Below are 285810 nucleotides of genomic sequence, written 5' to 3'. Positions count from 1 at the left end.
GTCTTGAGGTTGCTCCGCTGGTTGAAGCTACGCGCGCATACGGGGCATTTGTGGGGCGATTCCTCCATGTGGAGAATTTTGTGAACGGCCAACGTCCGACTCTGGCAGAAGCCCTTGCCGCACTCCGCGCACTTGAACGGTTTTTCTTTGCTGTGGATGTACCTGAGGATGTGAGAAGAAAAACAGCGAAGCGTCAGTGAAGAAATTCTTTCGGTGTCTGTTCGCGCGGTCCTCAAGCCGGCGTTCAAGTAACACGTCTCCGAGTTATCGAAGTTAGGAATAGGCGGGAATTCTTACCTGTGATCTCGGAGGTGATCCTGCCTCCTGAACGCCTTCCCGCAAATATCACAGCTGTAGGGACGTTCGTCGGTGTGAGTCCTCTCGTGTATCAATAGGTTGTAGCTCTTGGTGAACTGTCTGTTGCAGAACTTGCAGATGAACTGTTTCTTAGGTCTCGAGGCTCTGCAGGGCCGGGCTAGGACGGCCTCGACGGAGGTGGAGGTCGCCGTCGTCGATGGGAGCAGAGAGGCGGCCTGGAGCAGGTTAGCGTCGGGAGTTATCGCCGGGGCCGGTGTTTCGTCAGCGGCTATTCTCTGGAGGAGAGCGTCGTGGTTGTGGGTCGAGGAACCTCCCGACGAGTTGTTGTCCCGCATGAGGACTTCCTCCTCCTCGAGCAGGGCGAGGTCCTCCTCGGGATCGGTGACGAAGTCCAGATGCGAGACGTCGTCCTCGTCGAGGGTGGTAGAGCCGGGCAAAACATCGCCGAGTTGACGATGATCAGTCTTTGTTGCGGTTGAGGAGGCGGGGGAGGTGCAGTTGCTCTGGAGGAACGAGGAACTCCTCGCGGAGGTATTGTTGTTGTTGTTGTTGTTGTTGTTGTTGATGCTGTTGTTGTTGTTGTTGCTGCTGGCGGAGGAGGAGGTGGAGGTGGAGGTGGAGACGGAGGTCGTCGTCGAGGAGACGTTCGCCGAGGCGTTGCTGCTCGCGTGGAGACGATGCAGAGTCAGGTACGTCTCGAGGGCCTGGAGATTGAGAGCTGCGGCCGCCGCGTGTCCCGGCGGCAGGAGAGCCGCGCGTTGAAGAGCGGCGAGCAGGGCGCCCTGGAGGCCAAGGGCGACGCTCTGGAGGGTGAGATTGGTGATCCCGTTGGAGGACATCTCGTCGTCAACGACATCCGGAAGGGGAGTGAGTTCCTGCACTTCCGCCGAGGATATATTCTCGGGATCGGAATGTTGCTGTTGTTGCTGCTGCTGCTGCATCCTGCCGGTGAAAAAAATCGGCCCGCGACGCCGCGTGTGCGGTCGGATTAGAGGAAGGCGAGGCGAGGCGAGGAGAGGCGGGCGATCACATAAATATCGAGGTCTCGCGGAACGGTGAAAACGGAGCCCCGCGTTATCTCTCTCCGGCGGGTTTATCGTTATCACTAGCCGGGTGACACACACTGTCAACACATTTGAAAAGGCGCGGGTTTACGAAAGTCCTCGGAATACAAACAAACGGAGATGCTCGCCGGGCAGCGGCGCTCGGGCGACTGCTCGGGCATCGCTCGCATGGGCGGTGCTGGTGGAGCCACCTGGTGGCAGGTATCTTACCTCGTCTTGGGCCGCATGGGCCCATTGCCGCCGCCGATGCGCTCCGGGACCTAACCGGGATGCTGGATGGCTGGATGCCCGCGGTCGGGGCCCCCTGCGACCCGACAGCTGCTGCGGAGCGCGATCCGGGCCCTCTCCCGTTTCACGGCCTGGCAACACGCGCCCGCCTGCTTCTCCGCTTCTCTCGTGGTGGCGGCGGCGGCGGTGGTGTATCCTAAGGATGCGCAGGGCGCACCGCATCGAGGCAGGCCGCATGTACCTACGCACCGCGCGGGGGAGACCCAACCGGCGTATTCATAAGCGGTCGCTGTCACGCGAGCCTCGATGCACGCGCGTGCAGTCTTCGCCGGTGCACAGGCACGGGGTCTTCCTTCCTCGTCGCGTCCGATCTCCGCCACAGCAGTAAGGCCCCACGAATATATCGATGGACCGCCGTTCGTTATTCGCGCATACACTTGCGGGTATCGTCCGGGTGCCGTCTGATTTACGGGGCACTGTAATTGAAGCTTCTCGCTCTGTCTGATGCACCCACTACTATACCTTGTACCTACGACCCGAAAGCGAAACGTTTTCCGCCCCGCGGGCGAATCGGAGAAACCGCAAACTACACGACGTTCCGTCCCCCTTTCACCCCGATCCTTGAAGTAACAAGAACTTGGAGAATGAAACGAGAACGGTCAGGATTTACCCCGAAGCCTCGAGTCGCGGATGAAGACTCGCTTCGCTCGGTCGCGTCCGCGCGTTCTCCAGTCCTCGCGGTTTTAAACTTAAACTCCTTCGCAAAGCCGCAACAATTTACGACGGCAATTAATGCGCTAGAGTACACCGGGTAGGTACCTACGTTCTGTACGGTAAGGTTTCGTCTCGTCCCGGCTTCTCCGACGAGGGAGAAAGAGAGAGCGCGGAGAATGAGGGTGCAACGCGATGCGCAGGTACGGGAGAGAGGCCCCTCTCTCTCTCTCTCTCTCTCTCTCTCTCTCTCTCTCTTTCCTCTCGACTCCTCTCCTCTTCGGCAACGCTGCCCGGCCAGGCCTCGGTCAGACTAAATAATATTATAGTTGGTGTTCTCACGGTCCAAGACGCCCGCGGGCCAAAGCGCGTCCCTCCCGCGACTCGCCCACGCCGCCTGAACGGCGCACGGCGCACGGCGCTCACCGTCGCTGAGTGCGACGCGCTTTGAGATAGCCGCGGGTGCGAGCGAGACCGCCGAGGGTCAAGGGTCACGCTTGCGCTCGCTGACCGTCACCGGGGACGGTTCCTTCTCGTTCCTCTTCTGCGCGCTTAATCACCCACTGACTGGGGCCGGTTGCCGGGGCCCCGCGAGTGTGGGGGAACGATTTATGCCGGGACAGGCGGCCGGCTTCGAACCTACGTCCGTCTATCCGACCCTCCGTCCTTCGGAACCCGGAGTACGTACGCGGATATGTTGCGGGTACTTACGTACGTACCTACGTAACCGCAGCCACCTTTGTGCCGGCAGCTGGGCCTCCTCGCTGCACGCTCAGCTGTCGCAATCCGAATGTGTTTACCGTAAACATGTCCACCGGATACGCGCTTCTACTCGGTTACAGGTATGCGTACCATCGACATTGTACATCGGGAGACGGGCTCCAGCCTAATCTCTGCATCGATATTGTGATATCGGTAAAACACCGTCAGACAGACGGACGCGCGACGCGCCGACCAACTTTCACTATTTCAAGGGATTCTCTTGTTACGCGCCTACAAATTTATGGATACAAGTATACTCGAGTAGTCCGTGGTATAAGGTATCAAGTCTGTACCCGTTCCCTACTTCTTCTCAATCTTGTGCTACATAATAATGTGTACGTGGTACTATTCCTTTTTCATCTCCTCAAGTCGTTTTCAATCTACATTGACACGACGCACGTCTCACGAAGACAGGCTTAATCTCGACGAAATTACAATTTCATTCCTATGTATATATGTTTTCTTTTTTTACTCTTCAGAGAAATCTTTCACAGATAAATCGTTGTCGTGGAAGTCTTACTGAAGAGTAATCTTGGGCTATCGAAAATAATCTCCCACATTTCTGAAATTTAAATGCCTCTGAAAGGTTACTGAATTGGTGAACGACTCAATTGGTTAATACTTGAATCTTTTCATTCACACGTCGTGTAGGAATACAGTTCGTGAAACATCTGTCGGAAATTTTAGCCACACGGAAACAGAATCTGTCGGACTTACGTGCGTGACGGTTCTTATAATTTGATTGGGGTATTTGACAAGTTCAAAGAACATCGACATACGAATAGGTAATTTGCATTGCAATCTTTTCAAGTTCTATTACAATAATTATGTCCGCGTATAATATTTATACCGTCGCGCATGTAAATCCGACAGTTTTTATTCTTTTTTGCAGAATGCAATTTTTATTAGGTTCGATCGTAACGCAGACTTTAAACGGTGAAATTTGTAAATAAAAAATGTCAAGAAAAACAAAGTGACAAGTGGTCAATTTTCCAAATGAAATCTCCAATGTGATCATCGGTAAAAATTTATCAATTTTTCTACCCATTTCTAGAGTAGGTACAATGTATTCAATCAGCTCTCCGCATTTCGGGTAATCTTTTGCACCGATTTTTCTTATCTCAGCTGCAAGCATGTTGGTTATACGTACCTGCGGTTATCGCTCTGTTCCAAAAAGCCGTACACCTGTCAACTGTGTGTGCAGGACAGATAAGGATAAGACGATAAAATAAGTCTATAACTGAAACGGGGTGAAGTCAAGAAGTCAATATATTTGTGAGGATAAATTTATTCCGGCGGGATGTACGCCAATGCATATGAAGCGCCGGAGAAGACGCTGATCATCGCGACCCAGACGACGTTTGGACTGGCGTTTAGCGTGGACGTTGGCAATCGTGTCAGGATTTTGCGGTGTTAATCCCGTCTGAGGGAAGGCGTGCGGCTTATTTGATATTCGGTTTAAAGTCTTTATTATCGACAGATAAATCGGTGAATTTGGCCCGTGGTCAAGGCGCGGACGAAGGAAATTACCGATCTGGAACTGAGAAAGCTAAATTTATACCTACGGAATAAACAGGTATATAGATTACGTATAATACGCGCGTGTGCGAAAGATTTTCACTCTCTACGAGAAGCTGCAAAACTCGTTTCATCCTTACACTCGCGCGGTAATTACACTCGGCGATTCGTAGACCGATCATCGGTGTAAAAGGCTGACCTTATCTTTGCGAATTCACGTTTTTTCGACACGTACCTGATGCCCTTGAACCTTACTCCCGTTAACACAGCCGGCGTGAGCGTGGTGAGGGAAATAATTCAATCCTACTGTTTACTGCCTCATTCGAGCGAAAAAAATCTGTACAATCTCTCGTCTCTCCTCTGCGCTGGTTATCGGGACTGGATTGTTTCGGCTACTGCATGCATGACTGGAGAACATTTCCGACGTTAATGAAGTGACAAAGTAATTACGGTATCAAAAATTATCACAATAAGAAAATTTTTTAAATTATGTAAAGCTTAAGCTAACTTTACGCGGTTACCTTATATCCAAAAAATTTTGATAAACCGCGATATTCACAAACAGCATTGGAAGTTGGACGGGAAAAATTGCGATTGCTTGGATGAGGATGAGGCGTGGGTTTCGGAGAGTGGTAGATTACCGCTATAGACAATAAGAACCCCTGCACGGGGACGTCACGCCGCGTAGATAATTAGGTCGCTACTAACATCCGCCTAGAAGCGTCCTCGCCTCTGAATCGAGCGCAAGGGCGGTCGGCCGCGCATCTACGAGGCATCTACGAGGCATCTACGAGACACGCGGTGAACGGTTTTTTATACCTACGAACTTACGTGTGGGTGATAAATACAACCAGAGAAGAATGATCAGACCCGCCGAATACTGGGACCCCCGGGGTCAGCGATAGCGAGATTGATTCGTCCAATTACACTAAGCAATCTCAGAGGTAATTCAATCGTCGCTTCTACTATCATCTCGAGCCTTCCTCCAGGTATGAGCCTACATGTACTTATGCATGTGTCAAAATTTACGCGCTCCCCCGATTTCACCTGCGTTATACTCGTATGTTTGAAAACCGAACAACGACAGTTGTATAATACCTAACAACCCTCGGCGTTTTTTAAATACAAACACTATTCTCATTTCCTAAAACGACGCAAATTACACGTTGATGATAAAAAGCAGGGAATTACAAAACGGCGACCTCGGCAACAGAACTCAGGCAACGTTCGTCACCGTCGTCTAGCTGATATATTGAAAAATGATAAAATCCCCCCCCCCCCCCCCCCCCTAAAATCATGAAATACAGGGCAAAGCGTGGTACCATGGCTGGTGTAGGTATTCGCACTTCGTTTCACCGTGTATACGTACAACGTATATTATGGTACACGACTGCCGACCGCTGAGTGTTCAGTGACGTGTTAGATTACAACGAGCCCGATAACAAATGACGCGCGCCCGGTTAATCCCATTACAACGCGTTATACGAACGAAGGCTAGGTGTGTACGAGATCCAGGCTTGCCTGACGCCGGAGCCGCAAAGGGCGAGCGATCGCCCCCCGCGGGTTCTCACATTGCCTCCTCTTCGCCCCCTCCCTTCCCCCCGGCTGCTGCCGCTGCTGTTGCTGCTTCATCTGAGGGAGAGAGAAAGAGAGAGAGAGAGAGAGAGAGCGAGAGGAAGAAGGACGGAGGGACGGCGGGTCAGAGAGGGAGAGAGAGAGAGGGAGAAAAGCGTTTATTCAGAAATTTTCTGGAGCAATGTGCTCCCTAAGGACAGCAAAAATGTGCTGACCGTGTGCAGTTCTCGATGAAAAGAGAAGATAAAAAAAAAAAAAACATAAAAATATATATAATATTTAAATTAAATCTATGCTTATTAAAGTATAAGTTAAGAATAGACAGTGCTGCTGGCCAAATATTTCCTAAGTCTTCGCTTAAAGATATTTAAGGAAGATAATTCCAGAATTGAGGTAGGCAGAGTTCCAGAGGATACAAGCAGATACAAGAAATGATCTCTGGATCGGTGTAGAGGAATAAATAGACCCTTTGGGTCACCTCTAGTGACTCGGTGACGTATTGCCGACAAGTCATTTGCCAACTCATCAGAGAGATAGCTGGGTGATCCGAAACACAAAGTATTGTACAGAAAAGTTCCCAACATGTATTTGTGCCTATCAGCCAAAGCAAGCCATCCAAGCATACGGTAGTGTGGGATGATGTGCTCGGATTTATGCACATCTAATATGAATCTCACGCAAGAATCGAGGCCACGCTTTAGCTTGAGCTCCAGACCAACTGTTAGATCGCGGTAAACTAATGCATAATAGTCGAAAAGATGTAAAATTAGCGAGTTTACCAACAAGGAGCGCAAGCGAGTTGGTAGAAGTTCTTTATTAGATTTTAACTGCCAAAGTGTATTATGCACTCTCCGCGAGATACTCAGCACCTGTTAAGACCAAGTCAAAGTATTATTGGTTATAACACTCAGAAACAAGGGGAGAGAGAGACAGAGAGAGTGAGAGGGAAAGGGAGGGACGAAGAAGTCGGAGGGACGACGGGACGGTGGGACGAAAGGACAGAGAGAGAATGTGAGAGAGAGAGAGAGCGACGGAGGGAGTGAGGGACATACGTCCCGTCGAGCCCCATAAAGTCCCGTGAATTCTTTTTTCTCCATTTCTTTTCCATGTCCCGTCAAGTCCCGTGAATTCTTTTTCGCCATATTTTTCTCCATTTTTGCACCATGTCCCGCGAAGCCCCGTGAAATCCCGTAAAGTCCCGTGAATGCTTGTTCTTCCATTTTTTCATTATCTGTTTCAACCCCGATTCCCGATTCCTCCGACCATTTATAACCCCCGATCATCCGGCACGAATCGATCCTCATAGATTTGAAATCAATAGCGTACCTCCTTCTCTTTCCGTCCACTTCATTGATATGCTGCACCTGCGGTAATATTGGACGTCGGAAATTTTTACAAAGTCTGTGCAGTGTAATTTTCAATCGATAAAAACCGCCTCGCGCGTAACTCTTCCCATATACCCAATTCCTAAATGTTCTCGGAAATCTCAATCTTACACTATTTCCAGATTGAAATTGTCGAAGCAGGAAGTCAGAATTTCTCTACTAAACCTGTAATGCCTGTTACAAGTATTTCGAAAATGTTTTATCAACAGTTGCCGTCGTTTGAAAGACAATAATAATTCCACTTCTCTTCTGAAAAATCAGCACTATTTTAACACCGCTGTGCCTAACCCCTGACAAAATAACTCACGACGCCTTTTCCTTTCAGCTTCCATCGCCTGCGCTTAGTTTCTCTCCTTATGTTACCGACCGGAAAAAGTGTTTCAAAAGACAAAGAGAGCCGGTGAATTTGGGTGGACGAACCCCCGGGCCCGCTGCCTGCACGATGAACCCTTGTATACTTTTATTCTTCGATAAAATATGGGCCCTTTTTTTTCAGCCGACACTATTCCCACTGTTTTTAGGGCGACCTTTCCGATCGTCATAGTCTAACGGCTAACTCGTGCAGGCACAATATAAATGTGATACTTTCAGCACTGCTGCTTGGAGCTCCGTGAAACTCTGGGACGGAACGGGGGTCTTTATATTAATAATGCATGACCCTCCTCTTGCGAGTCCTCCGGGATGATGACGGTCCTGTTGTGGACCAGCCCTGATATCCTCGGCTGGGTGTTCATCCTTTCGGTAAAAATCTGCTTCCACCGGGAGGCGACGCGTCATTCCATTAGTCAATTACTCACGATTCCCGCGTCATCGCTACAAAACCGGGGTGAAAATTCGCTTACATTTGGTCCAGTACCGCAAAAAGCTGCTTAATTATTAACACCGCAACCAAATTTTGTATTGCACAAACGACGTCTATGACTGTTCCTGATTCTTGTCAAATTCAATCCCACGGCAGGAATCCTTTCAACATACCTATAGAGCAATTGATATTATTTTCAGTTACACGGGGTAATTTGTTTCCGTATTCGTTGCAAGCTTTCACATTATTTTCTGCTAATGCAGTATAATTGCGGAGCTTCGCCGACTCGGTAGATTTGCTGAGAAAAAATTTTGATGTCTTACTTGGAGCGCAGAGCTGTTTTGCCTGGCTCAACTGCAGGCATAACGGCAACTCGGGGAATACAACTAACCTGAGGTCATGTTCCGGTTGAATTTTTTGTTCTGATATATATAGTATGCAGTATATGTATAGACTTGTACATAGCGATATCCAACTTGTAGGTATAAGCGTAAAACGATGTGCCAGAATACGCAAAAACCAGTAAGGATAATCAACACCGAAATGATGACCGATAATTTCTGAGATCCGGTCGTAAGGTGTCTACTAGGATCGAGTGATAAATTCAGCGAATTGTTTATCGGGAAAATTGACTATCGAGTGCCTGTAACAAATGGCAGAGAACCCGGCTGCGGCGTTACAACTGCGCGAGGAAAGAGGCAATTGATCATTTACTTTACGGGTAATTAATTACAGTTTCAGAATTAATTACGCTCGGACAAAATCTGCTGCAAGGCTGTATGATAATGGTGCGCGTGGAAACCGTGTCAAAAATAATATATACCGAATCCTCGCCTTGGGCCTCGCCTTCAGGAAGCAAACAGATTAATCTAAATCTTTTGTATTCCCACAAAAAATCAATATCACTTCAAGGTTCGCATACCGTCTTGATGGGCGAATGTAAAAAAATAAAATAAAATGAAAAATTACAACAATGAAACACACCTAACGTATCGTCTTTTAGTTTATTCCCGAGGCGTTTTAGACAGCCAAAACCAGCGTACGTAGGAGAACATTGGTCTATGCTGTAACATTGCAAATAATTCTTGGAAGAATCCAGAGAGCCATTCTGACTTCTGGACATTGATAAATGGCGCGTGAGTCCCTGCTATTAACCTGCCGCCTTGTAACTGATTAGTCACGATCTGTTCTAATGACGATAAAAAATTCCGTTTTTAGAGGCAATATCAATTCGTTGCACAAATCACGGTATTCTTGGTCGTATAACTTTATTTCTGATCAGCAGGCATATTAGCAACTGCAGTGCTTTGACATGTTTGTTTAACAACATGAAAGAAATTGTCAAATTATGCCGTAGGTTTGTTGGAAACAAGTACGTAATTTGGCTGATCTTAACGAGACCAGCCTACGAACATCCCGTTCGGATGCGTTTCGAGCCCATAAAACATTAACGAATTAAGTTTAATTTTTTTTGTTATTTAAACAAGTCGATAAATATACAACCGATGAAATACACAATTTAGTCAGGTAAAAGGGAGTGTTCTGGTCCAGAGGTCTGGATTTCGGGCGTTATTCACGCTTGATAGAAAAAAAAATGAAAGCATTTTCATCATTCCTTTTCTTCACACAATTTTTATTGTCGTTTAAAGAACTTTCAGTGAAATTTTTCTGAAATGTAAATGGAAATTGAAAAAGTTACGTGCCTCTAAATACGACTATGGCAAAAAAAAAACCGGTTGAGGTGCTTGACACGATTCCATTGCTCCCGTTCATCCGTAACAGAAAAACAACGAACTTCCTTTATTATTAAGAATGTCACTATAGCCTGTACCAAGTAGAGAAAAAAAAGAAAATACGAAAAAATAGCAACTTTTTTAAGGAAAAATTAATTCTTTTTTCTTTTTTTTTTTACGATGTTTTTCAATTTTTTTAAATTGTCGCAATAATAATTTCACAATCCCCGTGTTAGGGGCTATAGAGGGATGTATACTGAAGATTCGTACCAAATTTCAAGTCAATCGGTTGGTTAGAACGCGAGATGTTATGTCAACCATGTTGAAAAATGTGGTGTCGAGATAAAGGCATTTAGAGATAATGCGATTCAAGTTTCGACCTTGGTTTTCACGCTTATTTCTGTATCATCTGGAATGGGAAGCTTTCTAAACGTTGATCGGCGATTTGCAGCATTTGCAGCTTCCTTACAGGCTGATCTTTCTAGCTTTGAAGCCAATAAATCTATCAAGGCGCACACCCAGAGGTCGTACATTGTTTCACTCGAGTGCTCGTAACTTTCTCAATTTTTGTAAATTTCAAATCGGCTCTGGTTCGTCGGTTAAAAAATTCGTTACAGGCACAGACATTTTTTCGAAAAAAAAAGAGCAAGAAATTAAAAATACCTTTATCGAGTCTGCGATTGATTGCAAAAATTTTCCAATCAGCTGTTTCGCCGAAAAAACAACGCTCTCGGCGACTGGGGTGGTAAAAATTTCAAGCGACGTCGACGGTGGTATAAATAAATCCTCTCGAACGAATTTGGCCAACCGCAGTAAATAAAGGTGGCGCGGTACTTAACGACGGGCGTCGGGGAAAGCGACGTTATCGAGAAGATCAGGGTGGCGAGGTGCGCCGCAGTGGCGGTTTCCGTGTTTACGGTCGTAAATCGCTGGAAGGCGATCGGAAACGGATGACGGCCAAGGTGTCACCGCAGCAATCGCGGGTGGGGGAAAGGGGGGGGGAGGGAATGGAAGCCGTGAATATAACACAAGCGGGCGAACCGAGAGGACGGGGCAAAAAGAAGTATAAACCGATCTTTAAGAGGCAGAAGCCTGGCGGGGGGTCCCACCGGGTTCTCCTTCCTCTTTTTAAAGTAAGGACGCCTGTCACCGATAGTGATTTGTGGAGTATATTTGCATTTTAGATTTCGGCTGCCGCGGCCCCGTCTCAAGGCGTCTTCGGGCGTCCGGGGCGTCTCCTCCTCTCGCGCTCCTTCAATTTCTCGTTTTCCGAGGGGACGGGGACGGGGACGGGGGTGGACGGGCCGAGGAATGACATTATTCATATCGCATTCCCAGCTCGCTGATGCCGGTTCACCGTTCCGGTATCCCCGCGGCTCGCCGCGGTGCCAACGGTGATGACGGTGATGGTGCCGGCGGCTCCACAACCACCGTCGGTTCTGGTTCTCCCGGTGATGCCGGCGGTGGGCCGGAGCCTTGTTTATGCGCGTTTAAAGAATGATTAGGCGGCAGCGTCGCGACGGGGGGTGTTTTTCTCCCCCCCCTCGCTCCCTCGCTTTCTCTCTCTCTCTCTCTCTCTCTCTCTCCCTCCCACCCTCCTTCGCAGCTCCTCTTTCGCCCGACTCCCGACTCCCGGCTCTTCGGCCCTTCGTTCGACCGTCAGCAACGTGGCGCGGTACCCGATGACGCCGTGGCCCCGGGTGGCTCCAGTTAGCAACACCGCTTACCACCGTTCTATACGTCTACTCTTCGAGACCCGCTTCTATGCCTCGTCGTTGTCGTCATTATCATCATTACCAGTATCATTAATGTCATTGTCATTGTTGTTATCATTATTATTACTATTAATTTCAGCCGTGCTTTTGTTTTTATATTACCATCCCGGTCGGTAGTTATTCCCAGATTTTACTGCTGTGAGAAAGCTGGAAGCGACCCGGGAGAGCGAAATGCTGCAGAAATACTCCGCACTTTGCTCCGGTATGTACAAGGCGTTTATGCATGCAGCGGATAACGTTTTTCGCCCCGGGCACCGAGCTGCTTGTATACGCGCGTACGTACGTATCGTACGCCTGTGTATAGAAGGCGAATTGCCTCGACGATGACTTCTTCCGCTTCTTCTTCATCGTCAGAAAACAATTGCCGGTCGTACCGCAACTCCTCGAGTCGCACCTTTTGCCGTCACGGATTTCACGGGGCACAAGAGTTTGTACGTATCGGTGTATACTATACGTGTACTACGCGCACACACACACATATATATATATACGTACATTTTATACGTATACGTTATAGATATGCAGATACGCATAGCTGCACGGTTGTCTCGTCGATGGACGCTTCGATCCCGGTTTAATGCCGCGAGTGAATGAACAGCCGATAAGGTGATGGAGAAAGTGAGATTCGTTGCGATCTATCGTCTATCGTTTATCGTTGATACCACCCGGCCTTTCGACGTGTAATAACGCTGTTGCGCGTACCATCGCCGCGCTAACGAGACAAACCTGACCTGTGTGAGGTACCGCCTGCGTGCACTTGCATACCTGTTACAGGTACACGTGACGCCCGGCGTATGTGTTGTACGTTACACGGGTATATCGGGTGCAACCTACAGACCCACGTGTCGTGCGCTGTAAGAGCGCCGGTGGTGAATGTGCCTTGTCATTGGCCGCGGTCGCATGGTTGCTGCTTTGGACTCCGATCAGCTTGCGCCAACTCGAGGGACCGCCGGCTGCTCACGAAGCGACTGTTGACCGTCAAATCTCAATTTGAATATCTTCGGCATTTTTCGGTTGTTCCTGTTCTTTTTTCTTCATTTCCGTTTTTTGCTCGTTTTATTAAAACAGAACAACGGACGCCGTAGGGTGGGTGCTAATTCCGAACGGGAAAACATCTCGGTCGTATATCACACTCGAGGGGCCGTTCGTTTTGAAGAAACGCGGGTATCCTATAATAGTTTAACCGCCGTAAAATCTCGTCTGTGGAAATGGCAGTGGGAAATTGGAGCAACTTTTCGTACTGCAAAACCGAGTCCGTGATCCTTGGACGAAGACGAAATTACACGTACCTAGGTATGCGCACGAGGAACGGAGGAGAGTGAGGATAAGATTGTGCAGGTAGGACTGCAGGAGGCAGACCCGAGGAAGACGAAGGAGGAGAAGACGAAGGAGTTCGATTCGTCGTGCATTCCTGGAGCGAGCCCGTTGAATGACAGATCGATAATTGATCATTATTATCGTATGACTGGGCCCATTGTCGTGGAGCTAGGCCCCCGCCTCTCCCCCTGCAAACCCCCCGGTGGAAACGGAGCGCCTTCGTAAACGCGGTACAGGGCCGCACCCTGTCGCGGGAGGACCCGGGGTCGGAGGTCAACCGTGCAGCGCGGACACCCGCTGCGGTGTCGCAGGGTTCCCATCTCTCCGATGGCGCGGAGCGCGACTGCACTGTTCTCCTTACTCCGTATAAAGCCTGTCTCGAGCGGTCATTTAACGGGATCAAATCATCGGGTCAAACAGCGTCTCTCGCTTCCACTCCTTCGTACCTACATCCTCTTTAATCCCGTCCGGTGTAGATAAACCGACGACGAAATATCAGCTCGCGTGGGAGGATCACAGATCGAGGGAGAGATATTACGGCCGGTCATCGCACGGGTCGTATGTATATGTATAGTCGGCTGGCTGGCTGGTCGGTTGGTTGGTTAGTTTTCTTAATTAGTGCGCACGTTCCCTACGCATCTATCGAAATGGCAATATTAGTCACAGGAATATGGCTCCGTCGATACGTCCGGCAAGTTCTGGTTAAGTGGCCCCCGTCACGGTATGCGCGAGCTGCCGTTACCTCCTCCAGAGTTATACTTCGAGGCGCCCGCTGCCGAGAAGACGCACGGTTTTACCTCGCGCTCGATAATTAGGCCCCGGATTACCGGGCTCGGGGATACCTGTGTACGTGATATGGAGGCTCGTTCGGGACGACGGCGACGTAGGATATTTACCGTGGGTGCAGGAAGCGGGGTGTAACTCGTGCGGAGCCGTATAAGACGGTCTTAAGCGGCTGGACAGGTCGACGAGGTCTCGGACCCCTTGGATCCTCCTTCTGCCGTGGTGTAAGTATGCACGGGTATGTATGACGGTCTCGGTCCGGAGAACCGTTTGAACATTGAGGCACGGGACGTATTGCTCTGTCACCCACCGCTCGCCGATCTATTAGTTATGAATATGTTGGAATACCTTGGAAATATGTTTGGGTATAACTTCCTCGCGGCGGTACACGCCCGGTCTTGCCCAAAAAGGTTAATAATATTTATACACAACGCGATGTTTGGATGCTTCGCGTGACCACTTCCACATGCCCGACAAGACACATTGTCGGAATATCGGATCGCGTTTGACTCCGGCCAACGAATATCTCGACACGGTCACCTGCGGATTGCTGACCCATCGTTACCAGTCCGACTATTACCTTAATCACGATCGCTTGTACCGCGAGGATACCGAGGCTTTCGCCAACACCGATGATGCTCGAGATGAATTGTTTCAAATCCCAGTCCGTCAATTAGCTGACCTCGTACTCGAGTCGGTCGTAAGAGAGTAAAGAGTCGAGTATCCATACTGTCGCAAATCGAGCCGTATTACGCCGCAGTGCTTGATTTAACCTGCAAAACTTCCGCGTGTGATACAGTATCGACTTCCTTGTTGAAGGTTTGAAAAATTACACTACGGTGAACGAATCCAGCGATATTGAGCTTGAATGCCCGTTATAGGTGGGAAGTAGTTCCGTGTAAACTGCTGGGGGCAAGAATCTCTCGCGGAAGAAACGCGTATTCGATCATTCCAACGTGACAAATTCCTCGCCGCTTTATACCGAATGTCTATCGTTTAAAAGTCCGTTTGTGTCTTGTTAATTCTTTGTAAATTCAACTCCACGGACAGGCTTACATTAAATTTAATGTGGATAAGTTCCCGCAGTTTATCACCGGCCCGATATTGGGTTACGTGTATTGGTAGACGTATTAGAGCCGCGATCTCGCGGTGGGCCGAAGGAGGACTCCTCCGTATAACCACCTCGGCATATATATATATATATACTTCAGCTTGCCTGACAGACGGCCCCGGGAGGAAATTGAAGAATGGGCAATCAGCGGTTGACACACGGTGGGAAACGATCGAGCTCCTTACGCTCCCGCCTCCGGGATATTGGCTACTAATTCGCCAGTTCGTGAGCCGTGATAACCGGCGTTCCGCGACTCGTTCGCCGCACTCGTACCTCTGCAGAAATTTCTCATTAAAACGGCACGGATTTTCTGAAATCAACGCAACGTCACGCAACGGGGGATCGGAGACGATCTTACAGCCTGTGTCGCCGATCCAGTCGCGAAATGACCGTTGCAACGGATCGCGATCTGCTACCGAGGTCAACGCGTCGGGCTTATCGGAGTTCAGAGGTTTTCGGAGGGCTTCGGGGGCTCGAAGGGTTCGTAGAGGGCTCTCGGCGTCGGCGTCGGCGGAGAGGAGCGACGGGTACGGGTTGCCATTAAGCAGACCCCCTGCTGTGTCGCCTGCGGCAGCTCTTCACAAAAAACTGTAATTGGAAATACTTTTCCTCCTTTTTTCCTGAAATAATTTATGAATCTCCGGTACCGTGCTGCAGCGGCGGCCCCCGAGCGCCACTCCTCGTACGAAAAGCCTCCGCGGCTCTTTTTTCTCTCGGTATTTTTTGTTTACGTTTTTTTGTTTTTTTATTTATTTTTTTTTTGCTTCTTATTATAGTTGTGATTTTTAACCATCCTTTTTTCCTCCTCCACCCTCGACTCGGCGCGACCCCCGCTGGGCCGAGGGTGGAGGTGAACCCCTTCCAGGACCCTGATTCGGGTCCACCGTGACCCTCCGAGGATCCTCGGCTCCGCGCAGCAGCACGCTTCGACGCCGTTATCAATTTGCCTGATTCTCATGATTTATAATGAAGACGCCATGAGTGGCTACTCGTCAGAAGTCCGCGACGCTCCGGCCAATCATCGGCTCCAGGCTTGTAGTAATTATAACCCCGCCACCCAGGATGCCGCCGATGAAGAAGCGATTCCGGCGATGCGCGCCCTTCCCTTTAATCCCCCCCCTTGTTTCGTCTTCCGTCTTTTTCCACACCACCATCGACGAAGGTGGGTACGTATCAATTGACAGGCCCCGCGCGTTCCGGCGTTCCTTCGCTCCCTCCGAGCTTCGCGCTCCTGATTCGTTCGGACGATAATCACCTTCGACCAGCACGGCCACCGTCCGATTATCCCGTTACCACTCGCCCGATACCTCATCTCGGCTACGAGATATTTTGCGTGTCATGTAATCGATCGCGAGTCGATCCTGCAACCACTTTTCCAACAATTTTCTTACCTACCAAGCTCGCGGCAGGCACGCGGCGGACTCGCGACTGACCCAGATCGAAGAGTTTGAACTCGGTCGTTGATTCGTTGACGGAGCGGCGTCGCGGTCAAGGGTTAAGACCTTAAAATACGAACCGACCGCAAAGCGCTGTTCGCCGTCGAGAACGGTAGTCTACACCGGTCGCACCATCTCGGAGTCTCAACAAAAGTATCCGCCGGACGAAACGGTCAGCGGCTAACCCCGGGTTCACGCGCGGTTCCCTTTCGGCCGGCTCTTGACAAAGCTTACACACCTTGCGCCTCCGACGAGCACCCATGCCGGGCGCAACATATGCCTTTTCAAGTTGTCACTTATTAATTCCCCAAGCTCTCGGTCGGCCCGCGTTATGCCCGACCGAAATACCGAAATGAATAGCAACTCGGGGGCTGAACCGCGGGCCCCGGTATTTTCGGCCCCAGGAATTTTCGGTGAGACAGTAGGGCGGACAGGCGGATCACGGTCGAACCGAGAGCGAGAGAGAGAAAGGGGGAGAAAACCGAGCCGAGGTCAAAGGATCGCGCGCTACCTGAGGAGGAGCGCCGCTCCGCAGCCTCCGACGCTCGTCGTCCTCGGAGGAGACGATTAATAATTTGTAGGGTAGCGCGCCGAGTACCCCGGTAGAAAACCACAAATTTCCTAGTCCCGGTATTCGACCAAGGTATACGGTCGTCAAATTCGATACAGAATGTGGTTCGGCGGTCCCTCCGGGCTGCCCGTATCGGGACCCCCCGCCGACGGGCCCGAAGGATTCCGAGGGGCGGAGCACCCGAAACTGGAGACAAGACAAGACGCTCCTCGTTTAACCGCGGCTCCTTGCTCCAGGAACCGACGCGATCGAACCGAACGCCGCTCTCCCGAATCGCGAAAAATGTCGCAACGTCGATGTCTCGGCTATTACAAGTATACACCTACCGTAATATACGTACGACGACGACAAGGATCAGGGTGCGGCTCGGCTGCTCAGCTATCGGCCGAACAAAAGACAGAGGGGCGGAGGGGGCGGCGTGAAATAAGCACCGGGCTTGTGTATTTAATTATTATTTTTGTCAAGGCAAAAAAATGAGGGGGTCCCGCGACATGATTGCAGTGGCTGGACCTAACCTGACCCGAGCTGACCCAAACTGGGCCCAGCCTAGATAAATGATGGTTCCCCTAGTATAATCACTGCACGCGGACCCGGACTCTCGGCCGGCGTTACGGGCAAACTTCTTCTGTGTGCTGGCCGTGCGCGTGTGCTGAAGTATAAAAGCGTTTGCGGTTGGCGGAGGCAAAAGACAATTTTACGCAGCGGGATGTCCACGGTGGCTCAGGCAAGTTTTTTGTCCATCCTTTTCTCCCCGTCTACTTCGTGATTTTTTTACATCCAAATCCCCCCGATCCCCCCTCGTCATCTTCTTCGTTCTTTGTTTCTTTTATTTTTAAATTGACAGCCCGGGCATCCGTCAGACGCGCGTCGTCCGAGAAGATCCATTAACGGACTGATTGTGAGCCGGGTAACGGGGGCCGCTATGTAAATCAGGGACGTAATTGGCACCAAACGAAAAAGCTAATTACTGAATTCTGGAGCCGAGACGAGCCCCTCTTATTCGGGCTCGGCCTAGCCTAGATGAGGCCATCAACGCACAGCGGGGAATCGCGACAGCCTCGTCTCCTACCACGGCCCGAGCCCCAAGGACCCATATTACTCACCTACTTTTGACTCTCTCGGCGCTGCTCGGCCAGGTATCGGTGCGGGCCCACCTTCCTATATTACCATCCTAATTCATAAGCCGTCATGCGTTTTATGGCGCTGGTATTAAATTCAGATTCCTTCGGGACCCGCGACGCTGACGCTTTGTGTTAATTATTGCCGTGACAGTACTCTTAAGTTTCGGTATATGCCCAACCACCCACCTCTTACACCGCTAGGATATTATATTATATGTATACCGTTTATAACAGCCGCCTGTTCAATTCTACCGCGTATAAAATCAGGATTATTTTTCAGTTGGTAAGCATTACGTGTATTCTTCGAGAATGTTTTTTCACCAAGCGTACATCGGATCACCTTTCACGTTTATGCTGTTGAAAAACACGTTCGATTCGGGGACTGGATTCGTCTTCTTGGTCTTGCAATAAGAACGCACTGTTACATCGTACCGTTTGCTTATCTCTTTCCCAGTATTTTTGGTTGGAGATTGTTGGAAAATGCTAATCTAACGATTTGATTGGAATTTGACGATCCCAGTCAAAACGGCAGAATGGTTTCCGCGTATAAAATCTTGATTACTCGCAATCGTCGATTATTCGCAGTGTTACCTCGTGCAAGAGAAAAGAAAAAATGAACCGTTCAATGACTTTCGCAACAAAGTCATCTTCGATGCAAGTCCATCGGTGAGAATGTAATTACGGTAATTTGAAACGACTCGTAATCCGATGATCAACGACAAAAGAACACCTTCGTCCGTCAGTGCAAATTCGAAACTATGTATAACCCAGGTCTACGACTAGATAAATTCACCTCTCACAAAGAAGCACGTTGGGATGCAAAGGCCTGCAGACCGACCTATTAATTTCTTCTCTATTTTTCCTCCACGGACAGAAGTTTTTTTCCCTCAAAGTCCTCGACTTCCAGAAGCAATTCCGGGAACGATGCCAGGCTCGGGGCCATTTTCTGAGTTATTATATTGAGCACTCGGATCGGGGCAGTTAAATCGTTAAAGTTCATCTTTCGAGTGGGATGGGAGGGTGAGCAAAGTGCCTCTGTTTAGGAGCGGGCAGCAGCCTCGTCGCGGAGGCAGTAAACCGTAAAAAGGGATTTCCAAAATTTGCGGCACAAGGCGATTCGGAAGGTATAACATAAAATTTTGTCCGAGTTGCTCCGAGTCGGTTATTATCTCCGGCCGGTACACCACGCTGGGAGTGCAGGTGTGCACGTCCGTGCTTGTGCCGCTCCTCCGGATCGGTGCCTTGGACTTGTTCGTGTAAGTTTGGGCCAGCCAAGTAATTCCCGAGGCCCCCGCGAGCCGTTCGTGATTTGTTCTAGCTGGCGGCTGGCTCTTGGGACATGAAAGCCGGGCCCAGAGACAATGTGGAGACAAAACGGACCACTTATAGAACTTTTATGAGGATTCTCCACGCTCTCGCCTTGTCATTATTGTTATTATATTTCGGCGGACGCCGTTCCGCGTCCACGGTTTGGCTCGAAGCTCGTTTCGGGGGAGGCGAGTCAATCCTCCTCAAAGCGTCTCACTACTTATTCCCAGAAACAATCCGTTATACCATTCCCCGGGCCAGCTCGACGCTTTCACGTGAATGGCGAACGTAAAAATGGTTTTCGGTTCCCACGTGGCGGAGTCAATGGGAGGATTCGGGACCCGGGCTACGATGAGGCCGGAGGAATGGGGGCGCGCGATTCCACGTCGCCAGTTTGGCTCCGAAAGAGAAGAGAATAAGAAGAGGAAGGATTCGTCGCGCAGTGCGGTTTTCAACGGAGCCAATTATTAGACGCGACCTGGACGAGGTCCTCATGGAGTCCCCCTCGTGACCCGCGGGGCCTCCGGGTATGCCGAAATACAAAGGACGCAGCAAATGCAAAATAGAACTGCAAGGGACCATTACGAAACGCCATTATTCTTTCTAAACGCCACGCTCTCGAGAGTCGGACTGCATCGCGCCACGCATCGCGTCCCGTACAGGCATCAAACTTCGCTCTTTAATACAATTCCCGAGTAATGACTCTTATTTTACGAGAGTCCGTGATCACGAATGTCCGAACAACCGTGATGCGTAGGACAGTCCTTTTCTTCCTTCTCCATCCAACCTTTTCAGGGTATTTTTACCATTTCAACTCTTTTTATACCCACGGGTTTATTTCGGGCGACGAGAGACGGAGAAATTTTACGAGCAGACGTTAAATATACGACGACCCTGTCTGACGGACTGTTAAAAGTCTCGCCGATCATTAGACAATCAAATTAGAGCGGCACGAGTTAGGAGAGTCGTCGTCTTACTTTTGGTAACAGCATGATCGCAGTGCGGACAATTCGAGGAGCGAACGGAGTTTCGGCTAAACTCGTACGGGTTCAACGTTTGTGGACGACTGAAAAACGGTCAGCTTGCAAACGGCGCGTAGACCGAAAGCTGACGGCCTCTTTGCGCAATCGAATTTTACTGTTCGTTACGCCGACCGAAGTGAACAATTGACCGACGGAACGTTCTAAGTCGATTCATGGTGCGGCAGCAGCACCGGTCTTGCATCTTTCCTGTCAGTCGGCCGGAGATGACAGCTTGATCGTAATATTTTGCCACTGAAAGGAACGGCTGTGGAGAATAAAAGCCGTTTCACTGACGTTCTGTCATTCAAAGCCTCCATCGAGACGCGTCAGTCCGTAATCCTGACGCAACTTTCGGCCTGGAAGGCTCATCAAAGCTCGCAACGATTCATCCGTCAGCTGCATACCTGAAAAAATATTTTCCGTCGGTCCCGTCCGTCATTTCTCCCGAAAAGTCCAGCCCTTGTCTCGAATCGATGCTTTCACGGGAAAAAGATGTTCACTCGCTTCGAACCGTTTAGCAAAAATTGTCGGGTATATACCGTCACGTCGTCGTGAAAGGCGCACGCGCGTCTGCGGCGAAAATTTAAGGCCCGCGGTGTGGCAGTAAGACAGAGAGAAGGACAGCGACGATCACGACGCGGGATATGCATAAGAGAGGATCGTGGCGTTGCCGGTTTGCCCTGTTGTAAGGACATTGTCGATGCATTGTCCAGCGCGTATAAGCGGTGATTCCACGTTGTCTTTGAGGCACCGTTCGAACCGTGATGAGGCCCCAAAGTTAACGATATGCATTCCACCCCGCCCCCCATGGTTCGTCGGATGGGCCCACACCAATAGATTCGAGCAGCCGCAGCCTTCTTTACGCTTTATGCACGCCACTATACAGAGACACTGCAGGGACACTCTCTTGTGCCGGCTGACAATGGGCCATTGGGTCCATTGGGCCCATTGGTCCGCCATTGTGTCCGCGGCACATTAATTGTCTCTTTGAAGCCCGATGACCTCCGCGGCACAACACAACGCTAACCTCTTCTGGTCCCCTTCTCTCCCTCCCTCCCTCCTCCTCCTCCTCCTCTCTTCCCTTCTCTCTCTCTCTCTGTCGCCGTCTTTCGCTTCCCCCCCGCGCGTTATGAGTCCTGGAACCCCGACTCACCCTCTGCGCTCGGCGTCGTTCCTCCTGACCGAACGAACGGAAAATGAATAACAGGCACAACTCCAAAGATGGACAATAAACCTGTGTGTAAATACATCCGCCGCACGCGTCTTATCTCTCCTTTTTCATATCACAAACCGCGGCGTGCACAAGATCGGATTCTTAATATAAATCTCGCCGGTTCAACGCGTATTCGCTAAGAAATTACATCGTCGGTCAATTATTTTGAAACTTGCGACTTTAGGACTGCCCGTCTCTCCTCGCAGTCTGCGTTATATGTACTCTTTTTAAACCTTCCGAATTTATTACATTACCGGCGAAATTCCGTAGGTGGAAAGCTATCGACGGTGATCGACTTTTAAATCACGCACAAGGTTACCGATATTACAGCGGGTTAACGTTCTACGATCAGACCCACATCGATCAACGACAATACTTGCCTCCCGTTTCACCTTGCTTTGGGTGAGAGCGAAATACCTACAACTCAAGTATTTTCACCTCGAATCGGTATTTTCCGGTAGTCTACGATTGTTCTAAACGGATCCTTCGTTCGATCAAAAAAAGCGTTCTTCGACATTGCGCGGGACGTTTCGTTTCAACTTGTTGCAAATCCCAATCCATGTTCGAGGAACCTAACATAACGATGACGATGCGGACGCAGGTTAACCGTACGAATATACGTGGACTGGGGATTTTGCTAACCGATCCGTGCGACACTGGACGAGGAATATATCACGGTCGACGACAATAATGATTGATCGAGCAATTAAACCCCGTTGTCGTGGCCGGGGCAGAGGGAGGATGACGGGTTTGTTGGTCGTGCGGGTGGTTCTGGCGTTCCGGTCCCGGCGGGAGGGCGCCAGCCACAATTGCTGATAATGAGCCTCCTCCTGCCTCTCGGTGTCCTCCGCGTCCTGCCGACAGACGCGGAGCCCCCGCCCTTTGCCCTTGAATTTGCACCCCAGGATACGAACCGACGCAGTGTTTTCACTCTATACGACAGTATTAAATTTCTCTTACGCGTCTTTCACCTTTCCCTTTCTTTCTTTCTTTCTTTCTTTCTTCTATCCTTTCATTCTTTGTTGGCTTGGGTGCGACTGCGTGACGGGAAACTCGGCGAGTCGTCGTAAATAAACCGCGGATAAAGTCAAAATATTGTCCTCGGTGGAAGGGAGGCGACATTGGAACAATTTCGGTAATCGAATGCCGTCGCGCGCGGCTCCGACCCGTCGAATCGACGCATTTTTCGACTCGGGCATGAACGTTATCCATCAATTACGGTGACGGAGCCGTCGGAAAACAGTCTCACACACCGACGACGTGGCGGCCACTCGCGTCTCGATCCCCGACCCTTGACCTCGTCTATCGAGAAACCCGCTACTTGCCCGCTACCGGCTTCCGATATAATCAACGCGGCACGCGGTGAACGTGATTCGGGGGATAAGAGTACGCCGGGCAGCGTCGCGACGCCGGCGGGGAATTCTCTCGTTCGAGAAAATATTTTCGTGACGTTTTATAAGCCGGCAACGCAATGTCTAGCTCAGCACGACATTTTATTCTTGTATATTGGATCTCGCAGCGTGCGCGCGGCGAATAATATATCGATAAGATTAATCGAGCCAAAAGCCGCGTGGATACAAAGTGCGCCGCCCGCCGCGACAGCGGCTATACGGACCGGCCGAACGTTGTCCATGTTCTCTAGCGTGGCCTGTCTCCGGCGTTCCACACCCACGCCCCGCCGACCCGCTCGCTCGCCACGCAAACGATTGCTTTATCGGACCCCTCCAACTCGGGGTCCACCCATAAGAAACCCCCCGACGGGGACTTCGATCAAACCAAATTTGAAAAATGGGGAAAAGAGGAGGAAACAAGCAGCGTCGTAAATCAGGAAGAGATATGCGCGAATATCCGTAACTATACTTTTTTATATCGCTGTTAAAAATCATTCCCAATTTACTACGTACTTGCTTTACAAGAGAGTTGTCAATTTACGAAATCAGGTTGTTGGTTCACGAATTCGGTACAGCGACGTAAATTATTACGTATTTGTCTTGAATTCGATATGACAATTTTTGATTTTACTAAAATTTATAGGAAAAACACAAAAAAGTCATCTGAAGTTACTAAATTGTGTAGTAAATTTGTTGTATTTGTAAATCGAACATACAGTAAATGTGGTGAATTCACTGTTCCGTATCCGAATAAAACATCCATAGAGAAATTTTTAACAGAGTACGATGCGACGTTGCGGTGCACGGGGAAGTGTGAAGGATTCGATTTTTCCAATCGACGATGTCTGTCCCTGAGTCGAGTGAAAAAGTGGGAGTAATAGATCTTTTCGCGTACCTACATGCCAGATTATTCTATGATTAGCGATATACCTTAATTGGTTAGGTGGAAAATTTAATCAACCATGGCGGATGAACAAAGTCTTTTATCCAACGAGCTTTACTGGTTGAGATTCTTACAGGCATTGAAATCTCCCATTTTTAAATCTAACGTATTGCAATGCGTCGGATCGCTTGAGTCTCAAATGTTTAGATAAAAATGATCAAACGCTGAACTTGAATACAGAATTTTTGTACCGACAAAACCGGAATTCTTACTTCAACTACGATATCGCAGGAAATTCTTTTGCCGTAAAATTAGTTACGGAAAATAATACCCAAAGTGCACCGTTTCACTGTTTTGCGTTACCAAACGTAAAAATTTGGTTTTGAGAAACGAGTTAAATGTACAAGAAAATTATTCTCATTCATTTTATCTAAAATTCTAAAATGTTTGCGGACGACATTTTTGCATTACAAAAATGTAATTTGTCCGCGACGTAATTTTTTTTCTTCGTGACAATTGACATGTACAATCAGTTTTAAACAACCCGGAAACATAAGTCAAATAATAATTTTATTTTAATAATGTTTTTCTCTTCTTACAGAATTGCATTCCTTGGATGAGAAAAAATGCACGGAAGGAGAAGAAAGGAAGAAGAAACGATGGTTCCAGGGTGAGTTATATATAACACAAGATATAGAATAAGCAATTCAGCGAAAAATTTATGCAACCCATTATTGTAAGTGCAGATTTAAATTGTACGGAAAAAATTGTTCGAGAATTAACCGTACCATCGTGACAATCGGCATTGTTGCGATGTGTCATGCGATTTTTTCTAGTTTTAAAAAGCGGTACAAACATAGGGAAACGCGAATTCTGGAATTCCGATTCGGGCATCAACCAAAGTAATTGATTAAGCGTCGGACAAAAAATCGGCCCATCGTCGACAATATTTTCTCACCGGCAGAAGCGTGAAGACCTTATAAGTTATCCTCAGCCGAAGCTGAGGCACATGCGCGTTTAATACCCGGGGCGGCCTGCAGCTTGTAAAATTCACGTGCCGTCCGCGGCTGCGGAGCGCGCGGTTGAGCTCCACAAATCTTTGCGGCTTTTTCGCCCGTGCATTAATGCCCACCTCTTACGGTAATCTAATATCGGTTGATATATTGGTCAAGGCGATGGGGAGTCAATGGGGAGCCGATGGCGCGAAAGGTCGTAACACCAGGGGTCGCCGAAGATATTTACAATTTTAATCATCGTCTCTGCGTGGGACTTCGCCTCTCGGATACGGCCGACCTCCGCAGTCCTTCCCGTAACGTCCTCCGCTCCTCCAGGATCTTTATCGCGGCGCGATCAGCCGCGATCAGCCCTCTCCGATGCCCGATGAGCCGAAGAATATTTAAGTCGCCTCCTCCCCTTCTTCATCCGTTTCTTATTCTTCGTTCGCCGACCCTGCAACGAGCTGGAGTTGATGGAACGAAACCGCTCCTCGAAGCGACACTTGCGGAGGTTCCACAATTTGAGGGAAAAAAATTATCGTTGATCTATTGCCTTTTTCGTTATTCTATAACTTGACATGGAAACAACGCATGGGCATTAATAGGTTTTAATCAAGCAAATCCGAGAAAATACACGTATACCGCGCTGCGGGAGATAACATATTTTCTCTTTTATTTTAACAGCAGGGAAAATAAATAAAATAAAATTAGAAAAGTTTAGAGATAGTTGCTAAAAGACTAGAAACATTCGCGTTCTTTTTGCTTTCGCCGTTAATTCACATTATCCTTGTACAGTATACGGTTTATTGTTGAAAAGACAGAATTTTGTCGGTTACCTCAATTACATACTGTATCAACCAATGACAGGGTGCAGTACAAATGGTAGTAAGGACGGTGCTTTGATCAACGTTAAACACTGTAAATTTTCTAACAATAATAAATGCACAAGCCAAGTATTAAAATCTGTTGTCCAAATATAATTGCTAAAAATCTGGTCATCGAACAATCGAGACCCTAGTTGAGGATTAAAAACATCAAATTACGCAATAATTACAGAATGTTCCGAAGGTGGCTGCACAAATAGTTATATACGGTGTCCACAAGCTGTGCTCGCTGATCAGCTAATAAAAATAATTGGGAATCAGCTTTTTCAGTACCTACAGGTGTATAATAAATTCAAAGCTAATGCCTCAAGATAAAATGCACGACAAGAAATTTCCGCAGTGTTGTGTAATTTAAAAATTCGGTGCACCCGACTGTTACTAATTTCGATGCGGTACACCCTCCTAGGTATCGGCAGTCCCAGCTCTTTCCGTCCCCCGATGAGCGTCGTCTTCCTTCTCCTCTCCCTCGTTCGGCGACATCGAACATCGCATTGCCTGCGGCGTGCGTGTTGAAGTGCGTATTCATACAGTTCTTTTCATCCTTCAGGCATGGCCGCGATGCGTCGGCGACGACGCCCTTCGTTATACGGTGACAATGGATCCTCGCTGCGCGGTAGCTTTGACCACCTGTTGCTTGCTGCCCGTCGTCCCATGGGATGGGTGTGACTTCGTGACGTCCCGAACAGAAGTGGGCCATTGTTCCCGCTCCTTAGCCGGCTCCGGGAATAATATTCCAGCTTTTCGCAAACCGGTGACAGCCGCTTGATGTTCTCCATTGTTGCTGCCTTCTCGCGCCTCGATCCTCCGGCGCTTATTTTCTTTAATGCAGATTCGCAGCTCGCATCTTTTTCCGAAAAATTTACAAACCCGTTGCTGACACACGGTGAACGAAGGGTTGGCGTAAAAATGCACTGTGCACACGTGACTCTGCATGCGTCCGCAACGCGATTGACGAAGCGCCGCGAGCACTGAGGAAAATTTCATGTTGCAGTCGACTCGGAGTCTGTATCATTTCCGTTTTTTACCGTAATCAACATTTATACTTCTGGGTAAGAAATGAACATCGGATTTGTAGCTGTAACTGTTGAAAATCTAGTACGTGTTGCTGTATTCTTTTTCATTATGGCTACTCGTCTTATATGTTCTTCTATAATTTAATGCTGATGCTAATATAAATTGACGACAAAGCCTTATTTAACTGAAAAATTCCAGATAACTAAACGAGCAGATCTAATCTTGCAATAACCAGAAATTTCAGTAGTATCGACAACTATAATTACACACTCGTACCCTATTTTCTTACTATTCCAACAATATTTATACCGTTACTGTAACGATACCCATTTTTTATTACAACTTTGCAGTAACTGTATGAAATGAAATTCTTCTGATCGTCGGTGAAATTGCGCGTGTCACAAACGCCGCTATTACCCATCCTGGGCTGATGGGCAGACTCATACGCCGTATTTATTGATACTTGTTACCACCTTGTAAATTGTCGGCGCCCTCCAACCTCATCCGGTAGTTTTCCTATGGATTAAATAATTTACGATACGTGGCGCCTGCTGTACACGTGCGTCGTAAATTATTCTCGAAAAAATGAATAAAGTGCTGTTAAACATCGCGCACGCGTTGTTCGGATAGTTGAAACGCACGGAATGACTAAAAACAGACGCAAACGATCCGTCTTATGTCCCATTCGATCCGTTTAAATGTACATAGATCCGGCGAAAGAGAAAACTACGCATATTTTTGAAGCAGAGCTTCATTTCAAATGCTAAAATGATCTGCATAACGTTTATTTTTTGGAATTCCTTGAGGAATCGTAAACGACTTTAATTAGTGATTTCAAGCCGTTAATAATTCTTAACTTTTTTTTTATGCAATACATTTTATTTGATTTCAAGTGTTTTTTTTTTTATTTATTTATCGTCTCCAGGCTGAGATTAACTTGGTCAATTGTCAATTTTAAGCGATTTCAGATATTTCTGAACACGTTTACGAAAGATATTACGATTCTATAATTAGTTTCACCGATCCCGCGTCATTTCAAGTGCAATTTGCGTAGCGTAAAGAAATAATTGTTCCAAATTTTGATTCCGAAACGTTAGATCATTCCAGCGCTTTCGAAAGCGGATAGCTTCGGGCCTTTAGCTTGGAATTTCCCACCCATCGAATCGGGCCATGCCCGTTCATTACAGGCATTTACGTGCCGCTGTACGAATCCGCGCGTTGAAAGCGCGACTTCTGTTTTTGCTCGTTAAACATCGCGTCCTGCATTAGGTAGACCGTGGAATCGGCCGCGGGTCGGCGGAAATCGCGGGCAACCTTGCTAACGAATTATCTTCTCCTTTTTCTCCTCTCGGCTTCTCGGTTTTTTGTTTTTTTTTTTTTTTTTCCGTTGTCTTTGTTTTACCACGACGAGGAGCAAAATTGTTTCTCGAAAACCGGTGCAGGGACGAGTATTGACGTCAACGATCGACCGGCGGTCGTTAAGCTATTTTTGTAACCGTCGTTGACCCGCTGCAGCACTTCCATTATATTACAGCTCGGCTGCGTCGATGTTTCACGGAGCTGGGCAGTGATTAGTCGTAATTAAGAAATACTACGGCATTATCCTATTTAGTCGCTGGCTTACGAGCCATTCCGCGTTTCTCGAAGGAGGCCCCGTAATGCCCTCGTCAAAGCGCGAAACCGAGGGCTCTTAACTCCGCGGGTCGTAAGTAAACTAGTAGCTCCGCCATAGCTGTCTCAATACGCTCGGACGGATGGCGGCATAAATAAGGCGAACCCCCCGCCATTCCGGGGCAGTTTGCCCGCTCGTACTTGTCGCGTTATCCCGGCAGCGCCTTAGTATTTTCATTTTATAATTATTGACTCCCGCCATGCACTCGCGTCCGCGGTGCCGACACTGCTGACATTCTCTTTCTGTTTCTACGGGACAACGCGCTGGGAATCGGAAAAGTTACGACGTTATGCGGCGTGGTTTCGCGCATCCCACCCATTCGCTGAATCGCACGAAGAGCACCCTCGGAGATAATTATCCCGAAGGTATAAACGTTTATTCCTTTACGGTCCCTGATATATGATTCACTTCTCAACTCTCATACACAGTGCCGCATTTATTCGACGTAAATTTAATTCAGCTGCCCGTGATGCGCGATGATTAAACTGGTCTGCAACAAAAAATATAATCAACTTTCTTTTTCTCCATCTTATTGTTATGTGTAATTATAATAGATTTGATCCTCTTGAATCGAAATCTAGTAATCAAAAATATGTACCGCGTATAGTTTTCATGTATTGTTTGTTTAAGGGGCTGGGGGTACAGCTTGGACGGTCTAAAACATTACGTGATACCAAAAAATGGAAAGCAGATACCGATTCGGCACATTAAAACCTTCGTATCTATAATATTTTTTTTGAAGGAAGGTTTAGATGCATACATGTGTTATCGCATGTACATTATCGTTATTCGTTTTTACCCCCGCTGTTATTTACTAATTGCTGGGGATGTGGGTTATAATTGTTATTGTTATTATTATTGTTATTGTTATTATTATTTTCAATGTTATTATTGCGAGCTCTGTAAATTATGATTCGCGGGTCATTTCGCTTACGGTATATGTGTGTAAAAAATGTTTAAAAATGAGAACGCGACGATAGCGGTGTATGTACAAAGAATATGTGAAAAACGATTCGGTATCGATGTTCATTAATGCAAATTTGTGTATATTGGGCGAGGCAATTATATGGCGACGCAGCGCGTATATAACTAACAGCGATTGTGGATTGAATTTCCGTTCACGTTTCTCGCGTTCATGTTTAATAACAGGCGTATAGAATTCAGAAAACGTTTAACGAAAATTTATTAAACCTGTTTGACCAAATTGAATTGTAGCTACATTATATGTATGTGTGAAGAAGATCGGTGAACGCTTCTTTCATACGGCACACGAATGATTCTCATTTACTTATGTACGAATGACAGTATCCGATTCACATTACTCGACCCCCGCGTAGCTTAGTGTTTGAAGTTAATTAATTTCGAAACTTTATAACGCTGGGATAACAGAATAACCTTTTCTTTTATACAATTCGCTTTTATCGAGTGAATAAATAAACTGCTATTCAGCAGAAATAAGCAATTAATTGAAACCTTGTTTCTCGTCTTTTCAATCTAAATTCACATCAATATCTTAATTACTTTGATTTTTATTTTTCGGTTATAGGCCGAATCATCGTCGCGCTACACGACTGTTTCGGAATTTATAAATTTATAATACGCGTTATATGGGTACGTGGATGGTGTTATAATAAAAAAAATCCCACGATCATTCCTGGGGAAACAAGCGCGCGCAACGGCTGTTGGTTCCGTACCGATACCTCGGTAAAATCACGTTTTTAGTCGACGAGGAAGCCGGGGCGGAGGTTGCGGCGCCTGGGGGCCCTCCCATGAGAAGGAGTGACCTTATAGTTTACTCTTGGCTTTACTCTTGGGAATCGGTGCCCTTGCTCGATCTTCCTGGCACGCGGGTGCCGGTGGGGCCAGTTTTAGCCCGAGGCCCCAACAGCAGGTTCAAAAGGAGGGAGAAGTAACCGTCGGTGATACGTACCGAATTTTACTGTCAGCCTCCTGGAGAAGCTTTGGCTCGAGACTTCCGAATGCTACCCTGGGAACACAAGCTCACAACTCCGAGCCTCTGCGATGTCTGGGGCGTCAATCAGCCGACCGAAACCCTTGGCGTATACCACCGCTGGTTAGCGGATAATTCCGGGCACGTAAAAAATTTCCTCTTTTATCTTTACGAGAGAGTGGGGCGTGTTGCCCGGGCGCGGATACCGCTGCAATCGCGATTCCGCAAGGATTTATGGATTCGGAAAAATGCCTGGTCAAAGGGTGTTGCGTTCGTACGGTAGGCTGCTAATTTTGGAAATGCAAATCAGAGATTAGTAGATGCATGAAACATTTTATCCACACGATCAATCTTTATACACCGTTGACTACGATCGAACGCGTCAATCTGTTGAGTAAGGAAACATTTGGACAATCGTGTTCACGGGAAAAAATCAACAAACTCACTGGTCGAAATGAAGATAAGATAATTATCAAGACTCGGTGACACATCTGCCAAGATTTGGTGTTAAAATGTCGACTATGCATTGCCGGTAGTCCTTACCTAATATCCGTGATAAAATTAAGGGGTGCTTTGCACCGTGACCCGTTTCCCATTCAAATAACGCGTCTAATAGTAAACTCGTTCCAGTTTCTTTGCAGACTCTTGCACGATAATCGTGTAGCCCGGTTTGACAGTTGGACCAGCTTCGTTTTAATGTAATAATAACGTATTTGTTTCCGTTAACTTTGGAACAACAAAAAGTAGATAAAGTTTTGACGTTGCAGGTATCTGGTTTCTCGTTCCTCTTAAGTGAAAAAAGGGATCATCATTTTTTTAAATAACTTAACTATTCGTACGATTACTTCCGTGCATTACGTTCACAGTAAGACCGTGCTCGCCATTATTTTGGAATGAACGTTATTCAACTAGGAAAATGTCAGGCACATAACGTGAGAAGCATTTACGTATATTAATACTTGATCCAAAAGTCGAAGGTACCTACACTTCGGGAGGATTTTTCGATACGGGCGGAGCAAATGTTTCGCGTAGAAAAAAGAAGCAGGCATTACCCTAATTAAGTACGACAGCGTTTCCGCAGGATAATCGCGGCACGCGGAACGGCTAATTGGCCGTCGGCGTTTCCCCCCCTTCGGGTCGCACGCCGTCCGCGAAGGGACCCGGGGTTGAGGATGTTCCGGTCGCGCGGTTCCCGCGTTTTAACCCCCGTCAACTCGCGCCCCTCCTTCCCTCGATCGGAGGAGGAACGGAAACCGTAGGAGGGCACCGGGAGGCGAGCGCGAAAGGGAAGGAGGGCCGGCTTCGATCGAACCTGGTGCGGAGGACCCCGATACCCTCGGGGCTCGAGGTCCGCCTGCGCCCACCTGTAGGTACGTACCTACCTATATCCCTGCCGTGCAGAGATGCATACCTGGGCTGGTATACCCGCCGGAGTCAGCGTCAGTCGAGTCCCGGTACCGGGTAATGGGGGGTCAAGGGTCACCGCGCCGCCAACGCTAGAGACGAACCAATACCCATACCCGCCTCCGCCTCTGCCTCTGCCTCTGCCTCTGCCTCTGCCTCTGCCTCTGACTTCGATTCTGCCTCACGGGTCCGTCTCCGCGTGTGCACGGCTCTGCGCGTGCATGTGCGATATACCTGAATACATACACGTGTGTCGCGTCCCGACGTACCTACGCGTGCAAACGCGTGCATACTTGCGCATGTATCGGTATTGCGCTCGGCGCGGGCCTGAGGGGAAAGGGGTGCGGTGGGGAGGGGTGAGGGGCAGGGGGGGGGGGAAGGGGCTATAGAAATAAGGCAGTGCGATACTCGTTGAAACCGTGGGAACGCGCGGCGAGAGGAACATGCACGCGCCCGACGGTACGGACCCCGTTCCGTTCCGTCGAGGAGGACCTGCAGGAGGGGCTCGGTCGAGTCGAGGAGAAGATGAAGAAGAAGAAGAAGAAGAAGACGAAGCAGAGGTTGAAGAGGAAGAGGAAGAGGGACCCCCGCGCTGCCTCCAGCCTCCAGCCTCCAGTTCGCGCGAGCGCGCCAGCCTCCAACTTGCTTCCAAGGCTTTTATCAGGCCCCGCATGGGCCCAACCCTCGCGGCAGCGTTAACGCGAGCGCTAACGTATTAATACGATTATGTCTCGCTTATGCGAGACAGGGATTACGCCCGGCTTTCTCTCCCTATGAACTCCGGCAACCATTTCACTACAGGGATCGGGATAACTCCCGCTTAAATAATACGGTCTCGAGGAAGTATGTGCGGATTTTAACTCACTTTTTCTACCGACACTTTCCCGCCGCTGCTAACCTCACAACACACTTAGCACGTTTTAACACCGCGTTTGTGGAATTTTTTCCCGCGTTATGTGAAGCCTCGAGTCTTCGAAATCGTTTGACGAAATTGTCTGAGAATTGTGTTGTTGTTGTTAAAAATTTTTATTTTTGCGACCGAGTATGAAAGAATTGAAAGTACTTCGTTGGTATTTTCACTACGTTTGAATTGTAGTCATTTTCTTCCCTGGTCCAGGAATTGAAGAAGAGCTGTGCAAGTAATCGATTGATCGTAGATTTCGATTTATTCGAAGGGTTGATTAATCGATTACATTAAAAAATTATTAATGGAGAGGGTGATTAATTGAGTAATAGGAAAACCGATCGATTGAAATTTCGATCATGTAATCGATTAATTGCAAGCACGGTTAAGCGAAGTCCATGATTAATCGATTAAATAGACAGATCTAGTAAAATTAGTAGCCAGCTGAAGATTTTACCACGTGGCTAGACTTTTGGTTCACAGCGGTTTTTAGAAATTCTCCAAATTACCGCATGGCTAATTTTACAAACTTCTAAAAGGAGGGTTGTGCGTAAAATATTTTCGAGCGCCGTTTCACTTCATCGTTCGGACATGTTCCGGCGATATGTTCTAAAACTATGGCAGAGTCAGCGATGTCGAACACCTGTAATATCGTATATAAGACACGAGTAAAACGGTGCAAGTATACCTGCAGTGAGCGATGGAAAAAGAAAATTCATATTGACAAGTATCGCAAGTCATCATTTATTTCGATTTACGTAGAATATAGGTATAAGCTGTCGGATACCTGAATTGCGTCCTAGTCACGTTTTGTATAGGATCGTTAAGCTCGTAGCTGCGGTTAATGTCAGCGTCTCGAGCGACTTTTAAGAATCGTTGCATTATCACCAAGATCGACAGACCGTCGATTTCTCTTCACCTGCAGCAGGTGAACTTCTCGAATATCGTTACACGCGACAATCTATTCCACGCAGTCCACTGCACCTGTATAATGAAAGACGTCCGTGATATGCCGCGGCTTTAAGAAAGGATAAACGATGGTGATTGCAAATTTGTCGTGACTCGGGGGAAGGAGATTGTACAGAGCAATTATCGTGAAAAACTGCGAAAATCCCTGCTGTAAGCTACGTTTCTCAAATATATTTTTACAAAGGGTGGAATTTTCTAATGATCTAGCAGTCATCCTAGAAAATAGATAAAATGAATGAGGCTGCTGCGTGAGTAAATGTTATTCTAAAAACAGTTCTGTTTCAGACCTTGAACTGTAAACACGCATTGCTATCAGAGCAGTTTTTCTTATCTTTCAATTTTGCTGCCCGAGTCTCTTCACCTCGTAAGCTCACGAACGTGTTCTTTTTATTCCGCAACGCCTAGTTCGTTACGACAAACACTGCGGGCTCGCAATTCGAACGCGCATGAAAATGCAAACCCACATGCTTGCACAGGAAGGAAACGCCTCGCTCTCGTGCATCGCCCCATGTGTTTTAGGTGTATACGTATTACATACACACGTATAATGGTATCTCCGAGGCGAGATGCAGCGTACCAACAAAAAGAGGTGCGCGCCTCGGTTGAAAATGAGTAGAACCCCCGTGGTCAGCGAGCGCGTGCCTTGGGGCATCGGATCCCCGCCGTTGGAGAAGGGGAAGGTGAAAAAAGGCGAGGTTCAAAGGGCTGCAGAAGTCTCTTACATTGTTAGGACGCGCTCACGCGAGATCCGCCAATTTCTCTCTTCGTCCTCCGCTTCTTGTCACTCATCCTCGTCCTCTTCGACCCCCTCGACGAATATTCGTTTTACGACTCACGAAACATTCGCCGATAGAATTGCGGTGCATCCGTTTTCGTCCGTTGTTTGAAACTGTCGGTTTTTTCACCGATCTTCCGCATCTTACAAGCGTTCCTCGTTTATTCTTCCGTACTCGACATCGTTTCACACTTTTCTGCATCCACGTGCGAAGAATCCATTGAAGCTACCGGAACTTAGCCGTTCTCAAATGAGACTTTTTGATTTTTTATCGTTGACAAAATCAATTTGTCGATGCATTTTCAAGGAAATTTTTTCGAAGGGCTAGACTCTAGGCGTAGTTTCTTTTTTTACGACTTTTCGGGCCAAAAAACTTTTCTTCTCATAATCGATTTACAGCCACCTTTTCCGTCTAATTGGCTCCTCAGAAATTTAAAAAATATAACCAGGAAATCGTAAAATCAACCGCTAAGAAAATCTGACGAGATGTCTTCGTTTTTCGTCTGTATCTTTTAAACCATTCATCGCAACGATTCGAAATTATTCTAAACGAGCCCAGCATTAACAATGGCGGAATCCTCGTAAATCGTAAATTACAAGGCAACCATTTTTTTCTGTTTTATTTTTCAATCGCAACAATTGGAACGTCATTTTGCAATCTTCACTGAATCATTTTACCGCATGCAGTCCTGACTTCGCGATCGGGACGGAATCTTCCGGATTTCCTGTCAAACTTTACGTAAGAAGGAACTAAAGTTCTTTTGATTTACCTGTAAAACAATCGGAATAATTTTTTTGATCGTGCTGACACAAGTTTTGGCGGGTGATATAATATTGATTCTGAAATTTACTCCCCTCGACGCAATTTTGGTTCTCAATGCCACAAATTTTTTTCAGTGCGATTGCAAATACCGCTTCGTGCCCTGCAGGGTTGACTCGTGGGTCTGTATATGTATATATGTATACATACCGGTTGTATAAAACGTTTTGAAAATTGATCATATAACCGTAACCGATCTCTTTAACGATTCATTTTACCAATTGGCAAGTGGTCGGGCGTATAGATAACGACAGACAACTGACAATCACTGTCTTCGTCCGGTTGAATTATGGTCCCGTAATCTTCGGACTCTGGGTGGGTTCTGCAGCGTGGCTGCTAATACGAAAGAATCTCCGGTCCTACGTGTGGGTGCATTCGAGAATTTATCGTGCCGCCGTGCAGTTGTAAAAACGAAAATATCCAGATTATACCTGGCCCATGGAATCGGTTATTATTTCGGAAGGATCAGCCTTGCCGTGTCACACCTCGAAACCACGAAAGAGTCTTTCTGCGAATCGAGTGAATTGATTTGTTGCATTCTTGTCACAGGAAGTTATTAAAGAAGTAAACTTTTTACAATGTTGTTAATATCTGATGTGTGGATTTTCAGTAGAAGCGCCTCGTCAAGTTACTTATGCCAATATTGCACTACACCGCGGAACGTGTTTCATCGGTCTAATAATCATTAGCATAAACGATGTGGTACTTGAATGGGATTAAAATGTTCACTTCTATCGCACAAGCCTATTAACATTTGTATCTCGTCGGTACGATCGTCTCATTATAATACCTACAAACAACTCAACAGACAGACGGTGTGTGCACAGTCTCTAGAATAATTGATAACTTCATCATACGGACAGAAGTATTATAATATGAATACATCGCTACGTCTTCTTCGTCGTCACTCGATTCTAGCATCGATATTTGACAGGAAAAAATCAAGCATCACTTTTGCCCGAGGCAAAATCTCACCATCACAATTGTACATATCGAAGTTCGGAACTCCGCAGGACGGTAAATACGAAAGTGGTTTTTACGAGGGAACATTTCACTCAAATAATGAGTTGAAAATCAGTCTAACAATCTCAGTCGCGCTGAAAAATATTCCGAGATCTATGAGGTTTTGGTACCGTGAACCGTAACGAAACAATGGTTTGTTTTACTATATAATTTGTTTATTTGTCGCAACGAGAGAATATTGTATCGTGTATACAGTAGACCGTATTTTATTTTTATTCTTTGTTCAAGCCACGTTTAAACATTTAAAATGATACGCGAGTGATTTCGAAGCGAATAAACCTCGCGTGGGGAAATTCATCTCGAGGGGGAAAATCGAGGATGGCGCATTTCCATTGTGAGGTTCGGAGGGAGGAGAAATCGAAATCGTTCCAAGTCCCGCCTTGTTGTGATATGCTAATTGTAATACGGGGAGGTTCGATGATACGTCGGCAGAGGGCAGCAGGTGGCAGAAGAGAGAGGAACCGGGGTTGCCTAGGCGAGCGTTTCACGGTGACACAGCGAGGAGCGAGAGGCGACATCGGCGAAGCGGTCGAGCGGCGCACCGTCCGTGGGAAAGCGTCCCGTGGAGCCGGTTGGCTGCTCGGTCGGTATTGCCGGACGCGAAACTCCCCCGCAATAGCGGAGCGATAACTAATCAAGAGCGAAGGCACTAATTTAACGCCGAAAAAGGGGAATTACCGCCCGGGGCCCACGGGGCCCCCGGGGGTGGCCTCCTGGCGCCGCTCGCTCCCGGGTTAACCACGAATTATCGGTGTTTAAAACCCACGACGAACGAAGGAACGAACGAACTCGCGTCTCGGTTTCCATCTCGACTCTGCTCCGCGGTCCCTCCGAGTTTAAACTATACTACTAACTAATAGCAGGTCTAGAATGTGTCTACAATGTGAACTGAGCCAGCAGACGTTTACCTAATTGCTGACCACAAAAAACCGCGCGCCGCCTTAACCACAGGCCATGAGCCGCGGGCCCGCAATCGCTTCGGGGCCCTACACTCCCGGGGCCTCGTGTGCCCCTCAACCCGCCCGACTCGGCTCTCTTGCAGACGTGTTGGAACGTTTCTCCTGTCGTTATGCACGCCCAATTGTACCTACGTACGCAAACGTGGGTTCGATTTTAACGAATCGCGGATTATCCTAATTCGACGATGCGATTTATCGCGTCCATCCGGATATGCCGATCGATTTACGCGCTTCTGGTGCATGTAGGTATAATAATAAAGCCTCGACGCGTCGCGCTCGTACATAAGACGGAATCTCGTTTTGTCCCACGGGCGATGCGATGTGCGCCGAGATTTGAGATTTTAACCCTGAGCTGCAATGATACCCGCTATTATCATTAGGGAGCGGAGAGCTAGTCTTTGGCAATTGGCCCCATGGGAGTTAACCGCAACCGCGAGCCAACCGAAGAATGTGAACCCATTATACAATAATCCCGGCGTAACATCAATCTGCAATATAATTGGTTATCCGTTCGTTCGTACCTGAGCGAGAGTTACCACTTCAAAATATCGCCAACATTTGTAACCGGATAATTAGGGTCCTTTCTCACACACGTTAATCGCCCCCGGCTTCTTTATCGGAAACCACGTAATATGTATAATATTGTGTGTATGCATGTATGCAGGAGATACTTCGCTAAACCCGTAGACGCCAATTATACGGTGCTCGTACCTAATACACCTACATGTATATACCTATAATATCGTTGTTCAATGCATACGCAGGCCTAAAAGTGATAGTATTTTATTTTGGCGCACGTTATTGGTGTACGAGCAGCTTGCTTTATAGGTAAAGCTGTGGGAACAGACCGCGGAATAGTTTCCAACGACTGATAATATCAACTAGCTCTTATTTTGTGATTAAAATTCGCAGCACACCCTGAGTAATTAACAATCTCATTAGTCGTCGGTAGTTCCTTGATGTGGTTTCGATACCTCTTAAAACAGTCACATTCTCACTATGTTTCTACAAGTTGTCAGATATAATTCGCTTGAAATGGCTGATTCAGAAAGGGAGGGTACGAAATTGCCAATTACATAGTAAGCAAGAAAATTTGACAAACACATCACGTTTTTCCCAAGGTACGGATAGTTGCATTCCGTATTCCTGACGAGAGGATATAAATCGCCTGTCTAACTATCGTCGGGGTAATGCGCTCGTTGCAAATGAAAAATAAATAACCTCGAGTGCAAGTTCGGCGGCTGCGGTAGTAAAAAATGCAAGCTTTCACGAGACGGAGACGGTTGATTAAATAATTAATTAGCGTGATGTCGGGGGTGACTCCCGGCGGCCGGTATCCCCGGGTAATCGCTCGACTTTCCCCGGGGGAACGATCGAGCTACGGGAGAGGAAGTCATGTCAAGTCGGGTGCGCTCGATGCGGCATTGAGCCTGGGAGGAATAGAGGCTCCGGGCTCCTACGGGGGTGGAGGAGGGGGGGGAGCGGTGGGTTTGTTTTAGGGGCGGACAGAAATCTGACGTGGATTGGCGCCGCCACTTCGTTTCCCGAGGATTCGGGGGGTTCCTCTCGAGCGCATGCTTCTGCGGGCTGATGGCCACGAACTCCTGGAATTCGACCTCCTCGTCGGCGTTGGACGCGGAGTCGAGGTCGCCGCGGCCCGGTGACCCTTAGATAAAACGCACGCCCTAATAAGAGGGTAGGACCGCATAGAGCATCGATGCCGGGACGCTTTCACCCCGCTCCCCGAAACCTCCTCGATGCGCCTTTCCTGTGCACTCTCCTCTGTGGTTAACGCTCGGGGATAAGGTTGAGGTGGGCCGAGGATCGACCAAGGGCCACGCCGAAAGGGTTCACGACATTCCACAAACGGCGAACCACAATCGCATCGGTGAAAGGGGCGGGAGAACCGAGTTGCTGGTATCGATGCGGCTCGACAATAATCGGTTACACTGTTTATTTACTTTCCCAGGTGGCACACTTGTCGAAATTTTGACTAATGGTTGACCAATGGAAGCCGACGTTGTGTCGGCAGATGATCAGTTTCGCTTAGAGTTGGCAGAAAGTCGGCAAGACGGTGACAATACGCCTGAGATGTGGTAGGTAAAGACTGAAGTCAATAAGTCAAAAGTCGAAGCTGGGTTAACCGAACGTCTTTAGAAATGTCGAGATCAAAACAACGCCGAAGCAATAATTGGGTATCGTATAGAATTTACCAAGCAGTGAATGTAATAGGATTAAAGTATTCACGCTGCACTTTGAATCGCTACAGAATAGTTAAAACTCTACATAGTAAATACGTTCGATTTCACTTTACAATGGCTTATTCCATTCGGAAGACTTTTATCGACAAATTTATTGAAATAGTTTTTTTATATTACGTTGGCAGCGTTAAATATTTGATTTTACAACGTATTTGAGCGATAGTGATTACAAACAACAAATGACTGTGTTGAATTGACTGCTGGAAATAATCCGTTTAGTGGATTTGTAGAAAATAGTCTTCCGAGTTAGGTGAGCTACCGTCGCGCCGAATCAAATCGAGCCAATCTACCAAATACTCTATTGATGAAAATTTTGAAGCGATTTGAAATTAAGCATTGATTTCGAATATAATAATTTAATACTCAATGCATACGGCTATTTCGTAATAAAATAAATGACAACCGACGGTCGAATTTTAGCTAATCCTAACAACAAAGCAATTTTCGATGTAGCGCTCAAGCTAAGCGAAACGAATATTGAAGATCTGTATCATAGCAGCTCAAAATTAAATTCATATTTATAGTTTGGTATTTGGCGAGACTCTCATGACTTGAATAAATTAATCTATTCATGAGTTTCTTTTCGATGAATTGTCGTTCAAAGACGTTCGATTTGCCTTTCACTACCTCGCGCAATGCGATTGTCCGACTATACACGTACTTTGTTGTACCGTAAAACTTGCAGTAGACTCGTACGGGAGAATCGCATCGCGCGGTCAGGATGAAAAAGATCCTAAAATATGTACAGCAAAGTGCTCTGTCAGCATAAATTCAGCATTCACAATTGAAACACTGTAGCAATTAGCTAACCAAAGCGCAGAATCGAACTAATTGGTTACTAAATTTCAGCTCGAATAAGTTTAACGTGCAAGCTGCGGTGCAGAACTGCATTGGGTTTTAATTTAATCGCACGTATAATACAACCCACACACAAATGATACGGTAGGTGTGACACACTGATATCCAGCGAAGATTTATAATGATTTCAGCCAACACGTCTCAAGGTTTGTACACCGATCATATAAATGCCAAGGTGGGATGCTGACGTCGTAGCCCGAGCTTCTAGCCGAGGATGACTTTAATTGATCGTTCGCTCGAGTACGCTTCCTGGCTTTCGACCGCAATTAGCCGAGAGACCGGTCATTCCGTATTTTTTTGAGCAGCATTTTTCCTTTTCTAATACCTCGCCCTTTTTTCGTCCTAAAATACGCAACCTCTTTCCGCGGCGCATTGTTCTCCATTCTTGGCTCATTAATCCATATTTCACACTCGTCAGCGGGTAGAATGCCGGCGCATTATGACCTGGTCGTTGCCCCAGGGCTGGTATGTGCCCCCGGAGAACACGCACGCGGCGACCCCGCGTCATCGTCCGAGGAACCCGACGACGATCCATCGGCTCCGTGTGAAACTGACGAATTTTTCACCTGGCGAAATGAGCGAACGCCGGCCCATGCCTGCGGATGGATTGTCATTTTGCATTCCAACGGAATTTCCACGAATATATTTTCACCCATCTTCCGTACAGAAGATTACCGAATGCGGGGGTCCACGGAGAAATATCTACCCTCACCTGCGGTCCTTTGTTTTTTTTTATATACATCGTAAAAGGCAAGGAGATAAGGAGGCGACCTCTCCTCCTTCGCACCGTAATTAATGTGCGGCCAAACCGTGCGCACTGATCTACCCTTATTACGCATACCTCCTTTATTCCTTCTCACTCGAAGAAGTAATCTCCAGCCCAGGCCTGTTTAAATTATCCCGCCGCAGCGTATGCGTGCATAAAATATGCGAATGATCCGATCCGATCCGATCCAGCGTTGATACAGCTACATTACGTACACTGTATATGTATACAGCGTGTTTTAACTTTCTCCCTCTCTCTCTCTCTCTCTCTCCCTCTCTCCTAGTTATTTAGATTTTATGTTCGCGAAATGCACTCAACCGAGTCCCTCGATTTATTCCGGGCCCACTTTCGGGGCCTCAGACTGTCCTCGCTCCCGCGCGCTGATTTAGGAAGCGATTACCTCGGCCTTCCCAATCCCGAAGGGAGTCATCAGCGGAGGGCCTATATACCAGGAACCGAGTCGTGCTGATTATTGTAATTAAACCGTTCCTCGAGGCTTCATGGAAGCGGGAACCCGAAGGAGGCGATACCGGCAGACTCGGCTACCTGGTGCCCAGCGGGGGATCTAGGCCCCCGAAATAGGTATCCTTTCCGTTTGGAAAATAAACTATACGAACGCTTCTTGCGTTCCAATTAACCCTCCGGCTGTATTGGCAAAAGTATACGGGACGGGCCTCTCGAGTCGTGGATACCGACACCCCGTCGTCAGTGTCAATAAATTCACGCAATTTACGCGAATTTCATTTAATTCTATCCAAATCGCTTGACAACCATGAATAATAATCAAGGAGCGTATTTAGCGCTAATACTTACCGCCAAGAGCGATCAGCCGACTTTCTAATAGCGGTTGGAAAACTTGAGGATGCAAGAATTGTACAAGTTAATCGAGTTGAGGTAATATCGGATTATGGATAGGTATGCAAATTTATAGATGCCGAACTCTTTGAACCATTCTGGAGCGTTCGATTTGTTTTCTTCATTTTTATTTATTTATTAATTTTTCTTTGCATTTTTCTATAACTAGTCAAACGAGAGTAGCTTACCGTTAATGTGAGATTTATTTTTTCAAATTGTAAGTTGAAAATAAATTGTTACAATATCGTTCCAATTACCGTACACATATGTCTCGAAATAATACGCAACTTTTTTCACCGACGATTGAACAGGGGACGGCCTCAAGTCGTTGTATAATGATCATTAACTGGGGCTGTTTTGAAACTTGCAGTGCCCATCGATTGAATGCCAATCCAGTTGGACGATCGTTTATCGTTCAAGTCTGTCCGATAGAATATATTGCACAAAATTCAGTAACTGTTTATAATCGTGATAAAACGTGAAGACATTTGTTCTCGGGATGAAGGATATGACGCTTGTTATAGAATAGAAAGCTAATTATTATACTGGCAGACAGTAATTGCAATTGCAAGAGAATGACGAATAATATATAGGTATGTATAAGGTGTAAGGTACAGACAATAAGGATTATACCTGGGAATAATAAATTGTTGGAGCTTCGTCATTCTCTACGTATAAATTATTTGCCGTAGTACTAGACAATTGCTGTGAAATATATCTTGCCTCAAATCGATCATAAAAGTGACACATTAATTATGAAATATTTTTCACGGGCTACGGAAATTATTTGCGAGATGAGCAGATGATTCTCGTTGATTTTTACCCATAGCCAGCGGCGAACATAAACTTCGTTAAACAACGATCACTGGTCAAATATATATCTCGATCGATATGCCGTCCGAATAAGACGCGTGATTAGCTTCCGCCTTGATTACTAATTACACGATTCACCTAATCCCTTTCTCTTTCGTTGCCTTTATTAGGTATTTACATAAGATACCTACCGTACGATAAATAATTGAAAGTAGAGGTACGTGAAATTCTCTATGCTAATGTTTCCAAAGCGGTTTTAAACCAATTGTACGATCCGTGTTTCTTACTTTCTAGTCTGCTGAACGGGGATTAACCATAAGAACGGATCGCGACCGTATTTATTTCTAGCAGGACTAGAAATTACAGGAACGGTTTCGAGAAAGCTTCGGTTTGCTCAACAATAAAAGCAGAGTGCCGCGCAGCCGATGTTTGTTCGCTTTATTCATTACGCGGGGTTCTTTTATTGTCGGAGTAAGGGTATTAATTAAAGTCAAACAGCGCAAACTGCCCTACAAACAGGTTAACTGCGGGCCATTGTGACCGGCGATACAATAGCCGAAGCTGTACATATCCTAGGAACCGTAGCGAGCCATAGACAGGCTTAGCCGGCGTTAAGAATGTCCGCTGTGTGCACGCTGCAAGTGAGATACCTATAAACGACCGAATTTCTCGGCATGCCGCACCTACGTCAAACCCATTGAACGTCCTTCCCCGCCTTCAAGATGCGCGGGGATGCATCCTGTCCGTGAATGAACACGTTTACATACGTATCCACCTTGGGCCCAGTCAGTCCGCCGCGCTGCATCTCGAGCAGCGGTTACGGGAACAAAATAATGTGGGAAGAAAGATAGCGGATAACGGTACCTGCACTACCTTTTAACGGTAATATATCGAACTTCATGCTCGAATAATTTTTTTTTTTTATTCTTTTCACTTCGTTACTTTCTTCCTTGGAGGGAAAGAACAAGAAAATACGTTCGATAGTCATTCCCCTATCTTCTATTTTCATCCCGAAAGATTAGACCACGAGAATACACGCGTTGGAATCGAATTACAATACAGGATACCGTGGTGGTGTACCTTCGGAGAGAATGGTTGAGTGGAAAACGTAAGAACTTGTGAATGAAGATTATTTAAACGAGAGTATATTATGTACAGGAAAAAGGATGAACAAAATTTTTATTGATTTAATTTCCGTCTATTTCTAGCAATAACAACAAATCTTTATTACAGTCGACTAGGGCGATGTTTTGGTATTTAAGTATATCTATAGGATGGTAACATTAAACTTGTTCTTTTTTTGTTTTTTTTAATACATAATGCCTATACAATGCAGCAAACGTATCGCACCATAGATTCGGTGACACAGGTCGAGAGCCACACAGAAAGTACAGTTGCACATACGCTTTTGTGCACGTATATATTATATATACAGATACATATATCTATACATTTAAGTACTTATAAACTTATAGTTACTATATATATCCATGTATACACGTGTGTGTGTGTGTGTATATACGTATTTGTATACATGCATAAAGGCACACGCGCATACATATATATATTGCCATATAATATAACACTGAGATAAGGGGTGGGTGAGGAAACAGGTATTAAGGACGATTTATAACTATACGCGGGATAAGGTCTATACTCCCGGGCCGCGTCCATCTTAAATTAGTATGGTAAAAGTTGGAGGGACAGATGACACGACGCAGTGGTGCACGCCAAGGTGAAACGCGCTGGGACTTATGTAGAGATCGGGCGTGCGGGTGGTCCAGGCCCCGAACGGTCCCTCGACTCACCCGCCGCAGTTTGGTACCCGAGAAGACGCGATATTCCGAGGTACATAGGTACGTGCTTCGTACAGGCGTACACGCATACACACGTACATGTATTCATGCATATACCAACCGGGACGACAAACCCGAGGCGAAGGGACACCGATGAATGTAAGTACGTTGGGCCGCGGGCAACTATTTCCAGGATATATGGTAGTGAGGCCCAACGCCGTATAAGAGAACTTGACTGACTTACCGACTGACTTATACCGGCAACAGCTTGTACGGGGTGCGACTCATTTTTCACCCCGTGAAACGATATCTCTCTTTTCTTTCTATTGCATTTCCCCCTCCCCATCGCTGTTCTCCTCGCGCGAGATTCATATGTTATATCCTTTTGCATAACGTTAAACTATGCAATGCGTGTAACGTATATTTCACACCTTCTCAAAATGGGTGTGTGTTGTTGTGTTTTTTTTTTTGTTTTTAGTTTTAGACACTTCGCCAAAGCCAAACAACGACAATACGATAAAGGTCAGTTTTCTATGTATATACAATTTGCGGAAAACCAAAGAAAGAAAAAGAAATATGAAAAAGAAAAAAAATGGGAAAATAACACACACCGAAAATGAGAAGGAATGAAAAAAAAAGTTTGCTTTTACGCATTTACTCGAGTCTCCCTCGGTCTGATTTTTATTTTTTCTTCGTAGCTTCACCGGAATCCATCGTTGTCGTTGTTTTTCTTTCGCCCTCATCTCCCTCTATTTCTATCTCACTTTGTACTACACAACAACGTGGTCCCTTGATGTACCCGGTATAACATTATGCGAGGCGGTACCACAATATTTTGCCTCATTAACGTCTACGAAAAAGGTACAAACATGGAATTACCCGGTATACTTGCTAAATGATATATACCCGAACATTGTTTACGAAATCGTTGAGTGCCAAAATTTCCTAACGATCTGTTATTAAATCGGCTATACACGAAATATGTATATTAATACGTATGAGAAAAAGGAAAAAAAGAGAAACAATAAATAAAAGAACTGGATTTGAACTCCGGAAGACGGTATAAAAAAATGTGCCAATTTGTAAACCGTTTTATGAAGCTCGTCCCTTGATTCGTTGCACAAAAACAATGCGAGTTGGAAAAAAAAAAAAATTATAAAAAATGTTGAAAAATGGAAACACGGACCTGACTGCAGCTAAAATAACACGGGTAACGCAATGTCGAAGTATATACGTATGTAATATATATATACATATATATATATATATGTGTATCCTATATCAGACTTAACAGTAAAACTAAACGTACATAATGATTAGTTAATACTGTGATAGGAAATTCGGCGTGTCCTATAAAGAACCTAGCGTCTCATGATATCCTCTATACTGAATCCTAGCTTTGGCCTAGTCTGGTTGGCCTCAAGACCGTTCGTGATCCTCTCGCGTTGAGTGGCGTGCCTGATGACCGGTGCGGTTGCATTTACAGGAAGAACTGGGACGGTTTGGGGCTCGACTCTGAGGTCCTGAGGGACGTCCGTGTGAGTGAGCAGGTGGGTCTTCAGATTGCTCCTCTGGTTAAAGCTGCGAGAGCATACGGGACACTTGTGGGGCGATTCTTCCATGTGAAGGATTTTGTGAACGGCGAGGGTCCTGCTCTGGCAGAATCCCTTTCCGCACTCGCCGCACTTGAATGGCTTTTCCTTACTGTGGATGTACCTGCGTTTAGAAAATTTTGGGAAAAAGAAGAAAAAAAAAATAAGTACACTACGAAGAATGTTCAACGATTAAAAATGATCGCGGCTTATGGGTTGGTTACACGCCGTGTCGTTAAATCGATCGGCATCGATACAACGCGCACTCTTACGTTTCGGTACGTTTCACGTGCGTTATATCGTTATTACGTGTACGTTGGAAATGAAACGAGATCGGGTGTCATAGGACTTGAACGCTGGCAGCGTGCTCGGCTGTAGTTATAAGGCTCTTTTAGGGTATCGACGATCGATTTTACGACAGTTTTGATCACGCTCTTCTAACACCGTCAACGCAGGATTATGCACGCTTATCGATTTTAATTATTGAAGCCTCGGTACTCGCGAACTGCTCTCACGTATCGTACAGATACGAACACTCGCGTACCTATAGCTACGTCAAACCTCGATCATAGACAAAAAAAAAAAAATAATCGTCGCGATCACGCCTGGCAAGCAAAAAAGGAAAAGTAACCCGCCGTTTCGTCAACGCGACTTCACGAAGATACGCGTGTGAAATGCGAAACATAAAATACCTACCGATGATCTCGGAGGTGATCCTGCCTCCTGAACGCCTTCCCGCAAATATCACAGCTGTAGGGACGTTCGTCGGTGTGAGTCCTCTCGTGTATCAGTAGGTTGTAGCTCTTCGTGAATTGTCTGTTGCAGAATTTGCAGATGAATTGTTTTTTGGGCCGCTGTCCGGGCGATCTTCGTGTCATGAAGGACACCGGGGGCGGAACCGGAAGTCCCGGATGCCTCGCGTGGCCCGACGACTGCACGTGCGGATTCGGATGCTGATGGGGATGCGGGTGAGAATGCGCGTAGGGATGGGGGTGTGGGTGCGAAACCGGCTGGGGGCAGCATCCCCTGGCCGCGAGGAGGGCGGCACCCCTGAGCCAGTGGTCGAGGAAGGCCGCGTGGTACCCGGAAGGCTGCTGCGGGTGCTGGTGGAACTGCTGAGGCGAGCGGAACCACGGCGGCGGCGAGCCCCGGTGGTAATCGGCCCCCCCCGAAGACGGGGGCGTGTGGGGTGGCGTTAGCGGCTCCATCTTGGTGTCCGTCAGCTCCATCGGCTGGCGGGACGCGGTCGCAGGAGTGAACGGATTATCCTGACTCTCGTCGCCTCACTGTTAGACACTCTTTCGATATCTCTTTTTTTTTCCCGTTCTTCTTCGAAAATATCCCGACGATCCCGCTAGAAGGGGGTCGCGAAACGTCAAAAACACACTCTGCGCAGAACCTCGGCTGTCACGCTAGATTTTATTCTATAGATCGTCGCTGAAAAATGCCAACAGGCAGTCCCGACCTTCTGTAACTACACGCGTACCACGCTCGAGACTTGGAGTGATACTGAGTCGGTGGTTCGGGGATAGCCGGGTACCTCACTGTCTCCGGTAGGCGGGCCTCCCGGTTGGGAAGTCATACTCCCGTTGGCGCACGGCTTCCACAGGGGCGGGGCTTCCAACCGACGATCGGGGGCGCTGCGACGCTACCCCTGACGGTATTAACGTCCATCCGACGCGAAAGACGTCACAGATACACGCTCGTCGTCGATACGCTCTCCCGACGGTACTCGCTGGTCGAGAGGTCGTCGGACGCGCGTCTCGACGCCTATATATACCTATCGTACGTAAAACCAACATGGCGACCCGCCGGGAACGTCCTGCGTCGCTGAATATATAATACACACGTATCATGTACATGTATATGTGTATAATAATATGTGCGGCTGACGACCACGGTATTTACTGATCTTCGCCGATTATTACCGCAGCTATTATCTACCCTGGAGTCAGTATATAATGTCAATCTTTTATGCTGCAGCCTGTGAAGACAGAGATAATCATTGTTTTTTTTTCTTTTTAAATTCTAAATCATGAATCGCTGCAGTTATCGGTGCCCGGAATACAGTCACTTGGATATTTGTTTGAAGTTAATATCGTACAACCGCGCAGCGGAATCGATTTATTTATTATTTTCTTTTGGGCCTGAGAGAGGGAAAATTCGAATTTGATTTCACGATTGTGGATTTCTACCTTTATTGACTGGCTACTGCCGACTATTATATTATATTATCTAATCGAACGGACGATGTATGCTGTATCCGTAATTCTATTTAGAGACATGTATATAAAGTAATCCGTTTATCATGTGGAAGCAGTGATAATGATCGTCGTGTGAGGATACGTTTTACACTCTACTTATAGTTAACGTTATACCCTACAGATGCAGTGGAATCACGAGAGTGCTTCACAATCGGAGCTAGGTGAAGGACGGAAGAAAAGGAAAGCGTATATTTGCTTTTTAAATCAGCTGTATAATAGAAGCTGTACCTATAATTGCACCCGCGGAACAAGAATCTACCAGAGGGATGCAGAAGGTAAGATCGGGGTAGAAAATGGATCAAAAAGCCACCGCCCGGATGGTTGGCAGGGGGGCAGATAGACAGACAGTTAGCCAGATAAGTACCTTGCAGTCGAAAAAACACCACCTCTCGCCCTGTAATTATACCAGCGGCACTTCACAGTACCTACTCTCATTACGAAGCATATACACTCGGTGGATATCCATAAACAATGATAACTACGGCGTGGCAGAAGCGCCAGTGAGTTCTGGTTTCTTGATTTACTTTTTTTCCTCCCTTTCTCCTCTATCAATTATTTCTCCACTCCTTCCCTCCCCCGCACAGTTCCACTCTTTCTCTCTCATTCTTTTAATTTTTTTTTTCTCGAAACTAAAAAGCTCGCCGCTCGCTGCTTCTCCGATAGGTAGGATTTATATATATATATATATATATATGCCGATAACGCGCATACCTACTCGAGGATGCAGAGGGGTCGGCTGGTAGCACTTCGTAATCAGAGAAACTCCCTCACGGCTCGCTTCAGACTGAATGCTGATTATAATGAGTCTGGTCTGGTTACACGTGTCCTAATGTACGTCTATATACCGTATTCATCCCGTTGTGAGTTTTTATTTTATACGCGCGATGAGCTGTAAAAGTCGAGAGCTTCGTGTAAAATAGGTATCGATCCCTAATTTTGTAAGTGAAATTGGTGAGTGTACAGGAAAAATCGATTCTACATTTATTTTCTGGAAATCGAAACTAATATAATATAAACTATACGTATATGAAACAGATAGCGCATTATCCTCGATTTGATTCGTATTTTTTCCAAAAGTACACGATTGTTTTAGAAGATGCAATCTTTTCGATAGCTCGAAAAGCAGCATACAATATCAGTCAATCCATAAAACCGTATCGATTCTAAAAACTACAATCATTTTATCGTTGATTGATCAGAGTAATAAGTTGTTGTACAGAATTTCCAACGTCACGTATCGATCTACGGAATGAAGGTGAAATTTTCAGTCGTTCGTCCTCGTTTTCCGAAGTATTTTCATCATACTTTGTCATGCGTATAATGTATAACGCAGGTATACGTATAACTATATATCTCAATTGAATAGAAAAAGAAACGAGAAATATAGGGCGCTTCGTTTAAAATTGTTGGAAAATCGAAATAATAACACAACCTTTACATATGTACATCCAATGCTCACATGCTTATTGTAATACCTACCAATGAAAAAATAAAAACACCTCAGTTTTGGAATATACACATTATAGGTATAGTACAAAAGTATAAATACGAATATCGTTCGACCGCGTGTCGCGTGGCTTATCTATAAATATTATCGCGAAGAATACTGAGAAAGTCGAATATTCCAAGGTCCTTTTTCCCCGTCTACTGTCCAGGTACTTATGTACACATTATATCACACATGGGACTTTTGTGTATAGGATGTGTATAGGTACATAAACACGGTGGATCCAGATCCAACGTTCGAGGTGTAATCTATTTACAATTAGAAGCACGGCAGTACGAGTTTTTCACAAAGCTTAAACCAGGGACGTAAATAAAATCAACCACCGATTATCCAGGCCTGCATCGGGTTTCCGCCTAGTCGAACGATACCGATCAATCGATTAACCCTTTCACTGCCAAGCCTCTTTCCCGTTGAAAAAAATCATTTGTCTCAACCGCTTTAAATTTGTCTCGATCAAAATGTTTGAAACATTACACTTTTTAAAAATAGAGTTTTTCAATTTTCATGCCTAAATATAAAGTTTTTCAAATGAAATTATTCAGTGAAAACTTACTTTAGAGTGCGTTACTATTTTTCAAATTATTTCAGGATTTTTCAAATCGAAATCGAAGAAGATATTTTGAGAAACAGCTGTTTCGTCATTGTAGCAAATATGCTAGAATTGTAGTCAAAGGGTTAATCGCGCACGGTAGCGAGGCTATACGGCGAGAGCGACTCTTCAACCGAGTAACATACAAATTAGCGTCTGCTGGACGCTTGATCGATTTATTAGTTATACATATATCTACAGATCCTAGCGAGAGATCTGTCGGGCTGGCGCGTGTAAATTGTTATTGAACAACCTACGTGCAGAGACCCGGCTCTGCGATACAGCGCCAGCTGTAAAACGATCGTAACTAATTACACAGATCAGCGACAAATTAATGAGGAAAAACACGGGGGAAAAAATCCGATTTCGATCGGTCTAATCGAAGCGTGAGATTGTATCCTTTTTCTTGGTCTCTTTTCCTCTCCTCGCTCCATATTTTTTTCTTGTTATTTTTTCCCCCTCGCTTTACCAACAAGCTTTTTAGACCCCCGCTGCACGACGTCGGGACTCTAATCTTACAATACTCCAACGACCTTGCTCAGCGTGATAGATATTATGCGTGCATCTCATTCTTCTCCTTCGCGCAACACGATCCTTTATAATTTCTCGCCACCTCCGCAACGAGAACAGTCGTCACTTCATCTCCGACCAAGAGCTACCGAAAAACAAAACAATTCGACGAGTCAGACTGTGCGGGAACAACAATAATGTTTGTCCGCGGTTCGCGCGATATTGCACCGCAAGCATAATAATGATTTATCCCTCCCCCGTCGCCCCGATCGTTTTTTAGTATATAATACCGGCGTATAAACGGCAACCGGTAAAATTACAATGTATACCTAATAGACGCCAAATTATCACGGCAGCTAATCGCGTTCGTAAGCGCTTACGGCAGTACGTTTTATGTCCAGTTATATCCAACGAAGCATGAACAGACGTACCTAATATGTAGATGGCAGTCGTGGGTTATACGCTCTGTATGAGCGGCCTGCGTGGAGTTGCACGGCGTGATTATCGCTCCGCGTATACTTTGTACGTGTATAAAACGGTAGAGTGGACCTCTTATCAATTTACGACCGAACAGACAGCACGTCACCTTCTCGGCTGTAGCATAGCAGCGTTGCGTGACGTTTAGCTTTCGAAACGTGCTCTACGAGCCGATTCGACGCTCGATGAACTTGTCGGGAAGTTTTGACAAAATGGCAAGTTGCCCGAAATGTCTCCTTGGTTTCTTCGTACTCGAATATTACGCCGTGTTTCGATAGAAAACTGTGTGCCTGTATCGCGTGGATAGGTTTATGTACCTATAAAGCAATGCTGCAAGCTCATTGCAGGTATTCTTTTCGAATTATACTTACAGTTAGTAATAACAGGTCGATTAACGTAAAGTATAGTTGTTGATAAAACTTGTTATCCAAGAAAATCAGCTGGTGCCGAATGATGAAGGATCAGATATCGGGTTCGAATCTGTACAATTGCGACGATTAGCTGACTACAATCTTTTAAAATTTGATCAGATTTCGATTGGCGAAATCGCATGCGGGTTAATTTCTTCAATAAACTCAGATGAAACTGATGAGCCTATTCAGCACGCTTCTGGATGATAGCCGGTTCAATATCGTTGAAAAATTCAAATTTATTTCAGATTATTCATATCTGATTCATCTATGTCTTTGGGAAAGAAAAAAAAACGTCGAGATGTCGCCGCTAAGCGCCCGATAAAATATCATATCGATCACCTAATCATCGCGCCTCGTACTCCGAATTGCACTTGAGTCGATCTACGGATAATCACTATATTCATGAATATCGCTGTTTTATTTATCGTTTTGTGAATGAATTTTTTTCGAGTGTTTCTCTTCCGATAATGAGTACATGCATACTTCCTTTGTAAAGTCTGCAGGAGATTCATCTGAACCGTCGCTATTCGTGCCGCCTGGGAAAGGGGGAAAAATAAAAATAATCAGCGTCGAAAAGTGTATAAATACAAAGGGTTCGTCCTCGGGTTCCCGGCCCCGGGTTAATACTTTGACGACAATATTTGGCGTTTGAAAGACGAGCGGTGATTACAGATGCTGCGATAAGACGACTCGCGCATCCGGACGAACCCGGATCGCCTCAGGCAGAGGCGGAGGCAGGATAATTCAGTTTCAAGCTCCATCAGCCCGGTACACCCCCTCGCAAAATACGCCCTTACAGATACCGCTCCGTATTTCACCCCTCAAAATCTGCCCTTCGATTTCCCAGCTAGCGGGAAATCCTCGCAAAATTGTAATATTTTAATAGCCCAACTCTAGCTCGGAAGCAAAGAACAAGACTTTGGCTCTAGTGACATAATTGTCGCTGGATAAATGTTTTTTTCTTCGCAATGAAAAAGTTCATTAAAGGCGAAAAACGGTCTGCGACTGTTCGAATGTTCGTTCCAGTGCAAAGGATAGATACGCTTACAGTGTTTAGAAAAAAAAAAACAGGCACTTTGTTTCTAAAGAGGGAAAGAGCTTCTCAGTCTCATTTTCGTAGAAGCAATACTTTCTTGAGTGTCGTGTGTCGAATATCTTGCCGTATATAGCCAGGGCTGAAAGGTATATGTATAATATATTGAAGCGTCGGTTATGTACTTGTTTGGAAATTTGTCATGACGTGAAAGTGTTCGCTAGGGTAAATATCAAGACATTTATTGGAAGCTGGTGTGAGACGCTAGCAAAACAGACTACGCACGGATACACGGACACGTATTATATACATGCATATTACAAGCGAGCTACGCAGAGCAACAGCTCAGAGGATGGTATAAACCACTCAAGAATATTCAACTCTTGAAACGTGACGGGGTGGTGTTATGCGACCATCGGCAGTTCGTCTGGCAAGTAACCATTTTGACACTAATCACCCGGGCATCGCGAGAACCTGAGAAGATCGGCATATGTTGGAGAAAACATGGTCAGCTAGACTGGTCGTCTCCGTTATCCACTTGACGAGGTTCGTAAATTACATTCCACTACCCTTCCAAGTGCTTTTCGTGTGGGCGCGAGATTCCGCTGCAGACTTTTTAAAAATCTTTCATTTTCGAAGGGTTCCTGCACACGATCAGGGTGGCCGAGTTTTCTGCGTTCTTGTACGCTTCGCTTCTTGACTCGTGCGAAAATTGGTGATGTTTTTGGAATGGTGAATCTGGGCCGTAGCTGTTGAGTTTTGCAGGCCGGATGCCGGGCGAAGGTCGGGGGTTTCCTGACTTCTAGCTGGGCGAGCGAAAGGTGACGCGATTATTTGCACGTCAAATATTGATGGTTCCAATATTATGACAGTCGTGGCCATGAACGTGCGTGCAGTAAAGTCGGCACGCGAGACCCTCGCAGGAAAGAAATACTTCCCCGGTTTCGAATTTACCTGTACCAAAGTCAAATTTGCTTTACGGGCAAACGCGGACATCCTGACGTTTTGTATCGTGGCGGTGTTTTTTTATTTTATTTTTTTCTCTCTCTCTCTCTTTCTTCTTTCTAATTACGAAAAAAGAGAAAACTGACGTCGGCCAATCGACCCGACTGCGGAAAATCAACTGGCACAAGCCTCGCGCTGGAACTTCAATGCATATTTCTTTACTGCAGTCTCCTCGGCTGCTTCTGCATGCTGATTATACCCTTCCAAAGAGAAGGTGTACGCCGTTGTTGTTCCTCAAGAGGACACAAGGCTAAAAGGGTGTATTTATGCTGTATCCATAAAACTGAAGGGATTTGCACGCGGAGGGATTTTGGAATGTTATTTTTTTTTACAACGCTCAGGTAAGCTTCTTCGAAACTCTTAACTTTTTCCTCTCGCGTTTTTCTCGTAACCGATTTTATAAATATTGGACATTATTAGACGTGGCGATCTTCGTTGAAATTGCAAAATATAGAATTGTCGTGGACACGAGCAGAGAAAGTGATTCGTTGAATCTGTCGGTGAAAAAAACCATTCGGTTTGAATATTTTCCATTGGATTCTAGCGAAGATCGTTGAAGCCGGAAAAGTACGGCCCGCGGTCGACTTTTTTTTTCATACCAAGAAAAAACTCGTTCCGTAATATTTGTCCAAGTCAAATAAATATCGGTAATTACTTCGACAAATTTCAAAATCTTCTCTCCGTTCAGCCTTGGCGAAATATCAGGCAACGTACCTCGGTAAAATTAAAGCGAAAGGAAGAAACCTTATCTCTATGACAGCTGCAGCGGAAAATGCAGAAGGAAAGTACCTACAGGGAAGTCAAATTGAGAATTCGAGTTCAGTAGGTACAACCACCTAACGTTTCGCTTCGCGCAGCTACTGCACAATCATAAAAACAATAAACATAAACGCATAAACATAAAGTTGGTACGTACTGTGTGCGGATTAAGATGTAAAAACCCATCCGTTCGACCTGGCAGCCCGTCCATTTTACCCGGTCAGGGTCTCCGGGTCGACTCTGCTTCAAATATTGCTTCAGTATGCCTAGTTATATTATTATTGGGATCCAGTACGGCTTTAAAGGAGTCGTTCACACAGTTTTCTGCCAGCCTTTTCCGCCAGGATAGTCTAGATTAGTTTAGATCGTACACGGAAAGGTGTCGATTAGATCCACTTACGCTACAAATTATCCGAAGATGTGAACATACAAGGTCGGGAAAAATATATCTTCATCCCGATCGAATCCAGTAAACAATTGTTACGGTGTTAATTTGCGGAAGGACAACCAAGCGATAATTATCACGCCACGGTGTGAGGGGACCTTTATAAGATCCACTCCTTCGTATACCTGCAGGTCAAGCGTACCACTGGCACAATTTTTCAATTTGACGAATATTCCTCCCGAAATTTGCAGTATACCTGGAAGAAAAATTGGGTTAACCGTTCGGAATTTCTCTCTGTGGGGTTATTAAGCTTTAAACCGTACGTATATAATATCCGAGAGACATTGTGTCAGGGTTTTGAACCAATTCGACACGCGGCCTATTTACTCGGATTTGCGTTAATCCTCAAATGAATATTGTGTTCGCAGCCGAAGATCGGTTGCTAGCTAAGTTTGCAACTAAGTCTTGACACAATATACCTATAACTAAACACAGGTTATCTACGATGAATCAGCAAGTTTAAGGGGTCATACCTAGTCGGGATATTGAAAAGATGTTGACACAGGCTTTATGAATACATTTTTCAGCCCCTGATCGAAGGTTTTTTCTCGCTGATGAATATTTTCCATTTTATAAACTAATTAAGGCGAAAATTTTGATGGAAAATCATATTTTTCTCCGGAAGCCGCCGTTTCGTTGAAAATTAAAATTTTGCTTATTCCCTCGATCAAAGACTAGATAATACCTTACATTAACTAAATCATTTTTGTTTTTTTCGTTTCGGATGATCCGATCCAGAGATATCTTGCTCTCCGCAAGGCCCCTTTTTTTAGAGGTGCTCCCGGAGATCGGCTGTAGCAGCTTTAAAAATCAATATTTTTACAAATAAAAAATACCAGAATAAAGTTCAATGTTACCCCAATAGGCATATAAATTTTTATTTCAACAAATTGAAATGTCTTTTTATGAAAAATTCTTGATAAATCGCTTCTTTTCGACCACCTGACTGGGTATGACCCCTTGAAAGAGGCTTGCGGTGCTCCTCGATGCTTGCGCGCAGACGTCGGTTTCTAACGTATATCTCTAGCGTGACTCGGTTGTAAACCTGATAAATTAATTACCGTGTATTTGATTGCTATTTTAAGTGGTACCGTATCATTTGCGTCACATCGGCATAACATTGGTTACACGTATACAAGCAGTGACAGAAACACCTCACTATATTCTTATCGATTATACCTACTTTTACAAATCTTTCCACGACCAATACGAACACCCGATTATACATCATTAATTACCCCTGTCACGCCAGATTAACCAGGATTATCTGTGTAATCCGTGAATCAATTGCGGCAACCGCTTTAATTGAGCCAATCCTTCATTATACGGTACGATCGGTTACTCCTACGCGTTCGCCAAAGATCCTTTCGATCCAGCGATCTTCCTTATGCAACGGTGAAAATCGCCGAGGGGACCCAAAAGGCGACACGCCACACAGATGTTCCCAATTCCTCCGCGTCGGAGACCTACAGCGGCGCAGGTTCAGGGTTTTCTAAACATTGAAAAACGGTGAAAGAAGGCACTCGAAGGCTGTCGAGTCGAGATATTGCCCGATTTAAGGAGGCTACCCGAGGGGCGAGGCCGGGTCCATCGGTCCCCGCAGCAGCGCCGCAGGACGCAAGATCTGCTTTGTCTCAACCGGGCAACAGATGCCCGCCGCTTCTGCCGCTGCAGGCCACGATGATCCGCTGGTACCGCTTCTGGTAGAGCAAAGTGCCAGCTTAGAGGGTCCGGAGCCTAGTCGCCACGCATCGGGAGCCGCACTCTCTCACAACAGATAAAGAACTACGCCTCCCTGTGAAGCCTGCAGCTCGACGCGGGGCGTTTTCACCCACGACGCGATCTCGAGATTCCGGAATCCTCGTCTCTGAGTGTCTGCGAGGCGTGTTGAAGAGTCGGCGCTGCGGAGGTTATTTAGATTATTTTAACGCTCCGCGACTCGCCTCTAGGTGACGAATGCCTCGCTCTCGTATCACGCCGTTGCGTTACAGGGCCCACTTTTATATACTCCCGAAGGTCCCTGGTGCGGGGATGCTTTGCCGAGTTTACCACCCGAGATACGCTGGAGCGCCGCATGCGTGTCGAACAATTATCGCTTCCTGCGGGGCAACCGACACTCCGATCCTTTCATCTCGACTTGCCAAAGCTAACCCGACGCGGTATCGTATACGTATAACAAATTATACGATCCCGTCTCGCTCCCCGTGAGTCACGATTTCGAAGATGTTTATATTTCTTCGGCTACTCGCTCAGCACACTCTGGACCCGTTCTAAGTATCCGTGATATTTACTATAGACTCTTTCTCTCCGTGCACACTGCGCTTCGAACACTCTGCAGCAGCGACGTTTACTAATTAGGGACCCCACCGAGGGACGAACGAGCGTAAAACGATACACAACACCGCTTCGGGCTTACATACCCTTCGTACACCCTGCGAAGAGATGCAATACCAGATTCCCAAAACAAATCGTCCGATACGATCGACTTCTGCAGTCAATCGATACTGTTGCGTAACGGTCGAGGCCTGGAGTATTATTGTACACGCGGGTTCACAGAAAGAATGATATATTTTCGCATTCTGAATAATACAAGAAAAAAGAATCAATCTGTTACTATAAATAAAAAGAGTCTTAACCGTGACATTTTCTTCTTTCTAAAATCATTCGGAAAAATTCTATGCCAAAACAATCCGTTGTGTAGATATATGTCGCGTTGTCCTTTCCGCCTCTCATTTCCGTCTTCCACGATGCAACGTTTTTACTTGGACCAAAAAGTCGTTCGTACTTTACACATTTTATACGATCCAATATCAAGCAACATTATATATCATGGAACTGGAGCACAGGATGGGACGCGTATATAAAACGGCTTACGTGGCGTGCGATAGCGGCGCTTTTGATCTCGTCTATCCCCCTCCCTTCGATCCCCCTCCGACACCCTGATGGGCACGACCGTCCGAACCGTTCTACTTCCGACGTGCCACCTTGACGTGTGTCATTCGCATCGCGGAAAGCCGCGTAGAAGTCGGAAAAGCTTGTAAAAATTCCGTCCGCACGGGACGAGTTTCCGGAATTTGAAAACGCGGGAGAATTAACGTTTGCCAATTTTCTTCACCGATCTTGGTTCGAATGCCGCATTCGCACGCTCGTGAGACAGAAAAAAACGTCAGAACAAAGATCGATATTTATGCCCCTGCGGATCCGGGGCGATTTTTCTTCGTTTATACTCAACCGGCGACCACCGGGCAGCTCGCGGCCTCAACTCGATGCATGTTGCGCGCGGTGCAGCTGCGGCGGTGTATTAATACATCCAGAGATAGATATGTAGGTACAACTCCTTTGTCCTTTCCGCGAATGCGCGGATCGTTCGTTTTGCAAACTCGCAATCGGTTACACAGCGTTGCGTTCGCCGCAACAGACGTCCGTGTATCACGGCCCGTGTACGGTGTACGTGTTTAACCTGGAGCTCAGGGCCTGGGCAGTAAACGATAGTGAGACCTTAGACTATAACACATCAGTCGGGCCGCCGCTCGGCGAGTCCGGGAAGGCAGCGGCGGGCAACCGGCCGTAGCTACAAGTTAAGCCCTATTGACAAGACGCGGAGACACACGGTGAAATACCGGTGAACATATTAGAAGTATGTACGTTAATGCCGGGACGTAGGTATAAGGCGGGAACGGGTATGCCGCGCCATACACACCCGTAACCCGAGGAATCTTATCGCTGTGCAAACCTGCATCGATGCACATATCGTTATACCCGTAACCACCTTACAGCCGTCGCTTTGAAGGCTCGCGAATACCCGGAGTATCTTGGTGTTATATATGTCCGTGCAAGTCGCGTTTCTCCGAATCAAGCCGAACGAGTCAGAGTTGACATTAGAGAGGCGTGGGGCGTCTTTCCGCGTGTGTGACGCTACGCCGATCCAGCACACCCACGAATCCGTCACGCACGTCGACAAGTGGTTATCGGAACTACGTCGGGAACCGTAATCAGCTGGCTTCCGTTTTACCATTGAGGTTAGCCGCCCTGATTACGTACTCTCCAATTTCGCAATTATATAGATTTCAGGCACGGGACGCACCTTGGGAAAATTAAATTCTCGTGCATTTTTATCGCACGTGTCAAATTAACGGTATGCAAATGTTTCTTTGAAAGGTGATCCTGCGGTCCGTTGGATATACCTTATGCCGATGTTATTACTTTCATTGCATGAAGGATTTTTTTGAAGCAATTTCATGAAGGATTCATTCGCAACGATAAGGTTCAAACGACTTTTTCTATAAATTCGAGAATACGTTTCTCTCGTCAACTTTCGACGAGACTGAAAATTAGGACAAGAAACAGCGAGTAGAAAATAGCTAACAAATGTCTGTCGGAAGAGATTTTTATTTTCTATTTTGTGAAATCTTTGCTCAGGTGGTCAGTGCACGTATTCCGAATGAATATTCACTTCTTTGATGCACTTTTTGTTCATTGTAATAATATCTCGTAGTATTTCATTATTTAATTGAAATACACCCACACACGCGACGCGGACAAGGTTTAATAACTATGCAACATACGCATATTGGAAGAATCCACGATTTTTCCCCAGTCTGTAATATTTACCCGACAGGTTATTGAGTTAGAAGAATTATGCTTGGTGAAATCTATGTTTAATTACCACCTCTAGAACACGAGCCCATTATGAAGAGGCTTACCAGCGGATATACGCTTCCACACACACGAAGGAGTAATAATTGAGTTGCTGGCGGTCGTTCGGCGGTGTTGATTCGTCGAAAAGAATGTGTGATTTATCGAATACATTAGCGGGAGCACCGAGAGAAGAATCGTCGGTATTTTTTTTCGAACGTTCCGAATCGCATAAAGTTTGTTACTGGTGGCAGGCGTGCCCATTGCCCATGCCATGCGGTTGCGGACACCGACGCATGATCGCATGTGGTCTCGCGGCCAGCCGACGATTGACACACCGCAGACCTCCTCAACCACCCACGCTTGCATCTTCCGATGTTGCCGTGAGTATACGTAGATCCAAGGACCGAAAAACGCTGCACGACATCTCGCCTAATTAACGTCGAACCACGCCAGTTTACTTCACCATCCGCTTCGTACACGCGGACATTAAAGACCCTTAATGCTAGGCCCTAGCTTTTTGAACGTGCATTTTTTCGTTCACGATTTTCTGTATTCGTCCTATGTAAGTTCGTACCGTTACATATGCCGAGGTGCATATTTCCGGAGGGAAAATCGTTTTTTGGCGTTAGTACGGAAGCTGTAAAAGGGTGCGGGGAGGCAGCGAGCTTCTTGGTCACATGATAGCAGTTGCAGTTGATACGAATAGACGCTGGAAGGAGTAACCGAGGACATCGTAGGCAAACGGCGATCCTCGGATCCTCGGGATTGAATGGAACCGGCGGCACGCTTAAACCGAAGACCTCGGAGCCACCCGCTGCTGGCAGTTTTAATTAAAATAAGTAATTTTGAAAACAGGAATTGTACCATCGTAAACGGTCGCAAAATGCGGTCGTAAATATGAAAGTTGAAGCCTATAGATCACGAGGGCCTCGACATTGAGGAATATGGCAATGGTGAATGCGCCTGCGTACCCTTGGGTATACCTGGTTCCATCCGGATTGGACGGGATAGACGAGGGTTCGCTATAACCTGAACTAAGCAACGCGTGAGTACGGAGGGACGGCATTGCGGGCCCATTACGGGGCCCATAAAACACCTCCCATTGCTGCGGACGCGTGGCCCCAAGGCCGAGGCGGCCCTCTTGGTCTTTTGCTTTGCGCTGCCGTCCCCACGCCAAGGAATTACGAGCTGATCTCTTCTTTCTTTTCAATTTCTTCTATTTCTTATTTTCCTTTCGTACGTCGTGCAGTCGAGGAAAGGAAAATTTTCGCCAGCAAAATTTTTGTTTATATAATTCGCGATCTTAAGCTCAAGTATCTCTGATGCAAGCCTTTCAATCAGGAATATCCTCCTGAAAATAGAACCGTACATAACCAAACGGAGTATAGACTATTATTCATCGGGTGGTGCGAAAAAATTCACGAACGAAGTTCCAACTAGAATTCTTCTTCTTCTTTCTCTTCTACCGTATGACTCTACCCCCGAAGAGGATGTGCCAAGACACGCTTAGTTTACTCCTGAGTTGCCTCAAGAGTTTCAAAAACTATGATGCTTCCGTGATATTTGCTATCTTCTTCTTTTTCTTTAATGGCTAATATCACCTTCAGGCGATTTGGCCAATGTACTCTTCGCATTAAATTTTAATTATTTGTTTCAATTCCACTTATTCCCCCTTCAATTGATATTAGATAAAGTATTTTGCACCTGCAATCGTCGTACACGTGGTCTCCAAGTTTTCATTTCAAGTCGCATTTGTCAAACAAAAATTCTAGTTGGCCTAATGGACGTCCCGACTATCAGGACACGTCATTATTAGATCCGCCAATACATCGGAGTTTCGACCTATACATATAGGCCGAGGATTGAACGGATCTAATAATGGCGTGTCTCGATAGTCGGGACATTCATTAGGCCAACTAGAATTCTTCTTTGACAAATGCGACTTGAAATGAAAACGTGGAGACCACGTGTACGGCGATTGCAGTCGACGTACGACTCGTATCGGTCAAATCAAAATTCTGCGTAAACGTGAAATGAGTAATCGGTTTTACATTGGCAATTGCAGGAGAACATATCTGGTAATGTTAAATTTAATTTTTTTCTCCTACCAAAACGTTTTTTCGCTACTGTCGCACCGGAGTATATGTATTTTTTTTTACTCAGAACTAGATAGATTTAGTCAGCATATGTACGTATCACGTATATGGCTCCTTATACTCATGCGTCACTCACGCGATACAAAGAATTTGAAATAACCTATTGCTCGATCTATCGATGACTGCTCATTACTTATCTTTAAGATTCGGAATAAAAAAAAAGTATCGTCCGAAATCTACGCGTCACCCACACTTCGCCCGATCTGTGAATTGTCTGTATTCTGGAAAACTCGACCAATAATCATGTTACGTGAAAAAGAGACCGGCAAGTTTATAAAATAGTATAGCTACGTTACGGAATGATTGGTGCTGGTAATCGAGCTAGGTATTTTCTCAATCTCCTTTTCTTTTCCAAAAATCCCTGCGAGGCAGAAATCCCCATGAAGCGGCTTGAATTTTTTATCTTCTAAAATTCTTTGTAAATCCCCACGGTCGTTTAGCAAAGAGACGTAATATCGTTGGAATTACGAACTCATATTACCGGGCTGAGTGATAGTACAAATAGATACGATCTACGTGTATTTACCCGCCGCGCAATGTCTACTGGGAAAAGCAATTAATAGGTGATGCTTATTTTCATGTAGGAAGAAAAAACCGTGAATCATCCGAATAACTTCTACGTACTGCTTCGTACATTATTGACACACGTCGTCGGTTATAAGTATGAAAATTAACCTGATACCGAAGCCTACTGAATATTATGTCATTCATAATGAATTTACTGAATGTCACTTTTCCGTAGCTCACGTATACGATGTACAATTAAATAATCGTGAGCCATCGACCAGATGTCAAACCAATTATCGTTTACCGAAATGGTATTAATCGCGTTGACAATTTGTAAATCGTGGTCGGTGAGTTGTAACTATTATCACTCAGAGATCGATCTCGATTGCGATATCTAATACGTGCAAAGATTCCTTCCACGTTTTCACTGATATTTCTGGATCTCAGTGGAATGAATTAAGAGAGTGCTGGGGAACCCCGATAAGAATTACGTGAGGTATTTCGATCAGAATAGATATCACCGGTGGATGCCTTGCTTCTGCTCGAATTAAAATACAAAATCTGGGAATATGGGATAGAAAATTCAACGAATTCGCGGCACGAATCATTGGGAGTAACAGAGGAGTGGAAAGTGGCAAATTCCAAGGATCGACGTGGATACACACCGATTTTCCGCGGCTCATCAATCGCGGCACGGAGCAAGTGATTGCAGGAATTGTCGAAGGTCGACCCTGAAGTGAAAACAAGGTCCACCTTCAAGTTGCTCGTAAAACTGTACGCGTGGCGCATGGAAGCCTTGGTGCCTCGTAAACTGGCTTCGAGCCAGCACCAGCAGCGAAGTCTGAAGCAGGCAAGGGGGCATAATAGACGTCCGACTACTTGCCCGGTAGTCTTGAGACCAACCGAAGGAGCCCCAGACTCTGGTCTTCGACTCGGGCGCATGAAGATCTCAAGGGAAGAGATGAATCCATCGCGAGGAGCCAAGCTGGAACAAAGATTCCTCCGCGGCAAGGACTCTGCAGGTTCTCTGAAACGCGGCCCTAAAGACATCCGTCACCGCCACGCGCCACTCCGCAGGACCATTCAAGGTCATACGGGATTCCTAAGGTCAAAAATTCTTTCAGCGACGCGTGGCGGTACAGACCTTCGGTGTCTTATAGGTATAAAGACGTTTCAAGGTGCACGCGGAGTTGTTATGGACCGGAGAAAATCGGGTGGTATACACAATGGCAGGAACGTCAAACGCTCGGTCCATCCGCCATTACGTCTCAGCTTGAAATCCTTTTTCTCGCTTTACAAAGAGAGGAGCAAATCGATGCGAGGGTCGCGTTCACGTCGGAAACTTGAAAAGACTTCTCGAAGTCATCGCATACGCTACTGCACTTCCAGTAGATCATGATTTACTTCGAATGGAAGACTTCACGTACTCAATTCGACGTCTGTTTAACCTCGCGGTTCTTAATTAAGTAATCATAATGTTACAAGATGGCGTTCGTTTGGCATTATCATGAGTATTATAACCGAACGACGACGACGACGCCGACGACGACAAAATTTGGGGGTAGAGCAAGGGAGAGAGAAGGATTTGTTATAGAGGGAAAGTGAGGTGGGATCGATCTCCGAAGGCCTGGTCGTTTCATCTCGCTCTGGGCGTCGTCGCGCTCCGTCGTTCTTCTCGCACCGCCGTCGCCGAGTCCTGTGATCTCGGGGATTTCATCACCAGCAAGGCTGGCAGGGAGGCGAAACGGGACCCGGGAAGCACGAGAGGAACACGAGAAACACCGTACGCCAACGGGGCCGGGACCGGCGGACGGATAAAAGCCAATTGAATTTAAATCATGAATACAAACGAAGCGCGGGCGAGGCGGTGCTGCGAACGCCAAAGGCAATCTGGTGGCAGCTTTGTCCCGGTAATGGCTTCATCGGGGGTGGAGTACTTCGGGAATACCAGCCTTCTGCCTCTGGCCTCCCTCGCCTTGTCGTTCTCTGAACCTCCGCGCTTCCATCTTTCGCTCATACCAGGAAGGCGCTTCCACCCTGTAACGGAGGTCGCTTGCCTGCAGTACTGCAACCAACGAACAACAACCTACCAATCAGGATCTACAAAATCCTTTGTCAATTACTTTTGCCCGGAGATTTGTGACTTTGCTGGCTGGCCCTACGCCGTCATTTCAGCGATCACATTCGTGCATTCTTCCAATACAGCAACCGAGTGTAGTGAGGATATCCCCTTCTGATGCTTTTTAATATCATAATATCACGACAGCTAACGATGGATATCCATCACCACCATTGCGCACTATTCTTCTTTACAGACCTGCCTCATGACTCGAGGCGAAAACAATCCGGATTCAGTTGAAGGTCAAACCTCGGTTCTTCATGAGGTGCCAGGGAGTCGAGCGTCGCGACGCCACCCCTCAGGACTCATACGTATCGCACGTCGGTTCTATACATATACGTCGTTACTACGGACGGGCAGAGAGGTGAAGGGGCAACATGTTCGGCAAACACTGTAAACTCGGCGCTTCTTAATCAGCCCTTATTAAGGACCGGCCCATGTTTACTCGGTGTCTACTCCAGGGGCGAAGTCGCAGGTCTTATTTGCCGGGCGACGCTTTCCGACCAGAGTAGTACTTTACATCAACAATTCATCCACATATTCCAGGTCTGTTACTTTGTTGCACAGCTTCGTATCGCGGTCATCCACACCAACACCCGTTTCCGCGTACTTTTCTACTTTCAATGCGAATGTTAGATTCACGAAGACAACAGAATCAGCGATAGTTACACGCCTAGATATAATTCGTTCAGACCGATTGTCGCCGGGTGCCAAGGAATCCTTCGTTCGTCCCTGAACCCCGACGTCCACTTACGTTGTACATATCAGCCTGCCTACCTATCCTGAAACGGAAATAGGGATGAGCTTCTCGCAATATGCGGCTCAACTTGATTACCACCAGTGATTTATTTTATGTCGCCGATAAAAATCGAACACTTTCATCCGAGCTGCTACGATTTCGAGGATGTGGATGTGGTAGTCACTCTGCAACCTCAAAAAAAAAAAAACAAAAGCTGTAATGTTGAGCACAGATGTAAAACTGAATCAGACTCTAAACACGGATATAAACCCCAAAGTAAAGTCGTTCGGATTTAACAACACGAGTAGGTGTCCGGTAGGACGGACCGATTTCAATCTATGGATAACGATTTTGTTTGCATTGCCGTATACATGCAGAGCGGAAATTACTGGTTATACCTAGATAACATCTCGTCCGGACATTCTGCTACCTAACTGTACATCGGCAGTCTTGGGGCCAATATTGAGCCCTGGTAATCTAATAAAACGTGCTTTACTGCGGGTGCACTTCGGAAGTCGAAATTCGTACTGACCCAGAATTGCAAACAAATGGTTTGCAGCAACGCCGACTGAACCGGACAATGGCCATGACGGTGGAGTCTAGCGTCCGCATGATTTAGGGGTTGTTTACCTGGAGTTAAGTACCTTGACGTGTCAGTCACGCACAATATAACCAATTCAAGGCGAATATGAGGCACCCAAGGGACCGTAGCAGAGGAGTCTTTACTAAGAATGCTCAAGTTTAACAACGATCTAAACGAAGTCGTTACACTTTTTGTAAACACTCTTACCTCCTTTTCTTGGGTCGCCGCTCCAGCACGGTGGGCTTGGGATTTCATCGTTTGGTCTAAGTGAAAGTTTCTGATTTAACTGCCTTCTCGGTAAAACGTATTCGCGATAATTTTGTCTACGTCATAAATTTCGCCTTCTTCACCTGCGCGTACGATTTGCAGCATTTGTAAATTCTTAGTCAATTTAGCGTCGTTCTTTATTGCAGGAATCAAACAATCAGTCAGACACTTCGTACCTCATCCCTTTTACTAAATTCTAAAATCTATTTGCTACAATTATTTCTTCATCTCTCCGAATTTTGAAATTGATCCAAAATCCAAGCGTAGGTGTCGTACTGTCTACTATTCATCAAACAGTTATCGGATAACTGAATATTGTGTTAACGTTACAGCCGACGGTGGAACAGAGACTCGGCTGCCCGGCAAGCAGGGCATAGCGTGGATCGTCGGCCGGTATTTGGAAGCAGTGCCAGGTCCGTGCCATCGAGGATCAACAGACTGACCATCCGTCGATAACGAGTACCAACGCGATCGTAGATCACCTGTAAGTAACACTTCCTTGTAACCAAGTAGAATTTGGATACCAAAATGTTCAACGGTAATCCAACCACTGTTGGTATCGGTAACTCATCATTTACAAAGCTCGTTTTCGAATTACCGTGAACTTGTGATTTTACATTGTCTCAGTTTCGAATGACGGTGATTTTCTATGCAAATTGGAATCAACCCGCTTCAATTTTCATTGGAATCGTACGAGGCAAATAATTTTTGGCAATACGTAAAGTACAGTTGTTGACTTTATACTTTTAAACTGAAATGACAACGTGATATCAGAGGCTTGTACCTTAAAACGACCGTTCCCACCGGCTATTTCAAGACAGATGCAGGTATCTCTCCAATAAATAAAAAATCCTCAAGTCGGTGAGATTAACGACTATGCACGGGTTCATTCTGCAAGAATGCTCAATCACGTGTGAGAGCGCAGGTATATCAAAAATACAATATTGAGAATGACCGAACGTTTCCGTCAGGCGAAGTACATTACAGCGGTTGGTGAGTAGGTGGATAGGCAAGAGTTTTGGAAATGTGATCGTTGTCACGTTGAACGTTCACCGCCGGCACCTGGGTACGTGACTGACATAAATTTTAACCAGACAGACTCCAGAGACGTGGATTTATTAGAGGTTAAAGGAAATCTTATACAGCACGGCAGCAAAGTCAGTGCCACGGTTTCGAAAGGCGCCATTGGGTCTGATAAGTCTCGTATCGTCTTACTGTTTCAAACCAAAAGCCTCGAACGACGGACGCATGCGGTGTGTGAACGTCAACGACAATCATACATCGAATCGTTAAGTTGACCGTGAAACGGCGATTCTCTTTCCGACGATCAGCTCGCGGAGAACACGCGACGCGTCTACTTTACACCGTCGCTACTCCGTTTGCCCGGTCGCATCGAGCATCAAGCGGCGTGGAATAAGGGGATAGGAGAACATCGTTGGGCTCGACTGTTTTCGAAGACATTCCAAGCGCCGAAGGGTCTTCGGTCCTCCGCCCTGCCGCTGCACCACTCTGCATCGTCAGCTCGACCTGCTCCCTAGAAACGGTGCAGTAGGCTATCGTCGACGGCGTGGACCTCTCGCAAGGCAAATACCGCGGCGTGACTGCAGCCAAAGTCGAAGAGGGGGATCGGCAACGCGGTCGAACGATCTGCCGAATCACTTTTTCTCCCTTGCCCCCTTATCTTGCGTTGTATTTTTTCATTAGCTAGGTATTTCGAGTAGTTTTATCGCAGCTGAAGAATCGTTCAACGCGGAGAAACGAGACGGCGGATTTTTCGTCTTATGCAGCGTCGGTGATGCTGCACTCGTGAAACGGGATCGGTTACCTGAATAACGCGCATCGCCGGTAATCTTTATGGGATCGCCTGGAGAAAATGTTGTAGCGATGGACCGTAACTGGTTCTATATATATAATAAAACCTGCATCGATCCTGTTCTTGAAAGATAAACGGAACGGCTGTATGGCAATCTTGGTAAATCATCTGTTTCGGACGAATAGTTATAGACCTTCGATATTGTACACCTAGTGGCATTGGTACCTTTGCCGACCTAGGAGCCCTTGGTAACCGGGAAGAATAACCGGCGGTGCCAAGCCCGTGCGATCCAATAAGATGAAACGGGTTTAAAAAAGAAAGTTCGTATATGCAGCCAGGAGGGCGTCTACGGTCGGCTGAAATTAATTACAGGGGAGAGAAAACGATTTTGTCAATATATACGACGTCGATCTGGTTTCTGTGCACAGAGCTATTGTGCAGCATGGAAAACTTGCGGACGGTCCTGGGTATATAATAGACACATTTAACGTTGTGGCGTTGCGTTACGTGAAAGAATTCGACGGTGCGTTATTTTTTTATTTTCATTTTTTATTTGATTTTTCTTTTCATTTATTCCATCTTTCTTAATATATAATTTACAAATTTTCTTAATCAATTTTATCCTTTATTTTACTTCATTTGTTTTTTTGTTTTTTTGTTTTTTTGCTTACTTTGTTTTCATAGGTTTTTATTAATTACTTTTTTGCTCTTTATAATAAATCTAAAAATATAATAATAGTTCATACTTAATCGTATAATAAACTTACACATGTCGTAAGAAATAACAGGAAATCGGGGACTCGGTGACAGAATTTTTAATTATTATAATTCTTTCTTATTTACCATGTAATGTACGCCTCGTCCCCTTGTACGTAGATATCACTATACGTATATGTACGCTTCTGTATCAAACTTTGAGGTCGAATATACGTTCACTTCTAGCTTGGTTTTTTGTCCTTCTTTGTTTCGTTACTTTTGTCTTTCTATTTGTTTTTTTTTTTTTAATTTCACTAATATAGTCTGTTGCAGTAGTTTGAAAACTTATATATCCCCCATGTAACTTTATACTTCTATTATAATCGGCGACCAGAGCAGTTCGATTTCGCGGTTCGGCGTACGTTTGTAACGCACGGTTTTTTATACAAGAAAATTCAAGTCCGCATGTCCGTAACTTTTTCACTCCCATCTATACGGAAGACATCGATTTATCGACCACGATATTATATCACACTTACCATTACAATTGTACACCCGGAGGGTGTTCGCAATAGTGCAATCATTCACCTGTGTTGTACACGTTATTTCATGGGTACAATTAACTTTCAATTTCTCTCTAGTCGGAATTTACTTTCTCCTTAGTTCGTTTGAAAACTGCAGATTTCCTTATCAGGATTTTGCATATCTATAAAATTGTAAACTTGATTATATGATATTACGATCTTATTTCATATATTGACTTTGCGTTGCTATAAATTTGTCTTTTAAAACTGGATCACTTATTTGATGATGAAATATCGAAACCTAATAATCAAACTTGAGTGGCTGACATGGTAAAATGGTATGAAAAATTTCTTCGTTTTTTCCGTAGAAATAGAAAACATAAAAAAACATGTGACATATGAAACATCTAAAATATTTTTCCTTACAAATTAGGCAACAAGCAGTTATACGCGAAAAGATGGCCGATTTACGTACCTATAGCCATGTCATGAGTCCCGGTAGCCATCGCGAGCTAAAATACGTATATGGTTGTAATTTTTGAACGTGAGGTATAGATACATGAAAGCCAGTTTCATATATGGATCTCGTCGCGCGTAGCGCTGCGAACGGACATCAATATGCGGGTGCTTCGCAGAGGCTACAAAGAACGTTAATAGCCCCCCCCCCCCTCTGCCAGCAAGTAACCTGACGTTGAAAAAAAAATTCTGCCATCGTTGAGAAGGGTCCGGCGCATATATATACATATATATACATATGTATATATTTATTTTTAGACGAAAGGAGGACTCTGCAGGATCTCTGGAGAACGGTGAGCAGGGGAGCAGGGAACGAGAGGACCATGTGGGGAGGCTGGAAGGCGGCAGGTAGGGTAACCTCGAGCCTCCGAAGCGGGGACCTGTATTGCACCTGTTGGTTGCCACCGTAACGGTGGCACAGGTATACCACGTGACCATAAAATTTGCATCAAACACAACACGGAGCCGAGACAAGTCGCTTATACATTCCCAATTCCGGTTAGAGCGTCAAGGCAACAAAGAGTCGAAGGAACTCTTAGCGCGAGCCTGCATCTACGTCATCGACCCGCTTCTTCTTATCCCGGCTTCTCTTTGACCCACAGAGTTGATACCAACTCGGCTGTGTGCATTCGTACAAGGCATAGTGTTATAATATGGTGAAAAACGAGGCTGCGGAACCGAACTGCAATGCGCGTGGTCGTCGTGTACAGCACTTCTCTTACATATATCACTTCGGAAATTAACGTTATTAATATTCTTACTCTTATTAAAATTACTATTATCTTTCTCATTATTATATTTACACGAAAATAGTATAGGCCTGCAAATTATATAGCTATAGTTTATGTTTTATCTTTATGACACAGAAATGGCTGGTTTCTGAGAGGGATGGTTGAAAGAGTTTCAGTTTCCCTCGTTTATTATTATCATAACTCGTCGAAGTTACACTTTTCTTATATATACCCGTTGGACGATTATCCATTGCAGTTGCACAACGAAAGACACGTTTAAAAACGTATATAGGTACGGATTATAATTATGATACTGCACACAAACTCTCAATATAATTTTCCTCTTCTTTTGTCGCTAACCAACTGTGTAAACTGCGAGGTTCAAAACACTATACCCACTGCGCTGACGGATTGTCGAGAACTTTTCCTAACGGGTGACGTTGTTCTGTAAATTCTATTCCTGCCAACAGAATCGCTCCAGGGCGCGCTGAGGCTGACCGTACCGTATTTTCACCACTGACACGGTGCTTTGAACGACTAAACCAAGCTACAGATAGTAGTAAAAACGGTATTCGTCAGCTGCGGTAGTTCTCTCATCGTCAACAATCGGAAGCGCGGGTATTCTTGATTATTTCATATCCGCGCGTTGATTATCCTGAGTCATACCGCTGCGTCCCGTTTCTCATTATCCTGCTGCAGAGAGTTCCGTCCTCGATGTACCTCCTACCGGACCCCATAAAGGAAAATCCTACCGGCGCATTATGTCGGCGATTGTGAATCCCTGCCTGACTGGCGCTGGTCTCGGAGGCGGCGGTTGCTGCGGGGTCGGTGCCCTGGGGGGTCGGTTCTCCTCTTCGCGTTCCCGTTCCCGTTCCCGTTCCCTCTGCCTCTCCCGTTCCCTTTCCCGTTCCCTCTCGCGCTCCCGTTCCCTCTCGAGTTCCCTCTCGATTCCGCGCTCCCGTTCCCGTTCCCGTTCCTGGAGTTCTAGGAGGACCCGCGACGGTCCCGGAGAGCCTAGCCGCCGTCGGTAAGAGGTCAGGATTAACGGCGGAGGCGGAGGAAGCGGCGGCGGTGGATTTTGCAGCGTTGAGAGGCCCCCGCCGCTCGTCATCGTCGAGGGTTTCACCTGGAGCAGGTCCCGCCGTATCTGGAGCTGCGGTCTGCCCTGCATCGGGGGCTGGGGCGATGGCGGGGGGTAGCTAGTGGCGCCGTTGCCCGTCGAAGACGCCGACGCCGAGGAGGATGAGGAGGGACCCGGCAAGGAGGAGCAGCCCGAGGACGAGGGTCCAGGCTCGGGGCCGCAATCCTCCTCGGGGCTGTCGTCGTCCCTCATCGCCTCCTCGAGGGCCTCGGGGGGAACGTCGCCGACGGCGTGGGTCAGGGCGTGTCTCCTGAGGTCGCAGTTCCGCCGGAACACCTTGCCGCAGGACGTGCACTCGTACGGCTTGTGATCCGTGTGCGTAAGTAGGTGAGTCTTGAGATTGCTCCGCTGGTTGAAACTGCGGGCGCATACGGGACACTTGTGCGGCGATTCCTCCATGTGAAGGATCTTATGGACCGCGAGGGTCCGGCTCTGGCAGAAACCCTTGCCGCACTCACCGCATTTGAATGGCTTCTCTTTGCTGTGGATGTACCTGCGAATTGGAGAAAAACATGCAAGGTTAATTCGAGTCGGTGCATAGCAACTAAACGGCCGCCAAACAGGTAAAGTAAACTTCGGTAGGCTGTAGATATCGATTTTATTTTCTTTCCCCCGCAACTCCACCGAAAGTAATTGTACACTAGGATAAAAACTAAGCCCCGATAGCCGGTTGTAAAACGACACTTGAAGTGGACCCGGTTATTACTCGCAGCAGGCTGCGCGCAACGTGCGCGTTCACGCGTACATTACGCCTAATTTCTTGCCTGCCAGCGTAAGCTCGGACTATCGAGTGATCGGCTTGCGAGCGCGCGCTAACGAGGTTGTAAGGCTTGACGGGAAAAGCACACTTTTCGTCGCATTTTAAGTCGAAGTAAGCTCTAAAACAGAATCTGATCGTCGAAATTGAACGGAGCGAACTCGCGTGCAATCTTACGATACGAAACCGTTTGTTATCAGATTAACTTGACGGTTGATTTGATCCCCGCGTTATCGAGAGAAGAATTGCGTCACAATCGAACACCCGCAGCACCGCTTGAACTCACCGATGATCCCTGAGATGGTCCTGCCGGCGAAACGCCTTGCCGCATATGTCGCAGCTGTAGGGTCTCTCGTCGGTGTGAGTTCTCTCGTGTATCAGTAGATTGTAGGACTTGGTGAACTGCCGATTGCAGAATTTGCATATGAACTGTTTCTTCGGTCTGGAGGCTCTCCCGGGCGCCCTGAGGAGCCGCCTGTCGAGATGCTGATGACCCAGGGGTCCGCCGGGAGGATAGAGAGCCGAGCTCCCCGGAAAAGGGCCCGCGAAGACGGGGTACCCGGGGGGCGGTTCGAGGAGAGGCGGGGGCGGGAGGAGGAGGGCCCTCGCCGCGAGTTCCTTCCGCTTGTCGGCCATCATGGCCATGATTTCGTAGCTCGAGGACGACTTCCTAGCGGTGTTTTCGGCACCGTCGTGCTCGCCGCTCGACGACGTCGACGATGACGGGGGTCCCGACAGGTGGGAGTGCATCTCCCCCGGGTACGGGGCCAGGTGGAGACGCGACGGAACGACCGGGACGAACGCCGAGGACTCGCGGTGGTGCGGATGACCCAGGCCGGCGACCAGGCTGTGGTGGTGATGGTGGTAGGCCGCCAGCGCACCGGAGGGGTCGAAGTTCCTCGATGACGAGGGTCCGGCCCCGGACGACGAGCCGGACGAGCCGGGGCCCGACCGGGCCGAAGGTCCCAGGATGTCGCGACCTCGGCCAGCGTCCTCCGACGCCGAGGAGACGACGAGGTCGGTCGGCATTCTGCGGGAGGTACCTGAAACCGACAAGATAAAACTGAGGGTGACATGACGGTGCGATTGGAAGCGGTAGGCGAGGGCGATCGATTTCGGATCGCGAGGATACCTGCACGCGCGGATATAACATTACAACAGGTAATATCGTGCAATTGCGGTGCTGAATTGAAATTCCAGTTAATCGTGCCGCCGATTCGCGTACCGCGGATTACGATCAAGTGTATTATAGCCCCCGTGACGAAAGATTTACGGGCAAATTTCGACGGTTTTATTGCCTTTGAAAGTAGGTGTATGTGTATATGTATCGTGGTTCTGGATACTTCTTTGTACGGAATTGCGGTCGTCTTATCATCGCGGCGCGATAATTGTCGTCTGTGAAAATAGATAAATAACAATCAACCGCGCAACGCCTGCGGCGTTAATCGTCGACGATATTATACCTACTCTTCGACCATAACAAAATTGAATCGCGATATTGGTCAGGAAGGCAAAGAATCGAAGCCGCGATCTCCGCATCGGCGTTTCGCCTTGGAAGTCTTAGACGAACAGCAGAAGCGGGTTGACCGGAAACTTCAGTATCTCGAATTTCTCGGAACGTCGGTGTAGCCGCGGTTATCTCAACAAACACACCTGCCAACATGGCTTCCGCAGACATCATGGCTGATTGCGGCAGCCATGTTGGATCGGTTGGATACGAATCCCGCATAACGCGGGGTGCGCGGACCGACCGGATGAAAGGGTTGACCGCGCGGCACTCACCTTCTGGCTATATTTCGTTTGCGAAACTTCCAGGGAGCCGCGCTCGCATTTCCAGGTCTCTGTTTGGGACTCCTCGATCCTCCTGGACGAATTGAGGGCAGGAAGCTGGGCCCGCTGGGGAGCAGGCAGTGGAACGCGGAACACGCACTACCGAAACCACTCTATCAAGATCACTCACACAAGATCGGTTCACTGGTCCAGCCTAGGAGCAATGCACCAAGAGGAGGTTCGGTCTGGCACATTCTACCCACTTCCACTTCGAGTACTCCGAATGGCCAGTCGTCCGACACTCGTTTATCACCGCGGCTTCATGTCGCCGTTTTCGGAATGAAAAATAATATCGTCAAAACAAACAAACTAGAAAAATACTTTGAGAGTCGAAAAAACTATCCCCGCGGACCGACGGTATACCGTGCGAGATAGAAGAGCTCGAACTGCGTGTCGGACGCCGTCAGGTAGGCTCATCTACGCACACCCACGCAGGTGGGTCTCACACACGTAATCACGCATGCCACACGAGCCAAGGCACGGGGAGTCGATCAGCGGCCGCTAGTAGCGCTGCTGCTGGATGCTGCGGCGTCGCTCTGGCTCTCTCGGGCCTTTCTCTCTGCCGAGAGAGCGACGAAGACGAGGTTCCTTGCCTGCCTGCCAGCCTGCCTGCCCGCCCGCCTTCGTTGTGAGCCAGAAGTACTCGGCAGGGGGAGAGTGGCCCAGGGGTGGCGCGGGGGGGAGGGTGCGGGGCTTCAGGTATAACACAGACGATGCCGCGCAGGTTGAACGCAGGAGGTATACCTTTAAGCTGGTAGGATAGGTATGGGAGCCGCAGGTGCGCACCTGAGCGTCTCCGGGCCCCGTGCACTCCCCCTGCTACTCCTCCCCCCCCCTACCCACCCTCTCCTACTCTAAATGAACTTGTACCCATTAATTCGCACTCGTCTCGGCTTGGTACAAGACGTAACGTCAATTACGCCTAATTAAAATCGTTGAATATACATAACGGTCTCGGTTCGCGAGCGAGGAATTATTCACCCGATGCACGTCGCTCGCCTTCGGCCGATCCGTTGAACCCGGCGAAGATGTAGCGTAAAGTCGAGTAATAATTCGTCGAAGCTCTAACGGCAGGCTGTTCTATGCTCCGTAACGGCGAAATTCAATTTTCCGCACGGTGGCTGCAGAGCGCAGATGCGGTGGCTTGACTAATTTTAATGCCGTTCCGCGCCGACGGACAAAGAAAAGAAGAGCCGTAACAGAGGCCCGATGCGATTTACGAAAGACGCATCACCGTGTTTGGAGGAAATTCTTCTCGCCTACAACCCGTCCACGCGGATAAAAAAAAATTACGTCGGTTACCTAAGCGAGCCGACTGGATCGGAAGGATCGGAGAAAGCCCATCCGCGACTGCCGATCAAGGGGCAATGGGCTCCTCGAAACCCCTTCGCAGTTTGCAGCCGCCCCCCGTGGCGCGGTATAAACCGCAGGAGCGGAATAGATCCGGTGGCAAAAATATACAAAGACAGGTTGTAAATGCACCTGCGGTAAGCTTGTTTTGGGCCCGGCACTGGGCCTGGAAAGACTCCGAGGAGGTGGGGGACGGTCGCTGCACCCCGCCGATGGCCACCGGCGCTGAGCGCCCGCGTCTCGACGCCGGTCGTCGACGCCCAGGCCAGACTCGCGCAGGAAAACCCGATCCACCGCGTAAGAAGCCGGTGCACGGGCTGATTCACCTCTGTACTTGCGCTGCCGTGCGGCTCCCAGTTTTTTGCGAACGGTGGGACAAAAAACGGGGAGCCGTTCGGTCGCCCATCGTCCCCGGCCCTCCGGTCCTCGGAGAAAAGCTTTCCTTCCCCCGATACGAACGGGAAATCGCAGCGATGGCGAAGCAGCAAAATTAGAGCTTTGGGTTAAGATGATAGGTACGTGAAAAGGCGGCGGTTTCGCGCCTTGCATTTCTTATCTGTATAAATTCCTTCCGCTGCACTTAGAATTGCCGGGCGTGCTCTGCCGCCGCGGTGCATGCAACCGAGTCTCTGAGGTCGTTTTGCTCACTGAACTAGTTCCCTTTCCTCCTTCCTCTCCGCTCCTCCTCCTCCTCGTCATCCTCCGACAGACGGACGGATGGACGGGCGAGAGGGCAGACGGACGTGCCTCTTATCCCCTGGGTACATACAGATACGTGTTCCTCTGTGTGCAGACTGTTACTTACGGCGTGCAGGGGGAGTAGACGGGAAGAACGAGTCCGGCACGGCACGGCGCATACCGTCCGACGCGTAATGAGAACGTACCGGCTATCTACGGCGTATCAAAGACGCGCGGTGCTCTTCGCAACTGACCGTAGGTATACGTGTACAATATACATACTTGTACCTCTGGTGCCTCGACCGTGCAGGACTTTCAGCCTCAGCCTCTGAAGCCTGAATCGAGCCACCGCGTCCCGTTCTAATGTTCCGTAATCGGTTCGTTTCGTTTCCCCTCCGCTGTTTCTTTTCCTTTCTCTTTTTCTTTTTCTTTCTTTCATCTTCTTTTTATTTCTTCTTACTTTTAGTCTTTCGTCCCACTCGCCCTCAGCGACCGGCAACTGCTCTGAACCGAATATTCCAGGTCGCGGAAATTAACGGCCAATTCCGCTGGGTCGTACTGTTGTTGTACGAATTTTCATCGGGTATCGGTTTGCACTCAGTTTGTATATCGAGTGTGGATAAAAAATTCCAACAGCACGAATCGATCGTTCGATCTTATCGAGGCGGGGACGAAAAAAAATATTGTCCGCCGACTGCGGCGATAAGAGGGCTGGAAACAATTTGTTTACACGCTGAAAACGTCGTGTACGATCCGTGTTATAGGTGCGCACAAATCCGAAGTCCGAAACTTATGCTTACCTTGTGACTCATCGCTGAGGTGTACAATCGAATTTTGCTATCTATCGCAATAATCTGTGTTTAGTGATGAACTTGTAAGAAAAATGCTCGGTGAATTTAAATGCGTGGTAACGATAGCCCTCCGAATAATGTATATGTTAATGCGAGTCGAGGGAATTAATTGCGCGACTCTATCTTCGAGGGGGGATCACTTCGAGTTACAAGGGACTCGCGGAAGATTTAATAACGCACAAAACGTTGGAATACCTCTTAAGATTCACGAACATTAGTAGTTTTCATACCCGTGTCGTGTAAACGCGACTCGACGAATCAGTCACCGATTTTTTCCCCCCTTCCAAGGTCTCTGTATTGTAATTATTATAGGCGTGTATAGTAAATGGATTGGCATTAACGAAAACTTTGGTGCATCATTTTATTCTAAACACAGAAGTTTGACGGCTGGCTTGAAGCCTCTTGTCGACGAGAAGATTCTCCTGAAAATAATCGGAGACGAGCAGACGGTCGCGAAGAGGCCGGAACCACTTGGCCGTTTGCTGTATCTCATTACTCCAGTCGGGATCAAAATTGCCTTTAGCTAATTTTATACGAATTACGATACACAGTATAGAATGATTTCTGTTCACACCGAATACAATTAATTCATAATTTCAAATATTGCCAGTTCACCGTAAAGATTCCTTCTTAAAATCTTTACATCTCCGTCCAATAAATTCAAGTGACAAAAAATTCTGATGCAAAAACCGGGGCTGTACTGGTTTAGTTTTGAAATATGTTACACACCTTCGGCGGCTTGAAATTCGACGAAGGTATTCTTTGCAGCATATAATATTCATAATACGATAAGTCCGAGCCGAGGATTGTTGTTCTCGCTCATTGCTGACGTCGAATAATTCTTGGAGCGCGAGTAAATTAATATTACAAGTTTCGTACGTACGCCGCTTTTAGCAGCGTCTAAATATATAGGGAAACGGGAATAATTTCTTCCAACACATACTTGGAAAGTTAAATTTTCAAAGCCCGTAGAGCGTGCGTCAAGTATCCCATTTTCTGAACAGTGCGGTAAAACGACGCTGGCACATGCGCTTCACTGTAATTCTCAATTTTAAGCACCAGGGCTTTCTCGGCGCATGCGCACTTTCCGATAACTTAATTTCACCCACCGCCAACAACATCTTTGGCCTGGGTTTAACCTGAAGTTTGCATTGCCTTTGATTTACTTATATTGAATTATTATATTACATTTGATTCCTTCTCGAATCAAACTTTCCTTCGCAGGTGTTGGAAAAGTCTGCGTGTGTCACACGTGCAGATAGACGATGTCTGACTTGTGTGTTTAGAGCTCTCGCCTTGGTTAATGCTGCAAACTTGACACTTGTCGGAAATCGCCGACTTTCCGCTCTTGTAACACAATATACTATTTTTCTCTGCTCTTGACGACGTCAGTATTTTTCACTTATCATTTCTCGAATACCATCTCCTCGAATAGGAATTTATGTACAATATAATATACCTTTTTTCTATCAGTCGGTGCGTTAAATACGCACAATACATCGGGCTAAAAGTAATCTTTACGGCAAGCAAACAATATATCGACGGGTCCTATGGAAACAGACGTATTTCGGCGGGTCAGATGGATCGACTACGGACGTATTTCACCGGGCAATCTAGAACGGACGTATCTCAAAAGATGCTACAAGTTGTGTATAGAGCTCTGTATATACTTGCTGCAGCATCTTTTGAGATACGTTGGTTCTAAATTGCTCGGCGAAATACGACCGTTTTATCTGGCCCGCCGAAATACGTCTGTTTCCATAGGACCCGTCGATACGAGCCTCGGAAGTTGTATTTGACAAATCTAAGAGTATGTTATAGAGGGATTCTGAGGAATGGGAACACCGTGAAGCACATCTGTGTACGTATATAATAATCCGTGCGTGTATAAGTGTAGGAATGCCGTACTGCTACGTGTATATTACGTACATTACTGTACCTCAGCCTCGAAACTAAGATGAGTAATTATACATATGCCTATAGACGTCAATATACGTGTACACATGGACGAACCTAACACATACGTACATGCATGATCGTAGATGCCTACTACAAATATGTATATATAAGGTGTACAAATTATTAAAGCTCAATATCATTACTTCGTTAAATCGTAACTGCGTTGATACAAACAGTGTGTAAACCGCGAGTAAAATCCGCGTTGTAAATTAATAGTGAATTTTGATTACACGTATGCGTATCGAATTTCGAATTTATGTTATTGTCTGCATTGGTTCTGGCTGCACCTCGATATGACATATGCCGGTCGTTGTTTGCGCTCGGTTTTTCGTCCCGAGAATCCCCCCCAGCATCCCGCGGCTAGTCTTTCTGCGGGAAGAAAATAGATTTTTAGACCCTCCATCGGTTCTCGCGCCGAAAGAATCGACGTGCCGCGGTTAGGGAAAGGGCCCAAAAAACCTCTTAGACACCGATGCAAACAGCGACCGAGGGGATTGGAGATATCCAACAACCGGAGCTCGCCGAACAAATCCGAACATTGAATGGACACGGGCGTTCGCCTAGCTGAACCGGACCCTCCTAGTCTCTCCACACGAACTGACACGAACTGCGCCCGGACAGAGTACAGAGCACAGAGCACATTAAAAACGGCTCCAGTAGCAGCATCCCGATTTTTCGAGATCCGATCTCTCGTGCCATTTGGCTTTTCGGTATAACTCTCTCTCTCTCTCTCTCTCTTTCTCTCTCTCTATCTCTCTCTCTCTCTCCCTCTGTCAAGCAGCAGCGTGTTTGAATTTGTCTTATGGGTAAACGCGCGAGAGTCCAGGACAAACGCCGATGTCGGTATGTAATGAAAAGGTGGTAATCGAATGGATGGATCGGTGTGTGTGTATGTATCTTTCTATATGCAATGTAAATGCAATGTGCAATTCGACGAAATCAATTGCACCCACATATACACACACACACGCACACACACACACGTGTTAGTTGGAGAAGTAAAAATTTTGGGGTGCGTTTCGCGTGTGAGGGTGTAAATATATTAATAGATACGTGTATAATATACCCATAGCTATAGCTAGGTATATGTATAATGTACATGTATAATGTATATGCTTAGCGATGGACGACGAGAGAGCTGCGGGAGATAAGGATAGGTGAAGTGATTTTGGCATATGCCGTTATGTAACTGGTATTAAAGTCTTTATTATTATCTGAATGTTTGAGCGAATGACTTATGTTTCTTTTGGCATTTGCGTCTGGCAAACGGGTTAAGTACCTTTATGGTATACATACACCCGAGCCGTATGGCGCATTCATTCCGTATCGGAACTCCTTGCTATCAACACGTAAATATGTTTATAACTGTTCGTGATTATAGTTTTCTCTTTTATAGGTAAAGTTTTATAAACGTTAGTTTTAAATGCGGCCCTCTGGGTTGTTTTCCTGTTTTTTTTTTTTTTGTTCCTTTGCTGAAGGGGAGGAAGGGGGCGTGCTCGTTATATATGTATTACAATTATAAATTCTTATATTCAACGTCAATAAGGAGGAAACAAAATGACAAAAAAGACGACAAAAAAGCATTCATTATTCAATTACACTCGCGCATACTTCGAACGTCCCACAAAGCATTTGCACCTCTACTTTTTCTCTCACTCTCTCTCTCTGTCGCTCTCTCGCTCTTTCTCTCTTTTTCTCTCCCTCTCTCTCTCCCTTTCATGTTCCCATATGCAACATCAACATTACACGCATTAACACATACGTCGTGAGATATTCGCTCAATGCATGCCACGTTTCAACTACTCACGCATTCTTACACCGCACACGCACGCAAGGCTCTATACAATATCGTATTTATGTTTATACGCCTTCGTAATAACAGCAATAATAATCGTAATGATAATAATAATGATAATAATAATAATAATAATAACAACGTTAACAGTAATGGCAATGATAATAATAATAATAATAATCATTGTGAGAATAATCTCGGATGATGTTGAGGATAATGATAATAATAATGACGAATAATGCATTTTTAAATAAAAAACGACGCATAAGTAAAATAACAACGTCAAGAACACGACAAGAGAACGAAGTAAAAGTGAAAAGAAAGAAAGGTAAATATTATAGTCGCATTTGACGATCGTTGATGAAGTTTTGTGCTGGGTAAATTCGTCGCTGCTGGGACAAAGATATTTCGTTACATCGGGTCGGCTCGCCGCGGTGGAACAAGCCGAGCCAGGCTAGACTAGTTGTCTCGTCAACCTATCTTTATCCACCGGTCAATCGAGTATTCGAGCGCTGCTATCCACCTGCAAGACAAAACACGTAGAAATCACTTCTGGACGCTGGAGTTAGAATTTGCACAGGTATACGTTCGAGTTGCCCACCTTTCCAACGATATTGGCAAATTGAATATCGCACCTCTTTTAACGTTACCAATGAGTTGTATATTTCTCGGATGACAGTCGGTGCTAAAGATTCTTAATTTTCGTGCAATCTCTGTCGAGAATTATTCAACTTCGTGGCTTCGGGTTAACAAATTAATACAACCGTTATAAGCATGATAGGCACACAATACGCAGGTGCGGTTAAAATTTTTCCGAACTGCAGGCGCGGTCCTTTTGAGCGAGATGAGAATTCAGAGGATTTACTTGCCGAAGGTCTGATTGTTAGTCATGACCGATTGCAGGGGCTTGGTAATTACAGTCGAGAATGAATTGAATCGGCGATTTGGGAAATAAGGTCTTCACTCATTAGTCACCGAAACCCTTTCGTTTGTTATAGAGTCCGACTCGTGCCGAGGCTATAGACTTATATGTGTACTCGGGCGACCGGAATCTAGGAACGTGATGCGACTGCTTACGGGCAGTGATATCCTTTCAATGCACCTCTAATCAACGGACCCGAATACACCGATACACTTGGTTGAATTTCCAGTGATTTCGGTATTCTCAAACATGAACGGGATGTCGTGTTGAGAGGATCGATTATGGTCTCTAATGGTATGAAAAAGGAAAAGAACACCGGAAACAAATAACTTGAAGCGATTTCTTGTCCTTATCATCTCGGAGCTCACCTCTTTTTGTCCATTTCGGATTCGGTCGCGAAAATGTGACTCTTTTGGGTAGAATCTGGCGGCTGTAGTTCGAAGGCGTGTTTCCTGCCCTCCGCGGAACCGGATGCACCCCAGTGAACGGAAAAGCCGCGAACACAGGCGATGCCGAAGGCGCGTTCGGCGTTGGCGTCGTCGTAGAAGTAGAGGACGGCGTCCTTGAGGACGCAGTATCTGCGGGACCAGCTCGAGCCGAATTCCCTGGTATGAGCGCCCTGCTGCTTACTGAGGTAGCCGAAACAGTCCGGCCTCTGAATCGTGCAGGGAGGCATCTGCTGTAGCCTCAACGATGCGTTCAACCAGGTGTCGCCCTGCCGGATAGACGTCAAACAAAACTTCATTTGACAGCGGTTCGATCCGCCGGCCTCACTCTTGCATCGTATACGGCGAGCGTGTTCTCCGCACGGTCGAGTGACCGCCGCTTCGCCACCGCTGAACGATTAATCTCACCGTAAGATCTACGCGACGCGTCTCGGCGATCAAGACGTTTCCTTACTTTCCTACTTGCACATCGGTGCGTTACAAGTTTTAATCGACTCGATCCGTCACGACGTCGCGTACCGTAGTAGCTTCGATTAAAAGTGTTTCAGTCTTACGCTACCTATTTCATTTTCATTGATCTAACGTGACGTTGAAAAAATTCTGTATCAACTTTTTCTTATATATGTATGTACATATAAAATTTAGAAAATTATTACCTTTCGGTTGACTTTAAATGGTTATACCTACACACCTCTGGGGAGACACGCGGGAGTAATATGATATTCAATCGAACGGGGATAACGTTCACAAGTCAAAGATCCTCGATCGTTTAGAAGTGTATGGACTGGATTAGCCCGAGTGAGATAAAAACGATGAAAACCCTTGAAAAAATGTTAAATCCTGGCTGATAAACAGAAGTAATAGACAAGCCAGTACGCCTCTTCGATCCGGGGCCATAATCCTGAACTGAGCCAGAGGGCCACACACTAAAAATTCGAGACCCCGGGTAGTCAGATTAGGTTAAAGTCGTCTGGACGGAGTAAAACCTATCTACGAAAGATTGATGCAAGGATATAATCTTGGAATATACGTCGAAGTGGAACCTCGTTATAAATTTGTCCTGGCCACCAGGTTTCGTATCACCTAATAGAAGTAGTAAAATCTATTCCCTAGAGGTAAATCCTTCTTCTCGATCCGCTACGCGGGATATAAATGTCAGCGAACTACCCGCGTACCGAAAAAGATATTGAAGAATAAAATTCGTCGTTCATAGTCGGTTTAAAAGCCTCTAATGAATCTTTTAAATTTTGTTTGCTATAACTTGATATCGAACCAGCATCCTCGAGTGGTCGAATGGCGTAAGAATCTGTGCGCGGGGGAAACCGTCGATAAGGCCCAGGGTAACCTGATATAAGGATCCGTATCGAGATTAGAATCACCAATTAAAGCAGAGTCCGCTCGGCCGGTCCGTCGTTCGCCCTGGAACCGTTCCTCGGAGGTACTTACCTGGTTGTTCTTTTCGACAGCTTCTTTTATGACCGTCGCCCAACGGCTGGCCGCTTCCTCGGCGTCGGCTCCTAAGTGCAACGTTGGCGCTCCGGGTTTCGTTATGACGAAGCTGTGGGGTCTGACGTCGGGGGTTGGCGTTACCGCGTACTTTAGGAGCATCACTGCTCCTACCGGCTGTGAATCCTGCGGGAAACAAGGAGCGTGTAAGGGTAATGAGTTTCATACCGTGCCGGGCTATCGGTAGGTATAATCGGTATAGCTGGTTACTGGTGAGCGCCAATTTCGTCAGAGAGACGTCATTTCTCATGTTTAGTTAAAAGCCACCAGCTCAAAGTTTGTCTCTATGTTTAGATATAGAATTCTTTTGATCGTGGACTTTTGCCAGTTCAGTTTATTTCAAGGCCACACATTGACAGTGGACGGCCACCAAAACTACCGAAATGTTTTACGTTTGCGCTAGGCTCGTTAGCGCAGAAAAATACTCGATCATTTAAACAACCTCGCCTTTTTTTCCTTTTTTATTCTCTTTTGTTGATTACGTTGGCTCACTCCAGTCACAAATGAAACTAAAAATATGTTCTGTGAATTAGAAGAACTTTTATCCTTGCACGTATAGTCCGTTACGTTACGAATAACCGTTCTTTCATCGCCGCCTGTGGTATAACGAAAGACAACGTGTAATCTTCGCGTACAGTCTTGATCAAGATATTGGCTAGTGCTGGTGGTATATCTGTGCAGCTGATAAGTCAACGATCGTTCAAATACCGTGAATTGAATCGATAACGAATAATCGGAAAATTTCTCTCTATACCCTTATTTATTTCCTTTTCGCCCGTGTACGCTGTCGTAGGTATTTTCGTCACGCACAAAACGTAAGCGGGCAACTCATCTGACATTCGGTTTCTCATTTTGTTGGGTCGTAAGAAAGGTTTATGATTATAGTCACTTTACACCCCAGTGGGTTAATAAATATTTATATCCTGCAGCACGGGCAGGAGGAGGAGTAGGACCGCGGCGAAACCTCGGCAACTATACGAATGCGAACGGTCTGTTTTTAACTCCGCGGTGCTCTCATGAATTTTTCACCAACGCCTTCGCCGCGGACCCGACAAATCGAGTGTGAAACAACTCGCAACTCTCAGGGACATCCCCTGCTGGTGCAGCAGGCTCTCCGCTCACCGCATCAGTCTTGTAGCAATAAAGGCAGTTGTCGCGGCGTAACGCGAACCATCTCCTGACCCATTTGTCCGACGTCGAAGACGTCGAAGTCGTCGACCTCCTCCACAGGTACCCGGAGCAGAGAGGCGCCTCGGCTGGCCCGTCCTTCGAACCGCTCCTCGGGACCTGGGGCGCCAGGATGTTGCAGGTTCGCACGACCTCGAGCTCCAGGATGTCGGTTCCCGAATGCGCGAGCCTTACGACTTCCGAGTGAACCGCGTCCATGACGCTTCTTCCGTTTACGGATATGATGATGTCGCCCACCTCGAGGCCGGAGCTCTCAGCCGGCATATCCGGCTCAATTACCGATACCACGACGGGCTTCGAGCCGTGAATCCGGAACCCGAACTCGCCCCCAGGCTCCCTTTTTACGATCACTCTTTTGTCGCTTTCTGAAAATATCGACACACATATTACATCAGTCATAGCTGGCGGCGTTCGACCGCGGCGAATCAATCCGAGCGATTCTTCGAACAGGACCGCGTGAATAAATTTTTGTTACACAAAAGTAAAGCCTCCCCCGCCCCCTCCCCCTTCCTCTTTCGTACACCCTGTACAACGCAGCTGCTTCCGGGGCGCATTCGCACGCCACGGCTCCTGACTGATTGATTTTCCCTCTTGTTTTCTTAACGCGGTTAACGGGGTGAACGGCTCTAACACAAAACGAGGAAACCTTCCAGCAGCTCTGACCCAAATTCAACGAGTCGATCTTATCAAGCGAATTACTTGGCCGGGCAGTCTGCCCATTCATAAGTCACGTTCACCTCTCAGATTGATCTTTAGCCTCCGGTATTCCCTCGGAAGCTTGACGCTCTTCCGGAGGACCGGCTCTCACGCGATTCGATGATGAGGGATGACACGCGACTCCGCGCCGTATTTCGGACCCTGTTTCGCCGTTTACGCGACTTTTCTCGAGCCCCGCGTAGCAGGAATTCGATCGGCGAGCCGTGAACCGTACCTACTTATGCAATCCCTCGGACGCGTACCTTACGCGCCGCCCGTATAATGCCGACGTCAGAAAAAGTTATTTAACAAAATCGTAATGGATGGTAGCGCTTTTGAAACGGCGGGCCGTTTGTTATGTCACATCGTGTATACACGTAAGGTGTACACACAGACCCCGAGCAAATAGCAAAGCTGTTACGTCACCGTCGCCTGCCAAGCCGGCAAGTGGTGGTCATCATTTACCCCCGCATCGTCTTCGCCGCTGCAGCGCGGTTACTTTGTCAGCTTATTCTTACAAATACCGGTCATTCATCTTCCATTCTGTGAAGCTTGACGATGGAACCATCTGGTAAATTCCAAAAGAATATTACACCTTAAGAACGACGCAATTTAAAGTCTACATCTTTTCCAGGTCCGTTTGAATTTCAAAAAGAATCAATCATGTATAACCCGAGAGAAATATTCTTTCAAATAGTGCTAATGTACTACAGTCTTTCAGTCAAATGAATCACCTAGAAAATCATTACTGTAATAATTATTTCCTTTCTTTAGTTTTCTCAGTCGAGATGGCCCAGTGTCGATCGATTTATCTGAGACGAGTATCAGCCAATCCTGATCGAAACGTAATGCGGTGAGTAAAAGTTATCCGCCTTCATCCGACCAAACGTCGAAGCTTATACACCGTTATTCGCGACAGCAACACCGCAATATCCATTCGGGAAGGTAAGTTTTTCGATCAGAAGGCTGAGACGTAAAAAGTAATACCGTCTTTCATGAGCGGGAAAACATGAGCTTTTCAGAGAGTCGCTTATGACTTATCTCTGGCTGTAGGTATACACGTACTTATGTTGTACTATCGCTGAACGCGACACTATATTATAATGTGTAGACGAAGAGGAAAAACGATTTCAGACTTATTTTTATTCACACGTCCGAGGCGTATTCCTCACGATTCGAGCACAAGGACACGCGTGTCGATCACGTCATTTTGAGACGATGGCGATTTTTTTGCCGGCGATCGCGTTGCGTCCGTAGATAACAATTTACCGAGGTATTTTTATAAGAATTTACGATAACGGTGGAAGCCGTTCCTCTCTTTCTCCGTCTCTTTTCACTGATGCCATATTTTCAGAACAATATTCACGGTCGCGAGTTTCGCTGACAGTTCAGAAATGTTACGAATTATTAAAACAGAATTTATCTTCGATTAATGATTTTTCAACAGCAAAATATTACTGAGGACTCGACTCCATTAATCATTTTTTTCAACGTCCCGCTCATTGCAGGAATTTTTTGCGGAATAAATCCACGGTTCCAAATCGTGAAAAATAGATATTTTCTTTTCACGCAGCGTTACGATAGTAAAAAAAAATGTTCGCAGTCGTACTACGGTTGTGTGGAGCGCTCGTTAAATTATTTTTAGATATACACATATCCACGGAGTTTTACGCTGGAACGTATATAAAACGTGTTCTGGTCTAAAATTGATAAGACCTTCTGCCTGCCGCGACGGTTTTTCGCCTCGTGGAATTTCTTATTTATTTCATCCCGTGCTATAATTTGACGCAAAGAATCAGGTCATCTTCGCGATAAAATTATACCGTGGATTGTATTTGACGGCTTCAGCTGCGTGTATCATATCCGTCTCAACATAAAGCATCCAGGAAAAATAAAAACACGATTATTCTCGTGACGAGATATTCAATATACAGGATTTTACAGCCATTGTAATGTACACATCAGAGGATTTTTGAAACTTTTCACGTGCACTGGAGATTAGCTGGAAACAGCAAAATGGAAAATACCATCGAGGGTGGGTAATAATAAAATTTTCTGTTCACACAAATTAACGAACGGGAAATCTTCAAGCAATTGAGAACTAAGAAAATTCAGCTATCGAACAGTACACGGCGGTGTAGACACATACGTGAAAGTAAGCAAATAAAATAATGTTATTAGAAAGCCAGCAATTGTAACAGAACGATAAATATCATTACGCGGACTGAATCGGGCAACGTTGTGCAGTTATCGGACGCCGTTATTTGAGGTTATATACTCGAGTCGGATTATGCAGCCAGAGGGATAATTTGTTAGTAATAATGGCGCTTTGTGCAGCGTAACGAAATATGCAAATATACCGGGTGGCGGGACGCCGAGCGTGGTCAATGCTTGGCCTTCCTTGCACCAGACCCTGAGCATACATTTCAAAAGATCTTCAAGGGCGCGCCTCAAGGAGACGTCTTCTTCTCCGATCTCGGGCGGGCACCCGGAACCCGCGGCGTCGCACACCATTTTTTGTTGTACGGGAACCGCTTTGTTCCGTTGCGAAGACACCTCCACTTGTACTTGCAATCACGCACCACTTTTTGGAGGGATCAACGACGGGAGAAGGTAGAAAGAAGAAATGCCGAATCGGTTCGAAGTGACGGAAGGAACGGCGATATCGTTGAAAATACGCGCGGCGAGTTGAAGCGGTCTTTGTCCGATGGAGATTTTAGGTAGTACCCTGGTGGAATGCGACTTGACGCCCTGACCCACTGACTGTAGCCAAAAGTTCTTCTTCTCGGATCTCCCCTACTCTCTCTTTACTCCATCTCTCTTTCTCTCGGTCTCTCCTTTTCTCTCCACTGCCGCAAGCTCATCTCGTGAAGATTTCGCTCAGCGGCAGCGCCGCGACGCCGGGGTTTATATTTAGCCACCGCAGTATTACGCGACGCTTATTTAAAGAATTGTGAAGAACCGGATGACAATCCCATCTGCACGTCATTCCGATCGTAGCCGCACAAGTCCAGCTTGATCAGTCGCCAATTGACACTAATTGTCATCGATCGGAACACACCTCGCAGGCTTCAGCGTCCCGACCATACGAGACTCGGCTGTTGCATGCGCTGCACCGACTATTCCAACCCCCCGATAAATTTCTTAAACGAAGTATTTTTCGAACCGATTATTGGTACCGCGCGTCTCGAGCCAAGACAAATAACCGGACGGCTGTCTATTTTGATCCTGTCTTAAACTGCATCGGTTAACAAATTTCCTGCCGCAGTTTATCGGCCTGCCGGAGCTGTAAACAACCCATTTGAATTTAGAAACACGGGGGACGATTTAATGCGGACGTCACCGTTGTTCTAGCCACAGCAAAGCAATACCCTGGTCAAGATGCAACGACGTACCCACGTCAGGGAAATGGTCGTGCATTAAGTTGAGTCTGGCGGGAGAAGACGTGGCGCAGTGACCATCTGGTCCGTTCCCTGGAGAGAATGCGGCATCGCGTCGCGTCGGGAGGAACGGCGTAGGACGCTGCAAGCTGCAGTGCGGAGTGCCAAGTAAAAATGGAGCATCAGCGTATGGAGTGTGTGCGTCGCAACAAAGGAGACGGGGGAGAAAAGAAAGAAGAAAATTACGGACAAACGAACGAAACCGAAGGAAAGCGACGGGGAGTGGGAGGGGAAAATGGGAGATAAAAAGAAGCCGAATGGAACGCCGGAATGTCACGTTCTTGGACCATGAGCTATACATAGATGTGCCATCGACACTTTGGTCTTTCGGAGCGACGTCTTCGCGCCCAAGTTTTTGTTATGGCAGTTGGCGCGAACGGTCCGGGGCTTGACGCGTTACGCAACTCCGACGCCTACGATCGTCAATTCAGTCTCGCGAGACGTGCGTCGAGGCGATTACCTCCGAGTGTCGTGGTCAGGACACGCGTGCCGCGGAGCGGGATCCCCAGGCGCCAGCAGATCCATCCAAGCACTAGCCACGTGCAAAAATAGCCGTTCCTAATCTGCGGCGAACGCGACAAAGAACCGAAAGAAAGCTGCGTTCTTCGTGTTCAAAAGAGTTTATTTCCCTCGAAACGTCTATTCGTGTATTATAATGAGAAGAAAATAAAACAAGCGTGCCAAGCGGAGGAGCAGATGGAGGAGACTCACTCAAGCTCTTCATGTGGATCCTTTTTTGCATCTCTCCGCTGATCTTGGCGTGAATCATCCTTCGTCTCGCCGCGTGGTACTTTCGAGCAAAACACTTCTCGCTCTCGGTTGAACCCTGCGAATCTCGACGCTCCCTTCCCGCCCCGTCGGTGCCTGCGTCGTCTTCGTCGCCGCGGCTTTCCGGCTTTCGCCAAACGTGACTGCCGCGAAAATCTTCTATGCATATCCAGTCACCGGTTGCGTACGCCTCGAGTTGTCTGGCATCATTTTCTCGACCTGAAATTCAAGAAGATTTCGTTCATTTTCAAGATCGAAAGAACGCCGAGCTGTATAACGGAGACCATACTGATGCGCGGAACAAGAAGCTTACCAGTGAGAACCTCCATGCTGGCGTCGGTACTGCGAGCCTGAAGTCTCCTTCGACTGCATTCTTCCCTGGGGCTGTTGGACCTCGCGTTTCTCTCCTCGGATTTTGCCCGGACCTCGGAACGACTCCCGTTGCTCCAGAGATGTCTACGTTCGCTTCTATCCTCGGAGCGGAATCGTTTGTCGAATTTTTTATACAATCGATGTCCGGAGTGCTTGGTAGTCGCCTTGTGGCCCTCGGGGGAATCGGCAAACCCGGCTGGCGGTTGGACGATTTCCTCCTGGACCTTAAACGAGGAATAAAAATGGTTCTAAAGAATAAATTCGGGTGGCGAATTGGACAGAACCAAATCCCGTATCGTGTATTCGAGCCCTAATAATTTTCTCACGTATCTCTTCACCAAATCTCCAAATCCCAGACGCAGTAGTGCATTAAATATACAGCTGTATACGGTTTCTTCCTTATACTTGGAAACGGCGTTCGATAAATTATTTCTCGGCATGGTAAAACCACAGACCGAATAAATTAACCTGTGAATCCTGCAAGAGAGCTAATACCTCGGATACGGAGACCGGCTACTTTTCCCGAAACTCCTCTGTACGTTTCTTTGAATAATGCAATAGCTAGTGGTATACCTTTTTATTAAAACTCTGTACAGCACAACCTCTGCCGACTCGGGCCGACTAATTGGCGCTTTCAGTTTATTATTCTAATTGTCGCTGTGTTATACTACTCTGCATATGCTTTTGCCCCGCACAGTCGGAATGAGATACGAGGTAAATACATACTCTTGAAAAAAGTACTCCTTTATTCGCAGCTTTTCTCCGTTCTAGCCATGCTTTCAAATGTAATTCGCTTCTTCCGCCGCTTTTGCACGCGCTGCTCTTACAGTGTTCTCATATCCCCATATACTAGTGATCACTGTAGGCGTACACATACAAAAACACGAAGTATACGTAACGAAAGACGATACGGGGAATATAAAAGCTAGTTCGTGTATACAGAGATGAAGAAGCTTTCATCTGGCGCGAAAAGCCGGAAGTCGATAATGGAGCTGTCGACGTATAACTTGCTCTGCTATGTATGTCTCCGTTAAAAGTTTATTTATTTCGAATATTCAGCTCAAGAGAATCGCAGACCACAAAAGTTCACGCTAAGCCGAGATAGTTTTTATAGGGATACACAATACCTACGTGGCGATATTTAATTTTTGCAGAATTACCTCACGACCACAATGGTGACAATGCGGTGCGTCCAGAGGTTCTAAACTAGCAGTAACGCAGGACGAGTGGTCCGCACCTTCGCTGTAAAAGACGCTGTCACTTCCGGGACTAACTGACCTCAGGGACTCGGCTGACAGTGCCTTTAGTCGCGCTTCTGGACTCGGCGACTTCACGATTATCGTCGCGTGTCCGTTGTGCCCAGGACTTCGTTGATAGTGTCCACCAGGACTCAGTCGACTCGAACAAATCTCCTCCACGGGCCTGGATCTTCTTCTGGGAAGACTTCCTGTCAACGCGGCGTTTTTGTCCTGAATTGAAATTGAAAATCAATTGCATGAAGGTGAGTGTTCTCGTGAAAATGATTTACCTCGTTGCTTTTTCGTCGCGACGAAATATAGCCTCCCGTTTTTCTTCTCGGACTCTCCCGCATTCTCCTGTGTCTTCCTCCTTCGATACTTTCCCTATGATGATGGTGATGATGATGATGAAGGTGGTGACGATGGCTACAGCTCGAATCATCCGACGTAGGGACGTGGGTTCCGTCTTCGAGTGGTTCTCGCCAGTCGTCTTTCTGTGGGCTTCTGATGATCTGCTGCTGCTGAGCCGAATCCCTCCTCTTATTGTTCCGGTGAGGACTTCGCGTGTTCAGCGGTTTGCCTCTCAGTCTGTGCCTGTGACTTGGAGTCGGACTCACGTCCCGATTCTCCAAATATCCGTCGACGCGTCCATTTTCCACCTCAGTGCCTGGCTGAAAGTCCAAGGTGAACGTTTTTCGGCGTCTACGTCTCTCCTCTTCCGACCACAGGTGAGTATCTGGTGGTGACTCTGCGTAACCGCCAGAACTGGATCGGTGCTCTTCCTGTACAGATAAAACCATCGTGAAAAAAGTTGGCTAGGTGTGACGACTATAAAAAAGTCAGAAAAAGTGATTTTCGATCATCACGTAGTGCTTCTCTTACATCGTGGTCTGGTTCAGTTTCAGAGGCAGCACCACTGAGAGGTGCAGTTGGGTAAGAATCTTGAAGAGGTTCCGGCATCGCGTCCTCGAGATCGTAGCTACCGGAGCTACTGCTCGACGTCGATCTAGCCGGAGATGGGGGCGGTTCGATTCCGGGAGAAGCTTCGGATTCTTCGATGATAGCCGGTGGACTGCAAGGCTCTTCGACGACGGCCTGAAACAGATATAATGATTCTCACCCGATATACTTTTATCGGAGAAAGCTTATCGAAGCGAAAAAAAGTTTTGTATATTTTTAGCACGCTCGCGGAAAGCGGAGGGTGAGAATTTTATTGGAAAAAAGTTTAGGATCGAGACAAAGTATTGATGAAGAGCCCGCCTTCTGTGTTCGTAAATAAGATTCAAGACTTTACGAGCGAAGTATCTTGCCCCTTCGCTATCTCCTATACACCCGGAATAGAAACTCCTATAAAATGTCCATAAAAGTAGAGGGCCCGCCCGATCGAACCACCCCGACACCTGATCGAATAGCTTATCAGGGTTTCTCTTACCTCACTTCGCGCTAGACTGTAAATGGAACTAGCGCTCTCGAAGGAACTCCCATCGGCCGCAGTGGCCGTAGCTGAGGCTGGTGCTGACGGTGCCGCACCGGAGTGAAGCTGAGGGTGTCGAGACCGGGAACTTGTGGTCCCAGAGTTTCCCGTCGTCGTACATGTCCCCGTAGAAGTGTTTGCCGTCACATAATCTTCAGTCGTTGACGTCTCCGAGACGTCTGTATTCGTTCGTCCCGAGTCCGTCCTGACCAGACTCAGTCCGAATTCACTGGATGACTGGGACTGCGGTTGAGACAAGGGTGGTGGTATCGGACTTCGTCTTCGAAGACCGCTTCGTGGTCTGCCGTTCCGTGTGGACGACGGGAAATTATCGATGCTAACGAACAAAAAGAACCTTGTAAGTCTCGTCACCCTTTGGCTCTTACATCTTGTTGCATTGCAGGCTGATGTCACACACCTTGGGACGGGGCTGACTGGGGTGGCTGGTTCTAAACGAATCCTGGGACTTGGTGGGCCCACTTCCATTTCATCTTCGGCGTCCAGCGCCTCGGTGTCCATGGAAGATCGTTGTTGGTGTTGGAGGATCAAAAGGTGTCTTCTTCTGGAGGAAGGCGTAAGAAGGGCCAAAGAGTCAGCCTGCAACACTGTAGCCTGAGATTCGTTCCATATACCGTCACTGTGGTCTCTGGTTACATCGTTCGCCAAAGAGTCACTCGACGCAAATGGCGAACCCATTACGCCGACTGGTAGTTTCGCATGAAGGAGGTGTCGGTTCGATGACACGCTACCGGGACTTTGCACCGCCCTCTGAGGTCCTGAAATATTGCGATAAAGCAGTTACAGTTGATTACTCGGATGATTGCACAGAAATTTCTGAGCGTTGATGGAGTATACCGAAGCAAATTGGACCCGAACAACGACTCAAAAACTGTCAGTTACAGTGTTTAGAATGTGCAAAAAGCAATCCGATCAGTTGGTTTATTTCGTAACCATAGAAACGCGTATTTTGAGAGTAATACAAAAATTATGATTTGTTTGGACCCAGATCGAAGATGACTCGGCATCAAGTTTATTTACGACCTGACATTAATCTCCAGTTGTGCTTGAAATGCTATTCATCATCATGCACGGGGAGAGGAGCGGAGTTTATTTACAATTAGTCTAATAATAAATTTTCTCGGATATTAAAGCCTGGCTGGAGCGCTTATTGCTCCACCTAAGAAGCTTATATAATATGGAGACATCACCGTGTCCCCCAAGTCTGGCCTGTCCTCAAAGACAAGCTGCGTCTAATCAGAGTCGGGTTTTCAAAGTATGAAAACGCAAGTATATTTACAGACCTGATACCAAAGTGGGTGTCGTAGGTGAAGTGGGAAGTGATCTGGGTAGTATGGGCTCACCCGTGACCGTTGGCCCTGTACCTAGATTTTGAACTCCATCCTCAAGAGACACGCTCCTCTTTCGGAAGAGCCCTCGTTTGATTAAATTCTCGTGAAATTCCTGAAACAAAAGTGTTTAACACACTGCGCAACGCTTCGCCGACTTTCTGAGCAACACAAGTACCTCATCGTGATTTTCTTCTCCAGGTGGTGTTGCCCTCAAAAGTGCAAGGTCGTCGGGGGTTGATGAAAACAGGATGGGAGTTCGAGTTGACTTGCTCCAAGGATCGTGATGATTTCTTCTACACGTGTGGGGGTAGCTTGGCTCGCTCGTCTCCCCTATCAGCTCTCGCCGTTCAACCTGGATCTCACCGTCGGAAAGGGTCTTTTGCAGCGGCACTATCCTCCTGCATGGCCGCGGCGTTTGACTGAGGCTGCTCCGGGTGCGAGGGGAAATTGGGGCCGGTTTAAAGTCGATCAAAATTTCCTCGTTGTCGGAGTCAACGAGTCTCTGATCAGCCTAAAGTCCAGAAATCGGAAGATGTTCAGTCTTAGGGTTGGTGGGTCAAAATGAAAACTATCATTCGGTTCCTCACCTGTTCCATCGCGTTGTCCGATTCTCCGTTCACCCGGTCGTCTGTCAAGGGGCGAGGGATCGGCGTCAGAGAAGTCGGTGGAGTGTTGACCAAAAACGGTGACCTCGGAGGTTCCTCCGACTGCGTCCTTTGGAGAGGTTCATGCTCGACATCTGTGTTGCCATTGATGGGAGTACCGCCGGGTGAAGTTGCTCCCAAGGGCGTTCCTAACTGACCGGCCTCCGAGTAGCTCTTTGTCAGTTTACGTCCATTCAGAATTCCGTTCGTCTGAGCACCCTGAGAGACCATCTTCACCCGATGAATCGTCCTTGGGCTAAGTGTTATGGGAGCCACTCGCCCTCGTAGACCCTGAGGAACTTCAGTCTGTGTGGCCTGAGTCTTCATTACTCCACGTTTCGGTGGTTTTTCTTTCAAGGGGCAACAAAAACGGTTAGATTAAGATCACCCCCCGAGCGACACTAACGCCCACCAAACAATGCAGAGTCGCAAAAAAAGTGACTTCTTACGCGGTTCGTGAAAGAACAGGCAAAAAAACGATGAAATTGTGCCACTTTTTTTTTTGTACTGTTTCTTGTTCCGCTTTTATCGAACTACCAACCAAAGCCATTGGTCCTTGACTTACCGAGTACCAGAACACGAGGGTCTCCAGAGTTAGCGTAGGTGTGCGTCAAGGGTAGCACGGCGGAAAGGGATCCTTGCATAGTCGGCTGAGAGTCAATGAGACGTTCGTGAGACCTCGGGGGGCTTCTGGATCGTGGTACCTCGAAAGACGTCAGAGTATGGGACCTCGCGAAGCTGACGTGCTTCGGTCGTGGTGGCTGCTGGGGTGCGGGGCGAGGGTTGATCGAAGTTGGCGCGGTAAGAGTGGGCGGTAAGACGGGTCGAGGACCCTCCAGTCGCGTCGACTCCTCGTCCTCGGGTACCCACGTGTACCTTCAATAATTGATCGCAATTCATCCCCATGGATCCGATCCGATACATGGACATTCTTAAAATTAGTCCCCGGTCACTTGACCCGCGACATTGGTATGTAGGGCACGACTCGCGGACACCGCGGGAAGTGCAGGACTCTCGACTCGCGTAATTAATAATTAAAACTAATTGTGAGCACACGCGTCCAACAGGTAGCTTCACCCTTCGTGGTGTAGCTCAGCCTTCCCAGTGTGGCATTACAGCATCTTTCGGATGTAGAGATGGAGTTACGACCCGTCCTGACCTCCCGACGCTTCGCCCTCATCCGATACTCCAATCACTCGGAGCAATAAGTCTTGGTTAAGTTTATTGGAAGCTAAGGGAGCACTGGGACGTGGTTGGTGCTAGCGTTAAATTCTAGTTAAGAGTAGACGTAGCTTAGGTATACGGTTAACCCGCGTACGTTGCTTGCCGAGAAAATACCCAGCAACCTCACTCAGCTTTTACCCAATTCCTCTTTAGACTCAGGGAATAAAAGCTCCGTGGAAGTAAACATCTTTGCTTGATTCCAAAGCACATACCCAACAGAAGCGGCTCTTCAATCCCACAGATGCTAATGCTGCCTATAATACACATCGACGTGGCGGCTGCTCGTGTGTAAAGAATCGAGCGTGGGTATAAACCTGCATACGAATGTGATTCGGCGAGACCGCATTATAACCGGGACATTCTCTTCTCTAGCATCACGGCCAAACTCGCGATGAGGTCCGTTTCCGAAACCGCTACGTGACCTCGATCTCACACCAAGACGCAAAGATATCGAGGCCTCACTTTGGACGAAATTTCATATCAAGGTCAACCGTGGACCTTTACCGCCATTCATTGTAAGACAAATTATAAACGAACACTGGGCAGGGATGTGATCGGCATGCGCGACAGCCAGCGATGCGAGTTGCCAAATAGAGCTACAAGTTGGTGTATAAAACTGGCGTTAAAGGGATGCAGGGTGAAAATGCAGAGCACTCGATAAATTTATTGCGGCTGCGAGAATCTGGGCATAAATACGAACGTCGAGTGAGTGCCAACTTTCGCTGTAATTGCAGGCTGTACCCACTCTGCCGATGCACGGCGGTGCTTTTTGAGCTGCGCTGCTGTTGCAGTCTGAATGATCTGTAGGTACGATACTGGCTATGATTTATTGCCCGTTCACAGCGCGGCGTGAGGTTCATGCAAATGTGCTATGAGTGGCCGCAGTGTCCGCCGAATTGAGAAATAATTTTCAGCAAAAACTGGAGCATTCCATTGAGGGAGAGCGTAGCCGCATGCCATCAGGAATGATAAATTCGTCCGGTTAGCAAGCGTCGCGTCTCCGTAGTTGGAAACAATTTTTCGATCGATGAATAGAAAGGGGACTCTCGGGAAAATGCGGGTTGTTTACGAAATCGAGACGCGTCGAGTCCGCAGAGTATAATGACCGTTTCAATCGCCATTTGGTAGCGACTCAACGAACGTTAACTCTTGCGCAGGGGCCTCCTAAACGACCGTATTTCGCGAGGGCGTCGGGAGTCGTTGCAACACATCGTTTTAACCATGGGACACCGGAGGCCTGCCACAGCGTGACGACGCTAAGGGAGGTTTAAACTCCTCGGGAAACGCTTCGTCGCTTACCTTTTAGGGTCAGGAGTCGTGCAAAAGGAAGTCGGTCGTCGGCGGAAGTAGGAATTGTCCGGGTAGTCCTCCTCGTCCGTATCGTACCTGCCCTGCTGGCCCCTCGCCTGCCCCGGATGGGGCTGATGGTAAAACGTCCTCGGGTACGGCGCGTCGAAGAGGTTCTCCTCGCTCGGAGCCCCCCGGACGCAAGCCGATAGAAGGGACGTCCTCGCCGAGGCGCAAGGCGACGGGCCCCGCGAAGAGAGGCACCCGAATATCCCGCCCCCGGACCTCTCGACGGCATCCAACTGCCGATTCGTTATGCAGTATTGCTCCTTGATGTCCTCACGTGAATAAAGCGGCGTCGCCCGACGCTCTCCCCAATCCCCGTGCAGCCCTCCGACGCCGTGGAGGTCGGCCTGCGTCGAGACGTCCACCTACAGGCCCACCGCCGCGATTCAAATTACTATTTTTCGTCATTCATTTGTTGACGGGGAGGGTGGATGTTACATTTACGAGGCAAGTGTCTTGACTATTCTCGCAAACGACTTGTTTGGCTGAAATTAATCTTTTAACGACGCCGTCTTATTGCGCCGGCTTGCTGGTCGTTTAAAGCCTAATCGAGGATAAGGCAGATCTCCGAACCTTGGTTTTTATGATTTCAGGCAGCTGAGATAAAAGCTGTCGTGTCAAGGGGTACTGAATGAAATATGTTGCGTGAATAGTCAGCATAGTTTTTCTCGCAGTCTCTAAATCCTAATCTGTCGTTCGTCTCACCCCAAGTAAGATTTTCCTCTTTCCAACCCTTTGTACTTTCTTTGAGTCGACGAATTACACCGCAAATTGAAAGCATTTCCAAATAACGTACTGATTAGCCCACAGTGCAATATTATATTAGAATTAACATTCTTTATAGAAAAGATTTACCATATTTACCAAAAAGAAATAAGAAATTCATGGTATTTCACTGTGCGTGGGTAAATTTGGTCTTCCTGTAAATGATTCGATAGTGTTATCGGAGAATATTTGTATCAGATTTCCAAGAGCTTCGATTTCAAAACAGAATTGGATCTCGTGAAAGTCGCCCTTAGTTACTCGTCCGATTCTTGACAAAATTCACCATTGAAAAAATACACAAATTCCTTCAGCGAAAGTGGAGAAAAAAATAATAGATCGGAGACGAATGTAAAGCTTCAAAGAAATAATGTGGTCAAATGGTTTTCCTTGACAATGTTGCTGAAATTTTTTCAACTACCGTGGTATTAAGTAAGTAGTTAACTTCGTTTGACTAGAAGAAATTGATGTCAATTATTTCCCATTACGACGCGCTTATTTATCTGCAAATTGAAGCTGAAGCTATTTAAGAGGACAAATGTGAACCACGGGTAATAAGTGGCGAGAGTTCTATTAATCGAAGCTACATTGGTTCTATTGTCACGCATATCGCGCTCCTCTGCATTCAAAGGGTGATTGTATTTGAACATATGGTAATTAAAGAAGCCTGCAGGCACACAGACTCCACGGGCCGGCGTATAATCGGTTTGAAACTTGCGCATAATACCCATTGCAGAGCGGTGATGCAGCGATCTCACGTAAAGGCATTAAAGCTCTAGGGTGAATGGCGCGGTAGGTATCGGACATGCACGCCGCGTCTGCGGATTAAAGTAATCAGTGAATGCCCGCGGCGATTCTGTCAACCGCATGATAGACGGAGATCAGAAGCTGAGTCGCAGGTAAATGGCTGAATCCAGAGACAAAAGCGCCCGTGGGCTTTGTTATTCGAGGTACGTCAAGTAAATCGTGGTTTTCGTGAAATAAGTATATATCTGCGTATACCCGGTGCATTTAATTTTGTGGTGAAAAAACAAAGAAAAAGAAATACACGATATTAATTTTCCTAAGAACCGCAAGCTCCCGCAGACGCGCGATAATTAAATCGGAGAGCAGCTACATCATACATCTTGAATTTAATTATTAAAGTTAGTACGTGTGCGAAGTGCTCAGAGTCAGATTAACCAGGCAGTAACTTAAGGCGTCGGGTCTTATTAAGCTGCACCCCTTTCGCCCCGTGTAGGTAGATATTTTCTCGCCCACTCTTTGAGAGGGTGCGAGGACACGGGGCCTTAAACTTTGGTAGGCAAATCGCCGAGATGGAAAGGCGCGAGACGTAAAGAGAGACGGATCCGCGGGGTCGAGGAGCGCCTCGGGTAATTGACCGTAATTAAAGTAGGGGGTGGCGGAGGGGGCGGCGGGGTGCCTGACCTGGGGATGAAGGGTGCCGGTGGGACTCGGCCTCGGGAGAGTGGAAGACGGCGGCAGGAGCGTCGTCGTCGTCGTCATCGTCGTCGTCGTCGTCGGCGGCGGCAGGGCGGTGGCGTTGCCGGAAACCGCGAGAGCGCGGGGGTTCATGGCGATTTCCTGGTGCCGCGTGACGGGCCCAGGGTGACCCCGCGTCCCTAAGGGCCCGGGCCTCGGGGTCCCCGACATACCGCGTGGCTGCCTCGCCCGTGGGGCGATATCGATCGAGTGTGTGTGTACGTGAAGCCGATGGCTCGAGGATCCTCGCGTCGTCGGCTCGACGCGACGGCCGTCCGTCGAGAGGCGATCACTACCTGTCCGAACCCGGTGCTATGCCCGTCATCGTCGGCACTCGCGAGCTGCACTCCTTTCCCGGGACAACGAGACGGACTGCACGCGACACGACGCGAGACAACTGCACCAGGAGGTGAGGCACGACGGGCGGCGTCCTCACCGCAGTGTCTGCCTCTCCGGAGGCACTCCGAAGCGCCACCGTCGAGCCGCGTCGCGGCGCTTGCGTCTCTGGTCCAGTGTCGACGGCCGACGGCCGACGGCGTCGTCATGGAAACCCCTCTTCCCTGCAGCCGTCGTCGCCGCTCCCGATAACTCGGCCCGATTCACGGCCCTTCCGACGACGCCGGCAAAGTAGATTCTTACACCGGGGAGGATTAGAGGGTACGTACGCCGCTCTACCCGCACCGAGCGTGGGTACCTAAGGATGGATATACAGCCTAATCGCCCGTGCCCAACAGATATCGCTATTTATCTCCCATAAATGCGGCCCGATGTACCAGCCGCATGTACCTGCTCGTCACTAATATTTCCCAATCTCGCTCCTTTCCCCCTATAGATTGTTATTTATCCGCCCTCTCTCGTGTTTACCGAGTGATCAACGAGATTGCGGACTATCCACCCCGCAGCCGACCTTCTCATTTCGCCGGCATGTACATTATTAATATTCTCCGATGAAAATCAATAAAGTTTCCAAATTATATCTATACGTGAATTGTTGTACAAATTCATACCAGTTTTTTCTTTTCTTTTTTTTTTCACCAAAACTTTAGCACCCATTCATATGTCATACCGATCGGAATCGTTTACTACGTTCAAACCGTTCTTATAGATATAAGATAAATTTAAATAAAATTTGCTAAATTTGCTATTATAGCCCCTTCATTCCAATTTAATTTTACACGCGTTTTATATCCTTACTTTAGGGGCTAGGCTGTTAATTTTCCGTTCTCTTTATCGTTATTCAGTTCATAATTTTGATACCAATATTTTCGTTTGAATCGTTAATACATTTATTATTACAAATCTTAAAATAAACTCCAGGTTTTTTTTTTTGCGGAATTTATGGTTCAGAGAAACTGTGCCGTTCAAGTTGTAATCACCCGCAACACCTCTTCTCGTTAGCACGAAAAAAGTAAGGAAGGGAAACAAACAGAGAAAAACTCGTTGGCTCACCCGCATCCTAGAAGGATCGTGAGTAAAATTTTCCTTCACAAATCACGTCCTTCGGTCCTAGGTAAGTTCTAGCTTCTTCGAAATCGTAAAGGAGCGATGACTCGTGCAAAGGACACGGTATGCCCACGAGGCTTTATAAATAGAAAAGGCAAATGGAAGAAAAATGAAATTCGAGGAAAGAAAAAAAGTTATAACGGTATTAAAATTGTTTACCCGAGTGAATCTAACGAATGCGATATGCCCAGTGTTGACCTATCGTCTAAATATTATTGCTGTACCAAATTTTCCATTCCAATGGATCTATAAAAATTGTATAACGAATTTTTTTTCAAGCTTTACTGCATAGTGAATTATAAAACGACAACCGACCTACTTTCAGGACGTTTCTTGCATTGGAAATCTTTCTATCTTGGGAAAAAAAGTCTTCGGACTATTCCAAAAGTGCTACAACCACCGCCCAGAATAGGGAAACGCTTTTAAAGTCACTCTGCAACCTAGGTAGGTACATTCTGAGCACAGCTTCCGCATAGGCGAGAAACATTTCGTCCATTCTCCGGATTCATTCGTCAACTTTACACGTTTATCTACCCCTGTAGAAGCTCCAACGCCCACCTCGAGTTGACGAACAAGTATTCTGTGCCATTGTTTCTGCAGATGGCGAACCACGTTGACAGATCTATTCAATTCAGGTACATTTTATAAATATTTGTTCAGCACTGTTTCAACGAACGTGCGCGTCCCACGCAGCATTATAACATGCGGAGATCCTGAGAAAACTCTGCAAGTCTGAGCGTGATGAGCTCTGAAGAAGTTGAAAATTGCGCAATATTGATTCGCGCAATGGCAAGCGGCCGCTGGAGCGCGAGCACTAATTCGTCAAGTGATAACGGCGTTATTCCACCTTGGGTTAAATAGAGTGCAGATTTGATTGAATCGCTGCAGCAACATTTGCACGCCTGATTTCCACCGTGGAAAGTTTAGCGAATTCTCGTCTTAGGCCGGAAACACGGGAAATCGGCTCCGGGGATGACGTAGAGATATCGCGATTGGAATGCCGAGAGACGCGATAAGGACACTTGCCGAACGAGAAAGCGAGAGATGCGCAGACCGAGCAAGAGGAGGAAAAAACTTATTAATCGTAAACCAGTGGCATGCCCACCATCTGCTTTAGCTGGCCAAATAAACATGGTCGAATTTATAGAACTGAAAGGCGGCGAGGGCGAAGCCGGGGGCGGGGGAGGATGGGGATCGACGCTCTTGCGGATCTGCCACCGTTTAGTGCGGTTTTCAAACGCAGCCCATCCAGCATGCGTTCGCAAGACGGTAAAATAACCGCACTTTAGTGATCTTCAGTCGGGTTTTGACAGTCGGTGTCTCGGCGGTGATTTAGAACGAGCTGACGGGTCGCTCGCAGCATCGACGACTACGGTTGAATTGGAGTAAAATGGGAAGGGATAGAGATAAATCTAAATCAATTTTCTAGCACCGCTTGTTCGATAGATATATCCGCTTCTTACACTGCAGCAAAGATATAATCATTCGTTGCCTCAGCGGTGCCCTTTTAGCAGCATAGATATAATAATACTCGAACGGAAACTTGAACCTGAACTTTGTACATACATAGAGATTGCGTAACTTTATAGCCGACTTCTTGTTTTGCGAAACTTCAAGTAGAAGACGAAGAGAGAAGAGGAGAAAAAAAAAATCGCCGACACCTGATCCTATTCATGCTTTCAACCCATCGCGACTAACTTTCCCTCGAGAGTAATAAAAAAAGTTACTTCAAATTTCTACTGGATTCGCGAAGCTGATATATTAACACCATATAGGATCGTATTGGGCGAGAATCGTGATCGCGTTTCTTCACTCGTTCAACACGGAATAAATTTATTAAATATTATTCCCTTTTTACTTGAAAATTATTTTCCATCCGACAAGTCTGCAGAGATTTTTCAACGGTCAAGATATAATCGTACATTGTCAGCTGGACATGAACGCTACCCGTCAACTAATTACGAAGTAAAACAAAAAAATTGTCCCGGGCAATACAGACCTTTTAACCAACCGTAAAACGTAACGAATAAAAATGTGCCACCGCGTTTTATCGGTGTGTCGGAATTGTGAGCAATTTTTTTAAATACGTTGACTGTTCGTTGAATGCTTGGTGAAAACACTTGACGCAATGGATGCGGTGAATCGCGTCGTGCTCAACGTCGGAGGGATTCGTCATGAAACTTATAAAACTACCTTGAAGAAAATCCCGGCGACCCGGCTGTCGCGGCTAACGGAAGCTCTGGCAAACTACGACCCCATCCTCAACGAATACTTCTTCGACCGACACCCAGGCGTCTTTGCTCAGGTCCTGAACTACTATCGTACAGGGAAGCTGCACTATCCTACCGATGTATGCGGTCCCCTTTTCGAGGAGGAATTAGAATTCTGGGGCCTCGACTCTAACCAGGTTCGTCTTCGTTAATCGGCTCAATTTATACCACGCAGCGTTAAATCCTCCAACGTTTATCAGATCTACTTTAATTCGAGTAATCGGAGAAAATGATGGAGAAGTAAGAAAATTGAATTCGCCAATAAACGATCAGGGTTATCTACGGTTAATGCATAGTAGCGTTACATTTTTGTTCGTCTAATTCTCAAGGCAACAAACGTTTGTTTACGGTGACTTTTTGTATATCACGGTAGTGTAAATTCAGGGTGTAATAAAACGACCGCACTATTGCGTGCGAAGAACAGAAGCAGGTTTTTTATTATTGAAATAAGATGATCGTCGAACTATATACACGGTGTACAAAATATTATTATAACGTTGTCTTCTTTTTTCATTCGTTTTACATTTACATTGAAGCTAGCTAACTTTGGCCGTACAATAGCGTGGGGACCATTAAAAACCTTGGTTCAGCTTTTAATGCCGTCATAAAAAGTTGTTGTATCGACGCAGATGTATTTTAAACTGACATAAATTCCGGTGCAGTATATAACCACTGCATGAATCCAACCTCATCCGCGAGCATGTTGCACAGGGTGCAGGCACAGTCTCTGATTACTTGCACGCTGGAGGCTCCTGGCGACTGCGAGAGATGCCTGATTAATGTCAAACAGCGTGAACAGCTTAACAACCTTCGACGGGTCTTCGTTTCATGTCCGTTTTGCCCCGTAAGCGCTAAACGATCGTGTAATAGTCGTTAATGCTACCGCGGCCCGCGCCTTTTTCTCTTCATCTTTCACCTCAGCCACGCAAAACGCAGAACCTTCAAAACCAGTTGCCTTGGCATATAACTGTCCGCTTCGCAGTAGTGGGGCACTTTAACTGGATACAGATAACTTTTCGTTCTGAGTTAAATATAGGTAATCCTCAAATACGAGAAAGCCCATTTAATCTGATCTAGTACTATTTAATCCAGTATCAAAGTTGCATAATAGGTAATGGCGATGGTTGGTAGAAACTTTTCCTCGAGTCGTGTAGAATCCTGTTTTGTTACGCAAATTACCCCGCGACTGCTTTACCCTTGGCTGTACGAACGGGAAAAGGAAAGTTGCTGCTACTTTTTCCACAACTGACTGAACTTCAGTTCGCCAAAAAAAACCCCGTTACTCGTTGTCGCGTCGTCATACGTCATTCGAACCGCGAATAGTCCCCGCAGGTTCTGCAGCTTTGGATCGTCTTGAAATGGTCTTCGTCAATCCAGAAATAGATCGATCATAATAGCCTTGAATATGAAAACAAGCGGAATCCCTAGCCACTTCCATAACCCTAGCTATAGAGCTGCCGATTCAGTGTCTTCATATTGAAAATATGCGCGCAATTGTCTGCTTAGTACGTTTGTTCATAATGCTTACGTAATTGACTTTCCGGCTTTTCATTCCACTCTCTTTCTTCTCGTCCGTAAATTGTCCATCCATTAAAATAATGGCGTTCACTTATATCTCAAGTCTCCTGTTACACCACAATATGTGGTCGATAATTGTGACTCAAATATCTTTCGACCATACTCTGTAATTTTCGCCAATTACTTCATGCGGAAATGATACCGAGTTAATAATATTTCGGTACTTGTAAGATTACTCCTTCGAGCTAACGAGGGGCTGGCATCCGTAATTATCAATCAGTGGACGGTTACTTGATTCAGCGTTGTTAAGGGTAACCATTTCCAGTCATATGGTACGTTTCTTTACTATAAATATTATGATAGTGCAACAATTATCATAGCACCAAAAACAGTGTTGTATCATTGTACCACTAGTCGTGATTTACTTACAATCAAATTCCACCTTGTTCAAGTTAATAGAACAGTAATATCTCGTGTTGTTGGGTCGATACCGATCGTCGCACAGGTAGAACCGTGCTGCTGGAGCACATACAGCATCCATAGAGACACGCAGGCGACCCTGGCCATCCTGGACAAGCTGGACATCGACACGGACCGTCCAAGCGAAGAGGAAGTAGCGCGCCTCTTCGGGTACGAGGAAGCTTACTACTCCGGGCGACTAACCAAGTGGCAATGCCTCCGTCCTCGTATCTGGGCCATCTTCGACGAGCCCTATTCCTCGCCGCTAGCCAAGGGGATCGCCTGTGCGTCGATTCTGTTCATCTGCCTTTCCATCATCACGTTTTGCTTGAAAACACACGAAAACATGAGAGTATCACGTGACACGACAAGAACCGACAACCAACGTGACCCGACAGAACCCCATTGGGCTTTCTTCTACCTGGAATTGGCCTGCAACGGCTGGTTCACGGTCGAGCTAGTGCTTCGTTGTCTGGTTCGTATAACCGCCGTCTCCTTACAAATGACCAGATGTTTCTTTTTCCGCGTCATTTTACGAAAACTAATCGAAGATCAGAGTCGCACTCTTTTCTCAAATCATGTCACATGATCGTTCGTCCGTATTGGAACAATCACAGCGGACAAGCGGCGTTAATTCTTATCTTTATTTCTCAGGTCAGTCCAAGCTTGAAACAGTTTGCTATGTCGCCGGTGAACCTTATCGACCTCGCAGCAACCCTGAGCTTCTACACGGAGTTTATGATCGATCAAGTTCAATTTTTGGAAGCCTTCTCAGTCGTACGAGTTCTTAGACTGTTCAAGCTCACTCGGCACTCCCCAGGTCTTCGCATTCTGATTCACACCTTCAAGGCGTCCGCCAGAGAACTCGTCCTCCTGGTCTTTTTTCTGCTGCTAGGCATCGTACTGTTTGCCAGCCTGGTCTACTACGCCGAACGATTTCAGGTACGTATCGCCAAATTGAGGACAAGGAAATATCAATTTAGTAGATCTAACTAAAATTACGACATAGTTGTCGAACCAAATACATAGAACAAGAATAACTCTTCCGGACATAATGTAGCTTTATGAGTGAAGGTATCCGCGAAATTTGTAAGCTCTTAAAAATTTCCGCAAGATAAACAACCGCATTTTTAGCTTGACCTCGAAGCACTTTCTCAGTGCCGCGAAATGTGAGGAATTCCTTTGTTTACCAAAAACTGTAGTCTCCGTACCGACGCTCGAAGAAATCCCCGAATTTTAAGCTGCTCCGTAACCTGCAACCAGAGTTTGTCGCATGAAACTTTTATCGTGAAATGGAGCTTTTCTTTCGCCACGTACTTCTCTGCGTATCTTCTTCTACTTTAACTGAGAGTAATTCCTCGGAGTCTACTTGTACTAGTTTCCACTTCCAGTCTACCGCGTTATTCTCTTCATTCAACTACCTCTACATTCCGCGTGTGATCCGCACGTTTTACTCGTGGAGTTGATACGCCCTGAATAGTCGGAAAGTTGCGACTCCCCTACGAGTATAGAGAACCGTTTCACCGCGTACCCCAAGCCATGCGTCTCCGACAACGGTGTTCAACAGTCCGTAAACACCGCATTGCGTCACTTCGTGCTTGAATCTGAAAGTCACAAATCTCTGCGATTCCTCCGAAATTTCGAAATGAACGCACGCGATACTCTGTGCTTTCTGAACCTGACAGCGCGTTACCCCTCAACTGTGTTTGGGTTCCCAAAACGCCTGGCGGCTGAATCGAACCCAAATTCAAACATTTCTATTGACTTCGAGATAAGCCCTTTCTCGATCTATTACCGAGTATCACCCAGATCAAAGTCGAACTCTCGTGCCTCATTTTCCAGCATAATCCAGGAAACAACTTTGAAAGCATTCCCGAGGGTCTCTGGTGGGCTTTGGTAACGATGACCACGGTTGGTTACGGTGACATGGCGCCCAAAACATTTCCTGGAAAATTTGTCGGCGCTCTTTGCGCCTTGGCTGGAGTATTAACCATTGCTTTACCAGTACCGGTAATCGTCAGCAACTTCTCGATGTTCTATTCCCACACGCAGGTGAGCTTCGGTGGCACTGCACTCTATGCCATAATCACGATATATCTAACTATCGTTTCGTATGAAATTGCATGCAGTTTGAAAGTTACTTTTATTTTTATGCCGAAAATGCTCATGCTTCCTCCTTAGGCTCGCAGCAAATTACCGAAGCAAAGACGAAGAGTTTTGCCAGCAGAAGCACCGCGCAGAAACAGACATCACAAGCCTCATCAAAATACCACCATTCAAAATCAAGACTTCGTGAACACATTGCCGAGGTTCACGGCTCCCCTAATGCCTCGACCGGCCACCATCGGGATCGATACTTTCCTGCAACTGCAGGTAAATTGTTTTTATACACATTGGTTTATCAGCTCGTTACTCTGTCGCCGTGATGCAAGATTGAAATTGGTGTCAAAATTACTCGGCCAACGTAGTAGCCGTTACGATAAGTGTGGATCGCAACATGACCGACGATGGAAGTACGATTAACGGCAGCAGACGTCTCCTGGAGTGAAATTGACTCGGTCATAAAACGGGTCACTGCGCATACAGCGATGAAATTGTTTAACGACGAATACGCACAAGGGGCGAGGGAATAAGCTATATAAAACGTTGACGACTATATAGCGATCAGCGCCGCTCGACAACGTCGCATTAATTTGCCCTTACCGCTGCCTTGAACACCCTCTAACATCTTGCGACCCTCGCTGAATTTTCGCAATAAATTTTTCATATGTGAAAAAGATTAGAACTCTAGTGCTCACACAATGAAGAGGTAACAGACGGAGGGTTAGTCTAAGAGGATAATAGAAACCTCTAGAAGAATTCGTTCATTCTCGTCTCGACACAGTTTCGATGGCTATTCCATTCGATCGTGTGCGAATAATGACTTTCGTAATTTTACAAGAGATTCTATTGCGAAATATTATAAATTATTTTTCGTGTAATTATCAAATTATGGAAAATCATTCAGTTGTGCTTTTGGAATTTTCAGCCACAGATTTTGGCGAATCTAGCAGAGATTCGGCCAAGAGCTACGACGATGCCGTCTGAGCAGAAGGAATTCACAGCGATCCAGATCACGAACAACAATTCCAAGGACTGTTCACCCGAAGAGTTGAATCTAGAAAAGGGGAAGACTGTAGAGACTGTAGAAACATCTGACATTGAACCTCAAAAATCAGCCTCCCATTCATCCGCAATTCGTTCGGATGCATGCGACCCTACTTTATCATTGTAACCAGCTAGATGACGGCGATTTTGATTCATTAGCACACAAGAGAAATGTTAGTAAGACAGATTTGCTTGTGCGAAACGTGCCGTTCGCGTTTCAGGATTCAGATGAATTTTCATCAAGGTTTAGTTTTTCTTTCAGTTATTTTCATTGAATGAGTAGACATGTATGCCTGAAGTTACGGATGACTTGTACTATAAACAGGAGAGATGAGAGCCCAGAGAAGTAACACACGTGGTTTGAAAGTCAAGGATGTACGGTGATGAAAAATTGACAAGTAATCCCAAACAGTTCGTGTTATCGTTTAATGTATAAATGAATGTCTTGATGTAATTCAACTTCCCTGACTACCGTGCCAGAGTTTGAATGGTAAAAAAAACATCGCGGACCAACTCGGTGCCACAGGATTGAACGTAAAAGCTGCAGAGACGTCAGAACTCTGGTCACGTGCGTATAATCTGCCAGTATCATTTCACCGACCATCGAGACTGGTGAAAACGTCGCGACTGAAAGCCACGTAAATGGGCTGTTTCGTCAATTGATACGCAATCATGTGGCTGTAACTCGATTCCCTTCGCTTCTGGCTGCTGTGTAGTCATAAACTCGCTACCAAAGGTAATTATTACGACGAATTTCCATCGCATACATGTTTCGCCTACCAATTTCAACTTATACACATAACTATCCCGATTCCCCGTAGCTCTATATTTACGCCTCTTGTTATGCTTCCTCTTCGTTTCTAGAACCGCGAACGACTAGGTTTCAAAAGCGTTTGTTAAACATCCGCTTTGGAGCGAGTTGACTGTTGGCGTAGTCCCACGTACCGTTCTTACGTAAAATTTAAATTCCAAAATCAGAACGGGTTTTGGGGGAAATATAAAGTTCAATGTTTTGTGTAACCTGCAGAAAAACTAATTCAGTTAATGTATTATGGTAGTGTTTTATTGTTCGGAAAAAATTCCGTCGCTCTGTAAGATCGCATTCTTTTCCGAAAGACTTCGAGCGCGAAATATTAAAAAAGAAATATTTTACTGGACTAGAAATAAACCGAAAAACCGAAGGAATTCGACTGCAGTACGTACGGTCCTAAAAACAAATGCGACTCCGGAGTACATATGCACCTTTATCAAAATATTAATTAAGCACAACAAATTCTGTTCCACTGCCGAACTCTTGAATGAAAAATGTTGCAATCCTGCCTGATGGTGTTTACCGAACTGTGCTGAGGAAACCGGTGTCGCCTATAGGTATATCAATTTTTAATACGTAGCTTGCAGCCGGTTGTCCAGGTCACTGCACCTGAATGAAGATTGTAGTTTATTAAACAGAGCCTTTTTCACTCTCGCACAGGTAGGTACACCGAGCGCGCATATTATCTCCGTGCCAGAATCAGACGGTAAATAATAACATCTTATGCGCGGGGGTGATTAATGACCTCATTACTGATTAATGCTCTGTCGCTTCTGGCGCGGCCGTGTCACTCGGCAAAGCGGTAATTACACCCACCACGTTTAAGGAAGCCGATAACATTGTCGGAAAATCAATAATAATAATAATTTCAGTCAGCGTACATCCGGTATATAAGTACTGGAATAAAGTGACGATAATTGTTAATAAGATCAAGCTATTTCGGAGTCGAAATCTCGAGGAACGAACTTGTCGTTCTGGATTAGTATGATAAAATCGAGCTTGAATAACATTTCGGTTCGGCAATAATCTACAGTGCGGTGCTCCGCGCCCACTCACGGGCGGGATCTCAGCCTATACCGACACTTTTATGTTGCAGCAGCTAGTCTACGGTATACGGTTATAGGTATAGACGGTTAAAAGCTGCGGCACATAGGCAGAGTTTCCTCGCGTGCGAAGGGCGCAAGCGTCCTATCGACCGGCGGAACATTTGCTCGAGGCAACTGTCCCCACCAGGATACCGTGAGCCACCTCACCCTCGCGTATTTTCTTTGAAATTTACCTGACGTCACCGGGGCGCGTGGCTTCTTCGTAGCTGACTTCGCGTCGGGCAAAGGGAAATCCTGAGAGGAAGTCATCGCAGAGACTCGGGGAATCCGCGTCGAGATGCGAGTTTCCTGCGAGTTCCCCGACTATTCCCTGATGGCCCGACGACGCCGCGTGCCGACACGTCGCCAGGTTGATCACGTATATTCATCGGCTTCACTCGGCGTCGACCGGCCTCAGTTTCACCCGGCAATCGGGCTCCTGCTGCCTGCTTCGTTTCTTCACCAGCTCCCTTCTCGCCGAGCTGCTTTCTTTCTTTCAGCGTAACGGAGGATGTAATTTTCGCCCCCGGTGCAGGTTACGAGCTCCGAACTAATTTTCGCCCTCGCGCAACGCTAATGTGCAGAAATTCATAAAACGCCGGAGCTATAAGCGGCGAGCTCCACATATTCATATTTTATTACCCAGTGAACAAAATCAGGTGCCGCTGTAATATTTAGCGAGGACACTCGGTAGTCGATATACCGCTGCAACCGCACATGTACGAGTCACCTATACTTATCGAGGATAAAACCATCTATACGGAAAGCTGTGACGAGTCTTGTTCCGTGTCGAAACCTGTAATGTTGGAAAAATGTCCATCGGAAGGGTTGTAAAACGTCAGATAAAACGGGTTATCCCCTACGATCCTACGGCACAAGGGTCAGAGGGTGAACGGTAAGAACAGCGAGCGAAGGGCGAGTGGCCAAGAACGAATCGAAGGAAGTAAAAACTGACCTCTGATCTTATAATTTCGTCAACTTTCCCAACCATGGACGTATAGACTCGTGAAGCACATCGTTATCTCGGCCGTTTGCCTACCCCTTACGGTTACGAGTCATTTATCTCCGCGTTGAAAGCCTGCCCACTTGATGCGTATCGGATAGGTAGGCTATCGACGTATTTTTGATCGTATGCATCGTGCCGGTTGATTGATTACATCGAGGCTAGGGCGCGGGTGACTCGGGGTACCTAATACTCGAAATGAAAATCTCCCTCAGCGAAATTTAACGTATTCCGCAGTCCCGCCAACACTGCGTGCGGCCAGCTCCCACACGTTTCTACATATTATAACTATGCGCCATGTCAGAGAAGAGCACACTCGGGCCGGCTGGCTTTGGTTACAGATATTGCTGTTTTCATAGCGTGCGGGGGTGGCGTAGGCGCGACCTATAGAGGGTACGCCATTTATGGCAGGCACACAGCCCCTCGTGTACATAAAACGCGACGCGGTGCAGGGTGTGTAACACCATGGGGCGGAAGGGTGGGAAGTCGAGGGGGCAGTGGGTCAGCGATGCGGTCGTCGACGGAAGTGGCGGTGGAGTGAGCGGCAACGGCGACGGCGACGTCGGACCACGACGTCGACGTCGAGTTTGCGCGTCGAGACGCCCTCCTTCGTCCCCCGGGACCCCGCGGCGCCGTCGCTCACCGTCGGGGTCAGTTTAGTCTGCGCTCGACCGGAGGCCGTTTGGGACTAGACCGACTATGAACCGCGCGTCGTTGTCGTTGCCGAGTAACCAGCGGTGAGCCGCGGAGTTAATATTTCGGCACACGACGAGTTGTTGAAGAGCGGAAGGCTTTGGGAATCCGCGTCCGTTCAGTGAAGTGAATCGCGGAATAAATTCGCCGACGGAATCCCTACGTTGGGGAAAAACGAGGCTAGCTGCCGTGCCGGTGCCGCACCGGTGCCGTGCCGGCGCCAGGTGCTTGTCATGAGAAGAGGACGGAGCCGCTGAGATGTCGCGGAGGATATGCTGGTCATGAAAGAGCTAAGGGTGCGTAGAGAAAGGTGCCGAGGCGAATCGCTGCGGCAACCTTCCGGATTTCACCGTGCCCTTTTCAGCCTCGTACCGGGTATATTTGCCCGCCATTTCGTCCCTGCGTAGATGGAACTCGAATCGCGCTTTCGCCCGGTAGTACCGAGTCGTGCGCTACGTGCAGGGTGATTAGGGTGACCAAGGCAGATTAGGGTTATCGGTTGGCTCGCGTGCGTGCACGCACGATATCGATTCCGCGCGCGCTGCCTCGGCACGGCGAGAGTGTGACGTCACGGGTGAAGGAGGAGGTTTCGATCGCTCGCTGTCAGGCGCGCTCGCCCTGGAACGGGGGTCACACCGCGCACCGCGGGAACGTGGTGAGCCTTCCACGAGAATTGACCGTCCGTTAAGGCGTCCGACCTGCAGACGCGACGTCGAAGGCCGCGACATCTCTCCCACCCAGCTTCCAAACTCTCTGCATGGCCGTTTTTGTCTGAGATGACACGCGCACGCAACCCTCAATTATGTTTTCAGGTGTGCCCGTTAGCGTGAAATCGTTCGGTTAAGTCTGCTGCAGGCTTAGAAACAGAATCGGGAAAAGCGATCGAAGACGGAGCAAAAAGAGGAGGAGCGTGACATCTCGGACCGAGTTTTATAATCCTTTTATCTGTATTCAGTTCGATTGACGAGTCCCGCCTCGCCGCATCCCTCGATTTAAATCAGATTTCAATCCCAATCAACGGGAGGCGCGGACTTCGCTCGGTATGAAAATTATTCAGCGGGTATTTCCGCGTGACCTGTTCGAAGAAGAGCCCGAGCCACGGTGTGGGGAACAATTTATAGACAAAGGGTGGCTAGACTCGTGTGTTATAATTAGGTATGCATGTTATACGCTCGTCAGTGTGATATATGACTGATGAAATACGTGAGTATAGAGATGCGGATTGGTTGTTGCAGGTGGGATCGGCGCTACCAGAGCCGTGATCAGTATGAACCTGATCAACATGGACGCGGAGAACCGCGTGGTTCTCAATGTGGGGGGTATCCGCCACGAGACGTACAAGGCGACCCTTAAGAAGATCCCAGCAACCCGACTCTCCCGGTTGACCGAGGCACTGGCTAACTACGACCCCATCCTGAACGAGTACTTCTTCGATCGACATCCCGGTGTCTTCGCCCAGGTCCTCAACTATTACCGGACCGGGAAGCTGCACTATCCGACCGATGTGTGCGGGCCCCTCTTCGAGGAGGAACTCGAGTTCTGGGGCCTCGATTCGAACCAGGTTGAGCCCTGCTGTTGGATGACGTACACGCAGGTATAATCTACGCGGGCCTCTTTCGGAGATCCGTCTTCCTCCTCGTTATCCTTCGTCGCAATTACACATCAAGAGGCATTTGCATGACTCGATTTGACTTCGTTGTGCAAATGAACGTCAAAAGATTGCCCACCAATTTCAACAGCGATGAATTTTTCATTAACTCTTAGCGAAGAACGGAAGAAAGATTAAAAAAAAAAAAATATATATCAAATTCCGCACGACAGAGCTTTCGAGAATCGACCGGCCCGTTATTTCGGTGTTCACTTGTTTGCTTAGGGTAGATAGGTTTGATTTTGCACTCACCGACTCAATCGTTATACTTCGAGTCGACGCTCCCTGAAACCCTAAATCCACGAACCCGTAAGGACAATTAAATGTTCCTTCTGTGATTTCGCGACCGTCTAAAACCCACACCACTCTATTCTGGGAAGCGTCGATGTCAAACTTGACCCTTGCCGCTCTTCCACGCCAGATAACTCTCGCGGAAATTTCAACACCTTCACCATTACTGCAAGCGACAGCTTTAAAGAGAACTTTTCAAAAACTTTTTACGACCCTCCAGCGTTTTCGATGCAAATTTCATTGTTTGATCATTAGTGAACCGCGTCTGCTATTGTCGATGAAAGTTTACTCATTAATTGACGTTATTATGGTTTCAACAGAGTAAGATGCTATTCGGATTAACTCGTAGACCGAAGCCATGTTTCAAATATGCTAATGTTAGACGGATTTTATACAGACGTCGATTAAGTGAGTCGAATAAAAAAAGAGTGAAGAGGTACAATCTTATGTCTGAGAATCGAAACTACATTTCTGCAATATTTATTGCTAGCAGCATAAATAGTTTCAATTACAGTCGGCGTTCTGCGAGTTTACATTCTGATACGGACTTAAGCATGCTCGATTATCTTACTATTGGTTTCGGAAACTTTCCTGGAACTTGGATCCCATAACAGCTGACGTGGCGAACCAAAACGTCAGTTAATTCTGTTTTGGTGAAAACTTTATCTTGTCTAGAGGACTTGCAGATCGTCCAGATTTTTGCATCGTACATACTTGAGCGAGACCCGTAAATTCCGCAATCATGGTCTTGTTGCGTTTCACGGCGGTATTTAACCGTTACACAGCTACTCTCTGGCGTATTTAACGGTTTTCCTCAAACTGAGCTTGATCTAACTCTCGGCTAACGTGCACAGGTGATGTACATACATACACCTGTAGTATATTTCAACGCCAGCGGCGGACTCCGCAACATTGTACCGTCCCAGGTATCGATTGACCGCGCTAGAAAGAAAATAGATCAGGGACCAGAAAGTTATTCTGTACTGCACGCAAAGCGGTTCTTATTGTTAAAAAAATTTTAGCCGCGTGAGACGGTCTATTTACAACCCATCCGACTCGGTATAACACTTTTTTCTCTCGAGACGAGAGATGTAGGGGTACGATACGATGCATAACCAGGCCATAAATCAGAACGAATGTTAGATCAGGACTATCTTTAAAGAGCATATTCGTAACAAGGGAATTGCCACCTTACTATGCCAGGAGCATAAAAACAGCGATTACATTGTTCGAGAAATTCGCAAAGACGTTAGCGCAGGTATGCTCCAAGTACTTTTCCCGATAATGCAGTGATTCATGATCTTCGGTTTACCGGTAACGTCAGCTCAAATGGAGCAAAAGAAACTGCTTTCACGCTTAGTGCGGACGATGGTGTACGTATAAAATAAAGTTTACTTTGTAGACGTAAGAAAGCCCGCGGACACCCAATCTGCATTGTATAACAGGTATAAAAATGGCAAAAGAAAGTTATTTGCATCTTTTGCCATCCCCTTGAGATTGTTTAATAGCTTTCTTTGAACAGCTCTTTCCGATTTTAGCATCGGGATACTCAGGAGACACTAGCCGTCCTGGACCGATTGGACCTTGACACAGATAAACCGAGCGACGAAGAACTCGCAAGGAAGTTTGGCTTCGAGGAAGACTACTACGAGGGAACACTTTCATGGTGGCAGAGGCTCAAACCGAAGATGTGGTCCCTCTTTGACGAGCCCTACTCCTCAAACGCTGCGAAGGTAGGTAGGTTGGGCTGAGTTGTATTGATGCGAAGATGCCGGTCTCGCTAAACGGAACTTTGTCAATATACTCTGAAAGCTCTTGAAATTAACATAGTTTGCTGGTCCAATTACACATAATGTCCCGATATTAGCTGTCGTCAACCCAGTAATTACATACAATACGTAATTACGCATTTCCCAAAGTAACCCTTTGCAGCAGCTACTTGACGGTGAAAATTTTTCGTTGTTCTTTCGTTCGTTACAATTTATACCTATCCATACAATCGATCGTTTTTGATCTCTTGGAACTATAGGCTGCATGTAAATCGCAGGTGCAATTAGCTAAGAAAGACTACTGTGAGATTAATATTTGGTGCCTTTGAACGTATTTGTCACTGACATAACGTAAAATTTTGGCAGCTACGTTCGTTTTCGTCTTCGGATGGCACGTTCGTAGCTTTCAACTCAATTCGTAAACGAATGTAAACCGTTTGAAACAGCGTTAGTGAAACATCTTGAAGATGATTGCAGACAAATGATACGAGAATTGTACGCATGGGTTGAAATTTTCGGATCCTCATCGTGGTCTGGTTTTTTAGTAAAAGGTAAAGAACTAGTAACTATTTTGCAAATTGGTGAACAGACGTGATAAAGATACGTGAAAAAAGGTGAACCAAAGAAGGATCGCAGAATTAGAAGCATCAGGTGAATTATAATCTTACATCTTAGAACTGTCGTAAGGCAATTTTCAAGTAGCTTGTGGTTAAGGGGAACGAGACTTATCAATAAAAAAGTGATACCGATGTTAGTAACTCAGTCTTTATTTATAATATTTGTCTAACCTAGTATAAAATTACAGTTTCTTTCTTCTCGCTTCTGACTTGTTTAACGTTTCTCTCTGTGTGATGTAACGAGTTTTTAACGGGCATTTCTTGCAATAATTTTTTCAATAAGCCGACGCAGCATATTGTTAAATGAATACATTGTTTGTAAATTGAGGAGTCAAACATATTCAAGTCCCGGTTCAGTGAAAATCGAGCTCTGCTCCACAAGCCTCCCATTTCCATGATATTCTCGCGTGATTTGAATAACAACCATCCGCAAATAGATATGCATTTGTCGTCTTTGAGTCGGCGGCATCTCACGGCTCACCGCCCTTGAGGGGTCGTTCATTGCGAATCAAATAACCTTGTCTCCCTAGAGAATCTAACTGGCGACAGGCGCGCACTCTCAGATGTTCAGCTTCAGCTTGGTCTCGACAATTCCGCCCGATCCACTCAAGGACAATAGCTGATGGTGTTAAAAGTTTTCACCCCATTGAGCAGAGTAGGCACTCAACTCTGAAGATACATGAGGAAATACAATTTAGTCTCCCGTGTTGCAGATCATCGGTGTGATTTCCGTATTCTTCATATGCGTGTCGATACTGTCGTTCTGCCTGAAAACTCACCCGGACATGCGGGTGCCAGTGATAGTAAACAATACGGTGTACATCGGGAACAAGACGTCCTGGGCGTTGGAAAAGACGCAAACGAATGCCCACGACGCGTTTTTCTACATCGAGTGCGTATGCAACGCGTGGTTCACCCTAGAGTTCGTGATACGCATTGTGGCGAGCCCCAACAGATGCGAGTTCATAAAAAGTTCGGTGAACCTAATCGACATGATAGCAACTCTGAGCTTCTACATAGACCTCGCCCTCCAGAAGTTCGCCGCGCATCTGGAGAACGCGGACATCCTCGAGTTTTTCAGTATTATCAGAATCATGAGACTGTTCAAATTGACGAGGCACTCCTCGGGGCTCAAGATCCTGATCCAAACCTTCCGGGCGTCCGCGAAGGAGCTGACCCTCCTGGTCTTCTTCCTTGTTCTCGGCATTGTTATATTCGCAAGCCTCGTCTACTACGCTGAGAGGATTCAGTACAACCCGAAGAACGACTTCAAAAGCATACCGCTTGGGTTGTGGTGGGCTCTGGTCACCATGACCACCGTCGGTTACGGAGACATGGTGCCGAAGACGTACGTCGGGATGTTCGTTGGCGCTCTCTGCGCCCTCGCCGGTGTGCTAACGATCGCCCTCCCGGTCCCCGTCATCGTCAGCAATTTCGCAATGTACTACAGCCACACGCAAGCCCGTGCAAAGCTCCCGAAAAAGAGACGCCGTGTGCTTCCCGTCGAGCAGCCGCGGGTCAGAGCGCCCGGCGCCCCGCCGACCGGAGGTCCGGGAGGAGGTGTTCCTGGATGTGGTCAACAGGCTGCCCTGCTTCCCCCGGGGGGCTGCGGCGGCGGGGGGCCACCCGGGGTGCAAAACAGACGGATGAACGCTATCAAGACGAATCATCCAAAGGACCCGTTCGCCACTAAAGCAGGTAAGAGCATGCTGGAGGAGTGAGTGCTCCGTGCGAATTCGCGTTACCTTTTGTCGAACTTTGCGCGAGCCAAAATTCACTTTGTGTTCTACCGGCCACAGAACTGCAGCTTCTATTTAATAGTTACACCGCACAAATGAAAGTTATTGCACGGATTCGTGGCGTTTAGTCAATAGAGCTTGTAACCCTAGAAAGTGAACTAAGTTAGACTTTTCGTCTGTAAAAACTGTTCTACTTACAATTAACGTTAAATATGCAGAGAGGGAATCACACGTGGCGTGATCACATGCGTAACGTTTGTGTTCTATAGATAATTATCTTACAGATTGAAGTCGATTTATTACACGTACGTTAGACACTCCGGGCTATATTCACTTGTATACTTTTCCTCAAACTTCACTACCTGACGGGAACGAGAAATACGAAATTACTGTTAAATAGAACTCATCACCAAATCGTTGGCCTTTACACATGAAGTCATCGGCTGAATTGCAGATATAAAATTCAAGTATAAAATCACTCAAATGATATGCAATTTGCCCATCTACTTCAATCAATTTTTGGGTTTTGTAAGCTGGGGCAAATAGACATAAGTAAGTACAATTCACCAAGTCGAATAATCTTTGTACCTCAATTAGTTCGTACTCGTGTACCTTCATTCATAAACTACACATGAATGCTTCCGTGTGTGCGGCCTGTTCGAAAATTATTATAAAAAATGTATCATCAGTGGTAAGGCATAAAGCAAAGCTGACTGCGAACGCCACGAGATATTGTGAATTTCGAATAAACTAAATTCCCACATCACTGAAAGTCCGTGGAGTATGGACATTTCAGAACCTTCCAACCAATTAGTCGCAGAGCTAAGGGGCTCGCGGTAACAGCATCATCTTCGAAAGATGGCATTTTGTTAATTGGGTTTGACGCGCTTCGTCCGCAAGTTTGCAATCAATTTATACAAAGTGATGTACGACGTTAGCCCTGTGTTCGGAGTTACTTCCAATATTCATAATCGAAGGTCAAGCAGGTAATCGGAGCCACTGCGGGATAACCGCGTTACTTATTGACATCTCCCGCGACTGGCTAATTAATATCGTACTAATAGAGCATCGCCAGGCCGCACACTACAGTGTGCATATAGGTATACCTGGGTAACACGCGGAATTATGGCATGTTGGATACTCTATCCTCATGCGGCAACGGTCAAGGTATACGTGATGTATGTGTATAGGTACAGAGTTACACGTACCGAAGCAATGTCAACAGAATCACAAGATTCCCGGGGCGTTTAAACGTAAACACTGTCGAAATATACAGGTGCAAATTGCAAAAATATACATACATGGATACGTATGATAAAAGGGTAAAGTTGGGCGTTGACGAGGGTGTTTCAAGGGTGCAAGGTGAGCGGGGAAGGTTAAAGGGCTGCTATAGATTGTTTTCTTTTCTTTTCTCTCGTGGGTTCTAGACGAAGGCCGAAGGAACTCGAATCTGCGAACCAACGGGACCAAGACATCCGGAGATTTGGGTTAACGTTGACGAGGAGTCGAGTATCTGCTGCTGAGACCTCGAACGCGAGTCCTCTTCTTGTAGAACTGGGGGCTGGACAGGGCGCAGAATTTGGTATAACAGGGATGGCAAGAGAGATTTCGAGAGTGTGTGTGTGTTTCCGTGCGGGTGAGTGTGCGTCTGTGAAGATGAGAGAAAGAGTGAGAAATGAAGATGGCCTGTATTACACGTATGCGTCTGCGTTGAGAATCGCTAGAATACGAGGGACAGGGTAAGGACGAAATTCCTTCGTCCCCATCAGCCACGACGTGTTTAAAAATAGTTACAATTGTGTATAACGAAAGATTCGATCGGTCAATGCGGAATCTATATCAATCGTCGATCGACCAGTGAATCAATCACGACCACGTAGCGTGTAGCACCCTCTGCCCCTCACCTGCCCCCGCCCCACCACCTTGACCTCGACCACTCTTCGCCCCACGCAATCGACCCTTTTTAACGCCTTTCACGCGGCTGCGTTCGAAAACTCGTCAGAGCGCCGTTTTCAAAACCTTTTGCCGGAAGGTAAACGCCGAAGGAGCGTAAATGCATAACAAGAAATTCCAAGAAAAATATACGCAACGATTTCCGCAACGCAGTCGCGGCTATATCACTTTGCGCACCCTGATGCCGCCGGGACCAATTCAAATGCCCCCCCCCCCCCAGACCACTTCTTGTATCCGCCCCTGTCCCGCTGCAATTAGCATTTTTCATTACGACTTAATATAATCCTTGAAACCTGCAACCTGCACCATGGAAGAACGGGAATTCCGTTGATTGTTTTGAGTCGAGTTATGACCGGAAGAGAGATAGGCCGTTGCTGTACATAAACACACATATTATACATATAGCTCTGCGCGACAATTAAGGCGTGCACGTAAAGCTAGAGGGAGAAAGAGAAAGAAAGAAAGAGAGAGAGAGAGAGAAAGAGAGATGGTACGTAGAAGAATGCGAAGAAAGAAGTACCTATCGTGAAATTGTTATAAGGCGAACAGTCCGATGTTTTTTTATATTTGTATTTATACTGATTAAATGTTAAATTATACATATATAATATTGCTGGTTGGCGAGTGCATTTTAAATAAAGGGAACAATGAATAAAGGGAACAATGGAATATTCGGGTAAGAAATGTAACACAGAAAAAACGTCGAAAAAAATGACAAAAAATTAAAAGAAATCAAAAAAAGACAAAAAAAAAACCAAGCAAACAGTAACATACAAAAAAAAAGCAAATAACAAACAAAATGAGAAAATGCACCGATTGGAATTTAGTCAAGTATATAACGTTAAATCTATTCTATAGTAATATACTTCCAATTTTTATCAAATTTTATCAAAATTATACCGAACCGTATAATAGAATCCGGGCTCGATTTATAACAAACATCGTACCCTACACGTGTATGCACGTGTTTATACATCCATATATACGTACATATTATGTATATGACAAAATGTCCGCGTAAATTGACGATCGCACCGCGATCATCGACGTCGTTAAATCATATAATAACCATCGTCCGACGTCACGGTCTACGCGGTCAGATCACGTAACGTGTGTAATATATGTATAAAACGCGTGGTTCGCGCGTAACGTAATGATATAAACACATGTAATGTGTAACACGGTATAATAATACATACAATATAGCACCCGATAAAATCGGCGTATGTTAAATTTGTTCATTAAAACTTGCGATCCTGCCGCCCAATTCAACATATCCTCCCCCGTTGCTCGTTTATACATATACCTATTATTATACATATACACATTATACACAGAAATCAACACGTGTAAACATGAAGATACACAAAAATCCCGGACACAGAGACACAGATATCTAGATATTCTAGTTTATAAAATATACATATAAATAAACATTCTGCATAGCACGTATGCTATAACGTAATATGATAGGTACTCGTATCCAAAAATTTATACATTGCGCACACACACCTACGTTTCTATAGGTTATACTACTGTCACACTCACGTTGTATCATAGGTATACGCGTATGTATAAATAATGTCATATGTACGTATATTTATAAATCGCATTAGAAGCGAAAAATCAACCCTTCCACGATTCCCACCTCCTACATACTCACTCACTCACTCACTCACTAACCCCCTTCGCGCCCTCCTCGAAGGGAACAATCGGTGCCAGGACCCCGTTCTTCCATAGGATTTCCTTTCCCTCCCGCATCGACGTTCGCGAGTCACGTAAGTCCTGCCGACTTCGTTTAGGTACGTCGATTCATGTATCGCCCCTTCTCCCCCACCCCCCGACCCTTCCGAAACCCTGACGCTCGCCACCGTCACGTTGCATATAATCACATTATACGCATATACAATGTGTGCACATTGTACTTACATAAATATGTATATTAACCGCACAGTTCGCAATCTCTACGAACATACCGACACATACCTATACACTACGCACAAATTGCGAGACCCATTCGCCATCAGTGACGAGTTAAAGCACGCGCGCACCAACGACAACCACTTTGCATCCTTCTGCGACCAGATTAAAAAACACTGCAGAAATAAAGCGTTGGGGGAAAAAAGCTCTGTACCCACTTTCACGGAGTTTATACTGTGTAATTATATAAGTGCTGAAGGTAAATTCAACGTCAAGTCTCGAAAACTTTGTTCAGCCGATTCAATAAAGCACTTGATTTTCCAATGCAATTTATGTCGAATACTGATTTTCAAATATCTATTCGATCACAGTCTTCGCTGAAACGTTGTACTAATTGTATAAGACTATGATTGAAATTTGTTTACATGGTGTGGTCTTTCCCTCAACGCTACAGTGCTGCTGATTCTTTGTGCGCGGGTAGATAAGTCATCAATATCTATTGCGTGAGCACATACGAACAAAAGGAGATGCAACACATAAAGCACTCTCAGAAATTCACGCAAACTCTTTTAATTCTGACTACCAGGCTATAGATTACTTTCTTACAATGACGCGCTCAGTGATTATATTATAACATCATATTGTTGTTACTGTTATTATCATTATTATAATTATTAGCGTCGATCAAAAGACTAGAGATGCGAGAATTTTTTATTATAGTATTGTTGTTATTATTTATTTACTTAATATTATGATAATGAGTATGATTATTATTATGATTATTACTATTGCCAATTTTCTAAAATAAGAGTTAAAAATAAACAATTATTATTAACGATTATTATGCGTAATAATAAATGAAATAAATTATATATTGTATCAACAGCACCGTGCTGCGTTTAGTGATAACCAGCTGGTTTGTAAATAAATAGTTTGACTCTTTGAATTCCTGGTGATCATTACAACATGCCTTGCAATCATTTTCCCTCCATAGATAGATGATATCATAGTTCAGATTTTCCAATGCAGTAGCTGACGAATGCATTGGATTAGTTGCCATTTTGACGATGTGCATTTTAGACCTCGGTAACTACGAAGTCAGGATGCAGAGATCGTAGGATCAACCGTTTCGTGAATAATCGCAGGTGAGTATTGAACACACCGTGCTCTTTAGGTAGGTAACAAATTAGTCTAATATTGAACTCATAGTCATTAATGTGAGGCGGTGAATCTGAGGGGCTTGATGCAGACCAAATTAGTGCCACAAAGAATTTATTCCAGCGCTTTTCAATATCGCAAAAATTTTCGAAAAAAAATGCAAAGGCGTTAGCCCTACTTTTTTCTCATTTTTCGACCAAAAATTTTTAGGTCTCAGATTCGATTTGTATGACCCTTTCCTGACTAATTGGACCGCCAGGAACTCAGAAAACGCAGCGAAAAGAGCGTGAGATCAACAGGAGAGAAATGGCGAGCGAAAAAGCACCTGCTGAAAAATGTCGAAAATTCGGGTCCTAGTTTTTTGGCCGTAACTACTGATGCGTTGATCGCAGCGTATTAGGACTGCGCCCAATCGATTTCTCTCGCAAAATTACGTCGGAATAGTGCCACAATTAATCAATTCCAGCGCTTTTGAAAATCGCGAAAATTTTTGCCATAAATGGAAAGGGGTTAGCCTTACTTTTTTTTTGGGCAAAAAAATTTTGGTGTCAGATTCGATTTGAATGACCCTTATCTGACCAATTGGACCCTCAAGAACTCAGAAATCGCAGCTAAAAGAGCGTAGGATCAACAGGAGAGAAATGGCGAGCGAGAAAGCACCTGCTGAAAAATGTCGAAAATTCGGGTTCTAGTTTTTTGGCCGTAACTTTTGATGCGTTGATCGCAGCGTATTGGAACTGCGCCCAATCGATTTCTCTCGCAAAATTACGTCGGAATAGTGCCACAATTAATCAATTCCAGCACTTTTGAAAATCGCGAAAATTTTTGCCAAAAATGGAAAGGGGTTAGCCTTACTTTTTTTTTGGGCAAAAAAATTTTGGTCTCAGATTCGATTTGAATGACCCTTATCTGACCAATTGCACCCTCAGAAACTCAGAAATCGCAGCGAAAAGACCGTAGGACCAACAGGAGAGAAATGGCGAGCGAAAAAGCACCTGCTGAAAAATGTCGAAAATTCGGGTTCTGGTTTTTTGGCCGTAACTTTTGATGCGTTGATCGCATCGTATCCGGACTGCGCCCAATCGATTTTTCTCCCAAAATTACGTCGGAATAGTGCCACAATTAATCAATTCCAGCACTTTTGAAAATCGCGAAAATTTTCGCTGAAAATGGAAAGGGGTTAGCCTTACTTTTTTTTTGGGAAAAAAACTCTTGGTCTCAGATTCGATTTGAATGACCCTTATCTGACCAATTAGACCCTCAAGAACTCAGAAATCGCAGCTAAAAGAGCGTAGGACCAACAGGAGAGAAATGGCGAGCGAGAAAGCACCTGCTGAAAAATGTCGAAAATTCGGGTTCTAGTTTTTTGGCCGTAACTTTTGATGCGTTGATCGCAGCGTATTGGAACTGCGCCCAATCGATTTCTCTCGCAAAATTACGTCGGAATAGTGCCACAATTAATCAATTCCAGCACTTTTGAAAATCGCGAAAATTTTTGCCAAAAATGGAAAGGGGTTAGCCTTACTTTTTTTTTGGGCAAAACAATTTTGGTCTCAGATTCGATTTGAATGACCCTTATCTGACCAATTGCACCCTCAGAAACTCAGAAATCGCAGCGAAAAGACCGTAGGACCAACAGGAGAGAAATGGCGAGCGAAAAAGCACCTGCTGAAAAATGTCGAAAATTCGGGTTCTAGTTTTTTGGCCGTAACTTTTGATGCGTTGATCGCAGCGTATTGGGACTGCACCCAATAGATTTTTCTCGCAAAATTACGTCGGAATAGTGCCACAATCAATCAATTCCAGCACTTTTGAAAATCACGAAAGTTTTCGCCAAAAATGGAAAGGGGTTAGCCTTACTTTTTTTTTGGGAAAAAAACTCTTGGTCTCAGATTCGATTTGAATGACCCTTATCTGACCAATTGGACCCTCAGGAACTCAGAAATCGCAGCGAAAAGAGCGTAGGACCAACGGGAGAGAAATGGCGAGCGAAAAAGCACCTGCTGAAAAATGTCGAAAATTCGGGTTCTAGTTTTTTGGCCGTAACTTTTGATGCGTTGATCGCAGCGTATTGGGACTGCACCCAATAGATTTTTCTCGCAAAATTACGTCGGAATAGTGCCACAATTAATCAATTCCAGCACTTTTGATAATCACGAAAGTTTTCGCCAAAAATGGAAAGGGGTTAGCCTTACTTTTTTTTTGGGCAAAAAAATTTTGGTCTCAGATTCGATTTGAATGACCCTTATCTGACCAATTGGACCGTCAGGAACTCAGAAATCGCAGCGAAAAGAGCGCAGGACCAACAGGAGAGAAATGGCGAGCGAAAAAGCACCTGCTGAAACATGTCGAAAATTCGGGTCCTGGTTTTTTGGCCGTAACTACTGATGCGTTGATCGCAGCGTATTAGGACTGCGCCCAATCGATTTCTCTCGCAAAATTACGTCGGAATAGTGCCACAATTAATCAATTCCAGCACTTTTGAAAATCACGAAAGTTTTCGCCAAAAATGGAAAGGGGTTAGCCTTACTTTTTTTTTGGGCAAAAAAATTTTGGTCTCAGATTCGATTTGAATGACCCTTATCTGACCAATTGGACCGTCAGGAACTCAGAAATCGCAGCGAAAAGAGCGCAGGACCAACAGGAGAGAAATGGCGAGCGAAAAAGCACCTGCTGAAAAATGTCGAAAATTCGGGTTCTAGTTTTTTGGCCGTAACTTTTGATGCGTTGATCGCATCGTATCCGGACTGCGCCCAATCGATTTCTCTCGCAAAATTACGTCGGAATAGTGCCACAATAAATCAATTCCAGCACTTTTGAAAATCGCGAAAATTTTTGCCATAAATGGAAAGGGGTTAGCCTTACTTTTTTTTTGGGCAAAAAAATTTTGGTGTCAGATTCGATTTGAATGACCCTTATCTGACCAATTGGACCCTCAGGAACTCAGAAATCGCAGCGAAAAGAGCGTAGGACCAACAGGAGAGAAATGGCGATCGAAAAAGCACCTGCTGATAAATGTCGAAAATTCGGGTTCTAGTTTTTTGGCCGTAACTTTTGATGCGTTGATCGCATCGTATCCGGACTGCGCCCAATCGATTTTTCTCCCAAAATTACGTCGGAATAGTGCCACAATTAATCAATTCCAGCACTTTTGAAAATCGCGCAAATTTTCGCTGAAAATGGAGAGGGGTTAGCCTTACTTTTTTTTTGGGAAAAAAACTCTTGGTCTCAGTTTCGATTTGAATGACCCTTATCTGACCAATTGGACCCTCAGGAACTCAGAAATCGCAGCGAAAAGAGCGTAGGACCAACAGGAGAGATATGGCGAGCGAAAAAGCACCTGCTGAAAAATGTTGAAAATTCGGGTTCTAGTTTTTTGGCCGTAACTTTTGATGCGTTGATCGCAGCGTATTGGGACTGCACCTAATAGATTTTTCTCGCAAAATTACGTCGGAATAGTGCCACAATTAATCAATTCCAGCACTTTTGAAAATCACGAAAGTTTTCGCCAAAAATGGAAAGGGGTTAGCCTTACTTTTTTTTTGGGCAAAAAAATTTTGGTCTCAGATCCGATTTGAATGACCCTTATCTGACCAATTGGACCCTCAGGAACTCGAAAATCGCAGCGAAAAGAGCGTGGGACCAACAGGAGAGAAATGGCGAGCGAAAAAGCACCTGCTGAAAAATGTCGAATATTCGGGTTCTAGTTTTTTGGCCGTAACTTTTGATGCGTTGATCGCATCGTATCCGGACTGCGCCCAATCGATTTTTCTCCCAAAATTACGTCGGAATAGTGCCACAATCAATCAATTCCAGCACTTTTGAAAATCGCGAAAATTTTCGCTGAAAATGGAAAGGGGTTAGCCTTACTTTTTTTTTGGGAAAAAAACTCTTGGTCTCAGATTCGATTTGAATGACCCTTATCTGACCAATTGGACCGTCAGGAACTCAGAAATCGCAGCGAAAAGAGCGCAGGACCAACAGGAGAGAAATGGCGAGCGAAAAAGCACCTGCTGAAAAATGTCGAAAATTCGGGTTCTAGTTTTTTGGCCGTAACTTTTGATGCGTTGATCGCATCGTATCCGGACTGCGCCCAATCGATTTTTCTCCCAAAATTACGTCGGAATAGTGCCACAATTAATCAATTCCAGCACTCTTGAAAATCGCGATAATTTTTGCCAAAAATGGAAAGGGGTTAGCCTTACTTTTTTTTTGGGAAAAAAACTCTTGGTCTCAGATTCGATTTGAATGACCCTCATCTGACCAATTGGACCCTCAGGAACTCAGAAATCGCAGCGAAAAGAGCGTAGGACCAACAGGAGAGAAATGGCGAGCGAAAAAGCACCTGCTGAAAAATGTCGAAAATTCGGGCTCTAGTTTTTTGGCCGTAACTTTTGATGCGTTGATCGCAGCGTATTGGAACTGCGCCCAATCGATTTCTCTCGCAAAATTACGTCGGAATAGTGCCACAATTAATCAATTCCAGCACTTTTGAAAATCGCGAAAATTTTTGCCAAAAATGGAAAGGGGTTAGCCTTACTTTTTTTTTGGGCAAAAAAATTTTGGTGTCAGATTCGATTTGAATGACCCTCATCTGACCAATTGGACCCTCAGGAACTCAGAAATCGCAGCGAAAAGAGCGCAGGACCAACAGGAGAGAAATGGCGAGCGAAAAAGCACCTGCTGAAAAATGTCGAAAATTCGGGTTCTAGTTTTTTGGCCGTAACTTTTGATGCGTTGATCGCATCGTATCCGGACTGCGCCCAATCGATTTTTCTCCCGAAATTACGTCGGAATAGTGCCACAATTAATCAATTCCAGCACTTTTGAAAATCGCGAAAATTTTCGCTGAAAATGGAAAGGGGTTAGCCTTACTTTTTTTTTGGGAAAAAAACTCTTGGTCTCAGATTCGATTTGAATGACCCTTATCTGACCAATTGGACCCTCAAGAACTCAGAAATCGCAGCTAAAAGAGCGTAGGACCAACAAGAGAGAAATGGCGAGCAAGAAAGCACCTGCTGAAAAATGTCGAAAATTCGGGTTCTAGTTTTTTGGCCGTAACTTTTGATGCGTTGATCGCAGCGTATTGGAACTGCGCCCAATCGATTTCTCTCGCAAAATTACGTCGGAATAGTGCCACAATTAATCAATTCCAGCACTTTTGTAAATCGCGAAAATTTTTGCCAAAATTGGAAAGGGGTTAGCCTTACTTTTTTTTTGGGCAAAAAAATTTTGGTGTCAGATTTGATTTGAATGACCCTTATCTGACCAATTGGACCCTCAGGAACTCTGAAATCGCAGCGAAAAGAGCGTAGGACCAACAGGAGAGATATGGCGAGCGAAAAAGCACCTGCTGAAAAATGTCGAAAATTCGGGTTCTAGTTTTTTGGCCGTAACTTTTGATGCGTTGATCGCATCGTATCCGGACTGCGCCCAATCGATTTTTCTCCCAAAATTACGTCGGAATAGTGCCACAATTAATCAATTCCAGCACTCTTGAAAATCGCGAAAATTTTCGCTGAAAATGGAAAGGGGTTAGCCTTACTTTTTTTTTGGGAAAAAAACTCTTGGTCTCAGATTCGATTTGAATGACCCTTATCTGACCAATTGGACCCTCAGGAACTCAGAAATCGCAGCTAAAAGAGCGTAGGACCAACAGGAGAGAAATGGCGAGCGAGAAAGCACCTGCTGAAAAATGTCGAAAATTCGGGTTCTAGTTTTTTGGCCGTAACTTTTGATGCGTTGATCGCAGCGTATTGGAACTGCGCCCAATCGATTTCTCTCGCAAAATTACGTCGGAATAGTGCCACAATTGATCAATTCCAGCACTTTTGAAAATCGCGAAAAGTTTTGCCAAAAATGGAAAGGGGTTAGCCTTACTTTTTTTTTGGGCAAAAAAATTTTGGTGTCAGATTCGATTTGAATGACCCTTATCTGACCAATTGCACCCTCAGAAACTCAGAAATCGCAGCGAAAAGACCGTAGGACCAACAGGAGAGAAATGGCGAGCGAAAAAGCACCTGCTGAAAAATGTCGAAAATTCGGGTTCTAGTTTTTTGGCCGTAACTTTTGATGCGTTGATCGCAGCGTATTGGGACTGCACCCAATAGCTTTTTCTCGCAAAATTACGTCGGAATAGTGCCACAATTAATCAATTCCAGCACTTTTGAAAATCACGAAAGTTTTCGCCAAAAATGGAAAGGGGTTAGCCTTACTTTTTTTTTGGGAAAAAAACCCTTGGTCTCAGATTCGATTTGAATGACCCTTATCTGACCAATTGGACCCTCAGGAACTCAGAAATCGCAGCGAAAAGAGCGTAGGACCAACAGGAGAGAAATGGCGAGCGAAAAAGCACCTGCTGAAAAATGTCGAAAATTCGGGTTCTAGTTTTTTGGCCGTAACTTTTGATGCGTTGATCGCAGCGTATTGGGACTGCACCCAATAGATTTTTCTCGCAAAATTACGTCGGAATAGTGCCACGATTAATCAATTCCAGCACTTTTGAAAATCACGAAAGTTTTCGCCAAAAATGGAAAGGGGTTAGCCTAACTTTTTTTTGGGCAAAAAAATTTTGGTCTCAGATTCGATTTGAATGACCCTTATCTGACCAATTGGACCCTCAGGAACTCAAAAATCGCAGCGAAAAGAGCGTGGGACCAACAGGAGAGAAATGGCGAGCGAAAAAGCACCTGCTGAAAAATGTCGAAAATTCGGGTTCTAGTTTTTTGGCCGTAACTTTTGATGCGTTGATCGCATCGTATCCGGACTGCGCCCAATCGATTTTTCTCCCAAAATTACGTCGGAATAGTGCCACAATTAATCAATTCCAGCACTTTTGAAAATCGCGAAAATTTTCGCTGAAAATGGAAAGGGGTTAGCCTTACTTTTTTTTTGGGAAAAAAACTCTTGGTCTCAGATTCGATTTGAATGACCCCTATCTGACCAATTGGACCCTCAAGAACTCAGAAATCGCAGCGAAAAGAGCGTAGGACCAACAGGAGAGAAATGGCGAGCGAAAAAGCACCTGCTGAAAATTGTCGAAAATTCGGGTTCTAGTTTTTTGGCCGTAACTTTTGATGCGTTGATCGCAGCGTATTGGGACTGCGCCCAATCGGTTTCTCTCGCAAAATTACGTCGGAATAGTGCCACAATTAATCAATTCCAGCACTTTTGAAAATCGCGAAAATTTTCGCTCAAAATGGAAAGGGGTTAGCCTTACTTTTTTTTTGGGCAAAAAAATTTTGGTCTCAGATTCGATTTGAATGACCCTTATCTGACCAATTGGACCCTCAGGAACTCAAAAATCGCAGCGAAAAGGGCGTGGGACCAACAGGAGAGAAATGGCGAGCGAAAAAGCACCTGCTGAAAAATGTCGAAAATTCGGGTTCTAGTTTTTTGGCCGTAACTTTTGATGCGTTGATCGCAGCGTATTGGGACTGCGCCCAATCGATTTCTCTCGCAAAATTACGTCGGAATAGTGCCACAATTGATCAATTCCAGCACTTTTGAAAATCACGAAAGTTTTCGCCAAAAATGGAAAGGGGTTAGCCTTACTTTTTTTTTGGGCAAAAAAATTTTGGTCTCAGATTCGATTTGAATGACCCTTATCTGACCAATTGGACCGTCAGGAACTCAGAAATCGCAGCGAAAAGAGCGCAGGACCAACAGGAGAGAAATGGCGAGCGAAAAAGCACCTGCTGAAAAATGTCGAAAATTCGGGTTCTGGTTTTTTGGCCGTAACTACTGATGCGTTGATCGCAGCGTATTAGGACTGCGCCCAATCGATTTCTCTCGCAAAATTACGTCGGAATAGTGCCACATTTAATCAATTCCAGCACTTTTGAAAATCGCGAAAATTTCCGCCAAAAATGGAAAGGGGTTAGCCTTACTTTTTTTTTGGGCAAAAAAGTTTTTGGTGTCAGATTTGATTTGGATGACCCTTATCTGACCAATTGGACCCTCAGGAACTCTGAAATCGCAGCGAAAAGAGCGTAGGACCAACAGGAGAGAAATGGCGAGCGAAAAAGCACCTGCTGAAAAATGTCGAAAATTCGGGTTCTAGTTTTTTGGCCGTAACTTTTGATGCGTTGATCGCATCGTATCCGGACTGCGCCCAATCGATTTTTCTCCCGAAATTACGTCGGAATAGTGCCACAATTAATCAATTCCAGCACTTTTGAAAATCGCGAAAATTTTTGCCAAAAATGGAAAGGGGTTAGCCTTACTTTTTTTTTGGGCAAAAAAATTTTGGTCTCAGATTCGATTTGAATGACCCTTATCTGACCAATTGGACCGTCAGGAACTCAGAAATCGCAGCGAAAAGAGCGCAGGACCAACAGGAGAGAAATGGCGAGCGAAAAAGCACCTGCTGAAAAATGTCGAAAATTCGGGTTCTAGTTTTTTGGCCGTAACTTTTGATGCGTTGATCGCATCGTATCCGGACTGCGCCCAATCGATTTTTCTCCCAAAATTACGTCGGAATAGTGCCACAATTAATCAATTCCAGCACTCTTGAAAATCGCGATAATTTTTGCCAAAAATGGAAAGGGGTTAGCCTTACTTTTTTTTTGGGAAAAAAACTCTTGGTCTCAGATTCGATTTGAATGACCCTTATCTGACCAATTGGACCCTCAGGAACTCAGAAATCGCAGCGAAAAGAGCGTAGGACCAACAGGAGAGAAATGGCGAGCGAAAAAGCACCTGCTGAAAAATGTCGAAAATTCGGGCTCTAGTTTTTTGGCCGTAACTTTTGATGCGTTGATCGCAGCGTATTGGAACTGCGCCCAATCGATTTCTCTCGCAAAATTACGTCGGAATAGTGCCACAATTAATCAATTCCAGCACTTTTGAAAATCGCGAAAATTTTTGCCAAAAATGGAAAGGGGTTAGCCTTACTTTTTTTTTGGGCAAAAAAATTTTGGTGTCAGATTCGATTTGAATGACCCTCATCTGACCAATTGGACCCTCAGGAACTCAGAAATCGCAGCGAAAAGAGCGCAGGACCAACAGGAGAGAAATGGCGAGCGAAAAAGCACCTGCTGAAAAATGTCGAAAATTCGGGTTCTAGTTTTTTGGCCGTAACTTTTGATGCGTTGATCGCATCGTATCCGGACTGCGCCCAATCGATTTTTCTCCCAAAATTACGTCGGAATAGTGCCACAATTAATCAATTCCAGCACTTTTGAAAATCGCGAAAATTTTCGCTGAAAATGGAAAGGGGTTAGCCTTACTTTTTTTTTGGGAAAAAAACTCTTGGTCTCAGATTCGATTTGAATGACCCTTATCTGACCAATTGGACCCTCAAGAACTCAGAAATCGCAGCTAAAAGAGCGTAGGACCAACAAGAGAGAAATGGCGAGCGAGAAAGCACCTGCTGAAAAATGTCGAAAATTCGGGTTCTAGTTTTTTGGCCGTAACTTTTGATGCGTTGATCGCAGCGTATTGGAACTGCGCCCAATCGATTTCTCTCGCAAAATTACGTCGGAATAGTGCCACAATTAATCAATTCCAGCACTTTTGAAAATCGCGAAAATTTTTGCCAAAAATGGAAAGGGGTTAGCCTTACTTTTTTTTTGGGCAAAAAAATTTTGGTCTCAGATTCGATTTGAATGACCCTCATCGGACCAATTGGACCGTCAGGAACTCAGAAATCGCAGCGAAAAGAGCGCAGGACCAACAGGAGAGAAATGGCGAGCGAAAAAGCACCTGCTGAAAAATGTCGAAAATTCGGGTTCTAGTTTTTTGGCCGTAACTTTTGATGCGTTGATCGCATCGTATCCGGACTGCGCCCAATCGATTTTTTTCCCAAAATTACGTCGGAATAGTGCCACAATTAATCAATTCCAGCACTCTTGAAAATCGCGAAAATTTTCGCTCAAAATGGAAAGGGGTTAGCCTTACTTTTTTTTTGGGAAAAAAACTCTTGGTCTCAGATTCGATCTGAATGACCCTTATCTGACCAATTGGACCGTCAGGAACTCAGAAATCGCAGCGAAAAGAGCGCAGGACCAACAGGAGAGAAATGGCGAGCGAAAAAGCACCTGCTGAAAAATGTCGAAAATTCGGGTCCTGGTTTTTTGGCCGTGACCACTGATGCGTTGATCGCAGCGTATTCGGACTGCGCCCAATCGATTTCTCTCGCAAAATTACGTCGGAATAGTGCCACAATTAATCATCTTCAGCACTTTTGGAAATCGCGAAAATTTTCGCCAAAAATGGAAAGGGGTTAGCCTTACTTTTTTTTTGGGCAAAAAAATTTTGGTCTCAGATTCGATTTGAATGACCCTTATCTGACCAATTGGACTCTCAGGAACTCAAAAATCGCAGCGCAAAGAGCGTAGGACCAACAGGAGAGAAATGGCGAGCGAAAAAGCACCTGCTGAAAAATGTTGAAAATTCGGGTTCTAGTTTTTTGGCCGTAACTTTTGATGCGTTGATCGCATCGTATCCGGACTGCGCCCAATCGATTTTTCTCCTAAAATTACGTCGGAATAGTGCCACAATTAATCAATTCCAGCACTCTTGAAAATCGCAAAAATTTTCGCTGAAAATGGAAAGGGGTTAGCCTTACTTTTTTTTTGGGAAAAAAACTCTTGGTCTCAGATTCGATTTGAATGACCCTTATCTGACCAATTGGACCCTCAGGAACTCAGAAATCGCAGCGAAAAGAGCGTAGGACCAACAGGAGAGAAATGGCGAGCGAAAAAGCACCTGCTGAAAAATGTCGAAAATTCGGGTTCTAGTTTTTTGGCCGTAACTTTTGATGCGTTGATCGCAGCGTATTGGGACTGCACCCAATAGATTTTTCTCGCAAAATTACGTCGGAATAGTGCCACAATTAATCAATTCCAGCACTTTTGAAAATCACGAAAGTTTTCGCCAAAAATGGAAAGGGGTTAGCCTTACTTTTTTTTTGGGCAAAAAAATTTTGGTCTCAGATTCGATTTGAATGACCCTTATCTGACCAATTGGACCGTCAGGAACTCAGAAATCGCAGCGAAAAGAGCGCAGGACCAACAGGAGAGAAATGGCGAGCGAAAAAGCACCTGCTGAAAAATGTCGAAAATTCGGGTCCTGGTTTTTTGGCCGTGACCACTGATGCGTTGATCGCAGCGTATTCGGACTGCGCCCAATCGATTTCTCTCGCAAAATTACGTCGGAATAGTGCCACAATTAATCATCTTCAGCACTTTTGGAAATCGCGAAAATTTTCGCCAAAAATGGAAAGGGGTTAGCCTTACTTTTTTTTTGGGCAAAAAAATTTTGGTCTCAGATTCGATTTGAATGACCCTTATCTGACCAATTGGACTCTCAGGAACTCTGAAATCGCAGCGAAAAGAGCGTAGGACCAACAGGAGAGAAATGGCGAGCGAAAAAGCACCCGCTGAAAAATGTCGAAAATTCGGGTTCTAGTTTTTTGGCCGTAACTTTTGATGCGTTGATCGCATCGTATCCGGACTGCGCCCAATCGATTTTTCTCCTAAAATTACGTCGGAATAGTGCCACAATTAATCAATTCCAGCACTCTTGAAAATCGCGAAAATTTTCGCTGAAAATGGAAAGGGGTTAGCCTTACTTTTTTTTTGGGAAAAAAACTCTTGGTCTCAGATTCGATTTGAATGACCCTTATCTGACCAATTGGACCCTCAGGAACTCAGAAATCGCAGCGAAAAGAGCGTAGGACCAACAGGAGAGAAATGGCGAGCGAAAAAGCACCTGCTGAAAAATGTCGAAAATTCGGGTTCTAGTTTTTTGGCCGTAACTTTTGATGCGTTGATCGCATCGTATCCGGACTGCGCCCAATCGATTTTTCTCCTAAAATTACGTCGGAATAGTGCCACAATTAATCAATTCCAGCACTCTTGAAAATCGCAAAAATTTTCGCTGAAAATGGAAAGGGGTTAGCCTTACTTTTTTTTTGGGAAAAAAACTCTTGGTCTCAGATTCGATTTGAATGACCCTTATCTGACCAATTGGACCCTCAGGAACTCAGAAATCGCAGCGAAAAGAGCGTAGGACCAACAGGAGAGAAATGGCGAGCGAAAAAGCACCTGCTGAAAAATGTCGAAAATTCGGGTTCTAGTTTTTTGGCCGTAACTTTTGATGCGTTGATCGCAGCGTATTGGGACTGCACCCAATAGATTTTTCCCGCAAAATTACGTCGGAATGGTGCCACAATTAATCAATTCCAGCACTTTCGAAAATCGCGAAAATTTTCGCCAAAAATAGAAAGGGGTTAGCCTTACTTTTTTTTTGGGCAGAAAAATTTTGGTCTCAGATTCGATTTGAATGACCCTTATCTGACCAATTGGACCGTCAGGAACTCAGAAATCGCAGCGAAAAGAGCGCAGGACCAACAGGAGAGAAATGGCGAGCGAAAAAGCACCTGCTGAAAAATGTCGAAAATTCGGGTCCTAGTTTTTTGGCCGTGACTACTGATGCGTTGATCGCAGCGTATTGGGACTGCGCCAAATCGATTTCTCTCGCAAAACTACGTCGGAATAGTGCCACAATTAATCAATTCCAGCACTTTTGAAAATCGCGAAAATTTTCGCCAAAAATGGAAAGGGGTTAACCTTACTTTTTTTTTTCGGGCAAAAAAATTTTGGTCTCAGATTCGATTTGAATGACCCTTATCTGACCAATTGGACCCTCAGGAACTCAGAAATCGCAGCGAAAAGACCGTAGGACCAACAGGAGAGAAATGGCGAGCGAAAAAGCACCTGCTGAAAAATGTTGAAAATTCGGGTTCTAGTTTTTTGGCCGTAACTTTTGATGCGTTGATCGCAGCGTATTGGGACTGCACCTAATAGATTTTTCTCGCAAAATTACGTCGGAATAGTGCCACAATTAATCAATTCCAGCACTTTTGAAAATCACGAAAGTTTTCGCCAAAAATGGAAAGGGGTTAGCCTTACTTTTTTTTTGGGCAAAAAAATTTTGGTCTCAGATTCGATTTGAATGACCCTTATCTGACCAATTGGACCGTCAGGAACTCAGAAATCGCAGCGAAAAGAGCGCAGGACCAACAGGAGAGAAATGGCGAGCGAAAAAGCACCTGCTGAAAAATGTCGAAAATTCGGGTCCTAGTTTTTTGGCCGTAACTACTGATGCGTTGATCGCAGCGTATTGGGACTGCACCCAATAGATTTTTCTCGCAAAATGACGTCGGAATAGTGCTACAATTAATCTATTCCAGCACTTTCGGAAATCGTGAAAATTTTCGCCAAAAATGGAAAGGGGTTAGCCTTACTTTTTTTTTGGCCGAAAAATTTTAGGTCTCAGATTCGATTTGTATGACCCTCATCTGACCAATTGGACCCTTAGGAACTCAGAAATCGCAGCGAAAAGAGCGTAGGACCAACAGAAGAGAAATGGCGAGCGAAAAAGCACCTGCTGAAAAATGTCGAAAATTCGGGTTCCAGTTTTTTGGCCGTAACTTTCGATGCGTTGATCGCAGCGTATTGGGACTGCGCCCAATTGATTTCTCTCGCAAAATTACGTCGGAATAATGCCACAATTAATCTATTCCAGCACTTTCGGAAATCGTGAAAATTTTCGCCAAAAATGGAAAGGGGTTAGCCTTACTTTTTTTTTGGCCGAAAAATTTTAGGTCTCAGATTCGATTCGTATGACCCTTTTCTGACTAATTGGACCGCCAGGAACGCAGAAAACGCAGCGAAAACAGCGTGAGATCAACAGGAGAGAAAAGGCAAGCGAAAAAGCACCTGCTGAAAAACGTCGAAAACACGGGTTTTCGTTTTTTGGCTGTAACTTTCGATCCGTTGCTCGCATCGTATCCGGACTGCGCCCAATCGATTTTTCTCCCAAAATTACGTCGGAATAGTGCGCCAATAAATCCACTCACTGCTAGAGACTCCAACGTTTCCCTCAGAAATCTGTCAATGCGATTTTGTATAGATATTGTCGTGCCTAAAATTATCGACATTTCAATACTCGTTTTCAATGCGAACGCGGTGGATGTAGCGAGAAATCAAAGTATGTATCTTCAAGAACAGTAAATTAATAAATAAATAAATATTTTTATTTATACATAGAAATTACGCAATTATCAGTCAATAGCGTCGAATTTCGATGCCCCCACACGTTGCGATGTGCATCTCTTCTGACTTCATTCGGTTAATCAAGGGCCACATGGCAGCTGCTCGTAACTTAGACACATGCCCACGTTGTTTTCGGATGAGAGACCGTTGTCCTCGCCGGGACCAAAAGCTACTCGAATGTGAAATGGTGTCGCTGATGTTTCCACTCGACAGTTTCCCTCGTCGTCCAACTCGCTCTGGTTGCACAACGAATTTCCACAGTGTTCCAGATCACAAATACCGGCACCGTCGTTACCAGGCTGAAAAATGAAACAAGCTGAACGTACAAACGTAGAAGTCATCTTCAGCTTCTACCGAAAAGAGTAGAAGACAAGATATGTTCCTCCTTAGGAGGTGATAAGTGTAAGGTAATTGTCGCAGCCATAATATCGAATTCACTAATTCAATTCAGAAAGTTCAATTCAGATCTTGACTAAAAGATGATTGCTCAATGGAGCTCACCGTGATGAATTCTTCGAAGTCGCAAGGAATCAATACGCGATCTCTGCATCGCGATGCGCTTTCAAAAACGGGAGCACCGGTTCCGGAGCCTTCGCCTTGCGCCACCTGACCCTCCAGTCCCCCCATATTTGATGCAGGTCCGGTTGATCGGGGAGGACCGATGCGGAAAGAGTCCGTTGCGCAGGGAGCATAGGAAATGCTGCACATGCCTCGCTCCTGACGGACACACAGAAGATGATCTTGGCTAGCCAGGTACCGCCCGTTAGGTAGGTAGTTTAGGGTGCGTAACGTCCCTCTGGGAGTAACGTAGTACTGGAGACATCCGGCGGGAGCCCTTTGCTCGAAACCGACCTGCGTGATCCGCATCTCCCACATCCTTGACTCCAACGAAGATGGTAGCCGGAAGTTCAACGTTATCGGACCATCGTCGACGTCGACGTAAACTTAGAAGAGTGAATAATTGTTAGGAGAGAGCTGTACACATCTTCGCACTACGGGTATTCGAATAGCATAGTTAAAAGTCATTGCAGCAAGGTTCTGACCTCTTCAAATCCAGTCAAGTAAAAATCGTCGCTGCTCAAACGGCCATTCGGAAATGTCAGGCTTATGGCTCTTTTCTTTGGTCTAACCAGCAGTTAACTTTTTTCCAAAACACTCAATTCCCCGATGCTGGAATCGTATTCATTCTCCTCAACACGATTTTTCAACTAAGTGACAAGAAATATCAAGCTAATGACTTTTTCCCTGGGGAATGAGACGGTTACTTGGTGTCGACTAGCTTGTATATATATTATAGGTCACGGAGAGCACGCGAAACGTTGAATGTGGAATATTGAATGTTAAATCTGACACGGTTACGGCTCGTCAATGGAACACGGCACCATACCGTCTAAAAATAATCTTCTTTACAGCGGTGAATTCGACGCACACCAAAGTTAACCAATTTCAATTGGCCATTGCAGTGTGCAGCGTTACAAGTTCGTTAATTATTATTTCGTGAATTTAGTCGGATATTTTCACGGGAAGCCGGCTAAGCAATCTAAACGGTGAATAAAAATCTCGAAGCACTGGATATTGTTTCTACATTACAAAATCTGATGACTTTTAATTGCAAAATAAATCTTAAGTACGAGGAGGCCGTACTACACGTAGTGTAATCAGTAAGACTTTAAATAAAAAAATCTGCCGACTTATGTAATCAAGATGCAGCAGGTTTTGTTGGTTTGACAAAGAAGTGAAAACAATTGTCCAGAACATTAGAAACCGGTCGATTAAGTTTCAATTGTTTGCGATATTATCACATGCATCTGGTAATATAACCAAGGAATATACCAATGTCCCGATTGAATTTCATTCACGTCGAGTTTTACATGTAGGCTTGAGAGGGGAGGACAACCGAATAAATTCCCGATGGGCTGGTTTTCGGAACGGTGACATCTGTGCCCCTTTTTTATTCGTCGAACCAGTGAAACGTTGGCTGCTACAGCACATCCTTTGTGGAATAAAAAAAAATTGTGCTCGTTCTTGAAACCGCGCTGACGTTGTTTATGTGGGTAAAAAAATCTGTGTAATTATATTTGCATACGATAGATTCTCAATCCAATTGTACCCATACACCGACCTACTATCAAAACGACGCACTTCTTTAACACATATCTTTATATCTGGATGGAATTTAAGCGTATATGTCGGTATCCACGCCTACATAAATGGAATAATAAAAGCTTCTCACTGTGTTGACCGCTGTTCCAACCGCAGAGATTCAGGCTTCCGATGCCGGTGCGGATCTCCATTATGTCTGCGTCACAGATACCGGTTCTCCGATTGGGCTGGCCCTGAAAACCATCAAGTATGTATGCCATCAAGGGTTTGCTTTAGTTTCATAAACAAGAAGAAAATTTTTGTCGTAGGTTAGTAATTGTAATATAGTTTCTTACGATATTAAAGTGTAAAAAATCGATCCGTAGCTGGCTGACTTGAGGATCTATCTTTTTAACGGTCAACGAACAGTTCATTGACTGGTTAATCAAGTTCGGGAATCCCGGGCTCGTGACGTAGGTTAAATTATTTTGAACCTCTTCGCCACAGCTTGTTGTAACTATAACATAAAAGAGTTGTTGAGGAAAGAAGGTTTACATTGTAAAATACCAAACGAACGTATATAAATCGGTGACACCGTTAAAGCAGCGATAGTTTATACCAAAGAAATGTCCTTTGCTACCCATCTTTATTACGGAAAGATAGCGAGCTTCAGCAAGCCTTAAGTGTTCGGAAGAACTGTGTAAAAATTCAAGCTCTCTGGTGAACTTGTATGGTGACACAAGATACCGTTCGCGACAGGGCAGCAAGACGAATTCGACAGATAAAACTGTTTCAATTAATAGAGCCAAAAAGGTGATCCAAACTAAATACTCATTTATATACTTTATTTTTATATTATCCATTGTAAGAATAGTGCAACTGTATTTGTAACAGTCGATAAGGCCGAGTGTTGATTGACTAGTCTATAATGTCTTGATATTTATCCTAGAAACAAGTTTGGCAACTTTCAGTCTCATTGTCAGTTATTTACCGCTATTCATTTGTCTGTTGCTTGTTTTTCGATTTTCCAATAATTTCAGAGCTGGATATTGGCTTGAACGGGATCTGAACACGTCGATATACATACCTATGTATATTGTAGGTATGTACGTGATATCAAACAACTTTTGGTTACTTACAAATACAGCAAACCCCAAAACCAAGGGCACATGGACCATGGGATTTGCCCTGCTGAATGCGACACTCGTAGGTGTTCATGCAGATGCCGACCCTGCGCTTGTCTTCGGACAAGCATTCCTCTTCGACAGGTATAGGAAAAAAATTCAATACTAAAAATAAAGAACATTTTGACGTTATGATTACGAATTTACTGTCATTCAGACTTCCACTTACTTAAAAGTTAAGACTGTCAAGTAATAAGAATATTGAAAAATTACTTTCACAACATTCTGCTTACTCTACACAGTTGACCCTCATATTCTCAGCTGATTCACATTGACATACTAAGAGAAATACTTTTGGGATTTAAACGCATCAGCAGTCTGTACAGTAATTATGTGAGTAATTATGTGATAGAATAAATTTGTAATAATCATCGATCAATCCCTACTTACTACTGAATACATTTACATCATTCTCTTGTAAAGTAATGGACCTTCAAGCTTTAGAACTGCTCTTTCCGAGAAGCGATTTCAAAAACCCTCTAGGATATTAAAATAATACCAGAACCAATAAACACAGTATTCGCATGTTCCAAATGTTTATTAGACAAAAAGATAGCTACTCACCACGTGCGTCTCGACCACCGCCGTCGTAGAGATCAAATGTGTTGAAAGGTAGACTTGGAGTGAGAGGCCAAAAGTCAAAAATCGGCCACGCGAACGTAGATGCGAAAAGTTCTAACATCAAAAATACCCCGGTACCGGAAATGTTACTCATACTTCCTTAACAATAAAAAGTAACTGGCATAAAATATATTAGGTATTTAATTATATTAAGTTGCGGAATAATCAATGTAAAACACCTGTCGCGTTGCAAAAGTCAGTCAAACGGCTCTTCGCTCACTTTGCCCACGCTCGAAGCGATTCAGCGACGTTCAAGGTCTCCCGCGAACCCGGAAGACGATCCGCAAACTAGGTGAACATTCCCCCCCATTTCTCCATTCCCTCTCCTTCGGCAGTATTGCATACATAGAAGCGTTGTAACGCGATGATATATCATTTCCCGAAGTAATCAGACTCGCAAGATTGAAGAAAAGGCCTTCTACGAGAGGTGCAGCCCAGCGGCTGGGCAATCGAGGGATTTCTCAGAATTCTATAATTTTTCAGAGTGAAGAATCGTATCTCCAATACAATGTAAGACAATAATTAAATACATATAATTCTTTGGTGAACAAGAGGTATCCAATCGTTGCAGAGGATCATTTCCACATAACTACAGATGATAGGCATTACTTTCAGAATTTTGGAAACTTTTGATGCCAGTACAAAATGTATACTTGGTGTAAGGGCATATGTTTCTAGACAAGAATGCTGATGGGCAGTGAACAATTCCAACATATTTCAAAAATATCATGGTTAAAAATTAAATAATTTACAGATAACCAGGATCTCCATAACACTCAGTGGTTTTTCTGGTTGTTTTTAATTGTCAATGAAAATTACGTGAGCAAAGTACAGTGTTTATTTCTCCTGGATTAGCTGTGCGCGGTACTTGTTATTTTCAAAGTGGATTTGAAATTAGATCACATCTTCAGTATGGGTGATTTTAATCACGAGTGGTTGTAGACGGTCGTTACTACCGGCCGCATGCATTCACTTTCTTTTGTAGACGGATTTTCATTCGCCCTAAGACCAACTGCTGAGAACCAAAGTAAAAATCTCATGAGTCGCCATCCCGTAAAAGTTAACCAAAACAACATTGTTAGATCGGAGCGTATTCCATCAAACTGATAAAACTAGTCCAACAAACGATACTTATCGTTATAGATATAATCGCGAACGCGTGGCTTAACGACCAAAATAAGATAAGGAAATCGATTAGGTGGTATATACATGTGTATAGTATACATCTTAATATTACATATGTGTATTCTATTGCGCGTGGTTATCACATTACAACAGACGCGAGGATTGATAACGATGTAATAAATACTTTTATTAATTTATATTATACGTTTATTAATTGTTAATATTATTATATATACTGTATATAATAATATGTATATTATATATATTCATATTTATATATTTACTTATGTATAGATGCTTCGTATGTATATATGTATATGTATAATGATGCTTACTTCAAAGTATTCAGGCGTTTCATAATTTATACGAAAAAGCGCAATAATATATCCACGATAATATGGTGGTTTTGTGTTATTTTCCATCATCTGCCCATGCTTTGGTTGCATACAATCAGTAACAAATCATCAAAACACGAATCACGTAACTCAGTAGTGTGTAGTATCTACAAACAGCGTGTATTTGCCATTCAAGCTATCTCTCAGTTGTGTTTCAGCTTTGCAAAGTCAATTTCTGCATAGCTGAAACCCTCCTGGGGTGGTATAGGGGAAACTGGTGGCACCCCGTCCACTTCCGGGAGGTCCAACCTAGCGTAGTGCAGAATACTAGCACCTGGTTGTAATTTTTCATATCCTTCACTGTCGAGAGGAGAAGGGGTGGGTGTAGGAGTTGGAGTTGGTGTGGGGGTTGGAGTTGGTGTGGGTGTCGGGGTAGGAGTATCGTCAAATAACTTAGGAGACGACGGTTTAGTTTGCACTGGTTTGAACACAGAAGTATTAGGACTTGTAGCAGTCGGAGAGGCAGTAACTAGTCGTGGTTTACAGATCGTAAACTCAGCGAACCGTGTTATTACAGGGACCACCGATTGGTCTTGAGAAACTTTTGAAGATGATGATAAGTGGCCAGTATCTTTGACCGTTGAATTGGGTGGATTCACATCTTTGCCTTTTCTAGGCAACGAACTATCCACAAGTGAAACAGAGTTTGTTACAGAGAGCTTGCTAGTGGGTCGCATTACCGCGTATTCACCACTCGTATCGATCATTGAAGATTTCCCGATCTCGGATTGGGGAGTGAACGGTTTTATCGGCGACTGCGGGCTGTTTAAAGAAAATGGAAATATCGTCGCAGAAGAACCGGTAGGAGTAGCCCGAGGCGGCGAGGCAGGAGTGCTTGCCAAGCTTTCGGTTGTCGGACTCCCATTTAGGGGTAAAAAACTTGGTGCTTTTACTGGCTTACTTCCGGCCTGAATCGCAATCGGTTGAGAACGAGACTTCTCCTTCCGACTACCGCCTCTTGGCCTGCGATTATTACGACCAGTTCCACCGATATTCATATTGATATTAATATAGTCTTGCTCAGGTGTAGCGACGGGGCTCGGTCTCGGTTTAAACGTCATCTCTACATAGCCTTCCGGTGGGCGTCTAGGTTGCGGCAAATCGACAGGTGCCGTTCTCGTTACCCCTGAAGTAAATAAGTAATCGTTTCAAACTTCAATTCGATGGATTCTTAAAGAGAGTTTAAATTCATTGAAGAGAGACTAAACAATTGTACAGTGAATATTTTAAGTGCAGTGAAAACATCTTAGGCATTTTGAATTTGATTAATCAAATCAAAAAATAGCATTCTCAGATATATTCGAATTGTTCAAACTTTTTGCGTTTTAAAACAAATTGTACCTGGAGGTCCGTTCATTTGCATGTAGTCATCGTTGACAGGAGATGGAACTTGTTTAGGACTTGAATCAGGTCTGTGCCAGCTTTCACTCACACCTCCCATCTCTAGATAAGGCCCTTCAGCCTCTTCTACTGGCTTGAGTGTTGTTATCACTGGTTTGGGGGTGCAAGAGGATGCTGGTGTATGACTGTGATTGTGATTGGCAGTGATGGTATTGTTATTATTGTTTCTGTTCGCCTGCAATAGATAAGTTCAAAATGTAATACAGTATATCGATGAAAAAATAAATAAAACTGGTTACTATGAATCAAGAAAATTTTCTAGCGCTCAACATAGTGAGAAAATGCACTGATATTTACATTGATTACTAACCTTGTTTAGACCACTCATATCTACGTAGGAGGCAGTAGTAGATACAGGTGGTTGTCCAGGCGACATGTCGACATAGGAACTGGTGTCAGTGGCAGTGGAATATGAATGCGTTTGGGACTGGGTATACGAGGAGAGAGGAGAAGATAGAGGTGACAGAGCATTAGGCCTTGTAAAATCCAATTCCATAAGGTCCTCCATGCGCTCTGATGCCCCTGAGCAACCAGAGTTGTGACCCCAGGAACTGGACAACAGTGGGGCGGAGTTAGACTTGCTTGAAGTAGAGTGATCCGAACCAACAGGCAAAGGAGTAGCAATCACGTTTGCTAACCTCCCAATCTCGGGTCTCTTTGAGCGACTTCCTACCGAAAATGCTCGAACCCTAATGGACTCTTGTTGCGCTATTTCCAGTCTAAAGGCAAAGTATTTTTTTACTTGTAGCATCTGAATTTGTTCGGTTCAATTTTAGACTACACAAACCATGTGCGAGTACAATGAAAACAATAAAGAAAAGTTGCTTAATAGGACAAATATAAGCCAATTACCGATTCTTGCGTTGTCTGTTGGCAGGTTCTGGTCGAGACCCCACAGAGTACGCTCTGGTGGGCCTGGACTGTAAGTCCTCACCAGGTGCAAGATAGCTGGTCACCTTGTCCAAGTGATACTCAGAGAACCTTAAATCTGTACTGGGAGTCCCAGATGTGACTGAACAACTGCTGCCTCCATGTTGAGACATATCATCAGGAAAATGACCATTGTTTGGATTGGCAGGATCCATATCAACATAACCATCGTCGCCATGAGGTGCCATAGGTACATAGCCATCAGGTATTGTAGTAACTTCCTCTACGAGGGATGAAGCTCGAGAATGTGAGTGTGCATTGGTCGCAGGACTCATAGGCATATAAGCTCCCCCCCTGCCAGGACTCGAGCCACAAGGACTATACATCTCCATGTAAGAACTCTGCTGTCAACAAAAGAGGTGATTAGTAATCTGGAAATATTTCTGTGTCAAGTGAACTAGAGTACTTTCCAAACACTACAAACAAAATATAGATGTTGCAAAACAACGGTTAAAATCTAATCAAAAATTGTCAACTTGGGAGTTTTTTTTTTTTATTTTCCCATTAAAATAATGTAACATACTTACCTGAGAAGGTGACTGAGACTTGAACAGAGGTGAATATTTATGTTGAGGATTTCCAGACGACCAGATAGTATAGTCATCACCATTTTCCTCCATAATAACCGGTTCATCAGGCGTCAGTGAATGACCATATCTTGAGGCTGGCCCTTCCTCCAAAATGCTTTCTCCTCCGTCATCCATAGAAAGTGAAGAGCCCGCAGAATCAGTGGAACAAGCCCCAGATGCAGGGCTTATTGGCATAGAAGAAATTGGTGGAGAATAGGACAATCCTTTACCACACATAGAATGAGGTCGTGGTATATTGGGTGCAAGGTGAGCTGCTCTTGGATGACCCATTATAACTGTAGGATGACCCTCGCTTGACGTACGTGCTCTTGACGGAAGACTGTCACATCGTTCACGCCCTGTTGTACCTGTAATGAATATTACTAGTATTATAGTTGGATAGCAGAAGAATATAAGGTCTCAAAAAGCACACTGTCCCAGCATTAGCACAGTATAATTTACTTGCATTTATAAATATACACAGTATTAAATGTTTATAACAAGCATTAGATCAGATGATTGAATAAAAGGAATAAAGCTACTTTGAAGAAGTAGAAACAGTTATTGGACAAAGAAAATATATCAAAAAAATGCCTGGTGATTAGCAATAAAGAGAGAAGCGCCACTGTAAGAAAATATTAAATAGCATGACAATTTAATTAATTTCATGTACTTTATTAAATTTCATCATATTTTTTTATACAATCTTGGGTAGCAAAATTTGCTTAACTTCAATGTTTATAATTAAAATTGCATAAACTGAAAAAGAAAAATTTTCATTAGAATGTGAGTGACTTTGAAAACTTTCACCCTCACTGTATACTTTCAAAACGAATACCACAATTATTTACATGTTATGGATACATGTCAGCCATAAATAATTTTTGTGCAAATTTCTCAGGTTGTGCCACATGCAGAGGTTATATGACGTAAACACTGAAATACATGTTTGGTTATTCGGGTTCTTTACCTAGAAATAATCACTAACAATACCACAATGCGAACAATACAAACAATATTACATAATGCGAAACAAAAAACATTTATAATTATTATTGTGATGAATTTGCTGAACAATTTTGACAAACCAAACAATTTATGATCAGTGTTAAATATCCCTAACAAGTTTCACAACTGTTGGAACTACCAAACATCCAATCATGTAGATAAATGCTATCATCCATTTAAACATGGAATAAAAATTTTTTCTAATATAATCAGCAACTTCGACCGTTATTGCACTATACCTTAAGAAAAAAGTGAAACTGATTTACATTGAAACTAAAATACATACAGCGTAAAACGGATCTTTTAGATGGTTGCGATTGATTGACAACAGCAGCGGCTAGGGGCAGCGACAAGGTTCTCTGATGGGATAATGTGGTGGTAGCTGTTGTAGATGTGGTCGAGGCAGTGGTGATTGTGATTTGATTAGATTGAGAGGAGGTAGGGTGAGGATGACTGGCAACTGAGTGACGACGTCTATTCGCGGTGCTGTTGGCGTTAGTCAAGGTACTCCCGGTATGTCCTGCAGCAACCCCAGTCCCAGCAGCAGCAAGCGCTGTAAACCATACAGCTAACTGTCTCGAGACTCTCGATTGCAGAGCAGTTCGATCCACCATCACTCACAATGACATTAACATTCATTGCCACAATGAGACAACACTCAACGTTGATACTTCACATTACAGATAAGCAATAATATATTTTCGATAATGATGTAACATAAACCAACGATCTTTGTGTTTAAAAATATACTTCAGCCTATCTTTATTAAGTTTCTACCATTGGTCACCTGTTGAAAACTTTTTATTTCACATTTCGCAAGACTAATACAATTATTGGCACATGTTTCGTTGACTGACGGAAAATATATTGTCTCATTGTAGGCAAAATTTCTGCATTAACCCCTGGCAATCGATTATGAATTGATAAAATACAAAATATCAAAGGAAAGCTTAGATCATTTAATGTAGTAATACAGAATTGTATTAATCAAATGTTTTGCAGTAGCCGTCTTTCAAACATTGTAAAATTTTATATAAATTCAGCATAAGCTTAAAAAACCACAAATTGAGTGAAATTGCATGAGTTTCAAAAAATATCTTCGGTTAATTATGAATAATTAATTTAGGGTTACACATAAATGGTTAAGTAAACTTAAATGGTGATGATTGATTGTGATGACACATTAAATTCATTAAATCATTTTGGATAACCAAGCCCAAAACCACCAGATACCATTTTTGTGTAAAAATGAACATAAGAGAACATATAACCCTGTGAATAATATCAAACATCAATAAATACGATTATAATTCTGTAGGAATCTGTTCATGCTCTAAGCAACGACTGCCAAGCATGGAAATAATCACACTCTAGCAAAATATTACTATTCAAAAGTGAAAAATTCCCGTACTCAGCGATGTTACCAAAAGCAAAAACTAGTTAGATCAATATATGTATAGTCTATTCAAGATCCATATACACTGGTGGTAAACAAGCATCGAGCAACGAACTATTGAATAAGTCCATAATCACCACCAGCATCAGCAGATTGGATCTCAAATAAACTCGACATTTTAGAAGAGAGGATTGTACAACTACTGTGAGAGAAAACAGACCCGTGAGTGTATTGGAAGAGGAGATACTCTGTGAATGACTACTCTGTGAAGGAGCAGATGCAGGGTTGTTCAGCTCCCTCAACGGATCCACTTGTTCCTTGCAAGTCTTCTGTTCCTCTGTAAAGCCCGTAACCCAGGTGTGTTACTCTAAAGCTAAGTTGTGCTGTGCCTCGTCCCAATAAATTGAGACAACGCCTGATGCATGGCATAGGCAATACAAAAGTGTGTGCGCTTCATAATTTGATCATGGTCCATCGCAAAGCTAAATTTTAGATTTACACCAATGAAAAATAAAACACTTCAAAAAGCCATGTCTGTATTACCTACATTAATTAGTGTCCAGTGAACTAAATTTACGTTTGATTCAAACTTGAAAAATTAGATTGTCTAAATTTTAAAGATCAGTATGATCCAATATGCTTGGTAATATCTTTAGCTCAAAAAGTTGAGTGTAATCACTTTTATCTTTTACATCCTATAAACATTTACTGGTTGCCACTCAAATGGAATTAAAAACACACAGTGAAAATGTGATTGAGGCATCACTAGTTTGGGTCAAGTCATCGCTAGCAGTAAAGAAAGTAACATTTGGAAAGTGACTAAGTTACCTCAGAATTGTTACATGAAGAAATACTAGTTCACAGATGTCGAATTTACTGTTACCAATTTAGTGTTTCGACAGGGTTTCGATAACTTTAGTTTGGAGAATCTGTGGTATAAGTTTTCATTGCCAACTGTAATCATACTATAGATTATAGGAAACTGTCTTGGGTCTTACTTTCATTCTTCTCCAACAAAGTTATCAATTTATAAATAAATTAAAACTTTAAATGCAATTCTCTGACCTGTCCTACCTTTCTCGATCAGTAACGAGCATATACCATCTTATAAAAAAAATGGTGTATTAGGATTCAAATTGGAATTCACATTCAAATAATTTCTTTGCTCATTCGAATTATTTGCTGTACCTCAGTAAAATCGAAAAACATTTGTCCTAATTACCGCAATTATACATAAAATACATTCAGTATCCTGTTTTTGCACTAATATAAGACAAGGCTCTAACCAACTATATAAAAATGCAGAAAAAAGTGTCTCATATATACATATATAATTATCATACAATTGAGAAACGTAAATGAAGTGACAAATTCTTGAAAAATGAAACAAAAACTGATCGCGATTTGCTATTAATCTTTTTTCAAGTATGATGGTGACAAATCCTATTGTTTAACACCCAAAAACAAAATAATGCAACTGTTAATCTATAAGGTATGTACTCAGCATAAATAACGTATAGGAAGGTTTAATGTGTTTATCATTATTACTATTGCAGCAGAGTCCGTCATGGTTATCATGGTTATCATCGTCATCATCATTGTCATATCATCATCGCCATCATCATCATCATCATCATCATCATAATAATAAAAATAATGATGGTAACATTGAATGTTACCAAAAATTCAATACATCTAGACTAGAACAGTTAATCATAATCTCTAACATGTTGCACACAAATAAGCACGTCATTAGAAAACTATTCACACCAATAAAACTATAAAGTGGCATCCTGCGATGAACTGTAAAAAAAACTTTCATAAACACTATACTATGGTTTCCTATGAATAAAAAGGTCAAAAAATTCTGAAATTCCAAACTCACCTGATGGAGAAAAGCCATGCAGTTTTTGCCCAGTGTGAGTTTGGCGACGTTGAAGTACAGATATTGGCTTGCTAGCTTCATTCGCAGAGGAACTGCGTGTTCTCGGTCGTGGCCCAACTTCCTCTTTACTACTACTAGTGTTGCTCATAGAGTTTAAAATAGCAGCATGCATATTATGCGCAATGTTGCTATCTTCCGTTTCCATCCAAAATTCTCCTACCCCTGTGACCGCTGACCTGCCCACCTCCATGTAAAAAATGCGATCCATGTAGCCACATCGCCTGATGCACATCAGCTGCATGAAAGAAATAAATAAGAATATGAGAAAAATAAGAGATTTGTATTTGATGAAATATTTTCATGTTAAATATCATCAATGTCAGATAATCTCAAGAGGGAGATACAAAGATATTTGTGATAAACGATGATCATATCAAGACCGGTTGACTTACAGAAAATACAATAGAGTCTGAGTTGTTCTTAGCTCCGATTTTAACCAAGCTTAATGTTCGATCGGTTAGGCATAGTCTATATGGTCCTTGAATGTTTTTGCGTTCTCCAAGTCCCTTTTTCTGCATCGTGACCTGCCAAACGTGTTCTGAAAATTGATGCAAACAGAGATCATTGTACATAAGTTAATTAATTTTGCCGAATGAAATTGGGAAAGAAAAAAGTAACGAATCTCACCAAAGGTAGGACGAGGTTGTTCGCCATCAGGAACATCTCCTCCTTGGAGTAGAAGCATAGAGTTTAACCAATCGTCGAGTTCTTTCTCGCTGTCGAGAATCAAGCAGAAGCATTCGTCTTTGGTATAAAGAGCAATGACGTTACGATATTTGGTGTCAACGCGCTTATTGATGTTGAAACAGCTGTGCAATGATATACTTCGTTTTGGAAGCTGCTTGTTCTCAAATTTCTTCTTGCTGTCATAATACTCCAAACACGCGCTAAATCCGGGAGCTTCGCCGCGAAGTACGAAATATTTCTTCTTGGTAGTTTTGAGCTTCCGTAGGTGACCGGATTTAATGACCGGACCACCCGAGGGGGAAACTGGGCTCCTGCCCGAAGACATCCCGCCCGAGGATCGAGGATAGCGAATTGAGGTTAGGAATTGCGTTCTTCGTGATGGATTATGAACGCGGGGGCGATTACGAGGAGCACCATTTACATTCCACGCCGCCGTTCCACATGCACGAAGGTGTTGGTTTACATGCTCCCAGTCATAAGCCGCGCCCGAATCAAAAATTCGTACAATTTTGAATAAAGCAGGTTGTACCGAGGAACAGCAATAGCAGGACGATACGCGCAGGTGGGTGGGTGGTTGAACTCACAATCGCGACTTGCGTAAAATGCTTGCCGAGTAAATAGGCTACTGCCAAGGGCAGGGTAATTTTTCATGCGCAATACGAGGCAATACCAAAACACGTTGTGTGTAAGGTAAATGAGAGACATGTGAGGCAAATACCTAAATATATTTAAATTGATATAATTTTCCACATGTAACATCCACCCGCGAATAAAAACACTCGTAAAGGTATATTCGAGAAATATGCATAGAGTGGTCACATCTGCCGCGAGGTGAAAATTTGACGAGTGCAGAAATTCCTTATTTGGAGCGAATTTGAATCCGCAAACCCTCGTGCATTATCAATGACAATCAAGAAACTAGACACGACGTTCCACTGCTTACGACGGGTACAAAACAGCGCGTCACAGATCCGCGGTACGCACAGATTTTCTAATTACACGCTAGGCAATAAAATAGGCGTTCGTATCCATCTTGGAAAGGTCATGTGTATGGTTAAGCTCCGCAGTTGTAAACAAGCTGTACGCAGGCGCCAGTCGCTCAACCGAAGGCAGCGACTGGATACGCGATACTGGCTATACGCCACATGGGCCCATCGTGTTCCAGTGTATTCGGGCGGAATTGTTCACCCGGAATTAAGAATGTTGATAATGTATTCGGGAAATCGACCGTCCGTGTAAAATTATTCCCAGTACCGTCTGCCCGTCTTTTTCGCACGGCTAAATTGAAGATCTTTTTTCCCGGACGAGGTGAATCTTCAATCGCTCTGATCACACTTTTTGATTCTACTTAATAAATCTCGCACTCTGATTCTCCAAGTCATGCAACGGAAAGAATTCCACTTCACGATTCAGATCAGAAGTTACGTGGGAAAATGAACGCATTACAATTTTGTTGAAAAATTCTTTTAACATCTAGAAATTCTATGACTTCCAGGCTCAGTCAAACCCATTTATTTTCTTGTTTTTGAAAATGCTTTCTACCCTTTGAAATATTACACGCATGTGAACAGCATTGCATAGAATAAAATTAGTATGCATTTATTTATTTGTATAAAAGTTAGATGGTCTACATAAAATATATTTTAGACTTTTTCGCGAGCAGGGAAAATTGGATTATCACTTCATACCGAAAATTAGCTTTCTCAGACCTTTAATAATGGAGATTCTTTGTTTCTACATTATTACACAAGTTTTGAAGTAATAAAACTCTTCGACAACAATTAATTCAAACGAGGAAATAGTAATTACGTTCACGGTTAATTCGTAATACTAACATTGTATCTTTATCCTAACTCCGAAAACATGTCAAGATAAGTAAGGCCTTATCAACGATTTTAGTCGAAGCTTTAGCATTGGGTAACAACAATTATATATATCCATAATATTTGGTATAGCGTTTTGGCGTTATCTGGGTCTATCCGACACGTGTAGAAGTTGGAGAAATAAAATTAATTTATCAATACAACAGAACTTTTTTCAAGTTATCCCAATTTAGATACTCTAACGAAATTGATTTAAATTAATTTTTTTTATAACCTAAAAGTATTACGTATGGATTAGAAATGCTAGATTTTCGCCTCGAAGCTTTATCATGGCTCGATTTTTTTTTAAAAAGAATCGATCGTAGAAGGAATCAGTAAGTGGCATACATTACACTTACGCATTGTATGCCATAATAACATGATCATAATTTTTAAATAATAGTAAAATTATGAATAACAAAAACGGAAAAGAAAAACGAATCACTTGTAATTTGGCTTTACGTATTTATGCGACACGTAATGGTCTGGTCTACCTGACAAAAAGGCTGTGTGACATATCGGAGATATGAGTTTGTAACGAAGTACCTCTACTTAAACTGAAACATAGATTGTTTTCAGATAATACTGCATTAAGATTCATTACTGAACGAATTCGTAGTCTACTAAATGAAGACGCGGATTATCTGAAGAGAAAAGCTGATGCTTCAAAGATGTTTAGATGTACGATACACGTATGTACGATACACGTATGTGCGATAACCTGAAAAAAACGTCTTAAAAAATCTAATGAACTTTGTATCCACGTGTATCATGGGCAACTGCGCCAATTTCTCTGTGCTCGTGGAAAGGCGCGAGTTTCTACAGATAATAAAGTTTCTCCCATAACGATTGGTGAGGCTCCATCTGTATACTCTGACCGACTAGGAATGCAAGTTTATGCGCATATTGACAAGGGGCAGGTACTCTAACAGTACCTGGCCAGTTGTAGTACATGTGACAGAGTTTAAAGCTCAGTCTTTGCACATGATCAGTCTTCATTTCACTTGTGTCATGAATAACCAAGTAGTGAGTCGGTGAAACGGTACCTTGACGAACGTTTTGACTAACTAAGAAAAAGTCGTAATAGTTACGACGTGTTATTGTGTGGTCCACCACTGTTCCAGGAGGAGGATTAGCTAAACGTTTTCCCTGTAATACAAAAATTAGAACATTTAGGTAATTAGTCTTCATTGTGTTTGCCAATGAATCAAAGACAGGTATTCTGTACTACACGAACTTCACGGATACCTAAATTGTAACAATTTACAAATTTACACATGGTATATTCTCACCTCTTTCAAGAAAATTTTTGTGTTGATCCTCTTTTGTACAATGATGACAGTAAGCGTGGGCTTATAGTCTGGAGCAATCAATGCAAAGGATTCTTCTAATTGCTTCACTTCAAAATTTTTGATAACCTCTAATTGACCATCACCCACACCATCACGATATATTATTATTCGAGTAGGAAAACGCTGATTAACCTGAGAATGGGTACGTGAGTAAGTAATGTACGTAAGAGTAGTAAGTAATACAGTCTTCCAAAAAGAGAGTATTGACTAATCTTTTGCTTGGAAAAGTAGGTAAGAAGCAATTATGGAAAGTTAGTAACTGCACAGTAGTTAAATTTCATAATTAATGCATGTTACGATGATTCATTAGATACCTTGAAGTAAGCCTTCAACGCTGAAATCAGGCACACTTTTAGAGCGTCAATCAACTCTTGATTAGGTCTGTGCAGACAAACTTTACTAAACCATCGTGTGAAAGGTTTGTCAAGACTGGCCACAAAACCAGCAACACTTCCGTGTTTGCTCTGACCTGCACCTGCATGATGTATATCGATCCCACAGACCATAACATTATCCTGTATAATAGTATAAAACCACAATTTTTAACTTGCCAACGATGAAAAATGTCATGTACAAAGGGTGAATAGAATAAATGTAATAAAATTTATATGTTTCAAGTGAACATACCATGGGTGATTTTAAGGCCCATAGAGTGCCACCAAGCTTGCAATTTATTTGCAACGCAATTTTCTGGGTAACACTCTTGAGCTTGTCTGGACGATTTATTGTTCTAGAAATTATCACTTGAGATGCAATCGGCATTTCAACACAGCAAAGTCTGGGAAAAATTTATTAACAATAAATAAGTAGTGATAACGAACAACAGTAATATCAACAAATTTCAGCTCAGTTATGAACATTCAGTTATCTACTATGATAGCCTTGATCAACATTTCTACTCACTTTTTGACAGCTGCATATCTATCATTGCGATTTGTAGGAAACACAATGACCATTATTTCCATTGTCGGGGATATATTTTGTCTTAACTCTCTTAAAAAAGTTTCGGTTCGGTCATCTTTTAGCTTAATTAGATGGCCAACCGAAACTTGCATTCCCATGGCCTCACCGACCTTTGGGAACATCTGGCTGAAATCTTCTGCCGATTTGGAATCCCTTTGGCAGTAAATGAGACACCAATTTTTCAGACCAGGCTAAAACGGAAGAGACTAAATCAGGTCTCGCTGATAGTAAGCAGGTAATGACGAGAAATCAATCATGAAATATTAAGCTAGTCAAACAATTATATATTAGTGACTAATTGATTGAACAGAATAAAATTATTTATTTGCGTAAAATTTTTTTTCATCAGGTTGAAAGAATTGAGAATAAAAAAAAAAAAAATTTAACTAACTCTGAACCTATTAAATTGTTATATTGTTGTTGTATGTATACACGATACTATGACACACACGCGCGCGCAATGTCACATGTATTATTAACATAGAACTTACAGTACTCAGCATTGGTAAACGACATGCAGCACTATTCCAATCAGCATTAGCCTGACCTTGGACTTGTTTGTTATTTCCAAAGAAAATTGTCTCTGTTGGTACGACTCTTCCAGGAAGGGCAACGACATGGTCAGCCAAGTTCAATCCCCAGCTGGCCAACAATTTGCGAGCAATTTCATTTTTCTTTACTTCTTGAATGAACCGGTGAGCCACATCAACACGATGCTCAGGCGATATTCTTGTCACTTCTGATAAATCTTTCATCACTTTAAAATCTTGTCGCATAGACTCAGTGAGGCCGGACAGGTAGCACAACTCCGGAATCAAGTCAAGACTTTCCTCAATTTGCTTTTGATTTATGTAACGAAACGAAATAGATTTTTATTTACGAATACCAAACAATTTCATCGCAAAGTATATATAAAATATATTGAACAAAAAATATTAAAGGCGATTAATTTCACAAACAAACAATCTTAAGTATATCGGACTTAAGTCTGTCTTACCTCGCCAGAGGGAAGTCTTTTTTTGGCTCTATGTATCAGAAGAGGTTGTTTTTGGTCTCTGATTTCAATATTCCAGTGATTCTTGTAGTACTGGTAAAGGCTCATTTTACTTTGTGGATCTTTACTCAAAGTGAACTCTTTAAGAGGATTTTCATCCCAATTTATATCATCAATACGATAAACTTTGTTGTTATAACGAGTTAATACTGATACACCCATTAATTCTTTCATAACTGCATCTCGAAAGTGACCAGACGAGTGTTTGGTATACACTTGGTTGCTAGCAATAAAATACATAAAATTGTTCAAAGATGACAGTTTAACAAAATATTCCCCACAGATCTTAAATATCGCATATAACACTCTCAAATTTCACTTACATGAGATCACGCACAGTTTCTGTGCGCAAGACTCTATGAGTGCTCTCTAGGCAAAGTTGAAGGCCGCCTTCATATTCATCAATGGCCGTAACATATCCTGGCCACAATTCCAACCTATGTTGGGGCACAGAATGAGCTGCTCTAGAATTGAAATGCTTTTGCCCAATTTGTACTAAATCCAAGGCATGCATTACACGCTTGAATAAAACATTGAAAAGCCCGGGGAGTTCACCAAGTCGACGCTGTCTCTTGAAAATTATCGTTAGCTTGACGATCGAACCATCCATCGGATGTTCTGATTGAAGCTCTGTCCTCTACATAAGTCTACATTAGTATCATACTCAATTAAAAATATGACATAAGTTACCATACAATGAAGTATGGAATACTTACATTTTCTGGTAATGGCTGGGCGAGGTGTAAAGTCACTCCATTGAATATTTTTGCTTCACCAAGGGTCACTGAATGTTGGTACAGCAATTTACTTCGTAAAGGACGTGAATCCAGGTCGGGAGAGTACTTGACTTCGTACTCATGTACGCCTCGACCTTGGTCCACGTTCAGGCGTATATAATTGGCATTCAAATCAATTCTACAAGTATATGAAGGCACCAGTTTTGATCATGAATATAATATTAACTGTATAATTTTATACTTAAAACTTCAAATCCATAACCATGGATGAAAATTTCAACAAATGCTCGACATATTTAGAGTCAAAAGTTTGTACTCACGTTGTGCCAGCAAGACCTTGACGTGATATCACTTCAGATTCAACAACAGACTCAGTGATTGTCAGACTAGCCATTGCACTGATTGCTTGATTTGGTAAGTCACCCGAAGGTCCTGCAGGGGTGAATTGCATTGAAGTTTGAGACGTCACTGGAAACCTGTTTCATTAATTAGAGCCCAATTAATTGTTATTCAACTTCTGGAGATATCAAAGTTTGAAGAAATCAGTATTATTTATCATCATGAATTTCTTCAATATCAATTGATTGATTTGGCGTAATAGATAAGTCAATGTTGGACTTACGGGGTTTGCTTTTTCATTAAACTAAGAAGTGAAGCTCTGCCACGAGCTTGTGGAGGTTGCTCAGAAATTGGTAATGCTTGAGCTGATACGGGTTGCTGAGAAATTGTCGATATTGGGGCTGGTTCCGAACTTGGAATAATTTGAGCTGGCCCTTCTGTTGATTTTTTAATAAGTCCTAACAGCGCAGCACGACCACGACCCAAACTTGGGGCCAGAGTCGCCGGATTAGGAATGGCAACTGGGTTGAAACTTGGTGGTGGGGTTGGAGTATCTCCTCTGCCGGTCTGTTTTTTCAACATATCCAAAAGTGATCCCCGGCCCATCGGAACACCACGTCCGATCGGCCTTAATCGTTCATCCGCCATATCTATGTGATAAAAATCAAATTGAAGCATGATAATTTGATCTGAATAAAGTCTAAATTAAAAGTTGTTCACTTCATTTATCATCCTAATAAAGCATGTTTACCCAATTGAATAATTCTAATAGTATTAGGAAACAAAATTTCCATTAGATTTGTACAAAAAATCTATGATCCATTTTCCTCATTTTATAACCTATAACCGAAAATGAAGGTTAACAACTGAAAGATGAAAACAGATTCAAACAATCGTTCCTGACGTCATATTCCCACGCCGCAAATATTTAAGGCATAACACGTGGTTTACAAGAAAACATCCTTCTTTCGATTGCTTGAAAGTCCTGATTAAACTTAATACACTTACTTTTCAAAGCTTTGCTACAATCAGACACAACTAAATGATACTGTTCCTACTTTCACTGTGATGTAATTCTTTATAGCGTTCCCCAACTTCGTGGTTCCAGTTATCAGACACAAATACACCGATATAAATATTTAGGCAGGCTTAACAGATCAGGGCTCGCGGGAATTTTGTTCGACAGGCCTTTGCGCACTTCTCGTACGCAGAATCGACCGAGAAGTGAAGACTAGATACAGACACTGTGACGCGGTTTTTTTATACCTAATATTATATTTATGTATGAAGTATAAAATTACTGTGATCAATATTTATTCCGTTTAATATGAATTAAATGCATTTCATGTGAAAAATGTTATTTTCCAGCTTAATCCAACTGTATCACGTAACCGCCTGAAAGTAGTTAACGCCTAAGTTAACGGACGTGAATTATTCGCCTCGAAAGTCATTTGAAAACATACGTAGAACCTGTAGTGTGTGCTCTTACACTGTGGAAAAAAGAAAAACTGGAAAAGTTAAGTCTTATGGATTTGTCCATAATAACAATTAAGTATATGTATATTTCTACCAACGCAGCCTGCCGGTGGAGTCGGCGGCTTGTGGTAACTGGCAACTCTGCATGCCGATTTCGCACTGCATGGAACCGACGCTTTTTCGACGTGCATCACACATTTGCAACTGCATGCGATGCTTACACGACGCCATCGTACCGATTACGCAGTTCTGATTACTGAAGATATTATTGTGAGAATACTGACCAGTTCTTGGTGATGCTGAGTACAATTCTGTCGTACTCGAAGAGATCTGGCAAATAGATGACAGCTAGAAGCCGTGAGTTCCTTTTGCTGATTGTACGGTACTCGACTTAGTGTATCAAAGGACTGAAGATATATATCAAATTGAAGAGAAAGAAGTTCTGAACTCGCTTTTACGATCGCGACGGTCTAGACCTGTTGACGGTCCGTCATCTACTGAACGTGAACGTCGTAAACCGTCGAACGTCCAACATGAGTTTGCTCGCCTCTTGTTACGAGCGTCGGAAGAACGCACTGATGTATATGAAGAGCGGCTGCGGAATGACCGCGTGAGAAGGTGTGGAGTGATAGCAAGTACCGGAGAAAAAAGAGTATAGGAATTACCATTGGAATTACATACCGTCCATGATCTTCTACTGCCAGCCTTCAATTGTGCATGCGTCGTATAATGTACCGTTGCTGAAGTAAACAAACTGAAAGACGACATGGTCGAATGATAATACGACCTTTCCAAAAGAAGCGAAACCTGAATAAGATGTTCGGTTGTGAGGAAGAAAAAAGAACATGTAAATCAGCAATCACGTGAAAAAAAAAAAATTAAATTTATAGGCCCATACTCGTGAGCAATATTGCATCCTTTTACTTTTACCAAAGTTTTCTTCAAACTTGTTGCACGTGTAGTGAAGCTTATTGGCTAATCATTTAAACCGCCCAAATAAATCCTTCAGCTTACTTGCATCAAGAGTCGAACCCAATGTTTTCATGAAGATGAAATTGGCAACGTTATCGTAACGATTCGTTTCGGAAAAAATCGTTATTTCGCAATTTTAGGAATATCTGACGATGCGATAAATTGTAATAAAGAACAATATATTCGTATTTTGGGAACTTGATTACTTCAGTTACTATAAATTTGCGAAACAGTGCCCCCCCCACATTTCGCTACGTTCACGTTACTAACTCTAGCTCTCTAACTCTTATGTTTTCAGCATGATATTGTGAACTTACTACCTAGCTAGGAACCCTTGCAACGAGTGCAATCAGGACTGCCATGGCCTGCAGGACTACCGTTTTAACGGTAGATGTGCTATTTTCGACTCTGTATACCGCTCAACCGTTTTTACATGAATCCGGCCGCATTTTTAAATTAGGGTTACAAGTTTTACTATTAATTGTTAACTCTACCTACTGCTTTACACTATTATCACCCTCATCTTGATATTTTTTTTTTGATTTCCAATCACGTTGACTGAAGACTATGGTATACCTATATGTAAAATAGATAATATTCCTTTGATAAAAAAGGAAATTGTCATTTGATTTTGTGTCTAAATTTTACTTTTTCTTAATTTTGATTAGAAAAAAATTTGATTTTAGTTCACACTTTGTAAAATAGATATTATCATTGATATTATACATCAAATCACTTTCAAATGAAAGAGTATTTTGTCACGAGTCAAAGTGCCAATTTTTTTTTTTGTGCTTCAACTGCTTTTTCTTAGAGCTCGCTACTGCTTCCTGTAGAGGGCACCTCGTAGCCCTGGGTACAAACAGACCAAATAGACAAACTGTACCTATAACATAAGTTTTCAAGTATATGTAATGAAAATTGATAAGTCAGTGTGAATTTATTTCAACGCGAAGATTATTATCGATCTATTGATGCTATCCCAGCCTCTCGAAAGATTCAAACTTGGATAAATATCATACTAGCTGATTAGCTGACTAGAACAAAAATTTCCTCAAAGACGAGCAACATAATTTTTAAGAGGCGTAATTTTATCCAACCAAAAGTGGGCTGTTAATTACCTCTGGGTTGTATGATTGGTCTTCTATGTTTCATATATTGCTAACATTCACTGTGGTGGTCCGACATCTCCCTTACCAATGGCCACTGTATTCTTTTGCTTGCTTGTCTGCAAGTATTGTGTGCTTTCATATTTTTATATCGAGTTACACAAGAATATTATTCATGGTATTTATAGGTAAAGCTGCCCGAATCTGATTCACCAATTTTTTTTCAACTAGTTTAGAGGATTGTTGAACACAAAACTTTTCAGCAAAAATCTATGTTATACAAAAGTTGCAAGGCTTCACAAAATACATCAAGTCGTGGTATTCGATTGACCTTAGTCAAAGCTGCCAATGTCATATTAAAATCGACATGGGATGGTTTTTACCCTTAAAACTGAACCACTGCCTATCAGTATACCAAAATATGTATTAAATATTTTCGACTGGTCTAAAAGTATGCCAGGTTTTAACAAAATTGCTGTGTCACGCTAGGGTAACTTTGATTGTTCGACCCCTGACTAACAATAAGCAATAACAGATTGTTTAGCGTATTTTGTAAAATCTAATGCTAATCTTTAAGCGATAAATTAGATATTATGATACGTTATACATAGATACTGATTTGGAATGAAATATTATGTGCCAAAACAGTGGATGGTCGTATTATGAAAACTTTATTTTGTATACATGCGTAATTATTTATAATATATATTTATTCATTTATATTCTCATAGTATTTATAATATGTATTTACATGGTTTTTACTTCAAATAATTATTTAGAATGAAATTACAATAATAAACTATAAAATGATTCAAACAACAAATAATTTAATTTACCTGTGCGTGAGACTTGATGGTATTTTGAAATGATTGTGTATTTTAATTTCTTAACGGCAGCTCGCGGTACAGATGGCAAGAGAACATTTTAACTTGAGCTAATTTTACGCTTTTCCGTATTTATGTCCGCGCGCGTACATAGTTTTTACAAGTAATCATGGCACTTAGCACACTGGCATGTTTCTGATGTCTATCTTTAGGCAATGAAATGTGGGCGATCGAATTCCAACAATTGTTTTAAATCCTGTTTGCATTGTAAGGAATTATACATAGTTTAAAAAAAAAAAAAAGATCAATTTACAACTTGGGGCATGATTTAAGACTTGATTACAGAAGTGTAGTAATGCACCAATTTTCCGAGTATAGTTAATGAATATTTAAAAAAAAAAAAGACAATTATAGCATTCTAAATTAGCTGCAGTCTGGTCGTCTTTAAACTTAGTAAAATTATTCAATTTATTTACAAGAATAAACGATATTAGCATTAACGATGTCATAAAATAACTTTCCATATCTCTCCATCCTGTAACCACTTTTCTTCAAAATATGAATTTCGCAGAAAAGTATATGATTTTAACATGAATTTTTACTACTAAACGAAATGAGTGAAATGAAGAAAAGAAGTGCAAAGTGGAGGGTTCAAGGAAGCAAGTTTACGCATATTTCCAAATCCCACTATCAAACCCAACCTTGTAGCTCAGCCAATAAAGAAATTTGGTAATATTCGAAGATAATTATTATGTTTACATAAACAATAACAATTAAACCCAACAGATTAATGAAACTCTGCACAGCATAGGGCGTATGGACAAATACGCGCAGAAGATTATGACTGTATATATGGCCTCAAATTTATCACTATAGGCCCACTTGTTGATTCCCTGATTAGAGTTACTTTGTAGATATGTTACACATTTTATATACTAATCTATTGAAGTTGGATACCTATTACATTATGAATAATCGCTCAGAACCGAATACTATATTTTTGGGATTCATACATGCGCTAATCTGTAGTTGCTACCCACGATTCTTTCATAATTACTCACAAGTCTTACATATTTATGAATGTAATTTTTTTTAAACAATGACAACAATCCTGGTTATTTGTTGAGCGTATCAACGTTTTCCTACTTTCTGGGTGGTAGTCATGAATACGATAAATAAGGAACTGGTTCTTTTCTTAATGACCTTCTTTCTCTAATTCCTTATTGCCGCCTATTTTATGAAGGAACTAATTTGTATATTACAATACAGAAGCAAGCTTCCTAGATATTCATCAGACCGCATAGCTAATTTTTGGCATTTCACCCTGGACTTGTGCTGATATCAAAGTCTTTTCCGCAATCTATCCTTTACTAATATTCAATTGTGTTCTGACTCACTCTCATCCCTGATTGGACACTAGCTGATGACCTACAATCGGGTCTTTGCATGAAAAAATGTTGAAGGCGAATTGAGCAGCGATACCAAAAATGATTGGGTCATTTTTTTTCTTTTTCGATTAAACAATAATTGACGAAAGTACAGCATATATTAAAACTACAACAATGTGACATCATCTGTGTTGAAGTATATCTATATATTACGAAATCAGTGAAATTCTATTGCTTTTAACATCCGTAATTACGTTTTTTCGACGAAAAAGAAAAAATACTCATAATACTAAACTTAGACGCATATAAGAATACGGCTTTTTTCGAATGCAAATACGCAATTCTCGTAAATATTTATGGACTCTGGTACGGTAGAACTCATCATAAAAGCTGCCGCCGCAGAGATGTCGCATCAAGTGTGATTGGCATTCAAAATCGATCAATTACGCCATCATCTGCACTTAGTTTGAAAAAAAAAGATACCTAGATCCTTTAGCGTTCTTCAGGAGTTGGCCGCCAAGGAATGGCTATGAGAGAAGTGACTGTGGCAAGTTTTATTCTACCTGATATAGCATTTACGCCAAAGCGATCGAAGTTAATCCGTCCAATTAATTGCTGTTCTTTAGTGTCGAACCCGCCATGAGATATTTGAAAAAATACTCGCGGCAAGTAATCAATAGTTATAATTAATTATAAAAATATACTCTGCCAATCACGCGGTCATCCGAGTGATGGGTAAACAACTGTATAGAGAGCCTTCTGGCTAATCACGGAGTTTGGGTTAGAAATCATTGTCCCATCCAGAAGTGTCATCAAGAGGTGGTGGATCCGAATCTGGTGGATACACATCAAAGTTTGCGGTGTCTATTGCGCTGCGAATTCGAGGCATGATTGGTGGCTCCAGTGTTCTTGCTCGCAATCCTTCCCAATTGAAGCCATCGAACCACCTAGTTGATGCGAAAAGTGAATGAAAATTAAAAGAGCAGTGAAAATGGTGATAATTAATTTCGATCTCCATCTTAGAATGACTTACTTATGCTTTTGTATTTCGCTAATGCCACCCTTTTGATATCCAAGGCGTTCCGCAGGATTATCCCTACAAATTGAATCAGTAAGTATATTAATAGCTCTTAGTTCATCTATCATTTTGAATACTCAATTATAATTCAATACGTGAATCACGGCCACAGTTTTCATCGCCGACTCATTACGGAATACGATTTTTTCAACCAACACTAAATATAGTGTGCGCATAATTTATAATATAATTAAAAACTCGTACCTGCACAGTTTTTTTATCAGGGCAGTTGCATTCCGTGTAATAGATCTTGGGAATTCTATGGCATCTATTCCTTTTAATATTATGTTGTAGGTCTTCATGGGATCGGCTCCCGTGAACGGTGGTGTGCCTGTTAAGAGTTCATACATCAGAACTCCAAGGGACCAATAATCTGCACTGATGTCATGTCCTTTGTTGAGAATTACTTCTGGCGCAACATATTCTGGAGTGCCACAGAACGTCCAGGTTTTTTTTCCGTTTTCCAAATGTTTGGCAAAACCGAAGTCTACTAATTTGACATATCTGAAAGAGAAATTGATTCAAGTTAGAAAATTTGGCATAGATAAGCTCACAGCAATTGGACTATGATGTACATACTTTAATGTTCATAAATCGGAAAGAGAGAATATTAATTTACCCCTGGCTATCCAATAAAAGATTTTCAGGCTTGAGATCTCTGTAGATAATATTTCGCGAATGAAGATAATCGAAAGCTTCCACGACACATGCAGTGTAGAATCTGGTAGTGCTATCATCAAAATGTCCTTTGTCCCTTAATATCGTCCACAATTCTCCTCCAAGACAAGCTTCCATCAGCATGTACAAGTATTTCTTATCTTTGAAGGTTTTGAACAATTTGACGACAAAGTCGCAGTCAGCCTCTCCCATAATTTTTTTTTCAGACATAATGTGCTGTTGCTGACGAGTTTCTACTATTTGTGACTTTTTCATTTGCTTCAAGGCGAACGACCGGCTGTTGTCGCCGGCAATTTGTACCAGTTCTACTCTGCCAAAACCACCAACACCAAGTGTCGCCAACGGACGTAAATCTTGTAACCGCAATTCTCTGAATTCCTCGTTGAGCCTATTTCCACAGGAAAAGAAAAATCGTGTGAAAATATTGAGCACGTTGATCACATTCACGAAAATGGTTACACTTTCATTGCATACTTCACTTTTACTCAAGTATGCCATTCTCATCTGTACTAGCTCATATAATTATGTCACTATGCAGTACTCTGAACTAGAAATCTCACAAACTGAAGCAAATGCGTTTACTGAAATCGAGACTCCAGGAAAACTGTAGTAAAAAGTGTCAGTTACAAGTGTAAAAATTATTAAGAAAAAGCATTCACAACAAACATGCTCCGAGATAACAGCTATCCCGTAAAATAAATTGAGGATATCTTCGTACTGCACAAATTTGTACTAGCCTTTCGTGGTGTAACACGTATCGCGAATGCAAATTTGTACAGAGTAGATGAGAGTTTTTATATTTAGCGATATTATTAGGCCCTATATCCGCATATTCACCATTTTTATAGGATATGATATTGTTAGTCACGACTCTGTTAGCCTATAGACTTGGCATCACTGGCAGGAACTAAGGCTAGGAAATAAGCAAAGGTTGGTAGCAGTAGATTGGAAGATGCTGGACAATAAACAAGTCAAGACACAAGTGCACACAGAGAATAAATTCATCATATTTACCCATTTCACAATCCTTAGAATTAATAGAAAGAAAATATCACACACTTCTTGAGTTAAGCATGAAACATGGTTTTAATATTGGTTTTTTTATTAATTAGTCATTAAATTGTTTGGTAATTGGTGTAAGGCGTTAACTTTGGCAAGATAATTGCATTTTGAGATGATCATAAACCCATGATTGAATACTATAAATTTTCAAAGGGCATAGCCGGATAAGCAGGTCGAATCGGCCCCCGCTGAATTTTTTGTCGGTACTTCAGGGATCAATTTGGACCCAAATGAAAATAATTTAGTGAAAATTTCAGCTATTAATCTTAAACGGTTTCCGAGTAATTGAAAAAAACCTATTTTTTAGTATTTATTTTTTTTTTAATAGTAAAATTAAAAATTTTTTTTTGCTGATTTTTTTTTAAATACTTACGAGTAAAAGCTGTGAAAAAATTTTTTTTTTATGATTTCTAGACTAATAGCCGATTTTTAAACTAAAAAACAAAATTACAATTATTTTTTTTTATGCCTATTTTAAAACATGCAATCACCAAATTTGGACAGAATACGTCTTTTATACCCCTCTGTACTCAGGAATTTTTTCAATTTTTTTGGTTTGGTGCAACGTCATGAAAAAAATTAAAAACCAATTTTTTGTTAATTATTTTATATTTCAACTGCTTAGAACACTACTTACAACTAATTATAAAATGTATTTATTCATAGAAATATTCATCAAAAACGTAAGTGGTCATCAAAATATTTGTTAATATTTTCGTCAATCTTCATCACTGTCTTCATTAATAACTACACAGCGCCCGGTATTATTGAAAATGCGACTTAAAATTTCCGCTGGTCTTACAATTCTCGATAAATATCTAGCATGTGATAGGTAATAAATAATAGCTGCTACATGCGAACAACAACCAACTGTACGCCGACCGTTGGCACAATCACAGCAATATCGAGAAATTCCGTTAACTCCATTTTTGCCACGATGATACTCAATGAAGCAGCGATATGTTTTTGCATTAATATGCCGAGATCTTACTTGAAATCTAAGAATGTTTTCAGCCGATCTTACGTACTGAAGGCTTATATTATTATCTTCATCCATCATCTCAGCTAAGTATGACACTGCTTGAGAAAGCTGGTATGATCCTGTCAGTAAAATATGCAATTAAGTCGCATTTTCAATAATACCGGGCGCTGTGTAGTTATTAATGAAGACAGTGATGAAGATTGACGAAAATATTAACAAATATTTTGATGACCACTTACGTTTTTGATGAATATTTCTATGAATAAATACATTTTATAATTAGTTGTAAGTAGTGTTCTAAGCAGTTGAAATATAAAATAATTAACAAAAAATTGGTTTTTAATTTTTTTCATGACGTTGCACCAAACCAAAAAAATTGAAAAAATTCCTGAGTACAGAGGGGTATAAAAGACGTATTCTGTCCAAATTTGGTGATTGCATGTTTTAAAATAGGCATAAAAAAAAATAATTGTAATTTTGTTTTTTAGTTTAAAAATTGGCTATTAGTCTAGAAATCATAAAAAAAAAAATTTTTCACAGCTTTTACTCGTAAGTATTCAAAAAAAAATCAGCAAAAAAAATTTTTTAATTTTACTATTAAAAAAAAAATAAATACTAAAAAATAGGTTTTTTTTCAATTACTCGGAAACCGTTTAAGATTAATAGCTGAAATTTTCACTGAATTATTTTCATTTGGGTCCAAATTGATCCCTGAAGTACCGACAAAAAATTCAGTGGGGGCCGATTCGACCTGCTTATCCGGCTATGCCCTTTCCGTGATATTTACCTTGTGCGTACTACTTGCTCATCCCTGTATGTAGTTTTAATTTCATCTAAAGAGGAAATCAGTTGCCTGAATGTTTCCTGATCTATAACTAAGCAGCTCACACCATCTGGGTCATCAGCTATAATATTGGCAGTCCTAAGATCATCCCTGGAAAGTAAAACTATGGATCAGTTCCGCATCACGAAACACAGGCCGTGGCGTGTTTTTTAGAGAAGAGAATATTTACTTTGGGTAATTTCCAAAAGCCAATCAATTCTGAGACATAATATTTTGGGAAAAATTCCGTGATCCAGCGGGCATGAAATGATTAAACGGTAACAACTTACCCCTGCAAAGCTTTTTCTCCAAAGAAATCACCCTTGCTCAAGGTTCGAATAAACTTTTCCTCAGTGGTATCAGGTTGTTTAATCGTGACGCGCACCTGTCCCCTACTTATGATAAAGAACGTATCGCCTCTCGCACCCTGTCTGATTATGTAATCTCCGTTATTGTAGAAAGTCTGCAATAAATAACAATTCATATTGTTAAAAAAAACACGGCGTTATCGACGGCCTGGTTATAAAATATGTCTTCATTTACGTCCAAAATGTGATAATATAACTATATGACGACACAAGGCAAAAGCCATTCCGCTGATTCTACTTCAACTCTGGCAGAGATTATTATTACTCCCTCATCTTGACCTACAGTTCCAAAATATTGTTTACGATGCTCACCTCTTCTAAAACGTCGGAGATTTTTATGAGGGTTTCTTCGGGCAGGTTTTTGAAGATGGGAACGCTGAAATCAAACAACCATCAATCATTCATTGTTTTAATGACATATATGCTTATAAAAATTCTACGTTGGTACATTTACACTTTACATGCTCGCTCACATATGCAAATATACAAAAGAGCACACTTTCTTTTCCACATACCGAAAAAATCCCGCTAACTAAGTCGATATGCTATACGATACGCGAGAATCATTACTTTTCATTGCATACAAAGCATTGCATTGAATATCTAGCAAACAACTATTTTGCCCTATTACGTGAAAACGCAGTGATACAAGTTGTTAAGAAAATTTTAGAACGAATGATCAAATCTATAAATCATCTCGTGTATTTTTCGCGTATGTGTTATAAATATATTAAAGTGTCTCACGAATATAACCATCATATTTTTTTTTGGCCGTTCCATTGCTTCACTAATGACCGTCTAATTATGGATCTGAGTATTTTTATTTCTGTTGGGAATTTAGGCACAAAACGTTCTTGAATTGAATTAAGAAAATTGAGACGTTAAAAAAGAAATAAGTAGCCATATCAAATAATACTTATATTATTCCCGTCCTTTTCAGATTCTGCAGTCTATACGTATTACTGAGACTTGAATAATTTATATATTCGATGTTATTTTGCCCAAGTATGGCACTTTTCAGATTTCACATTAATTCCCTTACACATTTTCGTAATAAAAATATCGCGCAACTAGCACCGTATCGTGGTCATACCTTATTAAAATCGCTAAATAAGAAAAATAAAAAAAATAAAAATCGATGTTTATTCACAAGAAGTTCAATCTATACAATATAGATTCGCAAAGTGACACGTGTGTGAAGACTAAGGAATGATATAAAACACGAAAAGGAAATTAAAAAGAGGCTTCAATGTCGGCAAGATAAAAGAAAGAAGTAAAAATAACAAAAAGATTTCCGAGTATTTCAGGAGTGCGTTGACTCTCAATCGAAGTTGGCCGTCTGACAAAGCAGTCAGGTGAAAAGGTAAAATTTGTAAACGGCAGAGTGATGAGGCTGCAGATCATTTGCGCTATTTATACAGCTGGCTCACCCTATCTATATAACATACACGTATCCGTACTATCTCAAAGAGCTTGCCCGTCCCCAATTTATTATTTTCAGCATGTCAAATCGCCGGTCCAGACCCCGCGACTCCGCCATTTTTTGAGTAGCAGTGTGTATGTGTGTTGGGGGGGTAATGTTTGTAAGTGGGTATACCAAATTTGCGGGTGGTGTTCTATTTTAAAATCCATTCAATCGTTTTGGTATCCTTTCAACGGATTGCGCAATCGAAAAATAACCTGAATTTCAGTAAACATTCCTACGTTTATACAGGGGTGCAAAGCTTCTCGTGTTTTCTGGCTGCCGCGTAAATCTGTCAACTCAATCCAAGTTATAATCTAATCCATCTAATGGATGTTATTCATATAGTATACGTAAATACTTTTTGCCATTTTCGTATTTACTATTATTCTCATGGGAAGAATAAGCCATATATAATATATACATTAGACTCGAATGTAAATTCAACAACGTTTTGCACTATCAACTTGAGGACAATAATTGTTCATTGTAACACAAGTGTATCTATTTAGGCCAATAAATTAACCGATGAAAGAATCACCGCTTTGATAACAACTGGTTTTATTAAGTAAATTTACCGATGTCACGGTGCTTCACTTGATTCTAATTCAACAAAGTCTGAGACGGGAACGTGTGTATATAATAAGAAATTACCTCTTGAGGAAGTCGGTGTATTCGGTTTGACGAGAAAGTCCAGTCCTCATCATGATAGTCTGGAAGCATTGACGGTCAATGGCCCACAATTGGCAGTTCGTCGCGGCTGTTATGGTGGCTGTTCTTTTACAATTGTATAAAATTGCCAATTCACCGAGAACTTTAACCGGCGCCAGCGTACTGAGGTATTTCCCATCTCTTGACACCTCGACCTTACCCTCTGGAAAAAAACAAAATTTCAATCCGAAATTAAAAGGTAATAAATAAATCATACACAGTTTAACTATAGTCAGGCAAGGATTTATGAAAATTTCCAAATCCGTGTCACTTTCCTTTGTCAATTTCGTTTTATCCGCCTGCAAGTACAACGTGATACAAAACATACCACTTCATTAATTATTCAATTGTATTATATAGTCAAGTTTTCTCATTTTTTATCGTTAGCGCAGGAACTCAATTTCACTATCCTTTTCAATTCTTTATATACGTACCTAGTATAGCGATAAATCCGTTATAAAATAGTATACACCGATTGTTATTACAGGATATGTTTGCCGTGAAGAAAACGTTTCAAAGTGTTCCGAGAAATAGATAACTGCTTACGTTTGAAGCCAATCGTGTGTCAACAAATAAGCGTGTGTGTGTGTGTGTGTAATTATAGTTGCAGCGCGAGCATGATATACAAAGCTGGATACGTATATAATTTATATACCTTCCACGTATAATAAAACATTCGCAGCCGCTGCCGCGATGAAAGTAAGACCAAACTCTATTCTTTTTTTCACTCCTTCCTTCATTGCACGCACGTGTTCTGTGAACTAACTCGTAGTTGCAAGAACTACCACTCGCGGTAGATAGATTATACGTACCTGTATACATGCGCGCTGTATTAGGTAACGCGAAATTGGGTAACTCGAAATCGCGGCGAATGCCGGCTCAACGATTTAACAGAGATTTCTTATCGTGCCACTTTCAAATTGCTCGCCTCAATTTTATAAGCAAATTTCGTAAACTGGAACGAGGATAACAACAAAAAAAATGTATTATACATTTGACAAATTTGTGCAACGTGCACCTCTCGTGAAGGCAATTTCATGTGCAGATCGCTGTAATCGTTAGTAATTCAACAAATGGAACAAATTGACCAATTCTCGCATATTCGAGGATTTCAAAAAAGAAGTTGACCTATTCACTGTAGTTCACCAGGCGAAGAAGAAGACCTGATACGGAGAGTTTACAGTTGACAAAATCACTGTACTTGGTAATTCAAGGCTTGTCACTGTTCTGGAACATCTACAAGATAAACTTGTTACAACAAATCATTGTATGCATTCGATTGATGTGTCATTTACTAATTATCTCCGAATTTGCGCCGATGTGTGATGGAATAAAATTCATATACAATGTCGCGGTATTAGTCCTACTATACGACGTAAGCCTGGTTTAATTTTTCTGAAAGTATCCACAAATCGCCAAGCAACAATTAACAGCCAATGAATAGGACCCATCGAAACCATTCGAGAACCGCGAAGATAAGCGGCAGAGTGGATGTACAGCAATAAGGCGCACCGTGAGGTAGGTCTGGGATTTGAAAGCCGGGCTGGTTGGAAGTGAAGGCAATAACCGCGGTAAGAAGAAGAAGGACCAGCTATTTAGACGCGAGGAGGAAGAAAACACGGTACGGGGGGCGAGGAGGGGAAAAGGAGGAGGGGAAAAGGAAGAGAGAGAAAAAGAGAGAGAATGTTATCAAAAGAACCGGAGCTGTAATACGAAGTTTTCCCTATACGTGGTTACCGGCCAACGAAAGGAAAGTAGGTATAAAAAGAAGAAAACAAAAATGAAGACGCGGTTGTTAAGCGGTGAAGAAGCCAGAGATAAAGGGTCGGCTAAATGGAACCCTTTATACGTGTGATGCCTTTCAAGCTGTGCAAACACGCAGCGAAGTTACGATGCCTGTGGAAAATAAACAACCTATAACCAACGTTTTATAATGCTCGTTGGTACACATAGGATATAAGTTTTTGGAGCGGTCGAGCAGTTTTAAGCAAGTATAGCTACTTTTTACTCGCCTCGCGTAAAATATGATACGTTTGCACCGCCGGTGACGACGACGCCTGTTATATTGTATTATGGTGGTTGACGAGTAACAATTTCAAGTTGAACAGTTGTAAATTTTGCGATATTAATTATTACGTCTACCGACTGCGCGTCGATGTACGCCCATAGAAGCTGGCGAACGGAAGCGATGAAGTAAATTTATGCGGTCTTTTCCTGACTTTCCCGACTTTCTAAGTTTGTGACATCCGTGAGTTGATTCTCAAATGGGTGAACTATAGAAATTCAACAACGATGTCTTTCAGTTCTGTATAATAATCTGCATAATTTACCGACGAGATATTACTAGATTCTACCTATAAATTATAAGGAAACACGCGCTCTTTCGATTGAACAATACCCATCGAGGAATTGTACACATATTTATATATATCTATATATAAGTCAGCAGTGTCATGAACGTTTATCGAATATGACAAGAGAATATACGACGCACGTTGACCACTATCGTTAAACTATGAACCATCCTTCGTCTGGCGTTGATACGAAATTTATTGAATACACGCACGACAGCCGTCCGAAACAATTTCGTCAAGACCCCCCTGCTACATATAATAAAGATGGAGAGCAAGATCGAGGGCAATACAATTGTTACTAAGTGAAGTTATATTATGCAATAGAAATCAACGCTACAAGTTTGGTTATTTATTTATTCATTTTTTATCTGTACAAATTTCTCGATTACTAGCGACGCGTATTAGTAACATTTATGCATATACCTATATTCCAAGTGATTAATATACTTTCGCGGCATGTAAGAAGTATGTATGGTACGTTACTTACACGGAAAAAACGTGTTGACACATGTACAAGGATTAAGAAAAAGTTATTACGGACTCCAGCTTGCCAGCGATACCGTCTACGATACTATGTACTATGTACTATGTACTATGTACTATGTACGAGTATGCATGCAAATAAGATAGTTAGATTCAAGCGATGTCATTCCCAAATATTGTTTCAACTTTATTTGATACCTCAGGCTGTTCAGTTTCGTTCGTTTCGTGTACACAAATGTTAATGATAATAATAATAACACGGGCTCACAAATAAAAGTGTGTTGTGCCGGTGTCGAGATCCATCATTCCTTATGTATTTCGACCTTTTTGGTTATTGTGAGATTTATTGTTACATACGACATACAGGTGCAAATATAGATGAGGTTGTATGAAAAAAAAATGTTCTCCTTTTTTAAAGTGGAGTAATCGCGATAACGACGATGACAACAAAAATAATAACGAACCGAAGGTCGTTTATCAGAATCAACTATAAATCCAATTCTTTTCCCAGTTTTATAAACAAAGATGGAAGTTTGCTGTGATCTGGACACAAGTCTATCAAATCTATTGGTTATCATTTATCAAACGTTATACTTTATTTCAGAGGATTTTATTCATTCCCTACTTTCAACTGTCGGATTTTAATTATATGGTGTCGATCAATCTTTAGAGTTTAAACTCAGTCTCCGCGAATAGAATAACTTCAATTTAAGTAATTTTCATCTGCTCTTGAACCGACGAATAAATCACGTTTGCAATATTCTGTAACTGAACGTATACGTAATTTCAGGTTATGTTTGAGGAATTTTTATTACATCCTGACCAAACATATTCTTATACATGTCAAGCTGCGATGACTAACAAAACGTTTTCCTCTTTATGACAGCTGTATAATAAGCGTCGTATACGTCATAAAATTCTTACAAACTTTATCGACTCACTGCTCGATATGACTTTTGGTATTATGTATTCCTATTCCTATTCGCTACGTCGATACAAATTGCTACGAGATTCGTCGAAAAATAAAAAAGATTTCCGCACATACCAATAACCAGGGAAGAAAAAATAATTTATACAAAGCTCTCGAATTGTTTAGATCCGTAAAGTAGGATTCTCAGTTTACGGTGCGGCGATATAGACGTAATAAGTTCTGGCACTCGAGTCAAGCGGCTTCCGCCTAGTTTCCCGGACCGGAACAATTCTCGGATGTTGAACAACTCCTTGACTAGAATCGCGTTTATAATTATCAGTGATCCAGCGCGAAGCTTTCGCAATGATAAAGTCAATTAATTTACTCGTTAATTGGCATTTGCGAATATTCACCGTCCGGGGTGATATACACATATTTTACATATATAGTAAGTCAAGTAAACATTTCGAATATCATGAACGGGGAATATGGGTTATATACATCCATATACGTATTATACCTACATTCGACCTGACACGCATTTCTAAACACATACATTACCAGAGAATGACCTCCTATTCGAGGTCCATCGTCAAAGTCATAAGCTGCGAGTAAAATAAAAAAAAAAAAAAAGAAAATGTAAAGATACGACGACTTTGCTAAACGAATCTATAAAACGGTGACCGAGATGCGTTGAAACGTTGAATGCGACCGGCGTGATGCGGAGTCTTGTTAATTTTATCCCGCGGTCAGTTTAATCATCCAATTGAAACGGACTTGGATTGCCGTTGCAGATTATTTTCAAGAATCTGTATTATACCTATAGAAGTGCGACGAAGAATCTCAAAAGGAGGATTTGCGTAGGTGTCGTATTACGGTCTCAATTTTATTCAACCGGATTACGAGATGAGCTCTCAAGATTGCATACTATGCGTTATGTGCATAGTGCAAGTTGTCGGATCTTGCGGATTCACCGTACATGTACGAAGAGAGAGAGAGAAAGAGAGATAGAGAGAGAAAGAGAGTTGCCATCTTCGATGACATCACGGGAGGAAAACTAGGCCAAGATAACCGAGCTCCAGTTTCTTTCTAGCGGTTCCCTTCCATAGCACAGCCACAGCAACTTACAATATAGAATAGAATTACAAATACACAGCACATACCCAGCGAAGGATCTCGCGTACTTACATACGTAGGTTGGCATTTATCTATAACATTGGCGCTCATCGCTGCATAACGCCTGCCAGTTTATATATTAATAAAAAAATTGCAAGAACGTTCTATTGAATAGATATTACGAAAACCGAGACGAATTTTGAGCATGAAATTAACTGTCTACTGGACTTGACCTGTGATGAAGAATTGTATCGCGTAACGCAATTGTTAACCAAACCTTTGTTCCCCAAACTGCGACTGCACGATTGAGTGAGTCAGAAGGTTTTTCGCGCTTCCTGAACGGATTCCAAAATGAGGTTTTGCCAATATTATACGGGAGAGGGGATTACATGCAGACGTAACCTTTGGGAGAAAATTTTTGCGCCAGTGAGGGGAAGTCCGAGGTCTCATTCCTTATAGGTGGTGCTCTGTTACATAGGTACCTAACTATTTATCATCGGTTAACGTGTATTGTTCGCAAGGACTGCTTTCACTTCCTTGCGTTCTTCGGGGGCCGATCGGCACGTAGAGAGCCCGTTTCGTGCGATTCATCGTCTCCTAATATTTCGCAAATGTGTTCAGACCGCGGTGAACGCTAAAAATATAATCTACTTGGACGGTATGACTTTTCGTATAATTTTCATCGGGTTATTTATCGATTTAATTTCTTATTCGGTGTCTCTGGTGAATATTAAGATGATTTTCATCGGTTAGATATCTATTTTCATGCAGCAAATATATATAATCCATGCATGCACGATGTCCCAATTCTTTGGAATTTGTTGATCTTCTTTTACGTTATATACAGCATATCGTAGAGCGAGGTATTACAACTTTTTTTATACAGGCAAACATCGACTTTCGCTGTGTCATCGTATATATAATACGATAAATTCCGAGGAGAGACGGAAGGGTTCGTTGCGCACACGATGCGGTGTAACGCGTTGAATGAAAAAATTATCACACTGTGGCTAGTGTGCTTAATAAAAACCTCGAATTACGTCATATTACACATATACACATATCGCGCCTTATTAAAATTATTTAATGTTATAGCGTGGCAATCGATTTGTACCGTTTTTTTTTCATTACAACTGCATATTTCATAATCTTGCTGTACCATCTCGTACATCTACTAAAGGTTTAAATATATACGTGCGTGTGTGTATATAAACGTTACAAGTTTCATCAATCAAGTAGGTATATTTATAGAACAACAAACGCAATTGACAATCGTGTAAAACGGCGGGATGGTAAAATAATTCGCAATTAATACGTCGACGTGTATAAACGTCGCGGTTGGCAAGTGTATCGACATTCAAGATAGATTTTAGTAGGTCGTAAACGTCAACGGCTGATTCACAATCGCGCGGGGATAAATTTTGTAGCATTAAAATATATATATATATATATTTTATATATACATATATATACATATATAGCGGAAAAGATTCGAGAGAAGATGAATGAATAGTAAATAGTATTTATAGTATTAATAGAAAAATCTTTTTCCTCTCCCGCGTTATTTATCGTACCGTCGCTAATTAAGGGTATATTTTAACGGTGGCACGGTAAAACGGTTCAAGTGCCAGCATTAAGATTTTTCAGAAGAGCATGAAAACTGTTCCAAAATTTTATTAATTAATAAAAATAATAATAAAGTACTTCTTAGAGATTTTCATGCTCTTTCAAGTGGCCTAAGCCCCGATTCAGTCTAGCAATCGACTTCAAAGAAAATGACTACTGAAAATCGATTTTCTTCGTACCAGTGTAAGTGCAGGGGTTCGTGCCAACGTTTTTCTTTTTTTTTACTTTAGATGCGGATTAAAATGATTGGATGCCAAATAATAAACTCTATCACGCCAATTAGCTCAAAGATCAACCGTAAGAGTTACAATTAATACTTATTTATTTTTCCACCCCGAATTAGTTGCGAGAACTTTGAACTAGCTGCTCATACCGATAAGGCGGAGAGTTTATCGATCACACAATATATAGTCGTGTGTAAAGACAGAAGGTGCATTCAATTATTCTTTAATAAAATTCATAAAACCCAATGTATGGCGGTCACAGTATAACATACACTGCTGCTGGATTTAGTCGAAATAAACGATCAGAGCCGTTACAAGGCAAGAGCGATATAAAGAAAAAAACGTGCATAATTTAATGTACGGATGCGCGTTGTAGGTATAACTATAAATTATATAAACTGCTGCTGCAGGGTTATGAGTGGGTAAAAATTACCCATAACACCTCTATCCATACACAATATTTGCACATAGGTATATATATGTGTAGTGAAATCGCGCAACCTTGGTGAAAGGTTACCAGAACCGCGATGATTCTCAGCCTAGCTATTGCCACCTACATTTGCGTATACTCGACGATTAGCCGATGCCGCGTCAAGATTTTCTGCAGGATCGTTGAAACCTGATTTGTTTTTAATGGCGCATCGATGCACGCGACTTCGCGGTGTTCAAACCACGTGTATAACGCAGGCTCTTCTTCTCTTCTCCGTCACGTCGAGAGGTGTATAAATGTGTACGTGCATACAGATTATAACCGAACTGAAATTAACTCGTAATTTAATACCGTTCGAGAGCTGGAGCTCCCTGAGATATAATAAGACACTTCACGCGTTCTCCTTGCTCCGTTGCAGAGAGTCAAGCTGACCATTGTCTGTCCGGCTTGTATCGTGTTTCATAATAACTTTAGCCGTGCAATGCCCAAGAGCTGTAATGCGAGTATATTATCGCGTCACGATTCGATTGTGCTGGGATAATTTTATTTTATTTATTTATTTATTTTTTCAATCTTTTTTTCCTTTGGCAGAAAGTAGTTATTTCTGTTCTACAGGTAACAAGCCGCGAAAAGAAAGAAAATATATTTGTTTCACAGCTATCCTGCAATGTTAAAATGCGGTGCTGAAGCGGTAGCTGTATATAATTATACGTCATCGTTCCGAGTGTATTGCAAAACACGAGAGTGTGATGCACGGAAAGTTTATGTGTAAGGTAGGTACGTCCGTATTGCAGCGGTGGCAAAAACTAAGCAACAGCAATTCTGCCTGCTGCGAAAATCGATTAGTTTTTGGAACGAAGTTCCTTATCGCTCGTTCACCGTAGGGGCTAGGCGGAAAAAAACGACACCAAAAAACCGACACTTTTTGGCTATAGTGCTCGTTTGCTATAGTGCGCGCGATCTCCCTCTCTCTCTCTCTCTCTATTCCAGCGTGTGCGCGCGCTCTCTCTCTCTGTCTCAGCGCTTGGGGTGGGAGACGGCAGCAGCGGTCTCTCTCACTCACAGCGCACGACTACACTTCGCCCCTCTTTCTCTCTCCTACAGCGTACAACTATACTTTGGGCCGCAGCGCGCTCTCTCACAGCGTACGTCTATTTTTTTTCCAACTCTTACACGAATACAGAATGTGTTAAGAACCGCGTTGCTTTTTTGTTCCCCGAGAGAGGTGAGCAACATTCTTTCGAAGACCGAATCGACGAAAAAGTCACGCTTCGGTTTGGTTAGGCGGAAATTTGACTATCGCATATATCACTAAAACTGGCCTCGCGATTAGAGGCGATAATCAATCGTGATGAATATTGGACACATCGATCCGTTGCCTGTAAGATGTGCGTGCATACTTTATACCGCAGCAGAAAATCAGAATATTATAAGGATGAATAAATTTACTGTAAATTTAACCGCAACACGACCGAATTTACTCATACACGTATGTCGTATATGATAGTTTATTATTTACATACGCGCGACGAGTATGTATAATCACATTTACGCAGATATATACAACATTCATGAACATAAATAATACAACCGGTCGCAATAAAAAAAAAAAAAGGAAGAAGAAAAAACAAATGGCAAACGTTTAACCGCTAATTTCGGCAATCGTTAATGAAATTTTTTTTACTCCCGCGCACAGACGAAAACAGCTAATAATAAATACGTGACTGCGTTCACCTGCAGCGATTCTGGTGGGACAAATCAGCGGTTCAAGGTTTTTAATAGCGACTGGTTTCGACGCTGCATGGCGCGATTCTACCAAGGATATACTTTACAGACATATACGCCCATTCGTAAGAGACGGATTTAGTTGCAATCAGTCACATCTGGTTATCTTCTCGATCTCACACTCTACCGGAAGATATGTTTTCCCGAGTTAAGCGTGTCGGCGAGCTAAACGCCTGCACTAGGTACCAACTACAGCTGCTCTGAGGTATAAAACCACTAATTGTAAGTAAGTAAGTGTATACGATGAATGTACGTAACGTGTACGGTGTATTACGGAGCAACGTAACGCGAACGATGACGAATAAAGACAGTCGGTTGATCGTACCATGTAACTATTAGTCGAACCCCCCGTTGAAAAAAAAATAATCGATTTGTTTCCTCATGCCTAGCCTCTTTCTCTCGATATTTTTTTCCTCTCTCCGATATCACGTGCATAACGTAACGGTCAGATACCAACGGCCTGCAAATCATTCGATTTTTCGCACTCCGACTATCGTACTTATATACTATTACACGAACGGTATGCCATGCATCGTTCTCTTTCGGCTCGCTCGCTTCGTTTCAAAGCCGGAGGCGACACGCCTGACGAATATAAACGCGGTGGTAGACCCGTTGTCCGGCAAATTCAATTGTTCTCTGGAGCCGTCGAACTGGTTACCAGAGAGAGAGAGGGAGAGAGAGAGAGAAAGAGAGAGCTGGAGAAGGAAAAAGCGACAGAGAAAGAAGCGAAGTCCAGATTGGAGATTGGAGAGCAAGGGCTCGTATCCATACCTCAGCGTTTATCCTACAAGCTCCTCTCCATGCGACAAAGTCGGGAGTAATCTGACCCGTCTAGATCTCGAGTGACGCCTGCGCCTCATCGTCGTCGACGATATAAGTTAACTTGATATCTGACGGTTTTTTTTTTTTTTTTTATCAATATTATTTTTATTCTTATTTTCAGATCGGTTCAGAACGCTGACAGCTCCGCAAGTTTGCAGGGATATTATTATATATGAGTTACGGGCGCCCGTTTGAAAGATTTATCGAATAACCTCGTGGGTACAGGATCTGGATATATATCGCCCTAGATATTGTGCAATTTATCGAGAGCCGTGATCTAGGGAACATATAACGTTGTTTCGTTTTCTTTTTTTTTTATTCAATTTTTTTCTCATTTCATTCGTGGTTTTTCATCTAATCGAATACTCTAATCATGCATTCTGATATGGAGTGTTTGTAAAAAGAGTAGCTGAAATGTCTGATCATTAAAAAAATAGATACGACGTCTGAATGATAGGAATTTTGCTAACTTTGGTCCCAGATACTTTGTTAGAATTGCGTCTATACGATGGACTGTACATCGTACAATCCGGCAAGTCAGATTCGTATTGTACAGAAATAACTGAGGCGGAAAAAAAAGCAAGACATCGAATTTACAAAGTAGAGTTATCTTCTTGCGACACCGAGTATAATTATCACGCTTATCTCTAACCCAAAGAACTTTTCTAAAGACCAGAATAAAACTCGAGCAACGCTGAACCTGATTTCTTTCCGAGAATGCATATAATTATAATCTCTAACTAGACTGGTGGAATTACGTCATTGCTTCATTTTTTCCATGCAGAAAATACGTGATCTGCGACGCCGTATCATTTTAGGTAGAACGATCTTTCTTTATCCGACAAAACAACATGGAACGAGTATACAAAAAAAAACCCTAAGAAGCTTGCGAAACTGGTAAAACTGTATGGTATAAAAGAAAACAAGAAAAAAATATAAAAATATGGAACGTATCTTACTCGACAGATAACGTAGATGCGGTGCAGAAAAAAAAAGTCTGGAACGATTTTGTCTAATATATGACGTAGATTCTGTGTTACATGAAAGTTTTGGCTACGGTCGTTTTGCGTATATGTGAGAACGATTACAAAGTCGTGACCCTGCGGCGAAAGAGGGTTACGAGAAAAGGAAGATGAAAATTTCTCAAGTACGCTCCAATTATCCGGGTACGCCTTGGCTCTGCAGGATGTTGAAGAACCGTAGACAGCCTGGCATGACGACGAAGTAACGTGTATAATACGTGTAACCGAACAAAGAGTTCGCCGCTTGCATGTAACACACGGCTTGTGACCGACTTTATGATACCGTTGAACCCGCGTTGTTACGGTTCGTACAAAGAGTTGAAAACTTTAAAAGACAAGGTATCGGGGTATAAAAGTTGAGGTTGAGTGCCTCTTAATACTCGGGATGAAAAGGAAAAAGCAAAAACAGTGAGAAGACGAAGGAGGGGGGAAAGATGAAGACCCAGTTTGAGTCGGGTCATGGGCCGGAAGTGGCTACACGTTTCGAAAGAAACTTCATCAAATTTCCATTTCCTGTTTTCGAAACATAATTGACGCGCTTCTGACGATATGAATTATTTTGACCACACGTCGCGTCCTTCTCCCGCAACTGCAATTTCGATGTATTTTGTAACCCGCAGCGTTTTCCGCGTACGTGATGCCAAGAACATCTCAGTCACGTTTTGAGTACGTCGATATCGTGAGAATCACATTCGCGGGAGGCGAATTCATCGTTATTTGAAATCGATTATACTTGAATAAATAATAAACAGAGGAATGGATAAAGTATACCTGCACAGGATGTCAACTTTCGATTTCAAAACTTTCATACACCTTTCTACATATGCAAGACCGAAAGTTAAGAATGACCAATGCATATAACAAGTCATCCCTAAACAAGCGAAAATCTGCAAATGGTCATAAAATTCAAACGACTTCACGAATTCTGAGACTTTAAAACGAGTTGGTATAGTTAAAAAAAAAAAAAAAACCGTCAACCGGTTTCAAGGTATGAATTTTTCTCGCGAGGAAGGCGATTTATTGAAAGATGATCCGTGAACTTTGGTCTTTAGTTGAGTCGATTTTTTTTGTATCTCTTCCAAGTTTCTTCTGAAAGACGACAGATATTTCACGAATCTTTTTGGGCTACACAAAAATGTATGTTCCATACATATTGCACTTGCGAATAAGAAGCGAGTATATTTTTCTACATACTGTTTCACATTTATTATACTTAATATTGGGGAATTCTTCCTACTTTCACCGCCAGTAATATTATTTCAGGTACCAACGACCTTGCCTAAACGGTAAGACAGATATATGTAGTATACCCGCAGTTTGGAATAAACTTGACTATTCATCGACTATAATATAGAAATTTTCACAAATCAACCTATAAAATCGTCGAGTTGCTTTCCGATTTCACCTTGTACAATATTTCCCGCTCTCTACCGATCGACTGATAGATTTATATCCGCGTAGATTTATCGAGTGAAAATCATTGATCCCAAGATCGAAAAACTCTCCGTGTCTTCTCCGAAGTTTTTTCCTTAAAATTCTTCGCTCGTGTTCTATTTGACAAACACGTAATCGGAGGATCTTAAACTCGACGCGGGATGATAAAATTGAAATTGGCACTAGGCCAGCCCGTCTCCCATCCCGTCATCGTCGCCGTCGTATAACGTGTATCCCCGTCCAAGCAAACTTCATCGTGATCCACGATTATTACTACTACCATCAAAAATTACGGCCCGTCCCGTTCCCCGATACCTTCGCGTTCCTGATGGGGTCGTCTTCTCGCAGGAGGAGCACCGGTCCGTCTTCTCCTTGCGTAGGTGTGAACAGGCACGATAAGTCTGGGCCTAGGAATCAAGAATCCGCCCTGACCGTTCCCGTTCCCGCTCCCATTCGTCCTGGTCCCCTTGCCCTGACCATTGTCCGAAGCGTCGCTGTCGGTGGTGAGCTCGCTGCTCGACCTGGGCGAACGGTGCTGTTCAGGGGATGCGGAATCGCCGTCAAGAACGCCTTCGAGCTGGGATATCACCTTGGCGTACGGTTGCCTAATATCCCCCTCGGAATTGCGTGTCACCGACGAATTCCTCGAGGTGTTAGTCCAGTTAACACCGCACTCTCGCCAGCTGGCTTCGTACAGCAATTCCATGGCACGGCCTCGAGTCGCATCCGGGTCCAGAAGCAGCTCCGGGTCCTCGAGGACGGCGCGACCCGGGTAATTTCGGACCTTCATGTTCGGCGTGGGTTGCGCCAACCTCTCTTCCAAAAGCGAGTATCACGGTGTCGGATGGTACCCGAATCACCAGCGACTCGTGCCGGGCGGAGAAATCCGGTTGCGTCCCGACAGCCGCCTTACACCAGTATCGTCCAAGTTCCTTTGTTATTCGCGAGGTCCACTGTCGTGCAAGCTGCAAGAGCGCGAACGGCCGAAGCAAGGCTCGTTGGCTCCGGAGGTCGTAGGCGGTTACAGTCAAGCAGTCAGGCAGGCGAAAAGGAGCGAACAAACCACCGACTAGCGGTACATCAAGATGTGGGAGGAATACGCGGTGCACAAAAGACGGTCATTCAAAATTCAGCTGTGATATACCGTTCTACCTGCAGTGATCGGTCGACGAGTAAACGTCATCCGCACGACCTTTGACGCCCGAGCAGCGCGAACGCGATTACGAACCTGCGGACGACCCAGAGATCACACGATTTACACACGATCGACGACCAAGGATGATTTCACTTTCCATTTACTCGGTAACGACTAGGAAAGAAACGTATCTCGTCTCACCACGCGGTGTTTACGCGACCTCGGAACTCGATTTCACTGAAAATCGTCGACGACGACGACGACGACGATGCCGACGTTGACTTACACTCCGCGTCAGCCGTCACCCGTCGGTTTGGCAAGGACAACGAGCTGCAAGTTGTGCCATGCCGGACATGGTGTAGGCCCTCTCGGCACGTATAGACTTCACTGACAGAGGGACCCGGGGCTGGTGAAAACTACGCCCGCGAAGACCCACTCTGCCCCGCGTACCCTCTCCAGCCACCACTGGGCCGGCTATTCACCAGCTCCCACTGCTGCTCTACTCGCCGCTCGCTAACGCGAGAGAAAGGGCAGCGGTTCTCATTCAGCGAGTTGGATTTACTTCGACATCCGCTGGTAACCACATGTTCGCGTCTATGTACGTACAAATCCGTTGCTCCGCCTGCAGTCTTCGGTCTCACGGTCGTTTTCCGCATCGATACGAGAGCTTCGCGTGTTATTCCCGCAGGTAAGCTCCGTCGCATTGTGCCTGCGCATTTCTCGCGCTGCCCAGGTATATAATAGTGATAACAACAACAATAATAATAACGAAACCAGCGAGCGAATCCTTAATTTGCCAGCACACGCGGTATCGTGTATAAGCATACACCCGCATCTTTGTACGATTAAGAAGTGCTCAACCCTTCGAAGGGTCACTCTGTTTGTTCGTTATTTTTAATACGATGGATTCATTTTCAAAATCGAGATCACCGAACATGCATAAACGAACGATGCGAGTATACGTGTTTGTACGTATAATGTAGGTAGCGTGAATTTACTTGGCAAGAGGAGAAAAGGTTGTGATAACCTATACTGCACTGCAGCGATGGTTTCAAGGTTTCCGAATAAATGTAGGTATTGCGAGAACCGTGCGACGACTGCACTTATAGTTCCTTTCTCTTTCCATGACGTTGAAAGTGACACTGATCGTATAGATATGGATTTAACAGTTAGCGTCACGACTTGATAACTCACCTTCCATGACGAAGACGATGGAACCGACATCACCTTCGCGTATGATTACCGATCCAGCCGGAAATGAAACGGGGTACATGCAGTCAACGATCTCCCGGATCTGGGTGAGCTCCAAATTCTTCATGAAGTCATTGTCTAAAATCGCAGCCTTGATCAGCTCGCGTGACCTTGATGGTAAAAAGAATGGAAAAACATCAAGATATTACTTGTGATAATTAAATTATATTCTATGGATATTATACTTGTACAGGTATTACCGTTGGTATATCTCGTCTCTTGATAATCTTTACAATACGATCTGTATACGCCGTATCAGATTCATCGTTCCATATCATTTCATAGTGAGCAATTAAAGAGTACGATAATGTGTGGTAATATGTACAGGTAAAGGTGTAACTAATATCATCCCAAAACTCCGGTATTGTATGGACAATTTTTTTTAAACAAGTGCGGTTGTAAAACTCCAGTTTACTACTAACAATCACGAATGATTGCCACTGCGGGAGAAACGGCATCACGTTTAATCACTACCTAATTCTCAAAGTTTTTAGGAACTCCGTACAGACGGCACGCTTCGCTAGAGCTTGTTTAACAGAGTGTGCGTGGCTTACATCTAACCACGACGAGTTACAATATGTATGTCCTTTACATAACACTGTTCATCCACGAAAGACGAAATAAATTGATCGAGTGAAAGAATTAAGGTTACATTTCGATAATTTAAAACATGAAACCTCCAGTCGGTTTTCATCATATTCGAGAAAAACTTTCAAAGCTTGAACTTATTGAAATCCATAAAACTTTTGATCAATTCTTGACGCATTGTAATTTGGAGGTTTATAATTACGTACGTGATTCCACATATCAGCTACACAAAGATTGGGAATATAAAAAGCACTTTCTATGCTCAACGAAGTCGGAACTAGACATTCCTCAAAATTTTGTTCACATATTTCTGTACTATCGTATCTTCCAGCAGCAAGACAGGGTTTCTAAAGCTTTTGATCATTGAACTTGGCGATTTGATAAAAATAACTTCAATAACTTCAATAATTTCAATACCATACTTTGATAACTGGCATGAAAAAATGTGTAAACATAATGCAACAAAGATTGCAGAACGTGTTCTAACATCGTCTTACACCTGCATCACGGAAGACCTGTTAATACAGCGAGTCCTTTTTTGTTCTCCGTTCGTTTCCTTTTCTCCCCACCGTTAAGGTACCTGTAGTAAGCCCCCCGGTTACCGGCAACCTTCAACTCCCTACAGACACCGAAATTGAGAGGATTGAGAGCCATGAAAAGCTGGCGTATCACCGGCATTGCTAGTCGCGCAACGCGCTCTGCGCACCAGCTGTAACGCACCAGGTAGTGGGGCCCACGGATTTCAGTCGAACGTGGCGTAAGGGGGGCCCGACGATACGGACTCGGTTGAATAGACGCTGCCGAGCTTTTGCCGTAAGTAAGTAAGTAAGTAAGTAAATAAATATACAGGTAAGTAAGTAAATCTATAACCAATCGCACCGTTACCAAAGAATCGGCGTCCTTGCAAGGACGCTTTGTGACCACCTGTTCGAACAATCTTGTTGAAACGAAGCAAACGAAACTGTTTAATTCGCGACGATCGATGCGTGATGCAAATGCATTACACGCTTGCATTGTCGTGTGATGATCGTGCTCACCGAATCGAACGAATTATCCTGCTCTAGCAGTGAAAGTCGAAGAGTGAAAATCAAAGTGTAATGCACGCCGTGCAGTCTGTTTATATACAGCTTGCAGCCTATTGACGCGAATTTATTATGCGAATATAATTGGTTAATGTACGGGGTGGAGGTACCTACATGTCGTTAGCGATCTCGATACCTCGGACCGATTTTCAAGACTCTCATCGTTACAGTAAAGTAGCGTCTCTTTAATTATCGCGATCCGCATAATTAATTGGCAAGGATTAAAGTAGCGAACTCGCATACATCCCGATCTGCGTATGATAAGCGGCGATGAATTCGCAACATCTAACGAAAGTTGCGGGGTTTATTCATGACTCAAGCGGCGCTAATCGGTATCTTACCTAATTACTTTCTCTTTTCTAGTACAAGGAATTGGAGATATTTTTATGAAAACTGTATTATTTTCCACAGTTTTGTCATTTCTTTTTTTCCGTCAACACTTTATTTAGAAAACCAAATCGAACTACCGTTTGCAGAGTTCCTCGCAGTCTGTTTCAGGGACATAATGCGAGGCGTTGATACTGTACGATACCCGACACGCTTTACCGAGAACAATAAACTCGTTTCTGGAGATTTCAGATAGTTGAAAAATTTTCACACCACGTCCTTGAATCTCTTGCCTGACCTGAACTTTCTATAATATTATACGCAAAGCGGAGAGAAATTAATATCGTAATTATGAGAGCCCTATGCATGCACAGTACGCTATAAACCGAATCAGGGTATACGTGAGAATTGTTTCGAAACTCGAGTCCTGCGTATATATCATTACATTTTTCATGAACCTACGGACATGTATAATAATACAAGTACGCGGTCATTCGCGATGTTGAGAAACTGGATGACGATGGATATATACGGATACGTAATTTATGTTTCTGCGGTTATCGCTCAACGATCTCTTGCGCGGTAATTTTGCGTTTCTCTAGCATACTCTGGTTAATTTTAGACGCTTATCATTGCCCGGAAAGAATAAACCACTATACGTTATGTGAGTGTGTTCACGTATGTATAAAACTACGGATATATGCCAGGAATAAACACAGCGATCTCTCCAGATTAAATGAATAAACAAGCAGTTTCAATATTTTTTTTCACCATATCAAATTTCGCGCGGAGCTGCAATTTAGACGGAACACCGACCACGAAGAGTTTCGATGATCGGCGTACAATCTACATATAATACCGGGCGATTGTAATCGAGCTTGATACAGGAAAAAAGAAAAAAAAAAAAGAAAAATAACGAAGAAAAGAAATGAGAGGATCCCAGCCGCAATATAATTTTACGTGATTTTAAACAAAGACCTGCGCATAAATCTACACGAGTCCAACGGGAATGTATTAATCCAGCAAGCCAACGCCTAACGGAAGGTTTCTAAAAAAAATAAAAAAATAATCTGAGTTTCTTCTAGACACGCCACTCGTAGGTATTATTGCATTGCGAGTATCTCATATTTGTCGTATACGCGCCACCGTGTGAACGCAATAAGTTGCAGTTATTATACCCTTGGTAGTACAGCCGAATTAATTAGCATCACAATTAAACAAGTTGCGTAATCTGCACTTCGAAGTGTTTTATTTTTTATAAATTTCGATTATTTCCCATTACGCGACTAAGTTTCGAGAACAGTAAAAACGAAATTCCATCATCGCCATCGTTCGTAACAATTTCTGATCTGTAACGGCTTTTTTATACAGATATTATCATCGAATAAGTGAGCATTTCTCCATAGACAAAAGTACGATCCGGAGATTACTTCTTGCGCAAGTCTACGATGTTTTGTGAAAATGTCGATCAAGAAAGCTTTTGTCATACAGCCTTTAAGATTTTAATGATTTGGATTTTCATTAATCACCAAATAATTGCTAGTAAAAAATTTCCAATTTGTTGGCAAAAATGTAGACCCTACATGAGATCTCCCCCTTCTCTCCGTTATATCCACCTGTACATAAAATACATTCGCTTATAATAAAAACGATAGAGCGCGATGGCGTCACAGATCATTCGCGAAATACATGTGCGTTGAGTTGACGTGATTTTCACATTTAATAGTCCTTAAATGGACTCCGCACAGATACACTTGCTCGTTAATATATTACGCCATCGGAGATACTCGGAATAGCTATATATATATATATATATATATATATATTCATGCCTGTATACTTATAGAGATACTCGTGTTAGCAGCCTTGAAGAGCCTGCGGTGAAGTGTCTACGAGCGAATAGAACCGCTTAAGATGAAGAAAGAATAAGACGAAAAAAAAGAAATCACATATAAATAGGTATGTTATTATGCCCGCGAAACGCTCGGTTGGTCGGTCGCATGCTTCAAGTATTATTTACGAATTTTTGAATTTCATTTTTGCTTTTAAATGTAGCTATGCAAGTGTTCCTGGCTCTCAGTATCGTCATCGTTATACTATCGTCATTGCATACCAGACATTTGTAAAAAAAAAAATTGTTAGATCTCATGAATATGAAGAAAGAAAAAATGTATTATACATATAAATATTTACACATAATTCATTATAACCAAATATCGGCGAGAGTATGGCTACTGTGCGGATAATATTCGCGTTTAGTATTCGCATTGTGCGGTATATGCGTCAACGGAAGCGCCGCAAAAACGGATATGTTAGGGGCACAGAGACGTCGTCTGCGTCAGCAGGCCGCGTTATCCCGTTTCGAAAGAGTTTCCGCAGGGTTGCATTTGTATGCAACTCCGATAACCTCGAGCATAACGAGGAAAATACGCGATTGTGTGAATTTCCGAGAAGAAAGGCCGCCGTCCGCGTCATCGAAGCGATTTGATAACAAAGGGCCAAGGAATACATACGTAGATAAACGATAGACACGGTTTGAACAGAGCGACAAATTGCAGGGATCTCGTATACCGGCTGCCGGCATTGTCACTGTGACGATTTGAAAACGTGATCGGTAAAAAACCGGCGCTTTCGGGCTTTTACTCATCGATTATACCTTTGGGGTTTGCTGAACTTGGCAACGGGCCTGGAGTCTTTCCTTATGGGTTCGGCGGAGATGGCCTGCCTTTTGGGCCTCTGTCCAGGACCGAGGGGCCCGGTGGACATGCTGTACTCGACGATCTGCCGAAACTTGTCGATCTCATTTTGGAGATACCGAATAGTTTCGTCCCGCTCATCAAGCGCCTTCTCAAGGGCCTCGACGGCCTCGTCTCTCCGTCGAAGGGTCTCCGTTCTCTCGTACAGGATCCTCTTCAAGTCCCTGACCGACTCCATGACACTCGTTGACGCTGACCGTCCACGCTTCACGTTAACACAAGTCTTTTCCAGTTTGTCGCCGATTTCTTCCCGATCCTCCGTAGCGAGGAATGAATGATAGACACGTGGTGCCTCGTCTCGAACGGTGAAATAACTCCGGGACACTGACTGGGCGTTGAGAGCCGGGCCGAAAATCCTCGTCCTTGTCCCGCCCGTTACTGGGGCACGAAATGTTGGCCGGAGGCCGCAGCGGCGGTGGCGGCCGCGTTTCTGTGAAAGGCGCGCATCCCGACTTCGGTGCTCGCTCCCCGAAGGATTCAATTGGTAGGTACCAAGCGTTTTAGGTCCCGGTATGTACGACGATCGTCGTTCGGCTAGGTGTAGAGTCACGAGTAGGAAGAGCGCCGAGCGTCGGGACGAGCGGGCGTCGATGACTGAGGTGGCGGGCAGGAAGAGGTGTAGCGGCAGCCAGCGTAGGGCCGAACGAACGGCGTTCTATTTTTAAAATAATTTTCAATATCTATATGTATGTACGTCGTACGAAAAAGAGTGTCCTGACTCTATCCAGCCTCTCTCGTTCGCGAGTTCAACAACGGCCGCCGCGGGTGATCTTTCTTTCGTTCTTTCTTTCCTGCTTCCTTTCACCTCGACGACGACGACGCTTCGGGACAATGACGGCCGTTTTTCGTATTTCGTTTCTTTTTTTTTTTCTTCTATCTCGTCGATGTATCTAACGCACGAACTCCTCTCAAGTACGCGGCACGAGTCGGCGGGATTTGCTTGGCCCCCGGCTCTCTCGTCACACGCCGCAACGCCCTAGATTCGCGGCCGCGACGGCCATGGTGAACGCCTCACGATTGCCCACCGAGGACCGTTTGACATGCGCGGCGACGAAGACGAAGGCGGCAGCGGTCGTTCCGTCGACGAATTGCGTTCACCCGATGTGCAGCGATTCTACTCGCGGGACGAATTACGGACTTATTGTAAGCGAACCGACAATGTGACGAGAGTGGTTAACTTTGACGCGATGGAAACATTGCGGGAGAAGAAAATCTGCTCTCTTTGACCGTGACTCGCACAGAATCCTTCAAACGAAATTTAGTTGTTTAGTTATTTCTCTTTTCTTTTTTCTACAAGAAAAAAGGGGGTACGGGAAAATTTCTTTCCGAGAGAATAAATGATTCGAACAATTCAATTCAACTCTCTTCGTGGCACGGCCACTATCAGTTTCTGTAATTTTATTTTCAAAGCTCACTTTTCCGCGGGATAATTTCAGAGATTTTGATTTATTGTCAGTGACGCGACTCACTCTTGTATCTGACACGCGGTGCGTATGCTGCTCGGATTTACAACATGTGTATTATTTAGAAGGAGGCGGGTGCGGTACCGAATAACTGCCAGCCAGACACGTACTGGGTCGCAATATTAGCTCGGCTCCGACTTTTGCCTCAAGGAACAGAACTAGCCGGCCGGCCGGCGTTGTCCTCTCCCCGCTTTCCTTCCCCTTCCTGATGCGGTTTTTCCATACCGGGCAAAGACCGCAACCTGCGTTGGACGTCGTCGTTTGCGCTGCTGCTTATACACACCGTAGCTGGCATAATACGTACCTATGTATTACATAGTAATACGGTGATTGCAAGCTTGTGTTGCGCAATTTGCATTTCTTCGCTTGTTTACCTCTTTTTTCTATCATATATTTGTGCACTTATTCCTTCAAAGTGCGGCCCGCAAACTGCAACATAACGCCGTGTATGCGGAACGATAATTCCCGAAGGAATTCGATTGGGCCGCGAGAACTTTGGGCGATTAATACAAACATCTCGCGGGACGGTCCAGCAACGGGATTTTTGGTCGCCCCGCGTTCTTTCAGCGTCAGCTTAACAATAAGCGATGATGACAGCGCACAGTTGCTTGCTGTAGTCTCATCGTCGGTTATTAATTGTATCGGATTTATTTTAACGATTCATTAATGAAACTATGCGCCTTGCACGACTCTGCGAGCGATGATTTAAAGTAATGATTCAAACCGCCGCCACCTCGTTTACCGCGTATTTAATCAGCCTTTTTCCTCTATCGTCTAGCGTCTCGCGATGAATATAAAAATAAAAAATGAAGTGATTATGAACGTTAAACAGGAAAACCACGCTGATAGGAGCATTGAATTCTATATTTAAAACAAACTTTCATATCCATTTATATGCCTAATTTCATTAGTCGTATTTTTTACTGACTCATTGTCAGTTTCCGGCGGGGTTCAACGGAAAGCATATGTTTGATAAATCAAGTGGGAAGAAGATAATAACATGTAAAAATAATCAAGACAATAGCGAAATTTGATGGACATTTCTCAGTATTATTACTGCATAAATTAAACCAGAAGTTTAGCCGACGAATTTTGTCACATGGATAATTATAATTATTAACCTTCAGTGTGGTTACCTGCAGGCCTTATTTCCACAATTGGAGGTCGTAATAAAACCACAATACATAGTCAATCGGATTAAGATTTGATCCGAAATTATTTCAGATAGAATTTACATAGTAACCGCGGATTGTAGAGGTTTGATTTCGTGTGCGATGGCTTCGGTCTAATGTATGCATAATTATATTGGATATCATATTAGAAATAAAAATCAATCGTAGGAAAGACAAAAATCAGAAAATATTAGTCTGTTTATAAAAACGTAGAAAATTTATGATCAGATCATCTTATTTTCTCTGTTGTACCAGTTGGTAAGCGCGAGCAAAATATTTGATATCATTCGAATGTCAAACAAGATTTTGATCATTTCGTTGCCTGAATATATAAAAAAATGATACAGATTTAGTTCGTCATCGATTGGTGGACACTTGGTTGGGAGCACGAATTTTCTTACCGACGGCGACTTTGTTGTATTAGTTTGCGTGTGTAATAAATCTGCTCTGTCAATCCGTTGACCGGACAGTGTGACTTTTTTCCATCAAGGAAAATCAGTATCATTACCAGTAGAGTTTTATTGCGATTAGAAAAAACCGTGCAGTTTTTCCCCACTGTTTGTCTCATGTACCGAGTAAGAATGGAAAAAAATACTCGTGATTACAAAGACAGATTTTTCTCCACAATTCCGATAATCATCGTGTATAAGATACTTGTAGTGCAGAGCGATATCCAACATAGTTTAAAATTCTTCTACCAGAAACGTTCAAGATAACCAATTAAATGTTTTCCATTTCATTGGACAATTATACTAACAACCGACGGACCTTTACCCTGCTCTTTCTCTTTTCACGAATAGCAAATATATCGCAAAGCCGATATCGTTACGGTAAGTGCTGAATTACCGCACGAGTGAAGCAGAGGTAGTAAAAATGAATTGATATTACAACAGAGCAGAGCGACTAATACGCGTGTGCGTTGATAAATGAGTAATGGTAATTATTAATAAAACTGACTGTACACACGGTACCAGAAGAACTAGATGTTAAAGAGCGTTGACACCGCGTCTGTTGCCATTGGAATGTAAAACGAGGTTTCAGTCCGATAACAATAATAAACGACTATTAGTATCAACGGCGTCGCTGCAATAGTCAGAGATCGTATCCGTATCGAAGCGAACATAAAAAAAAAATATATATATACATATATATATATAACAAATAGGTTTCGTAACGGAGAAACAACAAGGAACTGTGCGAGCTTTGTTTAGAACAAGAACCAATTTCTTTACCGACCGAACCGAGGGGCAAGCAATGTAAGCGTACCAACTACTAGCAAGGCACGCCGAAAAGAAGACCAAGAAGTAAGTCGACAGGATTGACCTCGAGAAGGCGCCACCGCTCGGGGAATCCATCTCGAAGCGATTACCGCCGATAGGTATCCACGCATGTGTGTAAGATAAAAAAGACGAATAGGAAAAAAAATCATACGGCATACACACAGAGGTGAGAATCCGAGCTCTGCGTACGTGGGCGACGGCGTGGAGTCAGCAGCACCGGCTGGTCCTCGGCCGTGTGTGCGAGTGGTTTTAACTTTTAAAATGTCGCCAGTGGCCGTGACAGGATCTATTTTTAGCTCTTGGCGAGATAAGCGCGGGCGGCTGGAGGGGGGAATTCGGAGACGGCGCGAGCCGGGGAATCGGTAGTCGGAGAGAGATGGGAAATAAGGGAATCAAAGAACTAATTATACGTGACGTCACTCGACTGGTTTCGACACCGACACAAGTGCAGCGCGTACAAATGCGGCAACGGCAGCGCCGGCAAGTGGGCCAGAAGAACCTCCCTTGATATAAACGAACGACGAGGACGTCGCCTCGGGCAATACAAATGCCGCGATCTACAGGCTTCGTGTCCTTAACGTACGTTACATCCGTAAGAAACGTACGAAAATGATACGAAGCGTGCACGTGACGTAAGACTGACCCACGCGTCGCGTCTCCTGCACAGGGCTTGGTAAAAGTTGTTAGATACGCGTAAAAAACAAAGTTTGACATAATCTCCTGAGAACGCATGGCGTGAATACCGAGCGATTCTCGCCGTAGCCAGAAAAACCTCCTTCGCTGCTGCCGGTTACCACCGACTTACCGATTCGCGAGTTTTAATCTCATTTATAAATATTACTTACGTGTACGGTTTATTATCTTTTTAGAAAGCGCACAAGGACGTCTGGCGCATGCGTTCTCGTTTGTAAAGGAGCGGGCATCCGTGTGCTCCGTGCTTATACCACGTATTACGTGCATACGCGCATATCTGGGCATAAGTGCAAGTGCAAAACAAGCACTTGACGCAGCCGACTGAGTGGGGCGCCGAGGGGGGTGGAACAGAGGGGGTGAGAGGGTCCGGCAGGTGTTATAATACGCGTAGCTATTTGTCATACCTATCCTCCTCCATCTACCTTCGCCCGGCTGTCTGCCTACCGCCTAGATGTGTAGGCACACACGTTGTTACAAGAGAGCGTTTCAAAACAATTTGCCAACGGTGAAAAGGTGGGTGACCTTTAACCCCCTGACAGGGAAATCGCAGGGGCATCACCGCCACCTCGCCGCGGTCGCGTTGACGGCGTCAACGCATACATATGTGCATTATGCCTTGAACGGACTCTAAACGTCGGAGCCGTGAGTAGCGACCAATTATTTCGATTACTCGGATTATTTATACATGTTTTTTGCATAATTAGACGACTCGGAGAGTAGACGCTATTTCGGACAACTCGCTGCAACAAGTAGTAGTGGTAGTAGCAGTAGTAGCAAGTGAGTAACTCGGGCATGTCAGGATCGAGATAGACGAGGTGCTAATCAAAGTCAGGCGGCGAACCGGGCACACCCACACATGTGTTGGCATTACCCTGGTGAAAATGACGGATGGACAAACACGGTCCTGTTAAAACTTTGCATAGTTTTTGTTTGCGTATTGTGTAGCGACCTAATCGAAATGTGTCCGTTAAAATACATTTCAAATATAATCGGGGAAAAAAGTCTAACGTAAATTTGAATAAAACCCTGTTCATCTACATGAATTATTTCGAGGGGCAGCCGTGGCAATAGGCGGACATCCGTAAGTCGGCTGTTTTGCAAAACGATCAATCTCTTGGTTTAGTCTGACAAATTTTTCAAAACCGAATAAATCGACACCACGCGCTGCGTTTTATACGTCGAATCCTCGTTACGTCCCCGTCGTTGCTGGTCTCCGGTGGCGCTTGGCGCCTGTTTCATATTTCCTCAGATATACGCACGCATCTCATTCCGTTCTCCTTGTCTCTCATGCGCGCACGGGCGCACGCACACAAACACTTTCTCTCTCTCTCTCTCTCTCTCTCGCTGTCTATATCTGCACCTCTGTCTGTCGCGCGGCGAGAAACCAGGTCTGGATGTAATGCAGTCGTGATAATAACAAGACAATAATTAATAACAGGGTGGAGGGGGGGCGGAGAGTTTTCGGGTTTAAAAGGGCGACGCGCCGCTGGGATGTATCTGCGATGATTTACCAACCTGTCGCTCTTGTCGATGACCACCAGCGGGGCCAGGACCTGCAGAGGAGGCTCAGCCGATATTCCCTGGGCCCGTTGCTTCCTCGGTTGAGGTTTCCCGGGCGTCAGGGGCGACTTAAAGGGCAGCACGCTCAGGAATTTGTCGAGGTGACTCCGTAGCTCCAAAATCTCGACATCCCGACGGTTAACCTCGGCCTCGAGCTCGACGATTCGCTCATCCTTAACGCGCAGCAACTCCTGGAGTTCCCGTAGAGTGCTCATCGTTAAATCTCCGGGGCTCGGAACCCCGGTCGGTGGAGGTGCGGAGCCGTCGGTCACCGGGACGACGGACGCGGCCAGCTGCGAGGGGTCCTCCTCGTCGGCCAGCCGCTGCTGCGTCGACGAGAAGCACAAGGAGTCGAAGCACACGCGCATAGACACACAGGCGTCGCCGATACGACCACACTCGCCTCCGTTCATTCACTCAATCGCCAGTTTACTCCCGCGACGGATGACCTGTTGCGTTGGTACAAGTCCAGCCCGCGGACGGCGGCCACTGTCCACGGCGCATGCGTTTCGGTAGGCCTCTGGCGGTGCCCAGCCGGAAGCGTTTCCACCTTGGTCGGTAAGGTAGTTTCGCTCCGTCAGTCATCGCGGGATCTTTAAACGCGAGCGGCGACAACGGGCTGATCTAACGTTAGAAACAACGCTGCGTCGACCGTGGGTGCCTGCCTAGCTTAATAAAATTTTCTCCGACTACCGACTAGGAACGAGAAAGATCGTTTTTCCAGCTGATACCTCCTCGTTAAGGAAACTTTAGATACAGTTTGAAGACATCAGCCGTTCGGCTGAATTCATGACGTAATACAACGAGTTACGTTGATAGGGTTTACAGGATGAGAGGATTGACGGTTTGTTTGCATATGATTCGACCACCCACTTTCGCTCACTTTTGTGCAGATGCTGTACCAGTTTATGGCTGTACAGGAATTCGTATAGAGATATGCAAGTTTTGGTATTAATGTAACGAATGATGAACGTTTTGCTAGTGGATTTGAAAAAACTTCTGCGGAATAAAAGTGTTCTTATTTTTTATCTCTGTTAATCTTTATTACTTTATAATGCCCACTTGAATTATCCTTCGGAATACCGATCCAATCCCGTTGCCGCCGATTACTATAGAAATAATGTACATATAATAAAGAAAGAGAATTTCGTCGATACCAGACCGAAAGTTTTCAATGAAGCAATAATAAACGGCGGAATGCAGGAAACAGCACGGTCGATTGTTTGGTATGAAGGAGTTATTTCTGTGGGGATTGTCGCTCGTGAAGAGTTCGAAGATCAAGCAATCGAAGAAATGCTGCGTAGATCGTGGAAAAACCGATCGCTTCCAGAAAAGAACAAATTCGAATATATCAAATCCGGAGACATTTTATCGATAGGTGATTATATATAGATTACTCATCGCTATTTACTTTTAGAGATGCTATAATTGTACAAAAATTGCAAAAATCATTCTTATCTCCACGTTTGTGTTTCTTTGCATTGTACAAGACACCAGCGTATTCTGATAATAATTAGTAATTTATAGATATTAGAATTTAATCAGCTATTTGGATCACGGTAAACCTTTCCTCAAACGCCAAATGGTTTTGCGGCATTATATCGGAACTGCCATGAGCAGCCCGATGAGCAGTCTTTATCGTTGGATTGAGATTAAGAATGTAACTAGTTTTCAAATTAATCTAATCAAACGCCTCTTCGAAACACACCAACCAAACCCCGTTAATGTACATGCAATCACATCTCGACATCGCATTCCAACGACATAATATGTAATTAACTCAGCGATCGATAACGATTTATACAAACGTCATGAAGTAGCTCTATCGAGTGTATTTACGGCGCCATAACGTAGATGCGTACACGCGCTGAGTCACGGTAGTTCATAAACTTATAAATATCCATGGACAGAACTTTCACTTCGCGGTCACAATTAACTCGGCGAAATGTTATGGAATATATCCACGCCACATTCGGGTCGATTTGAATTTTCATAAGGGATATATATATGTTGATTTTCAAGTTTCAAGAGATTGTCCCGGTATATATATTACACGTAGCTGCAATACATGAATCAGTAATTTTCATAATACTATGCTTCCAGACGTTGCTTATATGACCGAAAACCATAAGTATCGATTTGTCATATATTTATGCACGGATGTAGATAGTAAATGAATAGACAATAACGTCACAGTCCAATTAAATCCAATTATACTTTATGGCTGAAAAACTTTTTCCAATTTTCGCTACGTGCTTTTGACGTTGATTATCAGCCCACGGTCATATGGAAGTTTTCATGGCTGATCGCGAGCAATATGGCGATAGTAAAACTAATCAGCTGATCACTTCGAAATCATGATAAAAATATTAATGTAAACTGTAAAAAATTGTCAGTGTTAAAATCATCTAAAAATGGCCGATTTGGAATACTATAGAACAATTGTTATTCGTCAGATTCTCAACGACGCTTTTATTCTCCTGCAGGTGTTTGCGTGGATGTATAAGGTAGCTACATAACTAGGTGAATAAGACGCGTAAGTAATCCTGGAAGCTGAAGCAGAAGGCCCGGGAGCGTGCTTCGTTGTAAAGTTGAAGCATTGTCTCCGGCGTCGCATCTTGTCTAGTGACGAAGTTAGCTGATTGAACGCCCGGAGCGAAAGGGCGTGTAATGGATATACATAAGCCAGGGTAGCTGGTGGTGCTTCACGGTTATAGAGAGCGCGGATCGCGCGGAGCTACCGTCGTAATTTCATAATAGCATACCGACGTTAATAACACCATCGCGAATGAGCGAGCGAGCAAGTCGACCAATTTGCATCGCATTGTTAGCTCGTTACTGGAATCCATCTGTCCCGTCTATCCAGCACGGTAGGCATCCAGCCGACCAATCAGGCGTTGCGATAGCTACGCGAACCCCAACAATCAGCGTTGAAGCCGCCAAGCTCAAATTCGATTATCGTTTCTGGCATTGTTATCGTCGTTACCCGCGCTGTCTCACCCGACGCACCCACGATACGACCGCTAAAGAACCTCGAATGAAACCTTGTTGCCGCATCGTCACTTCTCCCCGTTTCGGAAATTCAATTTTTTTTCCACATCGATTCGTCAAAGGCCCAAATTTCACCGAACTGGATATCTTCCGAACCGTTTCAGTTACCCGACACACGCGGCCGCAACAACAACGTCAAAGCTTTATACGAATTTTCTTATAATTTCACAAATTAACGAATCCCTAAGAACATGTTTCCCCAACACCCAGAGCTATCCTGGTCCTCTTTGCAATTCAGAATTCCGTGTCAAAAGTCATCGTACGAGCAACAAAATTGAGCAAAGAGGACCTCAAAGCTCGACGTTTCATGCTTATGCTTTTGTGTCACGTGACTTGGAAGCGATGATTGCTAAAGAAATCTGGAGAAAGCTTCTGGTTCAATTTTTGTGATGAGATGTTTTTTATGGTTTTTTTTTTTTACAAGGCTCTAAGTGATCCACTGATTCCTTTGCTGCAGAGTATATCAAGCAATACATAATACGTAGATGCATAGGTCTACAAAGCGATGACTAAATTGCTCTGAAATGGGTTACCATTTTTCAAAGATTTCACGGTCCATTAGACGCGCCGAATCGTAGAACGTATGGTCGTATACCACATATGGCGTATCCCCGGAGCTATAAATTGCTCGTTCATTTTTCACCGTTTCTCCAATTCTGCAGCCTGAACAAAATTCATGAGAAGCATCAAATACCACAGGAGCGATCAGCTCTGAACCGAGCGATAAGCTGCGACTCCACATACCTACGTGGTGGTCGTACGAAACTTCTGAAATCCCACGACATTAGCGTGTCACATCCGAAGTTTTGTCGACGCCATTAAAAAACTCATTACAGTCGATGGGTAATTGCCACGGTATAAAACAAGCCTTGAACCGAATTGCGTTGATTCTCGGATGCCCTCCAAATGTGTATACGTCAGGTGATAAAGGGGCGATTCCGCATGCTACCGAAATCGTCGAGTTTCGTAGCGAATTTCGTTTGAAAATTCGATCAGTGGTACCGGCGCCCCGGACGATCTGGGAGGCCGAAGCGACGCGGGAACGCGAAAACTCGGACGTGACGAAGAATGGAGAACGGAAAGAGACGGCCTGAAGGCCCCCGGGGCTGAGGCTTTGATCTCAATCCCCCTTCACCCCGCCGCCGCCCCTGAAAATATCAACTAAACGATAACCGTATTTATTATTCATTCAGCAGCCCCGCCTGCCCTCCCCAGCTCCAATTTGCAAAGTAGTTTTTCAAAGAATTCCGTCGGCGCATGGCGTTAGAACGGCGTCGAACGAATACGAAATAGTATAGCTGGGGGTTGGAAAATCACCGGGAGTTTCATTTTCCACGGACCGATGTGTTCGGACGAATGGTTTTGGACACGCTTCTGATTTTTTTTTATTACCTTCAAACGGATTTTGATCCCTACACGTATCGCTTATTGGAGTTGACGGTAATTTTTTTGTATGTATTTATTTTTTTTTCTTTCGCTTATTTTTTGTAAAAAAAAAAAAAACAAACTATAGATTCTGAATACAGCGGTTGCGCAAGGTGTTTCGGAAACGTTTCGGGTAATCCGGTATAACGCGTACAGTGCATCGTTGCGGAGCTTGCGGAACACCGGCTTGTCTACGGGATCGGATTACGAGTATATTAGCCGGGATATGGGATCTCTTGGGATTTTAGAAGGGGGTACGAAACGGGTGGCGCGATATCAATTACCCCCGCACCGAGGTCAGCCAGACACGAGTTAATTGGACGCAAGACCCGAGATTCAACACTTTCTTTGCGCCTGTAATGTACTTTGAAAATATTTATACGTACATGCGTGGGGGTGTGCCGTGTTTGATGTTAAAAATGGAAGAAGGTAAAAGGAAATTCAGGGTCGCACACTCGCCTTTGTGCATAATTGGATAAAAGTGGTATTTGCACGATATTGCCAGGGCAACCTGGCGTGGAAATCCAAATTTAAAAAGGAAGAAGCAGAAAATTGTTTCACGTATTAGGCTCGCGGCATCTTATCTTCTAAATTGCAACACAACGACGCCAAAGTTTTGGGAAGGGCGGGGACGATTCTCGTAGAACAAATAAAGTGACAATTTGTATCTCGTCACGGGTTTGGGGATCGAATCTGAGATTCTGTTGGTCCGCAGGCTCCAACCTCTCCTGCATTCAACCTCCACCCTCGCGTTCCTCCCACTTCCACTCTCATCGTCCTCCGGGAGGAACCCATCCCCTCAAGGCGGCAGAGGAAAGCGAGGGATCGCATCCCGAGCCACGGTTATGGATTGACAGGGAGGACAGAGAGGGCGAGAGGGGGGACGGGAGGTGAGGCGGAGGGCCAGAAAATTCACTCGAAGGTCACCCATAACGTCAGACTGATTTTTCCCACTGGGATCGAACGGAGACTGGCAGAATGATTCGAGAGATTTCAGAGAGTCGGGATAAAGCACGAAGAAAATTTAACCTTCACTCGCGTTTCGAACGGCATTGCGTTATAACGATCACCTTCGACACTTCGAAGACGGGATCAGTTGGTTTTTTGTGTCAAACCCGAAGTACTCGTCAAAAAACTCTATATACCTACCGATTGCCTTGGTAAACTAAATCCGATGAAACGACGTTCCAAACATTCGCCATCCAGTGTTCTACGATCTTCGACCTTTTCATCCCTCCGAAAAATATATCCGTCGCAATTTTGTCCGAAACGTGATTTTGGAAGACCGACATCCAGAAAAGTGGTGCCGACTGCTGATGGGTTATATCTATATAATAAAAGCTATGAATTTGAAATTGTTCAATCCGGGCGCTGAGAACTTTGCTCTTGTTTTTGCTTTCTCGTTCATCCCGTCTTGGCGCGCAGCCGCGTCATTGCAGTTACAGCGATGCAACGGGGGTAAGGCAATATCGCGAGGCAAGAGTACAAGAAGCTCAGAACGATCTGGGAGATGGGAGGAAAAGAATGAAAGCGAAGACGAGATTGGCTCGCGTCTGCCCTCCGCCAAGCTCGCAGCCTTCGAACTTTGAGAGACACGTACGTTTACTACACGGCTTGCATCGACACCGTCAAGTGTTGGCGCGATGGCTTTGAGCCGGTTCCGTACGTCGGCCTCTCCGTCAGAACGACTGTCTGTCTGCTCGTTCATCCGTCCGTCTGTCTCCTGTCATTCTTCCCGTCACATTAGTGCCGACCCTACGTTCCGCAAAATGGAATGTTTGCAGCGTCTAATCAGATTTCGAGGGTTCAACGTGTATTAAAAAGACAGCTGTTCGAGTAGGGAATTGAGGCGGTCTGTAAAATATAGATATTGCCGAGCGCTGCGCGCTAGCTGCGAGACGACTTAGGAAAACGATCTCGGCAATGCGACGATCTAAGGAGAGTAATTGCCAAGAATATACTATATGTACGTACGGGGTGTCCGATGAAATCGAGAATTTATTACAAATTCCAGGGCTATTACAGGAATTTCCGGGATATTTAATTGAAAAATTCCAGGACCTTAAGTTCGTTTTCTTATCAATTTTTAAGGATAGGATAAGCTGGTTACGTGTTGAATAAAACAATTTATACAGTAGTTTGTATACAGAGTGAATTACTAAAATTTATTATTACTATAAATGTAATCTAACGCGTGCTAGAAATGAAATGTCGCAGTTTTCGATCAAAAATTAATCATGTCGAATTTTCCATAATAAATAAAAACATTTCATCACTTTTCCAGGACTTGAGGAATTATTTTTGTTTTCCAGGAGAGTTCCAGGATTTAACGATATTTAAGGTGCAGTTGACATCCCGTACGTAGTAGGCATACAAACGTATCGCTCTAGACGCGGTCGGGAAAAAGGTCCAATGTAATTTCTTAATTCCCCCGAAATCCTTTGACCTTCGAGGATCTTGGATCCCGCGGCCTGATTTCAATTACCAAACAATCGGGTAATCGCCAGATACCTTGTGTCTTATACACGGCGTTGTGCGGAACACGAGAATTAGCGGAATAAGACCAATGCCACTTTGCGCAAGGTCCTTGGTTAACTTACCGACTCTAACGGCTCTCCGAAGGCGTGGAAGAGACGTGGATGCGGGAAGCAGGACCCACGGGACCGTCTAAGTGGCGCCCAATCAGGAATTGTGCGCGATTACGAAGCGCCGACTCGCGGCTTGGCGCAGCACGCAGCGTTCAGATGCGCGATCATCATCAGAGACTTTCTCGGAGCGAGATAAACTCATCGCGAGCCGAGACTTAACACTTCGAGCCTCTGGGAATTCCCGGATTGTTGAGCGTCAAATTAGCAGCCGTATACCGGCATCGTTTTGTATCCGCGAGCCGCTCTCAACCTCCGTATTTATTCATTTATTCGTTTATTTACTTATTTGGCAATTTGCGACGCCGAATTATTCACTGCTCTCTTCTCCTCTACAGCAGCAGGAACGGCGCAGCTTCTCAGGTTCTGCGGATTTATGAAACTCGCGTGCGAAGAAGCAAACGCGATTTGGCCACTGCTCCGAATGCTCTCGCTGCATGCTTTTGTCACTGCAGCGCAATGGACGCGAGGCTTCGAGCCAGCTTTTCCTGAAAACGAAATTAAAGCCCGATGAACGGGCAGCCAAAAAATTGTCACTTTAAATTCTGGTCCTCATGGATTTGTGAAGAATATAAAAATAGACGATTGTTGCGTTACTTCGTTGTTTATACGTACATCTTCTATCGGTTAATCTCAAATTAAAACTCATATTCTCTCATAAATATGTAACGAAACCTTGCCGGAAGTTGTATCGTTTCTGACAACAGCGCTGCAAGCTCATTAACTGGTATTTAAAATCGCGGACAGGCAAAAAGGTCTGTTACATTTTTACGATAAGTATACTAATGTAAAACGACGATTAAATTCAGCTTTTTGTATTCATCGGTGTGGTAGGTAGGTACATCTAGTCGGTCTATATACCTCCTCTAATTTCTCCACCAATTTCCCATTTCCCACTTCCCCGGCTTTCTCTTTCTTCCTCCCTCCCATTCTTCGTCGTAACGTGGACCCCTACAGCCTAACTACCCTCCGGAGTTCCTCCCACGCCCCGAACAGTCAACCCTCGCCCCACCGTCAGGAACTGAGGAGCAACATGGCTCCGCGAACGCCGGGATCTACCCTTACCCGCCTGCGTTGCATTTTAAATCAAAGCCCGGGGTAACGCAATCACCAGGCATCACGGCGCTTCCACAATTTTCTACTTTAAGCTACTTTATATATTAGCGGCCCACCCCCGCTTTCCACCACCGCCGCGGCGCCGACGGACGGACGGACCGACGCCCTCGTATCTTCCTCTTTCACTTATATTCTCTCCTTATTCTTCGTCATCTTCGGTTTTCTCGTTCCCCTGTCACCTACTTGTATAATATACTTGCGTGCAAGTACCGTGATATGTAAACCGGTGCTCTCGGTACATCATCGGTTCCTGGCTAATCCGAGGTGACACGCTGAGTTTATTTGTTGCACAGTTAACTTCGTCGCAGTCACCGGCAGCAGCGAACATCACACTAATTTCTCAATCACGAGTATGATATTATTATAAATAAGGGTGACGAAATCATGGAGCTTGCAGAGTAATATTTCACGCCCACTTGCAGCGCAGCGCGATGAAAACACGAGGGATCTAGGAGGATCGAGTCAGACTGACGTTATATGTATATATATATATATATAGTTTCAGCAGTTGGTACTGCAGTTGGCAGTTGGCGTGGACCGCGTCTAATGCGTGTCACAGTGCGTAAATCGTATTAGGCGGTAATTTGGTGCGGTCTAACGGAGTTAACGTTTGGCGGATACTCGTATAGTACAGTCGAACGCGAAAGTTTTCAAAGGGTAGCCCGTATAGGTAGGTACACGGATCAAAGTGACAGCACTGTACCGCCGAAACCCGAATCCTCTGATGGCTCTGCTTCTGAAAAATATACACGAAGTGAACGACTCAAATTAGCTCAAGTTTTCACTTGACGTCCCCGAGAATCACGATTCGGCGTGACTGACAACGAATGAAATCTTTCGAACAATGGATTCAATTTCTAGAACTAGGTGTTCATGTTCCGGCAAGTACGTGCTTTTCAAGATTGAGTAAATCCAAATCGTGGTGAGATGATCGGTATGATCGTCCGGAGCGGTGAAATAGAATATCCTCTCGAGTGGTGAAATAGCAGCGATGTTAAAAAGGGCGCCAAACGAAGTTTGGTAAACTTGTGCGTTGTAACTTGAAGTAAAAGAGGCGCACTCAATTTTTTCAATTTCCGAAGATAGTTCAAATTCGGTGTTGCGTTTAATCTTTCACACGAAACAGTACCTACATACTTTTCCTGGGAGATTGTTCGGGACGAATCAGTTTTTCCAGCACCGTTCATTTTTCCTTTCCCCTTCTTCATTGCGATCGACGATCCAGTTAAGATGCACAAATTTGCACACATCCATATTGAAGAGAGAACGGAAAACGCGATGGTCCGAACGTCTGACCAGTCAACGTCTTTCACTACTGCAAAGACAGCGTTGGAAATTGCCTGAGCAATCCATTGCTCAAGCACTTCTGACGACGAGTGACAAAAGTTGATTCGGAGATGGTGGAAGTTGGGTATAAGAAAAGCGACCTGCGACGATGTACCTCTGATATTTTCGATTAATTTTGGCACAAGGTTCTATCACGACCCACGCGGTGGAGACAGGTAGAAATTGGTAATTGGGCGAATACCACGGCGGGTGGAAGATGCGGCTCCACCAGCAGGTACAGGGCGATGTAGTTAGGGACGACGTTGACGCTGTTACCAACACACTCGCGGCTCGCAAGCGCGGCGTGGTGTAATCCAGTCACCGCGTAACCCGATTATCCTCGTAACTCGGCCGTACTCTCTCCTCTCTCCTCTCTCCTCCCTCCTCACCCCCGGCCCACTCTTTCTCTCTCACTCTCTCACTCTTTCATTCTCTCTCTTTCACTCCCGTCCATTCCAGCTACCGCTGAAACCCGACTCTGTCTCCCATGAGACAACGAGCGAGATGCGCGCCCCGACTAGACTTTATATCAAAAGCTCTCGAACGATAGCTGGGTGTAATAGCTGCTTGTTCTGAAATCCGAATACTCCTGCATCGCTGCATCGGCCAAACACCCTTCGTCCGTGATTAATCAGTTGCACTTTTAATGATTCTATCATTTTCGATCAACGGGCGATGCGGCAAAGGGTTTTTTTCATTCATCGAATTTCTGTGAATTCATAGCCACGCTGATTTTCGTCTTGTTTAAAATCACTCGACGCGAATCCTGCTTCACTTGTCGTACGGTTAGAGATTTCTTCAAACATCGTGATCCAGGATCCAGTACAAGAACGTATAAATGGTAATATCGACCGCATCTCTCATCCCCTTGTATAACACCACTTCAAAGAATCAAAAGTGTTTGAAAATGTAACTATATAATCCGGGATGTAACCCGAGCCTGCGGGAGAGAGATCGGGGATTTATTAATTTCTTCCCAAGTGACAATCACCGCGGGTGTGTAGGTGGGTTATTGAATCTGAAACAGCGTCGGGTACCGGGTGAGTCTGCAGGGAGGGTGGGCGACGGAGGGCGTCGGGTTGGGCAGGGATGTCGGGTGGCGCACGGCGATACACGGAATCACTCTGGATATCCCGGTAAATACAATTTACACGGGGACGACTATCACTCGGTTGCGCGGCGAGGATCGCGAGGTGAGGAAGAAGGCGAAGGGAGGGGGAGGGAGGGGTGGAGGGGGGTTAGGACCACCAGCGGAGGTGTAGAGGAAGAGAGAGAGAGAGAGAGAGAGAGAGAAGTTGACGCGTGGAAAAAGAGAGGGAAGCTGGCAATCGAGAGGGGTGTTTGTCGCTGACGTTATTTGCCCAATAAAACCACGTGGGTCCACCCCCGCTTACGAGGGCCAGGGCTCCGCCCTGAGTTCCTCCTGGACGAAGAGGCGCTTGCGCGTTCCGCCTATCGCGTGCTGCCAGCCTCATCCGCGACGCAAGAGTCAGCCGGCAACGCGGCGATAGAATACGACGAACCGTAGAATTCACGGATCAACTATCCTCCTCGGGTCGGCGGGGAACGGGTCCTCAAAACTCAGTCACTCGCAGACTCAGTTGCTGTGACAACGCCGTTTAACGCGACCGTAAACGGTGCTTTTGTTTTGCGCGATACTAACGTTACTTCGCTAACGCCACCTCGAGGCTCGTCTCTGCAGAGGTCGAACCACAACCACCCCCTGGTTGGCAAAACAAGAAGAGGAACGAGGTAAACGAGAGAAATCGGGGGTGGAGCGGACGACGGTTCGAGGAAGAGGATTAACGCACTATCGTCCAACCAATGATGAACTCGACTCGTAATCACGGCTGAATCACATTTTTCTCGAGGACAATTATCACTTATGACTTTAGACAATTCAACTTCTCACGTATAAGAGGCCAGGTTAGAGCCAGTGTTTCATTAATGTGCCTGTAACATTTCAACGTCCAGGGACTCGATCAGCGGCTAATCAGTGACAAGTGCTGCGACTCCGTCTACAGTGCAGTAGCTAGATATCGTCGCATCGTTTCGGATTAATCGGTCGCAAAAATCTACAAGCACCGTTTGACTTTTCAGTGCAGGAATAAACCAAGACCGGCTTTATCCTGCGGTCGACTCACGGTCTATCTTTTTTCACTCGCAAGGATCGAGTAGCGGACGAATATAATAGCGGTCCAAAGACGCGGCGGTTCGGGTCCTCGTCTCCTGGCCCGAGGGGAAGATCGCAAAGGTGTTGTTCAGCCACGAATCCAGAATTCTCACCCCCGGCGGCGGCACACTCTCGCCCGGGGGCGCTGGGCCTCCTGCGAGCCCTCCCTCAGGACTCTACCATCCTCCGACGCACAGTCCGCCACTGGTCAAGGTAGGCCGTCAAACCCAGCCTCTGATTTCTTTCTCTCAAAACGATTTACCGAAAGGAAGAAAGACGAAGAAGGAATTTCGAGATGTAGGAAGGAGAGACGAGAGTATGTGTGTAAAGCGAATGGCGACTGTTAAGAGGAGGTGGGAGCGATTTTCATAATGCTGAATCAGCGCCGAACCCCTCAATTAACGCGCAAACTTTTGCGGAGTTTAAATCACCCTGCGGGGCGTTCTCCGCGAGCTCTTTGCAACGGCTGTTGATCACGTATAATCTAATTACCGTTACGATGCTAATTATATTCTCGTTAGCTGAAAATCAGACAGACGATATATTTGTATCCTCCAACCTGATCTCGGGAACGATACCAAGGACACACGCTGCATAATTGATACCATTTGGAATTTTTCGAGTTTGATACAATTTTTTACGGACGAAGTTTGAATCCGGTAAAATACGGCGTTGGTCACCAAAAGCGTACCTGTATCGCGTATTATTTGAGCGACGGCAACGAAACGATTCCCGCCGGGTCGCTTTCAAACCGAATTACGATTCCACGGGACAGGCGCAACGCGATACCCGCTCGAGGCAGGCCTATTTACGGCCTATGTAATAACGCGAGGAAAGAGGGTCGACGATGATGGGTATAAGGGCGGCTGTCAGAACGGGTTCTCGTCAGCTCCGGAAGAATCTCTCTGGGGACCCAGGAAGCTGTCTACGGTTAAGCTTGCCAGAAAGCTTGTCAAAAGTTCCGCGTCGCGTTTCTTCCAGGGTAGAAAAGGCTCAGCCTCCGTCTCTACAGTTTTAGTTCACCGACGACAGTCAGGGACGAAAAAGCCAATGACCGATTGGAAAACCTGCAAACTTTTGCATCGGTAACATAAAACTTGCCGTCATGTTCCATCGTACGAAAAACCCGTTCGATTAATAATATTTCATTCGGATACACGGTCGCCTCATCATTTTTACTGCACTACAATGCAAGTTTGTAAGAATGATTTGGTGTTCGTTGTATATGCTGCATCGATACAGACGTAGCATTTCAATAATTTGGCTAGACCAATTAATCCGAAGACTTCTTCTTCCCACATTAGAATAGCCTGGATCAAGAAGGGTGACGAAAATCGCGAAAAGAGCTCGTGTCAAACATCGCAGCGGTGACAATAACGGATATCTTCGAAAAGTTGAGCGCCACCGTCAAGCTTTGCGATTGGTTCGACGTTCGTGACGTCAGCCGATACGATACGCTGTAACAATATATTAATAATGTCAACTGAAAGGTTGACGGTATAAATCATCTGCCAAGAAGAACCGCGATGGAGAAATTCTCAAATTCAATAAACCTTCTTTTTTTTCTTTTTTTTTTTTACCGAAAATGATGCAACGACCCTCGTAGAGATAAAAATCGTTTTCAAGATGCAGGGCCCGCAGCGAGGCGTGAATAGGAACGCGAGGTCTCGGGGAATGCCAGGAATTAAGGTCGGCCGGGTGTAGCGTTCGAGCAGCGTTAAAAAGGGCCCTGCGGCCCTGTCGACGCTCAGCACTCGACTCTACACGCGCCCGACACTTTCGCTCTGATTAAACTTAATTCGGTCCAACAAGAATAAGGAGCATAAGACGGTACTGAACTGCCAACGGTGAAGCTGGCGGCTCGCGCTGTCTGCCGTCCAATCCTGCCAAGTTAACCTCATTAATACATTAATTAGATATTATTGCGTTGGCAGCCAGGGCGGCAGCTGCGGGCGTCTTGCCCTCCCGCCCCTTCTCAACCCGCACACACATGACCGCGATCGGGGGTCGCGACCCGTGACGTCATCCGGTCCGCGTACCCGTTCCAGAGGACGCAACAGCCGACGTCTTTTCGAACGAATATCCGCATCCCCCTCTTCTGCGTGCCTTAAATATATCTGGCCATGTACGTACCCAGTTTCTCGTTAGAGGATGGGGTGCAGTTCGAGGAAAAATTACGCAAAGAGCAAAGGACGACCATCGGGCACATGATCGAGGAATCGGCGCGGACTGAAACGTCGGGCGGTTTAACACCGGCCTAACAGAACCGGGAAGCTCATTACACGGGATATAGCACTGGTAATGACGAAAAGCACATGCAGTAATATTATCACCGTGCAGGTCTTCGGTAGGCATGTATACCGTCAAGTTGTAGGGGGCTAGGATTAGGATGTCGGCCATTACAGCGCGTCACTGACCGTTTATTCTGCGCGGTGCGCTGACTTCCTCTAGACGTACGTATGTAACCCATATAGCATGCGTGTGCGTACGACCGAGGCAAGTGTGCCCGGCACCGCCGATCCCTTCGCCCTGGAGGACGGTGCCCTTAACTTGCGCCGAGGCGCTGGTCCAACGCTTTGCGTCTTCGGGACGCTCGGAGGAACGACGCATCTGAATATTGAATTAGGAACGATCAAATTGTATCAAGATTGATTCTAATAAACTGTCAGCTACGGCGACCCTCGCGGTCGTGTCCAGCCACCGGGAATCGTGCGAACGAAGACGAAGACGGGGACGAAGACGAGGATCGTCTTGAATTACGTCGACGCGTCGTCCAATCGCGAAACAACGCGAATTATCTTCGCGATTCGATCGTGTACTGGGCGTGTCAACGCCTCGCGGACGCTCTTTATTATTTAAATTATCCCGAGACCAATTACACGCTGTAAAGATGTCGTTTTCATTGCCGATCAAAGATGTACGACCACTCGCCGTTTCTCGTAGCAAGTATATAAAATCTATCCGGCACTGTGAGGCAAAGTGCTTTTGTTTATTCATCGTATGTATGAAGAAATCACTTTGGGCATTGACGATTCTCGTAAAGTTTACCGTGCCTCTCTCTCTCTCTTTCTCTCTTTCTCTCCCTCCTATCTCGTACCGTATGTCAACAACAATTATACCATGTTTGTACAATTTTACGCGATTTTGTAAAGCGCGATTCGAGCTTCCAATATACATAATATGTTGTAGAACGTATTCGTTTGAAATGCTCTGTGCAGAAGTATAATATTCAGTAAATTCTGGAATAATAATTTCTACTGACAGTGAAATAACTTCGCTTTGTTTATCGCGGCGACGATGCGAGTGTAATTTATATGAATTTGTAGACACATGGATGGAGAATTGCGGCATGGACGAAGATTTCGGCATGGATGCAGAATGTACAGTCATCCCTGTGAATTAGCAACGACGTGAATACGCTAGAACAACATTTCCACGAAATTACGTGTATTGTGGCCGCGCCAAAAACAGACATAAAATCAATTCGGGTGGTCGTCAATTAGTCATTCATATACCAAGAGCGATCAAATTTGTTTTACTTCCACGCGGTGTTGCAGGCTGACAGGCAGTAAATTTCACGGAATATATCTGTAGTTCCGAGAGACGAGATTGTCCATTCAAACTCCGCAGCATTCCGCTGAAAACCTTCTACCGTGATCTCCATCTTCTCATCTTTTACGAGACCCTCTATTTCGTCCATCACGCCAGATGTACTGATTCACTATTTGACTGTAATACACGTCTAAAAATCCTTTGGGTCAAGTATAATTTATCGACGAGAGTGATACGCGTCGCTCTGCCGACGAATTCAGCGGTTGCGTCATCATTATACATTGAATTAAGCGGTAACTTGGTCAGCACCGTTACAATTAAAGGGTTGATTTGTTCTCACAAATGTAGTTACTGTAAGTGGGCAAGATGTCCAGGCGTGGACTTGAATAAACATGGATAATATTAGCAGAGACACGCCGTAAGCCCGACCGTAAGATGTTACAGCATACAATGATGTGCTCTTTGTGTGGTCTGATGGAAATTTATTTGCTCGACGTTTTTCGTAGAAAAAGCTTCATTTTATTAACGTTGTATTGCTGTGGCAACGCGATATCATAGTAGCAGGGCATTGGGAAAAACTAACGACATAAAAAGTATTAACGTAACATACGTTTTCGTAAGAAAAAAAAGGACAGAACAGTAATCGAACACCTCGGGCAACTAACAATAATGCAGGTAACGAGGGTAAGAAAATATAATACGCAGGGTGAATTATGCGGTTGGACAAAGATCGAAGACAGGAATTGAATAAGGCGTTCGGATCAGCGATTGATTGACAGCGAAGCCAGCTAGTCTATAGTCCCAAGGGAACTGTTGGTACGAAATTTTATTTCCTTTCTCTTCATTATTGAGAAATCGATTTTATACACTCGTGTTATCTGATCTGGAAATACGGACGACTTTTTAAGCGCTAAGGATAAACGATTGAACAAACAAAAGAAAAAGAAAAATTTTAAATAATCCAAGTAAAAAACCAAAAAGCTGATAACATTAGTTCGCTGCGGACTGCTTTTAGGTACATTATACGCAGACCCTCGTACGGACGATATGGAATAAATCCATATGATAGGTCACCGGAGCGAAACGGTAGGAAATTTAGGCGATGGGGTAGCGCGTAAGAATGTAAGTTCACCTCAACGAGACTACCTGCCTGCTAAGCGAACACATATCCACCCCTAACAGGGTGGATAGTGCGGCGTACACTTCGGGGAATCCCGCCACGCCTCCAACCCCGAGGAGGATCCCCCACCAGGTCCCCGTCGGCCTGCCTAGCTGGCTGTTTTACGCTTTTCGACTTGTCCAAGATTTATCGTACCCGCTTCCTCGCTAAATCGCTTTCCGGGTGAAATTTACGGGCGTGCAATAACATAGCGGGCAGCCAGCCACCCTGACGGCCCGCGAGAAGACTCTCACGAATGGACGCCCCATTCATTCCCGGCACGTTCTCGGGCTTCCACCTGACCGCCTGCTTCACCTTTTGCAAGAAATTCAACGTTACATTACCCGCCCTTTACATCTCACGTATTACGCGCGAGAAACTTAAGCCGAACGGGGATCGACCGTCTCCCATACGTGCGACACGTTCTCCACTTTCCGTGAATTTATCCTTGAAATTCCCTTTGAACGCGAGTTCTTTTTCATTCGGTAGTTTGTATGACATTTTACGGGGTTTGAACAATTAAATTATGTCCTAATTTTTATCAAACATGACGCGTAGCTGAAATTTCTTTCACGTTTTACAACGACTTGAACTCGTTGCATGGAAAAATTGTTTCCCGAATTTGAAACAGCGGATCACGATGATACTCCACGCAATGTACATCGCAGTTCTCTTTATAGAAAAAGTTAAACCATTGCACGACCAGCTAAAGACTACGAGCATTGATTCGCGTTTCGGAAATCAAGATACTTCGTACGTCTGCAGTTTCTGCGCACTGACGAGCCACGTTATGCTTATACCGTACACATCACACACACCAGTTTCGGTTTTTGCTGGAATTTCAGTCTCCCTGGACCAAAAACATCAAGGTATATGCGTATATGTCAGAGTTTAATGAAAGTATATTCCGTTAATCGGCAGAGGTCAAGCGTCGATGAAAAAATGTACATTTTCAATTAGCATCGTTCGACTTGACGCTGGGGCGTTTGCATTTCTGCATTTCTACATTTCGAGAGACCTAGGACGGAGAATGTATCGGCCACGGATTGCACCGAGAATTCGGTCGGCGGGTAGAGTGGCATCCTCGATACCGTGGCACATGTGTGCGTGTAGGAGAAGGCGACATATTGGTCGGAATTGGCGCATATCAAACAGTAGGCAGAGGCAGCGGCGGACTGGCAATTGGAATATAGCGATCGGCGCAGTGCGCTCGAGGCTTCGATGGATGATACCCTCGGGGCAAAGGCGTCCGGGTCCTCTCGCCCCCGTAGCTGCTGCCGTGCTCTCACCCGTCAACCCTCGATCCAAATATATTCATCTCTGTGTGTTCCCGCCACACCTGGTAATACTATCATATGCATAGAACCGAGTCAATATCTCGGTATATGGGATAGCCCCGCGCCTCCGGAAGACCGGGACGAGAAAACGCGAGGAGGATCTCGCGCACTTTCAACTTTAAACAACCCATTGATCGGGGTCGAATCAGCCGGTTCGAAGACACGGAACGTCAGGAACTTGCGCTTTGGTGCCGGCGGAGCTTTTGTTCGTAGGTAGACGCTACTGATTTACGCTGCTGCAGTCTACGTAGGTCGTTTCCTATACTCGTGATCGGCGGTAATCAGGTCCGGACTTTGGTGGTCCGAACTAGGCTTGTCCGGAATAATCGCCGGCGATTCTCGATCGGTCGCGAAAAGTTCGCGGCATGAAGAGAACGATCCTGCCTCCACTCGTAACTCAATCATCGCGACCGAGCGCGTAATCATCGAACCGATACGATCAGCGTGCCCATCAGCTCGCTGCGTCAATTGAGCTCATTGAATCTCTGCCTCAAGCCATTCGCGTTTGTCAAGCCCAGTTCTCTCTCTCTCTCTCTCTCTCTCTCTCTATGTATATAGGTATATGTATTACATACGTAGAGCAATGCTGGAGAGAAGAGGCTGCGCGATCCACCGGTGTGCAACACCATTCGGACGTATCTTCTCGTGGAATTTAAAAAGATCGGGAGGTTATTTTGCACGGCGCAGAGTGCAGTTTTGTTGGCGGTCCACCAAACAAACTCATCTCTACAAATTGGTAAATTGACAGACTAATCCGATCAATAGCCCGCGTTCAAGTAGATAAACATATCACATGTATACGAACCTGCGCTTATATCGGGCGTTGGTGTGACTGGTAAAGTAAAGGTTGGCGTTGGAATCGGTATCTTGGCTCTCGAAGCCCTCCTCTCCTCTCCTCTTCTCTTTTCTCCTATCCTATACTTTCCCGTAGTCGAAGCACAATCCGATGAAAAAAGCCACACGAATTTTACCGCGAGCGAGATTTAATGGAGCGGGAGTCAAGTGTTCGAACGTCATATTACAGGCTGCGTGTCCCCCACGAAGCGTCAGGGCCACCCCATGGATGCCCGATCATTCGAGCTCGAGTGTCCATTGACGTATGGGCAACGGACGTAATGCAGTGGAACGAAGTGGCGGCAATTGTCGAAGGGTAGCTTTGACTGGTATCAACTCGCGGAGGCGAGGACGACACATCGAGGAACGTTGCGTTTGATGGGGTGCGCTGGATAGAGATCTTGTTCCGGTTCCGCTTCCGGTTCCGTCCCTGCGAACTCGCCCATACATTTATAGCGCCCTAATGCGATGCACCCTCCTCCTAATGACGCGAAACTTAACTCTCGTACGCATAGCGGATGGTCACGTGTCGTCGTTCGCTGTTTTTCCAAATAGGATTCTGCCCGATTTAACAATAGATGAATATCTCGCGAATGCTGGAGTGGCCATTCATCCCCTTCCGTTTTCACTTATGGTCGCTGGCATTGAATAAATACATTCGTGCACACTTATGTGTGCATGCATCGTACAAAAAACCGGCTAGTAATGCCGTTTGGCAAACAATCGGGGCGTGAGTGAATGATACAGACTCTCAATTTCACATCTATTATACATCCGCGTCGGTTCGTGCGTATTACCTTATCGCTCGAACCAGAATACAACGTCTGTAGAGATAAGATAAAGAAGTTAAGCCCTCTATACGACTTTACATAGTGTCGACTTTGAGCCAAATGATTAAAGGATCGTAAATAACGTACCTACTCGTGACGATTGACGAATGTCACGGTATAGCGCCGGCATTACGTACGCGTTGTTATCGACAATTTGTGTCCCAGGAAGTACTGCTAATCTCAATTCTTCTCGTTGTCGAGATATTTATATACAACCGTCTTTGGAGAATGACTAGCCTCGATTCCATATCCGAAGAAAGAAATCCCCAATCTTTAAATTAGATAGAAAAATAATGAAGAGTTATCTAAACGCTGTTTCGGATTCGGAGAATCGGAGCTCATGAAGAAACACGCGTTGTATCGCCGACTTGCATTTAGTTGGTCGAAAACTATGTTGCAGAAAAAAAAAAAAAAAAATACCGGTTTGCGTTGTGTTATCCGCGTGGGCAATCAGAATGAATTGTAAAATCTGCAACGCGTAGCGGAGATTCCGTTATAAACCATCATGCGTAATCCTGTAAATTTAGAAATTGTAATTCCTGTGCGAAACTGTTTGTAGCTTTAGCTTACAACGTCTAGTCATACGGGACGATATGATTTTATGCACGAATTGAGGGCTGCGCACGGAGTGCGGGTAATTTCATATGCGGTATGTTACGGCAGGAGATGTAGTATGTCAAGCGACTGACGAGAACGACGTGTATCAGTTTAGATTCCGCGTCGCGTGAATTAGCACCGTTTTAATTGAATAATTGGCGTCGGCTCGGAGCAAAGCAACGCCCGATGACGTAAGCATTCAATAATTTGGCACGCGATGGCAAATGCGACGGGCGCGTTCGCCACGTTCATCTCTGTCGCGGTGCTCACCGCAGGATTAAACAAACAGGGCGTGTTGCGTAAACGTCTCGGATATTAATTAAAACTATAATTCCGTCCAATTGTTTGACGGGTCCGCGCGTCGGGCGTTAAGAAGGAGGGGGAGGTGGAGGAGAAAAAGTTTAACGGTGAAAAGAACGGCGAGAGAGAGGCTCGGGAGAAAGTTTTCGCCCGAGTTGCCAATTTCGCAAAATCAACTTTACCGCGACTGATGATATAATATATAATATGTACAACGTCGGTATGTATCCGCGAACGCGACCGTGCCGAAAGTTTTAAATCAATTTCTATATATTCATTGTACGAAATTCTCGACGAGATTAACCAAGATTTCATTAGAGCCAATATTGTTGTAACAACGTAGCTTCGAGTTAATTAAGGCCCGTCTTTTTATTAACCAGGAACCACCCGGCCCCGCGTTCAGTGGAATTAATTGAGTTGGATGGATGAATGGATGGAATTGGATGCAGCATGTTAGCCCCAGCGAGTAGCGCACGCTTGGCGCGCGCTCTGATGACACAATTTAATAAAAATGACCGCAGCACGATCTTAACACGACTCGCCGGCTCTCACAGTCATCCGCGAAAGGAGATCACTTTCGCTTATTAAATCCCGAAACCAGGGAAATTACCGCGCAAGCCGATCACTTTTTTGCAACTGAGACAAAACGGCGACCTGCAGGTTATACTCATCGCGACGCAATGCAATAAGACAATTCCGATGTGTGGAGACGATTCAATTTAACTGAAGTAATTACACAATAAAACAAATAAACTGATAACTCAAAGACCGTCGAGAACAAGAAATTATTTGTTGTTACGTGTTTGTATCCAGTAAAAAACTTGCAAATTAATCGACATCGGTTTTAACTACACATACAAAGTTATTTGTTAGCAATATTATATTCGTTTACTTTTACTCCACCCCGTATCATCCTTAGCTTTATCTACAAATGTCGGCTTGCCGCGTGGGGTGAATGAAAATTGGCAAATGAATGTATAAAGGTTTCACCAGCAGGTAGGTACATATATGTACGTTATACACCGGATCAAGCGCAGCCGCAAACCGCTACGAATTAACAAATCTCTGGGAGCATACATTTGCTTTAGCGGGACCTGCAGAGTAAACAGTGAAACAAAATGGAAACCTACCCTTCCGCCTGATCTCTGACAACAATCGGATGATCGCGCAATAAAACACTGGCATAATGATTCGCTCGAGTGGTTGAAAACCGCAAACACAAGAGGAACACATGCCGAGCCTATTATATTCTTGTGCACTTAGAAGTTGCGTTGGGGTTGCGAGGGGCCCCGAAGGGATTCGGTCGGGGGGGACCCCGGGTGCCCAGGGTGCCCGGGGTGCTCGGATTAGTTTCGCTACATTTCCCCCTTCTGGTCGCGCGTATGTTCGACGTTTCTCTCTCCGGTGTAAAGCGTTGGCTGTACATACATGCCCCGAACGGCCACCCTGAGGGGCTCCGCGTGATCCGGAAAGATTCGATTGGCAACTTGTTCCTGCACTCGTTACATGTTTTTACAGGGTAAGCCTGACGAGGGGTGAAAAACTCGCGATGATCGATGCAGAGAAATCGTTTTACCGCAAGATCTGTACGAACAGTCTGGGGAATGTTTAATACACATGACGATGTTATCCTCATTTGTAAAGCATTGCGTGCTTTTGAATTTATTCTGATCTATGCCGCCGGGTTTTATACCGTATATTTATATTCCGTAAGAAATTGATTCCCTGAAATAATCGCGAAAATTGAATCGTGATACGTGTATCTGCAACGCTATCGACATTATTGGCACAATGTTAGTTCGATAGACTTTGCAGTGCCGTAAAAGTTCTAGAGAAAGATTTTTCTGCATGTCACTCGGTTCTGGAATTTATTTATTAATTAATTTTTTTTTTCCCGGACGAAGCATTCGAAGCGAATAATCATTCTACATCGCGCGGTACGAAGGCCGTTATACTTCTGAATGAAATATAAGTTTTTTAAATTTGGGATTCGAGAGTGCTTAGAATGGCCGGGGTGATAATTAAGGGATTGTGCGTATAATGGTAATGCCGGTGGAGTAATGGAGCTAATATAAACCCCCTTTATGCATAGGGGCATGAGCCGAGTGTCTCGTCCCTCTATTTTTTGGTCTTTTGAAACCTCGTTGACGCGACAAGCTCTTACACTTCCTTTCCGGCTGCGAAATAAACTGAGCGTACCGGAGTTCCGCGACGATTAATTCCTTCTTCTAAAGAAACTTTAGCAGCACCGTAATAAACGTTTGAATTTTCTACTGCGAGCAGCGTAAAGATCACCGCCTAACCGTATCCAGAATCCGCAAAATTATGCCGTTCAAGTGCCGTGCGTCCCACACACCGTGTTTAAAGTCTCCTATTTTTTCTTCCTCACAAACCGAAATTGATATAGAAATCGTAGTTAGATTTCGTTAAGTTTAGGAGCAATTACTTTTGATATCCGACACGCCGACCTAATTGCGTTGCGCAAGAGGGAGGCAATAATTCGCTAATGTCAATTTCAAATTTCAATTAGTATCATCTCAGCGCGGCTCCCTCGCCCTGCCGGAGCATGCTGCGATCTGAAATTCAATTTGTCCCTTCGTACCGCCGCCACAGCCACCAACACCGCTACTGCCGCTGCCACACGGGATGAGAGCTCAGCCTGGCATTAGTCGTGTCTAAGTGTGTGTAAGTGTGCAAGTGTGTTGTACGGATGCTCGACAGGAGCTGTACACAAGCGGAGGATGCAGGGCATCTCCGAATTTCCGCGGCTCCTCGCACTTGCGCAGGTTGCCTGCACCGTGAACCATCATGTGTCCGCTCGACGTTAGGCCAACTTACGCTAGGTTACGTTGCGTTACGTTACTTTGGATGTATGCGTGTACGGCGAAGCTCCCGTCCTCGTCCTCATCCTCATCCTCATCTTCCTCCTCCTCTCCCGTAGCAGCAGCAGCAGCAGCACTAGCAGCTTGAAAACGTTTGCGTGTGGCTTCAACAATAAGCTCGTCGCGTTGCTCCGCACGCCCCTGCCTGCCAAGAGCGAACCGCCTGCCCATTATAAATTGATAACTCGTCGTTTATTAAGTTTCATAACTGATGCCTGCTTAGGCAAAGAGCTTGGATATCCATTATTCAGGCGGGTGCTTCGCTTTACAATCCTCTAACGGAGATTGCCACTATCTTGTTGGGCTGATGGATTTTTACCGAAGCACGATCCCTGCAACGTCGTCGTCTTTGTCGAGTTCGCAATTTTTTACCATCGCCACATGTGTCCTGGGATTATACGTATAACGACGGTTTCCTTACTTCGCCTGAATATACCGACGCGGTATCGTTTTTCGCGAACGTTATTAGGTACAAACAATACATCGGTCGCATGTTTTCATTCGCAGTCATCTAGGCAGATTTGAAAATTGGAAACTTTAGCGTAGAAGGTAAGCTCCAACAAATGGTGTTACCGCAAATAATCAAACGTCAATTTTTGGTCGTTTGTCTAAAATTATAACCATTCTAGCTGGACCAGTTAGTCGTGCCCAGCTTTACGCGTAGCAAATCTCACAAGCAATAATTGAATACCTGAACGATGCAAAATTTGTCTCAATCATAAAGGATCTCTGATGCAGTAATTTATTGCACAGGGAAAGTTGACATGTAAAAAAATGTTTTCAACTGGTGGAACTCGGTTCCTCATAAAAAGTAAACATGGGAATGAATAATGATACAATATTGATGAATTACCTGGTCCACATTTTTCGCATCTCAGAGGATTTTCTTGCAATGACAATGACGCGGATAATCACGGAGGAATTCTCGGTGAACCGCAGCGTCGTGGATTCACGTGCCGATTATTACGCTTGCGATCATCGCAGTAAAGATGGGCGAGGTTATCGAACCTCGCGACACGCTCTATTATCCTTTTCCAGTACCTTCGAGTGATTCAAACAAAGGATAATTATTCAACCCGCGACCAATCGAGTTTTTTCACTGTATATTTTACTCTGCACTAGGCCACTTAAAATTTTACCATCTAGGAACCCTTTTCACTTCGCTAATTTCACGTTGAATTTCATCCGCGAAATGCAATTGCACGATTTCAGACAACCGTCACTCACTAGCGATGCTCCTTGACGATATTATAATCTACCGCGATGTTTCACAAACCGCAACTGTTTCACACCACCCGCGATAATGTATTTAGTATTTATGATATTTCATTGCCACCGTGGATTCCACTTCCTCTTTCTTCTCCGCCTATGGCTCTCTTCGTTCTGAATAACGAGACTTGCGGTTATGACGAGATGATAAAAAGAAAAGAAGGAGATATAGTTTGTGATTGTGAGTATCATGGTAAATAGATTTGTTGAATGAAAGAATGAATTATCGCGAATCCAAAAATTTTCTATACCAGTTCATATAGTAGTCAAGTCGTTTCAAAATAGTGAGAAAAGTGACTCAAAACTTACTGATCAGAATTAATTATTGCACAGTAACTAAACGAAGAATGCTACTACAGTATTACTTATCTTATCAAAAATAGCCCTATTTTCAATTACGGCACTGTATACGGGGTTTCTTTATTTGTCACGTCTTTTTCCGTATTACAAAAACGTATTTAGTAACCAAGTGAACAATAACTCTGATTTATGAATTCATTGCCCTTTCGAGCGAAACATTTCGATACAGGAACAATGAACAATGCGATCACAGTTTATATTATCCCAAATCAATCCAAAGTTGATTTTTTCATAAAAAAAAAGAAAAAAAAAATACTACAAAACTTAAGAAACAAAATCTTGTCTATCGGATATCACATGGAAAAAATGTTGCGCGACCAAGTTTTTTATGCACGAAAATTCCCTGCAAGTTTGGCAAACGAATGTCGCGATAATTCTTAAACGAAGGCAAAGCGCTTATCGTTAGTTTTCCGCATAACCGAACCGCGCGTGCCCGGCGTTCCTCGCCGATTTCGTGTACATGACGTATTTAACCTGATAAATAACAATGGCGCGAGAATTTGTATCAATGATAACCGGATGCTATTTCCTCCGCTGTTTCAGATTGGCTCAGTTCAAGCTCATCAGCCTGTCAGCCACCAGCAACAGCAGCAACAACAGCCGTCACCCCAGCCGCAGCCGCAGGTGGCCGTGGCGGGGGCGGGGACGGGGGCCGGGGCGACGGGGGTGGCGATGGCCAGGGCCGGCGGGATGTTCTGCTACCACTGCCCGTCGGGTCTTCAGGCCCCCCGTTTGCCGCCGTCCCTCGAATACCCCTTCGCCCCGACGCATCCCTGTAAGTATCTCAGACCCCCCGGTTGGACTGCATTACCATCCCTTTGGTTGCTTTTTTTTTGTTGTTTTTTTTCTTTTCTCGGTGTAAGGCGAAGCTGTAAACGCGTGTCGTTATACGCGTGTGTAATCTGTGCATCTAATCTCCTGTGCTTATATGTGTGTATGTACATCGTACGTTGTACATTGTGTACATAACTACGATACTCGGGTTCAAATTTTTCCAATTCTATAATCGATAATTGGACGAGGGTGAGCCTGACTCGGTGATGCTGCGGGGGTTCGTAAGATTATAACGAAAAAGGCGAGAGTCAAACCACTTTTCAATTTTTATCACTCACGGAATAAAAAGTTTGCAGGGGATGGAGAATATTATTCGTGTGCCGAAGGTGGGCGTATAACGTGGTGTATGTATAGCTGAATGGCAACCGGTTGCTGCCCGCGAAACACATCGGGCAAGTCACATTACTGGTCGAGTGAGTTACTCAAAGTGGCTGGTGCAAACTGGACGATCGCAAACTTAGTTTTACACTTGAAACTAACTTCTTCCCAAACTAGGTAGGTATGTGTGTACGTCCTGGGCGCAGCCACGGTTCTCAGGACTGAAATGCCGGTTAGCTCGGGCCACCGCCATCCGTTCGAGGAGCGATCATTTACAAGTCTATTTGCCCCGGGTCAAAGGTACCACGCTGTTTGAACTTCAAATTACCTTAATTCGAATCCGCAACGCGTAGGTAAACGGTCCCATTTATGGTCCCAAAAGGTACTTTTGGCTATTCGCGACTTACTCGTTCTGCAACAATAAGATTATGCGTTCCCAGTGCAGAAGGATTGTAGGTAGGCGTTAAGAAAATGTAGCGAAGCAGGGCTTTTCACTATTTTCGAACAGTGAATTGAATTACAGAATTTGCGCGATGGTGTTGTCTCTACGATCAACGTTGTGAAGTAGGAACGGTTTGATCCGCTTGATGCTTGGACGGATTACGTTGAACGAGCTATACAGGCTCTTTAGCCTGTAGGCTAATTGGCGGTATAACGCAAGATTGATCACCAAACGACTGATACAACTTGAGCTTCGAGCACCTTGCAGACTGTGTAATTACAGTTTACTTAAGAGCCGAAGTTGCTCGAGTGACTTAACACTCGTCAAGTTTCCACCGACATACAAGCCTATCGTACGTAGTGTCTAGGTCTGATTCGCCGGAATCCAACTGTCCTGTTGGTTACGAAAATCCCGTTCCTACATCACCCTTGAAAACCAACCGCACAGGAGCGACAAGAGTAAATAAGGACAAATTTTCCCCGGGTTACCCAACGTCATCGGCACCCGGCTGCCGATAAAAAATGGCATCCTTTACCGATGGACGGGCGAAAACGCGGTGGACGTGGTGGCCAGGACGTCAGCCACCGGGCGACGATTGCAGAGGGGCCCCTCAGGGACGTCGAGGCACCCTCGGGCCGCGTAGTGGACCCCCCGTCGGGATAAACAGATTAGGTAACTACGTGATAAGTCGGTAAGTGGGTTCGTTCGGTGCGCCCTCCTGCCCCCCGGCCCCGAGTTCGCTTGTTCGCTCGTCCGTCCGTCCGACGTACACACCGACGCCTAACTACATCGTTAGTGCTATTAGTACCCCTGGAGCGTCGGGGTATCATTAGATTTGCTCCTGCATGGTGCCCGCACAGTTACCTTTCGATTCGGGACCCGCTGTTTGCATTGTTCAGGTTTTCACTTTCAAGTTTGGTCGTAAAGAAGACTTGGCCTCTTCGACGAATGCCGTCACAAGTACTACCATGCCGGAAGGTAATTACGAGGCGTTGCGAATTTCGGCGGAATCCAGACCAGCGACGACGCGGCGTATGCACTAAATCAACCGAAAGTCTGCAGACGTCGAGGAAGACGAGCTGGAGTTCCACCGCGACGTGAAGGAGGACCTCTTGACGAACGACGTCATCCTCATACCACCCGTATATCCTCCTCCGGGCAAATCGAGACAGACACGTATGATCCGCGTCGAGGATCTCGCTACTCGGGACTCGGGTATGGGGCCGGAGTAACCCCAAATGTTACCCTAGCCTCCGGTTGGTTCAGCCTACCGGTTCTTCCAAACGCGGCGCGACCTTTCTCGCCGTATTCACAGGGGGAAAAATGGATAGAACTGGTTACGATTTACAAGGTATTTACCCGCAAGGGCCAGATTGCGGTGGGTGACGTCTGGGTAATGATCGCCAAATGTACCCTTCCTTCGATTGGAACGTTCGATGATAAATCCGTGAGTCGACATGAGCGAGGCCAGTTGTTGTTGATCATGCTGTAAAGATGCGTGCAGGATGGCAGATAACGGTCGGGACGCACCACCCTGTCGGTTAATAAATTGGATCAAACCGACTCTTGATGAGTACCACGAGCTGTCCGTATCCCGGTGGAGCTTTACTCTCGAAACTCTAATCTAACATCTATCACTCGGGGCATGGGTGCAACCTTGTTTTGCTTCTGTAGTATATTAGATTTTCAGGATGCTGGCTACATCTGTCGGTATCGCCGAGTCTTAGCAAAACACTTCTTATCGAGTAATCTGAAACGATAATTCTCTATACCTGATTTGTTTACTATTCTTAGTCACGTTCGTTATGATTCTACATTGTGTCGATCGTTAAACCAACCTGCGATATGTCTGGGAGAGTAATTTTTAAAGCTTGATATGGAGTGGAAAACAGCAACGCCACTCAACGTTTGAAAATAAAGCTAATTAATTCGTTAGGCAATTAATTAGAAGGTTAATTATGCCGAGAACGTCGTCAAAAGGAGAACGACGCGAGTGTCAGGGTAGAGGACAATATTTGCGGAAAATTATACATGTATATATCCATACACCCACAAACGTCCGTGTATCCATACATAAGAGTACTCCGGGGAAGATTCATTTATAACGACACCGAAATATCTACTTGTATATACCAAAGCTGCTTAATTTTATTTCCGTTTACTCGTTGCCTAATTGAGTAAACAGATCCTAATTAATTGAAGCCCAAACGCTACTGAGTGTAGATATTTAGCAAACACCGGTAATCGTATCCACCGTGTTCGGTACTCACCGCTTCTATGTAGAAACTAAGGTATACCTATATCTACCACAATACATACGCACGCTGTAAACTTCGCGAATTCCGTTTCCGGTATCAGCTCGACGGATGGCTAATAAGCGTTGGAAATCAACGCCCCTGAATACTTTATCAAATCACTCCAAGAACCGGTTTGAATCTAAAATTTTCGATTACGGGAGGGGGAAAAACATCGTATTTAAAAAATAAACACGCGGGTAGATTATAATTCAAGCGTAGTGATGTGCAAATTTAACGCTACGGAAAATCGCAGGGTAGTTAAAAATTCTGGCTTTTCAAATTGCTGATGAACTTTGTTTGTGAAAAACAGAAGTGCGCGTTATGTGTATAATTTTACCGTGACACGCTGTGCGATGACAGAAAAAATAGGCACGGGGATGAAGATCAGAGATTGAGGGTTGCACAGAGAGAACTGGTCGGGAAAGAGTCATGAATTTTTATGAGTTTAGGAAATTAATTTGTGTTTTTTGCTAAGCTGGGCTTAGCGGGGCGGTAATTAATTGCGCTGATTGCCTTGCATCATTGATGAACGCGGCCGCGTCCGCCCTTCTCTCGCGTTTGCGTTTGCTGCGGCCTCTCGAATCCGGCGATTGGCCAATCCCGCGGTGCGTGTTTGGCTTTGCAGATTCGCCTTTTCTACCATGTAAATTTTTTCTTCATTCCTTTCACACGCGTTTTCAACGCCCGTTAAAACCCCCCATCGACGCATCCCGCGGCTGTCGACGGGCGAAAACGCGACTCTTCCGCCTCTTGACAAGAATGAAAGCCCAGTTTATGCAGGAGCGATTATTCCACGCTTTATGACTATTTCTAAACCTCTGTTGCAGACACCAGCTACTCGGCGTATCATCCGGCGCTTCACGGTGTCGGGGATGATTCTTTTGTGCGGAGAAAGCAGCGGAGAAACAGGACGACGTTCACTCTGCAACAGCTGGAGGAGCTGGAGTCGGCCTTTGCCCAGACGCATTATCCGGACGTCTTCACACGCGAGGATCTCGCGATGAAGATTAACCTGACGGAAGCCAGGGTCCAGGTGAGTCGAGCATCCTCGAAAGGTTAATTTCTGAAAAACAAGGAAACTCCGAGGCCGCTCGCAGTCCTCGACATCTGTAATTAGAGAAGCTTATTCAAGTTGGTTAAATTCAGACGCCGATATCGGCGTCGCGACGCGCGACGTCTCGAGCGTATAACGCACGAATCGACTGAGGTACAGTCGGGGACGTGGCACCCCCGGGGGTACGTCGCTGACACCCTCGACCCGACGTAATCTCTTGACGAGGTAAGCCGCGGTAATCTTCCGGATTACTTTATACGCTGGGCTTCGCACTCTAGGAGATGACGTCCCTCGCTATCCCCACACTCAGGATCCAAATACCGTCTGCCGACTCGGGAATGAACTAAAGTCGTTACGTCTACGCTCTGAAAATTTCCACCACTAGTTTGGAACGAGTTCTTCGCAACGATAAAACGGATATGAATTTTGCAATAAGTCCAGAAAACGTTTGTTGAATAGCTTATTTACCGCGGCGTTGATTTTCACCTTTTTGCCAACAGCTCGCGTGCTGCGAGCTGTTTCGTAAAGCGTACACGTTCGCCGGCGAATCCACCGCGATTAACCAACCAACGCAATATTATCATTCCTGGGGCAGACCGTTTATTTATATTGCAGCGAATTTATATACTGATTCGATCGGCGGTTGGCAACAGGCGTACAATTGCCAATTATGTCGGAGTATCATGCGGCGGGTTGTAAATAGAATGAAAATCGCGATATGCTTCTCGCGTGTTCCGTACACACGCGGAATCCCGCACGGCCGCATGACGGCGGCAGCCTCGCGGCTCCAGCCTGGGGCCCCTGCAGGTTTATAGGCTGGCGGGGAAGGGCGGCCTCATTGTTTCATTAGCCGAGACAAAGGGAATCTCGAATAATGGGCAAACAGTGGCGTGCACCGCCAGCGCTGTCGGGTTTGCGCGGCTCCTGCATTCGCGACGCGGACTCTCCCGCTCCAATTAGAACCTCCTGGGGGCCGACGAGGCACGTTCCTCGCGTCAGGAGTGACGCAAACTCGAATCCGTCCAAAGCGCCTCTCACGACCTCATCCACTCGTTTATATCCCTAGTTTTTTAAAATAATTACTTCATCCAGCCGCTTCGCGACGAAGAAAAGTATATTTTCAACTTGTCTATACGTATACGAGCCAACGAGTCGATTCGTCGTTAGTCGAATTGCAGGTGTAGTTCTTTTTTCTTTTCTCTTCGTTTGTTGTTTCAAATATCTTTTCGTTTCTTTTGCCACTGCAAACTGACGGGAAGAAATCTTCTTAGGAGACTGCTTCGGGGATGGTGTCTGCGCGTGGATAGACTCGGCGGCAAGCCAAGCCGTTATTGACATATTTAGGATTAAATTCGTATTGAAAAAAATGGAGCTAGGGGTTCTCGAAGATCCCAGGGGAACCGCGGCTTTGTTCCCGGGTATTACTCTTCTGCCCCGTAACCCTTAGGATATTATTATAACCCCCACCCCTATTCCCAGTCTGCGATGCTGCCTGCGGAGAGTCCGACCACCCGACCCCCGCTTCTCGTGTTTATTTTATTAAACCATTTCGAGGCTGCACGGGTTTAAGAGAAAGAAGAAAACAAAATAAGAATTTGAGAAGACATTACGTTTGAAACATTCGATTCGGCCGGGTGAACACCCGTCCGATAAATTTTCCAAGCTGGAGAGAGACGGACGTTCACGATCAGACAGAGGTCTTATACGTACCTACATTATAGTTATATACTTATACGGGATCGCATGCGAGTTTCTCGGAATAATATAGTACCTCTTCGTAAAGTAAAAAAGCTCTCGCATTTACTGCAATTCAACTTGGCCTAACTTTTTTTCACCTCCCTGCCCCATTTACTCTCTTTCTTACTTTCAAGCGCAATTTTCTTCGGCACAGACCGAACGCCGCAAGAGGGTTCAGCTGCCTGCAGGTTGTAAAAGTAACTTTACTCGTCCTAAATTTGAAATTTATTTTAGAGGCATTGAAAAGTAAACAATAAACAAAAACTAGCAAATTTTGATTTTTCACAACTCATCAAAGCGTGTCGTAAACGAATTCGCAATATGTGGGATTTCAAATATAGTACAACGCCTTGTGTAAAGTTTTCGAGATTGCGGTTTATGGGGGTAACTTTCAAAACTTATTCCGTATTATCTTTTGAGATACTTCTTAGAGGGAAGACAAATTAGTTGAAACAAACATCAATGTCTTTTCCAAGATAGCATGCAACGCGGCCGTATAGATTGTCCGAATATAGCGTCGATGCGGAGAAGAAGCCTATTGCCGTGGCGTCTAACAGCAGTTGAATAACAATTCTTTTTGTCATTCTCCGCGTGTAAAGTGGAGGATCCTGACTCGTATAATAAAAAGTCTATTTCAGTTGATATTACGTCAAGTTAGCCTCGTTAAAAAGACTCGGGAATCTAAAGGAAGACTCACGAGTGAAGAGCGAGCGGTGGGTTTCAGCTCGTTGAGCATGTGCGGCTCGTATTATATACCGAAAGGCGTGCAATTAAACCATGCAGTCGACGTCAGGTGAGCCTTGCTCCGGCTTCGCCCGACGAAGAGAACCACACACGTCCAACTATTTAGGCATACGTACAGAGAGAAAGAGAGAGATAGAGAGAGAGAGAGAGTCAGGAGATCGGCGAATTCTTACAATTGGATAAGAAGGATGCGGATTAAACGGTTCTCATAATTGTCCCGTGTCCCCAGGTCTGGTTCCAGAACCGACGGGCAAAATGGCGGAAGAGCGAGCGGCTGAAGGAAGAGCAGAGAAAGCGGGAAGGCGGCTCGGATCCCGGGCTGCCACCACGGCCCACCAGCCACGAGCCCGACGCGGCGAGCGCCGAGGGCGAGGACGTCGGTCCGGACGGAGGCTCGAGGAGTCCGAGCACCACCTCGGCGTCGGTCAGCCCGAGGCCCCAGCAGCCCCAGAGTCAGTCGTCCGTAGGGGGCGCCGCGACGCCGCCGCCGACGCCGACGTCGATCAGGGCGCAGCCCGCGCCCCCCAGCACCGTCGGCACCGTCGGGGTCCTCGGACCCCCGACTGAGAGGTGAGCCTTTATCCCCGTCCGTATACGTCTTTAGGAAATATCACCGGCCTTAAACCATCTCCGTTTTCGCCGAGACCGGAAACGCGCTCCGAGCCATTAACCACGTCGTCTCCTGGCGTTCCACCCCCCCGCCAAACGGATCCAAGAACCGATGTTGATACGCTGTATGGATATCAGTGTAATCCGCACCGCCACCTCTTATTCTTCATACTCCTCGCACTTCTACCCTTGCCAGGCAATCGTAATTGACGCCTCGTTAGTCTCCCTCTGCCTGGTTTATGTGTATTATATGTACCAATGTACGGATCTTTTCATTTCCGGAAGAACGGTCAGAGCCCTGTATCGTGTTTCATCGCCTACCGACGGCCGCGCGGTTGACCTTCTAAATCTGTCATCATCACGGCTCGATGGGGTGGATAATACTGGAAATATTTTCCACGATTTTTAACTCTGATATAAATCGTAGAACCTATAAATATTACCGTTTATACTTTGTGAGAATGCAGTATGCATAAAACATATCGATTCTGTATAAATTTCATTTCTTTTACGCCAAAGAGTCACGGAATAATGAAATAATGTTTCTCATTTTTAATCTAAAACGATAATTGCAGATGTTACAATACCGATTGAATTTCACTGATTTTTAGAATACACAACACATGGATACACCTTGGCACGTGTAACGTCATATTGCTGCGATTTTCAACCTCCCATATTTGTCCCATTTAACGTTTAGCTTAAAAAAAAAAACAACATACGATCCAATTATTCTTGGTGTCTCTTTTATTTGATTCACGTATTAAATTTTTTTACGCGTGCACCCAATTCTGCTGCACGGTGGCATTAATCGGAACTTTATAAACCTGGCGATGCCAAGTCCTAATTTCATTTGTTCACACAATATTTTTACAATTTTTTTACTTCGCAGCTCGCGGCAATGATTTAAAAAATTAGTTTAAATTTTTGATAGAATTGGCACGTATACCTCTGTACTAATAGGATACGGTTGACTCTATCGATTCGACGTCGAGATCGCATGAATAGTGTAAGGAAAAAAGTCAATCGAAGAAAGGCCATAAGTCGTTGTCTCGAACTTCCGAAGGTGGTTTGTCTCCCGTCTGAACCGGGGTGAAATACGAATCGAGCGAGATACGAAAACGTAATGGCATCCCGACGTCATGTAAATCGGTGTCGGAGACGAAGGAGGGCGTCGGATGGCGCGCGAGAACTGAGGGGCCGTGTGTAAGCGGCGGAAATTTTCCTGACGCTCGGAGCGAAAGTCTTTGTCGAATTTACATCGCGATGTTTAAATCTTGCAATTTCACCTCGTCGAGACCTCCGCATCTACCGATTACGTTAACGTGTGAAAACAATTTTCACAAAAGTCGAGTAAAATATATATAATATGAATATATGTATACATATATGTATATATGTATATATACATATACATACATATATATTGTTTTAATTTACCCTGATTTTATTTTCTAATTTTCTTTTCTTATTTTTCCCCCTATTTAATTTTACCGGGACAAGGTACGTACGAATTTAATTTACGTACTTGCGAATGAATGCGATCAAGGTGGTTTACTTGGTTTTCTCTATGAAATTAAAAAATCTCCAATATCATCTCTGATTCAAATTTTAATTTCCCTGGAATTTGAGGCTAACGGAATTTGTTGAAAAATTTTAGGAATATTCCTATTCCAAATAAGTTTCACATTGGAGCCTGTAGGTAAACCGCGAGGGATGCGGTCGCTGGTAGCATAGCTCGAGGTGCAGGGAGAGGATGAAAAGAAGAAGGGGAGGGAGGTTGAGGTTGAAGAAGAGGCCGGTCCGTCGTCTCCACGGGTGTAATTTATTTAAAACCACCCGCCGTAAATATATCCTCGTCATTTATTCAGGCGCCCGGAGCTTGCGGACTGGGGGTACTTTTCCTCTCCTTTTCTCCCCCCCCCTATCTCTCTCTCTCTCTCTCTCTCTCCTTCACTCGGTCTCTCGCCACTTTTCTCGTACGCATCACCACCACAACGAAATTCGAGTAAATATTCCCGTACACCTATAACACATCTGTGCATCTTCGCGTACACGTGTATACGCTCTCCCCTAAGCAGACCCTTCGTAACTTGCCCCCTGGTGGAGCACGCGGCGAGGCACCACCAACCCACCCGGCGCCGACTCGTGGTGGTTTAATATCATTGAATTTTAAATAAAGATTTTAATGGATTGTCATTACATCGGTTCTCTCGTCTCTCAAATATACTTTTCTCCCCCGCTCTTCTCCTCCCTTCTCCCTACGATCTCCACTCGCCGTACGACTTTTAATACACCGTTTGTACTCGTAAATCTCGATGCCGGTACCAAATTTTCCGTTTCAAAGATAAATCCTGATAATCCAACGACGACGTGCTTTCGAGTATATTCCGCAATCCTGAGAGGATGAAATCTTCCGTGTAAAATTAATTTTTGTAGGCTTCTGAAAGGAATAATTATCTTCAACCGATAGAGATAACGTCTCGAAACCTTAGCTTCATCTTTGAACCCAATTTCAAATACAATAATAATAATAATAATAATGATGATTTCCTTGTATCCCTTTTAAAACGATGGAATTACGGACTGTGCTGATTTTCTTACAATTAGAAACCAATATAAGGTGTCAATTACAAATGATAACGAAAACTATGTGTCCGCAAAGTTTGAAACTTACGCAAACGGGGTCTTCGTACCTTTTCCATGCCTAATTACAAGAGGGTTGATTGGGCCCCGCGAGTCTACGGTAACAAACACACGTATACTCGCGAGGTGAAAATGGGCACAAGCTCACGAACGGAACGCGGCTAATTGCCTGTAATTATCGCGCTTACCACGGCTCAGAGTCCCAGCCTCCCTTATCCTCCCGTCTACTCATCCTCGCATCCCTCGAGCCTCGGAGCTCCGCCGACTCTGGAATTCCACCTTCCGCCCGTTTCCCGTTCCTAGGCGACCACTTGGGCGCCACGAGCCTCGCCTCCTCGGTCTTAGCCCGTCCCTCTGTGTACAGGAACCGCGATTCGGGTCGCCGTTAGCTGCCACCTACCTGCCTCGTTACATTAATTAAACAATATTTGCGATTAATATTTGAGAAAATCACCCTCGCTTCAAAGCGGCCTCGGTTGGAAACCGTTCCGCGGAACCAACGAGCCGCGTATCGCTGTTATAACTGCGCACGTACATCTATATATGCGAAGCAGACCTCGTTGCGAGTATAAATTTCACCCAGCTACTCGGCGAGTGACGAGCCGAAGGACGAGGACCATCCCCGGGTAGACGAGCCGACCGCAGCGCACCCTGAAAAGCTTTTCAAGCAACGCGACACCCGCCACGTGACGCTGTACGATAAACGACAAAAAAAGTTATACAAAAAATATTTGCACAACGGTGGAAAATACTTTTCATACAATAATCCGAATGCCTCAACAATATCGGAAGCAGACATAATTTAATTTGGCTAAAAAAAGTTTCCCCTTGTCTCTGTTTTTCAGTAACCTAGGATCAGCCGCCGGTTTCAGGCCGGTCGAACCACCCCCGTCATTATTTTTCCCACCACACTTGGCGGCCCAATTTTCACCGCCGTTGTTCGGTACGAAAATCGGCAGCACTCCGACCTCCTTGTCATCCGGTACCCCGTCTTTGTGGAGTAGCGGCGATCACCGGCCAGGCAGCCTTCAGGACATGCTATCGTGGTCCCCGGCCGGGTGGCCGGCCTCTTTGTGCGGATGCTGCAAGCCCGGAAGCAACGATCTCCACAGGAGCAGCAGCCTGGCCGAGCTGAGAAGGAAGGCCCAGGAACACTCGACCGCCTCCGCGCTTTTGGGGGGCCTCGCCGGGTTCCCGGGCGGACTCCCCTTACCGTTGCCTTTGCCCCTCCTGCCCCCGTTGCTGGGTCTCTCAAGACGACCGGAACACCATCACCTACCCTCGGTCGTTCACCAAATACAACCGTCGACCAAAGAAGATCCGTAGATCGTAGACCCACCGCCGAATCCCACGATTTCCCACGATTTGTACGCGGGATGCACTGTACAGTGATAACTTTCTCCGTAAACCAATTATGAATCGCGTGAGAACGAAAGAATTTAACATCCCGTCGCGAAAAATGATCGCGTTCACGATTTTATAATATTTTGAAAGAGAAAAAAACGTCTCGATTTTCGTAAAGAAATTTCAATGTGATTTTTATACATTATCATGTACAATTTCAGAGACGGACAATATTGTATATATTGATTTGTTTTTCAACGATGTTTCTCTCTTTCAACGAAAATTCAACGCAATTAGAAGGTTTGCATTAACCGATCGACTATATATATGTATAGCGAAGAAATAATTCCAATTTGGCAAATATGAATCATTCGGTGATACTTGCCAACCTTTTTTGTCGATGATCGTGCGTACAGTACCCATCCGAAAAAAAATTGCAAAGTTACAAACAATACGATTGAAACCTCGCATAGGTTCGTATAACGAATAGAAACGTGATAGTAACATGTAGAGATACATAAGAAATATTAATATAATAGTTATAATAATAATAATAATAATAATAATAATAATAACACTAATAGAAACGATTATGATAGTATATCGATGTTGACAACGGAGTCGATCGCCGTTCGAAATTGTATTAATTTCTCCGCAAGAACGAAGTGAGATTAATCGAAATGAGATTCAATATAATCAAAGTTAAATATATAATACTATACTTCACTGCCCGGAGGCACGGCGCACGTATCGTAAACAACCAATATAGCATAGCCGCCAAAGATTGTAGGAAATCTACACACGTATAAACCTGTATATTGTATTACTGTATTCGTAAATGCATAAAGTTAAGAATAACTCAATAATATATATTTAAAACAAAATATATTAAAATATATGAATATAGGCAGTGATATTATAGCTGATTATTAAGGTAGTTGTGTTGAATAAACTTGTTCTCGTGATAAACGATTTCAATTTCATTACTTATTAATATTATTATGTACCCGAGTCACAAATCATTTCCATTCCACTACACGTTTTTTTTTTTATTTTTTTTTGGTTCTCAGAGTTGATTTCTGAATCAAGGTTACCGTTTCTGAAATTACGTAATTTACCTTACCGATTGTGAGTGGTTGATTCTAATTATGCTGAGATAACTGAATCAACAGTTTAATTGGGTTGTTATTTGGTTGATTCGATTGAAATTTGACCGAGTATTTGTTTCCGCATAATTATAATCAATTTCCAGCAGTCGATAATCTGAAGTGAGAAGAAAAAATTTATAATAACACAAACGAAGTGTATTCCATTTATTTCTAGATTAAACTCGCCAAATTTTCGTACGTTGATCTTCGATCAGCACGTTCAAGCCTTCACTGTCACGTCCAAGTCGATTTTCGTATGGAAAGCAGATTCAGAAGCGCAATGTATAAATAAGTTAACTCACTCATCGAAATTCAACGCTGGCCGCATGTTACGAATAACTGTGCATGATCGAACAGGTTCTGCTTCGTAACAATTATAATATTGTAATTTGGCAGCCTTAACTGTTGGAGTGGTGTTAATGAGATTCTCGGCAACGAAACCACCGCGTGTTAGAGTCACGTCCTCGATTCTGTCTATACGGAATCATGAATTAACCTCCTCCGATCAGTCGGGCGTCGTTAATAGGTTTGCATCCGTGACGCGTACGTAAATATCGCTGTCAAATTAGGCACCCACGTTCGAAACGCGCGTGTATTCTCTTTGAATGTAAATCGCGTGTAAAAATAAACAATCGAATCGAGATTTCCATCGAATAATTTTCTGGCCTCGCGCTGCAGTCAGAACCGCGAGGTTTATCTTGAGTCCAAAAATCGTTGTACATCTGTATTGCATAAACAATCTGCCAGCTTTTGAAGTGTGTACATCTCATCACACACGCACGCGCTTATTCCAATTTTCTTAAATCGATTTTTTCTAGAACGGATTAATCTCATGGTCACAGGAATTTGCGCATTATACATCCGAGTCATCCCTCACCGCCTCACGTTAGCTGGGATCTACGAAACGTGTGTAAATTTTTTGAAACAGTACACTATTATTCGGAAATATTTTAATCCCGAGAGTACTGAACGAGGAAATCACGCCTTCGGCGATATGATGGTTCGATTAGATTTATCGGATGAAATTTTTTCCATCAGATTGAATCTTCGGCAGATTGTACTTGTTGGAATTTTTTTTTCATTCTAAATAAGATGCAAGACGACGATTCGCATTATCATATGCTTGTGAGATTTAACTCTTGCATGTGCGAGAAGTCTACCGAATTATACACATCGAAATTTACGTACCGAGACCCCCAGGCTTGTTTTTACGTTTGGAACTGTGTCTGGTATATTGCTTTAGTAAAAACTGTATATTTATAATAGTTAGTTAAATCGAATTTGGCACTATAAAAATACACAGTGCACACCTATGTGAAAAACGATTTTGCCAAAACGTCAATCACTTTGTTTAAAACGAAAGTTTGTTACACGATTAGCCCACCGATAATTCATGTTGGAAATATTTTGCTTCGAATGCCTGCAGACCTAATTACGTTACAGCCCTACGATATGCTATTCCGATAACGCTGCGCTCTCAGGGATATTCAAAAAAGGAAATTGCATATCAAGTTACGCATAAAAGTTCGGTTAAAAGAAACCACAATAAATACAGACACGAAAGAAATTGAACAAAATGCAACGAGAAAATTTCAAGAGAAAACAGATAAATGATCCAATACTTCCAGGAGTCGAGCGTAAATCTGGATAAATTTAGTCCACTTAATTTCTAAGGTGGCCATAAATTTTTGAGAAAAAAACTCCATGACTTTTCCAGGAACTAAATCCAATTTTTCCGTGACATTTTCCTAGTTCTAGTAAGTCGCTGAAATCTAAATCGTTCAGCTTAAACTTTATATTCAGTTCAAATTCAATTCCAATTGTAGAAAAATATGATGTGCAAAAAAGTCAGTTTAAGCCAATTGCTTTTCCCAACGAAAAAAAGTTAACCTGCTACCTCAAAAAATTATTTCTAATTCCCACGATAGAAGACTGATATTTTCAGTTTTTTCCACGACCAAATTAAAAATCCCCCGACAATCCCAGGTTTTCCACGACCCATTTTAAATACCCCGATACTTCCAGGTTATCCAGGTTTTCCAGGTGTCTGGCCACCCTGATTTTAATCCCACGTAATTCTGCTGTTGGGATCCTACATCAAAGTTCTCTTCCGCACCCGGAACCCCAAAGAACGTTTTGGTTCCAGTGAGGACACGAGCAGGCAGATATTCCACCATCGAATTCCTCCGGTCTGCGCCCCCGTGTCCTCCGGGTACAGAGGGTTGTTGGGAATCAATGCTCCTCGCAAAAGTGAGATGCGGCGCGGCGGCACGTCCTCCCACCGGAGTTCAACGGGGTTGAAGCGAGGGCGAATCGAGGGGTTGGTCCGCGGCACGGGATCCACCAACCAGAGACAAGACGCCATTGATCGGCACGTGGCTCCGGTTGGCCCTCTTTCGCCGGAGTCGGGGGTGGGGGATGCCCCAGGGGGGGATGACGCGGGGAAACTCGAGGGTGGTCCACGCGATCTACACACTCCGTTACACTTACTGGTAAACCGTATTAATCAACGACATCATGGTTTATCCCTCCCCGCGCTCTTCTCTGTCTTTCACTTTTACCCCATCGCCTGCTTTCTCGCTATCAGCTAAGGAGGGAGGGGGGAGCAGAGAAGGGAGGAATGAGAGGAGACGTCGGGCGCCAAGCCACTTTGAGGGAGGCGATTGCGTTCTAACGACGTCTCCGGGGTTCCGCTTCGCTACACTGTTACAGTACCAAAGGTACGTATTATAGGTGTAAGCATACATCTCTGGAAGACCGACGAACCGTGTACCTGAAGATGACGCTGTATTAACATTCCGGAAAAACGACAAAGTCCGGACTAGTTGCGGGATAACATTTTTCGCCAATTTTTTTCTCGCCGTCGTTTTTTTTTTTTTTTTTACTACGAGAAAACGAAGCAATTAAAAAAATTCTTCTACACCAGCGAGAGTTTTTTTTCATTAGTAAATTTCAGTAGATGTAGAACGGTCCCGAATCGGTACGTTTGTTCGTCAATTTTTCCATTGTTGATTAAACTTGTACAAATTTCAACCCTGCAGACACAAAACCTGTACTTCGGAATCAGAAATAATCAACGGAATATTACGTGTGGATCGATTTTCTACTGCGCATCTGTTCTGATTCTGTTTCCGCTAAATAATATAAAAAGAAAAAGATTTGATTGAATTTGAAAAAGCTTCTGTGGCTGTAACGAGGGATCGCACTGTAAGATCGTCGTGCCTCGTAAAGCGAGATAAGACGTAAAAGGAAGTGCACGAGAAAAAAAAAAAAAACGAATAAACAAACAGACGAACGTAACCGTCAAAGAATAAATATCAAATCAAAGGTAAATGCCCGTTCTTGTCAGCTCTTCGTTCCTTTTGTGAAACGAATCGTGACATCCGGTACAGGCTTACAGACAACAGATAAAATTGTTTGGGGTTGGAAAGACGTCGGGTTGGCGTGCCGAGGGGTGGAAGTAAGGTGGTAGGTACGCCCCTGTGATCTTTGCAGGGCTTATGGAAGTGAAGTGAAGTGAAGAGTGAGAGAGAGAGAGAGAGAAAGAGAGAGAGAAAGAGAGAGAGAGAGAGAGAGAGAGAGAGAGAGAAAGAGAGAGAGACGATAGATGTACGAGCCATAGAGAAAAGGAAATAAAGGAGACGGAAGAGAGAAGAGAAGAGAAGAGAGAGGAGAGGAGACGATGGTAGACAGTGATTAATACCGCGACGTCACCCTGCTTCTTGCTTCTCCCCTTCTCCGTCCACTCGCCTGCCATTCTACTCGCTTCCTTCGTCCCTCCAACCCTCCGTCCTTCCCTCCGATCCTTCATCTCGCGTCTCTCGGTCCCTCCGCACCCTCAGCTACCGCGACTGCTATACTCACCCTCCTCCACTCCCTCTTACATCGCGTTCCACGGTAAAAGGTTTTGCGAAATTCATTGTCAGGTAATTTGCATGTCAAAGCTGCGCTCGCTTGTTCCGCGCTGATGGAATTAAGAAAAATGTACCCACTTACCGGAGATGAGTGGTAGAAAAATAATTATCATTTTATATTACCGCAATGATCCGACTTGTTCTTCCGACATCCCACACCTCGATCTCTTTTGAAATTTTGAAAACTTGCTTGAAAAATTGACGGCATCTTCTTCTAAGAAAGAGATCTAAAGTTCCCTCAAGACCGAGTTGTTAATCCCTCAAACTTTATAATTCGCTAAGCAATCCCTTAACTGGCACGAACAGTTCTACAAACGGGGTTGAAGATATCGAGACGACTAGGGGGAAATGAACCGCGGCGAATCCCTCGAAACAAACAAGGATTTATAGAGCTCGTCAAGGGACGGTAAGAGGATCAAGAGCCGCAATGATTTTCAATTTTGGAATCCACTTTTCTATGCCTATTCCTTTTCCCCGGGGCGGATCAACGTGGTCCCAAACGAGGGGCCCGTCCGCACCGCTGATCTGCACCAATCCCCGCAGACGTTGTCGGTACAGGAGCACGTCGCTTCTCGTCAAGCGCCGCTGAAAACCGGAAACCCGGGATTATCTCTTCTTCTTTCGCGTCCATAGAATGAATTTTTGAATAAAACATGGATGTGACAGATCAGCTTTTAAATACTCGAGTATCCTTAACGCGGTTCACGTCCACCCTCGTATGCACTCGAATCTTGAAACTTGTACAAGCATTTTCGTAATACAATTCTCTACGCTTTTCTGCATATACAATAGCTTGTAAAATGAACAAACGGTTCGCGGAATTGACAATGTGAAGAGAAATCGAAATCTTTACCCGTAGAATTTATCATCGTACGGGCCTCGTGTCACTGTTATACCTCGTTGCACGGAAATAAAATCTCTCAAGACAACCCTGGCCATTGGTATACATATAGCGACTAGCGAGAACCGGAAGGTAACGAAGTTTGCTTCGGTTGGTTAATTAGCGGCGGATTGGATCGCGCGAAAACACGCGCGCTAACATCGTTTCGACGAGCATCAGGAGTCCATGTACGTATCTCCATAGAGGTATGTACTCACATACCCGTTTCATGTACCTAACCAGGTTCCTACACTGCATTATGGGTACACACACATCTATACGTCTGTATCCGGGAAACCGTTGACTTTGATCAGCAACGCTCGGCAATGGAAAAATGCACACCGTAATTTGATTACTCGCCATGTGACCAATTAATTCCCGTCCCCGGTGTTTCATGTTTCATTTATACCACGTACCTACTGTATACGCGATACTGTGACAGGCTCGTCGTCGTCAAGTGCAAAAGTTTCATGACGCTACTTAAAAGTATTATACGAATATACTCTCACGAGTTTCTAGGCAAACATGGCGAGAATTTCGCATCCACCAAGGCGGTGGAAATCAAAGTTCCAAACTTCTTGGTATGCTCGAAACCGATAATAGCGGAACACTCTATCCAATCTTGAATTCAACACAATTCTACGCCAATTGACAAAGATCACTGCTAAACTACCTCAACTAGATCATTGAACAGATCACGAATCACCGCAGCATTCAAACGGTCTTATCATTTATTCGTACGAAAAAAAGTGCTGTGATTGTTATCCGATTGCAGGAAACTTTAAAAGAGGTAATCGATATTTACGTTAATCCTGTAAACGAAATTGCGTAAACCAAGACTCCGTTTTGAGGGTAAATTTATCCGTACATGCGTATCCGTGGATGCTACATTGCAGGGTAAGACCGGCGAACGTTTGGATCACAGTAAATTCGGTAGAGCGTGGTTGAGCGCATGTTTGGCGCGTAGAGCGCACGCTCAGGGCAAAAGCTCCCTGAGTAGGTAGAGTATACGGTACATGATCGGCGGAACGAACGCACCAACACAGCGGAATCGGGTAGAACGCGCATAACGTAGCACGGAACCACCCCAAACCGTGAACATCGACGGTTCACCAAGCGGCGGCCAATTATTCAGCAAATGTTATAATTGGCGCATTCCATTACGCGTAATGGATCGCACTTAGTGGCCGACGGTGTGATTGGGGGCAAGAGGAACATCCGGGATGCTATGCCGAGGGGTGGAAGAGGCGGCGAGGGGCGCCAATCTCGATAATAATACGAGACCCGTTGTTCCCGTCTGGACGATATGGCGTAACTTGTGCGGTTCATGATCATTACGCGACGGATCACAGTCTACGATTCAGAGGTCAAAGAAAATCTACCAAGTTCTTGGCAGCAAGTGTCGGTAAAAAAGTTTCATTCCAAATTTTGTTGCGGGTAGTAAAACTTTCACTGTGCCAATTATAAAATATTCACGTATGTGTGGATACGATGTGTAATCTTACAATTTCAGTGCATGCGTGGTTCGTCTATAATTACAGCTCTGGTCAGGAAAATACGGGCATTATTATAATCGGAGAAAGTGGGGAACTTGACAAGTTGTGGATATTTTGTGCACGAGCAACTCAAATACGTATGAATCATGCGGGTCTGGTTTCAGAATGGTCAAAGTTTATGATATATATTGACCACTGATTGTGTTGAATTTTGCCAATCCTAAGGATCTAAATTTAGAATGGTGCAAGTTACCGAAGAAATGAAATTCCAAATGGATCTAAATGATGGCAAGAAATTTGGATGAGGCAATGGGACGGGTGTATACCGTAAACCGTTGATAATTAAAATCCTTTGGTACTCGACCCATCGTTAATTTAAACTATCAGAAGTTCTCACCCTTCGAACTGACGAGATCCCGCAAATACCCCGAAACTTTTAAGCTCATCAGTGAAAGATTCGTCGGAATTGAATGCCAGTCGAAATCCCAGCTGTTTCAGAGTGTTCCAAAACGGAATCAGACGGTACGCGGCAGCGCGGTGTTGGGTAACCTCGTTGCAACCTCGACTAAAAGCGCGTACGCCAACGCAAGGTGAAAATTAGCAATTCCGAGAGTTGCATATGCAGGTTGCTCGGCTATAACGCGAGAGTGTGGCATTTGGCACGCGCGGCCGCGACTCCGGGGGATCGCGCATACGATTGCAGCACACGTATACGCCGAGCATCGTGGATATGGGGTCGAGTGTGCGACGTATGGCCGCCTATAAACCACGGCAATTATTATTATGGCGATATGGCTAAACGGTGGAGAAAAGGGGTCGGAGGAAAGAGGCGAGGGACGGGGCCTGGAGGGCGGACTCAGGTGCGTCTGCAGAGCGCTATTGAATTTGTAATTCTGTTGGGGATGCTTTCGCGCCGATCATGTTTGCGCTAACGTGGGTATATGCATATAATAGATAGGTATGTACATACACACGTCAACTGCACACGCACGTCCTACTGGTACTGGACTATGTATGTAGCTGGGAGAAAGCGTGGCTCTTGATACTGCACCTTACACTGAATTGGACTTTGTGGTACGTCTCGTTAAGTGCGTGTCGGGCACGCGTCGCAGAAATATCCTTCTTCGGGATCTCCAGGGAATCACTCGGATCCCTGGCTCGTAATCCCCCTTATTCCGTCACATTCATAAAACGGGTTAAGCAAATCCACACGTACCGAACTAGGACCAAAGAAGAAACATCGTACCTGTATATTAAGAAATCACCAGGCCAGAATCCTCGCGCAGTGTACTTAGTTGACAATAATTTATATCGCGTCGAAAAACCGTAATTGAACACAAAACTTCAACGCACTGTGATGTATTCTAAGAAAAACGAAAGAAAAGAATAAAAAACGAACTATACCTCAAATGCAATTTTGAATTTTCATTTGCATGTACTTGTTTTATTCACGCTTTCACGTACAAAAGAGGATGAAGGAAGGAGCGAGACGATTTTGGATTACCGAATATGTTGAAAGGGATTCAAGGTTTGATCCTCGGGAGATTATGGTGTGCTGCCAAGTCACTGGCGGCGTATTTATCAAAGTTCTAGCCTTTATTTGACTTATTGACAGTGGCAATGCACGTGGCCTCGATCATGAAACGAATGTATCTACACGCACACGTATGTTCCATGATTTTTCTTCTAGGAAAAATGTCGATCCTAAAATGGGTCTTGAAGGATGATAATGCGCCATCGTGAAATCAGTTAAAAATAAGCATAGGTATTCTAACGGGGATTATCAATCTGCAACGGCAGAAGAATTTCAACGAAGAAGAAGAACATTCCCATTTCCAAAACTACGGAATTGTTATATTTATATTCGACACTTTTTCAAAATAAAAATAAAACACAAAGCCTCGAGATCCTGTATACATTATTCCTTTTACTTTTTAAAATCATTCCAAGATGTGGTAAAATAATGCGATAAAATTCTTTATCAATGATGGGCGCGTATAATAATAGTAATAAAAACAACAAGACTTACGGTACCTACTACATTAAAAAATGATAAAATCTCACTCTCGTGTTCATGGATGACCTGTATATTTATAGTATTTAAAATTAAACGGAAGAGATGTTTTTTTTTTTGGTCCTTCGATGAAACCTCTCCGGGCCGCTGCAACTCGGATTGCCAGATTACTTACTGTTACTGGAGATCTCGAATTCGTACCTTCCGTCTGACCGCGTTGCTGTAACCCTCCTTATACTTGAACCACACGTCGCTCCGCGATAAAGCCTGCCTCGTTCCAGGAGATACGCTATTGTTCTGTCCGCCGGTAGATTCCTGATTCTGGGGCGACTTTTTGACCACCAAACGTCCGAAGAAATCGAGATATTGCTGAAGAGAGAATTAACAATCATCCTATGCACGTCTCCTTTCTTGCATTTCGCTTGTGTCGTTATTCTAAATTCCGTGTACATGCCGTAACGTCAAACCTCCACAGCCAAACAACAATCAATGCAATGGGTTTCGATGCGATTAATCTTCGGACAAAAAATATCGTCCCTAGTCAGTTGGGTTGGCAAACTTTTGGCGGGTCCTTTTAATTTTGGCGACAGAGAGTGACCGAGGTTCCGACTGAGCCATCGATCACTGTCGACGTCGACACCGTGTCAAAGTGAGTTTTAAACTTGATTTTCTCAACCTGTCAAACATCGGTATAACTGCAGCAACAGCAGCATCAGCGTGTAGTCCCAGAGAGTTTCTATACATGTTGGTCTAATTCTATCGTTAGTTGTTTATGAGCTGCAGATCGGAGCTGGCAGCTGCACGAGCCAAGAAAGATCGCGTATAAACTAACGTAATTTCGAACGATGTTAAGAGTAAAAGTTTTATTTCATCCGGGATTTGGTGGGGGTGAGTTTTTTACGCCTTGGCAGGTCCGAGGCCCCGCACACATTCAAGAATGATGCAGTGTATTGTATAATCGACGTAAGATTTTTACATGTAGGTGTAGATACGTGGTCAGCCCGGGGGTTGGAAGAAAATACGCCAGAAAGAACGAGAAGATTAAGTGGGGATCCGGGAGGATGAGGAGGAAAAGAGAAGGACAGGGCGAGGGTGGAGGATAAGAGGGAAAGCGCGGGGATGGAAAAAATCAACTTTTATTTGCCGGCAACGTCGTTAAGGGTAAGTGGAGGACCAGCGGACGTGAGGGGTTGCCGAGGGAGTTGCGGGGATGCCCGGGGCGAGGAGAAGAAACAAGAGGGCGCCTGGACGTCGCGGCGCCCACCCTCCCAGTCTTCAAATTTTACTTACACGTAAACGTACTTTGTTGTTCCTATTTACAACACGTATTTACGTTAACGACGAAGCAACGGTCTTACCACGGAAACTAAACTCATAATTTCTCCTCCTTTCGCGATTTGTAATAAACGCTGTGAATGCAACGTACCCGTGGTCTTCGACCTGACAAGCAACGCAGCGTGAAATTTCGTGTGATAAATTATTCCGTCCAGGGTGTTGAAGTAAGACGACATACCTACATGTAATACGTTATATATTTTAGCGCGCGTAAAACTAGCCCGAGAGTAATAAAATGTCGTCGACGTTTCTGGTCGTGTACCAGAAGCATTATCACCGGAATGGTGGACGACGCCTGGAGGTAGAGGAGGAAGAAGCGAAAGAGGAAAAGGAAGAGGACGAAGGGATACGGGGAAGGGGCGGAACGGCCAGATTGCGACGTCCGGCGTCCCGACGCTCCACGTAGCGCCGCGCCGCCGCCATAGACTTGAACCCCTCGCGACGCCCCCGCGATTACGTCCCTTTGGTTAAACTCGACTACGGTTGCGATCCCTGCCCAACCCACGCGATTCAACCGTCTATTTCATCCGTCCGTCCACAGCATCCGTCTTTAGCCATCCGAACAACCGACCGCCGCGATCCGCCGGACGATGATGCCGTTGTTCTGTGTCCCTAATGTACCTACGGGCTATTATACCGTTTCTATCCAACGTCGTACAGACACAAGCGCTATGCCATCCGCGTCTCTCCTAGCTTCGTAGCGTCTGTGCTGCGGGACAAGATGGGCGGAGAATGAAAGGGAATAGGAGTAGATGGCATTCCGCCGTTCGGAGCAACGGACGATCGGGTGGGCCGGACGTCCGGATTGACAAATTAATACGGGGGAACTTTTCCGTTTAGCTATAGGTGTATGTTATATAAACGTGGAGAGATGTCGGAGAGAATCGGCGCATAGCTGTGCAATTTTCCTGCACTTGTGTTTGCCCGCATACATCGTTATCCGTACGTATAATATATACATTCCCGGTGGTTGCGGACTCGGGTCAGGGCACGCCGAGGGTGTACTAGCGATTTCTCAAGAACCATCTGGACAATATGTACGCTGGATTAATAGTAAGTGTTTGTACTCAATACCGAATGCCCCTTGACAGGGTGATTATGCCGAAACAGAAACCAGCGGGGCTTGTACGTGTGACATACGTAGAATGAAATTTTTATATCTACAGATGCGGAGAATTTGCGGGAAAAAGAGTAATTCACAGCACTGCAATTCTCGTTTTGAACCAAATGAAGAATTGTTTTTTTTCAGGCGCACGAAAAGTTCTGCGATTTAGAGCAACTATGGTTTCTTGGTTTTCGGATTTTCATTTTTCTTTAGAGTGGGGGATGATTTTATTATCAGAGGATAGAATTTATTCATCCGGAAATATATTAACAATGATATCTATTGCAGGACGTTCAAAATCGCTCCAAGCTTTGAGAAAAATCAAGACAGGAGAGCAGCGATGTGTTTTTTTTTTTTTAAATTTCAAATCGACATTTACCTAGCGCCCAAAGAACATACATACCTATAACCTAATACGCCGTAACGCGTGGACAGCTTTTTTGTCATATCTCTGCCGATATTTACCAACGTGAAATTTGACAAGATTTCAACACAAAGTCAATTTACTTACAATTATCAGTGTTTCTCAGAGTACAATACTTCCACGTTATAAAATGGAAAAAGAAAAAGGAAAAATACGTGGTTCCACGTAAGTTATCGTGCAAGTTTTGAAAAAAGATGGCGTGCCATGTTGCACCGTCGGGGATGATTTGAAAGTTCAAGAAGAGCGGGAGGGTGGCTGGCGGAGGCGATACGGATAGAGAGGCATAGGCGGGTACGAGAGGCTATTATGCTCGCTCGAGCGAATCCCTATTAAAACGTGTTTACACTGGGCTCAGGGTTGACTCAACCCTCTTGCTTCACCCCCGCAACGTACTCCGCTGACACTCGCCTCCTTCGTCTCGACGCTGCTGGTGCACGCAGCATCCACCGCAGCTCGTGCCGTGCACAGTGTAAACCACCCCTCTCCTTCAGCCCTCGGCCATCCCATAGTAATGCCTATCTAATTGTCGCTTGTATGAATAGTGAATCCCGAAGCACTCGGGGGCCACCAGGCAGATCCAACCTCGCCCAAGGGGAGGGGGATTCTCCTACGGCCACCGAAGTATCACGTATGATATAAACGCACGCTCTGCATGCGACCCCCGTTCCGTCCTGCGGACTCTGTAATGTGCGTTGTACCCGTGTGTGCCTGTGTATGCAATAGTTGTGTGACGACGCGTTCGGACGACGGTGTCTGGTTGAATTACCTTCAATTGGTAAAGGACGTATCTTGTACGAGTAGTTTTTGAAGCGTAAAATATGTAATGCGGTTCTTAGAATTACACGCATTATGAACGATGGAAGATATTTGATAAATTAGAGATAATATATATAATCGAACGTAAAGAATTGATCTTTTATGTTTCAATTAAGTTGAAGTCAAAGTCATTGAACGGGGGTGGGGGAGGGGGGAACAGCTCGTACGATCTGAAATCATACTCATTTTTAGGAGTTATTTTTTTTTTAAATAAAAAATGAAAACACTTTGAGCAGTTTAAGTATGAGGGATTTACTGTTTATAGTTTCCAAGAACATTTTAGCGTTTATTCATTGAAATTAATAACAAAATGGCGGCATAGCGCGTACAAGTTGCGAACGATCGCGTTTTCAATCCGGTGACGCAGATTTCTCGGTTCATTTTTATCAGATCGATTTGAAATTTTGACACAATCTTTAAAACTTTTTTTATCGATTCGAGCTCAGGGCTGGATTTTTGAATTTCGATTCGAACAAAGAAGCTCCTAAAAATAGGTACGATTTTAGACCTTCCAAACTGTGCCCCCCACCGTCCTCAAAACGAATTGAGAAGCATGCGTATGCACCTAGTGTAGATTTTATAAAAAAACCACAATAATCAATTTTTTAATAACTTACTAGCCGATCACCAAACTAAGAGCGGGGAATCGTAAAGAGTTTGAAAAAACTCCAGCCGTCGTAGAGAATAAGTGAATTCAATTTATGAACAGACTGTATAGACATTAAATATATATCACATACCAGCTAATCTATATTGTCATAGCGAGCAATTATACGCCGTTATTGCTAGTCGACGACGGTTAGGTTCGACGAATCGCTTCTTCTGGTGCCGCATATTTGACCCGGGGCATCAGCAGGCCGGCGGCCCGTTTCGATATCATAGATACGTTATACCTAAATATATATACAATGTCGCCTATGGATGCTGTCAGATACGACGACGATGAAATGGAAATTGTCAGGGAATTATTTGAACATGATTACAGTATCGTTACACAGTTTAGTTATCCGGAAATTCCAAAACAGCTCCGAATACTATTTGGCGTGCAACAAACAGGATGAAGGATGAATTACAATTCTGGATCGCATTTTACAGATCAACTCGATGGTTGTTTGAATTTTCCGATAAATTGGAAACTCCGGGCTAATGTGGTTTGAAAAAATGTTGCTATGTTCGTTTCTACAATGAGCGATGAAAATATAACGATTTCTAAGTTTCTGTGATAGAAATTGTATACCCTATAAATGTTGCAAATCGAATAGAAATTCAATCGAGAAATCGACGCCCGCATAGTCAAGACCTCAAGTTTTGCCAAACTGAATTACCAACTTATCTCTGGATCGTAAATTGCTTTAAGTATATACCAAATTACCAACCAACAAGTAATTTTATCTACACAATTTAACCTTGTTTTTAATTCCGTACACTGTAATTATCGACGAAAATTGAATCAATGGTGAACAATTTAGCTCTCTATTAGAATTTCTCCGTTGTTTCATCCGAAAGGAAAGAAAAAGATGTAATGAAGAATCGTAGAAATTTTATATATATATATATATATATATATATATATATATATATATATATAAAATATATATATATCGTATCGCGAATTAGTTTATATATTACAATAGTTATTATAGCTATATAATGTATGTTCAGACATCGGCGGTGTTTCACGCGATCACTCTGGTTAAATTTGCACAGAGAAAATTGCGCTCGGATTCTCGAAGTATAATGACATGGCGTAACGTACCAGAAACCCAACCCAATCCCTCCGTTAATCAAGACCAAAGACAATTTCGGGAGTATTGTAGCTCATCTCAATATAATAATTGTATTGGAAGCGATAATTAATTTTGATTAAAACCCCCCGTCAACCGTCCCAAGATTTACGATCGCCGACATAATTTACAAGACACGTGCGGCAGACCTAACTAGTAACTCAGATTCATTAATGCTGATATGAATTGGCCAAAATTGCAAATGGCGAAATTTCAGCGCTGATACACTCGACTTATTTGACAGTTTAAGCGACGTTATACACAATCACCAGCTATTCCATGTGTGTATTACCAATATTCTTACGTAAAATAATTTGCCAACCACCAAAGAGACGGTAATTTGCGATAAATTTTTGCAACGAATTGCAAACGGTAGAGATCTGAATGAGAATGAACAAACTCACATGTGATTCCGGCGTCACCTGCGTTGTGATCGGCTGCAATCTTACCAGATGATTTGGTACCGTCGGTGTGCTCGGCGTATCCGAATTTTTCCGTGTTTCCGGTGGTTTCACAGACGCTCCGGCCTTGATATTACTGTCCGATATCGCGGTGGCGACAACCTCGTACTTCTTCAGACGGGCAGCCTCGATTTCTCTAACGAGAATCTGTTTCACAGCGTACGTAAGACTGCGCCGCGTTCTACAATTCGGAAAAGTTCCAACCTCTTCCAAGTTCCTGAAAAATGAAAAATACGAAAAGTGAATAAACAAGCAACTACCCAGTTTTCTACCGCGTATAAAACCAGAGTAGATTACTGAACACATCTCTGAAAATGAGAACGGGGGTTTCTTTGTTTGAGAATGGTTCAGCTGTAAAGAGCAACGAATCAAGAATCCCGGTCTTTTGATGCAGGGGAGATCAAGCTGAATTCAATAACACACTCACGGTTCAAGATTGTAGACGTAACCACCCTCCGGAGTTTTGTCCTGGAACAGATTAAGCCCCAGGTCCAAAAGAACGTTCACGAGCCTGACAAGATCGGCCTTCTCCGCGTGAGAGAATAGGTGGTAAGAAACGGACCTTAAGGACGGCGTGAGTAGATCCGTGAGGAGCGGGGCCAAATCGAAGACCAAGGCCATTTTATCAATGCCAGAAGCCTGCCGGGTCACCCTCAAAATGGCGTTGGTCCGAGCTAACTTTTGGTTCACCTGTAAACAGCAATTTTTTCTCTCTCAAGGAATGAAAATTTAAAAGTGACCGACCAAATGCAGAATAAGAAGGTGACGTTCTTCTGAACGCTTATTCGTTCGCAGCGGATTGTAGCGGTTAAATTATGCGTATACACCGTCGAATTTCAATTGAACGTTTTAAAACGTTCTATTGAACTTCGTCGAAGCGCATAAATGTAATTTACAATGTTGACGACACGTGCGCACCGAAGTCGCACCGTCCTCGTTTAAAAAGAATACACAGATCAATTTATGCAAACGGCAATATCCACGGAGCGAGCAGCAATTTCTTTCCACATTATGCGATCCCAACTGATGCGATCGCTACGACGAGTTGGCATGACAAAAAGAGAGAAAAGCGGGTATATATCTCGACCCATCTTTGTACCTCCAACCTGAATACCTTGTACAGATGTAAAGCGGAGGTTTTTTTTCATCCGTCGACAATTTTTTACCTTGCGCTCTCGTCCGCGTTGAGAGATAAAAAAGGCATGTAAATATCTCCGTATCACAGAGCAATTATCTCGGGGAAAATGAGCTTTGCTTAGTCTTGGAGAAGCCGGACGTAATATTCGCGAAAGTGGCTGACAGAAGGAGGTATGTATTATACATATAGAGTAAAAGGTGTTTCACACGTGTTCGGCTAAGAAAAAATCATAAGTAAATCCAGGCACGATACCGTGGGTGAACTTCAATCGTCCTCGACGTACACGAAGTGCAATGTGCATCGAACGACCGCCGTTAACCCGTCGCTTTCGCATGACCTTTACATTCATGCAATCGACTCCGCGCCAATTGTTGCGCAAAAGTGCAGCGTTTCACTTTATCCAGTATTCCTACAGACCCGACTTCGCTGGTTTGTTAATTTTACGAACTTACTGTACCTACGCATGAAAAATTATCCGCAAGATCTCGAAAGTGCAGGATATTTGCAATAAGAGTTTGACTCCGGTACAATATGAGAGAAGGAATTAACTACTCATTCTTTCATAAGCACGAACTGGATGGTTCACCCTAATCATAGACATTATTATGTCGTTTCTTTTCTAGCTTAACAAGGGGCGAGAGATATTTTCATCTATCAACCTACACACGTGAAATATTTTTCTTACACAGCACTGACTTCAAATTGATGCTAAGAATCAAAATTAAGTATTTGAGTCGCGCAATGATTCACCTTCGTGTGTAACGTATGTTGCTTCAGGCGCATCCGTGACACATTAAGCGCCGATTATTTATTATTGTAATTCGCGATTATATTATAAATACTTTGTGCAGAAGTTAGCTTTGGCGCATAGCCAATAACACACCGTTAGAAACGATGAAAATTATATCACGTCTGATAAAACGGAGCGTAAATCTCAACTTAAGCATTAACGTTGGTACAGTAAGGGAAACAAAACTTTTCAAAACGATTCCAAAACATTCATTTATCGATTCGAGTACGGATTTCAAATGAATTTCTGTCAAACAATTGGAACAGAAGAATCGTAAAATCGCGTGTTCCCGAATAGCTGATGATTGGTGGATTAATTACCAAGCGTCTGGAAAAATCGCGAGCACGTGTGAATCTCTCTTAAGGCTCGGATGTGGGAGTAAGCGTAAAGCTCATAAGGTTGGAGGGGAAAGGGGCTCGGGGAGAGGCGTGTATGGCAGGGAAGGGGGATGGGCGGAGGTCTAAGCTGAATAATTCAAGCTCTCATTAGGGCGACAAAAGCACCCTGATGGATAGCTGCTTGGCTTTGCTGACGGTCGTGCAGCATACACACTGCAGTACGTATATAAACGTACCGCATAGGCAACGGGTAGAAACACACCAGGAGCTGACACCACTACGCGCTCTCTTTACAAGCTAAAACACAACACGACTCAGCTCAACTCGACTCAACTTCGCCTTTGTTTTATTTCGAATGTTCTTTCATTTCTTAAAAGGTTCTACCTTGATAATTAGCACAATGCGCGGCCGTATTAATTATTACGCGCGCTAATTACGGGAGGATAAATCGCTTGCAAGGGGTAACTACAGGGCTGGGGGTTGAAGAGACGAACGGGGTGGCCGCATGAAATGGCGAAAGGGACGCGGGGGCGAGCGAGGAGAGGGAAATAGCCATTACCGTTATTGCCGCAACAAACGTCCAACAACAGCGATAAATACGCGGAGTGCCTGACGTTACAAATGTCTCTATCTCTTCGCCCCCGTCTCTCTCTTTCTCTCTCTCTCTCTCTCTCTCTCCCCATCTCTCTCAGAGTTATGATTATTTACAAATACAAAACACCCCGCGACTGGAAGGGTTAGTCTGGATTTACTCCGGTTGATTTGCCCGCGTATAAACAACGTCCCTTGATGTGAAATTCGAAGGTACCTTTGTAATAATGTAGGTAGGTGTTGCGTACGGTCAACATCATCGCCGCGGAGGACCGAGGTGGCTGCCACCTGCCAACTGGCATCGTTGTGCGCCAGTCGTATAATCAGAATTATTGCAAATTGGATGAAATCGAGTAAGCCGGTTCGGCGGTACCGCGTTAAATCTCAATTTCAAATGAATATCCATTATTACTCGTCTCGAGAAGAAGACGGCACGGCGCTGCGGAAAGTGACGTCTTTTGATGCCGGTCACCAGACAAACTCGATGCAGCAATTAACTAATGAACGTTATACTGTAAATGTAATCTTTTACCTTGCATTTAATTATTCATATCGAAGGTGTGTCACGGTGCAAGAGCAGGAATAATAATTACGAAATTTAGGTGTAATTATACAGGAATTTGAACTTCAAACAGAGCGGTTCTTTACTGGCTAAAATAATTTACGCTAATTGTTAAAACAGTCGCGTCAATCACCATGAACTGCCTCCTAGTGGGTATTATAACATACTGTTGGTTCACTGCGAAAAGTCAGCCAATTTATCATGAATGTATGTTGTATATCTTCCAAGAAATTACCGTATAAACATTACAAATCAAATGTATAGTAGAAGCAAATTTTTAATACAAGCAGTTATAGTGAATATCTCCGTGGAAAATATGTTCCGGGAAATCGTAAGGTCACTTAACTTTCGAGTTTACCAATTCGTTCAGTTCCCAGGAAAACAAACTTTGAATAATAGCAACATGTTAGAAATTCTATAAGGATTTCCACTTTACAAATGCTTTATGAATGCATGTGTGATACGAGATATTTCTTAAAATAACCGACCTTATTCAGCTATCACGAAAAAGTTAATGCACGTTTGGACAATAACAAAATTATGGAAAGATACAAAAGGCAATTTATGTCTTTACACTCACCTCTTCAAAATTCCGGCTGTGTCAAAAGTTTTAGTAAATTGTACTGCCGAAGCTTCAAATTTTGAATAAACCATTGAACAGGGGAATTGTCCAAGTCAAGTCTTACTTACCTCATTTTCAACAGTAGGGTAGGTGAGCTTTGGATTCTGAATTCCAGCGAAAGCAAAATGCCAAGCAACAAATGCGTAGTTTGAATAAGGCATCAGATTCCAGGTCTGCTGAGACATCACAGTGTCGTTTAACACATCGTATAACTGAAACCAGTCCAAAGCTGCGGCGACGGTCTCCATTCCTTCGTCTCGAAAAAGTATCTCAGGATAATTATGAAACACACCTCGTACTAGGAGGTCTGTCTCCCCTGAAAAAAAATTGCATTTCTCATTCACATTGAAATTTCCAACGATATTCTTAGCTTTTCAAGCTTCAGACAATCTCTTAAACTCTTTGCAATCTAAAAATAACGACAATAATAATAATAATATTCTCACCGCCGTATGCCACTTGTAGAATTCTTTGAATCCTCTCCTTAATATTCATTGGCCCAATTTTGTCTCGTGGCACCTGCAATATCTCTCTCCAACAATCGAAAATTCCTCGCCTAACATCTTTTGGGGCGATAGATACTTTCTGGCCAGCCTTAATTCCACCCATGTACTGTAAAGCTCCCAGACAAGCTCTTACATCGCACCCTGATTGCTCTGCTAAGCTCACAAGGGCACTAGGATCAGCATTTAGTCCCTGCCTGTGCAGTATCTCCATCAAACGACCAGCCAATCGTCCAGCACTGACACCACAGACTGGAATTACCAGGGCGATTTGCCTGAGAGCCCTTCAAACAACAAATTACAAGATTGTAAGCTGGATGAAGAACAAATTCACTATCGCTTCAACAATTGGCTAAATTTTCATCCCAAAACACTTTAAAATAATGAATAACTCCTGAAATAACATTTACCTCAAAGACGGAGCATAAGCATCATTGCAGATACATATAATCGGTCTTCGACAGCCTGTCGATTCTTTTTTTTCTTTTTTTTTCTTTCTTTTTGGTAGTTGATCAGTATCCTCTTCGAGGTTGCCATGAATGAATTTTAAAAGAATATCTATCGACGCTGGTGGGGCCCCGTCTACTTCATCCATGACTAGACAATTTGGTTTAGGGTTTTTCCCCATGACAGCCTTCATTTGTGTCGCAGAGTAGAGTGCTGCCCTTGAAAGAAATAAGCAAAACCAAATGAAGTACGATTTAGCACCAACTTATAATGTCGGTTTCAAAAACATGTGAATTTTTTGACGATTGTCTCTACATATGAGATAAAAATTGGTCGCTTGAACATACTTGAACTCTTTGGTGCCTCTGTCCGAGCTTGCATTTACATCAATAACATTGTATCCAGCGTGTTTAGCTGCCAAATGTGCCAAAGTAGTTTTTCCCAACCCAGGGGGCCCACTCAGCAATACTATTCTAGGTACTGGAAACCCTTTCTCATCTAAGCCCTCGACAGCTGTGTTATTTTTTTTTTTATCTCCAAATTTTGGCGCTGTTTTCATTATTCTACGTCTGACGGGGTCACGATGGAATACGATTTTATCCCACAACTTTAACCAGCGAAGGAAAGTTCGATTTACGCCCTCCTCCGAGAGAAGTTCCATGTATTTGTGAGGACGATATTTGTCAACCCATAATTCGTGACCAAACGCGGCTGGAATCAACTCTGAATTCCCAGATGCCTCACTCATTTTTTTTGCAGCATTCACCATCTATTGAATCAATATTATGTGTCATTACAGAATAATTAGTATTGCATTGAATTTGCTTTTCATTCCCGAAACAACTATTCCATTTTAATTCTACTTACGATCTCTTCAGCTTCTGCCTTCAGCTTACTGAACGAAACGGACAAAAGGCCAGATGCTGGACGACTTTTGACTACAGTACATTTACTATCACTCTTCACCCTTATGTAAAGACGTTGACTGTCACTACATCGAGTGACGGCGACAAAATTCCAATTTGGAACTCTCATAGAAATTGAATCTTTTTTGCTGTCTCTGCAAGTAAGTAAAAAAGCGATTAGTAAAGGGATTGTACAAAATTCAGAAATTGATATACTGATACTTGATCGGTTACCTCGGAAGGTCGGAATTTACGTTCATGGGCTTCCATTTATCAGCTTCCCGTTTTCTGCCAGCAACAATTTTTTTTATGATTTCTACTTCTTGATCCCAACAAAGTTTCTTCACCTTGGGCTCACAACATGCAACTGTGAAATTTGAAATTATTCATCTATTGGATTTTAAGACTGAGCCAGGATTGAATGGAAAGATCCTGGAGATTTCAAACAAATTTAGTTGAATTGAAAAAACGAGTAAATTAGAATGAACGTTACCATCTTGAAAATCTTCATCTCCAATCAGGTCCTTAAGATCTCCAAATAAATCTTCAATCGTACGTTTATTACTAGTAGTGCTCGGCTTATCAAGACCATTTTGCGTAGGTAAATTTACGCTTTGTGACTGATCAAGCGGAATTGGTGCTACTTCTATTCTTTGCGACGTTGGCTTCGCAGTGCTGACTTCACTGGTCTGGGAAAAGTTTAACTGCTTCTTGCAACTTTTTCCTGTAAAAAAACAGTTTGCGAATAGAAAGATTTTCACGCCTCACCAGTTTGGAATAGTGGAAGAATTTATCAGAATAAGATTTCAATAATATATCAGAATCAGTACAATTTCCTTTCTTATAACGGCTGTTGATCTGATTTTTGTTTCAGTCTGATGCAAAATAATTTAAGAAACATTAATAATACACATTTTTCTAAACGCGAAAATGGAATCCAACAATTTCTTCTTGCAATAGCGAAATTCACAACGAAAATACGAAATAAACCGCTGTGAAAAGATTGGTTAGGTTTGGTTAGGTACCTCAATTTTTCAAGTTGGCAACATTCAATCCCAGAATAAAGGAGAAAAATAGTGAACAGGGTTCGCTTTTAATCTAAGAGACTAGAGAACGGTGAATATTTATTTTAAACCCTTTCAATTTTTTGGTGAACTACATCTCATGTTTATTATCCGTAGAGGTTATGTTTTCTACCTTCGATTTCCCTCAAAATCTCGTACTCATCTTCGTGAACCAAATCGAACTCCTCGTCAGGGTCTGGAAACTCGTCAGCCATTTTTCAAATCGTCTGGGTAAGTGACCAACTTATTAATTAATTCAAACAGACTAATCCGATAATTTAAACAGTTTGTCTTTCATAACACCATCCTGTCAAAGCGCGCGCGATAATTTCGTCGACGGCGATTCCAGAATCAGCGGCGTTGCCGTCGAATCACGTGACACTGGCCACGTGACAACAGCCACGTGACACAAACCACGTGACACAAACCACGTGACAGCAACCACGTTCTGTACAGCTGTTTCTTCCTCTGTTTCAAAGTGGCGTGTGAATTCAAACATTCCCAAAAGCCAGACGCGATGGAGTCGCGACTCATTTACAATTATTGAATATATTTAACACTATGTTTAAAAAATTTTATAGCAATAATTATCCGCCAATTAACTGCATGATAAAAGCGATATCGCAGTGTTGATGATTCGCTTGAAATGCGGGAGAAACTTTATACTTCTGATGAATTAGTGAGTCTAATGTGCAAAAAGAGTGTGAGACGGTTACGGTTTACGGTCAGAGTGCATGTGGACTATAATCGAACTCGCGGAAAAACTTTACCAGCGTAAACGCGCGCATGAACTAATGAAGCGGGGTGAAATAAAACGCTTACCATGCATTGTGCTTGATTGAGCCATTTGGCATGATCTAAAATTTTCAGCCATGTGATGAGAGGTGTGGATCTTTTTTTTTATCTGTGCCGTGTACGATGTTTTACGAAAATTGTTAACCATTTGGGTAACGTAACGTCAGTTTAGCTACGGTGGTTAGTTTCTAGTTGAGCAACGTCGATCGGGATAACTCTGCGAGCCTCTATTCGGCGCAATTTACGGTAAGTAAATACAATGGATGTAATCATCCACCGTATAATGGCTTAACCAACGCGCCTACGCAGTTTAGAAAAGATAAATTCTATTCTCCGTAAGAACAACGTCGATCTTTTCACGCGAAACTTTGAAATCAGCAATAATATTTTCTATAAAAGGCGATACAGGTTATAAGCACGTGCACAAGTGTTACATACGATTATACGTCATAGAAGAACGCGTTATCAAAACAGTTCAACTTTCTCGGTATTAAATACGCTCACACTTTGTTATCGATCATTGACGAACAGGCACCGAACGTGCAAGCGAATAAGTAAGGAGGCCAGAGAGTCATTCTAGGGGTCAAAAATCACTTGGACTGATAAGAAACTTCCCAACCGGCGATACGTAGCATCACTTTTTTTCTAACATGCTCAATTCGCTCGTGGCCGCGTAGAGTTAGTGGCTACTGGGTATCCGGTAGAAACAAGACGCAACTGACATCCAGTTTGCACCAGAGTAATAGCTTCATTCCAACGTCTTCTACCCACGCCGACGTCCCCGTTAAAGTGAGCTGGCCGTACTGTCAACAAGGAAGTTTCGACGCCCGAGGAAAGCAAGCGGCTGCAAAAGCCTCAGGCATATCACGTCTGCGAGTAAAGTAAAACTGGTATGCAGGTTTTGCTTTTTTCGAGGTATTATTTTTGCTCGGAATAATTTTCTCACATAACATAATCATCGTGTTCGCATGCTCGTAAAAGGGCGCACGCGTCACTAGGGTTATATAATGCGATAAGATCAGAGCCGTTATAGATTGCCAGCATCGTCGAATGGGTTGTAATAAAAAAATTTGAACTGTTCAAAACTTGGTCCCTTTTTTTGAAACATCACATTTTCCACTCAAACGTGAATTAGTTTGAATTCAATGTGAAGAATTCGTTTCTGGAATGCAGTACTAACTTCAATGTGGCCACTGACACATATTTATGTATACATATTTAAAAGAACAATGGTACAAGTCTACGTATAAGTCCTAGTCTTTTGATGTAACAGTAGGTATGATTTTTATCGGAACCCACCCATCACAACTCTGCTAACAAGACACTAAACTCATTGTCAGTGCCTTTCACAACCTGCGTTAAGCGAAGAAGGTAAGAGGCAGTGAAATTACTGAAAAAAATGGTCAGCCGGTTATATACATTATACAACGAAACAGTCGGTGAAATTTTAAACTTCAATTATTACGCTTATCTAGTTTTACATTCAATTTTATCACCAATTGTAAGTCTAGCAAAGTGTTCGTCTATAGATATTTAAGGCAAAGAATTACACACTGTATCTACACCGACAAACCCAAATTAGCCACGCGCACACGACGTAGCTTTCAAGGTCTCCTCGTCCTTCTTTATAGATAGAATTATATGTAAGGTTTAGATCGAAATATTTCTTAAATATTCTGTGGAGATCAAGTCAACTCCTTCGATTTGTATAATCATATACAGCTCGGATCGAGCATAAACGAAACGTACACGGCATAGAGAGGTACAGATAAAAAAACACAAGCATGCATGGTTAAAAACTTACAAAGGTTTTTCTGCGATTTGATGTGTATAACAGAGTACGAAATGCCTGAAAGAACCAATAATATTTACTTTTGGTTTTTTTCCTTCATTATAAGTATATCTACTCGTATATTTGTACGGGATATAATGCTTGGTAAATGCTTCACTGTTCTACCTCTAGGCTATAATTTACCCGGTTTTTCATTGTATACCGCAGATTAATGGTTTCGATGCGTTGACTGCATTATCTGAAAATTGCAATGAGCATAACGCTACTGTAATATTATACAATCTGATTAAATTCCGTTTCCTATAATAGCACCAACATCCCGCGAATGAAGAATAGACTTCCAGCAGCATGTGCGTCGAAGCGTGAAGTAACGGTTGAGTGTCTTTTAATCACAATTTTTTTTCAACAGACAGAATTCCATAGTAGGAAATATGCCAAAAACAGTATTACTGTATTAGTCTAGACCTGATAACTTATGATTAGAATTTTCTTTATCCACCTATAAACTACCAAAAGTACTCGGTACATGATTTTCATTTTTATCCTCCGACGAATGCCTTTATTAATGCCTCGATTAAGCGTGTCGCCAATTTCCGGTGAGAAAACCAATAATAATCCGAATATAATGACGATATCGCGAAATTCAGTTCGGTGTTATTAATTCGCCGAATGCCAAGAGATCACGGGGTTGTCCGTGTTTTTGTTTCCGTGGCATCAAAGTGTAACCGGGTAATGAGAACTCGAGGGTTCGCATCGGAACGTGTATCCTATTTTCACATTTTGATAGAACCGATGACTCGCGAAGTCGAGGAACGTGGAGCACTTGGTCGTCGTCATAGTCGGGCAGGAGCGACAGTTGAGGACAGCCGAGAAACCCCCTCCTGTGCAGCGATAGTCCGTCCCCTCCAAGCTGGCTGCCCTCTCGGTCGCACTGGTTCCCAGCCAGCGATAACGCCGGCCTCAGCTAATAATTATTCGTGTTTATTCGTAGGACGAGGAGTGACGAGCAACTGTGGAATACCGAGCGCTATCCGAGCGACGGCAACGTGGTCCCCAAGTGAGGAAAATCGTTCTTACAGACGCGCATAAAACGAAGGCTGACGAGCAACGGGGAGTACGACAACTGGAGAATGGTGCGCTCGGGAAAGCCGGTGGCCATCACCGTCACCCTGGTCTACCTCTTGGCACTCTTTGGTGAGTATAATCCCTCCTCCCTGAGTTTACCGGTACCCGTCGGTCCCCGTCGGTCCCCGTCCCCATTGATTCCTCGGACAGACAGAAGGGGACGGTGGGGGAGTAAAAAGAAGGAGGGAGTCGTTGAACGGGTCCGTTGATCCTCCTTCTCCTCCTTCTCCTCCTTCCCCTCCTTCAGCCATTCTTCGCGATCAATGTGTACTCTCCATCCTGACATTCAGTTAACGAGTTTCGAGCGTTAAAACCACAGCGGTGACGGCGGCTTTCATGCTCGTCGTTCGTTTTATTTTTCTTACGTTAAAAATGTATCATTGCCTCGTTTGTTCGCGGTATTTCCATCCTTGGTTATAATTTTCATCCGAATTTCCAGGACTCGTGAACTTTAACGATAATGTTTTCATTCTGTCGCAGGTTCCTACTGTCGAATGGCTCCAGGTAAATATGCACACAATCGTCGACGCGTACAGTAAGTTGCAATTATCCATTTCCGGGGATACATTGCGCGTTTATCTATAATAGACCGGTCCGGCTACTTCCCGTCACACCGAACCCTCACTCGGAAAACCATCCAAATAGTCCGCCTCGGGGACTTGACGATGTCACTCGGCAAATCGGAATACAAACCAACGCTTAACTACACCAATAACGCGACGCTACTCAAACCGAGTCTAGACTCTGGACTCTGCAGTCTCCTAATCGCATTACCGGCCACAGGCTAAACATGAGATGACCGAATTCCTTCTGCCCGCCTGCCGATGGCCTGGAGTAAGGTGTCCGATGAATCTTCTAGTTTACAACTAGACTCGAATGACGCATCCTATCTTTCCTAGGCAATTGACCGACTATAATATAATCGCATGTGTTCGTAAACGGGGTTTCGGGAGACCGTTATAACGGCTGGAAGAAAGAAACGAAAGAAAAACAATAACAGACAAAGAGCAGGAAAAAAATCCGAAATGGTACGCGAAGCAAATCGGCCCCTTGTCATTTATAACATGAAATACGGAATAAAGGGCGGGAAATTGTGGCCGCCTCAATACGGCCGTTGCTCCTCGTATAGCGGCAGTATTCTACCCGAAGATTGACCGGAATTCCTGTTACGAGTGCCTGACTTTAAAGCATGGCAGAACATGTTACACGAGGTGGAGCTACTACGTGAAGCACACTTCAGGCTTGGATTGACCGAGGCCAAAGCTCGTACCTTATTTCGAATGGATCATTTTTTCATCATTTTCAATGCCTGCTCGGTCGTTGAGTTTCCTTTTTGAGTATAATTTGAAACGGATAATATATATTTAAAAAAAAAACGACAAGATGTTTGCTGAAAATTTCAATACAACGTTGGGAGTGATAACTTAATTATTTACCGTTCGCATTCAAACACAAGTCCCGACGTCAAAATTACTGTGATACGTAGTTCTATGTAATTATTCTGACGTAAAACTCTGAAGCAATAATGCCTTATCTTTTCAACGTTGAACTTTAATCCATTCTCGGGTTTTGATTTCGTGCCGTTATACCGCAGTTCGGCGGTCCCAACACTGAAACGAAATACCGATAATGATAATTTACCAACATCATAGGTATGTGTGTATATGTTGCATACTTTTTTTAATGTCTTTCCTGCGACATAACATTCTCGATAAATCTAATTTTCGACATAACCAACCTCACAGTTCGAGATAAAGATTGATAAGCTTGTTTACATATTAACAAAATGCGAACCGATAGAATGAATTATTTGTGAAAAACAAGAGTGAATTGCATAAAAATATCGAGCCTAACGCGTTGGTGGTTACCTCAATATCAGTCGAGATTTGCACGATTTCAATTCCTGCCAATTTCAAAGTAGAATGCCGGATTGGATTGGATTTTAAGTGTATATTGCCCGTGGGTGTATTTCATCGATTGACCTGACGCGATAAATATAAATAGCACTTGATACGCTTGTTGAATGGATAATGGAAAAGGATTGATAACCATGTGGAAGGCTGACGAAGATTAACTGCTGTTTCATATGAGGTAAAAGTGAATGCATGAAGCAATTTAAGGACTGGAATCACGAATGTTCGTCACATCGTGGAAATGGACCTTTACGCTCTGTCGACTACATCGCGTACTTTCCACGCACATATAACATATACAAACAAAAAGTAGGAGTCAGACGCACTTAACGGTACCGACGATCGTGGTCGGGTAGATCTCGAAAGTGATTCAATACCGCGAGCGAATACACGCACCTAGGTGGCTTCTTAAACTAGCAACAATATTACAAACGGGTGTAAATCGGTTTCGGAGTAGACCGCTGCAATTCACACACCGGAAATTATATTTCGCTATCGATCCTCATCCCGTGTAACTGACGGATGCGAAAAAAAAAATTCCGTTCGAGAAGCACGTGCTTACGTGACGCCTTCGGCAAAGCCATAACCAGTTAGCTATTCAATATTGCCAAAAGAGGAGATCACCTGCCTCCGATAGTATAACGATCTTGATGATTTATTCATATCGCCGATATAAAGGTGACCTGTACTTCAACAACAGGGCGACCGAGGAGCGTCAAAGGCGCCCGTATCAACCGCACGAATACCACCACGAGATTACACACTCGCCACGAAGTCCGATTATGTCCTGGTCACGAAGCGACCGTGTGCGTTGCTCACCAACACATGCCAGTTGGCCACTGTCGAGAACCCAGACGATACTCAGTCGGCTCGCGAACTCTTCGACAGTCGAACCGTATTTTGTAGACCCAACGAATAACTTCGCCTTGACGGTTAATGTCACAGTATGAGTATTTCGGAGTAGGACTAATTAACCTGAGACCTTACCGAAATCGGCGACAATTAGACGATGGCAACGAGAAGATCGTGCAGTGGTTTCTTTTTGATAATTTTAGCGGTGGCTGGTGCGGCGAGAGGATGGACCCTGGGCAGTGGACTCAAATACAAACTCACTACTACGCTCCTTTTCAAAGAGGCCGGCCCTCCAAGGGCCGGAGGAGACGTCGGATTTCAGCTTACCGGTGAACTCGCCGTGACCGCGGTGTGGAAGGACCCTAACGACGCGGACACCCTCCTGCTCAGAGTCGAGGTAAGACGATCTCAATTTGAAACATGTTACGTACCTACACGTGGTGAGAAGGAGGCCAGCATGACAGGTCGCAGCTATGTGTTTTCGGTTTCTTTATGCCAGCACGATGCTCTTGGGATGAAATTACGTTTTGTGCCTTCGTTTGATCGGCGAATTATTACCATATTCCTATGTAGACTTGATTGCTGTTCTTGAGGGATTTGTTTCGATGAATTAAAACGAAAGGTGTGCATAATTGATGACCAGCCGATCTGTTCCTGCTTAACGCGCTGACATTCCTTCCACGAGTGACGTGGGCACTGTAATTTTTATGAAGGTTTAAATTTGCCGATGCGTCACTAGTACGCGAAAAAACTTGCCACCAATTCCGTTGTGAGCTAATTGTGAAACTTTAAAGCGCTCTATTATTTCACTCTTATGAATTTTTGTATATCTATTCTCAAGGCTCAGTTATAATTAGTAGAAATGGAATGTTCGCGATAAGGATGGCTGATGGCTGCAACTTGCTGACGATGAGTTGGTATACTTTTTTTTACATCATTTTTTTTACAATAAAACGGATAAAGTAATCTTCATGCATATCCAATGATGATTGCGGGACTTTGAGCGTCACAACTACAGGGGAACTATTAACGTTCAAATCACGTGTCAGCTCATATGCACATCAATAGCTCGCATTCACCCGCATAGGAATAAGCTGACGAATCTTTTTTACTACTAGGTCGGTATAATGCAGACGTAGAGGATACGAGAGGATATCCATAACGTTTTAAAATACATTGGTAAGCAATTGATTGGCACGTGGGAACCTTGAGGATTTCGATGACTTTTGGACTTTGAATACATTGATTCTCTGAAACTTTTGAATACTACATTAAATTAACAGCAATAAATTAGAAACTCAAATGCAGGCAATAAATTCATCTTATTATTAAACATGAAATGAAATGATAGTAAGCTGACACCACGTAGAACGAAATTATTATTTACGAATGTGGCATATAATTAAACTTGAGTTAATTATTAGGTCATAGTGTTTTAGGTCATTGCTAGGAGTATAAATGTATTCAAGTACTTGCCTATGCACATACGCGATGTTGCACGTACATCTAATTTGCGATATGGAAATTCAATGCAAATGCATTGTTAATATTTCTAGACTTTTCATGCTCTCTACCACTATCAGCAATATCTGGAGATTTAATCACAGTCACTGTTGCGTCAGCAGTCAAGGATTCTATCCTAAACACTTCGCGTGTGACCGATTTTCATTGGTCCACGTATTTCATCACTACCAATAGAAATTCAACACACATGGCTCGGGTTAGACTATTATTCTCTTTCTGGGACGGGAATCGATCAAATTACCCTAGTGAATCTGGAGGCAAATATTTACCAAGAAACTTCAATATTTTCAGCTGCTGTCACCGCAGTTATGGATCAAGTCCCGTAAAGCACCAGAGCCGGAAGGTTTCATCGAACACTCCTCGAGGCTGGACGATATTTCGAAAGGACCGGCCCTCGTCCTATGGCAGAAGGGCGAACTAGGCACTCTGTATCTTGACCCATCGGACGAAGCGTCAACTGCAAACCTAAAACGAGGATTAGTCAGTCTTTTCCAATACCGGACTCTGGATGGCGATTACTTGGAGCACGATGCGTCGGGACTTTGCAATGTTACCTATCTATCCGGTGGACCGCACAGACTGATGAAAGAAAAAACTTTCTGCGCGGACAATTCGCTGCCCCCGAAGAAACAACACTCAAGTCCGGTCTTTGGGGTGAAAGTGGAGAGCCTTCGCAGAGCAGAGTACGATCTGATCTCGGGTCTTTTGCCTAAATCCATTCTCAACGAAGAAAGACACGAGATGAGCCTAGCAACTAAACCAGAAGCCAGCACTGCCGTCAGTTCGCAGCAACTTCTTGAGCTCGTCCCTGGGAAGTTGGAGGCAACACCTGTAGTCGCCGAAACTGTCAAGGATGCCATTGTTCTACTAGAACCCAGCTTCAGAGAAAGTTCCATAAGCCTGCAATTGGAGCCTCCTACGTGCCCCGATGCCGGTTGCGTTACGGTTTGTTGATTTCCATGAATTATAGTGTAATACAGGATGGTCACCACCCAGTATAGTATACATGAAAAACCTACCATTTGTTCCACTTTAAGGAAGATCGTTCAACGTGATATCTTTACGGCGTGGAATTTTGTTTTAAAAAAATATAGTAAGATTGCATGCACTAATACCGATATTCTTTTTCAGCTGGGTCAAGTCCTCGATCAAAATCGTGCGGCACTCGCCGAATCGGCTCTGGGATCAACAAAATCTGCCCTAGCATTCCTTAAAGTTTTACCCTTGGTGAGGGAAGCTTCGATCGACGACCTTGCCAAAGTTCTAAAGAGTCCTCGATACCGAGAAATAAAAGCTCAACTTTTGGACGTAGTAGGATCAGCGGCGACACCGACAACCCACAAGGCAGCTATGAAGTCTTTACGGCAAGACGAAATCGGCGATGATACTGAGAGATACTTGTGGGCGTTGTCCATGGCACCAGTGCCGCATCCAGACGTCGTCAAAGACGTATTGAGAAGATCAGAAGAGACGCAGCAGAACGAGAGACTAGCGGAAACCTTGGCCCTGACCGCAGCCGCTTTAGCAAGACAGGAGGGCTCTCCGGCGATCATCGAGAATGCTAGGGTCAGTCTTGAAACCGGACTTGATACTTGCACCGGGGAGGAGTGCAAGCTTCGCTTCTTGAGGGCATTGAGAAACCTGCGGAGCAAAGCGGCCATTCCAACGCTCCTCAATTACGCCTTGAATGGCACCAAGGCGACGAGCGTTGTCGCTTGGCGAGCCCTGGGAAATCTGCAACGGGAACATATAAATCCAGAGGTAAGAACCGCGGCGAAAAGAGTTTTCTATCAGCTTGGAGGGCCTAGAAAAGACAGTAGCGCGAGGACTCTTGCTCTTGACATCATCCTCGAAACCAAACCGACAAAGGATGAACTTCGGGGTCTAGTTGAGTACCTGGCAAACCAGGACCCAGCCTACGAAGTGCGAAGGTACCTCAGCCAGCGCTTAGACCAGCTGGCTGAAAAGGACGACGACTTTGCGGTTAACTTGAAGGAGGCGGCGAGAGCTGCTGCTGGAAAAGTAAACAACTATCACGTTGCGGCTCAGAAAGGCTTAAGCACGGCGTTCACGAGGTCGTTCCTCGAATCACCGGGTAGCAACGGGTCTCTGGTTACCATTCAAGAAGTTCACTCAGGTCTCCTGAAGAGAGGTATCGTCGACGTCGTTCTGGAGACCGACGCTCATACCCAGCAGATCTTTTCCCTGGGACTATTCGCCGGTGGTTTGGGCGGATTCGTTTCCTCGTCTGACAACGAAGTCGCCGGTACCCCGACTGAAGAAGAAGTAGCAACAGCCGGCATGGAAATCGCACTTCTCGGAGTTGGAATACGCCCGTTTGTCTTCTTCTCTGGACAAGGTGAGCTCATGGGCCACGTTTGGTCAGGAACAGCGTCGACTCGGACATCAGCCTTTCAAACACTTGCAGCCCTACATCACCACAAGGAAATGTTGCCTCTGGCTTCCGGCTTCCTAACGGAAATCGACGCTGAGGGTGCCATCAGCTTCGATCTCGCTGGTCAAGTGCAGCTGAGTCTTTGGTCGAGGAACGCTCAGTCCTTGGTTGAAATGGCAGCTGGTGTTGCCGTCCACGGAGCCTCTAGGGTTCGCTCAAAATTCGTGCAAAGTACAGCGGAATTCACGCTGACTGTTGAGCCGAAACTCGAGCTCTCTACCGACCTTGACTTTTCGGGTCCAGTATCGTTGTGCATGAGACTCACACAGCCCCAGTCAACAGCCAGACATCACGTTTACAAGATTGAGAGGATACCCGGGAGCAGGCATAAGTTGAGAAAGACGAGGAGGTCGAGGGTTTCGACCCCGGCAAAGTCGTACCTACTGAACAGAAAGAATAGCGAAATGTGTTCAAAAGTGTTCGCATCATAGTGACTGAAAACTGTTGATTTTTTATTTTTACGAGTATGTATACGGAGCAGATTTCTCATAAGGTGAATTACTATAATCTGTGTGTGTATTGTGTTAAGGAACGGTGATGAACAACGTGTTTCGAGAACTAGTTAACACTACACGAGTGTACGAGAACACTCTGTATCCTCTATGTGTTTTTGTACCATATATACTGATTATGTTGATTGATTAAATTTATATTGTTTTACGAGTAACAGTGTCATTTTATTTAGAAAATATATTATTTACAAGTACATCCCCAGTTTGCTAGTGCTTCTATATCTTTACTCACGTACATGATGAACTATTTGGTAATGCACTTCGCGCTTATTGCTCCAAATCATTTGAACCGCGATAGTAGAAGTCAGATAAAACCTTCCCTGAATTTGAACGAATAGAGTTTATGTAATTAAGGTAATGTGAGGTTTTCATTCAAATTTTAACTATTCGCAATGTCTGTTAAAATTAGATCAAAACCTTACGATTTAATATCTGATGAAGGAGCTTGACAACTGACAAATAGGAATATCGACTTTTCCGACATCGTAAAGTATCCAGCTACAAGAATTTAATGTTGTAATATCTCAAAATAATCGCAGAGAATGTAGTCTCTTCGGCACGAAGTTTCCGTTAAACGTAGCATTCATCAGCACCGTAAAGAAATTCATCGTACTGATATTAGATCGTATTTCTCATACTTAATAAGGATAGTCAAAACTCAAAGGTAGGTATATACAAAAGAAAATCTAAATTCGCAGGTAAAAATAACTACGTATTCTACTGGGTGTTCCCGGCACACGTGTCTGATACTCATACACTGCTTGAACTTGCATTCGACCGATCTCAATATTATTAGAAGCAAAGCAGTTCTGGACTCTGTCCTCTTATCTGCAGCCACACTCTGCCACCACCATGTCTTCGTATCCATACTGGTAAGTCAGGGTTCCCGTGGCATCCATGTAAAGCAGACTGGTTGCACTGAGCCTGGTTGGCACACAGCACGCTCTTCCGACGGGTTTATTGTTGTTGTTAGAATTGACGTTGGCTTTGGCTTCATCGGCGGCCTGAAACGCGGCGTAAACGAGGGTTTGGACGATCGCGTGTTTCGTAGGACTGAGATGGTCACCTAGTGGGTAAAAGCACTTTCCGACGCACTGGTAGGCGTCGTAGCCCTTCGGAGCAACGACCCATTCGTCGTACGATATTGTGGAAAAGTCAACGTACAGAGACCGTTTGCGGCAAGCGTTTCGACGCCGGCGTCGGGCGGCGTCGTTTTTCCACGTAGTAGTGACGTCCCCTTGTTCCTCGTCGACGGTCGACCGCGGTCTTCGGTTCTTCGGTTTGCTATAGCTGAGCAATAGGATCGGTCCTTCGCCACGATGCCAACCATCAACTCTACCGCGTACCCGAAGCCGCAGTACGTCACCGATTCGGCCGAGAACCGCATCGGTCACATTGAATCCTCTCCAAGCATCGTCTCTTCGTGGCCGGTGAACTTGGTCCTTCCAAGGCAATCCGTCGGCCGAATGAACACGGAGAATCATTCCGGCGGCCCCCATAAGCTCGGCCGCTTCCAGAACCTCCCCAGGTTGTGTGATCGGCACGGAGAACTCGAGGACTCTTCCACCATCATTTGACAACGGCCAAGAGATGTGAGCCGGTTGAAGAGCTCGCACGATGTCAGCGTCGGGCCGACGATGGTAGAGCCGCAACATGTATCTCGAGATCGGTTGGCGATGATTCATCTTCGCGGGCCCTCTCACGGTGTGCTTTGCTCTCGCGGTCTTGTTCACAAAACGTTGAGACACCCTGAGTTCGGATGACGGTAAGGTGAGATCGACTTCGAAGGAGGCTCGTGCCAGCACTCTGGTGGACAACCAGGAAAATGGTGCTCCCGTTCTCCAAAGGTAACACATCGCGAAAAGGGCCAGAAGCAACATCGGCCAGTACTGTGCCGACGTCCACATTCTTGAAAGACGTAGGACGATTACCGGCTCACGGACTCTGAAGCGCAAAAATCCAGGAAAACTTCCATCACGAGTCACCGCGAACTCCCCAATTCCTTACCAGACACGGTTCAAGGAAGTTCTTTGAAAACGAGAACGTGCGGTGGAGCCATCCGGCCCGAAACTGGAGTCGATGGACCCCGTCGTCGAAGCCCCTGAAGATGAGGCTGAAGGGAGTCCTCAAATACCCGCCAATCCATGCCACGTTCAAAATTGCCGCTGTAGTTTGTCTTATCGAACGCAGACCTCCACTTGACCGAACGTCTACCCTGGACGGCGTCGCCCTCGCAGCGAGACGAGAGATGCCAGGCTTATCGCCGTCGCGGCGTCACGTCGAGCCATGCGGCTGTGGCTCCCCTTTCCAATGCAGGGGTCGCGCGGACGCCGCGCATCGATTCAGCCCGGTGACGTCATACCGCGAACGTAACCCCAGGAGGTTGGGTATACACGTTGTACGTAGGTACTAGTGAGGCGTCGAGCTGAGCAGAAAAGAGATACACTGCTACGGTTCAAAGTACAGGACGATAACCCGCCTATCATGCCTCCGTCCTGACTAATTCCGAACTCAGGGGCAGAAGTCAAGGCGCCCCGATAACAAAACTGCAGACTCCGAACAGCGTGACTTCCGTAGCGCATCGTCCACAAGAAAATAGAACGGTTCGGTTCGTGCCTTCGTACGTACGTTGTGTCTGCATTTAGAGCGAACATACGGAAGAAGGGAGACTGATCTGACTCTTCAGCTAGTAAGTAACTTCACTGATGATATCCTAGTCCCAGAGAACTTTTCTTACACATCGTACACTCGCTGAGAAACTTGAACCCGTCAAGTTTTTCACCACTCTCGTTACGTATCAATCCTCGGTGAATCGCTTTGAATTTTGAACTAACCGCTATGTTCGCACATGTTTATAAGTCAGATGCAAGTTCAAATCTTGAGCAGGTTGTTGTCGCTTTAACAGAATGGCTAACAATAGTTTCGTTGCGGATAGGTTCGTTTTTCATTTTAGTCAGCGTGAGTACCTGCAGTTTTATCATTCAACTCGTTTTGATACGCAGATGTATCTCCGTTATTTCATGGAAAAGTGACTTGCGTATTCTGGAATTAAATAAACACGGTAATCCCCCCGCAAATTGAGTATTAGGATATCTGGGTTTTGTATGGTTTCGTAGAAGTCCGGATAATCTAGAGACTTGATTCTCGTGACACGTGGTTAGATTCACTTTGAATGAATTTCCAGCAAACATATCACAGCTCCGGCAGTTTCTTTCTTTGTTACTTTATAATTTGATATCGTTTATACATGAATATCAAACTCCTTCATTTTTATTTAACTATTACGGTTTTATCATCCACTCTCTTTGGGTCTTTGGTAAAGGTCAAACTTTATTTGCAAAAGATGTATGTTTAAATAACCATTTATAATCTACGCCTGTAGAGCCCACAATCTATGCCCACAATAATGCATCACATCATGGCTTTCACATGTGATGATTAGGCCCAAGAAAATGAAGAACAATATTGGTGTTCATCAAAACGATATTGTTATTTGATTTGTTTCTCCGTTCGAAATTCGACCACAATACTGTTGTAAATTTCTCTACGTGAAACCGAGCCTCTAAAAGATATGTTTGATATAGTTAGTTCTGCTAAATGTGCTGTAATAAGATTTAACCGCATTGCTAGCCGGGTTTCGGCTATTATTTCTTAACAATGTTAATGGTTTCTGTACGAATTAACTAAATGTCAGTCGAAGTGAAAAGTACGAGATAAAGTTCACGTATATTCGGAACAAGCCAAACGCGCATCGTTTGGAGGGTAAAAAGAATCAATAAAATCGATCGCCTGCGGTACAACCCTAACAAAATTGTAAAAAGAAACTGCTTACATAGTATCCCAATAAAAAAGCAAAAGAGAACATCCACCGTAGTAACGATTTTGCAGGAAATACTAGATATTTACTGAACAAAATTGTCTGACGTGAAGTTGTCTCTCTGATTGGTGTAAAAAAGGAATTCAGGAAAGGCTGATCAGCTGTTAGGATGAATGTTGCAAAATTATTGATAACGTTAACGTAAAGCTGGTTCCATATTACCTTACATATTATAATAAGCCAGTTTCCAGCAAGATGCAGACAAGGTCTACGCGATAAAGGAATACTTACTGCCTCCGTGCGATGAAGACAAGAGACAACCACATCTCTGTATCTTCAAGGCGCTCGCCACTGCAGTTATCGCATCCTGCACCATAACCGTCTCCCGTACCACAGAGCACGATGTATACTGACCTTAAACCAGACCTCGAAAATGCAGTGTTACAGTCGCACCTGGAGGAATACCTTCCCTACGTGGGAGGTGCAGCCGGAGCTCTCGTCCTGACCGGGGTCGCCGCGTACTTTGCTTCACGTCCAACACCGGAGCGACCGCTCGTTCCTCTTGATGCTCAGGCCAAGGTTCTTCCGGTAAGCAGTAAGACATCCGTTAAGAAAAATTTTCAACACAACTTAATGACGTCGAGCAGAGTAACCGTCTCTCAGTTTTATGACAACATACTCGTACCTCTATCGCGATGTTCCGTCCGTTCTCTCCTCGTTTCACAAGTTTGGATAGCTTTACGCAAATGGAGGGATACTGGTTAGGGATTAAATTGTTCCATCACATGAAATGAAGCGAATTTAGTGAATTTCTCTCTGGATGCAGTGCCCTGCTCTCCCAACATGTAAATAGTGGAATAGTCCATAATTCCACCAGTTCCTCCACAGCCTGCGTATTCGATGAATATTTCGGTGTTTATGTACAGTAACCCGCAATGCTTGCGAAATATCAACTGTGAAATCGGAGCGGATGAACCCTAAACACGTCAAGAGCGTTATAATATTTCAATTATACTCAGTGAGAATGTAGGGCAACACCCCGGTGAGAAGTTCGTGTAGGATGTTTAGCTACTCTTAAGACTTCTTCAGAGTATTTCTGGTCTCGTTTAAACACGTTGGCTGAGTTCTACGAAAAAAAGCGCAATCCTTCCGCGAAATGAAACATAATTCAGAGTTATCATTGTGCAGAAGTTATTGAGGCAATGCCTCGCAATTGGTACTCGGCATAATGGTTCTGTGTATGGTACTTGGCGGCCGCTAAATATAACCCGAATGAGTATAGACGGGAAATTCGAGAATCATTCGAAGTGTATTTTTATATTCATCCAGCCGTTTTAAATCAAAAAATAATTCGTTGATACTTTTCTATCAGATTAAACATTGAGCTTTGAGGCTGAGAACAGATTTTTGAACTAAAATTGGTGTCAAATTGTTGGCTTTAAATTGTCTTTACAGCTAAAATGGTGAAGGAATGTTCAATAAATTTGAGATAAAAGCTTTTCACCGAAGAAGACATCGTTCAGGGGACCAAAAGTTAGACGTATCGGGAGGGTAGAGCAGGTCGTGTAACCGCGAAAGCAACGGCGTTTAGCCATCTTCCTAGGGGTGAACATTCTCTACACGACGAGATCCCCGGGTCCGGCGTTCCCTCGTGCGATGCAGAGTAAACGTACTTACTGGCGGAAAAATAAAGCAGCCGTTCCCCGCGATGCGACGCGACGCGACGCGACGGTCCGAAATGTTGGCAGGATCCCGCGCTTCCCCATCTGCTCTCGGGTAGTTGTTAGCTGTATTTTAACATCGGGATAAGTAAGTCAGGTGATGCAGAGATTACGCCTGCGTCGCGAGGGCCCAGCTCTCGACGTCTCTTAGAGGGGATGGCCTCCGACGGGGAGAGTGTTTACCGTCGAAGCTGGCCCTCGTCCAATAAGTTCAGCGTCGCCAGCGTCCCTCAATATGCGAGCCTATATTTAAATGGCCGAGAGTTTAAGTCGCTCGCTAGTCTCTTCGAGGGGAGGGAAGGACGAATGAGACGCGGACCGCGTGACAGAGCTTGGAGATACTCGGGGGAAAAGAGGCATCTTCGCGAAGCAACCCCGTTATTCGCCGGACCAGGAGACGGTAGTCACGGTGTGGTGCAGGTGTCGTGCAGTTCATATTGTGTACCTGGAGGAAATTTTCATATCCGCGAGTGCTTGGAAGGTTCAATCGAGGCCTCGAGGGCGGTTCTCTGAGTGCCTGGTTCCTTTTCATACGAAATGATACGAAGTCCGATAGACCTTAACGAGCAGTCGGAGATACTCAAGGTTACTTGACGAGCTACATTTTTTATTCGCCAATGTTACCGCATCCCGATACGTCGATTCGTCTATTTTTCGCGTCATTTGAAAAACTTTTGCAGATATTGCATCACGCGTTTTGCATCCTTGATGGTAGTATCCGCCTCTGGCCCTTTCGCGAGCAAATATGCATCAAGGACTCGCGTTGTACCGGTCGGCATCTGTACTTGAAATATTCTTTCGTACAGTTGACCTTGCTACGTGTAAATTTAACACTTTTGAAGAGGTTCCAGAAGAAATGAGACAACCTTACCTAGCTACCGTATGATTGATGATTGGTCTGTGAAACCACGCGATTTATTCAAGAAAAATAGAAGAACAAAGCTGCCGATGAGGGAGAAAATAGTGAAAACTAAAATGAGGCAAAAGCGCCGTGGCCGGTTGTTTAACATCATCAAAGTGATACTGTATACTTGCAAATTTGATTGGAATTTATGCGGCTTGTCTATGTGATTGCAATGTATAGACTTTAGAGCGAGCCAAAAATTAACACGGGAATCGTTATCTAATCAAAAATAGGAAAATCATCCGTCTGTTTGTCTCGGGCTACACAGTACTGCTTCATGCTATATTTAGTGTAGTGCTTTGCCGATCGGTTACGCAATATCGGATATAATTTAAGTTTGGGAAACCTTTGGTTTCAGGGTGCCGAGCTTGTCAGAGTGTCAAAATTCTACAAGGACAGCAAGGATGGCAAATTCGTCAGCTACATTCACGAGGACACAAGAACTCTCTACGACTCATTCCGAAGGGGTGCTAAAGAGTCTAGTAAGTCTTCATTAAACCTGAACCAATTTTTAATCAACCACTCAAGCTTGACGTCGACCACGCCCACTTCCTCTTCACCGGTGTAAGCGCGACCTTTGATGTATTGCGTGTGTTAGAATTGGTCAATAAACTATGTTACGATAAACACGAATAATAGTTCAGACGTGATGTGTCGCATTAAATGACATACGCAGACGAGTATCACTTTTAAACGTCTGTAATTTTTATAACAATTCTACAATCCTTCTGCGTGAATGTCCATTAATAGTTAAGTATTGGCTTTTTTTTATTGCTCCAATGGCATCTGTATATTTAACAGAAGGAACGTTGACAGTTGTAATAATTGACGACTGGTCACGTGGTCAGCGCGTCTGTTTTACAAATGGGATATTTTCAATTAAAAAACTCTGTTCAATCGAATTTCTAAGCTGGACTGAGTGTCTTAATTTATAAACGATTCGACAGCGATGGCTCGGTCTAATTAAACAAATAATAACAGTTCTGTTAATTTTACTTACCAAATTTTCAATGCGAAAAGATGGGTTGCACAGTTTGGCAAGTTTGATTCAAACCACTTATTTCAGACTTATATTAAGATAACATACGGAGGACAGGTGGTCCAAGGAAAAGCTCGCCAAACAAAAATATCAGTCAATAAATAGATTTTCCACGATTAGATAAGCTTATGCTTTTCTCAATTAAGCTTGGGCTCTCTCTGTTGCTCATTCTTTGACAGTTGAAATTACCTAAATTCAGTCCATAATCCTCGAATATATCTACTTTGATTTGTACATTTCGAGGGATAGTTAGAGCTAAGTTAAAGCCAGCGTACCGCAAACCCCAAGATTCGCAAGGTTAAAAGAAATAACTAAAATTTTCTGTAAAACAAATAAAAAATATAAAATACCAAGGCCTGACTGGTCGTCGAGACCGACTAGGTGCACCGTATGTTACATATATTTTCGTTCGCAGATATTGCCAAGTTCGCATTTTGTTGACAGACAATGGGCCATGCCTTGGATGGCACGAAGGAAAAAATAAACCTTATCAATGGCTGCACTACAACGAGACGTTGCTGCGCGCGAGGAACTTGGGCTCAGGATTAATCGCCTGCGGCCTTGTTCCCGGACCTCAGACATTGATAGGACTCTACAGTCAAAATTGTCCCGAATGGGTACTCACAGAACAGGCATGCTACAATTACTCCTTGGTGGTCGTACCTCTCTACGACACCTTGGGACCGGACGCCTGCGCCTACATTATCAACCAGGCAGAGATCAGTTTGGTAGTTTGCGAGGACGACAAGAAGTGCAATCTTCTGTTGGACAAAGCACCGAGGTGTCTCAGGAAGCTGGTCGTAATGAAGGACATCAGACCCGCCACGAAACAACGGGCGAAAAACCGAGGCGTTGAACTCCTGAGGTTCGACGAGGTCGAGCGTCTCGGTTCCCAAAAGGACTACCCCGAAGTACCTCCTCGTCCAACTGACCTTTGCACCATCTGTTACACATCCGGGACGACGGGGAATCCTAAGGGTGTCATGCTGACCCATCAGAATGTGGTAGCCGGCGTCTGCGCTGTGCTCCTTCAATTCGGGGACCACAGGCCCACCGCCAAGGACGTTATGATCAGTTTTCTTCCTCTGGCACATATGCTGGAACGGTGCTGCGAGAATGGAATGTACATGGTGGGTGGCGCGGTGGGCTTTTACAGTGGAGACATCAAACATTTGACGGAGGATATGAAAGCTCTAAAGCCGACGGTGATGCCCGCCGTTCCGAGACTACTCAATCGAATCTATGACAAGGTGAGATTTAGTTAAAAGCTCTACGGCAAGTCGGGTTTCTATTTTCGTCGTTATTCACAGATTTTGCCGCTACGACGGATATTCGTTTTATATGGCTGATGATAGTTGGACTAAAACGTTGCGTGATTTAATAGTTTTCAGAACGCTTTTGCGTATATAATAAAAGCAAACAAACGGAAGTGTTAAGAGCTTTCGACTTTGCAGAGAAACGAGTTGGTTTTTTGTCGGTGTGAAAATACACGCCTGCCCTGTAAATATTTTTACTACGGAATCGATTAATGCGAATTTTTCCACAAATCAATTGATCAAGTTGCACGTAAGTTGTTGGCTGACCGCACGCTTATTTATCTTTCCTTAACGTCGAGATGCAATCAAAGACTTTTTGATTTACGATCATATAAGAGCCCAACATTTGATCGCGGATTATACTCAACGAAGCTTTCACCCAGTCCCAACATTTCCGATATTACCGTTTCCTTTATAGCAATTTTTATCCAAGGCTGAGGAGTAAAGTTTCTTCAAAAGGTTCACTAAATAGATATATATTTATGTAACACTATAAACTCCGGCGGCAGTATACTCGCACATCGTATCCAGTATACATATACAGACAGATTTATCACCCACCACTATATAAACAGTTTCCTCGTTCCGTCACTCAACTAGAGTACACTTCAAGAATAACTAAATTTGACAGGTAACAGCAGAACTCCAAGGCTCGTTTCTTAAACGGATGCTATTCAACATGGCCTTGCGAGCGAAGGAGTCGGAAATCAAGAAGAGCATAGTAAGGAACAACAGTTTTTGGGACAAGGTCGTCTTCAAGAAGATACAGGATGGAATGGGAGGACGACTTAGATTGATTATGGTCGGCTCAGCGCCTTTGTCGGGCAACGTTCTTACCTTTGCGAGATGCGTTCTGGGATGCCTGATCGTCGAGGGTTACGGGCAGACCGAATGCTGTGCCCCAATCACCTTGACCGTCCAGGTTAGTCAATGTCGTCCTATGCGTGCACTCGATCCGTCGATGAATCCGTTGGAACGATAGCTCGTGTACGAGAAGAGCGTGGAAAGGTCAGAAATCAGGTTTACGCACCAGCGTTCACGTTGCGGCTATTTCTATAAACAGCACCTGGAATGCCATGAAATTTAAAATTAGAGCACAAGTTTTCTCATTCACCAAATTCACTGCCCAATGGGACAAGAGCTAAAAATACGCCAGTCCCATTAAACAGCAATTAATTTATGCAAGATCCATTTCAACTAATGAACATATTTTTATGATTTTGTACTTCGCGAGTTATAAATCATTTCAGGACAATTATGCTATCTAATTAAGATCATACTTATTCGACAATCCCAGCTGAATGATCAGCATAGCCGAAGTTGTTTGAACAATTTGAAGACTTGATTATCGTACGGAGCGGTACAGTGTACAATTGGAAAACAAAACTTTTATCGCAAATGTAACATATCGCTAATTGATAAATGGTGTTTGAAATAATTTGCACAATGATCCCGTATTTCTTTATCTTCTGTGCAGGTTTAAAAAATCAAAAATCGATAAATCGATAGTGATATCAATTCGCGCTAACGCTATTACTCCATCCATTTCGGGAATTCAATTACGAGTAACTTAATTCACAAGACGCTGACATTGTTGATTCAATCAACCGTCGAAGGGTGCTATCGCGAAAACAACCGCCAGCCACAAACTATTCACCCTGCTCTTGCTATACTTAGCACCATTAACATGTGGCCTCTGTAAACATAAGGAAATTATTCATGCTGCACTCAGTCTGGCTAATTCATCTCTCCACCACATTGTTGTCATCATTATTTTTATCGCTGGCATAAACGCCTATTAGTTTTGAAACAAACGAAAACTCGTGTGTACATCCGCATTCTCATCATATTCGTACTAATCTTGTTATTTATTATTGATATCTAATTCTGTTACGTGCAAAGTAACATGTAAGCTCGACACGTGTGTAGAGCTGACGCAACAAGAAGTGAGTAACTATGGCCACAGCCACTGTCTGTCGACTATTTGTAAAAACTCGTAATTTATCCGCGATGAAACACCGTCACACTTTGCGTTACTGATCATCCTGACTCACGCAGTAAATTCATCTTACAATTTATTCCCACGTGCGTGGTTAGGGTCAGCGTCGGCACGTCTTTTCATTAATAGCTTTTGATTGAGCCGCGACGCTTAATTTAACTTCAAATTTACCAGTCAGCTTTATTCCATCTCAAGCAGTCAGTCCGCCACAAGCCCCTGCAATTATTAATATAATACACCGGCGGATCGGTAGGCTACATTAAATTTCGACGATACAACAACGAAAAGTTCTATTTTTATAATATTTCCGAGGCGACAAAAATATTATACGCAGCATAGATATTCTGGTTTTGTTCTATAGGATAATCAAAAATATACCTACAATATTTAAGCTTCTAAGTTTGTTGAGCACATATAAAAATTATCTAAAAAATCGACAGCTTATTTTGCAATCATTGCGCGTATTGACGCGATCCGCACAAGACAAATGAACACACCTATAATTATAATAAACTAGACTCTAGACAAATGGACGAAAATTTGTACCATTAAAAGCCGGAATATTCAACCGCCAATTTTTTAATTTTCATCTAAAAAATCGTGTAAACCTTGAAAAATTACTGTACGGGTTTGCATTTCAAATAAACCTTCCGAAAAATTGCGTAGAGAAATTCGTTTACATCCTGATTCGAACGACTCTGCGTAAATACTGAATTACGTAAATTTCCTGCAGCTGGCATAGCGCACGAGTAAAATCTTGAACTGAAACGGATGCCTCGACACGTGAGGCGTTCCTATTTACTCGCATAACAACACAATATATTGATTATATTAACTCGGTTCATAATTAATACGCGCAGGCAAGATAGGCGATAATGTGTAGCGCGTATTATAATATCAAGTATTTTATGAAGTGCTTTTGGATATGTATAAGTGTACCAGAAATTTTTGATGCTGTGTAACAAATAGCGTACATATTTCACCACCTGAAACACGTGCTGCGAACTAAATATATCTTCACTTCAACGTCATACTTACATGCTTATGTAAATCTATGTTTAGTAGTTTTCATCCATAACCAAATGCTCGTATTAAAGTACAATAAAATGGTAGCATTGATTCCAGTTTATTTTTGCGATACGTTAGAACTTTTAATAGCGCGTGAATACCTGGTCGCTGTATTGAAGTGGCGACATAAACCTGACGGTATAACAGCCGTAGCGGTTTATTTTATCAACACCGATTCAATTCTTGCAATCAATTTAGAGCACGCACACTGTACACACGTTGAGATATAACGAAATCACCGTGTCGGTATTTTTATTATTATTTATTTTATTTCTTTTTTTCTTTTTTTTTTTTTTTTTTTTTTTTTTTTTTTTTGCGCCTCCGAATTCCATTGGCATATAAGTATTGGATGTGTAAGCAATACACAAATAACGTCGTATCGGAGTCCAAAAATAACAAAGGGGTGATCGTAGTGGTCAGATGACGCGGTCAAATGACAATGAAATGTATTGCGACAACTTGTAACTAACTTTAAACAAATTAAACCCTCTCGAGTCAACAGCGAACGTTGTTCATCAATTGTTTTCTTTTGAAGGGTGACCACGTGCCGGAGCACGTGGGACCGCCGGTCGCCTGTTGTTGCGTGAAACTAGTCGACGTACCAGACATGGAATATTACGCCGTTAGCAACCAGGGTGAAGTTTGCGTCAAGGGTACCAACGTCTTCGCCGGGTACTTCAAGGACCCCGAAAAAACTGCCGAGGTTATCGACGAACAAGGATGGCATCACACAGGAGACATCGGCATGTGGTTGCCTGTAAGTTTCAAAAAATCGCGTTCAAGTTAGTAAATTGTAGTGTAATGATTCGTGCTGAGGAAAAACCGTTATTCCACGATTTTGAATTTCCACCGTGGATTGAATTTCAAAAATACTGTGATGGCATGAAAAATATAAAAAAATTGTATCTACTAAATCTGGCGATTATTTTGTTGACTCAACCGAATCTTCTTGCATTTAAAACATTTTTTTCGCCATGTATGGCCATCGCCAAAATTGGTAAATTCAACAACAACGTTTTCTCTGTGTGTATAAACGCACGATTACCACATAATTTTGTTATCCCTTCCCCAGAATGGCACGCTCAAGATAATCGACCGTAAAAAACATATCTTCAAATTATCACAAGGCGAGTACATCGTCCCTGAAAAAATAGAGAACATATACATCCGTAGCCAGTATGTCCACCAAGTCTTTGTTCACGGTGAATCGCTAAAGTCCTGCGTCGTGGCGATTGTTGTTCCTGACGTTGACGTCGTGAAATGCTGGGCATCCGAGAACAGAATTCCCGGAACGTTGAGCGTCCTCTGCGCGAACCCAGAGGTAAAACGGCTTATCCTCGACGACATGCAGGCCTGGGGAAGGGAAAGTGGCCTCAAGTCCTTCGAACAGGTTTGTTTGAATATATCCGTACTTAATTATAGTATAAAATGGCAAGAAACTTAATTATTTATGTGATAATTCATGGTACACACCTTACAGTTTTGAGATTATTCGAGACTCTAATGACGTTTGATACGTGAATTTTTTTAGGTGAAAGACATTTACCTGCATCCAGACCCATTCTCAGTACAAAACGGCCTTTTGACGCCAACGCTGAAAACGAAACGACCGCAACTCAAAGCATACTTCAAACCTCAACTGGAAGATCTTTATCAGCATCTGGCTTGACCGAAGTGACCTCCGGTCTTCAATTATTAATTAACAATTGAACCAACTCGCTCCGGAACGATGAACCACGCCTTCTAGACCAAAAACGCTATTGTCAACACTTGATACACATTTATTACATCATTTTCACCAATACATAGTCTTGAAAGAGGAACACTAAATAAGCTATTAAGATATTGATAATATTATAAATAATAAAACAGGTTATTGTTAAACTTGTCTGGTTCCTTCTTCCTTCAAGATGTTGACCGGCTCCTTTCTGTACGTACGAAATATTCAACGATTCTATTATTTCAATTCCTCTAATTCAATCTTCGGTGCATCTGTAATATACATACATACATTCACACATACCTGCTTCGTTAGTTGAAATTAGCCTGGGTGAACCAAACCGGTAGAGATCCTTGAAAGATCGTGCTATTAATATACATGATCAAACGACGAAGTGGAACAAATTTGAAAATATTAAACAAGTAAAAATAAATCCACTCAACTCTGTTACTATAATACTTGAGTGGGCTCATTGACGCGTTGAATCGATTAAATTTGATTAATGCATATTCGCATGGAATACGTTAAAATAAAACGATCTAACGATAAATGTTCTATATGCGTAACTAGAATTCATTACAAATGACAGATTATTTGCTGCTTCAGTAATTCATCGACGATTTTGTGAAGGATGGGTGTTTACAATTTGTACAAGATATGTAATATGTATCTAATAAATCCCAGCTGCGTTTAAACAAATTTTAAGGTAAGCAAATTTTCATACTTGTCATACATAACATATACATACATATAGGTATATTGCTATATACATATATGCGTAGAAATGTAGGGAATGCAATGAAATATACGAAGTTCTACTAAAAATTTTTAGTCATCACATTTTCAATTTGCTTCTTCGCGATGTTTTGTTCTACACATTTTTCTAGAATACCAACTAGCATGGAAGGCAATGACTGTATTGTATATCTTTCTACTTTTTTACGTTAGAGGAAAAATATAAGAATCAGATTACAATATGTTACCCAACTATTTCAAATAAAGACAGGTGAGATGTCAAAAATAATTGCTTCAGTGAGTTACTCCAATTACATCAGTGAGTTATTAATTTAATACTTACACTTTGCAAATAGGTCTTCATTATATCTACATTAAATATGTTTACAATCAATGGTATTTTAATAAATTAAAATTAGTTTCACCACCTGCTGTAACGAATTCGATATCTGGTCGATTCAAGAACACACACCAGTGATGCAAGACGAGAATTGAAATAACACGAAGTAAGGTTGTTTACACATCAAAGCGTGGTTGCTACAAATGTATACCAAATTCATTACAGTATGCAGGTCTACATGTTTCGAACTTTGGCAATAACCCAAGACGAAAATACATAAAACAGCATCCCCATGTTATCTAAAGTGTAGTAACTATCAAATGCGACAATAGGTATATAAATAAGTGATATAAATAAAAAGTATGGCAAAGTCGCATATTCAAGAACTCTGTGCAAGAATCAGATGTCCAAAAATAGGCAGTGCATTATAGAAATCTTCTTCAATTTTGTTTTACCTATATATACAAATCTAGGCGAGCTATGAAAAACCCTGATCATGCATCACGCAAATCGAGATATTATAGATGACCTCAACAATCGCAATCCCATATGTATTTCAATATTAAAACGGTGGAATGAAGGTACATTCGGCATATTAATTCCTAAACAAGCTAGTCAATGCGACGTTTAAGCTTGTATTAAATCGAACAGATAAATTGAAAGATAATTCTGTAGAAACCGCGGCAAACTATTTTGGCACGACCTACTTGTAAGCCTGCTGATTGTTGATTAGCGACTTAATTTAACTTCAATAAACGTAGATTTTATACTGGCGGAGAAGTTATTACGTTAAGTAATTATCATTAATGTTACTTGATCTGAAAGATGCGTGACACCGTGTTATATTGTACATTTAACCCTTAGACTTGAAGCTATAATATACTACGAAGCATGCCACTATTGTTAGTACGAGGGCAACAATCGCAAGGGCTATCCTTTGTTGAACAGCCCTGAAAATCATCCCCGACAGCAATCGAGATCCTCGTCCGAGCTCCGCATCAGTTTCTCGTAACTAAAAATACATATTTACGGTCAATAAATGCTGATAATTGTAGGAGGTTGGCACTTAATTATTCAGAAATCCAATATACCAACCCTTCCTCTAGTTCTTTGTATGGTTTCTCTCTGATCATGAAGATCTTTTAGAACCTGAGAACCAACCTCTTCACTTTCCAAAACCATGCGGTAACCGTTTTGCAAGTTTCTCCCTGTTCTTTCTATCCTATCAGAATTATCTAGTAATCTCTGTCTTTGATCTATTGTTATACTGGTATCCCACGATTCGTCTCTACCCCCCTCAGCTCCTCCATCGTCCTTAGGTCGCTTAGCGGACTGAAATTCTTGGTTCAATCTCTTTAGTTCGGCTCTGTGACTCTCTACGCGACCCCTAAGTCGATCGCGAGCTGCGCCACTCATTCCCCGTACCTCCAGCTCCATTTGCTCAAGCTAAGAAAAGGAGTCAAATAAAAAATGAGTTCAATTAAACAAGAATCTTGTTACGTTTTCACGTAGTTTGGGCATCGTCACCTGATAAAAACACGGTAAAAATCTTCCTTACCAACTCTTGAGCCTCCTCAACTTGCCGGTCAACATCTTGAACGAGCGCCCTTTTTTCACCTGTGAATTAAATCATGGATGACGTATGCGTATCACCCGAGATGTGATTTGTATCGATTATCATTTGTCGCAAGACCGCTAGATAGCGACCGTTTGTCACGTCACAATCATCGTATTAATATAAACTCAGCGTTAAAATAACGTGATTATTTCAAGGTACACAACGAACATATCCTTACCGCTATTCACTATCGCGATCCTACTTATTTTAGCGGTGATATCAGCTGTCAAAACAGCGTATTGTTGCTCGTAGTTGTCAACGAGCGTCGCCATCTTTATTTTTAGTTCGAAAACTCGACACCCTCGATATCGACTGCGGCGCTAACGACACCGTTAACGAATCGTCTACTGCGTAAAACGTCGCTTCCTTTTCCGGTTAGGTCCGACAAAGGTTTGTCCGTATTTTCATGTATTTATTAAATATCCAAGTTTGTTCGAATAATCGTGCGATTATGCGTGCACCCAGTGACTCCCGGATACTCTTTCATGTTTAATCATGTATATCGTCCACGTATTTATTGCCTTCTTCAAACGATCGTACTTTATTTTACAGAGCCAAAATGGTGCAGCGACTCACCTATAGACGACGGCTGTCGTATAATACGAAAAGTAACAGGAGACGTGTGTAAGTGTTTTCACATATCAAATTGCCTCAAAGCTATTATTCCCCTAAATATTCCCGCTTGAATAAGTACACATACGACGGTTAAACTCATCGTTAATATAAGATTTTCTCTTGTCCGTTCAAGTGAGGTTATGTTTTGGTTATCGCTACCCGTTTCTCTTAAGTCTATCCACGTGCGTACGACAGTTATTGTATCGACCTTAACACGGCTTTTTCTGTTGAATATTAAGGATGGGTTTTGTTGACTAAATTTACGCCAGATCTTGCACATGATGTTTTCTATGGAACAATTTTACATCACCTATCATATCACTTGTAATTTATCGGCTTCTTTCTTACAGCGTTCGTACGCCTGGTGGTAAACTTGTTTACCAGTACCTGAAGAAACCTAAGAAGATCCCAAGATGTGGACAATGCAAAGATAAACTTAGGGGTATCCAGCCTGCCAGGCCAATGGAACGCTCACGTATGTGCAGGCGCAAAAAGACTGTAAAGCGTGTCTACGGCGGTGTCCTTTGCCACAAATGTGTCAAGGAAAGGTACGTAGTCGTTAACAGACATGACCGAATTTAAAAAGACTCAATCGTACACATTATTAAGTATAAAAGATACTATAGTCAATCTTTCCAAACTCAATAAACTATCACCAATTTTAACTAATATCAAAGTCTATGCAGCCTTGATGCAAAAATGTCGCAGTCAGTGTAATTCTACATGTAACTTAAAAAAACTTTTTGATTTCATGTGAAAACAACTCCAAGAAATGTATTACTGCGATTCGTAGTAATTCAATTATGAAAATACATTTCTGGGTATCCTTGTTGCGCAAAATCAAACTTTTTTGGACATTTGTATTTGGTAATGCATGTAGAATTGTGCTGATTATGGTGTTTTTAAATCAGTGATGGCGTAATTTTGATAATAAGTCAAAATACATGACGTTTTACACAGCTGATGAAAACTGACTATAACATCCTCTTAACCTAATGACTATTTGTCATTTGAAATATTCCACCAATATTATAGAAAATTCTACAATTACACACACGCTATATTATCTTGCGTAAAAATTTCACAATAAATTATTTTCATAACTTATAACCCTTATGGTTAAGTTTTATATCAAAGCTTGGTTCGGTATTGCAGTTACCTGCCTAACTATTGAAGTTATGACATAATGTTTTTTACACATACTTGCCACTTTGGTTCATTATTTGTTGTTTACTCTTACTGAATATTATTCGATCTCAAATTCGTAGTACAGTGGTGATTGTATGTAATAAAATCATGAATAACATTTTAGTCTACATTTCTTTACTGTGTTTCAGAATTTATTTAATCAGATGATATTTTTATCAACAGCGATTGATTTATTTTACTCTGTTCACTTGATCTCGCATAATTTCCGTAGTTCGATTCTAATCAGAATATAGGTTCATATTTTCACATTTTTGCTTGAATTGAAACATCGAAACGAAACGTAAAATCCCAAGTTGTAAATACTACTGCGTTTACTTTAACCTTTAAAGTGCATCGTTGTTTCGCGGATCATTAAGTGCATCGTGGGTGTCCGACACCCGCGAGACTTTGAACGTTAATTACTCAGCCGCTATCGAATATTTTGTTACAAAAATTTAATCCGATATAGTTTAACATATATATTTTATTATATAGTAGGTATTTTAATTATTTATTTATTTTAATAACACAAAAAAAATTGCTGAAAGAAAAAAAATGGAAAAAATGGATTTTTTTACTTAAAAAATTGTATCTCGCGTAATTTTAAATATTTTTAGCTAAAAATTTAGGATGGTACTCTTCAAATACTATACTTTTAGAAAAAAAATACTATAATACGGATGTTTTCAAAAAAGATATTTATTTGCACATTTGAAGTGCCAATTTTTCGGGTAAAATAACACATCAATTCTTAGCTATTTTCATGTTTTTATTTAATAAAAAAAGGATCGAAATAATGAAATAATACAAAATATTGAAGGATCACATAAAAAAGGATCGTATAAAAAAGTATTATTTATAAAAAAATCAAGTAATAATCAGAGTAATTTTCTTCTGCGTCACTTTCTTGGCCGCCAAAATTCTCTTCATCGTCTGCCGTTTCTAATAACGTTTCACGCAACAAGCGTGGTCGTAGGCTATAAGCCATCTACAAAGCAAAAATGTGTTAAATAATGAAAATAAAAATTTTTTTTCACTTTCGATAGTGTACTTACGTTAAATTATTGTTAATTACGTATACTAAAACAGAGAAAAAATTTGCTCCAAAAACACTTTTTCACCCACTACGTGCACAGTGGGTGTCGGACACCCGCGGATTTTAGAACGTCTACTTTGCGCAGCATCTGTTCGTATACTGACGCTTACCAAAATATACTAACCTACTTTACTTACAGTTAGTGATCTCAATTGCAGGTAGATAGCGACATATACCCACTTTTCTCAAATTAAGTAATGTTTTTGGGACCTTAAACATTTCTGCGGGTGTCAAACACCCGTGATGCACTTTAAAGGTTAATGTCGTGTTTTTTTGTTTTAGAATCGTTCGTGCGTTTTTAATCGAGGAACAGAAAATCGTCGTGAAGGTAATCAAAGCTCAACAGGCTTCCAGCAAGCCCAAGAAGACCGATAAATAAGCTGTTCATCTTTTATTAAACGAAAAATAAAACTAAAAAAAATCTACTGACGTGGTTTACTTTTTTGCCCTCTATAATTGTATGTACCACGGCGTTCCATACCGGTGGCATGCTACGTCGTAATTTGTAGTTACTTAAGGAGAGCTACTAATGAACATACACGCGAAGAGGGAGATGCAATCTCGAACCTTTTCACTAAATATTGTCGCAAGGTATTATTTTTTTCTGCAACACATTGGACTCCCCTAAAATTTACATACACACTACCAAAATCGTTACCCCTATTTCGTACGTATCTCGATGACTTAATTTTACGCGAAATAAATATGCAGATGTATTAATACTTACGACACTGTACGATACTTTGAAAGATTTGCCTCGTTTTATGTCGAATACTATGTTTACACGCATATGTTGTAAGAAACTAGTGAAATTACATCCTGAATTCTGAGAAAAACTGTTCTAATATTACGTC

At 44.1% G+C, this 285810-nt stretch overlaps 18 protein-coding genes across 40 annotated transcripts in view; 6 read left to right on the top strand and 12 right to left on the bottom strand.

Moving 5' to 3' along the window:
- Positions 1 to 1518, bottom strand: part of LOC124296731 (protein sister of odd and bowel-like) — a 1844-nt gene extending 326 nt beyond the window's left edge. The window contains exons 1-2 of the mRNA XM_046747045.1: positions 298 to 1518; positions 1 to 162 (exon numbers count right to left, since the gene is read on the bottom strand). The exon at positions 1 to 162 is cut by the window's left edge and continues 326 nt beyond it. Of these exons, the coding sequence (XP_046603001.1) occupies positions 1 to 162; positions 298 to 1259 (1124 nt within the window). The 5' untranslated portion in view covers positions 1260 to 1518. The remainder of the gene's footprint in view (positions 163 to 297) is intronic.
- A 43635-nt stretch (positions 1519 to 45153) lies between these two features.
- On the bottom strand, positions 45154 to 48059 carry LOC124296733 (protein odd-skipped-like). The gene is made up of 2 exons (XM_046747047.1): positions 47035 to 48059; positions 45154 to 46462 (listed from the first exon to the last, which is right to left on the bottom strand). The coding sequence occupies exons 1-2, from the start codon at positions 47565 to 47567 to the stop codon at positions 46108 to 46110; spliced, it is 888 nt and encodes a 295-aa protein (XP_046603003.1). The 5' UTR covers positions 47568 to 48059; the 3' UTR covers positions 45154 to 46107.
- Positions 48060 to 71294: 23235 nt separating this feature from the next.
- Positions 71295 to 74955, bottom strand: LOC124296730 (protein bowel-like). The gene is made up of 3 exons (XM_046747044.1): positions 74310 to 74955; positions 72814 to 73570; positions 71295 to 72263 (listed from the first exon to the last, which is right to left on the bottom strand). Exons 2-3 carry the CDS (start codon positions 73554 to 73556, stop codon positions 71378 to 71380), a joined length of 1629 nt encoding a protein of 542 aa, XP_046603000.1. The 5' UTR covers positions 73557 to 73570; positions 74310 to 74955; the 3' UTR covers positions 71295 to 71377.
- Positions 74956 to 80381: 5426 nt separating this feature from the next.
- On the bottom strand, positions 80382 to 88682 carry LOC124296732 (uncharacterized). Its single transcript, XM_046747046.1, has 5 exons — positions 88109 to 88682; positions 84987 to 85417; positions 83805 to 83990; positions 82281 to 82627; positions 80382 to 81513 (listed from the first exon to the last, which is right to left on the bottom strand). The coding sequence occupies exons 1-5, from the start codon at positions 88260 to 88262 to the stop codon at positions 81462 to 81464; spliced, it is 1170 nt and encodes a 389-aa protein (XP_046603002.1). The 5' UTR covers positions 88263 to 88682; the 3' UTR covers positions 80382 to 81461.
- A 3096-nt stretch (positions 88683 to 91778) lies between these two features.
- On the bottom strand, positions 91779 to 100323 carry LOC124310274 (uncharacterized). The gene is made up of 10 exons (XM_046774086.1): positions 99801 to 100323; positions 97557 to 97975; positions 95599 to 95909; positions 94977 to 95383; positions 94565 to 94900; positions 94342 to 94501; positions 93459 to 93816; positions 92999 to 93377; positions 92449 to 92661; positions 91779 to 92348 (listed from the first exon to the last, which is right to left on the bottom strand). The coding sequence occupies exons 1-10, from the start codon at positions 100023 to 100025 to the stop codon at positions 91779 to 91781; spliced, it is 3378 nt and encodes a 1125-aa protein (XP_046630042.1). The 5' UTR covers positions 100026 to 100323.
- Positions 100324 to 102597: 2274 nt separating this feature from the next.
- Positions 102598 to 109505, top strand: LOC124296729 (potassium voltage-gated channel protein Shaw-like). Of its 2 annotated transcripts, XM_046747043.1 has the most exons (7): positions 102598 to 103764; positions 105651 to 106079; positions 106259 to 106546; positions 107447 to 107656; positions 107786 to 107977; positions 108633 to 108924; positions 109014 to 109505. In XM_046747043.1, the coding sequence occupies exons 1-6, from the start codon at positions 103486 to 103488 to the stop codon at positions 108876 to 108878; spliced, it is 1644 nt and encodes a 547-aa protein (XP_046602999.1). In that variant the 5' UTR covers positions 102598 to 103485; the 3' UTR covers positions 108879 to 108924; positions 109014 to 109505. The 2 variants fall into 2 exon arrangements, with proteins under 2 accessions (XP_046602999.1, XP_046602997.1); XM_046747041.1 differs by having other exon boundaries at positions 108633 to 109505.
- A 2818-nt stretch (positions 109506 to 112323) lies between these two features.
- On the top strand, positions 112324 to 121103 carry LOC124296728 (potassium voltage-gated channel protein Shaw-like). 3 transcript variants are annotated; one of them, XM_046747039.1, is made up of 5 exons: positions 112324 to 112639; positions 113579 to 113937; positions 115821 to 116015; positions 117367 to 118366; positions 119835 to 121103. In XM_046747039.1, the coding sequence occupies exons 2-5, from the start codon at positions 113611 to 113613 to the stop codon at positions 119897 to 119899; spliced, it is 1587 nt and encodes a 528-aa protein (XP_046602995.1). In that variant the 5' UTR covers positions 112324 to 112639; positions 113579 to 113610; the 3' UTR covers positions 119900 to 121103. The 3 variants fall into 3 exon arrangements, with proteins under 3 accessions (XP_046602995.1, XP_046602996.1, XP_046602994.1); XM_046747040.1 differs by lacking the exon at positions 112324 to 112639 and adding an exon at positions 113105 to 113498; XM_046747038.1 differs by lacking the exon at positions 112324 to 112639 and having other exon boundaries at positions 113557 to 113937; positions 117382 to 118366.
- Positions 121104 to 137460: 16357 nt separating this feature from the next.
- On the bottom strand, positions 137461 to 141852 carry LOC124310510 (uncharacterized). Of its 4 annotated transcripts, none has more exons than XM_046774539.1 (7): positions 141568 to 141852; positions 141332 to 141487; positions 140723 to 140872; positions 139940 to 140100; positions 139735 to 139837; positions 138003 to 138445; positions 137461 to 137800 (listed from the first exon to the last, which is right to left on the bottom strand). In XM_046774539.1, the coding sequence occupies exons 2-7, from the start codon at positions 141480 to 141482 to the stop codon at positions 137582 to 137584; spliced, it is 1227 nt and encodes a 408-aa protein (XP_046630495.1). In that variant the 5' UTR covers positions 141483 to 141487; positions 141568 to 141852; the 3' UTR covers positions 137461 to 137581. The 4 variants fall into 4 exon arrangements, with proteins under 4 accessions (XP_046630495.1, XP_046630496.1, XP_046630497.1 ...); XM_046774540.1 differs by having other exon boundaries at positions 141332 to 141483; XM_046774541.1 differs by having other exon boundaries at positions 141332 to 141442.
- Positions 141853 to 142727: 875 nt separating this feature from the next.
- LOC124310507 (insulin receptor substrate 1) lies at positions 142728 to 151947 on the bottom strand. 5 transcript variants are annotated; one of them, XM_046774525.1, is made up of 10 exons: positions 150785 to 151947; positions 150550 to 150695; positions 150098 to 150392; positions 148433 to 148549; positions 147103 to 147369; positions 145767 to 146176; positions 145162 to 145583; positions 144620 to 145028; positions 144250 to 144484; positions 142728 to 144034 (listed from the first exon to the last, which is right to left on the bottom strand). In XM_046774525.1, the coding sequence occupies exons 1-10, from the start codon at positions 151167 to 151169 to the stop codon at positions 143052 to 143054; spliced, it is 3669 nt and encodes a 1222-aa protein (XP_046630481.1). In that variant the 5' UTR covers positions 151170 to 151947; the 3' UTR covers positions 142728 to 143051. The 5 variants fall into 5 exon arrangements, with proteins under 5 accessions (XP_046630481.1, XP_046630482.1, XP_046630483.1 ...); XM_046774526.1 differs by having other exon boundaries at positions 145162 to 145580; positions 150785 to 151946; XM_046774527.1 differs by lacking the exon at positions 148433 to 148549 and having other exon boundaries at positions 142729 to 144034; positions 150785 to 151946.
- Positions 151948 to 152336: 389 nt separating this feature from the next.
- LOC124310508 (piwi-like protein Ago3) lies at positions 152337 to 159330 on the bottom strand. Of its 4 annotated transcripts, XM_046774530.1 has the most exons (13): positions 158160 to 158433; positions 157903 to 157991; positions 157435 to 157801; positions 157133 to 157288; positions 156792 to 156990; positions 156399 to 156712; positions 156019 to 156298; positions 155513 to 155860; positions 154962 to 155212; positions 154686 to 154836; positions 154373 to 154573; positions 153999 to 154190; positions 152337 to 153855 (listed from the first exon to the last, which is right to left on the bottom strand). In XM_046774530.1, exons 2-13 carry the CDS (start codon positions 157943 to 157945, stop codon positions 153526 to 153528), a joined length of 2832 nt encoding a protein of 943 aa, XP_046630486.1. In that variant the 5' UTR covers positions 157946 to 157991; positions 158160 to 158433; the 3' UTR covers positions 152337 to 153525. The 4 variants fall into 4 exon arrangements, with proteins under 4 accessions (XP_046630486.1, XP_046630487.1, XP_046630489.1 ...); XM_046774531.1 differs by lacking the exons at positions 157903 to 157991; positions 158160 to 158433 and adding an exon at positions 159309 to 159330; XM_046774533.1 differs by lacking the exons at positions 157903 to 157991; positions 158160 to 158433 and adding an exon at positions 158912 to 159192.
- Positions 159331 to 161927: 2597 nt separating this feature from the next.
- Positions 161928 to 196043, bottom strand: LOC124310509 (cGMP-dependent protein kinase, isozyme 2 forms cD4/T1/T3A/T3B). Of its 3 annotated transcripts, none has more exons than XM_046774535.1 (10): positions 195550 to 196043; positions 184617 to 184783; positions 170025 to 170244; positions 168221 to 168284; positions 167831 to 168003; positions 167505 to 167651; positions 164615 to 165061; positions 164200 to 164499; positions 163951 to 164013; positions 161928 to 163864 (listed from the first exon to the last, which is right to left on the bottom strand). In XM_046774535.1, exons 1-10 carry the CDS (start codon positions 196005 to 196007, stop codon positions 163699 to 163701), a joined length of 2205 nt encoding a protein of 734 aa, XP_046630491.1. In that variant the 5' UTR covers positions 196008 to 196043; the 3' UTR covers positions 161928 to 163698. The 3 variants fall into 3 exon arrangements, with proteins under 3 accessions (XP_046630491.1, XP_046630493.1, XP_046630492.1); XM_046774537.1 differs by lacking the exon at positions 195550 to 196043 and adding an exon at positions 189327 to 190076; XM_046774536.1 differs by lacking the exons at positions 184617 to 184783; positions 195550 to 196043 and adding an exon at positions 182603 to 183808.
- An 11205-nt stretch (positions 196044 to 207248) lies between these two features.
- LOC124300550 (dorsal root ganglia homeobox protein-like) lies at positions 207249 to 233444 on the top strand. Of its 4 annotated transcripts, none has more exons than XM_046754786.1 (5): positions 207249 to 207543; positions 220994 to 221225; positions 225169 to 225374; positions 228106 to 228446; positions 231977 to 233444. In XM_046754786.1, the coding sequence occupies exons 2-5, from the start codon at positions 221123 to 221125 to the stop codon at positions 232455 to 232457; spliced, it is 1131 nt and encodes a 376-aa protein (XP_046610742.1). In that variant the 5' UTR covers positions 207249 to 207543; positions 220994 to 221122; the 3' UTR covers positions 232458 to 233444. The 4 variants fall into 4 exon arrangements, with proteins under 4 accessions (XP_046610742.1, XP_046610727.1, XP_046610734.1 ...); XM_046754771.1 differs by having other exon boundaries at positions 231953 to 233444; XM_046754778.1 differs by lacking the exon at positions 207249 to 207543 and adding an exon at positions 219920 to 220271 and having other exon boundaries at positions 231953 to 233444.
- Positions 233445 to 241976: 8532 nt separating this feature from the next.
- On the bottom strand, positions 241977 to 255243 carry LOC124300516 (chromosome transmission fidelity protein 18 homolog). The gene is made up of 11 exons (XM_046754719.1): positions 254946 to 255243; positions 254242 to 254472; positions 253983 to 254115; positions 253711 to 253903; positions 253191 to 253612; positions 252807 to 253061; positions 252340 to 252680; positions 251962 to 252209; positions 248280 to 248542; positions 247796 to 248069; positions 241977 to 242296 (listed from the first exon to the last, which is right to left on the bottom strand). The coding sequence occupies exons 1-11, from the start codon at positions 255025 to 255027 to the stop codon at positions 242105 to 242107; spliced, it is 2634 nt and encodes an 877-aa protein (XP_046610675.1). The 5' UTR covers positions 255028 to 255243; the 3' UTR covers positions 241977 to 242104.
- Positions 255244 to 255721: 478 nt separating this feature from the next.
- LOC124300501 (microsomal triacylglycerol transfer protein) lies at positions 255722 to 265935 on the top strand. 3 transcript variants are annotated; one of them, XM_046754698.1, is made up of 6 exons: positions 255722 to 255853; positions 258391 to 258593; positions 259005 to 259028; positions 261493 to 261686; positions 263105 to 263758; positions 263945 to 265935. In XM_046754698.1, the coding sequence occupies exons 2-6, from the start codon at positions 258530 to 258532 to the stop codon at positions 265697 to 265699; spliced, it is 2691 nt and encodes an 896-aa protein (XP_046610654.1). In that variant the 5' UTR covers positions 255722 to 255853; positions 258391 to 258529; the 3' UTR covers positions 265700 to 265935. The 3 variants fall into 3 exon arrangements, with proteins under 3 accessions (XP_046610654.1, XP_046610662.1, XP_046610647.1); XM_046754706.1 differs by lacking the exon at positions 255722 to 255853 and adding an exon at positions 256319 to 256522; XM_046754691.1 differs by lacking the exon at positions 255722 to 255853 and adding an exon at positions 256344 to 256497.
- LOC124300573 (uncharacterized) lies at positions 265733 to 268141 on the bottom strand. The gene has a single exon (XM_046754808.1). The coding sequence runs from the start codon at positions 267685 to 267687 to the stop codon at positions 266605 to 266607; it is 1083 nt and encodes a 360-aa protein (XP_046610764.1). The 5' UTR covers positions 267688 to 268141; the 3' UTR covers positions 265733 to 266604.
- Positions 268142 to 268328: 187 nt separating this feature from the next.
- LOC124300524 (long-chain-fatty-acid--CoA ligase 5) lies at positions 268329 to 279528 on the top strand. 3 transcript variants are annotated; one of them, XM_046754733.1, is made up of 8 exons: positions 268329 to 268469; positions 269849 to 270185; positions 272581 to 272704; positions 273706 to 274511; positions 275209 to 275499; positions 278180 to 278401; positions 278717 to 279034; positions 279176 to 279528. In XM_046754733.1, exons 2-8 carry the CDS (start codon positions 270000 to 270002, stop codon positions 279311 to 279313), a joined length of 2085 nt encoding a protein of 694 aa, XP_046610689.1. In that variant the 5' UTR covers positions 268329 to 268469; positions 269849 to 269999; the 3' UTR covers positions 279314 to 279528. The 3 variants fall into 3 exon arrangements, with proteins under 3 accessions (XP_046610689.1, XP_046610697.1, XP_046610705.1); XM_046754741.1 differs by having other exon boundaries at positions 268331 to 268469; positions 270037 to 270185; XM_046754749.1 differs by lacking the exons at positions 268329 to 268469; positions 269849 to 270185 and adding an exon at positions 271583 to 271903.
- Positions 279529 to 280392: 864 nt separating this feature from the next.
- LOC124300623 (vesicle transport through interaction with t-SNAREs homolog 1A) lies at positions 280393 to 282363 on the bottom strand. The gene is made up of 4 exons (XM_046754918.1): positions 282236 to 282363; positions 281998 to 282056; positions 281535 to 281885; positions 280393 to 281451 (listed from the first exon to the last, which is right to left on the bottom strand). Exons 1-4 carry the CDS (start codon positions 282327 to 282329, stop codon positions 281293 to 281295), a joined length of 663 nt encoding a protein of 220 aa, XP_046610874.1. The 5' UTR covers positions 282330 to 282363; the 3' UTR covers positions 280393 to 281292.
- A 13-nt stretch (positions 282364 to 282376) lies between these two features.
- On the top strand, positions 282377 to 285381 carry LOC124300630 (60S ribosomal protein L34-like). Its single transcript, XM_046754932.1, has 4 exons — positions 282377 to 282447; positions 282610 to 282681; positions 283023 to 283220; positions 285239 to 285381. Exons 2-4 carry the CDS (start codon positions 282617 to 282619, stop codon positions 285333 to 285335), a joined length of 360 nt encoding a protein of 119 aa, XP_046610888.1. The 5' UTR covers positions 282377 to 282447; positions 282610 to 282616; the 3' UTR covers positions 285336 to 285381.
- The last annotated feature ends 429 nt before the right edge of the window (positions 285382 to 285810 follow it).

Source organism: Neodiprion virginianus, chromosome 1 (genome assembly GCF_021901495.1).
Source record: "Neodiprion virginianus isolate iyNeoVirg1 chromosome 1, iyNeoVirg1.1, whole genome shotgun sequence".
Classification (NCBI taxonomy): domain Eukaryota; kingdom Metazoa; phylum Arthropoda; class Insecta; order Hymenoptera; family Diprionidae; genus Neodiprion; species Neodiprion virginianus.
The sequence above is the reverse complement of the archived record's forward strand: the minus strand, read 5'-3'. Positions and strand labels throughout refer to the sequence as shown.

Bases quoted from the DNA above. Each gene is read 5' to 3' on its own strand.
- LOC124296733 (XM_046747047.1), bottom strand. From the start codon at position 47,567: ATGGAGCTGACGGACACCAAGATGGAGCCGCTAACGCCACCCCACACG. The intron at 46,463-47,034 runs GTAGGTATTTTA...TTCTAAACGCAG, and splicing joins GATCACCTCCGAGATCATCG to GTACATCCACAGTAAGGAAA.
- LOC124296730 (XM_046747044.1), bottom strand. From the start codon at position 73,556: ATGCCGACCGACCTCGTCGTCTCCTCGGCGTCGGAGGACGCTGGCCGA. The intron at 72,264-72,813 runs GTGAGTTCAAGC...TCCAATTCGCAG, and splicing joins GACCATCTCAGGGATCATCG to GTACATCCACAGCAAAGAGA.
- LOC124296732 (XM_046747046.1), bottom strand. From the start codon at position 88,262: ATGGTGTGCGACGCCGCGGGTTCCGGGTGCCCGCCCGAGATCGGAGAA. The intron at 82,628-83,804 runs GTAAGTACCTCC...TCTATCCGGCAG, and splicing joins CTGTCGAAAAGAACAACCAG to GGCGACACCTGGTTGAACGC. The intron at 81,514-82,280 runs GTGAGCTCCGAG...TTTGTCTTGCAG, and splicing joins TCCGAAATGGACAAAAAGAG to GTGGATAGCAGCGCTCGAAT.
- LOC124310274 (XM_046774086.1), bottom strand. From the start codon at position 100,025: ATGTCGGGGACCCCGAGGCCCGGGCCCTTAGGGACGCGGGGTCACCCT. The intron at 95,910-97,556 runs GTAAGCGACGAA...CAATTATTGAAG, and splicing joins ACGACTCCTGACCCTAAAAG to GTACACGTGGGTACCCGAGG. The intron at 92,662-92,998 runs GTAAGAGAAACC...TATCTGTTTCAG, and splicing joins ACAGTCTAGCGCGAAGTGAG to GCCGTCGTCGAAGAGCCTTG.
- LOC124296729 (XM_046747043.1), top strand. From the start codon at position 103,486: ATGGATGCGGTGAATCGCGTCGTGCTCAACGTCGGAGGGATTCGTCAT. The intron at 106,547-107,446 runs GTACGTATCGCC...CTCATTTTCCAG, and splicing joins ACTACGCCGAACGATTTCAG to CATAATCCAGGAAACAACTT. The intron at 107,978-108,632 runs GTAAATTGTTTT...TGGAATTTTCAG, and splicing joins ATACTTTCCTGCAACTGCAG to CCACAGATTTTGGCGAATCT.
- LOC124296728 (XM_046747039.1), top strand. From the start codon at position 113,611: ATGAACCTGATCAACATGGACGCGGAGAACCGCGTGGTTCTCAATGTG. The intron at 113,938-115,820 runs GTATAATCTACG...TTCCGATTTTAG, and splicing joins GTTGGATGACGTACACGCAG to CATCGGGATACTCAGGAGAC. The intron at 116,016-117,366 runs GTAGGTAGGTTG...AATACAATTTAG, and splicing joins ACTCCTCAAACGCTGCGAAG to TCTCCCGTGTTGCAGATCAT.
- LOC124310510 (XM_046774538.1), bottom strand. From the start codon at position 141,482: ATGAGTAACATTTCCGGTACCGGGGTATTTTTGATGTTAGAACTTTTC. The intron at 139,838-139,939 runs GTAAGAAACTAT...GATGGTTTTCAG, and splicing joins ATTTTTTACACTTTAATATC to GGCCAGCCCAATCGGAGAAC. The intron at 137,801-138,002 runs GTGAGCTCCATT...TTCATTTTTCAG, and splicing joins ACTTCGAAGAATTCATCACG to CCTGGTAACGACGGTGCCGG.
- LOC124310507 (XM_046774525.1), bottom strand. From the start codon at position 151,169: ATGTCTTCGGGCAGGAGCCCAGTTTCCCCCTCGGGTGGTCCGGTCATT. The intron at 150,393-150,549 runs GTAAGTCAACCG...TCTTTCATGCAG, and splicing joins CAGACTCTATTGTATTTTCT to CTGATGTGCATCAGGCGATG. The intron at 144,035-144,249 runs GTACAATTTGTT...TATTTACTTCAG, and splicing joins GCAAATGAACGGACCTCCAG to GGGTAACGAGAACGGCACCT.
- LOC124310508 (XM_046774530.1), bottom strand. From the start codon at position 157,945: ATGGAAATTTTGTTTCCTAATACTATTAGAATTATTCAATTGG. The intron at 157,802-157,902 runs GTAAACATGCTT...TTTATCACATAG, and splicing joins TATTAGAATTATTCAATTGG to ATATGGCGGATGAACGATTA. The intron at 155,213-155,512 runs GTAAGTTCTATG...CTTCCGTTTTAG, and splicing joins GTTTACCAATGCTGAGTACT to CCTGGTCTGAAAAATTGGTG.
- LOC124310509 (XM_046774535.1), bottom strand. From the start codon at position 196,007: ATGAACGGAGGCGAGTGTGGTCGTATCGGCGACGCCTGTGTGTCTATG. The intron at 168,004-168,220 runs GTGAGCATCGTA...TATTTATTGCAG, and splicing joins TCTCCGACGTTTTAGAAGAG to ACTTTCTACAATAACGGAGA. The intron at 165,062-167,504 runs GTAAATATCACG...CTGTGGAAATAG, and splicing joins GAGCAAGTAGTACGCACAAG to GCTCAACGAGGAATTCAGAG.
- LOC124300550 (XM_046754771.1), top strand. From the start codon at position 221,123: ATGGCCAGGGCCGGCGGGATGTTCTGCTACCACTGCCCGTCGGGTCTT. The intron at 221,226-225,168 runs GTAAGTATCTCA...CCTCTGTTGCAG, and splicing joins CTTCGCCCCGACGCATCCCT to ACACCAGCTACTCGGCGTAT. The intron at 225,375-228,105 runs GTGAGTCGAGCA...CCGTGTCCCCAG, and splicing joins TGACGGAAGCCAGGGTCCAG to GTCTGGTTCCAGAACCGACG.
- LOC124300516 (XM_046754719.1), bottom strand. From the start codon at position 255,027: ATGGCTGACGAGTTTCCAGACCCTGACGAGGAGTTCGATTTGGTTCAC. The intron at 253,613-253,710 runs GTAAGTAGAATT...TTGATTCAATAG, and splicing joins AGGCAGAAGCTGAAGAGATC to ATGGTGAATGCTGCAAAAAA. The intron at 252,210-252,339 runs GTGAGAATATTA...ATTTTTTTTCAG, and splicing joins TCTACAAGTGGCATACGGCG to GGGAGACAGACCTCCTAGTA.
- LOC124300501 (XM_046754698.1), top strand. From the start codon at position 258,530: ATGGTGCGCTCGGGAAAGCCGGTGGCCATCACCGTCACCCTGGTCTAC. The intron at 258,594-259,004 runs GTGAGTATAATC...ATTCTGTCGCAG, and splicing joins CTACCTCTTGGCACTCTTTG to GTTCCTACTGTCGAATGGCT. The intron at 263,759-263,944 runs GTTTGTTGATTT...ATTCTTTTTCAG, and splicing joins CCGATGCCGGTTGCGTTACG to CTGGGTCAAGTCCTCGATCA.
- LOC124300573 (XM_046754808.1), bottom strand. From the start codon at position 267,687: ATGTGGACGTCGGCACAGTACTGGCCGATGTTGCTTCTGGCCCTTTTC.
- LOC124300524 (XM_046754733.1), top strand. From the start codon at position 270,000: ATGTATACTGACCTTAAACCAGACCTCGAAAATGCAGTGTTACAGTCG. The intron at 272,705-273,705 runs GTAAGTCTTCAT...TTTTGTTGACAG, and splicing joins AAGGGGTGCTAAAGAGTCTA to ACAATGGGCCATGCCTTGGA. The intron at 274,512-275,208 runs GTGAGATTTAGT...TAAATTTGACAG, and splicing joins TCAATCGAATCTATGACAAG to GTAACAGCAGAACTCCAAGG.
- LOC124300623 (XM_046754918.1), bottom strand. From the start codon at position 282,329: ATGGCGACGCTCGTTGACAACTACGAGCAACAATACGCTGTTTTGACA. The intron at 281,886-281,997 runs GTAAGGAAGATT...TCCTTTTCTTAG, and splicing joins TTGAGGAGGCTCAAGAGTTG to CTTGAGCAAATGGAGCTGGA. The intron at 281,452-281,534 runs GTTGGTATATTG...ATGTATTTTTAG, and splicing joins TACAAAGAACTAGAGGAAGG to TTACGAGAAACTGATGCGGA.
- LOC124300630 (XM_046754932.1), top strand. From the start codon at position 282,617: ATGGTGCAGCGACTCACCTATAGACGACGGCTGTCGTATAATACGAAA. The intron at 282,682-283,022 runs GTAAGTGTTTTC...TCTTTCTTACAG, and splicing joins AAAAGTAACAGGAGACGTGT to CGTTCGTACGCCTGGTGGTA. The intron at 283,221-285,238 runs GTACGTAGTCGT...TTTTTGTTTTAG, and splicing joins CACAAATGTGTCAAGGAAAG to AATCGTTCGTGCGTTTTTAA.